This window comes from Sceloporus occidentalis, unplaced genomic scaffold, assembly GCF_023333645.1.
Source record: "Sceloporus occidentalis isolate IW3139 unplaced genomic scaffold, rSceOcc1.0.p SCAF_45, whole genome shotgun sequence".
NCBI classification, from domain to species: Eukaryota; Metazoa; Chordata; class Lepidosauria; order Squamata; family Phrynosomatidae; genus Sceloporus; species Sceloporus occidentalis.
The window spans coordinates 3,146,739-3,435,096 of record NW_028317025.1 but is presented as its reverse complement, the minus strand read 5'-3'; the positions used below and the strand labels follow the sequence as shown (position 1 = coordinate 3,435,096).

General features: G+C 43.7%; 3 protein-coding genes and 1 non-coding gene across 4 annotated transcripts; 2 read left to right on the top strand and 2 right to left on the bottom strand.

Annotated features, from left to right (window-relative positions):
• Positions 1–15,627: 15,627 nt before the first annotated feature.
• LOC149289481 (mediator of RNA polymerase II transcription subunit 16) lies at positions 15,628–22,267 on the bottom strand. Its single transcript, XM_089490634.1, has 14 exons — positions 22,132–22,267; positions 21,022–21,129; positions 20,717–20,886; positions 20,123–20,554; positions 19,783–19,888; positions 19,506–19,661; positions 18,346–18,554; positions 17,806–18,012; positions 17,470–17,680; positions 17,257–17,390; positions 16,775–16,967; positions 16,162–16,375; positions 15,967–16,050; positions 15,628–15,754 (listed from the first exon to the last, which is right to left on the bottom strand). Exons 1-14 carry the CDS (start codon positions 22,265–22,267, stop codon positions 15,628–15,630), a joined length of 2,487 nt encoding a protein of 828 aa, XP_089346760.1.
• Positions 22,268–22,807: 540 nt separating this feature from the next.
• Positions 22,808–22,914, top strand: LOC149289480 (U6 spliceosomal RNA). The gene has a single exon (XR_016277345.1). It is a non-coding gene; the product is annotated as a U6 spliceosomal RNA (small nuclear RNA).
• A 23,137-nt stretch (positions 22,915–46,051) lies between these two features.
• On the bottom strand, positions 46,052–59,203 carry LOC149289479 (R3H domain-containing protein 4-like). Its single transcript, XM_089490536.1, has 8 exons — positions 59,151–59,203; positions 50,867–51,021; positions 50,271–50,389; positions 50,001–50,121; positions 49,412–49,497; positions 47,362–47,447; positions 46,869–46,924; positions 46,052–46,155 (listed from the first exon to the last, which is right to left on the bottom strand). The coding sequence occupies exons 1-8, from the start codon at positions 59,201–59,203 to the stop codon at positions 46,052–46,054; spliced, it is 780 nt and encodes a 259-aa protein (XP_089346662.1).
• Positions 59,204–151,603: 92,400 nt separating this feature from the next.
• Positions 151,604–279,724, top strand: LOC149289478 (G protein-coupled receptor 54-like). The gene is made up of 5 exons (XM_089490640.1): positions 151,604–151,841; positions 198,719–198,843; positions 260,918–261,053; positions 277,601–277,839; positions 279,368–279,724. Exons 1-5 carry the CDS (start codon positions 151,604–151,606, stop codon positions 279,722–279,724), a joined length of 1,095 nt encoding a protein of 364 aa, XP_089346766.1.
• Positions 279,725–288,358: the final 8,634 nt, after the last annotated feature.

Sequence of the window (288,358 nt, the reverse complement as noted above, 5' to 3'; positions counted from 1 at the left end):
ATCTCGATGGTTCAAGTCCTATGTTCGCCCTTCGGGGTTGCTTAATTGTCCCCTTTTATTTTCATAGGGTTCCGCGGGCACCGGGTGTGGCTCATTGGCCACTCATATATATATTGGGCTCGGAAGCGAGCAGATGTTCGCCCCGGAGGAGTTCGTCTTGGTTTTCCCACTGATGTAGCGGACGTGAGATGGTTTGGGACTCGGGGTATGCGTTGGGTCCAGCTGCTTCCTGAACTTGTCCAGCTGTCCTGTCTTCTCGGCAAGCCGGATATATTGGTAATTCATTTAGGTGGCAATGATTTAGGTTCTCTACCTGTTTGGGGTTTGGGGGATCTCATTAAACAGGATTTGGCCCGTTTGATGGTTTTGTTCCCAGGTGTCTGTCTAGTTTGGTCCGAGGTTGTCGCTCGGAATTATTGGAAAGCTGCGCGGGACCAGAAGGCACTGGAGCGCTGCAGGGTAAAATTAAACAAGCGGGTATCAAAGTTTGTCCTAGGGATAGGGGGTTTATCCGTCCGGCATAAAATTTTTGAAAGGAACGCTGCAGTTTATTTCCGGAGTGATGGAGTACACTTGACAGAGGTGGGCCTTGATTTATTTAATTTAGCGCTGCAAGAAGGCATTGAGCAGACCATAGCGTTGTTGGCGGGGCGCTCCCGCTGATTTTAGGTTTAAAACAGCGGGGCTGGTGGCGGGGTGTCCTTGCCAATCCGGGTTGGTTTGAGGAGTTGATGGTTTATGAAAGTGATGATGGGGCTATCCCTCCCCTAACCTTTGGTGTTGGTAATTATTATGGCCGTGCCCACTGAGCTAAAAGCCGGCTAGTGGTTGGCACTAATTGGTGGTAAGGCCTGGATTGGTGGCCGATTATTTGGTGGACGAGGGGGGAGGTAATGCACCCAATAGAGTTTTTTATGTTATTGTTAATGAAAGTTGGCAAGGACGAGTTTTTGAGATTATATATTCTAATAAATGCTGTGGCCTGTTTTTCACCAAACTGTTGTGTGTCTGTTATTTGGGGAAGGTTGGCGTGGGCGTTATTTGGTCGGGTTAGGATACACGTTACCCACTACCTTCACACATGGTTCTATACCTGTTCCTGCACATCACACACATGAGCAGCAAGTGTTTGGGCAGAGATAATGGTTGCTTTATTGGCATTAAGGAAGATTGTCAAATGAATGTTAGCAATGGAGGGAGGGAAAATAAAGCAAATTAGCCAAAGGTTAAAACTAGTTTGCCAAGGGAGGCAGTGTAAATAGAACAGAAGTGGGTCCTAGAACTGACCCCCATGATACACTGAGAAGGGAAGCAGATGAGTTTCTGGAGAAAACAGAAAGGGTGATCACGGCAAAAAATAATGTGAAGGGCTTGAAGGAGAAGGTGGTTAATAGTGCCAAAAAGAGGCACAAAGGTCTAGAAGGTTTGGCAAAAAGTAGTGACTCAGAGTGATGGGCTCAGTAAAGTGTAGACAGCAGAATTCAAATTGAAGAGGATCCAGTAAAATCAAGAAATCAAGAAAGTTAGCCAGTCATGCATATACAAGTCTTCCAAGAAGCTTGGAGGAAGTAGAGAGATGGAGTGCATGCTAGAGAAAAGACTGTATCCGATGTTATCAGTGACTTTAATTGCAATATGCTTATCATCAAATCAGAGTGCCTGTATTTCATGGATGCTCACTTCACTAAAAATACCTGACATTTAGTAACAAATATGGCTCAGTCAAAGTCACTGATCAAGTATCAGTGAGGGTAAACCACGTTATACATTTTTTTTAAGAGAGAAATGAAAGAATCAATGAAGAAGATAAATAGGACAGAGAAAATAGTAAAATAAGTATATTTACTAAGCTGCAACGCCAAGGAGTTGTGTTGTGAATAAATACATTTACTTTAAAAATAATAAATACATAATAAAAAATTTAAACAGAGGTTCCAGGAATGGGGACGGTATGGGAGAGGGTTACAATTTATAAAAATACCCTAAAAGAGGCAAACACCCCAGTTTGGTCAGTCGAGTAAATCCTTAACTTGACTGTTCAAACTTCTTAGTAGATAGGTCCAAAAAAGGAGAGAAATGAGAGGAGAGTGAAAAGAGGTAGAATTTAGAGGAAAGATGAATGAGAGAGAAGAGAAATAAAGAAGAGAATAAATAAGCAAAGGGCAAAGTGATAAGAGATAAGCAAAAGTAGAGCAGACAATGAAGAGGAAAAGACAAAGAAAGATCCTTTGAGAGTAATGGATTTTGAACAACCCAACAGCTGCATCACAAAAATAGAAAATGTACCTGTTAAAATTCTTGAAAAGTTTGGTACCTTACTTTGATTGTCTGGGTATTCATTTTCTAAGCATTTATATTTTTTGTTCATAAACAAAGCATTTTGTTTAACCCCTTCGTGACAAAGGCTGATTTTACTTTTTGTACCCTTCGTGACAATGGCCGTTTTAACATTTCTGCGCTGCTCGTGTTTAGTTGTAATTTTCTTCTTTCCCGTTTATTGAACCCACACACATTATATATAGTTTTTTTCAGGACAAGAAGGGCTTTCTTTAGATGACATTGTTTTGATTCTATCATATTATTTACTATTAAAAAAAGTATAAAATATGGTGAAAAATTTAGAAACTTTTAGTTGAAAAATCTTTTACTCATCTATAAAAGGTAATCTGCTAAATAGATTCTACTATTTGTCCTGAGTTTAGAAATACCCAATGTTTTTATGTTTTTTTGCTTTTTTCTACACATTATGGGGCAAAAAGTACAGGTAGCGTTTTGCTATTTCAAAGCCATTTTTTCCAAATCTGGTAATTCTTCCCCCCATGTGCCATTTCAGGTATCTTTGAAGCCGGCCAATGCAATTTACCCCATCAAGTCATATATTTTTGAAAACTAGACAGCCCAGGGTATTCCAAATGCTAGTATTTTAACCCTTTCCAAGCACTAATTCTACCATCAGCCTTTGTCAAACTTTATGGTAGTCATTTTTTTTGCATTTGTTTTTTCACACACATTTTACTTCAGGTATGAATTAAAAAGTTCTCGTACATGTCACTATCACAAAACACCCCAATATGTGTTCAGCAACATCTCATGAGCGCAGTGATACCCCACATGAATGATTTTGCCTGGCTGTTTGGGGGCAAAAGGGCCACATTTGGGGCATGCACATTTTTCAATGTTGAACTTTGGCATTTGGGGATCCACTGCCCATGCCCTATTTGGTACATCTTTGAGCCGGGCCATTTCAGTGTGCCCAACAAAACCATATATTTTTGAAAACTAGACACCCCAGGGTATTTTAAATGCTGGTATTTTAACTCTTTGCATGCACACATTTTACCACCAGCATTTTTGTGTGTGTATTTTTCCCACACACACCTACTTTATGTATGAATTTACAGCTCCTGGTATATGCCGCTGTCACACGACACCCCAATATGTGTTCAGCAACATCTCCTGAGTACAGTGATACATGCATACACATGCATGGGTTTGTCATTTTTGGGGGGAACTAAAAGGCCACATTTGGTACGTGTGCATTTTACTAATAGGAAATTAGATGTGTGGCCATCCTTCCCCCCCCCCGTGTTAATTGGGACATTGTTGAATCCGGCCAATTCAATTTACCCCATCAAATCATACATTTTTTAAAAGTAGACACCCCATGGGCATTTAATATGCCAGTATTTTAACTCTTTCCATGCGAGAATTGTTTTAAGCTAATGTGCTAATTTTAGGACTTGCTCACAAAAATATATTTTTTATATATATATTTTAATTTTTTTTTGCCTTTTTTAAAACATTTTTAACATTTTTTTTCAACTTGAAGGTTCCCCTGATAGTGACATCAGAGGGAAATAATTTTTACATTTTACTGGTTTTTTACTATTTTTTTTCTAATTATTATTAATTTTATTTTTAATTTATTTTTTCTAATCACACTGTGATTAGAAAGCTGGGCTCCATTGACTTGCATGGTTGAATGCAGTACCTGTAATCAACCTGCAAGTGGAGCCAGAGTTCTCTAGAGGATCAGGAGACCGTCTAGCGAATCTTTTCATCTTTATTATTTTTTTTCCCGGGCCGCCGCCATCTTGCTGATGGCGAAGATCACCGGCAGCTGCGGCTGTGACCGCTCTCCGGAGCGGTCACAGTCCATCAAGAAGTAAGTGTTTGGTGTCGCTGGATGCCTCCTGATCGAGGCATTCCAGCGACACCATTTAAGTTTAGGGGGTGATCGTTGATCGCCTCCTAAACGCTTTTAAAACGGGCGTCCGCCGCAATACATTGTATGGCGGATGTTGACGCCCCGGGGAGGGGCCAGACATGGCCCCTGATTCCGATCATGGCGTTGCTGAATGCCTCGAGGTCGAGGCATTACAGCAACGCCGTTTGGGTAAAAAAATCGATCACGGATCGATTTTTTTTTTTTTTTTTTTTTTACCCGTTTTAACAAATGACGGTCCTGGCACGTCATTTGTCGTTAACGACATGTTTTTCCGTGACGTGCCCGGACCGGCAATTGTCAACAAGGGGTTAAAAAAAACAAAGTCTTTATTCAAAAGATGTCTTACCTTAGGTATTGTTTTATTGTTTATTTCATGTAGATACAAATATGTGACTTACACATCTCTTACATTATCCTAGATAAACCAGGAGGTTACTTTAAGTGATGCCATTCAAGTCATTACTCTTCCAAAGAAGAACAAACGAGTGGCAGTGGGTACAGTGTGTAATGTTGCAGGCTGGGGGCAGACAGGAGAAGATTCAATGTCTCAAGTTCTTATGGAAGTTAATGTGACCGTTGTGGGAAACAAGAAATGTGAAGAACTTCTGTCAGTGCCCATCAGCAGTGCCATGATGTGTGCAGGCCAGCCTGGCACCACAGGGGATGCCGCACAGGTCAGAAAATTCCCATACAGATAATTTCAATTTCCTTTCTTTCCGAATTTCAGCCATTTCGAACACTGAACAAATGATATGAACGGCACAGTGTTTTCATGGTGAAATGATGGGATTTTCTTGAAATGAGTAGGTGTATTTTTTAAATGGTGTGCAGCATGCATGAGAAAAAGAACGCTGCACAAAATGTGTTCCCTGCCTGGTTTCAAATCAGGGACCTTTTGCGTGTAAAGCAAACGGTATAACCACTACACTACAGAAACCTGACGTGACTCATATTTTCACCTCTCTGACAGTACTCTTTATGTGGAAACATAGCTCAAAAATATAATTGCTTTTGAGCCAAGCTGCCACTTTTGGAAAATTAACACTATGCCAATAATATTATATTTTATATAAAAGGTGCCAACCATAGGTTTTCTTACATCCTAGAACTGTCTTGGTCCCTCCCGCCTACAGGCACTTCCGTCTAGGTTGCCTATATGGTAAGGCATGCTCTAAATAATTTAGGATGGGGCTAATCCAGAGGGGATATTTACTAGGCTGATACAGGCTGCACACAAACACACACACACAGTATCGCACCAAGAGTTGTAATAGAGAAGCATAGAGCAAATGTCATTACGATTGTCTAATTTTTTTTTTTTATTTCAGGGTGACTCTGGGTCCCCTCTGGTTTGTGGAGGAGTGCCCATAGGTATTGTGTCCTTTGGGCATGAGAAACCACCTGGGGCATACACCCATATCCCAAGCTTCTTGCCCTGGATCAGAAAGATCATAGTACCGTTCTCCAAACCTGCTCTAACAAGCAAAGCTCATCTCTATTAAAAAGAGGGTTCTCAGCTGCAAGGTACCTGCATTAGCCCAACAGTGGTGATAATCTTATCATACCCTAAACGGAACAAGGCAAGAACACAGTATGCTTAACATATTTGTATCTGAATCATTTATTGCATGCCAGAATAGGCCATGTTCTGCAGAAACAGAAAGCTAACTCCCCTTGCTAAAAATGTGTGTGTGTGTGTGTGTGTGTGTATATATAAATATACCTCCAATGACCTCCCCCGCCTCTACCCTACTCACTCCCAAGAAAAATGCTACCTTATATTGATAGTAAATTTATTGTTGATTCTTTCCTAACGGCTTTACTATTGAAAATCAATAAACATTGATTTACCAATAAAGAAAGCTAAATTTCGGCATATGCTCTTCAACTGTCACCATTGGTCCTTTGGAGTTCAACTGCCAGTCACCAGTTTATGTAGCTTCCTGTATAAATAAAAGTCAATCAATTATTTATTGGCTATTGTTTTATTTAGTAGACTGGTTTGCCGTATGCATTTATTTATTTAAAATTTAAATTTTAACTTAAGTTGTAGGTAAGTGGCCTTTATGTGGACCCTGGACCTCTGTTATAAACTGTACAACAACCGAGGAGCACAGTACTTTTCCATATAGTCATGTATTTTATTAAAAGAGATGTCCCGCATACAATGGCAGCTGTTTATTATTAGTTTCTCTGCTTTAGAAACTTATAGTAAATATCAAATCAGGTTGATACAAAGTGGCATGGAAATGGGTTTCCAATCACTTGCCCAGTGGAAATATGATGATAACTATCCTTGCTGCCCAATGGAACAAAATATTACCAACACCATTCCACTTTTAAAATAACTCTTAGTTTATTGACAGTTCCCATTTCCCAGCACATTTCATTTTGTTTTCTTTAGTGCAGTCTTGTGTGAAAGAATGTTCCGTGACCTTTACAAATTTAACTTATTTCTTGAAACTAGAGGTAAGTAGTGAATTATATATAGACACACTACCATTTCCAAGATGGCTTTTTAGAAACCTCTGGTCAAAGAATGTATACATAATAGACACTCTACACAGGGCCGCCTTAAATAGTGATTGGACCCTGGGCAAGCATTTGTTTGGGCCCCCCCCACTGTGCTGTATATGTGGGTAAGGTCACTGCATATGTGGCAGTATAGTAGAAGGGAAGAGGAACTTCAAAAACACAGAATAAAATAGGAAAAAAAGTCAAAATATATATAGCAAAATAAACTGTACAAGACCCCTACAGAAAAGGGAATTCTTGAAGACCATTTCCCTTTTTTCTGTCTCTTTGATTCCTGCATGAGAACAAGGCAGAAAAACAGGGCCTCAAGAGAGATAAAGGACAGGAAATTGGAGTGGGAATTAAAAAAAAAACCCTAAAAAACCAGAAAAACAAAAATCTTTAGTCCACAAAAATTTCCAGTGGTCCAAGTGGCAGACACCAGAATTCTTTGTGGCAGACACAGGTCCGTGTAAGGACACCTTGCTGACTACTGCTCAAGTACTGTTGCCACCTCTTCCTTAACATATATCAATCTGGAGGAGAAATGTTGAATTCATTTTCTTTGAAGATTATCATGCTATTTTACAAATGAATGTAATAATTATTTAGCAGTTTGATCAGTCATCACCACTAATTAAAATGTATTAGCATACAACACCAGAACAATATACATCATCTGCTTCTCTAAGGTACAAAAATATTATAACCATATTAACAGAACAACATTTGTGATACATAAGAGCAGGCGTTAAGATACATATACATGGTGTAAGAAAAAAAAAGTGATTAAATAACTATAATTTTAAAGCCACTTTCCATAAACAGTACATGTAAAAGGTGTGTTCTTTGCTGTGTTATTCTTGGTGAATGCAAAGCTATGCTGTTTTTTTTACGTCAAACCAAGAAAGATCAATGAAATAAAAATGCAACATCAATGCTAATGGAGTACACCACAGGCAGTGAAATGGTAGTTGGAAACAGCCCGCATACATTTGTTAGCCCCCTCTTTTAACTTCCATGTAACAACTGTACATCTTCTATTATTAATTAAACATGACGGAAATATAGTATTCTATGGAATAGTTATAGTAAAACCATGCAACCAATCTACACATTGACACAGATTAAAGTTATAATTTGATAGGAAGCAGCTAGTGGAGAGGTGAAGAAATTCAACTCATCATAAGAGCTTGGTTGCTCCCATCCTTTAAACCCAAGGTTCTTAACCTGTGGAGTACGCCTTCCCTGGGGAGCTTTGGACTGACTCCAGGGGAGTTGAGTAGCATCTGGCCTATAAATTGTCTTTACGCAAACTCATCCTGCCTAAGCCTAATTTTTGTGCAGTTAAAGCATGGGTCATAAGGGAGGTGTGACACCAAAAATTTTAAGAACCACTGCTTTAAACCGAGGTAAGATGGGTCTCTTGCATCCTCTGATTATTATTTCGGCTCAGTTGGCATAATTCATCATTTGCTCAGCCTGAGAGAAGTTAGCAGCAAGTCTCTTTTTCAAGCTGAGTTGGTGCTTAGTAAATTCAGCCACTTTACAAATTCTGGTTTAAGTATAAAGCAATTTATAAAACTTGCAAGTTGTGTTGCAATATCTTCATGCATCTGTGATGGTATGCAAAAAATAATACCTGGGAAGCAATGTTCCATCTAATTTTTCTTAGGTGGCGTGCGCAGCAAACTTCTCTTGTGCAAAAATTTTCCCAGAGCCAAAATTTTGTGCGCACAATATCCGCGCCACATAAAGTATCAAAAAAAATAATATAGATTTTTTTTTTTATTGGGAAAAACTGTTGTGAGCACAATTTTTGGACATGTGCGCTCTCTAAAAATGCTATGTGTGCGCGCACAAGCACACAGCTTAGAGGGAACACTGCTGAGAAGGCGAAAAAAAGATGAAAGAAAAATAGAAAGCACCTCACCCTTGCATCAATGGCACCAGCTCACGCACAAGATATACTTATGATAAAAGTGCAGAAGTCAGATAAGGTGCATATGCAATAGGACATTCTTCACAATATCAGAGAAGTTAAATCTAACATCTTTGACCTAATTTCTCAGTTCCTTTCAGGTCCAAATCACAAAACTCAATCTGATTCCAGGGAATAAAAGAGGTTATTGGGCAGGTTCCACCATCCCCATAAATATTTTTCCTCTCTCCCCCAGTTAATATTGCATATATGAACAGTGACAAAGAATTTCCAGGCATCATGATCCAATGGGAAAAATAAGGCAAACCTATTTAGTGGGCAACAGTATATTTGATCATTTCTAAAGCAGGGCCAGTTTTAATAAAGCAGTTGGCCAGCTCACTCACCACTAGGGAGATCCTGTAGTATTATGATAAGTGGTAGATTTACTATTCTGCTGAATTTAACATTTGTTGCAACATAATGCAGCAAAGAAACAACATGCTCAAACTCTTACCAGAAATAGTATGTCAATCATATAAAATTTAGCTTCATTAATAAAAGCTCTTGCTCCTTTAGGAAAGTGGCTGTGACAGGAAGCCTTGTACCCCAACTGGGTACTCCAGTCAAGCTGTGCTTCCTTCTGCTGAGACACCAGTGGTTAAGCCCTTAAGGGGGATGCCGCTGCACCGGAGCTGCGTTAGCACTGTGGCTAGTCCTGAAAAGCACAGTGAATTATTACAGCACTCACCCCAAGCATTAGACAGAACCAATGTTGAGGTGAAAACAGGACTAAGTTTTATTGAAAACACACTAGTATTTAAACAGTACAAGTAGTCACAGCAAACCACACATAGTTCTCCATCAGGCACTCCTTTGTAAACGGCTCAGTATTTGCACTCGGCCCACCTCAGCCCAGTTGCTATTGTAGTTTGTGGGGAAGATAGTAAATACGGGCGGTTCCCTGACTTCTGGCTGAAACCTGCTAGATATCAGATCTTGGTGCAAATACTGACCCTGGAGGTCTCTGTCCTGTAAGTCCTCACATGATGGAGAGTAACACACCACAAATAAAACCCCCTCCCAAAATGCAGGTGCCCCAAATCTGTTTCCGAGCTCCACAGTCTTCAGAGTTTCTGGCATTTGGGGATATGTGGCACTTTGGCAAAGGGGAAGAAGTAGTCCCAAGGGATCCCTTGTACCCACATCCCCAAAAACAGAACCGCTTCCAAGGCTAGGGCCCATAGTCTATAGGGAGGAGGCTGGCCCCCTCCAGGAGCCCAGTACATGTAGGCTTCCGTGACAGTGGCTTCACAAGGGCACAGGGCTAGCTAGCTTTCTATGCAAGGATAATCATGTGTGGGGCAGGATTATCAGTGTACAGGGGTGGGGCAGTGCTTCCCCAAGTTATACTTGTTATGTTCCATTTACCCATTGTACAGCACTGCAGAATGAGATGGCACTATATAAGTCAATAAATAATAACATTCACAATACAATCATTTGTACATGGCAGGCCTACATTTACCCTACAGGGGGTTTGTAAACAAAATAAACTTCTATCTTTCATGATCTTGCACACACACGTCTTTGCAGAATTCAATCCCTAACCCTGTTGCTAGGGGAGAATGCACTCATCGCATCTACAAATACTGCTCTCGCCTATCATTAAAACAAAGAAAAAGGTTTAACCGCTTAAGGACCAGAGTTATTTTATGATGTTTGCTCTAGGACCAGAGCAATTTCTTTGTTTTGCTTCTTCAACTGTAATTTCTCTCATTCTCAATTACAGTTTGCACACAAATTATATATTGTTTTTCAGCCCGAATATGGCTTTCTTTTGAAACCAGATGTGTAATAAATTGTTTGGTGCAAATAAAACCTGGGAAAACATTTCACAATTTTATATGTATGAAATTGGTACACAGCTAAAACCAATGGGGAAAAAAATCCTTATTTGGGAACCATCCTACATACCTAGTATTTTCATCTATTTTGACCGTTGTAGGGCAAAATATTACACATTTTGGCATGGTGGGCCTCTAACTGCAAGATCAAAACTACCCCATAAAAGTAGATATTGCTGAACATATAAGCAGCAATACTATCATCAATCTCTGTCAAAGCTTGCGGTATCTTTACTTTTTTTTATTTTTTATGCACACATTGAAATTATGCTTTAGATTATCTGCAACACATCAAAAACCCCTAAGTACAGAGATGAATCACATGCATACGGCTTGTTTTGGGGAACCCCTCAAAAAGTACATGGTTATGAAGAGTAGACAACCCTAGGTATCGAAATAGGGTAATTTTTACACTTTTAAGGCAGCCACTTCAACATCAATCTCCGCCAAGTTTTGTGGAATTGTTTTTTTGTTGCTTTTTATGCATAAAATGCTTTCATATAGTCTACTTACATTGGCCTGAGTTGATTCGGAAAAAGAAGGAACACAAACGAAATGAAATGTTAATTTTTGGTAATCTACAACTGTTTGGTACTCCTTAACCCCTTCAAGTCCCAGGGGTTTTTGGTACCTCAAGGAATTTTGTCATTTTTGCGGTATGTGGGTTCCCCTTTCCACCAATTAGTGTACCCATATATTATATATATATATATATATATATATATATATATATACACACACCCATATATACTGTTTTTTCAAGAAGAGGGCTTTATTTTGATACCATAGTTAGATAATTAGCTGAACTTTTAGGATGAAAACCTTTTTTTATATATATATTTTTTTATATATATGTTCCCCTCTGAATCCTCATAAAATTAGGTAAAGTGACAGAAAATCCCCTCCAAATGTATCAATTCAGGTTTCCTGATTTCAGAAATACCTCCATAGACTTGCATGGGGTTCACAGTGTCCGTGATCAGTGCGTCATCGGAGCGATCGGATATCCCAGCAGGTTCTAGACAGACCCTGCAGGGGATATCCTGTCCACTGATGACCTTCAGGGTGACATCAGCAGTGGCATAAGGCATATATGGGGGGAAGAGTGGCAAGCCGGGCGTCAGATGAGCATAACTGGCGGCAGGTTGTCAAATATAAAGGAAATAAAAAACAAGCAATGCATTTTTCTCAATCATAGTTTTTATTAACCCCTTCAGTCCCCTATGGACGTACCAGTAAGTCCAAAAAATGCATCCCAAGAATCCCCTATGGACATACCGGTACGTCCTGCTCTTCTTGGAACAGCAGGGATACATCCCTGCCGCTACATGGGAGATCAGGCCGTTGTTTGACAACCTGGATTCTCCCCTGTCAGCAGAAGCCAGCAATTGCTGGCTCTCTGCTACATGATGAGCTGTCGAACACCAGAAAGCCGTTACAGTTAGAATGCCCGATCACGCGATCAGGCATTCCCTTCCGGGATATCCAATCACTCCGATGTGCACCTGTAACAGTTTGCAGTGTGAACGCCGGAAAACTGTTAGTTTGAAATGCCCGATTGGGCATTCCCTTCTGTCCACGGAGGACAGGATATCCCCTGCTGGGTCTGTGTAGACCCTTATGGGATATTCGATCACTCCGATCAGGGGTGTGTGTGTTATATACACACCATAACTTATTTTGTGTGCAAGAAATGGTAAAAATGAGATTTTTGCATATAAGCAAGATTTTAGGAAACATTGTATAAAAAATGAAAAAGTCATGTCTCTAAAGTCTGCCTTTATAATATGTACCCTAAAAAAAAAATCCATACTGAACAGGCGAGAAGGAATAAGCATTTAGAAAACTCATGCATTTAAAAAACAATTTTATTCTTTTGTACAGAAATCTCCACAAAATCTATTTACATAATAGCAAACAGTCCAACTACCTTCAGTTTAGACACGTGAATGCAAAAATTGTTTTCTCTGGAACAAAGTCATGTGATACATGACTGCTGCACAATTATCCATGTATTCAATGAAGCGGATTTAAAAGACAGTCAGGATATTACTTCTTTCCTATTTACCTTTAAATAAAGCCTAAAATATTGTAAAATAATCATGAAATTAACAAGGCCTTAGCAAATCTGAAGCAAGTAAACCTAAAATTGGAAAAGGCATGGTAAGCATTACATTATATAAAATTCTACAGACATGTATTTGCTGACATTGACTCACAATTCAGATTCCATCTGAAGAGAAGACCTCTGATGTCTTACACATAACCCCTTAACGACCTTTGCCGGTTCAGGACCGTCATGGAAAAACGGTCGCTTAACGACCTTTGACAGTCCTGAACCGTCAAAAAATTAAATAAGCTTAGAAAGTGATCAACGATCACTTTCTTCGCTTAAACGGCGTTACTGTAATGCCTCGATGTCGAGGCATTCAGCAAGGCCGAGATCGGCATCGGGGGCCATGTCTGGCCCCTCCCCGGGGCGTCAACAGCCGCCATACATTGTATGGCGGCGGACGCCCGTTTTAAAAGCGTTTAGGAGGCGATCAACGATCGCCTCCTAAACTTAAATGGTGTCGCTGGAATGCCTCGATCAGGAGGCATCCAGCGACACCAAACACTTTCCTCTGGATGGGCTGTGACCGCTCCGGAGAGCGGTCACAGCCGCAGCTGCCGGTGATCTTCGCCATCAGCAAGATGGCGGCGGCCCAGGAAAAAAAACAATAAAGATGAAAGAGTTCGCTAGACGGTCTCCAGACCCTCTAGAGAACTCTGGCTCCACTTGCAGGTTGAATACAGGTACTGCACTCAACCATGCAAGTCAATGGAGCCCAGCTTTCTAATCACAATGTGATTAGTAAAATATAAAAAAAAATTAAAAAAAAATGTGCTAACATTTAAAAATAATTATGCAGTGATGTCACTAGATGAACCATCCAGTATCAGCAAAATGTGTAAAAAAATATAAAAAAAAGTATTAAAAAAATAAAATAAAAAAATAAAGTTTATTATTTTGAGCAAGTGCTAAGATTTCTCAAAAATATCAACAAAGAGTTAAAATAAAAGCACTTCAAATACCCAAGGGGTGTCTAATATAAAAAAAAAAATGGCTGATGGGGTAAATTGGAGTGGCCGAGCTCAAAGATATGGCATAGGTACAGACTGACCAAAATGGAGAAAAAAAGCGCACTTCCCAAATGTGGCATTTTAAATCTCAAACAACACGACAAACCCATGCATGTCGGGTATCACTGCACTCAGGAGATGTTCCTGAACACACATTGGGGTGTTGTTTGACAGTGACATATACCAGAACATGTATATCTATAACTAAAGTACAATTTGTGTGAAAAAAATAAATAAAACAAATTACTATTACAAAGTTTGACAAAGTGTAGTTGTATAATTGGTGCATGGAAAGGGTTAAAATAACAGCAATTTGAATACCCTGGGGTGTCTAGTTTTCAAAAATATATGGTTTGACGGGGTTAAATTGAGTTAACCGGCTTCAAAGATATTCCAAAGAGGAGATGGAGGCAGAATGACCAAATGACTACCTGAATTACGCATGCCCCAAAAGTAGCCCTTTACCAGCCAAACAATCTGACAAACCCATGCATGTGGGGTATCGCTGTACTCGGGAGATGTTCCTGAACACACATTGGGGTGTTTGACAGTGGCATATACCAGGACCTGTATATCTATAACTAAAGTACAATTTGTGTGAAGAAAAAAAAAAAAAATTACTATTACAAAGTTTGACAAAGTGTAGTTGTATAATTGGTGCATGGAAAGGGTTAAAATAACAGCATTTGGAATACCCTGGGGTGTCTAGTTTTCAAAAATGTATGGTTTGAATGGGTTAAATTGAGTTAACCGGCTTCAAAGATGTTCCAAAGAGGAGATGGAGGCAGACTGACCAGATTTGTTAAAAAAGATTTGGAAATCATAAAACGCTGCTTGTACTTATTGCCCTATAACTTACAAAAAACAGCAAAAAAACATAAAAACATTGGGTATTTCTAAACTCAGGACAAGTAGTAGAATCTATTTAGCTAGTTTTTTTACTTGCTTTTTTAGGTGAGTAAAAGATTTTTCAAATAAAAGTCATAAAATGTGGGTTTTTTTCAATTTTTCACCATGTTTTTTTTATTTTTTTTATAGTAAATAAGATGATACGATCAAAATAATGGTATCTGAAGAAAGCCCATCTTGTCCTGAAAAAAACAATATATAACTTATGTGGGTACACTAAATGGGTGAGGAGAAAATTACAGCTGAACACAAGCACCACAAAAGTATTAAAACAGCCTCGGTCCCACAGGGTACAAAAAGAAAAAACGAGCCCGGTCCTTAAGGGGTTAAAAATGTTAAACTCAGGGGTGTAGGTACACAGTACACAAGCATCCAACCTTGTAGACACTAAAAGCTGGCAAGTTAAAGTTGCTGTGTGCAAAATATGAGCAGAAGGATCATTTGTACCATACATACATACATACATACATTAAAGTCACATCAGTAGATTCCCGAGAAGATACATTAATGGAATCTTGACAGGAACATCCTATCTGAAAACCAATACAGCGCCCAAACTACATCAGCAACACCTTCAAAATGTATTTGTTTTATTTTTGCAGGTTTTAGGATAATGGACATTTTAAAGAATTTGATACCTATTCAGTATACGATCCTATGTTAGTTTCCTTGGTTAAACTAAATAAATAAAAAAAAATGCAGGGATGCATAATATAACATGAGCAAGATTGTCACTTACTTCGAAGCCACTGGAAATATAATATTAACTTTTCCGTTAACCATTTTTCCAATACAAACCGTATCCGTGTATGTGATCTTGGTGGTCAAAACGTGCCCAATATATGGGGATTATACAATACATTCAAAAGTTTGAGGAAAATCGTTCAAATTGAATTTGCGTAAAGGAAAAGTCTGCATCTTCCTTTTGCCTCCACATGTAGGCGCAGGAGTCACTAGGGACGATTCTCTCTACCCTCCAGACTTTCTTACTCATTAAGTAAATAATGATCTATGGTGTCTGGCAGTCATGAGTAGGTATGGGGCATCTTTCTCCATAATCCACCACAAAGACAAGTCTTAATCCACCGTTGCTCCCACTGTTTCACAGCTGTGGCCTTGTTTGGGGATTTTAGCATAGTAACACACCCACAACTGAAAAGAGATGGAGAGAAACCAGAAGACAGTGTGTCCTTAAAATGAATTATGTTCAACCAATATTTTTTTTGCCATTTAAAATTTCCTCAAACCCCCAGTGATATGATAACCACCCCCTAAAAAAAAAGTAATTCACCTACGCCCTACCCAGTCCCATGTCTCACAAATCCTTAGCTTGTTACCAAAAGCAGTTTGTGATCCATTCTTACCGAGTACAGGACTTGCATGGTTCTGTAGGGAATGTCCCCAAGTGAAGGCGTCTCAGGTGGTCAATTTTTGGCTGAGTAGGTGATCTGTAGGTTGATACAACAGGTTATGCACACCACAACACGAAGTAGTTAGACACATCCAGAACACAAGTGCCTAAAAGAATATTCTGCAATTCAAAGACAGGATGAGCTTACCGTGTGTAGGCATCGTATTGAACCGAGGCATGGCTGGGTGCTCCAGGAGGTTTCCCAAACTGCAGACGCAGTGGAAGCTTGCTTTGTAACCTGCTGATCAGTCCATTCCCAAGAGGAAGCCAGTCCATGGTGGGTATGAGAAGCTGGCTAGGAAGCAGGCAGCACTCATCAATCAATGCCTCATCTGGCTCACATGGGTGCGACTCATCACGGCCTAAAGAAGAGGTGGTACAAATTACATGTAAACTCTAGTGTACGTACTTATCTTAAAACATACAACAGTTTTAGAACCTTACTTTCAACTAGGTTGTAGTTTCAGCATCATACTCTTCAGGTCAACAGCGGCCTAACTGGTAAGGGTAAGTTCCAAACTGTTTTTTTGGGGTCGTGAACTGATGATTTATTTATTCTTTACATGGATTAGCTGTAGGTACAGCCGTGACCACTCTCAATAAACTGCCTAATTATTTTAACTGGTGTGAACCTAGACGCAACATAGAAAATGCTACAGTTGATGCGTGTTTGGTTCCGTTACATGTCTAGACACAATGTGTGACATTTCTACAGTCAATACTTTGTGCCAAGTAGTTTTTCCCTGGCAGATAACACTTACAGCACAACCAAAGACGGGTGAGTAGGCGAAAGAGCAGGGACATGCTGTCCTGTGTATCTGAGGTAGCTGTGTACACAGGGAGACAACTGGGTTTCAGAAGACCCCAAATTCGGATCATCACCATCATTTCCCGTAAAGTACCCAGGGAGCTACCATCACGGAGGAAACTTTGTCCAGGTCGAACTGAGGAGCCCTACAATACAAAAAAGGATTGGTACTAACACTTAAGAAAATGTATCTAGGATACACATATTTGCAAGCAATAGAGTTTAAGCAATTTGGTGGACAAATAGTACTAGTAATCTAGCATTTGCTAAATGAAGTTAGAGAGTAGCAGTAAACAAAAGATTAAGGTAACTCATTGAGAAGTGCTGTGCAGGAGTGTGTGCAGCAGGGTGGGTATTCCTAAACATATTCTGATAACTTCCCCAAGGGGCAATCCAGCAGTGTTTCGGGAATAAATAGGTTACAGATTTTAATACCTGGTTTGGAAGGCTGGCAAGCAGATACAGTACAAAGTCGCCAATCCACTGAATTAACTGCTGCAGGGACTGAAGTGTTGGCATATCCAGCACAAACTCTTCAGTCTTCAAATTAATCATCACTTTGTCAATATCTGAGAAAAGAAAACATTACTTAGACCAACCCTAAAACTAGTTCAACCTAACCATAAAAAATACAGGGCACAAACTCACCAACATCTGTGAATTTGTTGCAGATCTCAGTGAGCCGATCCCCAGGACTTTTGTCAGGTGTGTTGAGAAAGTGGGGACGGAGCAAGGATTTTAAGGTGCAACTGATGGATATGAGGAAGAGCTTGGCATGGTAGTCACACACTCTAGTAACAGTACTTGGGGAAAGCTTGCAGAGGGATGCTTTCATTGCAAGAATTCTAGTGGAGAGGACCTGAAAAACAAAATATGGGGAAATTATTGCTTACATGAAAGCCCTTTTCCACTACATAGAATATTTTCTAACTTTGTGACCCTCAGTGGTCAAAACATTGTAAATAATAGCCACTGACATCTCACCTGTTGAAGGGCTGCATTCTGCCGGGTGTACTCCTCATGCAACTTTTCTACAAGATTGTGCACCATACTTGGCTGAACGTGGAGCAGAATGTCCCACCAGTCATATCCAGTGACCATACAGTATTCCAAGAGGAAAAGCAAGTGACGCAGCGAGGTGGTCATATCCAGAGGGTGTCCCATTGAGGGGGAGACTCGAAGCATGCTTAACTAGGAAGATTAAGGGCCAGAAAATTACCCAAATGTATATAAAGCCAGCAGCATTATAATTTTCTGTGACCTTCTGTGGATTTACAACAAAGCCTACAAATACTTTGTATATACTTGAGTTTTATGACATTAAATGCATGTATCTGTAATGTCTCAAACTGCAACATAACAATACAATACAAATAACAACGGGGCTGCAAGCGTCCCGAGCATCAGGTATGTTTTATACTACCATCAGTATTGTTAATTACATCTACCAATCTGCTGTGTCACAAGTGGCATTTTGAAGTAAAGTAATAACTACTCAATAGGCAGTTGCTTTTCTCCACTTACCTTTCCTTGGGTGTCCAGTCCAACCAAAGCCAATGAAGTCCAAGACATTTGCAAAGCTTTAAAGTGAACACAAGGGGTGGGTGAACGCTGGCGTTTCAGGCTAGGCTCCTCAGATGGCCGCATGGAGGAGCCAAATAAGACTGCCATTGTCTGCAGAGAGAGTCTGTGTACAATATGCACGTTGCCATCATGGAAAGCCAGCGCCAAGCCTAAGGACATGCAGTAATACAATAATTTAAAAGTACCAAAAAAAAATAAAACAAAAAATAAAAAATTATATATATATATATTTATTTATTTAATTCAACACAAACCTTTTCTCTAAGTTTATTTTGAGTAATCTATTTTGGGCTTTATAATACACACAATCATTATATTGATCTGCTAGTTAATCATGCAATATGTGACTGCGTATTCTCTTCCAAAACTACAACTGAGATTTCATTTCATGAACTCTCTAGGGGTGTTTCAGATATAAGTCACTAAAATATATTCTGAATTACTGTTTTTGGATAGTATAATGAAAAGATGTTCTTCAATAATATAAGGCTATGGTTAAACTTAATTAGGACAATATATGTTCTACTATTTTTACAAATAGATACCAGCAAAATAACGCGTCAAGTAATTGTGACAAGTAAAACAAAGTCTTCAGAACTTTTTTCCCTGTGTTTTTTTACATTTCTAGTTATACTGTAGATCCTGCAGAGTACATATGAGAAATATATTTCAATGGACCCGTTATATACCTTAAGACAGAAACCAGAACTATAGGTAAACAATTAAGCGCTAAAACTAGTTAGCTGAACAACATAGTCATTGAAAACAACTATCTGGATTATTCTAAAACACCACAACCATCTTCAAACATCAACATTTTCTAGCAGAGTATATTTGCCAAGACAGTAGGGTAGAAGTACATCAGTAATGTAAGCGTAATTAAACCAAGGATCGAGTTATGCATCCACATGTAATCCTGTTGATGGGGGGGGGAAGGTCTAGTAATTTCTATATGTAAAAATATAATAGAAGATATTTTGTGCCCATGAAATATTAGGTAGTTAACCATTTTAATTTTTGGACATAGTTTTTCTCGAGCACTCAAAGGCGAGTGCTGAAAAGAAGGCAGAGAACATAATATGGCATAATATATAACTCACCTAACCCAGGGTAGAACTTGGTCTCATTAGCCACTTTAATGTCAGTGTTGGTGAGGGAGATAGGTAACTTTGGAAGTGCCACAGCAGACACACGTTCCAGCTCATTGGTAGCTGACAAAATACGCCATTTCAGGATCATTGGCTGCTTATCACTTACTAGAAGAGACAAGGGGTAGACAGGGAGTCACAAAAATAAACTATTGGCACTTCTGTCAACAGAGGAGACACAGAAATAAGACATCGGGCAGTAATATGGCAGGTAGGGCCAATTACTTACCTCCTGGGGACAACTGCTGAAAGATGTTATTAAGGGGCAAACCTTCTTTGCGCAAGGACCAACACTCTGCTACACTGGAACACTGATTAGAGGCACAAAGGAGAACCTGTAAAAAGCAAGGCAATTTGTGGCAATCGGCACCATGGATATTACACACATTATTCTAAAATGACCAATGCTACACTTCTAAATTGAGATTTATTATGTCTTTACCACCCTCTTTCGATGTACACGCATTTCCCTTACAATGACTGCAGTGTTCAAAAAGATATCGAGAAACCAGGCTCATTTCTGGAGCTGGGTAAATCTTTTGAGAATTTTTCCTCGTACCCTTACTGACCTGTTCAGACATATCTCGGGCAAGGAATTTCAGATGAGTCACAGCTGGGAACTTGTCCTTGCGTGCAGGATCTGTAGTACAACGCATAAAGAGCGAAGGCAGGATCTCTGTGTCAATTTTGCACTTTTCACTCACGACAGAAACGCACACTTTATAGAACTGCACTGGGGATGTGCTGCTCCCATCACAAGTGGCCACAACAATGTTTCCACCACCAGTAAAAGCAATATCAGCCAGTGCCACACGACAACGAAGTCGACACAGGCTTTCTGTGGCTGTAAGCACCTGTCCATTGGGCTTTAGCAGAGATACTGTGACAAGGCCACTAACAGTCACTGCAATCCAGCCTTCCATAGGTTTCCCTCCAAATAGTGTAAGTGATGGGGAAAACTTTACACGTGAGAACTTCTCCCCAAAACTGGAGACACCTGACTGCAAAGGAAAGAAAAAATATAAAAAAGGGGAAAATAAGCAGACAATGTGTGAAGATGACACATATAGTAAGTGACAAATAATTGCCATGACATTTGAGGGAAAAAACAAATGGAAATTCACACTGGCTAGTACCGGTACCCATAGAGCCTCCCCACTCACCTTCTCAACATGTAGGGCAAGCTTAACTCCATTATGCAACCATGACAAAGCCACAATGGGGTCCCCATCAACTTCACTACCAACCAGGCTCTGCCAGCTGTTAGCCAAATGATCAGTCATGCCCCAACACTTAATATGTCCATCTGCATCAGCAGAAAGCAAACGGGATCCTAAGGTACCAATGAAAAACAGGGAACAAAAGAAGCGTTAAGGACAACCACACAATGCATTTCTTGTAAACTAAGTCATTTGTTTAAATACACCCCCACACACTACATCCAACTAGGGGTAGCTGAATTTCTTACCAGACTGGTCCCACTCTAAGCTGGTGATCACCTCCTGATGGCCTGAGTTGATAGAGTAAATGTCCCAAGGATGTTCTGTATCCAGGATGTGAATCATGTATGTGAGATCTGAAATAAAATGAGCCAAAACCCACTGGTGTTTGATTTCCAAGTGCAGAATTACTTAAAAGTTATTATGTATATCAGAAAGACTGGAAGACTGCTTCACAAAAGCCACCATGATAATTGCAAAAAAAATCTAATATTTTATAAATGTGAGCAGGCTACAGAAGATGACATTTGTAACCTAAAATATATACAAATCGCAGGGCTCGACAAATTTGGCTTGGATCTAGGATCTTGGATTTTCATATAGTACCCAACCTGACGCCAAGGGTTTGTCGAGCCTTGCCATACACTAGAATTCATTAACACCGTACAGTACGCACGTTTTTGTTTTCTTAAATTATTTCTGGGCTGTGCGCAATAAAGAACATTATCTATTTCACCCACAGGAATAAGTACAAGATATTGAATTATTTTATTTTATAACTTTTATAATTTTTATTATTTTTCTTTCCCCCCCCCCAACTTGTTCACTGCAGCATGGCTAGTTATTCACTTGGGGTATCCCTAAATATGTGATATCACCTGTGTCCTAAAGATAAATATTTTTCATTTTGTGTTTTCTTACAATTTTTAATTATTCAAAAATTATGTTTTTTCCACTTTTTTTTTTTCTTTCTTTAAGACAGACAATATTTGGTTTTATTACCCTCCTTACATATCACAGTAATTAGGAAGCAGAGGTCTGTAAGACTTGCTTTCCTGTCCATAGCATGAGCCAACTGAGACAGTATGCAAAATTCCTAGTAAAAACACACAAAATATTCTAGTTATATATTGTGTATTCTAGTTATATAAAAAGGCACAACACTTTCCTTTCAGAAAAGGGTATTAGACACAATGACACAAAAGAATTTTAGAATTAAATGGCATTACATAAAAAGGTAGTAGTAATTAACAAGGTCACCCCCATCATGGCCATGACTAAGATTTTAGGATACACGTTACTGATTCTGCATATGAATGCACTGGTACGTACTGGTGATGAAATATAAAACGGGTTACCTTTGTCCTCCTCATTGCGCTGATCAGAGGTAAATGCAATTAGGTTTCTGCAAGACCACGCACACACCAGTGGGATGGATGGGCAATGAGTGGCCCGAGGTCTCCGGTCCCATTCACATATATATGCCACATCCATTGTGGCTGAAGTTTAGAAAATACTATGTAATGAAGACTGTTTTCTGAAAGCAAAAAATGAATGAGAACGTAAAGAACTGCAGAAGGAATGTCTTCCTGTGCAATTTAAACATTCGCTATCATCCAATAGAACGATCAATGAATGAGATACAAAAACATACATTCATTTAAAAGAAACAGTGAAGCACGAAGAAAACGAAGCATCAACCAATAAATTAGGAAGAGGTGGGGGGAATACTAACACATACAACCACAACTAGTCTGCGTCTCACCGAACCACCACGGCGCACTCTGATGATCTCATGAATAATTTGCATAGCTGACTTTCCCGACATGCACTGGTACGGTAACTTGTATTGCTCGGATCGAAATTATGATAATCTTGTTAAATACCGAATTTATTTTATTGATGTGAGTGCTAAAGTCGTTATTTTATAAAGTAAAATGTAATTATGCGGGTCAAGATATTACATTGGTCACACAAACTGTAAAAGATTTTATTTAGTGAACTACTTATAGCGAGTGGGCGACTGTTGTAGACGTGCTCGCTTCGGCAGCACATATACTAAAATTGGAACGATACAGAGAAGATTAGCATGGCCCCTGCGCAAGGATGACACGCAAATTCGTGAAGCGTTCCATATTTTTCACAAATCGTTTCCTCAAAAATAAAATTAAGTATGGTCGCAACCTCGCTGACACTATAAAAGCTTTCTGTGACTCATTTCAAAGTGCTAAAATTCTATTTGGTGTATTACAGAGCTCCATAGTAATATTTGTCCCAATAATAAACATGAAAATATAATAGACATTTGCATCAATAACTCACTTGACCTTGTCTTAAATAATTGCTCATATAAAATGAAATTGTATATATATATATATATATATATATACACCTCACATATTTTTATATCTTTTCATGTGACATCACTCAAGAAATGACGCTCTGCTACAATGTAAAGTAGTGAGTGTACAGCCTATATAAGCGTAAATTTGCTGTCCCCTCAAAATAACTCAACACACAGCCATGTCTAAACCTTGGCAACAAAAGTGAGTACACCCCTAAGTGGAAATGTCCAAATTGGGCCCAATTAGCAATTTCCCCTCCCCGGTGTCATGTGACTCGTTAGTGTTACAAGCTCTCAGGTGGGAATGGGGAGCAGGTGTGTTAAATTTGGTGTTATCTCTCTCACAGTCTCTTATACTGGTCACTGGAAGTTCAACATGGCACCTCATGGCAAAGAACTCTCTGAGGATCTGAAAAAGAATTATTGCTCTACAAAAAGTGGGCCAAGACCCTGAAACTGAGCTGCAGCACGGTGGGCAATGGCTGTTATTTTGAGAGGACAGCACATTTACACTGTTATACAGGCTGTACACTCACTACTTTACATTGTGGCAGAGTGTCATTTCTTCAGTGTTGTCACATGAAAAGCTAAAATAAAATATTTACAAAAATGTAAGGGGTGAACTCAGGGCTGGTGCAAGGATTTTTGCCACCCTAGGCAAAACATAATTTTGCTGCCCCCTGGCTCCCCCCTACAAGCCCCTCCCCTTTTGCCACACCCACTTATACACTTTATTACAATAGGGGCGCCGCGCAAGCATGCCGAGGCACTCCCATAAGGTCCTCCTAACTTGGCTGGCTCGCTCCCACTCCTCCCCATAGTGACCGCGAGCCACGGCCGCGCTTCTAATGAATGACCGTGGCCGGTGGTTCGCCGACTTTGCCTATAGGTAGCGCCGGCCCTGGGTGTACTTACTTTTATGAGATACTGTATATATATATTATATGGACAAAAGCATTGGGGCACCTGACCATTACACCAACAGGCAGTGGCGTCGCTACAGGGGGACAAGGGCCCCCCCTAGGTTTTTCCTTGCCCCCCCGCCGAATTTGGAACCACCCAATGGACACTGTATGTCCAGATTGCCCGGGACAGTCCAGCAATAGGACTTTAAATCCCAGGCAGCCTCATTGAAAGCGCTGTTTTTTTTTATATATATATATATATCTTTTTTTTTACATGGAGGAGAGAGGGGGGGCTAGCAACTACTCGGCGCCCCTCGTTCTCCTCCGTGAGGCCTCTACCTCCGTTGCGGTGCCGGCATTCCATGCTGAGCGCCGGAATATGATGTCATATATATATGTTGTTCGATGGGGTTGAGCTCAGGGCTCTGTGCAGACCAGCCATGTTCTTCCACACCAAACGCATCCAACCATGTCTTTACGGACCTTGCTTTGTGCACTGGGGCACAGTCACAGAGCCTTAACTAGCTTCTTTTGCACCCAGAGGCAAGAACGGAAAATTGTGCCCCCACGGCTATTTTTACAGAGGCTATTTTATTTACACTGCCTTTACACACACCTGCCCATAAACACACATATACACATACACTTCCTTTACACACCATTGCCCACACACTGCCTTTACACACACCTGCCTATAAATACACATATAAACATACACTGCCCTTACACACACCTGCCATACCATGTTTCTCACTCTTCTCACAAGCTGAAAAGATAAACAAAAAGAAAAAAAGGAAAGAGGAATAATTCCTGAACCAACATACCGCAGGTGGGAGGTTCTTAATGCAATATGACCCCTTGTCTGCATCATACATGGAATGTTTATACAGCAGACCTATATCATACTTTATTTATTTTTTGTCTTATGGGTTGATATTTTTTGCCGTCATTAGCACCAATAACGACCTACAGGTGGGGCAATTAATTATGCTTTAATATGCAGGTTTATGTAAATTTAGAAGCTTAAGCCATTCTTTAGATCACGCTTGAGAATGGAATTGAAGTCGAAACGTTGGGGGATCGCCAGGGTATACCTCTGCAGTCACTGGATGCTTGCTGTACCTTTCAGAATCAATCTTACACTTTTTTTTTGCATATAATGCTTGCAAAGCTAGCCTTGTCCCCACTTGAAGCCACTCCCCCAAGAGTGGGAGTGATCATACATATTTACATACACTCACACACACATATATGTACAATCGCTACCCACACACCCATACTTACACTAACACACATATACATACATACATACTCCCTCACTCATTCATTTACCTTCCCCATGGTAAGCAGCCTCACTTTCACTGTGACTGTGGTGTCATGTACCATCATTTCCTGAAGAAGAATTTTGGACTAGCCCAGATATCCCCGGTTATGGTATCCCTTTACAGACATGAAAAGGATATGCTTAATAGTAAAGCGACTATGAAAAGGACAATATCTATATCAATAGTGTGAAGAAACTTCCTTGTACCCTGGCTGGGTACCTCAGTCAGTGTGGGGAAGATGGTAAACATGAGCAGTTCCCTGACCGAAAACCTGCTGGATATCAGATCTAGCAAATACTAGCTATGGAGGTTTGTCCTGAAAGTCCTCACCTGATGGAGAGTAACACCACACATAAACCCCCTCCCTAAATGCAGGTGTCTCAAACCTGCGTCCGAGCTCCACAGCCTTTAGAGTCTCTGATACTTGTGGCACTCTGTTCCATGGGCAAGAAGTAGTCCTAATTGACCCCCTGCACCCACCTCCCCAAAAACAGAACCCCTTCCAAGGCCCATGGTCTGTAGGTAGGACGCTGTCTCTCAGGCCCCTCCACAGAAGCTTCCGTGACAAATAGTGGTTGAGTGTTCTTGTAGTTGTAATGGTATTACAGTTTATTAGAGTGTAATTAGTTAAGGGTGGGGTTTATAATCAATTAACTGTGTTGCTCTGTATATAAGGAAGTGGTTAAACTCACAGAGCTTGCTCATTGTAAGGGGCTTGCATTCTCTAAGTGACTTGCTTTCTGTAAGTGACCAGTTTGTGCACCACAGCAGTTTGTGCAACAGAAAGGAGGGTAAGTGACATAAAGCAATTGTTTAAATTCTGTAAGTGCTCACGTCCCTTTATAAAGTATGAGCAAGCTTGGAGATTTCACTCAGTGCACATCATGCCATATGTATGCATGCTTGGAACAACAGTTCTTGGGTCCATATCGTTGTGGTAAGTGTGATCAATTGGAGTCTGTTGCTCACTGAGCAAAGTTTAGATGGGGCCCCTAGCAATGAGGGAGGAGATCAGTCAGAAGGGAGTCAGGCACATAGCTGGGTAACAGTAAGACGTGGTTGCAGTGGGGAAGGGAAGAGGAAGAGGCAAGCCAGCCCAGAGTCTCTCCCTCCCAACAAATTTGCCCTTTTAAGTGAGCACGTTGGGGAGGCAGACTCAGAGGTAGGCTTTCCGGAAAAAGCTGTTCTCTCTAACAGCCGGGAGAGCAGCTCATCCAATGTGCAGGGGATCGAAAGGAAGGAAAGCCCAGGCAGGTTGTGGTGGTAGGGGATTCAATAATCAGGAAAACAGACAGGGTAATCTTTAGCTCTGATCGCAGCAACCGAATGGTTTGCTGTCTCCCGGGTGCCCGGGTTCGGCATGTTGCGGACAGAGTGGACAGATTATTCAATGAATATTTCTGTTCAGTTTTTACAGATGAAAATGATGGAATGGGACCTCAGCTGGGAAAAAAGACTGAATCGTTTGAAATATGTGAGTTTATCGAGGCGGAGGTTCTACTTCAGTTGTCTAAGGTAAAGACAAATAAGTTGATGGGGCCTGATGGGATACACCCCAAGTTATTAAAAGAGCTTGGGGGTGTACTAGCAAAACCGTTAACTTATATATTTAACGAATCATTGGTAACGGGAGTTGTCCCTGGGGATTGGAAAGTAGCGAATGTTGTGCCCATTCACAAAAAAGGCAGTAGGGAGGAGTCGGGCAACTACAGGCCAGTTAGTCTTACATCTGTAGTGGGGAAATTAATGGAAACAATGTTAAAGGAAAGGATTGTTGAACATCTGAAGTCACATGGGTTTCAAGATCAAAAACAACATGGGTTTTCCTCAGGAAGATCTTGCCAAACAAATCTTATTGATTTTTTTGATTGGGTGACTAAAGTAATTGATCAAGGTGGTGCAGTAGACATTGCGGATCTGGATTTCAGTAAGGCCTTTGACACTGTCCCACATAGAAGACTTATAAATAAACTGCAATCTCTGGGTTTAGATCCCAATGTTGTTGAATGGATTAAGGAGTGGCTGAGTGACAGACAACAGAGGGTTGTAGCGAATGGCGTATATTCAGAACACGGTCTTGTTACCAGTGGGATACCTCAGGGATCTGTACTTGGACCCATTCTCTTTAATATTTTTAGTGATATTGCAGATGGACTTGATGGAAAGGTATGTTTATTTGCGGACGACACAAAAATTTGCAACAGGGTTGATGTTCCTGGAGGAAGAAGCAAAATGGCAAACGATCTAGGAAAACTGGAAAAATGGTCAGAGCTGTGGCAATTGGCATTTAATGTAGATAAATGCAAAGTAATGCACCTGGGGCATAAAAACCCAAGGGCAGAGTATAGAATATTTGGTACTGTCCTAACCTCAACGTGCGAGGAAAGGGATTTAGGGGTAATTATTTCTGAGGATTTAAAGGTAGGCAGACAATGCAGTAGAGCAGCAGGTAATGCTAGCAGAATGCTTGGTTGTATAGCGAGAGGTATTAGCAGTAGAAAGAGGGAAGTGCTCATGCCGTTGTACAGATCACTGGTGAGACCTCACTTGGAGTATTGTGTACAGTACTTGAGACCATATCTCCAGAAGGATATAGAAATGTTGGAGAAAGTGCAGAGAAGGGCTACTAAAATGGTTCATGGATTACAGGATAAAACTTACTAGGACAGGTTAAACGATCTTAACCTATATAGCCTGGAAAAAAGACGGGACAGGGGGGATATGATAGAAACATTTAAATACTTAAAGGGAATCAACAAGGTAAAGGAAGAGAGTTTATTTAAAAGGAGAAATACTACCACAACAAGAGGACACAAGCATAAACTAGAGGGGCAAAGGTTTAATGGTAACAAAAGAAAATATTACTTTACGGAAAGGGTAGTGGACGCATGGAATAGCCTCCCAGCAGAAGTGGTAGATGTTAATACAGTAAAGTCATTTAAGCAAGCATGGGATAGGCATAAGGCCAAGCTAGATATAGGATAAGGGCAAGTACTAAAGGAAAGTACTCAGAGGTTGGGCAGACTGGATGGGCCTACTGGTTCTTATCTGCCGTCACTTTCTATGTTTCTATGTTTGACCGACCCCTGACTGAAATAAGTGATTATTGTTATCTAATATTAGCTTATTAAATCACGCATAAAATGCATTTTCTTTGTAGTGGATTCTTTAAAATTACCATCTCCTTTTTGGTATTATTTAATGCTACAGAAGAATCAGGTCAGAATGTTTTATGCTTTCTTTTGCGTGCTTTTCATGGCTATTCGTATTTGCTCCACCACCACCACCAGCAGCATTGAAAAATTGAAAAGGCGAATGAGTGGGCAATTGGCGACCCACTCACCTGTTTCACCCCAGGGCAAAGCATCCAAACAACTGTCAGTCCTAGACGTTTGGCAGCGGACTTCCAGAGCTCAGACACTAGGCCCTAGCGTAAGCTGGCTACTCCGGCGGAGGTAGCAGGCGTTGCCACACCGCAAACAGACTCAGCCAGGGGGGGAGAAACTGCCCTTACCATTAGGGACATTTTGGGCATGACTCTAGCCAGGAAGCGAACTGGCAGAGAAGAGACGCTGGCACCACCACCAGCAGCAACGTTGGGATTTTGCAGTTGCATTTAGCTTGGACACACAAGCGAATCCTGAGCTGGGGCGAATCTCCTAAGTGACATCTCTAAGTGAGGAGTTACAAGCAAAGAAGGAGGGTAAAGTATACATCCTTGTGATTCCATATATTTATATATATATATATTGCACCTTACTGTCTGTTTTTGCCAGTTATTTGAGCTATCCCCATTGCCAAGATGTCCTCCATGTTTGACAATGCGGTCAGGTGTACATCTTGCTCAATGTATGCAATCCTTGATCAGCGCTTCGAGGGTGCATATTGCTGTGCGAGATGTGTGCGGGTTGCTCATTTGGAAGCACAAATCCTGAGTCTAGAGGAGCAACTGGCAACACTGAGATCTATTGACAACTTGGAGAGGAGTCTGCTGCTCACTGAGCAAGCTCTCTCGGGGGTAGAGGTGGGGGAGGATAGCGGGATGGAGGTACAGGACAGTCAGGCAGCTAGCTGGGTTACAGTTAGAAGGCGGGGTAGGGGGAAAAGCGCCAGGGAGGCTAGTCCTGATCTAGCACACCCCAACAAGTTTGCCCGGTTGGCAGATGAGGGGGATGTTAGTTCAGAGTTAGCAGTACTGCAGCAAGTCACTGCCTCTGACCACCAGAGGGGTGTCTGCTCCAGTAAGGAGGGAAGGAGGAGCGCAGGGCAGGCCAGACAGGTGCTGGTAGTGGGGGACTCAATTATTAGGGGGACAGACAGGGCGATCTGTCACAAAGACCGGGATCGCTGAACAGTGTGTTGTCTGCCTGGCGCTCGCGTTCGGCACATCGCGGATCGGGTTGACAGATTACTGGGGGGGGGCTGGAGAAGACCCAGCAGTCATGGTGCACATTGGCACCAATGACAAAGTGAGAGGTAGGCGGAGTGTCCTTAAAAATGATTTCAGGGACTTAGGTAGCAAGCTTAAGGCAAGGACCTCCAAGGTAGTATTTTCTGAAATATTACCTGTACCACGTGCCACACCAGAGAGGCAGCGGGAGATTAGGGAGCTAAACAAGTGGCTCAGAAGCTGGTGTAGGAAGGAGGGGTTTGGGTTCATGGAGAACTGGGCCGACTTCTCTGTTGGATACAGGCTCTACGGTAGGGACGGGCTGCACCTCAATGGGGAGGGTGCAGCTGTGCTCGGGGAGAAGATGGCCAGAAGGGTGGAGGAGTGTTTAAACTAGGTAAAGGGGGGGAGGGAAACTACAATATAGAAGGGGAAGATAGTGTAGATAGAAAGCTGGGGCTTATAAATGTACCTGGGGGTGGAGCGGAGGGAGGGGTTAGAATAGTCAATAGGGATAGGCTTCATAGGGAAAAAAACCATACACCTCTAAATTGTATGCTTACTAATGCCAGAAGTCTGACCAATAAAACTGACGAACTGGAGTTAATAATGTCTGAAGAAAACTATGACATAGTGGGTATAACAGAGACATGGTTGGATGATAGCTATGACTGGGCGGTTAACATACAGGGTTATAGTCTATTCAGGAAGGATCGAAAAAAATGAAAAGGGGGAGGAGTTTGCCTTTATGTAAAGTCCAGCCTAAAGGCCACACTGCGGGAGAATATATGTGAGGGAAATGATAATGTGGAGTCATTATGGGTAGAAATATATGGAAAGAAAAAAAATAAAATACTGATCGGGGTTTGCTATAAGCCACCAAATATAATGGAAGCAGCAGAAGATCAATTATTAAAGCAAATAAACAAGGCAGCAAATCACAATGAGGTGGTTATTATGGGGGACTTTAACTATCCCGACATAAACTGGGAAACAGAGACCTGTGAATCTCATAAAGGAAACCGGTTTCTGACTATAAGTAAGGATAATTATCTGTCCCAAATGGTACAGGACCCGACCAGAGGGGGCGCCCTACTGGACTTAATATTAACCAACAGACCTGTGCAGGTCAGGGGGCATCTAGGAAATAGTGATCACAATATGATACATTATAACTTGTCCTTCAATAAGGGAACTCTTAGAGGAGCCACAAGAACCATGAACTTTAGGAAGGCAAAGTTTGATCAACTAAGAGAAGCCCTTAACACTGTAAATTGGGAAAATGTCCTCAAAAACAAGAGTACAGACACTCAATGGGAGATTTTTAAGGATATCTTAAATTCTCACTGTGAAAGGTACATACCGTATGGGAATAAAAGAGTCAGGAACAAGAGAAAACCAATGTGGATAAATAAAAATGTAAAGGGGGTAATAAATGGCAAAAAAAAGGCATTTAAGCTACTAAAACAGGAAGGCAGTGAGGAAGCACTAAAAAGCTATCGGGAAAAAAATAAAATATGTAAAAATCAGATAAAAGCAGCAAAAGTGGAGACAGAAAGACTCATTGCCAAAGAGAGTAAGACAAACCCCAAAATGTTCTTTAACTATATAAATAGTAAAAAGGTTAAAAATGAAAGCGTTGGCCCCTTAAAAAGTAATGAGGGAGAAGTTATAGACGGGGATCAGGAAAAAGCTAATCTATTAAATATATTCTTCTCTGCTGTATTCACAGAGGAAAATGAAATGCCAGGTAATATACAGCAGGATGAGATAACTGCCACAGTACATGTCGCCTGTCTAACCCAGGAAGAAGTGCAGTGCCGCCTAAAAAAAATCAAAATAGACAAATCACCAGGTCCAGATGGCATTCACCCCCGCGTTCTAAGGGAGTTAAGTAATGTAATAGACAGACCCCTATTTCTAATATTCAAGGACTCTATAGTGACAGGGTCTGTTCCCCAGGACTGGCGCATAGCAAATGTTGTGCCAATATTCAAAAAGGGGACAAAAAGTGACCCGGGGAATTATAGGCCTGTTAGTTTAACTTCTGTTGTGTGTAAACTGTTTGAGGGTTTCCTAAGAGATGCTATTTTGGAGTATCTCAATGAAAATAAGTGTATGACTCCATATCAGCATGGGTTTACAAGGGATCGGTCCTGTCAAACTAACCTGATCAGCTTTTATGAGGAGGTGAGCTCAAGACTGGATCGGGGTGAATCGCTGGATGTCGTATATCTTGATTTTTCCAAAGCATTTGATACGGTGCCACATAAAAGGCTGGTACATAAAATGAGAATGCTTGGGCTGGGGGAGAATGTGTGTATGTGGGTAAGTAACTGGCTCAGTGATAGGAAACAGAGGGTGGTTATTAATGGTACATACTCTGAGTGGGTTACTGTTGCTAGTGGGGTACCACAGGGGTCAGTTTTGGGTCCTATTCTTTTTAATATATTTATTAATGACCTTGTAGAGGGATTGTATAGTAAAGTATCAATCTTTGCAGACGATACTAAGCTCTGTAACGTGGTTAACACAATAGAGGACAGTGCACGATTACAAATGGATCTGCATAGGTTGGAGGCTTGGGCTGGGATGTGGCAGATGAGGTTCAACACAGATAAATGTAAGGTTATGCACATGGGGAAGAAAAATCCAGGCTGGGAATATGTATTAAATGGGAAAACACTGGGGACGACTGACATGGAAAAGGACTTAGGAGTTTTAGTTAACAGTAAATTTACCTGTAGCGACCAGTGTCAGGCAGCTGCTGCTAAGGCAAATAAAATCATGGGGTGCATCAAAAGGGGCATAGATGCCCACGACAAGGAAATAATTCTACCACTGTACAAGTCACTAGTCAGACCACACATGGAATACTGTGTACAGTACTGGGCACCAGTGTACAAGAAAGATATAGTGGAGCTGGAGAGGGTTCAAAGACGGGCAACCAGAGTAATAAGGGGAATGGGAGGACTACAGTACCCAGAAAGATTATCAGAATTAGGGTTATTTAGTTTGGAAAAAAGACGGCTTAGGGGGGATTTAATAACTATGTATAAATATATAAGGGGACAGTACAGAGATCACTCCCAGGACCTATTTATACCCAGGACTGTATCTATAACAAGGGGACATCCTCTACGGTTGGAGGAAAGAAGGTTTCTACACCAGCACAGACGGGGGTTCTTTACAGTAAGAGCGGTGAGATTATGGAACTCTCTGCCAGAGGAAGTGGTTATGGCAAACTCAATAAAAGAGTTCAAAAGGAGCCTGGACGTGTTTCTTGAAAGCAATAATATTACAAGTTATGGATATTAGATTAATAGGGACAGAACGTTGATCCAGGGATTTATTCTGATTGCCATATTTGGAGTCGGGAAGGAATTTTCCCCCTGGTATGGGGCAATTGGCATCTGCTTCATAAGGGTTTTTTTGCCTTCCTCTGGATCAACACAGTAGGGACACAATATGTATATAGGTTGAACTTGATGGACTTTGGTCTTTTTTCAACCTTATGAACTATGTTACTATGTTACTATGTAAATGAGTGGGCAATTGGCAACCCGCTCACCTGTTTCACCCCAGGGCAAAGCATCCAAACGCTGTCAGTCTTAGACGTTTGGCAGCGGACTTCCAGAGCTCAGACACAAGGCCCTAGCGTAAGCTGGCTACACCGGCGGAGATAGCAGGCGTTGCCACACCGCAAACAGACGCAGCCAGGGGGGGAGAAACTGCCCTTACCATTAGGGACATTTTGGGCATGACTCTAGCCAGGAAGCGAACTGGCAGAAAAGAGACGCTGGCACCACCACCAACCGCAGCAGCATTGGGAAAGGCGAATGAGTGGGCAATTGACTACCCGCTCACCTGTTTCACCCCAGGGCAAAGCATGAAAGTCTGTCAGTCCATGGCGTTTGGGAGCGGACTTCCAGAACTCAGACACTAGGCCCTAGCGTAAATTGGCTACACCGGCGGAGGTAGCAGACGTTGCCACACCACAAACACGTGCAACCAGGGGGAGAAACTACCTTAAACATTTTGGACATTTGAGGCATGACACTAGCCAGGAAGCGAACTGGCAGAGAAGAGACGCTGGCACCACCAGCAGCATCAGCAGCAGCATTGGGAAAGGTGAATGAGTGGGCAATTGACGACCCGCTCACCTGTTTCACCCCAGGGCAAAGCATCCAAACAACTGTCAGTCCATGGCGTTTGGGAGCGGACTTCCAGAACTCAGACACTAGGCCCTAGCGTAAATTGGCTACACTGGCGGAGGTAGCAGACGTTGCCACACCGCAAACAGACGCAGCCAGAGGGAGAAACTACCTTAAACATTTTGGACATTTGAGGCATGACACTAGCCAGGAAGCGAACTGGCAGAAAAGAGACGCTGGCACCACCACCACCAGCAGCAGCAGCATTGTGAAAGTTGAATGAGTGGGCAATTGACGACCCGCTCACCTGTTTCACCCCAGGGCAAAGCATGAAAGTCTGTCAGTCCATGGCGTTTGGGAGCGGACTTCCAGAACTCAGACACTAGGCCCTAGCGTAAATTGGCTACACCGGCGGAGGTACCAGACGTTGCCACACCACAAACACGTGCAACCAGGGGGAGAAACTACCTTGAACAAATTAACTTTCCAAGCTAAGAGCTGGGTAACCCAACTTGGGCAGATTGAATTTAAGAAAGGCAATCTGCTCCATCAGATGAGGTGCTATGCGTGAGCGCTGTAGACTCAGTATGTTTCCAGTCATAGAAAACACGCGCTCACTTTGAATAGTGGTTGGCGGACATGATAGAAACTGCTGCGCAACCCATGAGAGTGCAGGCCACACACTCTTCTTTTCATCCCAGTAGCTAAGAGGATCAACATTAGGTGCAGAAGGAATTTCACAGAGGTAAAGTTTGACCATTTCAGCAGCACTACTCTCCTTTCTGCTGCTAGCTCTGTCAGATGGTCCAACTATACTCCCAAGTGCCTCTTCCCAAAACGCAGCTGTTCCTTTCAGCTGTATTGTGACGCTTGTGGCACTGCTAATGATGCTGCTGCTAGGAGTAGCAGACCACATCATCTCTTCCTCCTCCTGCACCTCTCCCTCCTCGGACAGCATTCCCATTTTTCGCTGCCAGTCACGCACCTTGTTGACCAATTGCTCCCGGTAGCTACTGAGAACATTGAATTTCAAAGCTAGCTTTCCCTTAATTCTTGGATCGCAAAGGCACGCTAGCATCATTTCGGGACTCTCTTCCATGCGTTTGCGAAGGTGTACTTTTAGCAGATCCTTCAGCTTCCTGACTATGGCTGCTACGTCAGGATGTAGAGTGCCACCTTGAACAGCCTCACGGTTTTCAAGGAACACATCCATCTTGCTGCCTAGATGGGAGAACACTGGGATTACCTGGGCCAGACTGGCAGTGTTTGAGCTTAAATTTTCAGTGGCATCCCTGAATGGTTTGAGGACTGCCACTAGCTGGGCGATCACTGTCCAATCCTCCCTATTCAATGGAGATGTAATCCCAATATTATGCTCTGAGGTAAGATTATGGATTGCCCTCTGCTGCTCCAAAATCCTCTCCAGCATGTCAAACGTGGAGTTCCACCGTGTACTGACATCCTGACGTAGGCAGTGTACGGGAAGACCTGACCTCTCTTGCTCTTCCCTCAAAAGTTGGCTAGCCTTAACACTATGGTGAAAGTGCCCAGCGATCTTTCTGCAGCAGGACAGAACTACTGCTGCTACATTAGTTACTTCTGACATTGCTGCCTTCACTACAAGATGGATGATGTGGGCTGCACAGCGCACACCAACAATATGACCATCTCGCAGCGCTTTCACCATATTGGCACCTCTGTCGGTTACCACAAAACCAGCTTCAACATTGGTGCCTGCCTCTGCTCCCACCCAAAGGCTAAACATTTTCCTCATCGCATGCAGAATATTTTGGGAAGTGTGCTTTTCATCCATCACTTCTGCATGGAGAAGGAATGATCGGTAGCCTGTTGCAGCAACTTCCTTGGGCACACCGGGCTGCCACCAGTGTGCTGTCAAAGAAAGAAAGGCATGCTGCCCACTAGGTGCGCTCCACAAATCTGTTGTGAAATGAACACACTGACCAGCAGCCTTGGAAAGCTCCTCTTTCACTGCTGAAACACATGTAACAATGTTCCTGCTGAAAGTGGAACGTGATGGAACTGTATATTGTGGAGCCACAGCCGCCATCAATTGTTTGAAAGGCTCCCCTTCAATCATAGAGAAGGATGCCCCTCCAACAGCAATGAACTGACCAATAAGTCACGTTACTTTATTGGCCTGCTGTTTGGACATTGACCTTTTGGATTGGAATGCCACAAATTATTCCAGGGTGGGCTGGACATGCAGTGCTCCAACCTGCCTTGGTCTCTGGCTGCCAGCACTAGCTGCTGCTGCTGCTATTGGCTCAGAAGCAGCTGTTGGGGTTTTTCCACGGCCACCAGCTATGCTGCCTGCACTAAGTTTTACTTCTGCATCTTTCCCCAATAGCACAGCGTTGTGTTGAGTGCTGAGGTGATGCTTCATGCTAGCACTGGTAAAATGGCCAGACACTTTAGAAGAATTACTTATATTATGGATTATAGATAGAAGAATATAGATTATGAATTAGAATTTAGAATTACTTATATTATAGAGTATGAATTAGAATTTATATTATATTATATAATATATTATAGATTAAGATTAAAGATTAGAATTATTTTAGTACTACAGCTAGTAGCTTGAAGCTTTGCTTAGTACAGTTGTTGTCGTCAAACAGTCAATCTTTCTTGAAAAGAAATTAGCAATAAAATAAAATGTCACAGCAAAACAGTTAGCTTCACTGCTTGCTGAAACACACAGCACTTATGCGGCTGCACTCACTAGCCCAACAAGTTCACTTCACTGATGGACTGAGGTGAGCAAAACACTAAGGGTGCTTTTAATAAAATTAAAATAAAATGTAAAATAAATGAGAAAATCTTTGCAAAACAGTTAACGTCACTGCTTCCTGATCAAAAAAGAACACAGCACTTATGCGGCTGCACTCACTAGCCCAACAAGTTCACTTCACTGATGGACTGAGGTGAGCAAAACAAATGAAATAAAATGAAATATTATTAATTAAGAAAAATTTACTTGGTCTCTTGCTGTTGCTAAAACAAAGCACAAACTAAAGAGCTGCAGCACCAGTCCTAATAAGATTAGCTGAACTATAAGCTAGTAGTAATTAATTATTAATTTTATTTATAGCTAATTTAATTAACTATTAAAATAAGAATTATAGAATTATTGTTATTACTGAATGATTTTAGATTAGACACTAGTAGATCTAGTCTTGAATGTCTACAGTACACTCTACACTAGTATACTATTACTAACTATAGTATATATAACTGACAAATATATATATAATTTTATATGTATTCAATTATTAATAATATATTCTATTAAATTATTTATAAATTCTATTATTTAATTTATTTAAGCAGGACAGGCAGTAGGCACTAGTGCCACCCCAGGGAAAGGGCACCCCATTGCCAGTGAGGCACTGGGTGCACTGTCAACTCAACAGCACTACACAGTTGATGACAGACAAATTAAATAAAAAAATGATTAAATTAATAAAATTATTATTAAATATTAATTCAGTAGAACTGAACACAGTACACTTTGAGAAATGGCAGGCTGAGGCTTACCAGTCTCACACAGAACAGAACAATCTCTCTGAAACGCTCGGATGCGGCACAGCAGTGTTGCCAAAGCAGTCACAGAGAAAAATGAATGGATCTCTCAGGCAAGCTCTGGTCTTATAAAGGCGCCTTCAGAATTAAAAAAACAGCAGCACAGTGTCAGATATTTTATGATAGAAAACATGTATTCTGTATATTCTGTATTTTACATGAGCACAAAATGGAGTCAGAGCCATTTTATTTTACTTAATCATATAATGATTATTTCTTTCTATCTTTGTTCCCTCTATAATTGAGAACAAAGAAGTATTCATGTATATGGATGTTTCAGTATATATGATCCAATTAACGTTATCTTCCATGAGAAAGTTAAGGAGTAGACACTACATATCCTTAGGAATGTAAATTGGAATGGGGGATACGTCGTAAAACCACCAAAACCTAATTTACTACCTAGGAGGCAACATCTGGAGATATGGGTGACTACAAAGACCTGATTTACTATCTAGGAGGTAACATCTAAAGATAAGGTGACCAAGGATAAATTCCTAACACATATGTAATGGTCTTAAGTTATTTCTTAGACCAGAGCGTCTCTCGCAGGTAAATTAAGAAATTACAACAATGTAAATACGAGTAAAAGTCCTAATTATAATGGGTAAAACCCACCATTATGATTGGAGAATTCCAATCAAGAGGTGGAGGCTATGATAATAAGCCCTGTCTTTAAAAGCTTAGGTTTTTAATCATTAAGGGTCGGACCTTAAAAAAGAAATGGACCTGAAACAGACAGACCCTGACGGACTCATTTAAATTTACCCCAGAGAATTGGAATCTCAAGATCCTGGCACCATAATCTTACTCTTAGAATTACTTTGAGTCCCAACCTATATAACTTTTAGAAAGTATATTTCTCTCCACTTAATTTCTTGCCACTGAACCTGGATTAACTTCTACAAGGACCAATAGGACAACAGCAACAAGTGGTGGTAAATATAATTGTTTTATTATGCTGAATAGAGATAAATTTTGTCTTCTTCATATAGAATTCCCTGTTTCTGGGAAATAAATAATATATTGCATTATTGTATATGACGGCTTGTGAGACTGCAGTTTATAACCCGTGATAGTGACAATAATGAAAAGGTATTTCACTAAATACTCTTAGACATTATTAAATTATTTTAATCTGTCATATTAGTTGAACTAATATAATAGAGTTAGTGATCTTTTTATTACCGTCCTGATTATCATTTTTGGTTGCTGAGTGGGATGGAAATTAATTGTGTGTTTTAGACTCATAAAGTAGTAATTCATATTGATAATATCGATAATATATTGTAATTGGAACTGATTCAATGTGACATGTTTTAAGAATTTTGTGTTTTATATCATGCACTGTATGACTCATATATATATTTTATAAATTGTGTTTACAATAAATAATATTTTTGAGTGATTATTATTGTGATATATATATCTAATTTGAATTATAATTTTCGGCGATCTGAAAGGATTTAGGATCGGAGATAAAATATAGGGTATCTCCTTAAATTAACATTGTGGATGTGGTTCTACAATCTTTGGTAGCGTCGTTATTTTGCGTGTGTGATAAAATATTGGTTTTACCTATTTTGTCTCATTAATATCCCTAACAACAGGCATTGGACGAGACCCTTAGCGTGACGTCACAAGAGTGAGCTGATTGGAGAGACGAGGATCAGCTCACTCCTGTTTGAAATTTTGGCGGCTGCGCGGCAAAAACGAAGACGGTTGTGAGTCTTCGTCTTCTCCTACATTTTGCCGGCACTGTATTCTCTTCGGCATGTCTTCGGCACGAACAAAAAAACGGCCTCTTCGTGCTCGTTTACATGTTTGCCCGAAGACGAATGCGCAAGTCTAGAAATAACCAGGTATATATGGTGATGGCTGGCCTCCAGGGGCTAAAAAAGTAGCTCTGGCACTTAAGGCCAGTCAGTGCACGATAAAATGATATGTGTTACCATCTGCTGGATGCATGTGGCTACAGCTATAACATGCGGCTATGTGTATCCAACCGTCGGCTGTATACTAAAAGAAGGTATGTGCTGTACAAGTGTCAATAAAGATATATTGGAGGCACCACTGTTCCGAGTAATTCTCCTGGAGGTATTTAGTATAAAGGGACACTCTACCCATTGTGTACTTATTAAGTATATTAATATTTATGTCTATTGATGGCATCTGAGGCAGTAAACTGTCCCTTAATTTCTGCAGCAACCAGCTAAATTAGATAACATACAATGGTGGGAAGTAACTCGGCTCTGGCATGAGTAGATGAGTTTCAATCTGTAATTTTCACAGCAGTTGGCTTAACAATTACTTTTTCAAGATGTGCGAGTTAGAGTCCTCCATCTGTCAGCAGGCATTCATTTTTGTACCCAGACAGTATCACTTAGTGCAAAGCTGTATGCTTGCCAAGTATATATTTGTAAAGGGTCAATGCAAAATTACAACAATTTGTTGAAATTACATTTTCCAAATGCTCCAAAAATGATTTCTTATAAAAATCTAATAACCTCCCTCCAAGGATGATCACTTCAAGTTAGATGGATGTCATAACCACAAAAACATGAAATCAGAAAATTTACTGTGTCTAATACAAATGATTATTTTCATAAAGGTTAAGTTCAAAGGACACAAGCATGTAGCACATCTGAAATTAAGTATCAAAATTTAGATAAAAAAAAACAATTTTCTTTAATCTCCACTATTTCAACTTAAATCTCAAAGGACTACATACTTAATTTGTGGACAGTTTCATTGTGTTATTTTGGTTACACAATATAGGACACAATGCTGATCATGGCTACATCATGGGGCAAAGGGGCAGCTCCAAAACTTTACAACCCTTAGACAAGGTATTGAGGCCATCTCTTATGCAATTGCTTGATTTTATACTTGGGTCTAGGAACAAAATGTGTAATTGTTAAACTAGTCATGTCTCACTTGTAAACGTCTCACCTCTTCGTTCTTTGATGGGGTTTCCATAGGTCACAGCAGTCCCTAAAAAGCTTCTTAATATGGTAGTATCATCTCTGGTGTGAACTGATAGTGTTTTTAGGCCATAATGTTACACCGTGGCAGGAATTAATTCAGAAGTTAATGGCAGAACGAGTGCTCAGCAAATTCAGACACTGTGATTCTTTAAATTTAGACCCAAGAGACTGATTTACCCAGCCCTTCTGAATGCTTTACAGAATACAGTTAGATGGTAATCATTGGAGATGATTCTCAAGATGATGCATTTATCAACATACCTTTTTCCTTGAGAAAAAGTTTCAAATTCATGCAATATTCACATGATGAATAATGCCTCCAGTCTACTATATAACCATTTTCTAAATAATTGAACATTGCCTTTATTCAGTAATATAAGCTTATTTGAGCAGGTCCCTCCTTACCTTTTGTTTATGTAAGTGCAAATTATGTTGTGTACGTTACATTTATTTATATAGCACCAGCAGATTCCGCAGCAACAACTAGGCTTGCCACCCCGCTGGTAATCATTCCCTTGAAGCTGGTGCTGGCATAAGTAAAATACCAGCAATGCAAAGCATTTTTTTGTGTGACAGAGAAGCAGGAAGCAGACTTATGCAAAATGGCGGAGCTTCCTCTTCAGCAGCCAGCACCAATAGAGAGACAGGTGAGGGACTATGAAGCTATCTACCACCTCTCTCTTCCCAGCTACTGCAAGCCATTCCTCTGAGTGTCTTTGTTTTGACACACTGTCCCTGCTTCCTCTGGTCTGGCCCTGCCCACAGTAAGAACTGGATGGGAGTGAGTGGTTGTAATGAGAGTGAGGTGTAATGTGTGAGTGAGCATGAGAGTGATTGAGAGTGTGAGAAATGCAAACAAAAATGTGAAATGGGAGGTATGACGTACCACCGTCCGTGTTTGGCTTACTATATAATGATAGGAATTATAGTGTACCACCCTCAGTGTCTGGATGACTATATAATAATAATAGGAGTCATGCTGTACCACCGCCTGTGTCTAGTTAAAAATGTAATGATAGGAGCTGTGGCGTACCTCTGTCAGGGAGTACCTGTGCCGAGGAACACGAAGCTCCATCTCATAAGGTCATGCAACATTGAATGTCTGTCCCTTTTGTTGCCCCACCCTCGCAGACCCGCAACTATAGCCAGTATCTCCCCTCACAGCCCTCTCTGCAGGGGCGGGCAGGCAGGCAGCCTCTTGTGCTCCTGCATGTATGCGGAAGCATTGGGGGTGACATGACCTCCTGGAGCTCAGACTCCAGAAAGCGTTGTTGAGCAAGAGCCTTACTGAGAGGAGACAAAGTGTTTAATCTTGGAGCTGGGTAAATCCGGTGGATAAAATCTGGGCTAATCCTGTGTCTGTGTGTAATCTGGGTGCTAAAGCAAATCCTGTGGGTGCAAATCCTACGTGTGCAATCTGAGTGCCAGGGTTGGCCCCTTACGTCCCGTAATCTATACCTGTAATCCAGGGTTTCTATGCATTATTTATCTCATCCATACCTTTAATGCTGAATTTGTACGTGATCTTCAGTTGCTCTATACCCACTATGCTTCCATGTGTTTATTTGAGGGAGGAAAAGAGAAATGCGGCAGAGCAAAGGAGGGGAAAAGAAACTTTGGCGATGATGGAGTGCATCACAGAACACCTGAACACCTAAGGTCGGCCCTGATTGCAACTCGCATGTCACTTGCCGGACCCGCACCATTTGTTTTCTATGCTACCAGCATAGTATTGTGCTAATCCTTTGCTCCTCATGTGTGACATGAGGACATCTCATGCTGAGTTATGCTAGGGTCAGGGGGAGGGAAGACTGTGCTGATTGCCACAGTCTCCTCCTAAACCGCTGAGTCAGTGTAGCAAGTACTTTTGTGGCGGGGTTTGTGTGTGTTGGAAGTCCAATCAATATTAATGTTAGCCCTGGTTATAATCAGTGGAATCATTTAAAATCCCACACAATAACAAACTAGCACAAAAAGAGAAGATGGCCCTGCACTTGCACGCTTACAGTCTAGTCAGTGGTTAAGCCACTGGTGATGAGGCCACTGTCGCTCTTTTCCTAGCAAGCTTGTTTCCAAGTGAGGAATTTATTGGGAAAACTCACAAGTGGTCAAATAAGGTGATTGCATTTAGTAGATGTTTTACACTTTGTGTTAACAGCTGCAATTAAGATAGTCAAGAGGGTACCAAATGTAACCCTTTGAACTCAACAGGGCATACAAACAGGCAGGACAGAGACATCCCAGGGGAAATCAATGTGTAACAGCAGGAGATGAGGGGTTCATGTGTGAATCAGACGCAATGAGATAATCATACCTGTAGGAGAGGGAGATGGTTGACCCCATTACAGATTGCCAGGGGAGTAGTTGGACGAAAGCAAGGGAGGGATGTCTGGATAGTCCAGTGTAACTTGGGAGAAGGCCACTGCAGCTATATTTCCAAGCAAGCTTGTATCCATGTACTATTTGCTACCTATTGTACAGCACTGCTGAATAGGATGGTGCTTTATACACAATAAAATAAACTTATATAATATTGATTTCTATACACTGCATACCACTATGTGGTACAAGTAAATCTGGGCTAAGCAGTGTTATTTTTTTTTCCACTGAAAGATGTCAAATTGAAATATTGAAACCAAAGCATTTCAAATGCAAAATTAGTATTTTCTGGCATCCTTTGAGGACAAATTTATTTAGATTCAATTCAAAGTTATTTTCCTCAACAGCAGGGTTCCAATAGCAATACTACTGAGAACTTCCCTTTAAAATGCATTGGTCTAAAGGTGGCATTTTGACACCATTATTTAGTAGAAAACTGAACTTCACTAACATTGGTTAGTTTTTTTTACACTTGGATCAGGCCAAATTTATATGTGTTATATAGAGGGTTAACCAGTGTACAGGAAACAATTTCAACAATTCTACACTCTCCCATCACTACTCGTTGTGACCAACAAAAAGGGCTGAGCCAACCCAGAATTCTGTGAAGAGACTTCACTGGTTTAACTACACATTATACAGGGCCTGCCCAGGTCCTCATGCAGCTGCAGAACACTGGGGTCGGCTCTTTGTAATACATGGTGAAATCAAGGATTTGAAAGCACAGCACCCCCCCCCATTGTGCCTCCTTGGTGTATGTAGATGTCCGGCCTGTGAAAGCTATTAAATGCATCTGGTATTCTAAATCTTTTAAATGAACCGATAAGAACCATTGCCTTATTGTGTGCAGGTAAAGCATTTAGTTGTGTTGCACTAAACTTCCAGGATCTGAATGACAAAATCACCTCTGAATAAATTAACCCCTTGGCAGTCCCTAAACCCATTGAAAACAATGCATTTTGAGCCCATAAATGTATAGGCTGTCATTAAGGGGTTAAAAATGTAATCCATGCATTATGCCAGTGCAATTGGTAGCAAATACGCAATTGTAACATTTTCCTCATCCATTTAAATTGATGCATCAGTTTTGTTTTGACGTATGTTATTATAAATGTTATTTTTTCCCTCTCAATAGCAGTACAGTATCTGTGGCACCCTCAAAAAAAAAAAAAAAAAAAAATTGTAACCCAAAATACTAATAATCCAAATTGAACATTATAACAGCAGACATTCCTTTATGCTTCTCTTCAAAACCAGAACCAATGAGATTGAATTATTGGTGTTGTAAGACAGGTGTGTAAAATACCGTATTTGCTCGATTATAAGACCCCCCCAAAATTTGTTTATATTTCCTTTTGGCCCCCTGCCCCCCAGTTATGCACATCTGCCCCCGAGATATGCCTTATACCCCCCTATTTGCCACTCTGCCTCCCTGATATGCCTTATACCCTCCTATATGCCACTCTGGCATAAAGGGGGTTAAAAGGCACGGGGCACACTGCCTCCAGAAAAGCCTTATGCTACCCATACAACACCCCCCCCCCCCCCAGACTTACCAGTGCTTGTGACTCCCTAGTGTCTGGTGGGGGCAGCGGGTGTTCCGCCACAACTTCTATGAGCACTGGAAGGTCATGCATCATAGAAGCTACAGCAGAGGTACAAGCAGTAGCGGGGGTTACCCGTGTTCATCGAGCAGACGTTCGCCGGCTGGCAGAGAAGAGAATTCCCTGCAGCACTGCAGGGAATTCTCTTCTCTGGCATCTGGGGAAGGTATGTGCGTAGACAACCTCCGGCTGGTGGCGCTCGGTGATAGACACTTGGTGTAAGTGCCGGCAGCAGCTGATGATATTACCAGACAGGAGGATCCAGGTCCTCTGCAGCGCTGCAGGGGATCTGGATCTTAGTCAGAACTCATTTGAGATCTGATTAGAAGACGACCTCGATTATAAGACGAGGGGTATTTTTCAGAGCATTTGCTCTGAAAAAAACCTTGTCTTATAATCGAGCAAATACGTATTTAAATTTGGTTGGTACAATTTATATTGAATGTTCTACTGTTACTTATACGGTAACTTGTGTAGGTACACTTAATACGGTATAACTGACTGACATTTACACTCCTGCCAGTGTCTTAAAGTAAGAGTAGCACAGGGTGTCCTAAGTGTCTAAGAAAAGCAGGATGGAGAGCATAGGGATTCATGTAAACAGCTGGCCTGCTGGTGTTAGATGTACTGCAATAGCAGTCAATATCAGCTTATTGTGAGGCAGTATGATAGGATGATCTGTACCAAGTTCAGAAAACTCTCCATTCTAATCAAACTCCATAGAGAGATTCACTGCATTGTCAATACTCATAACATGAAATAGGCAGCAGTCTTACCCAAAACAAAAACCACAATATATATGATTAAAGTATTTTATTATACAAATATGACAATGGTCTACAACTGCTTGTACTGTCACCAAGTATTGAAATGAATTGGCACCTGCTGACTGTGCATAAGATTCCACTAAAAAACAATATAATAAGATGTGTGCAGTCATGATGCATCCTAAGCACATCTAAAGGCCTAACTATAGACCTTGTGAATAAACAGGATACAATTTTCTTTAAGTACCATAAGAGGTAGCCTGCTCAGAGATACCAACATTTGGTAAAGGGAGGGAACGCGAGCTATACAAATGACACCTACTGACAATATACAGCAGGCTCCCCCCCCCCCCCATCTCAAGTGCAAAGTTCAATAACAGGACAAATGTGATACAGTTTTTTTGCAAAGCTTATAATTCACCAATATCCAATCTATAGTTATGTTGTTTAACCAGGACCCCTTTGTACAAGAGAAGTATAATTTTTGGGTGCCTTAATTTTTTTGTACAGTCAGTATTACATTCACATATGTACAATTTTACATAAAACACACATTTACTTCAGCACACCTGCCATACAACTCTGCACAGCATTCTATTACTGGTTATTGGGTTTAAGCAACAGCAAACAAGATACATTTTCCACAAGGACGTTCTACTGGGCACAGATAGTGTTAACTATAGGTTAATCACGGGGCAATAAAGATACATTGAAGCAGTGCGTGTAATAATGCTGTGCAGAGTAACAAGGACAGGGAGCAACTGCTGACAATGGTTTAAAAAGCCATTGGATAACTCCTTGTGCTGAACACCCAGAAGGGTCAGCACTTCATCTGGAGGTAAGAGGACAGCAGCAGCTCAGGAGGACAGAATACCCTGTGTCTATTCATTACACGTATCTGCCGTTTGCCCTTAAAGTCAGAACCTAAAAAAAAAAAAAAAAGAAAAGAAAAAAGTTATACTTTCAATATACATGCGATAAGAGACTATATTCTTCAAATGTATCACATCCATTTTATTAAATGCCTATTTAAATATAAACTAAGTTTTGCCAAACCTAACGGGAAGGGCAAATTGAATGCACATAGACTCAAAATATGTAATGCATTTATGTGCTAAATTGAGTTTGCATACACGTTGAAAAACATTTAATCGCGCCAACGTGTCTTTGCAAAAGATGAAAACTGATAGAACTACAAAAAAGTGGTGCATAGTGCACACTAAAAATGTAACTCTATAGAAACCTTACTACTGTACTATGTAGTATGTAAGAACCAACCCTGGCTCTTGTTTCAAGACAAACTAAGCAAGGTTCACGCATGCCATAATGCATTTTTCTTTCTCAAAGTTGTTGCAACTCCTCTACAAATTCATCAACTAAAACAGCAGATCATTCAAATAAAATTACAATCATACACACAAGTAAGGCTGAATGAAAAGATGCAATAGGCCATATATAATGCAGTCCCAATACGGGGACGACTCTTCTGGTTTCCATTGTAATTGCCCCACATTTAGAACTTTACCCAGCAATTTCTCGATGTATATTGCCTTGTGTCGCAAATACAAATTTGAAGATTTGTGGCACTGTTTATGGTTTATGAGCCAGCAATATTTTCCCCCAATGTGACGTCTTACTTGCAGAGACCAGATCCATGTATTGACACACAGCGTGCAACAGGAGGCGCTGGTAACTGGGAGAACCAGAAAACAGAATGAGTGTGTAAACTCAACACATGCACTATGATTTAAGGTGTATTAACTATGGTCATTGCAGGGCTCCTTTTCCTCAATTTAAGAACAAATATTTTCATGTTGCTTCCAATTCCAATCTGCTCAAGTATCGAACAAAGTGAAAGTCGCTAGCTGAAGAGATCTTGAGAGCTGTTTTCTATGACTTTTTTGCACTAATATTCATTCATGCTGCATACATAATTTATGGCTAGTGTATTTTTACAGATACAAGATACTTTTCCACATTCACAAGTGGAAAACAGGCTGGACCAAGATTTACATACTTTCTTCTAAACACACGGTGCCAAGCAAAGGAATATATATCTATATATAATTTTTCCCCCCCAGGCTGAATGTGTCCTGGACAGAAATTCTGAAAAGGCACTTAATGATGTACCTGTTTTCCATCAAGGCAATGTAAACCGATTCAGGGGTGATTGAGAAGAAAGAGAGCATCTCTTCTTCCAAACATTCCAGGGTTCCCTGCGAGAAAATGTATCAATCGTAATGATTAAACCAGAAACCTATGAACATTATTTGTATGCATTACATTGTATATGCAAAAGCACTGAACCAGTATGGTATATCTTTTAGCATTATATTGGCCTGCTTGCTAAGTTGCAGTAGGTACATCATTAACAGCTGACTCACAAGCCATGCCTTTATCAGCCTTTAGCAGCAAGAGAACAGGGTGGAGGTAAAACAGTGGACAGTTCCAGGAAGAAGCGTGCCACACAAGGTCAATCTGACCCAGAAAATTAACAAGGAAAAATATATATCCTTGGAGAAACAACATCTGCACTAGCATAGATAATGTGTAATATCCAACAAAACCAACAATATTTAGTGAAAGGAACACGCTTAATTTCTCATTTTAACCCTTCATAACATTTCATGTCAGCATCAAACACTGGGCTTTAAGTGTCTGCTTTGATGGTTCAGAATGCCAGTAGCAGTGAGCATTCCAGTGCTTGCAACTAGCATTATGGCACCAATTAAACACAAAGCACAGGGGGGAGGTGCAGGGACTTGGACCCACCATGAAGAAAAAGGGCCTGACAACATATAGCCATGCGGGTTCTCATGCGAGGTTGGGGCTGAACATATTCCAATCAATCCAAAAAAAAAAAAAGAAAAAACAAAACAGTGCACTATTCATTATAAATTAATTAAATAAAAAAAGTCTTGTTTCTCTTTTTGAATTTTAACTTTAAGAAACAGGAACTGTTCAGGCTTAAGTATCCTAGCATGCAATTAACTGCTCTTCCTGATTGACATACAATATATGATCAAATGTATGTGGACCGCCTCCTAAATATTGAGCTTAGCCGTACCAATTGGTGTATAAAATGAAGCACATTGGTATTCCATAACTATAGACAAACACTAATGGTAGAGTGGCACCGTCATTCGATGCCACAAGTTAGTTCATGACATTTCGGCCCTGTAGTAGACCACACAGTCACAGAAGCAAGTAGTGCTGCCAAATGTCAGCTGGAGTGGTGTAAAGCACATCGCGCCCCTGGACTCTAAATCAGTGGAAATGTGGTCTCTCGAACGATGAATCACATGTCACTATCTGGAAGTCTGATGGACAAATTTGGTGGAGGAGGGATAATTGTTATGGATTCTACGGAATCTGCTGGCGCTGTATGAATGCAATACGTCTGGGGCTCTTTTTCAGTGTTTGAGCTAGGCCCCTTAGTTTCATTGACGGGCGATGTTAATGCTACATTGTTGTGGCACCAGTTCAGGGAAGGTCTTGTCCCATTCCAAAGAGAAGGCCCGTTTAACAAGTCTGGTGTGGAGGAACTTGAGTGGCCTTTACAAAGCCTGGACCTTAACCCCATTAAACACCTTTTGAATGAATTGGAACGCTAATTGCAAGAAAGGGCTTCTCATCCAAGATCAGTGCCTGACCTCACAAGTGCACCTTTGGCTGAATGAGCACATTCACACTGCACAATCTTGTGGAAGCCTTTACAGAAGAGTTGAGGTTGTTATAATTGCATAGAGGCCCAACTCCATACGCCCATGGTTTTGGAAAGGGATGTCCAGCAAGATCATATAGGTGTGATGGTGAGGTGTACACATACATTGCATGACCAAAAGTACTGTAATAGGTTTACTTAAAGCTTTGAACCATTACATAACTGGTACATGGAGAAGATACAATAGATACGTTTTAGATGAAGGTCTTAATTAACAGGAATATTTGATTACAGATTTCTTAACCTGCATATAGTGTCAAAAATGCGCGTCAAAAAATACAAAGACTTTCTACCGAAAGAAATTACTTTCATATCTGCACTATACAGTGGTACTTATTTTTATTTTCTTATTTGCTCAGATTGCTGTTAAACAGCTAATGTTTGTCATGTTTAAGGGATAGCAAACAAACACCTAAAGCCTTTTTGGCTAAAACACAAAAGGAGCCTCCATCTTACCATGGGAATCTGACGTTTTCTCAGGGTGCCACGAAGGCTGCGGTTAATTCGTTGGTAACACTCTTCAGCAGTACGCGCAGGATGGTCTAGAAAAAAGAATGGCAGAATAATCCTTCCATAAGATAAATTAGCGGGATCTTGCAAAACACTTCACAGAAAGAAACAGCACAGTAATGTAGCTTGTAACGACAATCCCCAGCATGAAGAGTTTAGTCGAAGGAAACAAAATATTCTACTGTGACTACAGTAGTTGCTACATCTGATTTACATAACACCTTAGTGACAATGGCCGATTTTATTTCCGTAACCTTCGTGACAATGGCTGTGTTAACATTTCTGCGGTGCTCGTATTTAGCTGCAGTCTACTTCCCCATTTACTGAAGCCACACTTTCAGGGCAACAAGGGCTTTATTTAGATTGTATCCTATCATTTACACACACACTAATAATATAATATAATATAATATATATATATATTATGGTGAAAAATTTAGGAAAAAAGTAGCGTTTCGCTATTTCAAAATCATTTTTCCAAATCTGGTGATTCTGCCCCCATGTGGTAGTAATTTTTTTGTGGAAATCTTTGTACCTGTTCTTATGTCTCTTGTCTTGTTAGCCCTCTCTCTGGGTCTTTGCCGTATTTCATGTTCCAGGTATATCAAGACTTTCTCCTGTTCCTCGCCTGTGCGGTTCATGAAATCATTCCATATCTACCAACATAACAGTAATAAAGACCACATGTGAACTTAACCACTTCAGGACCGGCGTTCGCGTACTGCGTCTTCCCTTGAAGACCGCAGTTAAAAAAAAAAATAAAAAAATTTTAATTCCGTGCTCGTTCTAGATGTCCCCCTCTTACCTCATTATATGTCTCATTGTTACAGGCCTCAGTAAATATGCTAGGTGATGCGGATGTACGGGTATCCATCTCATCCGTAGCACATTCTTCCCTCTCCAGCAGCGTCATCAGGTAGCGTGCTAAGGCAGAGTAACCAGTTTGTGAGGGACATACCATTATAATCTAAAATGTTTGCCTTAAATCCCCAAGGTCTCATAATGGCTGGGATAATGAAATATGAAGCTAGCAGCTTGAAACATAGCTTCCTCACATGTCTACTATATATAAAGCGTTTCATACTATGATCTGTTACCCCATATGCAAAGCTAGAAACGAGTCATGTAAAGGAGTAACAAATGAGCATCCACCACCTTATTTATCCATCTGCTCACATCTTGCAATATTACCCCTATATACCCTACACCACTCAAAACTGCTAATAAATCAGGATTAGGTAAGCAAACAGAAAGTGTCCGTCTTCCCTGCAGACATATACCAGATTTTTCTATAGCGAGACACTGATTTAGAAACCATGTCTGCTTTAGGCAGTCCATGAACCAGGTGATACACTGAACAGGCAGCATTCTGGAAGCAACCCTGCCCTTTTTTTATCTCACTGTTCTCTAGCCGGCGTAGACTCTTGCGTCCCTTGGCTTTCGGTGTCAGTTCAGAGTTGCGGATGGCACGGTTAATGTAGTACTGCTTGCGTTTGGCTGGCGAGGTCTTTTTTCCAGGAGAGCTGGGCAGTGGTGTGAGGCAGTCTTCTATTAATCTATGGGATTAATCCATGACAAAATGTCAGAATGTGTTTCAAAGCATTACAATGCATTTTTTTTTCTCTATAGGAACTTCACTTTAAACTAAAATAAAGATCTTTTCCACATTTTACACGTGTGGCGTGTGCCTTCTATTGGACTGAAGCCAACGTGTTTGCGTTTTTTGGTAGTGGCTGCTTGGTTGATACTTTTGTATCAAATTCCGGACCAAACTCCTTGGACACATTTAGTTCAGTGTGAACAATATGCTTGCCATTATTCACATGTAAGTGGAGCTTCTCATATATATACACACATACATTATATATACACACACACAGATCAGCCATGACATTACGTTCACCTACCTAATATCGTAGGCGCTTTTGGCAGTGGTCAGCCTGGGCACCCTGACTGGTCTGCGGCTACGAGGCCCCATACACAACAAACTGTGATGCCCTGTGTGTTCTGACACTTTTCTATCAGAACCACCATTAACTTTTTAAGCAATGTGAGCTACAGTAGCTCGAGGGATTTGACCACATGACCTAGACCCAGTTGTCTAGCCCTCGTAATTCAGCCCTTGTCAAAGTCGCTCAAATCCTTACCCTTGCCCATTTTTCCTGCTTCTAACACATCAGCTTTCAGAACGAAATGTTCACTTGCTGCCTAATATATCCCTCCTACTCACAGGACGTCATATATGATCGGCATCGTATTTTGACATATTATAGTGGTTATATTTTATAAAACGTCAGACTAACTCACTGTACACAGCGGATATAAAAAGTCTATACACCCCTGTTGAAGTGCCAGGTTCTTGTGATGTTACAGAATGAGAAAAATCATGTCAGAACTTTTTCCACCTTTAATGTGACCCGTAACATGAACAATTAAATGGGAAAACAAACTGAAATCTTTGGGGGGGGGGGGAATAAATAAATAAAATAATAACTTGGTTGCACACCCTTAAACTAATACCATGTTGAAGCACCTTTTGATTTTATTACAGCAGTCAGTCTTATTGGGTAGGAGTCTATCAGCATGGCACGGCAATATTTGCCCACTTTTTGCAAAAGCACTCCAAATCTGTCAGATTGCGAGGATATCTCCTGTGCACAGCCCTCTTCAGATCACCCCACAGATGGTCAATTGGACTCAGGTCTGGGCCATTTTTAACGTGTGCTTTGGGTCATTGTCGTGCTGAATTGTGAACTTCCTCTTCCTAACGGACGCCTGAAGGTTTTATGCCAGAATTTCCTGGTATTTGGAACCGTTTATAATTCCCTTTACCCTGACCCGGTTCCAGCTGAAGAAAAATAGCCCTAAAGCACAATGCTGCCACCACCATGCTTCACTGTGGGTATGGTGTTTTTTGGGTGATGTGCAGTGTTTTTGCGCCAAACATACCTTTTGGAACTATGGCCAAAAAGCCAACCTTGGTTTCATCAGACCACAACACATTTACCCTTCCCCATTAACATGACGAATACGGGAGATTGTTGTCACATGTGGCACACAGCCTGTACTTGCCAGAAATTCCATCAGTTCCTTTAACCCCTTCGTGACAAAGGCTGATTTTACTTTTTGTACCCTTCGTGACAATGGCCGTTTTAACATTTCTGCGCTGCTCGTGTTTAGTTGTAATTTTCTTCTTTCCCGTTTACTGAACCCACACACATTAGATATTGTTTTTTTCAGGACAAGAAGGGCTTTCTTTAGATGACATTGTTTTGATTGTATCATATTATTTACTACTAAAAAAAGTATAAAATATGGTGAAAAATTTAGAAAAAAATGACTGTTTCTAACTTTTAGTTGAAAAATCTTTTACTCATCTATAAAAGGTAATGAAAAAACCTGCTAAATGGATTCTACTATTTGTCCTGAGTTTAGAAATACCCAATGTTTTTATGTTTTTTTGCTTTTTTCTACCCATTATGGGGCAATAAGTACAGGTAGCGTTTTGCTATTTCAAAGCCATTTTTTCCAAATCTGGTAATTCTTCCCCTCATGTGCCATTTCGGGTATCTTTGAACCCGGCCAATGCAATTTACCCCATCAAATCATATATTTTTGAAAACTAGACAGCCCAGGGTATTCCAAATGCTAGTATTTTAACTCTTTCCATGCACCATATCTACCACCAGTCTTTGTCAAACTTTGTGGTAGTCATTTTTTTGCATTTGGTTTTCCACACACATTTTACTTCAGGTATGAATTAAAAAGTTCTCGTATATGTCACTATCACAAAACACCCCAATATGTGTTCAGCAACATCTCCTGAGTACAGCGATACCTCACATGAAGGATTTTGCCTGGCCGTTTGGGGGCAAAAGGGCCACATTTGGGGCATGCGCATTTTTCAATGTTGAACTTTGGCATTTGGGGATCCACTGCCCATGCCCTATTTGGTACATCTTTGAGCCGGGCCATTTCAGTGTGCCCAACAAAACCATATATTTTTCAAAACTAGACACCACAGGGTATTTTAAATGCGGGTATTTTAACTCTTTGCATGCACATTTTACCACCAGCATGTTTTCAAAGTTTGCAGTAGTATTTTTGTGTGTGTATTTTTCCCACACACACCTACTTTATGTATGAATTTACAGCTCCTGGTATATGCCGCTGTCACACGACACCCCATAATGTGTTCAGCAACATCTCCTGAGTGCAGTGATATCCCACATGCATGGGTGTGTCATTTTTGTGGGAACTAAAAGGCCACATTTGGTACGTGTGCATTTTTCTAATTGGAAATTAGGTGTGTGGCCATCCTTCCCCCGGTGTTAATTGGGACGTTGTTGAACCCGGCCAATTCAATTTACCCCATCAAATCATACCTTTTTTAAAAGTAGACACCCCACGGGCATTTAATATGCCAGTATTTTAACTCTTTCCATGCGAGAATTGTTTTAAGCTAATATGCTAATTTTAGGACTTGCTCACAAAAATATATTTTTTATATATATATATATTTTTTTTTCTTTTTTAAAAAAAAATTTTAAAATTTTTTTTCAACTTGGAGGTTCCCCTGATAGTGACATCAGTGGGAAATGATTTTTACATTTTACTAGTTTTTTACTATTTTTTTTCTAATTATTATAAATTTTATTTTATTTTTTAATTTATTTTTACTAATCACACTGTGATTAGAAAGCTGGCTTCCATTGACTTGCATGGTGAATGCAGTACCTGTATTCAACCTGCAAGTGGAGCCAAAGTTCTCTAGATGGTCTGGACTGTCTAGCGAACTTTTAAAATTTGTTTGTTCCTGTTACAGGGCAGCGGCCATCTTGCTTGATGGCGAAGATCATCGGCAGCTGCGGCTGTGACCGCTCTCCGGAGCGGTCACAGCCCATCGAAAGGTAAGTGTTTGGTGTCGCTGGATGCCTCCTGATCGAGGCATTCCAGCGACACCATTTAAGTTTAGGAGGCGATCGTCGATCGCCTCCTAAACGCTTTTAATACGGGCGTCCGCCTCCATACAAAGTATGGCGGATGTTGACGCCCCGTGGAGGGGCCAGAGATGGCCCCTTCGTTCCGATAGCGGCGTTGCTGAATGCCTCGAGGTCGAGGCATTCAGCAACGTTTTTTGGGTGCAGAAAGCGAAAACAGATCGCTTTCTGCACCCGTTTAAAGACGTGCCGGTCCTGGCACGTCAATTGTCGTAAAGCACATGCTTTTCCGTGTCGTGCCAGGACCGGCAATTGTCGTTAAGGGGTTAATGTTGCAGTAGGCCTCCCTGACCAGTTTTCTTCTCGTCTTTTCATCAATTTTGGTAATGTCTCTGTAATGCCATATTGTCTCCACTTGATAACTGTCTACACTGTGTTCCATGGCATATCTAATGCTTTGGAAGTTATTTTGTACCCTTCTCCTGACTATCTTTCAACAATGAGATGCCTCTGATGCTTTGAAAAGCCTCTGCGGACAATGGCTTCTGCTCTGAGATGCAACTAAGCAAGTGTCAGGTAAATCCTACCAGAACAGCTCAACTGTGATTAATCAGTCACTTTAAATGATGGCAGGTGTGTAATGACTTCTATTTAACATGAGTTTGAATGTGATTGGTTAATTCTGAACGCAGCCCCAGTTATAAGAGGGTGTGCACACTTATGCAGATTATTCTGAGACCCCACTCCCCCAAAGATTTCAGTGTGTTTTGCAAATGAATTGTTCACGTTATAGGTCACATTAAAGGTGGAAAAAGCCCGGACATTATTTATCACATAACCCGGCATTTTAACAGGGGTGTGTAGACTTCTTATATCCACTGTATATAGTATTTTCCTTTAAATCATAACCTTTCAAGGGTTATATTTGGACAGGAGATCCCCTGAATGACAAGCAGAAGTGAGCTGTAACACAAAAAGCAACATAAGCTGCATCTCACTACCGAAACATAGCAAGTCAGGGGACCAGACCCCCTAGCCATGCAATCACCCACTTGTAGCAAAACAGCATCGACTAATCCTTTTCAATAACCACTTAAAGTCTGATTACCAGTCTGCATACAAAACAAACCCTGAACATAATGGGCACAACTCACTGGGCAGAATTTTATTTATTGTCCACTTCCAACATATAATTATACCTTTCAATAGCACAACACTGTTTCTAGGGCTGCAACTAACGATTATTTTTATAATCGATTAGTTGGCCGATTAATCTGATAAAAAATGTAAATTTTTCATTTAAAATAATTTAATAAACCAATGATGTTAAATACAAACAGCAGAATAAAAAAAACAAAATAAAAACTGATAAAATGCATTTCTTGTCTTTATTTCCCAACCAGCCCCCCCCCCAATTTATGCACATTTGAGCTTGCCACGCTGCCTCCCAGACACACCACTGTGGCCCGATATGCCGTATACCCCCGATACACCACTCCATCCTCCCCAGACATGCCACACTGCCTCCCAGACATGCCACGCTGCCCTCTCCACATATGCCACTCCATTCTACCCCCAAGATATGCCTTATACACCCTGATACACCACTCCGTCCTCCCCAGACATGCCACAGTGCCCTCCCCACATATGCCTTTTACCCCCAGATATGTCACTCCGTCCTCCCCAGATATCTCATAGTCCCCTCAGAGTCACAGACCCGTTCACAGCACACTGACACCACACTTTTATAAATCAGTACTGGGTTAATCTTCACTGCCCCAGGATTTAATTTCCCCTTAGTTTGCCCCTCTTTACCTCTAACTGCACCTTAAGTTAACTTTATTAAATTAATTAAATTAACCCTAAACATCCCATCAACCACAACTACCCTAAATTAACCCTAAACACCCCATTAACCATAGCTGCCCCTAAATTAACCCCAAACAACCCATTAACCACAGCAGCCCCTAAATTAACCCCCACCTCCCCTAACCTTCAGCAGCCCAAATATTAATTTTATAGTTAGATGAGTGTCTTACCCATGTGGTTCTGGAAGAAGGAAGGGGCGGGGCCAGTTGTCCGTGATTACAGGGAGGGACTGTAAGTAGGAGCTGCTGCGAGTCACTGAAACAGATTGTATAATGAGGGGTATTTTAGGGAGCGTTTGCTCTGAAAAATACCCTCATTTTATAAATCGATAAAAATCGATTCAACTAATCAATTATTAAATTCGTTGGCAACGATTTTCATTAACGATTTTATCTATTAGTTGTTGCAGCCCTACCTGTTTAAGCAGATACTCTGCTGTGCTTTAGCCGTCTACATACTTTTCAAAATAGTTTTTCTTACAAAACAAAAAAGCAACAGGCTTATTCAAAGTCTGTGTTCAGTCTTCAAGCTGGAAATCTCACAAAACATCTCAGGGATTTAGTAAGGTGAACTTCAGTATTTGACAATTGAAGTGATTAGGATAAATCAAGCAAAAATCACCAAGTTCTATATTGGGCGTTCTTATTATTATATTATTTATGCAAACTTTCAGTAATGAGCCAATCACATGTGGGATTTTTCTGGCTAATACATTCACTTTCCACATCTTCCAAGATGTCACTGTTGACACTGGTATTTGCTATCAGTCTAATGGAAGGGTTGGTTCCTAAAATAGTAAGTCTGGATTCTAAATTCAGCAAAAGCTTTTGCTATCAAAGAATGTAGCTGCTGTGGCCTCTTCAAAAGTGGTCTCATCATAAGTGGATAGTTAAGAGTTACACTGGACTATCCAGACACTCATCCCTGGTCTTCATGCGTTCATCCAACGACTCCTCTGGAATTCACTTATGTCTGCTATTTCTCCTTCTCTTACAGGTATGAATATACCATTTCATTTGAACCCCTCATCTCCTGCTGTTACCCGTTTTCCACCCAGTATGTCTGTATCGTGCTGCTCTCAAAGGGTTAAATCTGGTGCCCTCTAGTCTAGCTTAATTGCATTTGTTAGCCAAGGTGTGAAACATCTGATCCTGTATGCAATCACCTTATCTGACCACTTGTGAGGCAGCCCTATAAATTCCGAGGCTTCACTTGGAATTGGCTGCTGTTGCCTCTTCCCAAGTGGATAGTTAAGGTGTTACACTGGAGTTAAAATGGAGGGAAACGACATACCAAGTACCACTGCAGAAAGCAGCTTCAACACATCAACGGAACCAGATCAACTCATCCCCATCCAAGCAGTCCTCTCCTATTGTCTCACTTCCCCTTAAACCACCAGCTAGATTGTAAGCTCACCTTTTTCTTTGCACTAGTTTGTTATTGTATGTGTTTTTGTATGTGAAATTGTTCTACTGACTGTAACAGCACTGCAGAATATGCCGGCACTTTATAGATAAATGTAATGTAATGAGGAGATCTGAAAAATTGAATAAGTAAGGACTGTGTTAATGAATAGGGCCTGCATTCTGTTTGAGGCCGTTTTTGTATATATTATTATTTCTCCACTGAAGTTTTCTGTGTAAAAGCAGGTAATGACAGCTCATTACAAGTCTTAAACATAAAAAACAGCAAACGGCTCTTTTTGGTCCATCGACAAAACAAACTTGACAATAAAATAAGGCCTCACAGCACGTAAAACTGAATAGAAATGACCTTGGTTTACATACAAACAGAATAGAGGGTAAAGAATTAAAAAACAAAAAAATGCCTGGGCCAAGCACAGGAGTGCTTTAAAGCAGTTCTTATGCATATTAATAGGAGTCTTACAGAGAACTGCATACTTGTCAATAAATTTTTATTACTATGAAAATGCTCCAAATCAAATAGTGTTCCAAGTGACAAATGTCTGCATCTCCTGCTGTGTGTTGCTTTCAACTCCTCCTCATTTCTCCTCTATCATCTGCACTTTTCCACCCACTCATGCTTTCCCTCCATCAATAAAGCACATTCTCCTTTAACAACCAATGTATAGAAATGATCTGCTACTTTGTAAGTTTTCATAGTACCAGACATGAAAAAATGGGACCTATTCACTAAAGGCAGACTTGTAGTTTTACCTCCTCCATTGAACTATACATTATGAAGGCTCATTCCCAGTAAGCTTCTGCTGCAGGAAGGCAACTGTGTGATGTATAGTCAAATCAGCAATACTTATTCAAAGTCCCCTCACATATTGAGTTATACATCTAACATGATGCCCACGTTGACCCTTGAATATATTTAATAGTGAGGCAAGGAAGTTGAAGATTACATCCCTGCTGCAAACTTTCCCTTTAGTGACTAGACCCCAATTTATCTGACTGCTAGACACAGGAAGTACCCAACTTCTGCTAAATAGCTTTAGTAGTAAACATAATGGGGAACTAGACGAAGCCCCTTGTAGGTTTCATTAACCTTTTATATGAATAATAAAAATATTAACTCCCTACTTGTTGAAGCATGCGAGCATTCCAATATACATTTATGTACACAAAAGCCTAGCGGCAGTGCCTTATCTTCCAAATATACTGACAGGAAGAGATGACTGGACTGACAATATGAGTTTAAATAAACCCTTATCAAACACATACATAAACGCTAACAATGAACGGAATATACTCGACGATGGAGAGCTAATGGCGTTGCTATACTAAAATCATACATTTGCTTAATTGGAAACAGTGTTTATCTACCACTTCCACCAGCTGTCAAAGACTCTAACTCCGCTCTAACGTCTCCGGTTTTTGACTCTCACACGCCTGTTCTTTTTCCCTCACCGATAAGCCTCAACGTCCCCTTCTTCAGTTTCGGGGCACCGGGTGGTCACCATTTCGGTGTTTGCTCGGTGGATCGAATAACTCGAACCTGACGGAAGTGACGTCACGGAATAATGGCGGATGAGTGATATCACACTTATTAACGTACTTCGGACTGACAGCTGGTCTGTAGGCGTGGCAATTATAGGGCTTTGCTCACCGTAGAGTAGATAATGTCAACGACGGTAGACGTCAAATGTGATATTAATCATCAATCTACAACGATGTAGCGATTAGACCACATTTTAGATATCGCAAAATAATATAATTTGTATGTAAATCTTACGTAGGCTACGTAGAGGCATTGTATGACTCACCAAGCCATTTGTGTGTACTCTAAACATTAAAAAATCTCTATTTAACACGAGTTTAATATTACTGTCTTCCTGCAACTATCATTGTATCTCGGTGACGTGTACTCTTTTGGGTGCATTGGGGGTTCTACAGAGCCTTAATTATGTATGTTGAAAACAGCTATTAAGTGATACAATTTTGAGGCAAAGGTTAGTTGTTTGACAGAATCTGTTTGTAGTGAGTTAGAAACACTGCTGTGCTAGGATTGACCACCAGGCGTGGACTGCTCATCTGACAAAGCAGGGAAATGCCCATGGCCCACGCTGGCCATCTAGCATACCAGACCAGTTGGGTTGCTGCCCGACATTGCTCCATATGCACCAAATCTGCCAGTTACACCCGGTCCAGCTCTGCCAGTACCAGACGGCACAGGGCTCTTATCAGAGCCGGCCTTAGGTGTTCTGGCGCCCTGTGCGGACTACTCCTCTGGCGCCCCCCCATCCCAAAAAAAGAAAGGAATAAAAACTTGTAACAAAACCCCAATCACTATATACTACGCCAAACATTGATGTGGTCTAGGCCTACCACTTAATTGTCTGGCTTAGTAGTAGGGATGCACCGAAACGAATTCTGGACTGAAACCGAAAGTGCAGCATTTACCTGGCCAAAACCGAATATGACCCCCCCACACACCATAAAAAAATCTAACACTTTTATTTAAAGTAAGTAACACACCAAAATAGGAGAAAACAATTAAATAATATTATATATATATATATATATAAGTCCAAAAATAGTTACCGGCACTCCAGGGACTTTCCAAATAACCACACAAACAACTTCGGTTTTCAAGTCTATACATATCATATATATATATGATTAACAGCAATCACATTCCTATCATGCCCAGGCATACCCAGATTCCAGGATTTACTCGCAGACTTGGCATGATAGGAGTATGATTGCCCTATCTACTCCTTCTCACTCTCTTCTGCCGTATCTACTCCTTCTCACTCCCTTCTCCCTATCTACCCCCTTTCCCCTGTCTCACTCCCTTCTCCCTATATACGCCCTCCTAACTATCTACCCTTTCCCTCTTTGAAGTTCACTTACCTTTCAGGAGTCCTGCGGTGGGGGTGCAAGGCCTCTGCCTCCCAGCTCTGCCACTGTATGGAACAGTATAGAGTGATGGGAGTTATGATGTACTTTTAGAGCATAATTAGATCATGAAAAAGACATTGGAAATGGTACAGCATAACACCCATCACTCTCACACGCATACCAATCCACACGCATACCAATCCACACGTATACCAATCCACACATATATACCAATCCACACTTACCAATCCACACACATACCAATCCACACATACTAATCCACACATATATACCAATCCACACGTATACCAATCCAGACGTATACCAATCCACACGTATACCAATCCACACGTATATACCAATCCACACGTATATACCAATCCACACGTATATACCAATCCACACATATATACCAATCCACACATATATACCAATCCACACATATATACACTAATCCACACACATACCAATCCACTCTCACTGAATGCTTTCCTACCTTTCCTCTTTTCTCCTTACAGCTCCTTTTCCTCCTCTTCGTTCTTCTTCAGTTCTTCTGTCTTCTTCCGGGTCAGAGGGCACGGACAGCGGTGAGCGTGGCTTCAGTGCTGTGCGCCGGGATCTGACAACAAACCCCGGCGCACAGCAGCTGTTGCCGCGCGGATCACAAGGGAGCGGTATCGGAGGTCTTTAACAGACCTCCGGCTCCCTTGAGTGATGTTAAGCCGGCTTCAAGGGAGATCCTTGAACCGGCTTAAAATCACTCAAGGGAGCCGGAGGTCTGTTAAAGACCTCCGATACCGCTCCCTTGCGAGCCTGCTCCTCCAGCGGCGGACATTACTGTCCGTCTCTGGAGGGGTGCCGGGTGCCCCCCTGATGAGCGGCACCGGGTGCCGCTCGCCCCCCCCCCCGCCGCTAGGTACGCTGCTGGCGGCAGCGGTACGCTACGGTGGCGGCGGCGCCCCCTGGAGTGTGGCGCCCTGTGCGGTCGCACAGGTCGCACACCCCAAAGGCCGGCCCTGGCTCTTATTATTAGTGCTGCTCACAGAACAGATGTGGTCCCTTAGCGTGCATAGCATGCAGCCACATATATCCAGCAGCCAACCGCACGTATGTCATTTACCATGTGCTGGCCTTGGAATTTTCAATACCCTGATGACGATTGGCATGGACGCCCCAAAACTAACAGAACAGAAGAGGCTCTTATCGTGCCGTTAAGGGGAACATGGAAGAGAAATGGGTTAATGGCAAACACCAGACTGGAGGCTCACTCGCTGCTCTCCCCACATGGCCCAGAGCAACTACACCTTAACCCCAAGTCTGTTCACCCCACACTGCCACCAACAAGTTCTATTCAAGGTTTTAGCAATACTTAAGGAGGCTTCGGTAACCCCTGAACTGCTCACACTATAAATAAAAACAAAAAAAAACAATTTTGTTAAAAGATAGCACTTTCAAATTATAAGAAATAGTAATGTGATAACTCTGTCTATAGAAGCTAGGAGTTCAAATTTAGGGAACAAAGACAGAACTGATTAATTTATATTTAATTTGACAAAAATAGTCACAGTGCTTTACAAAAATAATGGTAAAAGTCATACAAAAATAAATACAAAACAGTATAAAAATAAACAGGGCTAAAACACAGAAAACTTACATTAAACAAAAGTAAAATAATCCATGGGAATTTCTGGATGTTATGGTCCCTTGTCAAAATATAAAGAAATTCTAAATTTTAATCCCAAATTCGTATTCTTATAGAACCCTTGTCACATTTTCTTTGTGAGCCTGCCCATTTGGTGTCACGTGGGAATGGGAGTGTGTAGTAGAGGACTGCATTGGGAGGCGGGTCCCGCCAAATAACTTGCGGGCGGTCTGGCTGGTGCTGCGGGCGGTCAGGCACTGTACCTGCTGGTCCCGGTAATCCTGCGCAGTCCCGCAAGCCTGTCTTCTTGCTGCTCCCTTAGGCTAGGTTTCCACTTGGGTTTTTGTCCTGCATTATTTTCTTGATGAAAAACGCCAAGAAAACTGCCACTGCATTTTCCTGCGTTTTGGCGTTTTTTTCTGGAGTTTCTTCTGGCGTTTTAGCCTTTCTGTGGAAATTGCTTTTTTGACCTTAGGCAGTTTTTCCAGCCTTTACACGTTGGAATTTTCACCCAGTTAAAAGGGATTAGGATAAATGGCAAGTATCTGCCCCCTCCTGATGTAATTTCCTTGGTAGAGTTCTACTTAAACACGTCCCGGCGGACCCTTTTGTCTCTTTTCTGTGGTTTGTAAGGCATGCTTTATTCCGAATGTCTGCTCCTCTAGGAAGATTGGCCCCAAATGATGGTGCAAATTGTTTGCTGTTGCTTTTGGCACGCAGGATCCAGTTGGGTATGTTTGTTTGTAATGGCATGTTTGTTCCAAATGGTGTAAAATTCAATATGAACTTTGTTTTGTGTGAAACTGTTTGTTTCCAGCCTATTTCTCGTAGGACACACAGATACTGGGTCCATCCTCTGCATTATAACTGTGGAAAAAAACGCCAAGGCAAAACCCACATGGCTTTTTCATGGCGTTTTTTCTCTCCCATAGACTTCTATTGGAGAAAAACGCCAAGATTTCCTTGCAAAAAACGCCAGTGTCAACACGCTGCGATTTTGAAAAAATCACACAGAGCCCAAAAAAGGGCCCAAACAAGCAGAAAAACGCCAGAGGACTGAAAAAATGCCAAACAGAAAAACGCCAAGTGGATATGGCATTGTGCGGTTTCCTATTGAAGAACAGCTAACATCTGGCCGCTGTGTGGCTGAATTGGCGTTATTATGAATAGGTAAGTGGAAACCTAGCCTTACAGTGTCTCCGCTCGTGCTCCGCCCAGGAACAAAACGGAGTCACGTGATGTGACTTCTCTTACGGTGACTCCGCCTTGTTCCTGGGCGGAGCAAGAGAAGAGACACTGTGAGGGAGCAGCGAGAAGGCAGCCTTGCGGGACTGCTTGGGAACTCTGCAGTTCAGGTTGGCGTAATTGGCCACAAATGTGGCGGGAGCGGGTGGGATTGGCCACAAATGGCACCCACATTGCGGGAGTGGGAAAAAAATCAGCGGGAGTGGGTGGGAGCGGGATTAAAAAAGCCGTCCCGCTATAAAACCTGGCAGCAAACTCCTGCCTGATATTATAAAATAGTACGTTAAGTCTGGAGTGACCGTGCCCACCATTTTATTACAAGCGTACAGGCACCAAACCCACTCTACCTAACTGATAGCTAGGTGACCTATTCTTATTTCTCAGGCCCTCTCCTCCTGCCAGGACATCTCCTCCTTAGATGCTGTTCCTGCCCCACTGATTTTATGATAGGGTTTGGCCAGGAATTAAGATAAGATTTATGTTAAGATGCCCTGTTAACCCTTTTGCATGACAACAATGTATAAATATTTGCCCCAAACAGAAGCATAATCTCTGAATTTAGATCCTGCTCTGGATGACCCAATTCCGGGACCAACACAATTCCCAAGATAAATTAAGTGTACAAGTTACTGCAGTTGCCCACAACACAGTAACAAGTTTTTACAATTGACATAAGATGGCGTGAGATCTGTAGCCAGGGCAACCAGGATCGCAAGGGCCTTGCTGCTTATCTGTGGGAGGGTCTTTTATACTAAACAGGGTAAGCGGACCCCAGCAGAGTCACGTGAATTTACGTCACATGACTCTGCTCCATTTCGGCTTCCTCTGTGCAGTACAATAGAAGTTGCTCGCACAGAATGTGAACAAGGCAGAACAAGGCAGCGGCCCCTGCGGAAGTCTGCAAGGGTTACCTAGCGTGCTGCAGTGCAGGTAAGGGGGTGGGGGAGGGTGTATGAATGAGTATGCATGATTGAGGGAATGAATCTGTGAATGAATGAGTATATGAATCAGTGTGTGTGTGTGATAGCATGGATGCGTAAGTGGGGGGGCATGGCACAGAGTGGCTGTAAGTGATGTGCCAACCCCATACTGCTGGCAGCATCAATATACAGGGGGGCAGCTAGCCAGGTTTCAGCATATACTGGCTGACTTGGCATGATAGGAGTGTGATTGCTAACAGAAATCACAGTGCTATCATGACCAGGTTCCAGCATTTACTGGTTGACTGGGCAAGTCAGCCAGTACATGCTGGAACCTGGGTATGCCTGATCATGATAAGAGTGTGATTGCTGTTAACAATATATATATATATAATGTTTTGATTGAAATTTTGTCCAATTTCGGTGTGTTAACCACACTTTTATTAAAAGAAACACCAAAATTGGACAAAAAAATACAATAACGATATTAATTTATATATGATTGCAATCACAATCCTATCATTGACAGGCAACCAGTACATGCTGGAATCTGGGTATGCCTGAGACTGCTGTTAATAATATATATATATTGTTACCTCTCTGGTGGCTCTGATGCTTCCACGAGCAGGGGAGCCGAGACGCAGCCCGCGCGTTCAGCCCCCTGCTTCTTCCGTTCGTGGGAGACGTGGTGAGGTCCGTTCTGCCTCTAGATGCGCGCCCCCGCGAGGATCGAGGGATCTAGACGGGGCGCGCGAACGGCTATCTCATGATTATTCATGCCGCGTCTTAAAGCGACATTTATCCTTTTTCCTCCTCCCCCTAATTAGGTGGGTAGGAGGATCTAAGAGTAAGAGGGATATTTAAACCCTCAGTTTGCAGTTCTCCCTTACCTGTGATAGTGCCTAGTTGCCTTCACTAGCGCTTTATGCCTCATTTAATTTATTGGTTATCTGAATTCTGCTTGTTCCTGACTACCCGTTGTTTGCCGCCTGCCCTGACCCTTGCTCGTGACCCCGACTATCCTTTTGCCTGATTCCTGAATTTAACTTCGTGTTCCTGTATTATTTGGGGACCCTGGTTACTGGTTCTGCTGCTTGTCGTCTGAAGTCTCCGCTGCTCTGTCTTGCAGAGCTTCTCACTACCGCTGCAGCGAGGATCCACTTCCTGACCAACTGTTAGTGACATATATTTATATATATATATATGTATATAAACATTGTTGTTCATTTTTTCTGTGCAATTTTGGTGTGTTACTTAGTTTTATTAAAAGTGTGGTTAATTTTAAAGGTGTGTGGGGGGGGTCATTTTCGGTTTCGGCTAAGTGAACCCTGATTTTTCTGTTTTGGGCCAGAATTTTCATTTCGGTGCATCCCGAGAATAAATAAAACTATTTCATTTTTACTTATCCTGAATCTGTAGATAAAACGTTCTAGTCTCAGAAATCAGTGAGAGTAAAAGTAAAGGTTTTGTGTCATTTACTTCATTTCAATCTGCATATCTATAAAAGGCTGGTCTCCCCGCTGCAACAGTTAAATGTCCGTACCAGCGACCAACAAAGTCGCTGGTAAGGACATTTAACTGATAGAGCAGGAACACCACTGGTCTCCCTGACGGACAAGTTGCTGCATTAGGAGTTTAAATGTCCGTATGAGCGACTCTATTGGTCACCAGCAGGGGGCTCGTCTGCCATCAACCATCAACAGATGCAGCGCGATGGACGCAGACAACCCCCGCTACTAGCCACACCTCCTTCCGGCTGCAGCGTAAGTTGTCTACACGCTTCCCCGGCTACACACCGGGGACTCAGAAGCACCGGTAAGTGGGGCGGGGGGCAGGAGGATCCAGGTCCCTTGCAGCTGCGGGGGATCTGGATGTTAGTCGTCTCATAGTCAGACCTATTTGAGGTCTGATTATAAGACGACCCCGATTATAAGACGCGGGGTATTTTTCAGAGCATTTGCTCTAAAAAAACCTCGTCTTATAATCGAGCATATAGGGTATATGTTGGTACATATGGTGGCCAGTACTTGGCCGGGGGAATAATCAGACTAGGAGGGCTCTCCCTTAGCATTTGAGAAATGCATAGACAAGGCATAAGTCTGCACATTTTTGGCCCCTGGCAGGTATGAGACCACATAATTAAAGCGGGATAGAAATATCAGCAGCCTGGGTGACTGACATGGGGCTGCCAGGGTGCCCCAGAGGCCGCACGCCCGCTCTCCCTACCCCGCAGGACTAGAGACAGTAGAGGCCCGGTCATCCCCAAGCCGATCCGCAAATGGTGGACGTTACACAGAGAGAATGTGGATCCAGTGCCAGGTGCTGCGGGGCATGCATTGAGGGCAGGTTTCCCCATTTGTTGTGCTTTTTGTGCATTTGGCCAGGTTTGTTCCTCCACTTTGGTTGATCTAATTCTAGATTTGGATAGCTCATGTGTGGTATGGAGGGATTTACTGAACCCTAGGACACCAGAGAGCTGGCGTAGGAAGATTGGGAGTGTGGCCATCATGCACAAGGAACTGGAGGGAGATAACAATAATGGAATGCAGGAGGATAGTGTTCACCTATCTGCCATCGGGTTAGATATTTTCATCATGGGTTTGCAGGCAGGTATCATGAAGGCGCCAGCCTTGGGGAGGGTGCATCCCGTGACCAGTTGAGCTGGCTGAGGGCTGTGGTGGTGGAAGAGTTCCCCTTTGGCCAGTGTTGAATGATTGATATGTTGGAAGCTGCTCTTAAATGGGCTCGGTCAGACAGGTCCTCCTGGCATTTTATGGCACCGATGGACCATAACTTGGTTTTGCCACATGGAAACCACCTGCTGGGCTCAAAAGGCCAGGTTGTTTAGGTCTGTTATTGTTGTATGCGTTAGTGTGGCATGGAAAGTTGATAAAGCTGTGGCCGAAGCCCTAAACAACAATAATTATTGTCTTCATCTGAGGTGGGTGGTTTAGTGTGTGGCTGAATTGTCTGAATGAGGGAGAGGATAAATTATTATGTGAATGAATTATGTGAATGAAAGTTTGAATCAGTGACTGTAAAAGTTTTTGTGTGTATCATAGATGTATAATTAATTTGTGGAAAGGCAAAGATGGCACAAGCAGGGTGCTTGAGCCTTGGGGACCAAGATGGCACAGGCAGGGTGTTTATGGGACAAAGATGGCATGGGATGGACTGTTTGGGGATAAAGATGGCAAGTCTTATGTGTGTTATCTGGGTGCTGGTCAGGTTCTATGTGGGCAGTGTGAATGGCATGGCTGGCTTTGGGGTGTACAACCTGTGATCTATGCCTGTAATTTAGAGGTTTTTATCTATACCTTTATTGCTGAGTTCTGCTGTTTCCATGTGTTTTTTGATCTATACCATCAGTGCTGAGTTTACATGTGATTTCCAGTTGATCTATACCTGCAATGCTATGTCTCCATACATTATTATTGTATACCTGCAAATACAGGATTTGTTTGTCTGATTATATGCCTTCAGTGCTGAGTTCACATGTGAATTTCAATTGATCTATACATGCAAAGCTGGGTTTGTATGTCAATGTGTTGATCTATCCCTGCTATGCGATTTCCATGCATTATTTATTTATGTAGTTATGTAGGTTTGTATGTCTTATTCAGTTGATCTGTACATGCAAGTGCTGTTTTATGTGTTGTTTATTTGATCTATAGCTATTTTGTGGTGCAGGAGCGGAGGAAGTGATTGCATACTAGGGAGCGTGGAGCTGGGCCCAAGGAAATGCTTGCGTAGGGTCGAATTTTTTTCAATATAAAATGTGTTGGCAGCAGGGTCTAATATTTATATATATTGACAGCATGGGCTAATATTAAAGAAACTGCCACTGTTATTTTGAAGTCATATTTCAATCATAGTCTTTACATAGTCTTTATAAGTACATATTATGTAGTTAAAAATGCATGTCTATATACACATATATACACATCTGTGTGTGTGATCTCATGGGCTTCATAGTGTGTCCCTGTAACAATAAAATTAGGAAAATTAGTTTTGACCACCAATACTTAAAGGGTTGAAAGGATACCTGTTTAATGGAAAAGTGGAGCAAATCTCTATAGAAAGTGTATAAATGAAAACAATGAAGAAAATGAATTCCAGAACAAATCAGAAGACTACTTGAAAACAATTGAAGGCACTAACCACTTTTACTTCCAAAAAGGTATTTATAAAAAATTAATTTGATTGGTAAGTGGTATCACTAATTTGAAGCGTGTCGCACATGGTGCATGCACTGTGTACCTCAGATGCAGCATTATTTTACTCCATTATTCAAAGCTGTGTTTCTCTTACAAACAAGAGGGTTGGCCTTCCTGTTAAAATGCATGCATATGTCAGTCATGCTTAAAATGACTGACTTAAACATGTAACGATAGTGGACCTGCAATGGCGATAACAAAATATTATTTTTTGTTATTAGTCATATTGTGTGCATTGCCATGGAAATGTCATAATGTCAGAGGTCCTCATGCTAATGGATTTTTATTTTTAATGCTTGTGTGACAGCTGCACTGTCATTATATATGAATTTTCTGTTTCAGAGTTTTCACTTATTAACATGAATGTGTCATGGTTATGTTCTAATTTCCACTTCTCTGGTTGCTTTAAATGTATTAAAATTGAACACCAATTAGGTACTCATTTAGCTGCTTTCAGTATAGTCAGTCTGAGTTATTTTCATTAGTGAGGCACAGAGACAAGAGTGCTAGTTTGAATTGGAATAATGACTATAATCTATAGACTAGACATCTTTAGCTAAAGATGTACAGTAAACTGGACTGGGTACTTGTTTTGTAAAGAAAGGTCAGTTGATCATTAAGAATCAGTTTAGAAAACATGCATTAACCCCTTTAAGACCATATACATACAGGGTATAATGTAAAAATGGTTTCTCATATATCATTGTGCAGCTAAACTTGGGGGTTACTGCTGAACGTTAAATATTTTTTTAAGACAAGAAATACAAAGCAAAAAATGGAATCTATGTGTGAAAAATACAAAAGGATTTGTGGTAAAACATGTACAAAAAAGTGAACAGAAGAAAAATCTAAATCAAATCAATATTTGGTGCAATACTGAGCATCATTGGAGAAGAACTAAGACAATTTGTTATGTATCAATTTTTTTTTTTTTTGTATTTAAAATTTATATTAATATAAAAAACAGGTTGATGCCTGTTTTTCACATATTCAATGTTACAGGAATTCGTAAAACCAGAAAGATGACAGTACAACTTCAGAAAGATGACAGTACAACTTCAGTTAACGGAAAGCTCAACAATATAGTAAAAGCAGTGTACGATTACAATTCCAGACTTGGCACAAATGGTTAGCACATTCGTGGAAACAGCCTGGGGAAAAGGGGTAGCAGAGTGGAGGTTGGGTGAGGGGAAGAGTAGAGGGGGTTGAGGGAGATGGGACTAGTCCTCAGGCTCTAGACTGTCCAAAGGGAGAGTAGTCTCTCAGAAGGCTGTGGATAAGCCTGCGGCAGTCACAGACTGAGACCTGCTCCCTCATTAACACCAGTTGGTCCCTGGCAAACCATAGAGTGTCCTTTACACGGCATATGAGGTGCCAAACATCGTCAATGCTGCCCTCTATGTGTGTTCCTGGAAAAAGTCCATGTACAGAGTGGTAGGATAAGTACCTTCTCTCAATACAGTCTTTGAGTTCCAACTCCAGGGTTCCGAACAAAGCCTGTGCAAACCGGCACTGCCAGAACAAGTGAAAGGCATTTTCCTCCTCCACAATGCCCTTCACTTGTTCTGACAGTGGCCTCTGGAATGCATACATATCCTTAGGGGAGGCCTCCTTGAATGGCCATCCATGCAATGTATACAGTATAGTGTGTCCCTGAATGGCAGAAGAATCTTTCTCTTCCACGGTAAGGTCTCTGAGGCTCCATAATCCAAATTTCTGCGTTACTTTAGCAAGTCTCTCCTCCCAGCTCTTCAGGGCCATGCCGTATCTGCCGAACCAGACTCACAGGATCTTTAGAAAGTCGGTCTTGATGGGAAATCGGAGCGGGTCGGAAGTCAGGTCCCACTGGCCGAACAGCATGGTCTCCAACTTCCCGCAGTTGACCTTTACGCCTGAAGTTCTGCTTTAGTCCTCATACATCTGGACTAGCGCTCCCACCGACTGGTGGTCTGCGCAGAAGATGGTCACGCCATCCATGTAGGGACGGCATTCTTGTCTCTGCCCGGTGTGGTGATCCCTCTGATCTCTGGATTCCGTCTGATGCATTCGGCGAAGAGCTCTATACAACAGTTATATTGTTATGTATCAAATCTGGTTAGCGGTGTGTTAAATTAATATATAACCCCTGCTCACCCTATATTGAAGCATTTTCGATTTGATTGCTTTTTACAGTGAAGGGGAAAGTTACTGTTAAGGGTTTGTAGTATGTATATTGCACAGAGCTTATTTTCTTTTTTCTTGTATTTATGTACAGTTTCTTACGATCGACACCAGATCAACTGCAGGAGATCTAGAAATGTACATTGAAAATGTTGTGCTTGGACAAAGCCTAGCTAATAACTACACAACTTATATAGTCCCGTAACACCCCACCTACTACTTAGCGATACAGTAGCCAACACCTCCTGACTCCAAACTTTTCTGACCTAATCAAAAATTCTAATGAAGGCTTTACACTTGTCTTGTAGCAGAATCTCAGAAGTAGACTCTTACCTGTGGTTGAGAAGAGGGTTATATCCGTTGGACAAATGCTGCCCAGATAATAATAAAATATTAGTGTAAGTGTCGGGGTGTGTATGTTATTGTGAGTGTCAGTGTGCATGTTAGTGTGTGATTGCCAGTGTCTGTGACTCTAAGTGTTTGTGTATATGTTAGTGACTGGCTGCATGTGTGAGTGCCTGAGTGTGTGTTATTGACTGGGTATGTATGTGTTATTGTGAGTGTCAACGTCTGGCTGGGTGTGTCTTAGAGTCTGTGTGTGTGTATCTGTGTTTCTCCGTTTCCCCTCACTCTTATTTTTTGATTCTCTCCTATACCCTTGCATTCCTCCTTTCACGTATCTCTCTGTCACAGTCCACACTGCCTGTCAGGAAATGCAACAATTATTTACAGTCATGTATACCTGCAGCCACTAGTGGCCACCCTTGTCTCTGTGGACCACCTATATCCAATTACATGGGACAGCTGAGTCTTGTTACCTGAGTTAAGCCCTGCCTCTATATACCTGCTCTGGCGTTCAGTCTGGGCCTTTGCATTTGTTTGTCTTGGGTGCTTGATAGTCTGCTAGCAGCAACAGATGCCTTGCCTTTGCAATGTAGTGTGGGCACTGATTGTGTTAAAACAGTAATTTAAGGCAGCAGGCTGCCTACCTTAAGCCTGAACAATTTTATTGCTCTTGTTAAAGGATAAATGCCTGCAACCTGTAGCGTACCTAGCGGGGGGCGGGGGGGGGGGAGACCGGTCCGCCCCGAGTGCCGCTCATCAGGGGGGTGCCACGGGATAGGGTGACCCCATCCCCGGTAGCATCATCACTTTATTTTTTTTTACTCCTCCGTGTAAAAAAAAAAAAAAAAAGTGACGATGCTGCTGGGGATCCGGGACATGTGGTCACCCTAGCCCGTGACAACGCCCCCCTCCCGCTAATTCCGTCGCGGTGCCGACATGTCATGCTGAGTGCCGAAATATGACGTCATATTTCGGCGCTCAGCAGTGAAGCAGCGGCAGAGCAGGAAGACGGAGGCATCATGCTCCCACCGCAGGACTTCTGAATAGTAAGTCCAAAACCTTTAACTACAAAGGGGGTGAGGGTAGATGGGGGTAGATCAGGGGTTCTCAAACTGCGGCCCTCCAGCTGCTGCAGGACTACATCTCCCATACTCCTCAGCCAGCCCCTTAGCTGAAGGAGCATTATGGGAGATGTAGTCCTGCAGCAGCTGGAGGGCCGCAGTTTGAGAACCCCTGGGGTAGATAGTGGGGAGGGAGAGGGGGATAGATAGTGAGGAAGGAGGGAGTAGATAGTGAGGAAGGAGGGAGGGGGGGTAGATAGTGAGGAAGGAGGGAGGGGGGTAGATAGTGGGGAGGGAGGGAGGGGGGGTAGATAGTGAGAAGGGGTAGAAAAGGGGGAAAGGTAGATAGTGAGAATGAGTGAGAATGAATGAATGTGTGGATGAATTGTATGAATGAGGGAGATAATTAATGAGTTTGTGAGAATGCATTCATGAATGTGTAAATTTGTGTGAATGAGAGACAGAGTAAATGATTGTGTGAATTAATTATGTGAATGAAAGTGTGAATTAGTGAGTGACTGTTAAAGTGTGTGTATGATAGATGTATAATTGATGTAGAGCAGGATGTTTGAGCCTTGGGGACCAAGATGACACAGGCAGGGTGTTTAAGGGACAAAGATGGCACAGGCCGGGCTGTTTGGGGACAAAGTTGACTCATGCTGGGCTGTTTGGGGACAAAGATGGTAAATCCTGTGTGTGTAATCTGTGTCCTGGTCAGGTTCTATGCAGGCAGTGTGGACGCTAGAGCTGGCTTTGGGTTGTGCAACCTATCATCTATGCCTGTAGTCTTATCTCGTGCTATGTTTCCATACATTATTATTGTATACCTGCAAATACAGGATTTGTATGTCTGATTCTATGCCTCTAGTGCTGAGTGCAATAATAATAACTATAATAGCTATATATATATATATATATATATATATATATATATATATATTGCTAACAGCAATCACACTCCTATCATGCCAAGTCAGCTAGTACATGCTGGAATCTGGGTATGCCTGGGATCTGGGTACGATAGGAGTGTGATTGCTGTTAACAATTATATATATATTAATATTGTTATTGAATTTTTTTGTCCTATTTTGCTGTGTTACTTACGTTAAATAAAAGTGTGAGATTTTTTTTATGGTGGGGGGTCATATTTTTCTGGATTTTCAATTACGGTGCATCCCTAAGCCAGACAATGAAGTGGTAGGCCTACACCACATCAATGTTTGGCTTAGTATATAGTAGTAGTGATAGGAGTTAAGCTGCACTATTATAGTGTATAGTGATAGGGATTACGCTGTACAATGTTTGCCTCAGTATATAGTGTTAGGTGTTATGCTGTACCCCCATCGATGTCTGCCTAGACACCTAGAACGCTCTAATGCAACAGTTCCTTCACCTCGTTATACTCCATCTGTTACCTCCACCAACGCTCCGGTTCCTGATAACACTGTGGAACCCATGCAGATCGGACTTGCTCGTGGTCCCTTAACATCCGCTGAAAAAGAGAGAAGGAGGAGCGCTAACTTATGCCTCTATTGCGGTGGTCCGGGTCATACTGCTTACACCTGTCCAGTGCTAGCCTCCAGAGGTAAGCCGACCCTGCCTCCATCTCTTTGTATATCTTCTGTGTTCCTAGGAAAGCTGACCACTCACCTGTCTCTCCCTGTTTCATTACAGTGGGGAGGAAAAAGGATTCACCATAATGCTTTCATAGACTCCGGAGCAAGTGAAAGCTTCCTGGATATCTCCCTGGCTCAAGCCTTGCACATCCCTACGCAAACCAAGAAGCAACCATTAACCATTCGCCTCGTGGATGGGAATCCCATTCAATCAGGACCGGTCACCAAAGAAACTAAACCCATCTCCATCACGGTCGGGACCGGACATCAAGAACACCTTTGTTTCAATCTGGTACAATCACCCATGTTCCCTATCATATTGGGACTACCCTGGCTTCGCACCCACAACCCCCACATCAATTGGGCCACAGGTGCGGTGTCCTTTTCATCAGACTTTTGTATGAAATATTGCCGTCCTTCTTTACGCTTGGAATCTGTCCACACCATTTTCTCAGCCGTTTCCAACCCACACCCCGATAACCCAGAAATACCCACTCCATATCGGTCCTTCACAAAAGTATTCGATAAAAAAGAAGCTGAACAACTGCCACCCCACAGGTCATATGACTGCCCCATAGACTTGTTACCTGGTGCAGCAATCCCATTCGGCAGGATATTCCCTTTATCCGAACCAGAACTGAAGGTGTTAAAAGACTATGTGGAGGATAACCTACGCAAGGGGTTTATCAGACACTCTACCTCACCTGCCGGGGCTGGTATCTTTTTCGTGGGAAAAAAAGATGGTGGTGTGAGACCCTGTGTGGACTACCGCGAACTGAACAAAATAACCATCAAAAATAAATATCCGCTTCCTCTGATACCCGAATTAATGGACAGACTTTGTGGGGCGAAAATTTATAGTAAAATTGATTTATTAGGAGCTTATAACCTTGTGCGAATGAGAAAAGGTGATGAGTGGAAGACGGCCTTCCGCACACGTTACGGTCACTTCGAGTACAGAGTCATGCCATTTGGACTCTGTAACGCCCCAGCCACGTTCCAACACTTCCTACATGACATATTCAGAGACTTATTGGATACATGTGTTATCATTTACCTTGACGACATACTCGTGTATTCATCATCCCTTCTGGAACACAGGAAACATATGGCTCAGGTTCTCACACGTTTACAAGAGAACCATCTCTACGCAAAACTGGAGAAATGCACGTTCGAGATGACCAAGATCGAATATCTTGGATTCATCATCACCCCGATCAGATTGAGATGGATCCCAAAAAGATCGAAGCCATTCTACAATGGCCAACACCTACCTCTGTTAAAGCTGTCCAAAGGTTTGTGGGGTTTGCCAACTTTTACAGACGATTCATCAACGGTTTTTCACGGATAATTCAACCCATAACTCAACTGACCAAAAAACAAACACCGTTCCACTGGACTCCGCAAGCTCACCATGCTTTCGAACTCTTAAAACAAAGATTCTTGTATTACCTGATCCGGAGAAAGCTTATTATTTGGAGGTAGATGCCTCCGGGACTGCTGTAGGTGCGGTACTATCCCAAAGACACGGGGAAAAGGAAACACTACACCCCGTCTCCTTCTACTCTAAACGTCTCAGTCCTGCAGAGAGCAACTATTCGGTCGGGGATCGAGAATTACTTGCCATTAAAATGGCCCTGGAGGAGTGGCGCCACTTGCTGGAAGGAGCCCAACACCCTATAACAGTGTTTAGAGATCATCGCAACTTGGAGTACCTCCGTACAGCGCGAAGACTGTGTCCCAGACAGGCTCGGTGGGCACTCTTCTTCACCCGATTCCAGTTGCATATAACCTACCGTCCTGGTACTCGCAATGGGAAAGCAGACGCCTTGTCACGCCTATACGAGGATCGCGAAACGACCAAAAGTGAAGGAGACACCATTCTCTCGTCAGGCCATTTTCTTTCCCTACAGACAACTCTCTTCCAAGACCTGCAAACACATAGCAGCTCTCTTCCCCCTGTGATTAATAATATCCCTCTGCATTCCGAAAAGGGATTCCTGTTCAAGGACAACCAGATCTATGTTCCTCCGCCGGTCAGAGCCGACGTTTTACAGGCAGCTCATGATTATCCTTTGGCCGGTCATGGAGGCGTACTAAAGACCTTTTCTTTGCTTAACAGAACCTTCTGGTGGCCTAAGATGAAGCAAGATGTCCTCACTTATGTTCGTTCCTGTGACACCTGTGCCAGGGCAAAAGATCCAACGACAAGACCCGCTGGCTTGCTACAACCTTTAGCAATACCTACTAGGCCATGGGAAGACATTACAGTGGACTTTATAGTTGACCTACCCTCGTCACACCAACACAACACCATCATGGTTGTAGTTGATCGTCTCACGAAGATGGCCCATTTTGTTCCTGTCCGCCACTTACCTACAGCTGCTGAGACAGCTGATCTGTTTATAACTCACATTTTTCGTCTGCATGGAGTTCCTCGTTCCATTTTATCCGATAGAGGGGTCCAGTTTACTTCCAGATTTTGGTCCGCCTTTTGCCACGGTCTCCAACTCCAACGATTGTTGTCCTCAGCCTACCACCCACAAACCAACGGACAGACCGAAAGGGTTAATCGAGTTCTAGAACAATACCTCCGTTGTTACATATCCCATCACCAAGACAATTGGTATCCTATGTTGCCTTTGGCAGAATTCACCTATAACAATCAAATACACAGTTCCATCAGGATGTCACCATTCAAAGCCAACTATGGCTACGATCCGTTGTTTCATGTTAACTTACCTCGTTCCTCTACCGTTCCACCAGTCACGGATCGCCTCCAACTTCTTCAGCAGGGATTTCTTACCTTACAACGGCATCTTCGGAAGGCGCAACAAGACTACAAACGACACGCAGATAAAAGGAGAAAACCAGCACCAACATACCAAGTGGGTGATAAGGTGTGGCTTTCATCCTCACACATTAAACTCCCAGGTCCCGCAAAGAAACTCAACCCTAAATTTTTAGGTCCTTTTGCCATTACGGCGGTGTATGGTTCGACAGCAGTCCGTCTGGAACTCCCCGCTACTTGGCGCATACACCCTACTTTTCATGTGTCGCACCTCAAACGATGGGTTCCTGATCCCTATCATAGAAGACCACAGACTCCTCCACCCCCAATCACAGTGCAGGGGTCTGAGGAATACGAGGTGGACAGCATCCTGGACTCTCGCATAAGGTACGGAAGGCTGGAATACTTAGTGAGCTGGAAAGGATACAATCCCGAAGAACGTACTTGGGAACCTGCTACACATGTGCACGCCCCCTCCAAGGTGCGCACGTTTCATGTGACACACCCTAGCAAACCATCACCGGAACGCCCCCGGAGGTCGCGAATACGGGGGGGTCCTGTCAGGGTCCTACCTCACTCCCCCGTCGGCAGCACAGGTCTCCCCAGGACTTCGTCCGCGCACCACGCGGCCCCGTTGTACGCGACCGCGAGCCACGCGGTCTACGGTAGGCCGCATCCCCGGACTCCAGTGCGGCGAATGCCGCACGGGAGAAACGTCACACATGGAGTGATGGCGGGGAGGCGTGGCTGGCGCCTCCAATAATGAATGCCCCTGCTGCAACCATCAACTTTGCGTCTGTTAAGGACAGAAGACTCAGAAATTTGATTGATGTCCCTGAGAGAGAGAAGGAAGAAAAAGGAATAAAGTATGTTGTAGAGGAGGTGCTAATTAAAACACTTGGACTGGATCTTACACACATCTACTGCCGGGAAGACCAAGTGAAAGGTACATATGTAGTAACACTACTTGAACATCGGTGCATGTCTGTCAGGACACGGACAAACAGGTCGGGTAGGAACCAGGTGCAGGGGATACTAGGGGTTCTATCTGTACCCCTTGATGCATCCTGATAGGTAGGTAAGTACAGACAGGCATATAACAGATGGAATAGCAGGACTGGAATCAGAATATAAGGGAGCTGTAGCGAGGGCAGGAAGCAAGGCAAGGTCAAAAGGTAATCTGGGTCGTATGCAGGCAGTGGTCGTCTAAGCAGAGGCAAAAGGGCAGTCCTGGTCAGTAGCCGAAGATTAGAAACAGGATACCAGGAATAAACCAGCACCAGGTACAAAGATTTTTATTTTATTATAACTATATGCTACAGTACAATAAATAAATACTTTAAAACAGGTTAAAGGAAATAATGGAACACTTAAAATGATAAAATGAATTAAAACATTTTACATAAAATTAGAATAAATACATAAAACCAGTCTTCAGGGATGTTTCCATATGTCCTGTGCATTAAAGCAGTTCCAAAATATATGTAACACTGTCTCATCTTGGGTACACTGATCTCTGGATCTGGATTAGCAGTGGCACCAAGACCTCTCCTGTGCTGAAATTGCCTAGTTGGCAAACTTTCGTGCACTACCTGCCATGCAAGATCTCTTTCAGAGTTGGCTAGAAAGTGGCGACATACATTCTGTCAAACTCTTCTGGACTCTATGAGAGAGTATTGTGCCACTTGTTCAGTTTGTTCCTTTGATAATATAGCAGCAGTCAACCTCTTTGGATTTCCTAAAATATCCGGGCTAAAATCTTGGAGGTGATAACATTGTATTGCTTTCCTTAAAAAGACATACTGCTTTGGTGGATTTAAAAGCACAGGAGAGTTAAGAGACACCGAGTAAAAGTTATATTTCCTAAAAACATGACCAGCCGAATAACGTAAAAAGTAAGCAAAAGTACATCCCCCTTACCACCATTCACGTTTTGTTTACACGCTTTCTCTCTTTTAAGTTTCTCACTTCTGGAGTTCCAGAAAAACATGAAACAAACACGCATAAGTTTATTTGCGTACAAGTCAGAAGAAGGAAATACCACTCTTAAATACTTTATTATTGGTAAGAATATTGCCTTGATGATAGAAATTCTCCCTTCTATTCTCAGCTTTCGGGTTTGCCATAATTCTATTTTACGGCTTAATTTTTCTAAAACAACATCCCATGATCTCTCGAGGTTATTTGCGTAATCAAAAACCACTCCAGAATTTTAATACTGTCACCTTGGGTCTTGCCAGTAGGTGTCTGACTGCCATCCCAATCGTCAATAGTAAAACACATTGTTAAGATTCAGCTTAAAACCAGAGGCACATGGAAGCCCAGGCAGACCAGCAACAGCAAAAACGAGCCCCCAGAAGTCCTTTGATCAGTCCTGTAGGACTGATCAAAGAGACTCCTCCCCTACAATCTCCAGTCTATTGGAGATTGTGTCCCAGCTGCCAGAGGCAGCTTCAGGGACAGGGAGACAGGGTTCCACCCCCACCCTTCCTCAGTTAACCCCTACCCCCCTCTTCCTCAATTAACCCCTTCAATGCTGCGATTGTGTATGACCCCCATCGCAGCATTGCAGGGGTTAATATTAGTCCCCACAAGCTTGTGGGGACTAAATATCAGTCAATGATGTGCTTCAATGGAGCATCAGCATTGAAAGAGTTAAAAAAAAAATTAAAAAATAATAATAATAATAAAAAAAAATAACAGCACTGACCTGAAAGTCCAGGGTGCTTCCAGGTCAAATGCTGGGCTGGGCTGGGCTGGGCTGATCAGATTGCTCCTGGCCAATAGGAGTGATCGGATCATTATGGCAGCCCACGGATGACCCTGCTGTACAAAGAGAGAGGGGTCATCTAGGGTAATTATGAAAAAACACAAATTATTAATAAATGAAAAAATACATAATTATTACCTGATCACTTGTCGGTGACATTTTAAGTCGCTGATTATTGATTGGGCTCCCTGATTGATGTCAGCGGCCTAAACATGTCACAAGTAATCTGATAAAAAAAAATATTTAAAAAAATGTAAATGCACATGTTCCAGTTTTGCCCTCATAGCTTCCTCAAAAAATGCATGAACCATGCATGTGAGGCCTTGTTGGAACCGGGGGATGTTGGTGAACAAAATGTGGTGTTTTCTTCCAGTGTTACACATATGCTGTGCAAGAAATAAATAGCAACATTGAAATTTATGCGTTAAAAACGCAATAAAATAATTTCCCTGTGAAGTTTGGCAGACATCAGTGAAGAAATGGCTGGCTGAAAACTGTCAAAACTACCCTAGTTGAACACCTTGACTCGTCTACTGTTCATAAATATATACTTTTATGGGGTAATTTACAGTGGTGGGCTTCCAGAATGTCCCAAATGGGATATGGGCCCAGGAAACCAATTTCTGAAAATTCCAAATTTGAAAAGTAAAATGCGCATGTTCCAGTTTTGCCCTCATAGCTTCCTCAAAAAATGCATGAACCATGCATGTGAGGCCTTGTTGGAACCGGAGGATGTTGGTGAACACAATTTGGTGTTTTCTTCTGCACATATTCTATACAAAATATAATATAAAATCTAAAGCAACATTGCAACATATGCAAAAAAACCCAAAAAATATAAAAATACCTCAAAATTTGGCAGCAATTGGCGATAAAATCCCTGTTTGAAAAGTGTCAAAATGACCCTAGTTGTACACCTTGACTTATCTACTGTTCATAAACATATAATTTTGGGGGGATAATCAGTATCTGTGACAACTATTGCAGTTATTAGACCATGCCAAATTTGAAAAAAATTACATTTCAAAAACGTGATGCATGCCTTGCAATATTTGCCCTATACTGGTCAAAATAGATAAAAATCCTGGCCATGTTGGGTGGTTTCCAAATCAGGACAACTTAATGAATATATTTGGGATCATTTTTTCCCATTGGTTCAATGTGTATGTATACAAAACCGGAAAAAAAATGCGTTTTTTTCATTTTTTCCCCACTTTTTCCAGTTTATTTCAAACAAAACAATGTACTACCCAGCTTAATATGGTTTCAAATGAAAGCCCTACTTGTGCTGAAAAAAACAATATATGATTTGTGTGGGTGCACCAATTGATGAGAGAAATTACAGTTGAAGAAAGACATGGCAAAAACACAAAAACGGCTCCGGTCCTTTAGCAACACGTTAGTATTAAAATCCCGGTCCTGAAGGGGTTAAAGATCTTAATGTGCGTTTGCAAGCACTTTTTTTAAGTTGAAAGAGGCTGGTGTAAGCAATACTGACAAACTGATTTTTAATTTAACCCCTTAGGGACCAGGCTGTTTTTTACCTTTTGTACCTTTTGGGACCGAGGCCACTCCAATTTACCCCATCAAACCATCCATTCATTCTTTTTTTATTTATTTATTTTTAAATTAGACACCCCTTCGGTATTTGAAATGCTTTAACGCTTTCCATGTCAAGATTTTTGGGAAGATACAGCGCAAATTTTATCACTTGCTCATAATAATAAACTTTATTTATTTTATTTTATTCTTTTTGGACTTTTTTTTACATTTTGCTGGAACTGGATGGTTCCTCTGGTGTTTTAAAAACTTTTACAAAGAATGCACATTTACTTATTTTTTACGCTACGTGGCTGGTCATATTTTTATGAAATATAACTTTTACTCGCTGTCTCTTAACTCTCCTGTGCTTTTAGATCCGCCAAAGCAGTATGTCATTTTAAGGAAAGCAATACAATGTTATCGTCTCCAAGACTTTAGCCCAGATATTTTATCAAATCCAAAGAAGTTGACTGCTGCTATATCATCAAAGGAACAAATGGAAAAAAGTAGCACAATACTCTCTCATAGAAGAGTTTGGCAGAATGCATGTTGCCACTTTCTAGCCAACTCTGAGAGAGATCTTGCATTGCAGGTAGTGCACGAATGTTTGCCAACTAGGCAATTTCAGCACAGGAGAGGTCTTGGTGCCACTGCTAAGTGCCCCAGAGATCAGTGTAGCCAAGATGAGACAGTGTTACATATATTTTGGAACTGCTTTTATGCACAGGACATATGGGAAAAGGCAGGCCCACTTTTAAAATGGATTTGTGGGCTTTGGTTTTTAAACTATACAGTTGTCTTATATGGCCTTTTTACCTGTCTTACAGCTGACCAGTCGAATGTTTTAAGGATTATGATAAATTGTATAAAAGAAGCAATTTGGAAGACCAGAATTATTTTATTGCTTCATAAGGAATATATAGACCCTTCTGTTTGTCTTAAGATAGCTTTAAGTGGTATGTACACACACTTTTTAAAGGATTGTAAAGGCATGGGTTCAATGAACACAAAGAGACTTTGGTGCCTTAATATGTGGAACATTCTACTTGCATGAACGTCCCAAAGACTGGTTTTATGTATTTATTGTAATTTTATGTAAAATGTTTTAATTAATTTATCATTTTAAATGTTCCATTATATCCTTTAACTTGTTTTAAAGTATTTATTTATTGTACTGTAGCATATAGTTAATAAAATTTGTTGCTTAAGATCTGATTTCCCATGTATGACCTTGGCTTTGTTCTCGATCCTGATTCGTGTACCAGACCCCGGCGTGTCCCAAACTTACCTATCTTTCAAACCGCGTGCCCTTACTGAGGGCTTTCAAGCCGCGTGCCCTTACTGAGGGCTTTCAAGCCGCGTGCCCTGCCTTTGCTACAGTTACCCTGGGCTTTCTTCCATCTGCCCTGCCAGTGGGCTTCCTTCCGTCTGCCCTGCCAGTAGGCTTCCAGTTCCAGACCTGTCCAGGAAGACTTTCTACTCCACTGTATATACCAGTTCTGTTCCTGTTCAGCAATACAGATCTATTCTTCTATATCAGCCTGGTGTGAGACTTATCTCATTTGTACTTACCTGTCTGTCGATATGCATCTGAGTACAGGCAGAGGCCGAGATATCCCCTGCAATTAGCCTCTTACCCAACCTGCTGGCCCGGGTCCTGACACTTTCTCTTTTCTTTTGTTCCTTTCCTTTCTCACCTTCATCTGTTCTTTGTATCTCTTTTTTTTCTCTCTTGTCTCCCTCTTTCTTCTCACATGCATTTAATTCTTTTATTTTCTCTGTCCTTTCTGTTGATCAAAATTTTAAAACATTTTTGTTCACTTAAGGATAAAACCACACCCTTGCCCCCCAACACTACCTGGCTGCTTCACATCACACTCTACATGAGCATTAAGCCCTACCACACGCAACACTATTCAGCAGCTCCACCGTCAGTGTACAAATTCTCCGTCACACTGAGTGAGGCATATAACCCGTGGTGAAACAGAGGCTGCTCGCACAGTGTGCGCGACCAGCTGGATTGCAAGCTGCAGGAGCGGTGAGAGGTAAGCCGGGGACAGAAGGAAAGGAGGTGGGATGTATGTATATGTGTTTGTGTGTGATAGATATATGTATATGTGTACGTGTGTGAGCATGGATGTGTGATTGTATGTATGTGTGAGGGTTGGGATTGAGGAACCCGGTATGCAGGATAATCACCGTCAAAAAGTCAGCCGGGGTAGATCCGTACAGCGAGGTCCGGTAAACGAAGCCAAGGGTCAGGGTTAGAGAGATCAGCAAAGTCAATAACCATAGCCAGGGTTCAGCAACAGGAATCAATCAGCAATAAATAATAGCAGGAAAAACACAGTAGGCACAATATCTGAGCTCTGAGTACAACTCAGTGCTGGTTTTTAAATCCACCGCCAGAGGACGCCCCGCCTCTGTGATCAGCGTCATCGGTGCGCGTTCCCTGCCATTCCTGCACAGGAAGATTTAAATGGAGGTGGAGGTGTGCGCGCGCCCGCCCAGAACAGACGGCTGACAGAGTGGGAGCAGAAGCGGCAGCGTCGTACCCGCCACTCGCCGGTGCCAGGTACTCTGGTGTGTAATTGTGTATGTGTGTCAGCATAGATGTGTAATTGTGTATGTATGTGAGCATAGATGTGTAATTGTGTATGTATGTGAGCATGCATGTGAAATTGTGTGTATGAGCATGGGCTTGTGTGTGTGTGTGTGTTTGAGCATGGATGTGTAAGTAGGGTAAGATGGAGTGTGTGTAACTTGTGTGTTTACATATGTTTTATGTTGGAAGGGGGGGCAAGGGATAATGATGGCACAGACTAGCTGTTGAAGTTGGGGGGCCTGGGGGGGATTTTTGCATCAGGGCCTGGTGGTTTATAGTTACGCCCCTGGACTCAACTATCCTGCAGTAAGCGAGGGCACATGTGATTTTGACTTAGTAATCACAAACATGTCTGTTACATACTAAGTCCAGCAATGCATACACTGTCCTTACACCCCTTTCTCCCTATCTCTTACCTTTTCCACCATCCTTCTGCCTGTATCCTGCGGTGGGAGACCTCGCTTTACTACTCCCTCATTGCTACGCACCGACTATTGCGGCCGAGCGCAGGGATGACATCATATCCCTGCACTCTGCATTATTTTCTGGCGCGTAGTGATTAGGGAGCAGTAATATTGAAATGACTAGAGGGAGATTGTGATCTCCTGGCTAGTCTGCAGGCTCCAGCTGCTGATTGGGCGGCTGTGTGCCCCCCCCGCAGCTGCACCTGAGGTGAGTATCGCTCTCGCCTCACCCTTCCTCTGCCCCTGCAAAGCGGGACAGAGACCCGAAATCGGGACTGTCCCACGTAAATCGGGACAGTTGGGGAGCATGGATTACTGCTAATATGAAAAGATCTGTAACACCCATGTTCTACGGACTGAAAAAAAACCTTATCATAAAAATGGGAAAAAGTGAACATACAAAAACAAGCTCATTAGATGAGGGTGATAGGAGTTATATTCTCAAAAAGTCTACAGACCTCTGGTCAGACATACTGGAGACCTCATCTCCAGAAGGATATTGCCAGTTCTGATGAGGGCTACTAAATTGGTAAATTATTTGCAGGATATAAATTATCAGGAAAGACTAAGGTGTGTAATATACATTTATATACATAAAGGGATTTAACAAAATACAGAATCAAAGTTTATTGCAATGGAGGAGTAATGTTAAAACAAGTCATAATCTAAAAGTAGAAGGTCAGAGGATTAAATGTAACGTAAGGAAGTTTTACCTTAATGAGAGGATGGTAGATATGCGGAACAGCCTGCCAGCAGACATGGTAGAGGCTAATACAGTAAGAGAATTAAAATATGCACGGGGTAGTCATAATGATTTCCTGAATTTAAAACCAAGGACTGTTTTTTTATATCAGGAAAAATGGGCAGACCATATTGGCAAGTCCTTTACTGCCATCAAATTCTGTTTCTAAAAGGGGTTGCCGCAGAGGTGAAAAGACATCCATATTAGTGAAAATGTGTTTTTGCTACCTACACGTTTTAGCATCATGTGCCTACTCTGCTATATGTTGTATATCTTTACCCACAGTAGCTTTTTGGGAGGAGGTTTACCATTTTATCATGTGATATGAGGCACAGTTGCCTTCAGCTAGGTATGCATGAATAGCTTAACTTGTCCTGAAAAAAAAAAAATCTATGCATTTCTTAATATTACCAAAGTACACAGAGAAATATGTCCTCAAAGGATTTTTAAAAAAGACAATAGTTGAAAAAGAGATGATTTCCCTAGCTGTTTAATTGACCTTTTATGAAGGTCATCTATGCCCACAGCCTCAGTTTGTCTTTGATGTGAAAAAGCAGAGCAGGAGTTCAAAAGTAAGGGTCTAAATTAGGTCATGTAAAATCAATGGTAAATACACAGGAGGGACTTAGTAAATACCTGGAGACAAATGGGCAGTATTAAGGAGACTGAAAAAAATAATTGTTTGGTTTTCTTTCAGGATGAGAAGAGCTGATCTAAAACATAACTGTGGGCACTAGTACAGTTTCCTTGGAAACAAGATAATTGTGGGAACCAGTCATATGTCTCTAAAGCATTGATGCTCATACGTGAATAATAGGTACAGAGAGGATATCTCTCTGTACCATGTTCTTTTGAAGGTCCCTCATTGTGATCCAAATTCCTCTGCCAATCTTTCCTTTCCTTATTTTCTCTAAGGACTGGAGAGAGGTGGTTGGGACTGTATCACAGTGTCCTATAGCCTTAGAAGTGACAATGTTGTATAAACAGCAGAAAATCTGTTTACAAATTGTTTTGTTTAAATTAAATATATAACTCTACTGTAAATGACCTACTCAGTTAAATAGAGATCATCAATAGGTCACAAGGTCAAATCAAAAGTGTTAGCAAAGTCTTGTAGCCACACATCTAACCACAGCTCTGAAAACAAAAGTTGACTTCCTTGGTCATTTGAGATGTAGTGAAGAACAAAAGAGGTCACCATATACATAGAGGAGCAGACCACTGGGAGCTCTTTCTGCTCCTAAAAGAATTGGCCTCTATCCTTAAATAGATGCGAACGGGTTGGGAGCAGATGTCCCTACGTGGATATGGAATCTAGTAGACATCACGTCATGAAATAGATTGGCAAGTCTCTGGCTTCGGCAACCTGGGCATCATATAGGGCAGTATGGAAAGGTTGGGTGGGGTTTTTGGATGAAGCAGGTAACCCATGCTCTGAGGATGACCAGTTGGTGGTGCTATTGTGTTATCTGGGAAATGAATTTGCCAAGGGGAAGTCTGTTGCTGGTATGGATAAGCGGCTGGCGGCAACAAGGATAAAAAATGTGATATTTTGAGATTGCGGGCAGCTTTTCCGGGTGTTGTTTTCGTTTGGTCCCACATAAATCTGCAGTCATTCTGGCGAGGTGCTTGGTCATTAGCAGGGGTGGATAGGGCCAGGCGTAGGGTCATTTCTAGATTTGTGGTGTATAACGGAGGTATAGTGGTTAAGCACACAGAAATTGAGGAGGACCCTTCTGGGATGCTGGGAATGGATGGTGTGCATTTGAATGTTATTGGTTTGGATTTGTGGTGCTTGGAGGTGGCTAATGGAGTGGCTAGAGCAGTTCAGGTGTGGTGAGGGCAACGTGCTTAAGGGGGTCAAGCACGTTGGCCCGTGGTGGAGTGATCCGGATGTTTTTAAGACCTTGATCTAGTTTGTCGCCAAAAGAGCGTGGTGTGGGCATACATTCCTTTTGTGGATTAGATGTTAGAGTGATGCTCATACGGTTACTACATTCAAGCTGTTTATTGCCCCGACCCATCGTGTCCTGAATTTTATAACGACCGGTGGTATTTGGCGGAGCTGATGGTCGTCAATAGGACGATTAAATTATGATCGGTTCAGTTTTAAATTCGGAATTTAGGATGTGTAAATTTCTATAATGCTGTTAAATTTGGTGTAATAAACAATGTCTAAATCCTTTCAGCTTCAGTGTCTTTTTTTATGCGTTTTTGTAATGTTAAATACACTAAAATATACTGAGTCCACAGCGCTCACGCATGGCACCTCATCTGCTGGAGCAGATTACCTTTCTCAAATTCAATCTGCCCAAGTTGGAGTACCCAGCTCTTAGCTTGGAAAGGCAGTTTCTCCCCCTAGCTGCGTCTGTTTGCAGTGTGGCAACGCCTGCTAACTCCGCCGGTGTAGCCAGCTTACGATTGGGCCAAGTGTTTGAGCTCTGGAAGTCTGCTCCCAAACGTTAAGGATTGATAGTTTTTGGATGCCTTGCCCTGGGGGTGAAACAGGTGAGTGGGTCGTCAATTACCCACTCACTCACCTTTTCCGTTTCCAATGCTGCTTCTGCTGGTGGTGGTGCCAGTGTATTTTGTTTGCTTCCTGTTAGTTTCTCCCCCCGGCTGCGTCTGTGCGGTGTGGACTGACAGTGTTTGCATGCTTTGCCCTGTGGGTGGAACAGGTGAGTGGGTCGCCAATTGCCCACTCATTCACCTTTTCCATTTTTCAAACATCTACTTTTTCTTTGTAAATCTTGCTTTTTCCTTCCTTTCATTTAATTTTTTTCCATCTGATTCACAACCAACCAAACATAACACACAATTCACAAGGATCTTTCCTGTTATTTGCACTGGCCTTTACTTCTACACTCATCAGTCTACAATTAATTGTATAACTTACACTTCACCCTATAACCCTAAGATAATATTTGGACTTTTTTGGCCCTCTTTCTTCTATCAAATACCTTCTAACGGTTCCGTATTTTCCGACAGTACCGCTGTTTGCATCCTGTCAACTTCTACCCCCAGGCTTGTCAGGCTTAAACCCCGTATATGCCACTGTGCCCCATGATATGCCTTTTAACCCTCTAAATGCCACTGTGCCCCATGATATGCCTTTTGACCCTCTATATGCCACTGTGCCCCATGATATGCCTTTTGACCCCCTATGCGCCACTCTGCCTCCAGAAATGCCTCATACCCCTATATGCCATGGCATTTAGGGGGTTAAAAGGCATATTATGGGGTAGAGTGGCATATAGGGAGGTATAAGGCATTTCAGGAGGCAGAGTGCCGTATAGAGGGTTAAAAGGCATTTCTGGAGGCAGAATGGCATTAAAGGTGTTAAAAGACATTTCATACAGCACTCTGCCTACAGAAATGCCTTATGCCCCTCATTAAACACCCCCCCCCGAAAAAAAATTACAGGTGCTTCTGACTCCCGGTGTGTTGTCCGGGCAGCGTGTAGACTTCTACGCGATTCGCGTAGGCAACTTCCTGTGAGAGAGAATTCCCCGGTAAGGGGAACTCTGATCTCTGACAGCCGGGGAAGGTCTGAGCTAACCACACCTCCTTCTGGCTGCAGCGGAAGTTGTCTACGCGAATTGCGTAGTTGTCTACACGCTGCCCCGGCTACACACCAGTAAGTTGGGGGTGGGGGGTTTGGTTGAGGGGAGACAGGAGGATCCAGGCCCCCTGCAGCGTTGTGGGGATCTGGAAAAAAACAAAGAAAAAACGAACACAAAGACCGCACACAAATATTTGCCCGAACAGAAGACAGGAACGGGCGAATATTCGTGGAATACAAAGATTTTTTACCCCACGAAGACGACCACGAAGAGTTGGCCCTTGCCCAAGTCTATTAATTTGTATCTATGAAGATTGTATGCAATCTTTAAATTGTTTTTCATGGTAATTCATCCCTTAGATATGTAACCATGTTTGAATACTTAAGAGAAAAAAATGCAATAATGTTGGGTAAATAAAGATCAATAATATCATAAGTGAGCGACGAGTGTTAACAGAGGGTTATCAATTTTATGAGAAGGTACACTATATGGACACTGGAGTACTGGGGCACCTGGCCATTACACCAACAGGGACTTTGATGACATTGCATTCCAAATACATAGACATTAATATGTAGTTAATCCTCCCATTTGTAGCTACATAGTTCATAACATAGTAACATAGTTCATAAGGTTGAAAAAAGACCAAAGTCCATCAAGTTCAACCTATATACATATTGTGTCCCTACTGTGTTGATCCAGAGGAAGGCAAAAAACCCTTATGAAGCAGATGCCAATTGCCCCATACCAGGGGGGAAATTCCTTCCCGACTCCAAATATGGCAATCAGAATAAATCCCTGGATCAACGTTCTGTCCCTATTAATCTAATATCCATAACGTCTTTTTTCCAAACTAAATAACCCCAATTCTGATAATCTTTCTGGGTACTGTAGTCCTCCCATTCCCCTTATTACTCTGGTTGCCCGTCTTTGAACCCTCTCCAGCTCCACTATATCTTTCTTGTACACTGGTGCCCAGTACTGTACACAGTATTCCATGTGTGGTCTGACTAGTGACTTGTACAGGGGTAGAATTATTTCCTTGTCGTGGGCATCTATGCCCCTTTTGATGCACCCCATGATTTTATTTGCCTTAGCAGCAGCTGCCTGACACTGGTCGCTACAGGTAAATTTACTGTTAACTAAAACTCCTAAGTCCTTTTCCATGTCAGTCGTCCCCAGTGTTTTCCCATTTAATACATATTCCCAGCCTGGATTTTTCTTCCCCATGTGCATAACCTTACATTTATCTGTGTTGAACCTCATCTGCCACATCCCAGCCCAAGCCTCCAACCTATGCAGATCCATTTGTAATCGTGCGCTGTCCTCTATTGTGTTAACCACGTTACAGAGCTTAGTATCGTCTGCAAAGATTGATACTTTACTATGCAATCCCTCTACAAGGTCATTAATAAATATATTAAAAAGAATAGGACCCAAAACTGACCCCTGTGGTACCCCACTAGCAACAGTCACCCACTCAGAGTATGTACCATTAATAACCACCCTCTGTTTCCTATCACTGAGCCAGTTACTTACCCACATACACACATTCTCCCCCAGCCCAAGCATTCTCATTTTATGTACGAGCCTTTTATGTGGCACCGTATCAAATGCTTTGGAAAAATCAAGATATACGACATCCAGCGATTCACCCCGATCCAGTCTTGAGCTCACCTCCTCATAGAAGCTGATCAGGTTAGTTTGACAGGACCGATCCCTTGTAAACCCATGCTGATATGGAGTCATACACTTATTTTCATTGAGATACTCCAAAATAGCATCTCTTAGGAAACCCTCAAACAGTTTACACACAACAGAAGTTAAACTAACAGGCCTATAATTCCCCGGGTCACTTTTTGTCCCCTTTTTGAATATTGGCACAACATTTGCTATGCGCCAGTCCTGGGGAACAGACCCTGTCACTATAGAGTCCTTGAATATTAGAAATAGGGGTCTGTCTATTACATTACTTAACTCCCTTAGAACGCGGGGGTGAATGCCATCTGGACCTGGTGATTTGTCTATTTTGATTTTTTTTAGGCGGCACTGCACTTCTTCCTGGGTTAGACAGGCGACATGTACTGGGGCATTTATCTCATCCTGCTGTATATTACCTGGCATTTCATTTTCCTCTGTGAATACAGCAGAGAAGAATATATTTAATAGATTAGCTTTTTCCTGATCCCCGTCTATAACTTCTCCCTCATTACTTTTTAAGGGGCCAACGCTTTCATTGTTAACCTTTTTACTATTTATATAGTTAAAGAACATTTTGGGGTTTGTTTTACTCTCTTTGGCAATGAGTCTTTCTGTCTCCAATTTTGCTGCTTTTATCTGATTTTTACATATTTTATTTTTTTCCCGATAGCTTTTTAGTGCTTCCTCACTGCCTTCCTGTTTTAGTAGCTTAAATGCCTTTTTTTTGCCATTTATTGCCCCCTTTACATTTTTATTTATCCACATTGGTTTTCTCTTGTTCCTGACTCTTTTATTCCCATACGGTATGTACCTTTCACAGTGAGAATTTAAGATATTCTTAAAAATCTCCCATTGAGCGTCTGTACTCTTGTTTTTGAGGACATTTTCCCAATTTACAGTGTTAAGGGCTTCTCTTAGTTGATCAAACTTTGCCCTCCTAAAGTGCATAGTTCTTGTGGCTCCTCTAAGAGTTCCCTTATTGAAGGACAAGTTATAATGCATCATATTGTGATCACTATTTCCTAGATGTCCCCTGACCTGCACATTAGTTACTCTGTCAGGTCTGTTGGTTAATATTAAGTCCAGTAGGGCGCCCCCTCTGGTCGGGTCCTGTACCATTTGGGACAGATAATTATCCTTACTTATAGTCAGAAACCGGTTTCCTTTATGAGATTCACAGGTCTCGGTTTCCCAGTTTATGTCGGGATAGTTAAAGTCCCCCATAATAACCACCTCATTGTGATTAGCTGCCTTGTTTATTTGCTTTAATAATTGATCTTCTGCTGCTTCCATTATATTTGGTGGCTTATAGCAAACCCCGATCAGTATTTTATTATTTTTCTTTCCATATATTTCTACCCATAATGACTCCACATTATCATTTCCCTCACATATATTCTCCCGCAGTGTGGCCTTTAGGCTGGACTTTACATAAAGGCAAACTCCTCCCCCTTTTCGTTTTTTCCGATCCTTCCTGAATAGACTATACCCCTGTATGTTAACCGCCCAGTCATAGCTATCATCCAACCATGTCTCTGTTATACCCACTATGTCATAATTTTCTTCAGACATTATTAACTCCAGTTCGTCAGTTTTATTGGTCAGACTTCTGGCATTAGTAAGCATACAATTTAGAGGTGTATGGTTTTTTTCCCTATGAAGCCTATCCCTATTAACTATTCTAACCCCTCCCTCTGCTCCACCCCCAGGTACATTTATAAGCCCCAGCTCTCTATCTACACTATCTTCCCCTTCTATATTGTAGTTTCCCTCCCCCCCTTTCCCTAGTTTAAACACTCCTCCACCCTTCTGACCATCTTCTCCCCAAGCACAGCTGCACCCTCCCCATTGAGGTGCAGCCCGTCCCTACCGTAGAGCCTGTATCCGACAGAGAAGTCGGCCCAGTTCTCCATGAACCCAAACCCCTCCTTCCTACACCAGCTTCTGAGCCACTTGTTTAGCTCCCTAATCTCCCGCTGCCTCTCTGGTGTGGCACGTGGTACAGGTAATATTTCAGAAAATACTACCTTGGAGGTCCTTGCCTTAAGCTTGCTACCTAAGTCCCTGAAATCATTTTTAAGGACACTCCGCCTCCCTCTCACTTTGTCATTGGTGCCAATGTGCACCATGACTGCTGGGTCTTCTCCAGCCCCTCCCAGTAATCTGTCAACCCGATCCGCGATGTGCCGAACTCGAGCGCCAGGCAGACAACACACTGTTCGGCGATCCCGGTCTTTGTGACAGATCGCCCTGTCTGTCCCCCTAATAATTGAGTCCCCCACTACCAGCACCTGTCTGGCCTGCCCTGCGCTCCTCCTTCCCTCCTTACTGGAGCAGACACCCCTCTGGTGGTCAGAGGCAGTGACTTGCTGCAGTACTGCTAACTCTGAACTAACATCCCCCTCATCTGCCAACCGGGCAAACTTGTTGGGGTGTGCTAGATCAGGACTAGCCTCCCTGGCGCTTTTCCCCCTACCCCGCCTTCTAACTGTAACCCAGCTAGCTGCCTGACTGTCCTGTACCTCCATCCCACTATCCTCCACCACCTCTACCTGCGAGAGAGCTTGCTCAGTGAGCAGCAGACTCCTCTCCAAGTTGTCAATAGATCTCAGTGTTGCCAGTTGCTCCTCTAGACTCAGGATTTGTGCTTCCAAATGAGCAACCCGCACACATCTCGCACAGCAATATGCACCCTCGAAGCGCTGCTCAAGGATTGCATACATTGACCGCATTGTCAAACATGGAGGACATCTTGGCAATGGGGATAGCTCCAATAACTGGCAAAAACAGACAGTAAGGCGCAAAATATATATAAATATATTATATGCAATCACAAGGATTTATACTTTACCCTCCTTCTTGCTTTTTAACTCCTTTTTGCTTGTAACTCCTCACTTAGAGATGTCACTTAGGAGATTCGCCCCAGCTCAGGATTCGCTTGTGTGTCCAAGCTAAATGCAACTGCAAAAGCCAAGCAGAACTCACAGAGAAGGTTACTTAATTAGCAACACACCTGAAATAGCCCTTACCCTTTTTTTTTGCTTTTTTCAACAAAACTTTACACTGAACACAACACAAACAAACACAGTGCTCCCCCTTGCAATAGTAATGAATATACTCTCCTTCTTTGCTTGTAACTCCTCACTTAGAGATGTCACTTAGGAGATTCGCCCCAGCTCAGGATTCGCTTGTGTGTCCAAGCTAAATGCAACTGCAAAAGCCAAGCAGAACTCACAGAGAACAGCTTCCACTCTTCTGGGGAGGCTTTCCACAAGATTTTGGAGCATTTCTGTGGGGATTTTTGCAACCATGTCTTTGTTTTGTACACTGTATATGCTAGAGTAGAAAAGGGACTTCTACATACTGTTACCACAAAGTTGGAGATTCCCACAGAAACTCACAAAGAAAAAGAAAGCTTACGAACACAGATGTACCCCACTTCACACGGCCACATAGACTACTATGATAAATTGAGGGAACCATCTAAGACTCCTGCCACGTCAAACATATGGTCACACACACCCATGCACACAGGAACATATCCACACACTTGGAACACTTTAATAACATACACACATACACGCAATAATATATGCAGAAATATTCCCACACTAATATACCTAGACATACTGTAAGCCTACAATCACACACCTGGAAACACACTAACATACCCACAAACATACGCTATCATACTTAAACACATTAAAACACACATTATTCACTTGCCCTACCTATCCCTAGATTTAACGCCGGGCCTTGGGCATTTCTAATACCTAGACCAAGTGGCACCCCGGCAATATTCTCTTATGCCAAAATGCCGCATACAGTGACACACACACACTCCCTTTTATCAGGAATATGCCTGTAGATATTTAATGGAGGACATTTTCACAGCTGCTAGATTCGACTAAGGACATTATCATTTTTAAAACCATAATAATACTCCCCCTGGGTTAAATGTGTGCACATGCCTACACAGACATATACAGTATAAGACATAGACACTCCTCATATACACACATATACACTGCCCCTCCACACACATACACATACTCTGCCTTTACACATTGCTTTTATACACACCTGCGCTACACACACATAAACATTGCCTCACCAAATGTATATGCACACACATACTGGCTTACATGTAGGCGTAAAGCACTCCTTTCTTCCCATCAGATATCACCTCCTTTTTCCACATCAGATACCCTCTCCTTTCTCCCAATCAGATACATCTTGCTTCATCCCCATCAGATACACCCTACTTTCTCCCCATCAGATACTTTTTTCCTCATTATCGCCCCATCTTTTTCCTTTCTCTTCTTCCTTTCTGCGCACAGTGACAGGGAGCACTCACCTGTGCTGCCTTAATATTGGGCTGGTTACGGAGATCCGTACAAATACCGGTAGTTGACATGTAACACAGCAAGAATTTCATTTAAAATTATTATTTTTAATTTTTTCCCCTCCGGTATATAAATAAGCTAAAAAAAACACTGTATATGAAGTTGTGTTGTAACACTGCAAAGTAAAAAATAATATGTGAAGACCTGCTGTATGTAGCTAACATAGCAGACGCTATCAAAATATGAGACTTTGTTATTTTTCTGGGTTTTTTTCTGTAAATGAAAAGCACAAAAAAAACATAAACAGTAAATGTTTTAAAATATTGATTTCGATTGAACACTCATTGTCAATATGAGATTTGGGCACATAGCTCAGTAGATTTGATATGTTTACAGTAGCCTTAATGCATCTCTTACGATGTCTTAACCAAAAGGTATTCTACTTATAGTGGGATGTGTAGTGCCTCTGCCTGATCTGTTGCAGTAAATTGCTGTTTTGCCATTCATCCTATATCGGATACCCAAACAAGGAATGCTCAGGCACTCAAATATGTCTAACATATTAATGAATCCATCTCAAACCTTTACACTATGACAGTTAAGTAATCTTAACACTGTTTCCATAGCAGCAAATCCACAGGTTATTGAAACACAGAGGCAACACACTTTTCAACACTGGAAATTGGTTTGAATAACAGATAGAAGTAGTGAAGAGGAAGTGCCATGCAGTGCATTCACATATGGAACACTACAAGGATGCCTCAAGTCTGCCACTGTGGCCTTGCACAGCCCAAAAACAAAGTTGCCCATTAATTTAAGTGGGAGAAAGATATATATATATATATATATACCCAAATATGTACACAGTGCTTTGCATTATTGTATATATATAATTTTTTAACCCCTTCGTGACAAAGGCTGATTTTACTTTTTGTACCCTTCGTGACAATGGCCGTTTTAACATTTCTGCGCTGCTCGTGTTTAGCTGTAATTTTCTTCTTTCCCGTTTACTGAACCCACACACATTTTTCAGGACAAGAAGGGCTTTCTTTAGATGACATTGTTTTGATTGTATCATATTATTTACTATTAAAAAAAGTATAAAATATGGTGAAAAATTTAGAAAAAAATGACTGTTTCTAACTTTTAGTTGAAAAATCTTTTACTCATCTATAAAAGGAAATAAAAAAACCTGCTAAATAGATTCTACTATTTGTCCTGAGTTTAGAAATACCCAATGTTTTTATGTTTTTTTGCTTTTTTCTGCACGTTATGGAGCAATAAGTACAGGTACCGTTTTGCTATTTCAAAGCCATTTTTTCCAAATCTGGTAATTCTTCCCCCCATGTGCCATTTCGGGTATCTTTGAAGCCGGCCAATGCAATTTACCCCATCAAGTCATATATTTTTGAAAACTAGACAGCCCAGGGTATTCCAAATGCTGGTATTTTAACCCTTTCCAAGCACTTATTCTACCATCAGCCTTTGTCAAACTTTATGGTAGTAATTTTTTTGCATTTGTTTTTTCACACACATTTTACTTTAGGTATAAATAAACAGGTTCTGGTATATGTCACTATCAAAAAACACCCCAATATTTGTTTAGCAACATCTCCTGAGTACAGCGATACCTCACATGAATGATTTTGCCTGGCTGTTTGGGGGCAAAAGGGCCACATTTGGGGCATGCACATTTTTCAGTGTTGCACTTTGGCATTTGGGGATCCACTGCCCATGCCCTATTTGGTACATCTTTGAGCCGGGCCATTTCAGTGTGCCCAATAAAGCTATATATTTTTGAAAACTAGACACCCAAGGGTATTTCAAATGCTAGTATTTTAACTCTTTCCATGCACACATTTTACCACCAGCATTTTTTCAAAGTTTGCAGTAGTATTTTTGTGTGTGTATTTTTCCCACACACACCTACTTTATGTATGAATTTACAGCTCCTGGTATATGCCGCTGTCACACGACACCCCAATATGTGTTCAGCAACATCTCCTGAGTACAGTGATACCCCACATTTTTGGGGGGAACTAAAAGGCCACATTTGGTACGTGTGCATTTTTCTAATTGGAAATTAGATGTGTGGCCATCCTTCCCCCCGTGTTAATTGGGATCTTGTTGAACCCGGCCAATTCAATTTACCCCATCAAATCATAAATTTTTTTAAAGTAGACACCCCATGGGCATTTAATATGCCAGTATTTTACCTCTTTCCATGCGAGAATTGTTTTAAGCTAATATGCTAATTTTAGGACTTGCTCACAAAAATATATTTTTTATATATATGTATTTCTTTTTGCCTTTTTTTTATTTTTTTAACATTTTTTTTCAACTTGAAGGTTCCCCTGATAGTGAAATCAGTGGGAAATTATTTTTACATTTTACTGGTGTTTTACTAATTTTTTTCTAATTATTATTAATTTTATTTTATTTTCTAATCACACTGTGATTAGAAAGCTGAGCTCCATTGACTTGCATGGTTGAATGCAGTACCTATATTCAACCTGCAAGTGGAGCCAGAGTTCTCTAGAGGGTCTGGAGACCGTCTAGCGAACTTTTTAGACTTTATTGTTTCTTTATTGAATTTTCCCGGACCGCCGCCATCTTGCAGATGGCGAAGATCACCGGCAGCTGCGGCTGTGACCGCTCTCCGGAGTGGTCACAGTCCATCCCCAGGTAAGTGTTTGGTGTCGCTGGATGCCTCCTGATCGAGGCATTCCAGCGACACCATTTAAGTTTAGGAGGCGATCGTTGATCGCCTCCTAAACGCTTTTAAAATACAAAGTATGGCGGATGTTGACACCCCGGGGAGGGGCCAGAGATGGCCCCTTTGTGCCGATAATGGCGTTGCTGAATGCCTCGAGGTCGAGGCATTACAGCAACGCCGTTTCGGTGCAGAAAGCGAAAATAGATCGCTTTCTGCACCCGTTTAATGACGTGCCGGTCCTGGCACGTCATTTGTCTTTATCGACATGAATTTCCGTGACGTGCCCGGACCGGCAATTGTCATCAAGGGGTTAATCAAAGCTTTTTTTCCCTTTCCAGTCAGTGTTGTTGTTTCATAGATAAAGTGATGGAACTTCATTCCATATCGACTTTGTAGTAGTACCGAAACCAAGTAGGATTTCTATACAATGTATACGTTCAAGGTCACAATTTATTCCTTAAACATGAAGTGTTAAAAAATAGAGTTACGGTTAAAACTTGATAGTCACCAAGTTTTTTCAATTCAGGTTTGAATACACTGGTGGCAGATAACTTGCACAACCTACCACTTTGCCTGATGGCTTCTTCAGAGGTATATGTATAACATATACATTAATGGAAACTTGTTAAAGTTCTCAAAAAATGTGGTTAAAAGATTTGTGTCAGGTCCAATTTCTATTTATCTAGTTTTCGAAAGTATTCTCTGAGCTGTTTATGCTCCTAGGGTCACTGCTGTATATGAAACACAACAGGTAGCTGTTAATCCTGTGAGCTCATGTTAGCTCTGTGTCCTAGCCATTCTCTGATTCAAACCAATTATATGTCTGTCATAATTATATGCCTGCTTCCCCAATTAATGTAATTATTTAGGTCTCATGTTATTCGGTCCTTCCCCGGATATTGTGTTGTAGGATGTGATCTAATTACTTCCTTCCTGACATAGTAATCAGATTCTGTGATATTAGTTGTGCGCCCTTTCTTACTTGTATATATAGTTCTGTATTTGGTTCAAATAAAGCAGTTCCTGTTTTACCTCAATACGAGTTCTGTCTTGTTATTGGGATAAGTCTCGGTGCTGTCCTTGTTCCTGAGAGGCTGTGTTTCCTACTGCCTTCGACACTGTTTCCACCTAATGATCCAAGTCTTGTATTCCTGGTGCCTATGGGCAGAAGGAAGCAACGTCTGGCAGGTGTACCTAGTTGGGGTTGTTTCCGTCACACCCCTTATTTTATGGGTTAGGGGTAATCATGAGCTTGTCATTAAACTCTGTGCATGTCCTTCTTCTAGTGAACAATTAAAAAGTACAGTATTGCCATTAAATATGTATAAACCAATTCATCCTCTTTCATTGACATTCTTTTGTTGTCCTATGACTAATTTTCTGGAATCTATTTTCTTTAATATTTTATTATTTATTCTCATGGAGGCCGTATATTTGTCTAATCTTCTATTCACACCGTGTACCTCTGTAACAGTTCTTAGTGTTTGAACACCTCAATGCAATCCATAGATGTCGTTATGTCTTGGCATTTTAATATTTCTTTTTAGAATTAACAAGCGCAATACACCAGCAGTGGTTAAAACTTTATAAAATGTTATTAGTAAGTAAACAAAATATATCTGTGAAATTCTAATCATAATCTTAAGGGTACATTTTTTATTCCCAATTCTGCTAGAAAATATGATTACAAACATTATTTCACCTTGAATCCAACACATAGTTTTTATATTATATGCTACATAGTTTTCTTATTTAGCAACAATTACTTAATAGGTTCTGCCCACCCAACCTATATCAATGAATAGTATGCTGCCTTCTATGTTAAAAAGTTAGACGACACAGTTACATGTTAAAAACAAAAGAAGGCTTTGTGATTTGAATGTTGACATCATGAGTTTTCATAGGGCTACCCCTGTTTACAAAGGGATCTTTTTGTCATTTAGATCAGGGGCAGGCTGGCCCACAGCGAAAGCGAGGCTGCTCGTCCTTTGTGAAAGAGAAAGCTGCCAATGAGGTTAGAGGGTGTGAGATGGAGTAAGTGAGCAAGAGGGTAAGAGGAGTATGTATATATGTATGTTAGAATGAGAATGAATGTATAAGTGTGTGTTATCATGAATGTAGACACACAGGGGTAATTCCCAAGTAAATACAGACTTGCCTCTTAATTCCTCTAATTTTGAGGAGGGGAATTTGAGTGGGCTCACCTCACATTGCGTGACCTTGCGGCAGTCTCCAGGGCGGTTCTTACTGGGGGCTGCGTTGAGGACAGTCTGAGGCTTCACAATGGTAAGTGAGTTGTGTGTCTGGGTATTTTAGTGTAGTTACTGTGTGAGTCTGTGTGTCACGTTCTGCCCAGACTGCAGAGCTGCATATCTGTCTTGTTTCAGTTTCCCTGTTTTGCTTCGATCCATTCCTGGATTTCTTTTTGCTCTGTTCTGATCTTCCATTCCTTGCTTCTGCTTCAGCTCTTTGCTTCAACTCTGTTTCCTTTATAAGGTGTGCCCCACGCGTGTGTTCTGTTTGTCTCAGTCTAAAGGTATGTCTCAGTGCTATGTGTTTGGTTTACATGTTTGGTTTGTTTCGTACCACTGTCAGCAGGGATTAGCCTTGGGACCCACCGTCATTGGAGTACTTTGGCGTAGTGGTGGGCTAAGCATACTATGGCCATATCATGTGACGGAATCTCCAATTGTTATCAAACAGTCTTAGGCTAGTTTCTGTATTCATGTTTGTGTGTCTCTTATGTACCTTTGCCCTTCATCCCTTGTATCGTGAGGATTCTGGTTCCTCTCTCCTCTCCCTTTGTCCTAGTTCATATGGCCTATCCTTGCTTAAAGGAGAAGCGTCCGAGGATTCCGGCTCCTCACTCCTTCCCCTGTGTTCCTTGCCTTGTTCCCTGTCCTTTGTTGTGCCCTGTATCATGTATATCTTGTCTAGTAATGTTTATTCCTTGTCTGGTTCACTGTCGTGCCCTGTAACATGTATGTCTTGTCTGGTTATGTTTCGTGCCTGGTCTCCCTCTCCCTTGCTTGTTATGTTTCTGCTATACCCTTTGCTTAGCTTCCATTCTCCAGCCTGCAGCATCCTGCACGTGATTCTAGTGATCTGCTTCATGCCTGCTGCAGGATATCACTTCACTTCATTCTGGACTTCATCCGCTGCCATATCAGGGCGCTGGTGTTTGGCTGCACAACCCTAGGTGCACAACACCTGGGTGAGTGTGGTCGCCCTGCAACCAGGCCCTGTCCATCTCCACTACTGCACTGTGACTCCTGCATACAATCTTCGGGCGCGCTGGGTCCTTTCAGTCATCTGTTTGGACCCAGTCCGTGACACTGTGTTTGTTAGTGTCTATGTGTGTCATGTCCTTAGCTGCCTTACCTCTGTCAAAGGCTAGGAGACTTGAGTTCTGATGGGCTCCCAAGACTGAAAAGGCTGAGCTTGCCACCATCCAAGATGGTGGGTGCAACCTCACTCTTACCCGTCTCCTGGGAGTGATGTTCATCATGGGAGCACACCCACTGTCATCCTCACTGGAGAAATTGGAAAAGGCGCCCCCTAGAGGAGAGCTCAGCAACCAGTGCAATGGAGACGTTAGCAGAGAACAGCAGAATTCGCAACATAGAAGGGTTCAGATAGTACAGGAACAAAAATAATAAATTCCAGGGGTCAGGCAAAAGAGTAGTTGGGGTCACAAGCAAAGGTCAGGGCAGGTGACAAACAACGTAGGTCAGGAACAAGCCGAAATCAAAGAACCAATAGATACAACAGGCCAAAACACTAGTGTAGGCAATAAGGCACTATCACGGGCAAAGGTGTAGTGCCAACTGAATGTTTAAATATCCCTCCACACAACTGGATCTTCCTACCCACCTAATAAGGGGGAGGAGGAAAAAAGCTAAATGTCGATTTAAGAAGCGACATGAATATTCATGAGTTAGCCTTTCGCGCATGCTCTCATGACGTTGAGACGCGTGCCCGGTCAAGATCCCTCGATCTCTGCGGGGATGCGCATCTAGCAGCTGAACGGACCTGACGGTGGCTCCCGCAGATGGAACTAGCAGGGGGCTGAATGCACAGGTTTGCGTCTCAGCTCCCCTGCCCGTGGAAGAGACGGAGCTAAGGAGGAGGTAACACCCGCAGAATGCAAGACAGCATTCCCCTATGCTGCCAAACTCAGGTTGCTGCAGGGGGTGTGTGACCTGGCTCCTACCACCATACAGGGCATTAAAGTTGCTATGGAGACACCACAGTAATGCAGTAACAGATAAAGAGATCTTCGCCAAGTGTGAAATACCTATCCTGATGCCTATATAGCCACACCTCCTTGCCTTCCTTGCTTAGTTATTTTATATTAAAACAAATGTCATAAACAATGTTCATTGTGATTTGGTGCCTGTTTTGTGAAGTTTGCTGTGCTTTGATTCTTGGCTTGTTTTTGACCTCCTTTTTTCTGACGATTTGGTATCTTACATCCAGCTCTATGTATGACCTTGGCTTGTCTGCTTACCTGCTCGGTGTATGACCCCAGGTTGACTGCTTACCTGTTCTTTGTATGGCTTATATCTGTTGACCAGTTTTGGAATTCCACCCTTATTTTGGAAATAATTTATTTAGTGCCTTAAACCAAAGTTCTCTACTAACTATTAGATTTGCCTGGTCTGCCAGTCTACTCAAGGACTACTATTTATTTCTATCTTTTATAATCTGTAGCAGTGACCTAATTAAATTTCAATATATGCTTTTCGATACACTTGTATTTGTGTTTTATTGGTTACACATTCTCAAAAAGAATAACCCTGTAAGAGGGTCGTAATTTCTTATACTTTAATTTCTACTTTGTCTTTGATGATTAAAATTGGGACATGAGCAGGCCATGAAATAGTGCCTATAGCACAAGATAACACATCCAGGGTTAAACTATTAACTAAAAACACATCTATAAGTATGTATGAATTCTGAACATTAGTGCTTTGATTGGGAAATCTACCTTGGAAAAAAAACATGAATGTTACATGCACCTCTAACGATCATAGTTTGTATAGCTGGCTATAAAAAGCCCATTATTAGTTTTCTTAGTGAAAAGCAATTTTCAGGAAACAAATGGTTTGATTCAATGACTTGACTAAACTTTAATTGCTTTAACAAAAGCAAAGCAATTCAGTGGCTTGACTAAGCCACATAGAATGATCATACATTCTACAGAATGACTGCATGGACAATTCTACATTAAAACCATAGAAACCCCTTCCCTTAAAGTGATTCAATGAGGTGCACAGTAAGTCCAAGCATTTAAAAGCCGTCAATGGACGTTAAGGGGTTAAGGACCAGGCTGTTTTTTACTTTTTTGTACCCTTTGGGACCAAGTGTTTTTACTTTTGTGTTGCTCGTGTTTAGATGTCATTTTCTCCTCACTCATTTAGTTTTTTTTGTTCAACATCGTTTATTGACAGATCATAGTACAATAAAGCAGCAAACATCATAAGGTAAGTAGTACAGAATAGGTCAGGAACGACCCGTGGGGTACACATATGCAGAGAGAATGATGCGAAGCAAAGTGCCAGGAATGACAAAAACAAGGCGTAGTGTAAGACCAGATAACTCAGCCGAGAGGCCGTACACAACCAAGATGAGCCATAACAAAGTCACAATAAGACGCATAGCATCCATGCAGGTAACGCAGTGGGTAACGAATCCTGACAGTGATTTCGTCAATAAACATTAAAAAGAAATAAGAAACAGAAACATAAACATAAACAAAAACACGCTCCAAGGGAATGACAGTGAGCAACATATGGCAAGGAAGTCGTCAGATACAGATCGGGGCCTGGAATAGGAGTACCCCAACGAAAACGACCCCCTAACAGAAAAGGCACTACGGAAGGTATAAATCGAGCAGCTGGGGAGAAGCGACAAAAGTCACCCATGGCAGCCACTTGAGACCATTGGCGTATTCACGACCATGAGCAGACGCCACCAAATCTTCCATGTGAGAGATATTATTGACTCTGGTCACCCAAGCTGAGAGCGGGGGAGGGCCCGGCACCCTCCAGAAGCGGGGAATGATGGCCTTAGCAGCATGGACCAGGTGAATGGCCAGAGATTTCTTATAGGAGGGCAACGAGGACTGAGTATGATGTAACAGTAAACCTAGTGGCGAGAACTCAATATCTGGGTCCGCAATATCACGGATAACTTTCACCACAGCCCGCCAGAACGGACGAATGTGGGCACAATCCCACCAAATATGTGTGTAAGTGCCATCCTCCTGCCCACACCTCCAACAAAGGGGTGAGACCTGAGGGAGGAAACGGTGCATTTCGGCCGGGACTCTATACCAACGGGACAGCAACTTGTAGTTGCCTTCCTGAACCCAACTGGATATAGCCCCTTTATGGGTGAGTTGAAGCACCTTATCCCAGTCAGCATCAGTCAGAGGTGATTGTAGATCCCGTTCCCATAAACTAAAATAAAAGGGCTTAGCGGTTCCGAACGCCTCCTGAAGCATAGCATAAAGTGTGGATAATAAATGTGCCGGCTCAGAACCAGCCAAGCATAACTGTTCAAACCCCGACAGGGGTCTGGTAAGTTGGGGATTAGGCAGAAATGAGGAGACATAATGCTTGATCCCGTGGTAAACAAAAGCCATATGGAAGGAAGGTGTAACCGGGTGCAGGAGGTCCCCAAGAGACCGGAAAGTACCCGCCTGCAATATGTGACAAAGCCTCAAAGGACCGGAACGCGCCGCGGTAAGTGATCTTGTCATGTCGTCTGTGATGTGAATGGGTAACTCAGGATTGCAAGTCAAAGGAAGAAGCGGACCTGGTGTCGAGGTAAGAATAGCCCCCTTTGTCACCTTACGGAAGGCCTTCAAAGTAGCCGAAATAGTGGGATGAGAGGAATGAGTAAGGCACCCAGAGCCTCCCGGTAACCAAGGGGCAGCCGCGATGTTGCAGGTAAAAAAAGAATTTTCAAGGTGAACCCATAGCTTGGGGGCCTCCAATGACCACTCCACTACCCTCCGCAAATGGGACGCAAGCCAATACCACTCCAAACTGGGGAGGGCCATACCTCCCCTTGATTTAGAGCGAGACAAGTGCGCAAAGGACAGCCTAGGCGTCCCCCCCCCCACACACATACCGCGTAAAGACCCTCTGGCAGGCACGAAAGAAGCTTCTAGGTAAAAATACAGGCAAACACTGAAAGAGATATAGAAATCTCGGGAGAATGTTCATCTTAAGAACAGCTATGCGACCAAACCACGAGATATGGGGTACCGACCATTTACGGAGGTCCTGGATCACCGTAGCCAGAAGGGCCGAAAAGTTAAGTTGGACAATTTGGGAGAGGTCCGCCGGGAGCCAGAGACCTAAATACTTAAAGGCCGAATCCTGCCACTTGAAGGGGAAGGCGCGAGCCATCACCGACCGTAGGGCAGTAGGAATATTTATGCCTAAAATTTCCGATTTTTGCAAATTAATTCGATAATTGGACAGAAGGTTAAACCGAGACAATTCCGAAACAACTTGTTCGAGGGAGGAGAGTGGGTTGGTCAACATGCACAGCATGTCATCCGCGTAAATTGCAATCTTATGAGTGGTATTCGCAATAGTCAAACCCGTAATCAGATCATTGTCGCGTATCGCCTGGGCCAGAGGTTCCATAGCTAGGATAAACAGTAGCGGGGAGAGGGGACACCCCTGTCGCGTGCCGTTCCTAAGGTGCAGGGCATCCGAGAGAATACCATTGACTTTTATGCGTGCAGAGGGATTAGTGTACAAAGCAGTGAGTTGATTGAGAAAAGGGCCGTGAATGCCTAACTTATGCAAAACCCGAAAGAGGAAGGGCCAGGACACCCGATCAAACGCCTTTTCGGCGTCCATAGAAACCAAGGCGTAGGGGATGTTGTGCGCGCGAGCATGAGTGATGAGATTGAGTGCGCGAATAGAATTGTCCCTGGCCTCTCTCCCAGGCACGAATCCGACCTGATCCTTGTGGATGAGGGAGGGTACATAACGTTGTAAGCGCAGCGCCATCACCTTAGCCAACAACTTGATGTCGGCATTTATCAGGGAAATTGGGCGGTAATTAGCACACAGCTCAGGATCCTTGCCCGGCTTGGGTATAACCGAAATGTGAGCTACATTGGACTGGCTGTCAAGTGGCGTCCCCACGGCCAGGGCGTTAAATAAGGTGACTAAGTGAGGACCTAACACAGGAAAAAATTTTCGATAATACCCGGTAGTAAAACCGTCCGGGCCGGGACATTTACCACGGGGGGTAAGTCTCAGGGCAGCCAGAATCTCGTCCCCTGTCACAGGGGAATTTAAAAAGGTGAGCGCATCCCCGTCCAATCTCTGAGGTAAGTATTTTTGTAAATAATCATCAATACTTTGAAGGTGTACAGGGGAGCCAGCAGACAGGGGGCTAATGTCATAAAGCGCCTTATAATAAGAGTGGAAGCATTTAGCGATTCCATGAGATTCATATTGAATAGAGCCGTCAGGGGATCTGATTTTAGGAATATAAGTGGAGGCCCTTCGCACCCGCAGAGCCCTGGCCAATAGTTTACCCGGTTTGTTACCCAGCTCATAAAACAATTTTTTGGTCAGAAGAAAATATCGTTTCGTGGTGTCGTCCAGGAGAGAGGCCAGTTGGTCACGTAACGTGTGCAATTGCGTCAAGACCTCCGGGGCGAGTGTGAGTTTGTGGGATTGTTCGAGGCGGTGGAGTTTACGTGTGAGATCTAAAATAGCGGCCAATTTTAACCTTTTAATCGTGGAGCCCAATTTGATCAAGTGACCACGGATGACTGGTTTATGGGCCTCCCATATCAAGGGGAAGGGCAACTCCGCTGTAGTGTTATCCCGAAAATAATTCTGAAGGTGAGTTGAGAGCTCAGCAACATGGTGAGGGTTGTCAATTAAATTTTCATTGAGCCTCCAGCCCCACTGTTTGGGCGTGGGGTTCGAGAGGCGTAGAGTAAAGTGAGTGGGGGCATGGTCGCTAAGTGTCTGTATGCCGATTTCGGAAGAATGCAGATGCAAAAGATGATGGTGTGAGAGGAACAGACTATCAATCCGTGTGTATCTATTATGCACGTGGGAATAATAAGTGTAATCGTTAGTCATCGGGTGCTGCGATCTCCAGGTATCAATTAGCTGGTGTAAATGTAGTATCCGCTTAACTTTTTTAATGCTAGAGTAGGGGATGGAGGAGGTATGAGTGGTTTAGTCCCTACGCGGGTCCAAAACCATATTAAAGTCGCCCCCAAAAACATTTATGCCTTCCTGGAAAGATTCAAATCTATTCAACATATTGCATAAAAAGGAGGCCTGGTTACGATTAGGAGCATACACATTACCCAATGTGACCTTTTGGGTCCCAAAATAGCATTTCAAGAATATGGCCCTCCCCTCGGAGTCCCTCCAGACATCCAGGAGCTGAAATGGAAGGGATTTGTGAATGAGAATGGCAACCCCTTTCGTCTTTGACTCAGGAGCACTCGCCAGAAAGGCATGTTGGAAGTATTTATTCGTTAGTCGGAACTCGTGAGGAGACCTGAAATGGGTTTCCTGTAGGAAGGCGACATGGGATTTCTGGTGCTGCAAGGTGTAGAGGACCTTCGAACGTTGTTGGGGCTTATTCAAACCTCTAACGTTAAGTGATGTAAATTTAATTAAATCAGGGGCCATGAGAGGGATATCAGGAGGAACCCCACCGAGACAATGCCACCCCTGGAGCAATAAAAGAAACAAAAAGAAATAAAGCAGTAAAAATCAAGAACACAACATAAAATCACAACAAACATAGCATAGAACCACGCTAGATGCCGCAGCATCGAGTATTGAGCCAGATGACCTTAGAGAAGGTCAGAACCCTGTACCTGAACCTGGAGAAAGGGTCAGGTAAGTAGGCTCGGGGGGAAGAAGCGCAAACTTAGCTCGTAAACGTCACTGCCGAAGGCAGAGAGAATGAATACAAAGAGGGCAGGAGACATCGCATCCCGCTCCAACGGGCCTAGAAAAAAAACAAAAAAAAAACGGTTCCCTGCTTCAAGAGAACATAGTCAAAAGCGTCCCATAAGGGGCAACGGAGAAACGCATGCAAACTCATAAAATCTGTAAAAAAAAAAAACCCCCCCCCCAAAAAACGACGATGTCCGGCAATACAGGTAAGAGCTCCGCGTGCAGAGTTAAGAGAGTGTAGTATGGAGCAATAAAAATAAAAATAAAAGAAAATTAAAACCAAAGGAAAAAGTAAGGATACACCCTGAGCAGCGATTGGTGCGGCGCAGCCACATAACGCCGGGAACGTGGAGCTTTCCTAGACCAGCGAACCAGAGCGATGTCCACGGGATAAGGTGGGACGAGCCTACCGTGCGTACGTCCTCACTCATGGGGTGTCCTGGAGCTTGTGCCGCTTCCTCCTTTGTGGTCTAGGTGACCATTCTTGAGATGGATCCATAAGGGGTGCTGGCGCGACGAAGGATGGCTCCCAGTCGGTGACTTCGCAGGTGGGTAAGCCCAAGGCCTCAGTGAACGAAGGGACATCAGATGCATGGCGAACTATATGAGTCGCGTTACCGCGACGCACCAGCAAGGCAAACGGGAAGCCCCATTGATAGGGGATGTTAGCCGCCCGTAAAGCTTGTGTGACCGGTTTGAGCATCCTCCGAGCTTGTAATGTGAACGGAGAAAGATCCTGAAAAAGCGTGATGGGATGAGAGTCCCAGGAGCAGGCCGCATTGCTCCTATAGGCCCGCATAATATCTTCCTTCAGGGGATAACTTTGCAAGCAACAGATAATATCCCGGGGAGGTGCCGCTCCCACGGGCCTCTGCCGGAGGGCTCTGTGAGCTCTGTCAAAGCGGAGGACCGTGTCCTCCGGTCGACGGAGAATCTTATTAAATATAATTTGTAATGTCGGGGCAATATCGTCGTGAACAACGGACTCCGGTAAGCCACGTACCCGTATGTTGTTTCTTCTGCCCCTGTTGTCCAGGTCATCCATCTTCCTTGTCAGCTGCACCATAGCGTCTGCCTGGTCCCGCAGCCGCATGGTAAGGGAGTCCACTGTTGTACAGATCTTCGGTTGGACATCCTCCAAGGATGCCACACGGTCCCCAATATGGCGGATGTCCGCTTGTATAGCAGAGAGACTCGCATGCAGGCCTTGTGTAGCGTGATCCACGATCGCCGAGATGTCATCCTTCGAAGGTAGGGAATCCAGCTTATCGTGCCACAACTGCTCTGCCGAGGGAGCCCGGAGTGATTGCCGGGCACGCTGAACCTCCACATCCGCTTCACTAGCAGGGCTAGGTGGCGAAGATGGCGGCCTGTGAGAGGAGTCGCGGGAATCTTGGTCCGACGATGCTTGAAAGTAGGAGCGCACAGAGGTGAGTGCCGACTTCTCCCTCGATCCCGAAGGCTTAGGGGAGTTAAGTCTGGAATGTTTGCCCATTTTGAGGGACTTTGCAGGAAACTGGAGCGTCTTTTTAGGCACGAGGAGCGGGAGCTACAGACTTAGGCGTCCATCTATGTCGCAGGTCGGCCACGCCCCCTCCTCACTCATTTAGTTGACCCACACAAGTTATATATTGTTTTTTTTAGGACAAGAAGGGCTTTCTTCAGATACCATTGGTCATTTTGATCATATCTAATTTCCTATAAAAAAAATAATAAAATAGGATGAAAAATTGAAAAAAACAAACTTTTTCTTACTTTTATTTGAAAAATCTTTTACTCATCCAAAAAAGCTAATGAAAAAAACTGCTAAATAGATTCTACTATTTGAGTTTAGAAATACCCAATGTTTTTATGTTTTTTTGCTTTTTTCTGCAAGTTATTGGGCAATAAGTAAGAGTAGTGTTTTGCCATTTCAAAACCATTTTTTCCCCAAAGTTGGTCATTCTGCCCCCATGTGCCATTTCGGGCATTAAAAATGCCAATATTTTAACTGTTTCCATGTGGCAATTTCTGTGAAGATAATAAGATAGCGCTAATTGTAGGACTTGCTCTTAAAAAAACGTTTATATATATGTATATATCTATATACAAATAGATATATTTGGACTTTTTTTGATGACAGTGGGGAATTATTTTTACATGTTACCATTTAAAAACATTTTTTTTAAATTATTATTATTATTTTTTTTTAATATTACTAATCACATTGTGATTAGTGAGCTGGGCTCCATTGACCTGCACGGTTAAATGCAGTACCTGCTCGAGAGTTCTCAAGAGGGTCTGGACACCGATTAAGCTTAGGAAGCAATTGCTGATCGCTTTCTAAGCTTTGGTTTAGCCGGCCACCATCTTTAATGATCGATTTGGCGGCGGCCATTTTTTTGGGGGGTGGGGGGCTTTTCTCCCTTGATCCACTATCATTCTGTGGATGCTGCAAATCCGCGGATCGTGGTGATGCAGGTATTTAACCCCTTAACGGCTGATGACGGTTCAGGGCCGTCATGCAAAAACGGTCTGAGAATTACCTTTGATGGTCCTGAACCGCCATTAAATTAAACGATCACTTTCATCACTAAAACGGCATTGCTGTAATGCCTCAATGTCGAGGAATTCAGTAACGCCGAGATCGGCATTAGGGGCCATGTCTGGCCCCTCCCCGGGGGGTCAACGTCCGCCATACACTGTATGGCGACGGACGCCCGTTGTAAAAGAGTTTAGGAGGTGATCAACCTCTAGGGAAAATATGAAACTGATAATATTTTTTATTAATATCACCTTTCCTCTGACATGCATTGAAACTGTAGGCATTGTAGGCATTGTTTCTTTCCACTTGGACAAAGGCACCTATAAGTACCAAAAATAAATGCACTTTTTTTGCATAAGCCTATAGTTGCTTAGCAAGTAGAGTCATATCCAGTTTTTATTTTATTTAGTGGCTGCGTTCCTATTCCCCCCACGGTGAATGAAGATCTTAGAAGTGGAGTGCTAGCATATGGCATCTAAGTGCTTCACACCACTCACCGCTTGAAAGACCATAACGAAGAGGGAGAATAATGAACCATGGCACTGTGTGGCCAGGGTAGGAGTTCCGCTAGCCATTGTCTAAGGACAGGCATATCATACTTACATTTGAGACCAACACAATCCACTTAAACCAGTTTTGGTGCTCTTTCATGAGGTAAACTGGGAAGGGACCGTGTGTAGGAGGGTACACATAATTTATAGGTAGGAGTAGCCAAAAAAATGGAGGATTATGTCATTCATGGTTATGGCCTGTGAGGTTTTCTCCTTACTTTTTTCAGTCTGGCCAATCAGCATTTACAAAGGATAGACAAATAATTGTGCTGACACAATTCAGTAGCAGCCACAAACTGATTCAGAAGTTTGAGACTTTTTATGTAATAATTGATTTATTTTCCAAGAACACAAAAAATAAGTTATTAATATTGGTGACAAATAAGGCAGGACGATGCAATGGCCATGTGTGTGTTGTAGTTTTCATAGCAGGAGATCTATGTTTGAGCCAAAAGAAAGTGAGGAAGAAGAGGGAAAGGTCAACGATTGCAGCAGAAATGGGTCTTCCTCTACCTTGTGCACAAGTGGAAAAGGATATGGTCAGATAATGTCAATGATGACCTGGAGTTAGATTACGGGCCTGAGAAGGAGTAGTCAAGTGACACATTTCTTTGTTAGATGTGTTGCCACTACCAATTTGCAATACCAGCAGCAGCTTAGCTATGCCGCTGGTTCACCAATATGCACCGGCACCACTTACGCCACTACCTTACTCTGAGGTGCAGTGCTGGATCTTGGCCCAGGCCTAGGGAAGCACTTTACAGGGGCAACATAAAAAACTGGCCCCACCCTCCTGCTAAGATGCCCCCACTTGCTCAAAGCAGAATTGAGCCTACTGTCACGACCTCCCTTACCCCTTACAGGGCTCTGTCCCTTTTTGGCTCCACCCCTGTGGACTGATCATAACCCATTACAATGGCAGATATTTTTTAAGAAAAATTGGCAACCCTAATGGCTAACTTTGACACTCCAGCTACTGTGGACTACAGTTCCCATCATGCTGAGCAAGCCACTTAGTATAAAAAGACGATGTATTTATCTGTACACTGGCGCTGGTTTGGCTGTACAGTCATGGCCAAAAGTTTTGAGAATGACCCAAGTATTCACAAAGTTTGCTGCTTCAGTATTCTTAGATATTTTGTCAAATGTTACTATGGTATACTGAAGCATAATGAGAAGCATCTCATAAGCGTCAAAGGCTTTTATTGACAATTACATTAAGTTTAATGTAGGGTCAATATTTGCAGTGTTGACCCCTCTTTTGAAAGACCTCTGCAATCTGCCCTGGCATGCTGTCAATTAACTTCTGGGACACATGCTGACTGATGGCAGCCCATTCTTGCATGATCAATGCTTGGAGTTTGTCAGAATTTGTGAGTTTTTGTTTGTCCACCCGCCTCTTGTGGATTGACCACAAGTTCTCAATATGATTAACCCCTTCAAGATCGGGACATTCCTGGTACTTCCTGGTCATACGTCACCGCCAGACCGGGACGTACCAGGTACGTCATCGATGATGCTCGATCCAGCGTCGCTATGAACGCTGGGATCGCGAGGGGTGGCTGCTACTGACCACTGGGTGTCCCCAGCGATCCGTAGCAGCCACTCCCCCTCAATTCCGTGCACGTGATTGCTTTGAAGCGAATCACGAGCACGGCATTAAAATATTTAAAAAAACTGCAATCTTCAGGGCAAGACGCAGTACACAAACGCTGGTCCTGAAGGGGTTAAGATCTGGGGAGTTTCCTGGCCATGGACCCAAAATTTCAATGTTTTGTTCTCTGAGCCACTTAGTTATCACTTTTGCCTTATGGCAAGGTGCTCCATCATGCTGGAAAAGTTGCTCTTGAAGGATGTGTTGGTAACATTCTTTATTCATAGCTGTGTTCTTAGGCAAAATTGTCAGTGAGCCCACCCCCTTGGCTGAAAAGCAACCCCACACGTTAATGGTCTCAGGATGCTTTACTGTTGGCATGATGACACAGGACTGATGGTAGCGCTCACCTTGTCTTCTAAGCTTTTTTTGGGGGAGGGGGATTAAGTTAATTTTCATGGCAAAGAGGGACTTTGCAATTGATTGCAGTTCATCTGATCACTCTTAATAACATTCTGGAGTATATGCAAATTGCCATCATCTAAACTGAGGCAGCAGTCTTTGTGAAAATTAATATTTGTGTAATTCTAAAACTTTTGGCCACGACTGTACAGCTGTTAAAGCCTTGGTGTGGTGTTACTGCTCCAATTGCCCCCCAGGTCCCCCTGAAATCTAATCTAAACGGCCGCTGGGTGCTGATGCCGGCGGCTGGCGCTACTATAATACTTTCTTTTACTTACTATGGCAAGCCGATCCGGCTTGCCATATTAAATTTATAAAAAGGTATTAAAGCAGCACCGGCCAGCAGCATCAGCACCCAGCGGCCGTGTGCGACGGCCGCCTAGTGATGAGAGCAATGCCAGTGTGAGGGTTGAAAGCTCCGCCCCCTCGCACGGAGCTTTCACCCCTCACGCTGCTCCTGTCACTTTGCGGCCAATCTAATCTAAACGGCCGATTCGTGCTGCTGATGCCGCCGGCTGGCGCTACTTTAATTTTATTTATTTTTTTATTTAATATGGCAAGCCGGATTGGCTTGCCATAATAAATTTAAAGAAAAAAGTATTAAAGAAGCTCCGGCCGGCGGCATCAGCAGCACGCATCGGACGTTTAGATTAGATAGGCCGCATAGTGATGGGAGCAGCGTCCGGGGTGAAAGCTCCGCCCCCTCGCACTCAGACTGCTGGAGCACCGGATGTCAGTGACACGACGTAGAAAACGGCAGTCTGCAGCTACCAGGGAACGGAGGTCTACACGAAGAAGTGGAAGATGTACAAGGTTATTAAACCAATCTATATTTGTACAAATTATATATTATTTTATTGTATTCGTTAAAAAAACCCCAAAAAAACGGTAGTGTCACCTCTGTCCCCTTTCAGCTCCCCATGTCATTGCTGTCCCCATCAGCCCCAACCAGTGTCACCTCTGTCCCCAATCAGCCCCCCATGTCATTACTGTCCCCATTCAGCTCTCCAGTGTCACCTCTGTCCCCAATCAGCCCCTCCCAGTGTCACCTCTGTCCCCTTTCAGCCCCCCCATGTCATTGCTGTCCCTATTCAGCTCTCTAGTATCACCTCTGTCCCCAATCAGCCCCTCCCAGTGTCACCTTTGTCTGCATTCAGCACCCCCATGTTATTGCTGTCCACATTCAGCTCCCCAGTGTTACCTTTGTCCCCAATCATACCCTCCCGGTGTCACCTCTGTCCACAATCAGCCCCTCCCAGTGTCATTACTATCCCCATTCAGCTCCCCACTGTCACCTCTGTCCCCATTCAGCCCCCATGTCATTACTGTCCCCATTCAGCTCTCCAGTGTCACCTCTGTCCCCAATCAGCCCCTCCCAGTGTCACCTCTGTCCCCTTTCAGCCCCCATGTCATTTCTGTCCCCATTCAGCTCTCCAGTGTCACCTCTGTCCCCTTTCAGCCCCCCATGTCATTACTGTCCCCATTCAGCTCCCCAGTGTCACCTCTGTCCCCATTCAGCCTCCCCGTGTCATTACTGTCCCCATTCAGCTCCCCAGTGTCATTACTGTCCGCATTCAGCTCTCCAGTGTCACCTCTGTCCCCATTCAGCCCCCCGTGTCATTACTGTCCGCATTCAGCTCTCCAGTGTCACCTCTGTCCCCATTCAGCCCCCCATGTCATTACTGTCCACATTCAGCTCCCATGTGTCAGCTCTGTCCCCAATCAGCTCTTCCAGGGAATTAATATTTGAGAGTGTATGGGCCCACTTGATCCTGGTAGGGTACTCATATTAGCCTTAAAAACAATTTCCCTGCTGCTGTGTAGTATACGTCCCATAATTCTCAGCCAGTATCATGGGGGACATTTACCTGGCTGAGCATCAGGGGGACATTAGGTTTTACGTTTTTTTTTTTACTATGCTTTGTTGCTATTAAATTTACTTATGTTAAACCACATTTGAATCATATTTGTATTTGTATAATCAATATGCGTTAGAAAATCAGGAAAAGATGGGCTGATTCGGTGGCACAATGGGCCACATGACTTGACTTGCCCCCCAGGCCTTAGGCTGCCAGCCCTCCCCTGGTACTCCCACACTTAATATACAAAGAGGAAGAGGTGGAGCGCAAAGAGTAAGAGGTGGAGCCTCCAAAGGGGTGGAACATAATAAGAAAGGGTTGGAGTTTACAGAGGAAACATAATAGTAAGAAAGAGGGAGAACGGCCTAGACAGGAAGGGGTCAAGATCACAGGGGTGTGTGAGTGTAATCAGGGACCCACAAAATCTAAATACCCCACTGTCGAGGTGATCAATTATTATGTTTTTTTATATTGTCCTGCACCAAGGAGCCACATATGCTCCCCAGGTCAAATGCTTTACTACTGCTGCTGCTCGTTTCTTTCCTTACTCTAGGGTGTTTCTTTTTTTGCTCTGCTCTGTTTCTTCTGTGGCTGAATCTCATTCCTTACTTTGAAGGATCATTTCTTTTTTTTATATTGGGGAAATTAATTCCTGTGCTAAATGGCTGGATGCGTCTGTCTGCCTGTACTTGCAATGCCTATGTTGTTACTGCCAGGGCCGGACTGGGAATGAAAAGCAGCCCTGGAAACATTTGGAGACCAGCCCCATATAGTTTCTCGCGGCTAACCCCTCTACCGACACTCACCCCTTATACATACCTGAGTCACACTATTTGACGTACAAATAACTATAAAACATTCTTTTTATCACATTATTTGTATTAAAATGCCAGAAAGCAAAAGTGTTAAAAGGCCCTAATACATTAAATACATTAGACATAATGGAATCAAAACATTTGCTACTGCAAAAATTTTTAGATGAAAAAGTTCCATTTAATCCAGTGGAACAAAACAGTGATCACATTATTCTTCACGATATTCTTGTAAGAAACTTTTATTTCTTTATTAATTAATGTAAACAATTTTTTCATATTTAATAAAAGCTATGATTGAGAAATTTTTGTTTTTATTTCCTTTTATTTCCCAACCTCCCCCCCCCTAGTTATGCACATCTGCCCCCAGGCTTATACCCCCCTATATGCCACTCTGCCTCCCTGATATGCCTTATACCCTTCTATATGCCACTCTGCCCCATGATATGCTTTTTAACCCCCTATATGCCACTCTGCCTCCAGAAATGCCTTATACCCCTATATGCCACTCTGCCTCAAGAAATGCCTTATATCCCCTATATGCCACTCTGCCTCCAGAAATGCCTTATACCCCTATATGCCAGGGGCATATCATGGGACATAGTGGCATATAGGGGGTTAAAAGGCATATCATGGGACAGAGTGGCATATAGAGGGGTATAAGACATTTCTGGAGCCGGAGTGGCATATAGGGGGTTAAAAGGCATATCATGGGGCACTCTGCCTCCAGAAAAGACTTACGCCCCCCTATATGACACTCTGCCTCCCTGATATGCCTTATACCCCTATATGCCACTCTGGCATAAAGGGGGTTAAAAGGCATATCATGGGACAGAGTGGCATATAGAGGGGTATAAGGCATTACTGAAGGCAGAGTGGCATATAGGGGATTAAAAGGCATATTATGGGGCAGAGTGGCATATAGGAGGCAGGCCTGACTTAGGGGCTGATGGAGCTGCAGCTCCAGGCCCCTACCTTAAAATAGGCCCAGTCAGGACCGAACTGACTGGGCCTATGCGGCCTCTACGGCCGCATTAACGCAAGGCATAAGGGGCACCTGCCCCTTAAGCCCGCCGCAACTGCGACCAGGTCCGCCACTCTAAGAGGTCGGGAAGCCCCCACCAGGGCCGGCCTTACGGGTGTGCGGCCGCACAGGGTTTAAATTAAAACATCAGGGTTTTTGTTTTTTTTACTTTATTTAACATCCTCCATGTTAAATAAAGTTTTTGTTAACTTTATTTAACATGGAGGATGTTAAATAAAGTTAACCCCCCCCCCGATGTTTTAATGTAAGTCCTGTGCGGCCGCAGACCCCTAAGGCCGGCCCTGGTGGGGGCTTCCCGGCCCCTTAGAGTGGCGGACCCGGTCGCAGTTGCGGCGGGCTTAAGGGGCAGGTGCCCCTTATGCCCTGCGTTAATGCGGCCGTAGAGGCTGCATAGGCCCAGTTAGTCCGGTCCTGCCGCGGACCCGGCCGCAGTTGCTGCTTGTTCCGGCAACAAGGTAAGTAGGGTGAGGGAGGGGGGTGTAGTGAGAAGGGGCAGAGGGGGGGTTAGATAGTGAGAAATGGGGAGAGGGGATAGATAGTGAGAGGGGGTACATAGTGAAAAGGGGGAACATAGTGAGAAGGGGCAGATAAGATGGGGAGAGGGGGTAGTGTGAATGCGTATGACAATTAATGAATTCATGTGTGGATGAATTGCTTGAATGATTTTTGAGACTGCATTAATGAATGTGTTAATGATTTGTGTGAATGAGTAAATGCAAAGATGGTACATGAAGGGTGGGCTTTAACAATAAATAAATAAATAAATATGGGTTGCTCGGGCTTAAATGCCCGGGCCTATTTTTTGTCCCAGTCCGGGCCTGATAGGAGGGATATAAGGCATATCTGGGAGGCAGACTTACCACTGCTTCTGACTCCCTGGTGTCCAGTGAGGGCAGCGGGTGGAGGCCGGTATTCATGAAATTAAAGGGGCTGGTGTGCACGCACCGCACTGCCCAATGGCCGTGCCTCAGCTCTTCGTCCCACCCCTTTTAGGCTAGGTTTCCACTTAGGTTTTTTCTGCAAAAAACGCCCATAATAACGCCAATTCAGCCAGATGTTAGCTGTTTTTCAATAGGAAATCGCACAATTCCATATCCACTTGGCGTTTTTCTGTTTGGCGTTTTTTCAGTCCTCTGCTTTTTTGGGCTCTGTGGCAGTTTTTCAAAATCGCAGCATGTTGACACTCTGGCGTTTTTTGCAAGGAAATCTTGGCGTTTTTCTCCAATAGAAGTCTATGGGAGAGAAAAAACGCCATGAAAAACCCATGTGGGTTTTGCCTTGGCGTTTTTTATGGCGTTTTTTCCACAGTTACAATGCAGAGGATGGACCCAGTATCTGTGTGTCGTACAAGAAATAGGCTGGAAACAAACAGTTTCACACAAAACAAAGTTCATATTGAATTTTACACCATTTGGAACAAACATGCCATTACAAACAAACATACCCAACTGGATCCTGCGTGCCAAAAGCAACAGCAAACAATTTGCACCATCATTTGGGGCCAATCTTCCTAGAGGAGCAGACATTCGGAATAAAGCGTGCCTTACAAACCACAGAAAAGAGACAAAAGGGTCAACCGGGGCGTGCTTAAGTAGAACTCTACCAAGGAAATGACATCAGGAGGGGGCAGATACTTGCCATTTATCCTAATCCCTTTTAGCTGGGTGACAATTCTAATGTGTAAAGGCTGGAAAAACTGCCGAAGGTCAAAAAAAGCAATTTCCACAGAAAGGCTAAAACGCCAGAAAAAACTCCAGAAAAAACGCCGGTAAATGCAGTGGCAGTTTTTTTCCTGGCATACAGTGGCAGTACGAGTGGCAGTACGAGTGGGGTAATGTCCTTTCCTTAGGGACAAGCTGAATCTAAAGAAATAAAAACAATTAAATGCCCTGGAGCCCCTCCTCCTTACCCATAAAGCCGGGGCCGACCGGAGGAAGCCAGTTCTTTTCTTGTCCCTTTCAGGGACGGACAGGTTGAATCGTCGGTCCGGACAGGAGTCCGGCATCTTCAGTTGCTGGTGAGGCGCACGGGTTGCTGCCTGGGGGTTTCGTGAGCCTCCGATTGCTCCCCGGGTGGTGAGCAGAGAGAGGTCTTCCCTCCGTAGCGGTTCGCGTTACGGAGGATGTATTTTTGTCTTCCTTTTGTGTACTAGGAAGTGGGAGCATGCGCAGTCTGGTGGAACGCACGCCCGGGTGTCGTTGCGTTCCACTGAAGATCCGATCGCGCTACTGAGCATGCGCGAGTCGGATCTTCCGGAGGGCGGCAATTTTAAAAAAATTGCAGATAAGCGCTTTGCCTGTCTGACTGCTGGAGCTTTCGTCAGTACAGTGCAGCCGTGTCACCAGCCCCCCCACACGGTTCAGAGGTGGTTAAGGTAAGATATTTCTTTATCTTGGCTTTTTCCTATCCTCTTCCCTCCTAAAAAAAATAAAAAAAAAAATGTTTCTTTTAATACGCTTTTTTTCTTTTTATCAGATGTCTAGTCCGGTCCCATCAGAGAATCCGGATAAGGATAAAAGACCTGCTTCCGCTCCCAAAAAAGCCACTTCCAAAGCTAAACATTTAACATGTTCTGAGTGTTCTACTCCACTGCCTGATGGCTGCAGAAAAAAATTGTGCAACGCCTGCTCTGCTGAACAGCTTGCTTCTGAGAAGTGTAAAGACCTGCAATCTTTCCTTGGGTGGTTTCAGGAAAATTTGGCTCAGACATTTGAGGCATTTCAATTCTCGGCAGCTCAAACTCAGGAGAAAGTCAAGATTGGTTCTACACACAATCAGACCTTTCCTCGGGTGAGATTTCCAGGTCCTCTAATTCATCATCAAGTGATAGTTCGGAGGATGAAATGGTTTTTCCCTCCCATGACCTCCGCAAGTTCACCAAAGAGGTGACTCGTATGCTCCTAGAAGATGATGTAGGAAGAGTTAAGGTTTTCCTGTACTTCCTAAGGTGGATGACCTTATTGCCAGGGAATGGAAGCACCCTGGAAAGCGAGCTTTTATTTCAAAGCAATTTAAGCAGCTGTTCAGGCTTCAAGGGGAATATTCCTGGGAGGATCCCCCCAAAGTGGACGTACAAGTGGCACAACTCTCCAAAAAGACTACTCTCCCTATTGGTGAGGTGTCTGGGCTCAAAGATCCTATGGACAGGAGGGCAGAGACTTCATGCAGGCGTATTTTCCAGGCGGCAGGAGCCCAATGTAAGGTGGCGGTGTCCGGTGCAGCAGTGGCTAGGGCCCAGCACATTTGGCTTCAAGTGTTGCAAGATCGTCTTGCGGATGATTCTGATTCTGAGATTAATAGGCTGTTTAAGAACTTAAAGCTTTCTAACAGTTTTTTGTGGATTCGGCTCAGGAATCCCTTAAGCTATCAGCCAAGAACATGGCTTTGTCTTCGGTATCTCGCAGAGCCCTGTGGTTACGGTCCTGGACGGCTGATTCTGCTTCTAAATCTGCGCTCTGTGACTTACCTTTAGAGAGTAAGAAGTTGTTTGGTGCTCCTTTGGAAGATCTTATTAAGCAGATTTCGGATACAAAAAGAGCCTTACCTCAGGATAGAAGACCAAGGTGGAACCGCAGATATCCATATAGGAACCCGAGGCCCTTTTTCCAATCCACTAGATCTCAGAATTTTCGTGGGCCCTTTGGAGATAAGAAATTCCAAGACCGGCCGAAAAGGCAGGACAAAAGAAAATTCTGACAAAGTAGGGGGTCGCCTTCGGCACTTCAGACTCTCCTGGGAACAGACCACCCAAAATCCGTGGATTCGTCGGATTGTTTCGGAGGGTTACAGGATAGAGTTTTTTCATTCCCCGGTCCACCAGTTCCTGATTTCGTCTTACCCCTTGGTAAAAAAGAATTTGACGCTTTTTTCAGAAAGCATGAAGCTTTTGGGAAAGGGAGTTATAGAAAAGGTTCCTGTTCACCAAAAATTCAAAGGAGTCTATTCCCGGTTGTTTCTAGTGCCGAAGCCGGATGGCTCCCTGCGTCCGGTTCTGGACCTAAAGTCTGTAAACCGCTGTATCCTCTACCAGCATTTTCGGATGGAGAGTATCACCTCAGTCACACAGGTGCTAAAGGAGGGAGATTTTATGGTCACCTTAGACCTGAAAGACGCATATCTTCATGTCCCGATAGCCGAGGCGTCCAGGAAGTTTCTGAGGTTTGCCTTGCGGGTCAATCAGAGGGTGCATCATTTTCAATTCAAGGCCCTTCTATTCGGTCTGGCATCAGCCCCAAGGGTTTTCACAAAGATCCTTTGTCTGTGGTGCTCCACCAGGCACCTTACGATTTTTCCTCCGTCCATCAACTCCGTCATTCGTTTTTTACAGGAGGGACTGTCTTTGGGCCTTAGTGTCTCGACCCTTAAAGGGCAAATCTCGGCCCTTAGTCATTTTTTTCTTTCTGATCTGGCCTCTCACATTCTTATTCGGCGCTTCTTTAAGGCCGCCACTATTCGACGTCCTCCTAGGAGGTCTTTGTTTCCATCATGGGATCTTTCCGTTGTGCTTCGGGCTTTATGTTCAGCGCCCTTCGAACCTCTGGAGGAAGTATCCATGAAGCTTCTCTCGCTGAAAACGTTTTTTCTTGTGGCTATTACCTCGGCTAGGAGAGTTGGGGAGATCCAGGCTCTGTCTTCCTCTCCGAAGTTCACAGTTTTTCATGATGATAAAGTTGTTCTACATGTTAAACCTAAGTCATTTCCAGGACCAGTATTAGTCAGCCCTTGGTTCTTCCTACTTTTTTTCCGTGTCCTTCCTCTCCTGAGGAATTGGTTTGGCACACGTTAGACGTCAAAAGGGCTTTGGAGATTTATATTGCTCGGACCTCCTCCATCCGTTCCTCAGACCATCTTTTTGTCAATTTTTTTGGGCGGTCTGCCGGTAGAGCGGCCTCCAAATCTTCTATTTCCATAGTAACTATGTTACTATGTTACTATGTTACTATGTTACTAAGGTAAGATATTTCTTTATCTTGGCTTTTTCCTATCCTCTTCCCTCCTAAAAAAAATAAAAAAAAAAATGTTTCTTTTAATACGCTTTTTTTCTTTTTATCAGATGTCTAGTCCGGTCCCATCAGAGAATCCGGATAAGGATAAAAGACCTGCTTCCGCTCCCAAAAAAGCCACTTCCAAAGCTAAACATTTAACATGTTCTGAGTGTTCTACTCCACTGCCTGATGGCTGCAGAAAAAAATTGTGCAACGCCTGCTCTGCTGAACAGCTTGCTTCTGAGAAGTGTAAAGACCTGCAATCTTTCCTTGGGTGGTTTCAGGAAAATTTGGCTCAGACATTTGAGGCATTTCAATTCTCGGCAGCTCAAACTCAGGAGAAAGTCAAGATTGGTTCTACACACAATCAGACCTTTCCTCGGGTGAGATTTCCAGGTCCTCTAATTCATCATCAAGTGATAGTTCGGAGGATGAAATGGTTTTTCCCTCCCATGACCTCCGCAAGTTCACCAAAGAGGTGACTCGTATGCTCCTAGAAGATGATGTAGGAAGAGTTAAGGTTTTCCTGTACTTCCTAAGGTGGATGACCTTATTGCCAGGGAATGGAAGCACCCTGGAAAGCGAGCTTTTATTTCAAAGCAATTTAAGCAGCTGTTCAGGCTTCAAGGGGAATATTCCTGGGAGGATCCCCCCAAAGTGGACGTACAAGTGGCACAACTCTCCAAAAAGACTACTCTCCCTATTGGTGAGGTGTCTGGGCTCAAAGACCCTATGGACAGGAGGGCAGAGACTTCATGCAGGCGTATTTTCCAGGCGGCAGGAGCCCAATGTAAGGTGGCGGTGTCCGGTGCAGCAGTGGCTAGGGCCCAGCACATTTGGCTTCAAGTGTTGCAAGATCGTCTTGCGGATGATTCTGATTCTGAGATTAATAGGCTGTTTAAGAACTTAAAGCTTTCTAACAGTTTTTTGTGGATTCGGCTCAGGAATCCCTTAAGCTATCAGCCAAGAACATGGCTTTGTCTTCGGTATCTCGCAGAGCCCTGTGGTTACGGTCCTGGACGGCTGATTCTGCTTCTAAATCTGCGCTCTGTGACTTACCTTTAGAGAGTAAGAAGTTGTTTGGTGCTCCTTTGGAAGATCTTATTAAGCAGATTTCGGATACAAAAAGAGCCTTACCTCAGGATAGAAGACCAAGGTGGAACCGCAGATATCCATATAGGAACCCGAGGCCCTTTTTCCAATCCACTAGATCTCAGAATTTTCGTGGGCCCTTTGGAGATAAGAAATTCCAAGACCGGCCGAAAAGGCAGGACAAAAGAAAATTCTGACAAAGTAGGGGGTCGCCTTCGGCACTTCAGACTCTCCTGGGAACAGACCACCCAAAATCCGTGGATTCGTCGGATTGTTTCGGAGGGTTACAGGATAGAGTTTTTTCGTTCCCCGGTCCACCAGTTCCTGATTTCGTCTTACCCCTTGGTAAAAAAGAATTTGACGCTTTTTTCAGAAAGCATGAAGCTTTTGGGAAAGGGAGTTATAGAAAAGGTTCCTGTTCACCAAAAATTCAAAGGAGTCTATTCCCGGTTGTTTCTAGTGCCGAAGCCGGATGGCTCCCTGCGTCCGGTTCTGGACCTAAAGTCTGTAAACCGCTGTATCCTCTACCAGCATTTTCGGATGGAGAGTATCACCTCAGTCACACAGGTGCTAAAGGAGGGAGATTTTATGGTCACCTTAGACCTGAAAGACGCATATCTTCATGTCCCGATAGCCGAGGCGTCCAGGAAGTTTCTGAGGTTTGCCTTGCGGGTCAATCAGAGGGTGCATCATTTTCAATTCAAGGCCCTTCTATTCGGTCTGGCATCAGCCCCAAGGGTTTTCACAAAGATCCTTTGTCCTTTGACAGCTCACCTCAGAGAACAGAATATTTCGATCATTCCTTACCTGGACGATTGGCTGATCATGGCGTCCTCCCTGGAGAAGCTTTTATTAGACCTTTCCACAACTATGAAGTTCCTGGAACAACACGGCTGGTTAATAAACAAGCAAAAATCTTGCCTCATTCCTGCTTCCAGGACTCTTTTCTTAGGGTTTTTGGTGGACTCAATGTCCCTTTGCGTTTATCTCCCGCGTTCCAAGCGGCTCAAGATAAAACAAGAGATCTCAACACTGCAAAGAGGTCCAACTTGCTCTGTCAGGAAGGCTATGAGCGTCCTGGGTCTGCTAACCGCTGCCATCCCGGCGGTACCTTGGGCAAGGTGTCAGCTTCGTCCCTTGCAGTGGCAGATTCTCTCAAACTGGTCCAAGCAAGAAGAAGATCTAGACACTTCCTTCGCAATAAGTGCCCAGGTCCTCTCCCGATTGAATTGGTGGAAACAGTCGTCCCATCTCGGCAGAGGGTTTTCTTTCCGACCCAGAAATTGGATAATTATCACCACAGATGCCTCCGGCCGAGGATGGGGAGCCCATTTGGGTTCCCTTTTTCGAAGGGGAGTTTGGGCTCCAGTAGATGCTGTCCGCTCGTCAAATTTCCAAGAGCTAAAGGCAGTTCTTCAGGCTCTCCTGGCCTTCAGGCCCTTCATAGAGGGTCAGGCGGTAAAAATCCAATCAGACAACGCAACGGCCGTCGCATATCTCAACAAACAAGGTGGAACGCGGACACGGAGTCTTCAGATCCTGTGTGCAGTAATTATGGAGTGGTCCCATCTTCATTTGACGGATATTTCAGCAACCCATATCAGAGGCCGCTACAGTTTAATCGCGGACGATTTAAGCAGGGCAAAATGGTCACAGACAGAATGGTCCTTGACCCCACAAACCTTCTCCACTTTGGTGGCACGCTTCGGTCTCCCGGATGTGGATTTGATGGCGACTCGAAAAAACCACAAGGTCCCGGTGTTCGCGTCCCTCAACAGATGGGATTTGCCTCATTTTCTGGACGGTCTTTCCATGGTTTGGAATTTCCGGTTGGCCTACATCTTCCCACCAGTGGCTTTGATTCCTCGCGTCCTTCTAAAAGTTCGCTACGACAAGGCCAGGGTCTTGGCCATCCTTCCGTACTGGCCCAACAGGAGTTGGTTTGTCCTCCTCAAGCAGTTGACCATCACCTATTGGGAGCTGCCAATTTCCCCACAGCTACTGGAGAACGTCAACCTTCGCCTGGAACTTCTTCAGGTGTTCCGTCTGACAGCCTGGCTGTTGCAAGGCTGATATTGAGTAACCAAGGTTTGGACGACGACATCTCAGACTTTTTGTTGACATCGGTCAGAAGTTCAACATCCAGGATTTATTTTCGGGTGTGGACCAAGTTCCTCCTGTGGTGCTCCACCAGGCACCTTACGATTTTTCCTCCGTCCATCAACTCCGTCATTCGTTTTTTACAGGAGGGTCTGTCTTTGGGCCTTAGTGTCTCGACCCTTAAAGGGCAAATCTCGGCCCTTAGTCATTTTTTTCTTTCTGATCTGGCCTCTCACATTCTTATTCGGCGCTTCTTTAAGGCCGCCACTATTCGACGTCCTCCTAGGAGGTCTTTGTTTCCATCATGGGATCTTTCCGTTGTGCTTCGGGCTTTATGTTCAGCGCCCTTCGAACCTCTGGAGGAAGTATCCATGAAGCTTCTCTCGCTGAAAACGTTTTTTCTTGTGGCTATTACCTCGGCTAGGAGAGTTGGGGAGATCCAGGCTCTGTCTTCCTCTCCGGAGTTCACAGTTTTTCATGATGATAAAGTTGTTCTACATGTTAAACCTAAGTCATTTCCAGGACCAGTATTAGTCAGCCCTTGGTTCTTCCTACTTTTTTTCCGTGTCCTTCCTCTCCTGAGGAATTGGTTTGGCACACGTTAGACGTCAAAAGGGCTTTGGAGATTTATATTGCTCGGACCTCCTCCATCCGTTCCTCAGACCATCTTTTTGTCAATTTTTTTGGGCGGTCTGCCGGTAGAGCGGCCTCCAAATCTTCTATTTCCAGATGGCTGGTGGACGCCATCCGTATGGCCTACCACTCCTCTGGTCTCACTCTACAATGGCCCATTAGGGCCCATTCCACAAGGGCCATGGCGGCCTCCTGGGCAGAAAAGGCTGCAGCTTCGCCTGAGGACATTTGTAAGGCTGCTACCTGGTCCTCATTCTCCACCTTCATTCACCATTATCGGCTAGACATCTTCTCCTCCTCTGCGGCGGATTTTGGGCGTAAGGTGCTCCAGGCGGTGGTCTCTTGATATGTGCCCCCCCAGTTCTGGAATCTTGCTACATCCCACTCGTACTGCCACTGTATGCCAGGAAAAACGGAAATTTTTTACTCACCGTAAATTCCTTTTTCCTTAATACAGTGGCAGTACTGGTTTCCCTCCCTTCTTATGATAGAATAAATTATTTTTTGGCAAGCAATATTGTGTCTGTCTTGTTACTTACTGGCTTCCTCCGGTCGGCCCCGGCTTTATGGGTAAGGAGGAGGGGCTCCAGGGCATTTAATTGTTTTTATTTCTTTAGATTCAGCTTGTCCCTAAGGAAAGGACATTACCCCACTCGTACTGCCACTCGTACTGCCACTGTATTAAGGAAAAAGGAATTTACGGTGAGTAAAAAATTTCAGTTTTTGGCGTTTTTCCTGGCATTTTTCATCAAGAAAATAACACAGGACAAAAACCCAAGTGGAAACCTAGCCATAAGACGTTGGACGAAGTGCGCATTCGTCTTCAGGCGAACATGAAAACGCACACGAAGAGTGCGTTTTCGTGTTCGTTCCGAAGACACGCCGAAGAGAAGACAGCGGTGGTAAAACGTAGGTGAAGACGAAGACACACACCACGAAGATCTTCGTGATCGTCTTCGTCTACCATTCTTCCCCCCCTTCTAACTTACCTTGTCTTCGCGGCAGTTCCCGGAAGTGGAAATCCGCAGGTTCGCCATCACGGGTTACAGGGCAGTGCGAATGAGCCTATTGGTCGCCTACAGGGACCTCCTCTGGCATCAACCAATTGGTTGATGCCAGAGGAAGACCCTGCAAGTGACCAATAGGCTCACTCGCACGGCGTTTGTAAGTTGTAACCCCTGACAGCGAACCTATGGAAATCCGTAGGTTAAAGGGCCGTGCTAGCGACCAATAGGCTCACTCGCACGGCCCCTTAACACTTTTAAAACAAAAGTTAACCCCTAATAAAAGTTAACCCCAATGCTGCAACTTACCCAGCAGATCCCACTGGTCTCCCTGTTCTATCAGTTAAATGTCCGTACAAGCGACTTTATTGGTCGCTCGTACGGACATTTAACTGATAGAACAGGGAGGCCAGTGGGATCTGCAGGGTAAGTTGCAGCATTGGGGTTTTAAAAGTCTGTACGAGCGACCAACAGAGTCGCTCGTACAGACTTTTAAAACCCCAATGCTGCAACTTACCCGGCACATCCCACTGGTCTCCCTCCCTGTTCAATTAGTTAAATGTCCGTACGAGCGACCAATAAAGTCATTTAACTAATTGAACAGGGAGGGAGACCAGTGGGATGTGCCGAGTAAGTTACGGCACCAGGAGTTTAACAGTCTGTACGAGCGACCCTATTGGTCGCCAGCAGGGGGCTCGTCTGCCATCAACCAATGGCAGACGAGCCCCCTGCTGACGACCAATAGAGTTGCTCATACGTACATTTAAACTCCTGGCGCCAGAGCTGCGTTAACCCCGTATTAACCCCTTAACCGGGAAAACGAAGAAAAACCGAACACGAAGAATGTCCACGAATATTCGCCCGAAGAGAAGACAGGAACAGGTGAAGATTCGCGGAATACGAAGATTCCCCCCCCCCCCCGAAGACGAACACGAACACGAATAGCCCCCTGGTGCCCAAGTCTAGTGCTGAGTCACAGCCATTGGGCGGCGTGTGCACGCCAGCCCCTTTAACTTCATTAGGCGTTGGCGGCCGAAGACGGCGGCCCAGCTGCCGCTTTCAATCGCGCATGAGTGTTGGTCTGACGTCTGCCCGCGCCCACGGACCGAACTCCCTACCGGAAAATTTCCCGATATCCTGGTGGGCCAGTCCGGCCCTGGTTACTGCAGCTCAATCTCCTGCCTTACTCTGGGCACTCACTTATTGTTTTTTCTTTCTAATTTTGGAGAAATTCAGTCGTGCACCAAGGGACCTATTGGGAAAAATTCTGTCTTGTGCCATATGGTTGGATGTGTCTGTCTGCCAGTGCCTGCACTGTATCCTGCCCCGCCTCTGCACCTCAATGGCCTTCCTTAACCTCATTTTTTGTAGGGGGAAATTTAGTCTTGTACAACACTGTTCAATCTGGATGTGTCTATCTAGCAGCGGTTGCCTTGTGCCCTGCCTCTGCTGCTGCGGTTCAGTCTCCTTCCATATTGTGGGGAATCTATTTTTCTTTTTTTTCTAGCATTGGAGGAAATTTAGTCCTGTACAACCTGGACATGTGTCTGGCAGTGCCTGTCCTGTGCCCAGCCCTCCCTCTGTGCCTCAATGCCCCTCCTTACGCTCTGGGATCAATTCTTGTTCTTTTTTTCTAATATGACAAAGGGCATTCAGCATGGCAGAGACTAGGGTCACTGATGCCTGGGTGCAAAAAAATGTTTTGGCGCCTACTAACATACATAAGTCTCTACCACATCAATTTTCTATGGTGACCACTTCGCCGCTTTGGGCCCCCACCTTCACCATGTAACATGTCACTCACTTCCCACAGTGCCAACTTTGCCCCCAAACAGTTCATTAGTGCCTTTTTGCCCCAAACCATTTTGGGCCCAAACGTCTGTGACATCTTTTGTGCCCCCAAAAAGCATTACACTAATTGTGTCCGTCACATCTGGTGCTCTGACTTTAAAGAAGCAAGAGGGGGAAAGCGCTCGAGGCAAGAACAGAAGATTGTGCCCCCCAATATATCTTTAGCGAGGCTATTTTGAGTAGATAAATAAATAACAAGGAAATGCATAATATTAGAACTGCAAAGAGTAAAAAATAATAGTAAAGGAAATTTTCCCAAAACCAGTGATTTATTCACAGTTTGCCATTGAGGGTGGTACAACATAACTCCCATTGATATATACTGTGCAAGACACTGATGAAGGTACAGCATAACCCCCAATATCACATTGGAATATTATTATTATCACATTTAATTATATGTGGTGGGCCCTTGGTGCAAGCTTTCCTAGTTTTTACACAAAGTAGTTGTAGGATGTCCAATGCTTATGTATTATGAAGGACCAGTTAAATATATAAAAGGACCAGCTACATCATGTAGAAGAAACTATAAAATGTTGGCCTATCAGAATGCACAATTAGGAATATGTTCCTGTCTCCTCCAGTTCAGAATTGTTTAGAAAGGTCCCTTTTGATCTGGGCCGCATGTATCAACACATAAACTTTTTATGATGTTAACAAAGTTAGATTAACAAAAAATGAAAACTACCAAAGTGTGATCAAGTGAAAAATACACATTAGTATTCATTGACCCAAATAGAAGGCATAGATCACGGGTCATACACCTGAAAGGTGCATCTGCAGGACTTGTTCAGCACCCAAGTTGCATCCACAGGAATTGCTCACCACCCAAGTTGCATACATAGGACTTGCCACAGCACCCAAATTGCACTCATAGGAGTTGCCCAGCGCCAAGGTTGCATACACAGGACATACCGCAGCACCCAGATTGCATACATAGGACTTGCACGGCACTCAGATTGCACACATAGGATTTGCCAAACACCTAGATTGCACACCACAGGACTTGCCGAGCACCCAGATTGCACACGTAGGATTTGCCCCACCACGCAGATTGCGCTCATAAGATTTGCCAAGCACCCAGATTGCACTCCGCAGGACTTGCCAAGCATCCAGATTACACACATGGGACCAGTCACCATTCTTTTTCCCCCTCATTGTCTCTCCCCTATATGTTTCTCTTATTTCTGTATATATGCATGTATTATTTTTTATTTTTTTGTATGCTGTGTGGCCATAATGCCCCCAAGCCAAAATATGCTTCCTAATGAAAATCATCAATGTTACATAGAAACATAAAAAGTGACTGCAGATAAGAACCAGTAGGCCCATCCAGTCTGCCCAACCTCTGAGTACTTTCCTTTAGTACTTGCCCTTATCCTATATCTAGCTTGGCCTTATGCCTATCCCATGCTTGCTTAAATGACTTTACTGTATTAACATCTACCACTTCTGCTGGGAGGCTATTCCATGCGTCCACTACCCTTTCCGTAAAGTAATATTTTCTGATGTTACCAGTAAACCTTTGCCCCTCTAGTTTATGCTTGTGTCCTCTTGTTGTGGTAGTATTTCTCCTTTTAAATAAACTCTCTTCCTTTACCTTGTTGATTCCCTTTAAGTATTTAAATGTTTCTATCATTTCCCCCCTGTCACGTCTTTTTTCCAGGCTATATATGTTAAGATCCTTTAACCTGTCCTGGTAAGGTTTATCTTGTAATCCATAAACCGTTTTAGTAGCCCTTCTCTGCACTTTCTCCAACATTTCTATATCCTTCTGGAGATGTGGTCTCCAGTACTGTACACAATACTCCAAGTGAGGTCTCACCAGTGATCTGTACAACGGCATGAGCACTTCCCTCTTTCTACTGCTAATACCTCTCGCTATACAACCAAGCATTCTGCTAGCATTACCTGCTGCTCTACTGCATTGCCTGCCTACCTTTAAATCCTCAGAAATAATTACCCCTAAATCCCTTTCCTCACACGTTGAGGTTAGGACAGTACCAAATATTCTATACTCTGCCCTTGGGTTTTTATGCTCCAGGTGCATTACTTTGCATTTATCTACATTAAATGCCAATTGCCACAGCTCTGACCATTTTTCCAGTTTTCCTAGATCGTTTGCCATTTTGCTTCTTCCTCCAGGAACATCAACCCTGTTGCAAATTTTTGTGTCGTCAGCAAATAAACATACCTTTCCATCAAGCCCATCTGCAATATCACTAATAAAAATATTAAAGAGAATGGGTCCAAGTACAGATCCCTGAGGTATCCCACTGGTAACAAGACCTTGTTCTGAATATACGCCATTCGCTACAACCCTCTGTTGTCTGTCACTCAGCCACTCCTTAATCCATTCAACAACATTGGGATCTAAACCCAGAGATTGCAGTTTATTTATAAGTCTTCTATGTGGGACAGTGTCAAAGGCCTTACTGAAATCCAGATCCGCAATGTCTACTGCACCACCTTGATCAATTACTTTAGTCACCCAATCAAAAAAATCAATAAGATTTGTTTGGCAAGATCTTCCTGAGGAAAACCCATGTTGTTTTTGATCTTGAAACCCATGTGACTTCAGATGTTCAACAATCCTTTCCTTTAACATAGTTTCCATTAATTTCCCCACTACAGATGTAAGACTAACTGGCCTGTAGTTGCCCGACTCCTCCCTACTGCCTTTTTTTGTGACTGGGCACAACATTCGCTACTTTCCAATCCCCAGGGACAACTCCCGTTACCAATGATTCGTTAAATATATCAGTTAACGGTTTTGCTAGTACACCCCCAAGCTCTTTTAATAACTTGGGGTATATTCCATCAGGCCCCATCGACTTATTTGTCTTTACCTTAGACAACTGAAGTAGATCCTCCGCCTCGATAAACTCACATATTTCAAATGATTCAGTCTTTTTTCCCAGCTGAGGTCCCATTCCATCATTTTCATCTGTAAAAACTGAACAGAAATATTCATTGAGGCAGTCAGCTAAACCTTTATCCTCTTCTACATATATTCCTTTTGTTTTTAGTCTAACTAATCCTTGTTTAACTTTCCTTTTCTCATTTATATATCTAAAAAATGTTTTATCTCCATTTTTTACTGAGAGGGCAATTCGTTCTTCTGCATGTGATTTGGCAGTTCTTATAACTTTCTTTGCCTCTTTCTGCCTAATTTTATAGATCTGTCTATCTTCCTCACTTTGGGTATTTTTGTATCTACTAAAGCTAGATTTTGTGGGAACACACCAGGCCCCTATCCTCCAGGGGCATTCAGATTGGTGCTCTCAGTGGAGCTCAATACTGGGTATATAGGAATACCAACATGTCATTGCATAGGCTGTGCACAGAGGAATCACACTGGTATGCATTTATTTGGTGATGAGAACTGTAAGGTGAAAAACCTACATATCCACATTAAATGTATGTTGTTAGCTGCCCTGGCCTTGCCTGTGATGTTTGTACCCCTGTGAAAAAGAAAATAAAGAGATGTTTTAGATAACTAGACATTCAGTTTTAGTTTAGCCAAAGTGGTTTACCTTTCTTCACAGAAAAAATATATTTTTTTCAAGGGTAGAAATTTTTCAAAGCAAAAATAATGCCTTTTTATAGTTCTATGTACAACCACTTGAATTGTGAGTCATTTTAATTGGACAATGCAGTGCCAGAAAGAACATTTTCTTTGCCTACTGCAGCAAGTTCAACCTTTTAATTGATTCAAATTTGTTCTTGTGCTACATTTTGGATAAATAAGAGCAGAAAAGAGACCCCTGGAGACGTATAGGCAGAAAGGGTTACATCACCCAGCCATGCACTCAGGAAGGAACTGGGGGAGGATTTGGGGTCAAACATTGGTCAGCTGGATGGGATTTATTCTGGCTGGAAAATATACTGTATACATTTATGTGAACATAACCATATTTATTATTTCAACTGATATACAGAGAAGAGAAGATTCCCGGCCTCCCTCCCCGAGTCAGAGTTCAGCGGAGGAATGCTGCATTGGATGTTGGGATCTTGCGGAGTGATCCATAGGTTTTTAGACCTTGATCTAGTTTGTCGCCATTACGGCGTGGTATGAGCATACATTCATGTTGTAGGTTTCATGATAGATGTTAGAGTGATGCCCATACGGGTTTTCTAAATTCAAGGTGTTTATTGCCCCGACCCATTGTGTCCTGAGTATTACAAGGACCGGTGGTATCTGGCGGGGCTGGTGGTCATCAATAGGACGATTAAGTTATGGTCGGTTCAGTTTTAAATTCGGAATTTTAGGATGTGTAAATTTCTTTAACACTGTTAAATTTGGAGTAATAAACAAAGTCGCGGCATTTAGTAAATAAATGTCGTGGCCAATTCTAAATCCAATTTGCCTCTGTGTCATTTTTTCGGTGTTTTGAACGGTTAATACACAGTGCCGTAATGATAATGTGAAGTGCATGGGTCATGTCATGTAGATAACACAACATTTGTCACAACCAAAGAGGGTAGAAAAATTGTATTTGTTAAGGGTTCTTTCTCAATCGAATTGGGGTGCCTTTTAAACATATTGAAACATAGAATATCATGGTAACTAAAAGCCGTGTGGCTTATCTAGTACTTTGGCTGCTGCTTTTGTCTTATGTTCTATATCATACAAAAATTCCCTACCAAGCATTTCTCAGATCCAAAAATCAACTTCCCTTATGTTGTCTAACCTTCTTATACGTAATACGTTATACATAAGTAAAAACCAAAGGGCCCTAGAGCAAAATTTTCCCCGGGGCCCCCAACTTCACCAAGCAAGTGAGCACCACCTTTGCTCCAAACAGCTTGTAAGTGCCTTTTCCCCAAGCACCTTATCCTAACCTCCAAACAGCCTGTTTGCCCAGCTTATCAGTGCCCCCAAACAGCTTATCTGTACTATCTTTGCCCCAAACAACTGGTCTGTGGCATTAACACGTGCGGTCCAGGTCAGAAGGACCCTTTCTAAAAAATTCTGAACTGGCAAGAGGAGACAGGAACACATGGTCATAGAGGTCACCTCGGGCCCGTAGAGGCACGGGCCTAGTCGCACTTGCGACTGCTGCGACACCTGTAGTTTTGCCACTGTCTTTAGAAGTATTTCTATCACATCCACCTCTGTCTTCTTTCCTCTTAGTTATACATGTTTAAATCCATTGGTCTTTCCTGATAATATTTATTTAGTAACATACGATAACGCCTACAAAAACTGATTATGTACAATATACTGTGTGCGCATCATAATGTACATTGTCCCATGTGAATGTAAATCACATGATAAATATTGAGAAATTAGATTCTGATAATATATGTATAATATCTAATTCTATTTTAACCTGTTTCTCTCATCGTTTTCCACCCCCCAAAAGCTCTTCTCTCAAAATGACCCACATTTTTAACCCAGCTAACCTCTAATCCCTCCATTCCTTCGGCGCTCTTACAATTGTTTTTTCTTTCATACTTTTTACTTATTTTCATCATTTTGCTCATCTATTTTATCACCCTCTCTACTTTTTTAACCCATTTAATCTTTCTTATTTTCGGCTATCTTCTCTTTGTCACATTTACATCTCTTTATATTTAATGTCATGCATTTTACTTGCAGGATGGTATATATATATATATATATTAGGTCTGAAACAACGAAATAATAAAAACTCCCTTCCTTCTATAATCCGATCTCAAATAGAGATCAGATTATAACACTAGAATCCAGACCCCCGCAAAGCTGCAGGAGACCTGGATCCTCTCTGCCACCCGGTGAGGGTCTGTGCAAAACGCGCAGACATCCTCCGCTTCTCCCCTCCACTTCCGCTTCTCCCCTCCACTTCCGCTGGGGCTTCTATTACTTTTTGCAGGGGATTTGGGTTTTAGTGCACGATGTGCGCAACCTCCGCTACTTCCCTTCACTTCCACCTGCCCCACCAGGGGTTAATATAGCAACAGAAGAAAAACGGAGCAAGTAAGCACCACTAGGTAAGGTAAGCATGGAGTATTATCTTTATTTTTATGCTTATTTGCCCTGTGTTTCTTTTGTTGATATATTAACCCCTGGTGGGGCAGGTAGAATTTTTTCGTGATGTATTAATTATGTCTGTGCATTCTTTAATTTGTGTTTTTTATTTTTTGATTGCTGTAATATATGATTTGTTGTTTGTATTGTCAATATATTTATATATATATTTATATTGTATTGTGTATTATCTATTCTTTTTGTCTATATTTATTAAAGCATATATTTTATGCCTATTTTAGCGCTGTCAGTTTTTCTTATATCAGGGAGGCACAGTGGCATATAGGGGCTATGAGGCATATCAGGGGGCACAGTGGGATATCGGAGGTGTAAGGCATATCAGGGGGCATGGTGGCATATAGGGGGGTAAAAGGCATATCGGGGCACAGTGTCATATCGGGGCATGGTGGCATATTGGGGGTGTAAGGCATATCAGGGGGCATGGTGGCATATAGGGGGGTATAAGGCATATCGGGGCACAGTGGCATATTGAGGTAAAGGGCATATCAGTGACATATTGGGTATAAGGCATATAGGGGGCTATAAGGCATATGGGGGGACAGTGGTATATTGGGGGTGTAAGGCATATCAGGGGCCATGGTGGCATATAGGGGGGTATAAGGCATATTGGGGCACAGTGGCATATCAGGGGGGCTATAAGGCATATCAGGGGGGCACACTGGCATATAGGGGGCTATAAGGCATATCGGGGCAGAATGGCATGTTAGTGGCATATAGGAGGTATAAGGCATATTGGGGGGCACAGTGGCATCTCTGGTACATAGGAGGTATAAGGCATATATGGGGCAGAGTTGCAAGCTGGGAGTGAGATGTGCATAACTGGGGGGCAGGTTGGCAAATAAAAGAAAATATAAACAAGAGGCATTTTTCTCATAGTTTTTATTAAATATGAAAAAATAGTTTACATGAATTAATATTTACTAGTAAAACTTTTTTGGTATTAAAACTTAGAGAAATAGTGTGTTTGGGTTCCTTTAAAATACAGCTTTATTATTATGTCAGTGTTAATGACACATCTTAATATAAATTATACGGTTTTTTTTTATCCGATTAATCGAAAAAATTATTGGCCAACTAATCGATTATGAAAATAATCGTTAGTTGCAGCCCTAATATATATATATATATATATATATATACACTTTTATATATGTCTTTGCACGCTGCTTGATTATCATAGGTTTCCACATATTTTTATCCTTTTTTTTAGAATCTTGTTTTTACTGTTTTATGTAAGCTGACCTCACAAATGCTCTTTTGGCTGAATGGGCACACATCCCCACAGAGAATATGCATACAATACGGCAGGGGTGTCCAAGTTTTTTCTGCAGTGGGCCACTTCATCAGAATTGTATACGTGCGCGGGCCGCACTAATTTTTCACTGTGTGAAAATATGGCCTTTAATAAAATATGCAGATTAAAATAAAGTAAATGACACAAAACCTTTACTTTTCCTCTCACTGATTTCTGGGCCTAGAAAGTTTTGTGACTACAAATTCAGGATTCTGGATAAGTTAAAATGAAATAGTTCTATTTATTTTAGGGATACACCGAAATGAAAATTCTGGACCAAAACCGAAAATTCAGGGTTCACTTAGCCAAAACTGAAAATGACCCCCCACATACTTTTAATAAAAGTAAGTTGCACACCAAAATTGTACAAAAAAATGATATATTATGATTGTTAACAGCAATCTCAGGCATACCCAGATTCCAGTATGTACTGGTTGGCTGGGCATTGTACCAGTAATTTTTGTCCAATTTTAGTGTGTAACCACACTTTTATTAAAAGTAACACACCACAATTGGACAAAAAAATCAACAATATGACTTGGCATGATAGGAGTCTGATTGCTAACAGCAAACACACTCTTTTCATACCCAGGCAACCAGTAAAGGCTGGAACCTAGGCATGATGGGACTGTGATTGCTGTTAGCAGATTGCTGTTAGCAATCACACTCCTATCATGCCAAGTCAGCCAGTACATGCTGGTACAGGGTGGCTGTAAGTGTAGACCCCATACTGCTGGCAGCATCAATACACAAGGGGGGCAGCTAGCCAGGTTTCAGCATGTACTGGCTGACAGCAATCACAGTCCCATCGTGCCTAGGTTCCAGCACTTACACATCCATGCTATCACACACACATTCATTCATTAATATACTCATTCATTCACACATTCATTCCCTCACAGGCATACTCATTCAAACAACCTCCCCCACCCCCTTACCTACTACAGCTCTCGATGCCGCTCACAGACTTAAGCAGGGGGCGCGGCCTCCCTCGTTCTCCCCACAGAGGAGACAGGACTGGAGCAGAGAATAGACCCTCCCACAAGTAAGCGGCATAGCTTGTGATCCTGGCTGCCGATCTCACGCGGGCCGCACCTCGAGGTCACGTGGGCCGCATTTGGCCCGTGGGCCGCATGTTGGACGCCCCTGCAATACGGCAAGACAGTACAATACAATATGAACTATGAATATACCATATCACAAGACTTGGTTTGTGGTTGGTGTCATGGTTGGTTCCATGAAGCAGGTATCCAAAATGGCTGCTTGCTACCACATTATGTGATACCACCCAGTGCTTAGATATTGTGACATCACAGGTGATGCCACATTTTTTTTAATACTTGTTTTATTTTTTATTATTTTACCAAACAAGACTGATGAAATTGTATAGACTACAACTCCCATCACCTTCAGCCAGGCTGATGACAAAGGTGATAGGAGTTGGGAGTGGTGCAAAAAGGTTGCCGCTCTTGTGACAGTATAAGCCTCAGGGTGATGGTTTTTTTTTGCGTGCAGTGGTGCTGTACAAATTATGTATATGGGTCTGCGGGGCAGACCAATTGTAGAGCAGGGTGGGACATTGCTCCATTCCCCATCACAGTGAAGCATCCATGCCCTATTTTGACTATCCATTCCAGTGTTTTCATGAAGCCTGCAACAGGTACAGGACATGGACATTTAAACCTCATAAAGCCTCACAACCATAAACTATTGAGAGGAGAATGAGTTCTCCTGTGCTCCCAAGGCAGGGAAAGGCCCTTCAAGAATCAGCCATGGTAGCTTTTTTTTTTTATAGAAAAAAACAAACTAGGGTTGTGTGTCATGGTTTCGCCCTGCTTGCCAGGCTCCTGGCAAAAGTATACCCGTTGTTGTGTTCTTTCACTTTGCAGCCTCTAGTGACTACTCTTCTGTGTTTGGGAACTTACATCCTGCTATCTGCAAACTGTGGCTTTCTTATTGTGTGAGTTGCAGCCTTTTGTGGCTCCGTTATTCGAGGGTTACCCTGCCTGTGCCCAGCGCCTTTTTCTGTGGACTTCCAAGCTCCAGCCCTATCTGTAAGGCTTCAGTTTGTTCTACATGCCTGGCCTAGTGCCATCCTGCTGTGGTGCAGCAGTAGCCCATTCTCTTTGTTTGGTCCTGTCTACACTAACCGTCCTCTCGGTATACTCCTATCCAGCCTGTATACCCAGTCCTGCATGTTTCATTTAACATGTCTGTATCTATCGGTTATTTCATGCATCATGGGGTAAATGCAGAGTCCATCATGTCCCCTTCATCTAGGCTCCTCCTTGATATCCTTGCCCAGGTTGTGAATTTTTTTTAGCATTTGCTGACTTAGCAAAAGGGCATTGTTGCTTCTGCCCAAGTAGTGACACGCTAAATTATTTACAGTGCTAAGAAAAAGTATTTGCCCAGTTTCTCTATTTTTGCTTATTTGTCACATTTAAATGTTTTAGATCGTCCGACTAATTTCAATATGACAAGGACAAAGTGAGTAAACACAAAATACACCTTTTAAATTATCATTTTATTTATTGAAGTTAAATAGTTAAAAATGACCTATATGGCCCATGTGAAGACGTAATTGTACCCCTAAACCTAATTACTGGTTATCTGTCTAAATTTTGCAGTCATTTGTCAGAAATCTGTGAACCACTACGACAGCTGACACACAAAGATGCACTATGGGAATGGACGGAGCTACAGCAAACAACATTTGAGTCTATAAAGCAGGCAATTGCAGAAATCACAATTCTGAAGTACTATAACCCAGAACAGGAACTAGTTTTACAATGTGATGCATCCGAGAAAGGCCTGGGGGCAACACTCATGCAGGAGAAGATGCCTGTTGCATTTGCAAGTCGAGCACTGACTATAACAGAATGTGGATATGCACAAATTGAAAAAGAATTGTTAGCTGTGTTGTTCGGGATAGAAAAGTTTCATCAGTATACTTATGGTCGACCTGTAGTAGTGCATTCTGATCACAAGCCGTTAGAAAGTATAACAAAGAAAGCATTACTAAATGCTCCAAAGAGGTTGCAGCGTATGCTGCTCAGACTGCAGAAATATGACTTCACCATCTGCTACTGTCCAGGAAAAGACTTACTTATTGCAGATGCCCTCAGTAGAGCTTATTTACCAATAACAACGGACGAAGGAATAGCTCAAGACATCGAGACTATCAATATGGTCGAATATTTGCCCTTGACACAAGAACGGCTACAATCAATACAAACATACACAGAAAATGACAAGACACTGAAACTTTTGAAAGAAGTAATTCTGGAAGGCTGGCCTAAATGTAAACAATATGTCCCAGTGGATGTTTCTCCTTTTTTCCATATACGAGATGAGTTGTCAGTACAGCATTGAATAATCGTTAAGGGGGAAAGAGCAGTTATACCTGAAGGTCTAAGACAAGACATAATGCACAGAATACATGCCTCACATATTGGCATAGAGGGTTGTTTACGGAGAGCATGAGTGTGTTTATTGGCCTGGTATGAATAAACAGTTAAGAACCTTTATCGAGAAGTGTAGTATATGCCGATGTTGGGAAGACAAACAAAGTAAGGAAACACTGCACTCACATGAAATTCCGAAAAGACCCTGGGAAAAAATCGGTACAGATTTGTTCGCTTGGGATAACAAGGACTTTTTAATAACTGTGGACCATTTAAAGGACACCAGATCTTACACAGTTATTAGAAAATTAAAAGCCCATTTTGCACGATATGGCATTCCAGACATTGTGTTTTCAGACAATGCTGCATAATTTTCATCAGCGGAATTTAAAGATTTCAGTACAAAGTGGGAGTTTGACCATCAGACATGAAGGATACCCGCAAAGTAATGGAAAAGCAGAGTCTGCGGTCAAAACTGTAAAGGGGCTGATGCGGAAGGCAAAGCAAGCAGGGACAGATATATATCTGTCTTTATTGGATCAACGCAATACACCAAGCCAGGGTTTGTCAAGTAGTCCAGTACAAAGGCTTATGAGCACGCGAACGAAGACTCTTCTGCCAATGAGTGAACAGCTACTAAAACCCAAACTTCTGGAGCAGACTCGAGTCAGGTTACACGAAAACCAAAAACGACAGGAACATTATTATAACAAAGGTGCAAGAGATCTGCCAGTGCTCCAAAGAAATGATTCTGTGCGAATACAGCCTTGTGGATAACTACAACAAATATTGGCAAAAGGCAACAGTCTGTCGGCAGGTGGGACCCCGCTCATATGTAGTACAAACAGAAGTCGGTCCATTGTTTAGAAGAAATCGTCGGCACCTAAGGAGAACAAGAGAACTGACCACTAGGGAACGAGGTGGGGATCTTGACGTTACTCTACCAGAAGTGTCACCTATCAACACTCGACCAGGCTAAAGCCCCATGCGAAATGTACAGGAACCAAGAACACCAGAAGCATGGAACACTGGAGTACAAGGGACAGACAATGCAAATATTCCAGGGAGCAATGCAGAAGACCAATATACAACAAGATCTGGCAGAATATGCAAAGAGCCAGTTCATCTGAAAGATTATGTCTGATTTTAGCTAATTTAGGACACCATTTGAAATCATATATCTTTTCTGTATTCTACATGTTTATATTTACTAATGTTGTTTTTGTTTCTTTAACCCCTTGATGACAATTGCCGGTCCGGGCACGTCACGGAAATTCATGTCGATAACGACAAATGACGTGCCAGGACCGGCACGTCATTAAACGGGTGCAGAAAGCGATCTATTTTCGCTTTCTGCACCGAAACGGCGTTGCTGTAATGCCTCGACCTCGAGGCATTCAGCAACGCCATTATCGGCACAAAGGGGCCATCTCTGGCCCCTCCCCGGGGCGTCAACATCCGCCATACTTTGTATGGCGGCGGACGCCCGTTTTAAAAGCATTTAGGAGGCGATCAACGATCGCCTCCTAAACTTAAATGGTGTCGCTGGAATGCCTCGATCAGGAGGCATCCAGCGACACCAAACACTTACCTGGGGATGGACTGTGACCACTCCGGAGAGCGGTCACAGCCGCAGCTGCCGGTGATCTTCGCCATCTGCAAGATGGCGGCGGTCCGGGAAAATTCAATAAAGAAACAATAAAGTCTAAAAAGTTCGCTAGACGGTCTCCAGACCCTCTAGAGAACTCTGGCTCCACTTGCAGGTTGAATATAGGTACTGCATTCAACCATGCAAGTCAATGGAGCTCAGCTTTCTAATCACAGTGTGATTAGAAAAAATAAATTAAAAATAAAATAAAATTAATAATAATTAGAAAAAAAATAGTAAAAAACCAGTAAAATGTAAAAATAATTTCCCACTGATGTCACTATCAGGGGAACCTTCAAGTTGAAAAAAAATGTAAAAAAAATAAAAAAAAAGGCAAAAAAAAAAATATATATATAAAAAATATATTTTTGTGAGCAAGTCCTAAAATTAGCATATTAGCTTAAAACAATTCTCGCATGGAAAGAGTTAAAATACTGGCATATTAAATGCCCATGGGGTGTCTACTTTTAAAAAATGTATGATTTGATGGGGTAAATTGAATTGGCCGGGTTCAACAAGGTCCCAATTAACACGGGGGGAAGGATGGCCACACATCTAATTTCCAATTAGAAAAATGCACACGTACCAAATGTGGCCTTTTAGTTCCCCCCAAAAATGACAAACCCATGCATGTGGGGTATCACTGTACTCAGGAAATGTTGCTGAACACATATTGGGGTGTCGTGTGACAGCGGCATATACCAGGAGCTGTAAATTCATACATAAAGTAGGTGTGTGTGGGAAAAATACACACACAAAAATACTACTGCAAACTTTGAAAAAATGCTGGTGGTAAAATGTGTGCATGCAAAGAGTTAAAATACCAGCATTTAAAATACCCTGGGGTGTCTAGTTTTCAAAAATATATGGTTTTGTTGGGCACACTGAAATGGCCCGGCTCAAAGATGTACCAAATAGGGCATGGGCAGTGGATCCCCAAATGCCAAAGTTCAACATTGAAAAATGTGCATGCCCCAAATGTGGCTCTTTTGCCCCCGAACAGCCAGGCAAAATCATTCATGTGGGGTATCACTGCGCTCAGGAGATGTTGCTGAACACATATTGGGGTGTTTTGTGATAGTGACATATACGAGAACTTTTTAATTCATACCTGAAGTAAAATGTGTGTGACAAAACAAATGGAAAAAAATGACTATCACAAAGTTTGACAAAGACTGGTGGTAGATATGGTGCATGGAAAGAGTTAAAATACTAGCATTTGAAATACCCTGGGGTGTCTAGTTTTCAAAAATATATAGCTTTATTGGGCACACTGAAATGGCCCAGCTCAAAGATGTACCAAATAGGGCATGGGCAGTGGATCCCCAAATGCCAAAGTTCAACATTGAAAAATGTGCATGCCCCAAATGTGGCCCTTTTGCCCCCGAACAGCCAGGCAAAATCATTCATGTGGGGTATCACTGCGCTCAGGAGATGTTGCTGAACACATATTGGGGTGTTTTGTGATAGTGACATATACGAGAACTTTTTAATTCATACCTGAAGTAAAATGTGTGTGAAAAAACAAATGCAAAAAAATGACTACCATAAAGTTTGACAAAGGCTGATGGTAGAATAAGTGCTTGGAAAGGGTTAAAATACCAGCATTTGGAATACCCTGGGCTGTCTAGTTTTCAAAAATATATGATTTGATGGCTTTGAAATAGCAAAACGCTACCTGTACTTATTGCTCCATAACGTGCAGAAAAAAGCAAAAAAACATAAAAACATTGGGTATTTCTAAACTCAGGACAAATAGTAGAATCTATTTAGCAGGTTTTTTTATTACCTTTTATAGATGAGTAAAAGATTTTTCAACTAAAAGTTAGAAACAGTCATTTTTTTCTAAATTTTTCACCATATTTTATACTTTTTTTAATAGTAAATAATATGATACAATCAAAACAATGTCATCTAAAGAAAGCCCTTCTTGTCCTGAAAAAAACAATATCTAATGTGTGTGGGTTCAGTAAACGGGAAAGAAGAAAATTACAGCTAAACACGAGCAGCACAGAAATGTTAAAACGGCCATTGTCACGAAGGGTACAAAGAGTAAAATCAGCCTTTGTCACGAAGGGGTTAAGAGAAAAGATGTAGCAATGTTATACAAGCAACCTGCAGAGGGTGCTAGAGAGTTCAGTGTGAGTTGTAGTAATTGGAGTTTGGAGCTAACCAGCTCAGCATGGCAGTTGTATGTTATGAAGCTATGCATAATAAAGAAGCCTGTTTTACCCTTAACTGAGAGTGCATCAATCTATGCATAGGAGGTATCTAAACACCACCCATGGCAACAATAGCTTCAATTAAATGTCCTACTAGAGAACCCAACTGAGCTTGAGGTTTAGGTCACGAGCTGAAGGCTGGACATTCTCCTTCAGGATTATCTGGTTGAGAGCAGAATTCATGATTCCATAATTTATGGCAGCTCACTCAGGTCCTGATACAGCAATGCAACCCTGGTATGGGGTTCTTATTATGGAATGGTGTGTTAGCTAACATCAGATGTAACAGGACCCATGTTTTCCAAAAAGTTCCACTTTTAACTCAGACCACAGAATATTATCCCAAAATGTTTTTAGGCAAATGTGAGAAACCTTTTTGTGGTTTTTGGTCAGCAGTGGTTTTCGCTTTGCAACTCGCCCACCGATGCCATTTTTGCATGGTTTCTTTCTTATTGTGGAATTACTAATCTTAACCCCTTAAGGACCAGACTGTTTTTTATTGTTGTACCCTCTTTAGTACACCCACACAAGTCATATGATTTTTTTTTCAGAACAAGAACGGGTTTCTTTAGATACCATTTTTGATCAAATCATCTAATTTCCTATAAAAAAAATTATAAAACGTGAATAAAAGGCCACATTTTTTAAAATTTTCACATCTGGTCAGTCTGTGCCCGTGTTCCATTTGGGACATCTTTGACCGTGGCCAATTAAATTTACCCCATCAAACCATTTTTTTAACCATTTTTTTAATTTTACTAATTGCATTATAATTAGAAAGCTGGGTTCCATTGACTTTCATGGTTGAATGCAAACTCTTGGAAACTTGCTTATTTTTTAATGGGCGTCACCATCTTGCAGGGGAGGGCTGGCAGCCTAAGGCCTGGGGGGCAAGTCTAGTCAAGTGGCCCATTGCGCCACCAAAGCGGTTGAGAGCGACATTGATAGCAGTCACTCCACCGGCGGCTAATAAAATTAAAGCGGCCGTGCCTCAGCTCTTTATCCCACCCCTTTTAAGATGTGGGATGAAGAGCTGAGGAATGGCCATTGGGTCTGACTGCTGCATGATGCAGGGGTGTACCTAGAGTATTTGGCACCTGTGGCAGATCCTGTATGTGGCACCCCCCCCCCACACACACACTTTAAAACTGCATAGTTTCTATGGTTAGGCAAACATTGACAGGGGTACAGCATAACTGTTATCATTATATACTTAGGGATTACGCTGTACCACTGTCAATGTGTGCCTATACATTGAGCCAGACACTGACAATACTGCAGTACAACCCCTATCACTATATACTAAGCCAAACATTGATGTGGTGTAGGCCTACCACTTCAGTGACTGGCTTAGTATATAGTAGGGATGCACCGAAATTAAAATTCTGGACCTAAACTGAAAATTCAGCATTCATTTGGCCAAAACCAAAAAAAAAATGTTTAAAATAATTTATTAAAAGTAACACACCAAAATTAGACAAAAAAAAATCAATAACAATATTAATATATATATATATATATATATATATATATATAGATACACATATAATTAACAGCAATCACAATCCTATCATGCCCAGGTTCTAGCATGTACTGGCTGACTTAGCATAAGGATAGGCGTGTGATTGCTGTTTGCAACCATATATATCTATTAATACTGTTATTGAATTATTGGACGAAAAAAAATAAAAAATTGATAACAGCAATCACACTCCTATCATGCCTAGACAGCCTCCCTATGCCATGCTATCCCCCCACACTTCCATGCAATCTGAAACCCTCATTCACAAACATTCATCATAAACTACAGCATAACACTCACACACTTACTAATATTTTCCTACCTTTCCTCTGGCACTGTCACTTTTCCTCCTCCTCTTCATTCTTCCTCTTCTTCTCCCTCTTCTGTGTCCTGTCCTTCCGGTGTGCGGAAGACGGTGGGCGTGGCTTCAGTGTTGTGCGCCGGGATTTGACATCAAGTCCTGACGCACAGCCACAGTTGCCGCGCGCATCGTTTTCGGAGGCGTGCCGGCACCCCTCAGTGAGCGGCACTCCAGGCGGACCGCCCCCCCACCAGGTACGCTACCGGCACGGCGGCCAGTCCCGGTGGCAGCCGCTTAGTTTTTAACTTTGCGGCTGCCATGAATGGTCGTCTGCCGGCCGCCCGGCCAGCCGTCTGGCCCGGATTCAGGGCTGCCTGGGGGGCCCCCCTGCCCCCTGGCCCAGCCCGCCCCTGCCATCTTGCAAAAGGCAAAACTTGGGTGGGGTGGGTTTTATCACTGAATGCATCTATATAATTGATTGCTTCCTAAGCTCTTTAAAATCAAGCATCTGCAGCCATATTACATATGCCCGGGGGGAGGGGCCACACTGGACCCCTGCTGCAGTTTTCGTTGTTGCTAAATGCCTCAACATCGAGGCATTGCAGCAACATTGCTTCAGCAAAGAAATCGATCAAAGATAATTTTCTAAGCTAATTTAGTGCCCAGACTTGCAAGGCACTTCATCGTTTTTTTAACTGACTGTTTTTTGTGTCTGGGGTTGAGCATCTGAGTATGTCCTCCCCTGTGTTGGTGATACCAGGATAGCCTGGTAAGCTTATGGAAGTTTTTATTTTGTTATTTATTTATGTTAATTATTTTTGTTTATTTGTGTTCAGTTTTTTGGTAGTCATTGCCCTGTTAACGTACCTAGTTTTGGTTAAGATTGCTTTGCAATGGCTAGGTTAAATAAATACATTGGCAGTGGCCTTTTTAACCCCACTCTTGGTGCCTTTTCATTATTGGGTAGTTAAATTGGTTGAGACACCTGTTATCAACATGCGATTGGAGACATTTTGGTAGGCAACTCACTCTAGGTCTGTAACAGCCCCGTTAAACATGGCATGTGTGGTACTTGACATTGGGGATACAGCCTAGCACAGAGGAGTGTGGGCCTGAAGGGACCAGCCTGAGGTAGGTGATTGGACCTCGGGGCCTGGCAGTCGGCCTCTCCTAAGAAAGTTCACCACTGTTCCAAGTTTTCTTCATTTGTAGACAATGGCTCTCGCCATTTTTAGCCCTTTTTGAACCTTAGAATTTTTTTTAACCATTTTTATACTTGTAGACGGGGGTGTAACTAGGAGCCTCAGGTGCGAGAATCTGTTAAGGGCCCCCCCAAAAAAACATGATTTTTACACAACAATTTATTTTTTTTAAAGTTCAATTTCTTACTCCATACCCGGGCATCATTGCCTTTGGCAATGCTTGTGGAGGTCAATGTTGGTTATGGAGTATTTAGTCAGATGTTGTTTAGGGGGGGGACTGTGAGCATATATGGTTTCATTGTTTACCCTATAGAGTCTATCCATGGCATTTAGTCCAACATATGTACTTTTATGACAAAAAAATCATACATACTGGGGATTCAGTCACAGTATATGGCCATATATTGCTTAGCTTGCCTCTATATGAAAGTACCACAAGTTTGAAGAATCCCATCTAATTTGTCATGGCTACATTTCTAACCAAGGAAATGAATCATTGGCACTGCTAAGCCCTAAGGTTTGGTCAGAATCTGGAAATATGCCAGCCCCTGAGCTAAATGACAAAAAGATCCCCTTTTTAATTCATCTCAATAAAACTCCATCCAAAGTTTAAACCAAATAAAGGATTTGAAGAATACGTTCTGCCTATTGGTTACTTTGATGTTTTCCTATAGCCTTACTATGTATTTACTGCTTTTGTGAAACAATAGCAATGGTGATATTACCATCTGAAATGCAAGAATAAAAACAGTAACTTTGACACATATAATATTTAGAAAGATTTATATCTAGATCTGTTAAATTGTGTGTAAATTGTTTAATTATTTTCTCTGTGGGTATTCTGCAATCACTAAATTGTAAAACAATGCTTTGTTTAAGAGGATGGTGCTTTTTTAAGAAGCTTCCTGAAGAGCAATGGGGCATTTTGGTTGGACAGGTTTGTAATTACCTATAATGCAAGGTAAGCAATACAAAATATTACAAAATGTGCAATGTATTCTACTTCTACTGTAAACTATTGCTAATTTGGATCATTACATTCAAAAGAGGGTGAACAGGACATTTGCCCCAAGGCTTTGTATGCAGCTTGGGTACGATGTACCTTAACTGAGAATACAGGTGCTCCCATTAAACTGTAAACAGTTGTAGCCCTGTGAAAATTATGCTAAGAGAGCCGTTAATGAAATAATGAGGCATAATGTGATAGATCTATTTTTTCCACTGCTATTGCTTTATTTATGTCAATTTTCAAATATCCCAAAGCCTTTTGTGTTTAACATGGCACTGTGTTGTCCAACTTTGTAGCATGAAAATCATTATACCATTCATAGATATAGGTTGGGTGGGCAAACCATATTAAGTAATTTATGCTAAATAAGAAAACTATGTAACTTTTTTTTTTTTGAAGAATTAACAATAAACATTTGGACTTTACTGTCGTATTATACCTTTAGGCATGAGATTAGAATGACACAGCTATTTTCAAATTGTTTATTTACTCATGACATTTTTTTACAGTTTCAACCACTGCTAGTGTATTGTGCTCATTTTTTTCTAAAATAAATGCAATAAAAATGCAATGACATAACTACAACTATGGATTTCTTTAAGATGTTCAAACACTAAGGACTGTTAAAGAGGCTCACAGCGTTAACAGAAAGTATATGGCCTTGATGAGAATAAATAATAAAATCATAAAGAAAATAGGTTCCAGAAGAGTAGTCATAGAACAACAAAAGAATGTCAATGGAAGAGGATGAATTGGTTTATACATATTTAATGACAATATTGTACTTTTTAATTGTTCACTGGAAGAAGTGTATTGATATGCACAGAGTTTAATGACAAGCCTATGAGGGGCACATATTATATGCATGTTAACCCTAACCACACTGTTCTCAAAATGAGGGGATTAAACATATGCCACATATGCCCCCTATAGGCTTGTGGGTGTTAAAGTGGCATTTACGTTCAGTTTTATATTTTTTTGTTAAATAGTGTGCACACTTTTCCAGCCATGTGCTACATACATGGTTGACATTAAAACAGTAATGTCACATCAGATTCCATAGCACTGTTACATTAGGGGACAGTGAAAATGAACAATAACATGAAAACTGACACTATACAAAATTAACTAATATTAATACACATTAAATCGTTCTGGCACAGAAGACCAAGAAGAGTGTCCTGCTCTCCCCATCTTACATAAAGCAACTTATATACTTTGTTTAATTTTGCTTGCCATTCAACATAATTTTGTTGGCGATATTTAGCTTCATTTCACCAAATTAGTTTCACGGACACTGAGATGGGGAACAAACTGTGGCAGGACCATTACTATCTGTTCAATTTCATGTTGTGAAGTCTTCTCCCTTCTCCTAACTCATCCTTACAAAGGCAATGTCATGAAGATCAGGGATCACTCTGTGATGGTCACTCCTGAGCACATTGGAAACTGTCTTGAATGTTTTCCACTTTTGAATAATCTTTCTCACTGTATAATGATGGACTGTAAATTGTTTGGGAATTGTATTATAACCATTCATAGATTGATAGGCAGCAACAATTGCTTTTTTGTTGATTAAATCATGACACTGTGCAATAGGTCATGTGTTATTGTTCATCTGAGGTTGTATTTACCTAATTTTTAGACCTGCTAGAAACAGATGATTGTTATTATGTCCGTATATGTAAAACCATAGAATTCAGAGAGGGTATACTTTTTCCCACAACTGTATATGCTTGGTTGGATTGAGATCTGGGTAATTTGGAGGCCAAGTCAGAACCTTGAACTCGTTGTGTTCCTCAGACCATTCCTGATCCATCTTTGCTTTTTGGCAAGGTGTATTATCTTGCTGAAAGAGGTCAATTAGAGCTTGTAGTGGACATGGAGTGCATTGTTTATTATTAGTGATTCACGTCACAGACGCAATATCTGTATCTCCCTTTGGATAAACCACTCCCCTAACTTTGGCATATATTACAATACCAATTAGTTCTATTGTTTAAGAAGTGCATTACCTCTACCACCAGGTAGCACTAGAGAGTGAGTGATGTGTACATCTATTGTTTATCTAAGACCATAGATAATGGCTACCTACATGAAAAGCCATGTGGGCTATACCAGGAACAATGGGATATCAGGAACTCCAGGAAGAAGGAGTAGGAGCAGATGAGACTGGAAAGAGAGGAAGGAAGCAGCATGGCAGAAGCTAAGGGAGCTGCGAAAGATTGCCAGAGAAAAAGTATGAAATAGAAAGCTGCTCTTCCATCTTGGGCTAGTTAAGTGCCAAGAAGCTAGCACTAGTTTAGTGCCTAGTATTGTAACTAAAAATTAGAAAACTACTACTGAAAGAATACTTTAAAGTCTTCTATATGATCCTGGTATCTAGAGCCATTTTGGAAACTGAACACCAAAGGAGTCATTTGATATGCTGATACTCTCTGAAGTTAAGTACATATGTTATTACAATGTTATTAGAATATAATTGTTGACTGTCTGTAACTTTGTTATGGTAACCTTTTTCGATATATTGTTTTTACCGCTAGAGGTATTAATAAAGTATATCATAACATCTGTTGGTATTCGTCTTTACATAATTTAACTGTATTCCTGATTTAAATTTATTGTTGTATTGTTAGATGTGTTTTGTCTAAATTGTGTATTTAAATATTAGCATAATTTTGCATAAAACAGGCCACGACCACAACAGAGCTATTGTAAAAGAATGAGTCATTCTCGGCTTGGGCCCTCCCTGTGATGGCAGATTGGGCTGCAGGGTTTAATCCCAGGAAACATGGAAACGTAGAACCTACACCTGCTAGCTACTCCCCCAAAACTAAAGGGCCCTCTTCATTGGAAAGCCCTAGGGGTGCAGTAGCAAGTCCTGCCGGTGCAATGGCAAGTCCTGCCGGTGCAATGGCAAGTCCAGGGAGTGTAATGGCAAGTAAATTTGTGAATTTTGTGATATAATCTGCACCATAATGACTAGGTCCAGCTAAATTATGCTGATTTTGTGGGTTTGGCAGAGTGGGTGGGGCAGTAGGTGTGGTACATTTTCAAGTAATAACTGTATCTGGAACATTTTTTTCCAATGTTGCAAATATTAAGATAAGTAATTTTTTTACATTTTAAGAAAATACATGATCAAGTACTCATAAGATACTTTAATACTATTTCTTCTTTCTGAAGCTGCCTTGTACATTAAACAGCCCTTTTAATCAATTCAGTGGAACCCTCAACTTTAATAAATAATGTATTTCACATTCAGACATGTGTTTAGTTTATTGTGTATCTGTTCAAGTTTATATTGTCAATAAACATTGAAATGTGTCTCCTTTAACGACCAATGACGCAGGTCATTAAATAAGATTAAACGGTTGCTGTAATTCCTTGATGTCAAGGTATTCAGCAATACCGAAAACTGCAGAAGCAGCCCCGCGTGGCCCCTCCCTGGGGCGTCAACATCCACCATTTACAATATGGCATCAGTCCCCCGATTTAAAAGAGCTAAGCAGGCAATCAATGTTCACCTCCTGTGTTGCTGAAATGCCTTCATAAAAAGGCATTCAGCGACATCAAAAACACACCCCAGGGCACAGTGTTACACTCTGGAGGGCGGCCACAAGCGCCACTGCAAGAGATTGGTGGTGTCTATTAAAAATTAAATATGTTTCCTGAGAACTCCATGCAAGTCAATTAAGCCCAGCTTTCTAATCACGATGTGATTAGTAATATATATATATAAAAAAAAATAGTTAAAAAAATAAAAAGTGTATTTGATGAGCAAATAGGACATGAGGGCAGGATTACCAGATTTGAAAAAAATGGTTTGAAATAGCATAACCCTACTTATTGCCTTATTACTTGTAAAAAAAAACATAAAAAGATTGTGTATTTCTAAACTCAGGACAAATAGTACAATCCAGTTAGGTTTTTTCATTAGCCTTTGTAGATAAGTAAAATATATTGTTAAATAAATATTTTATTAGTTTTTATAGGTAATTAGATGACATGATCAAAAAATATATGTGTATATGCTCTATAGAGAATTGCCTTCTGGGAATTCCTATATAGGGCACATACATATACCGGTATGTTTTCTCTACACATGTTTAATTCTTTTTTCCTTATCTCCTTTAGGCATTGTTATAGTCATTGTATCTATATTGTAATTAAAAGTTGTGTTTTAAAGGGAACACATTTCAATGTTTATTTACAATAAAAGTTGGGTTAACCCCTACTGAGCCCCTGACGGGCAATCTCTTCCGTTATCCTTTTAGATTACAATGTATGATGGACTTTCAGTCGTAATTTACATCTCCAGGTCTAAAATGCCCACAGCAGTTGTGACGACAGCGCCACGGTTTATGGAAGCTGGGGTATGATTAGCTCTTGCAAAGGCGAGGGGCTCCTCTCACTCTCTGTCCATAGACTTAGCATGTGGTGCTGAAAGGACAGCTCTCACGTTGCCAGCGTCTCGCTACGGCTGTATAATAGTAAAAAGAAGCACAAATTGCTGGAACCCGAGATGTCTCTTTTTCTGATGGTATTACCTTACACCATGGGCTCCCTCTTCTCCTGGACCATCGGTGCTTTATCCAGAATCTCGATCTCAGTGTTATAATGAACATATCGTGACCATATTACATGATAGGGTTAATGCCTTTAGTACATAGTAACGCCTACAAAGTATGAAAATTACAGCTTTTCCACACTTTTTCATAGCAGTTCCCTGGGGCCCAAGCTCCCGATTTAAGTGCAGAAAAACACCCAACGTCCAATTCTTATTAAGTCCTACCAGCCAGCATCCGTCGCATTACCCAGCAGCTGCAATCGCCCAACATCCATGATAAAATAAGTACCAGCTCACGATCCATAGCACGATTACACAAAATCCATCATCTACACTGATACCCATTCATCTCCCAGTAGAATGGCTTGTAATAATAGGATTCGGTAAACTAAGCAGTAAGCACAACTCCCAATACTCTGAAGAAGGATCACATCATTCCCAGCCTGACATTCCGCTTGTATTCTCAGGCTCATGCACATTTCGGATTCCAATCATAAGAATGCGAAGATTATGATCAGGAGTCGTCTGTGACCAACTCGCTCTTTTTAAAAGCGCTCTAAGAAGCACATGGTTATAGGACAATGACTGGTGATCAACGGGTTATTTTCAAGAGGACTATACGCTCTGAGACTTTTTTCCACCAAAGAGGGGGCGTTTATTAAGCTCTCTTTAGAGCGTTCCCAAGAGAGTTCACATCATTCGTCCTGGTCAGCTTGAAGGACTTTGGGAAAAAGGAAGCCCTGGATCTAATGTTTGAGAAGTCATCGAGTACTACTACCCCGACCTGTCTCTGGACCTGCAGCAAGTAGCAGCCGAACCGTGTTAAGAACCAGTATCCTCTTTGACTCTCAGTGCTAAAGACCATCACAGAAGACACCCCTGACATGGATAATGACTCCATGCTGGTATTTAATGACTCGTGCATTGAGGGGACATCCTACATCTGCAGAAATCACTCAGAGTATTTCAGTGATCCTCCAAGACCTCCTCAACTGGTGGACGCCTGGCTAGTACCCCTGTTCTTTGCTATACTAATGCTGGTGGGGCTGGCTGGAAACTCTTTGGTTATCTACGTGATCTCCAAGCATAAGCAAATGAGAACAGTTACCAACTTCTATATAGGTAAGAGAAAGGATTTTTAGAAGGACACTCTGCTTATCTTTAAGCTAGTTTAATTTCTTTAATTATTCTGCATCACTGCCCTTCTCTATCTGCCCTCCTCTCTTGCCTGACATCACTTTCCTATGCTTTTGAGACATTTCCGCTTGAAGTCCCTTAGTGTGCCTCTTGGTATTTATCCTCAACGAGGCAGGTAAAATCCCTACCCAGCTAAAACACACACACATACACACTAACACGGACTAACTAACATCTTTAGAATTGCTATATCTGCATGACTTCTATATATTTTTCAATATTGCCTTTACCAAGCCAGAGACTATTACTGTATGTATGTGCATCCATGTGATGGTAGTTTCTCACAGAGAAGTCATAGAGCAGGAGAGAAGTGTCTATATAAAAAATATGGCTGGATGAAAAAGGAAGGAATGGTGGTAGTTGGAAAATAATTTGAAAGCAGTTGAGCAAACCTAAAAAAGACGAAATATTCTAACATATACTTCTGCATTGTGCTGTAGGTGATCAGATTGTTAAAGTTTCATCTGTAAAGGTTTTTGTTTTTTTATATTCTTAACTACTGCATTAGTAAAATAATTTCTATTATTGGTGGATGCCCAAACTCATCCTTTTAAAAAATGTTATGTGAAACAAAAGCAGACATTTATAGGCAGTTGTCATGCCAACTTAAGGTTTCAGTATTGTTTTTAAGTAATTAAACCTCTAGGGGAGAGAATAAAATGATGGTGAGCGTGCTGCTGAGTGCAATCGATGTTTTGTGCAAGTGGAACAGCATCTTTAAATTAAACCTTCAATGAATGATTTTATGGCTTTCTGCCAAGAATTCCCAATCATTGGCAAGCTCAAGCCATTATATGCACTTTAATGCATGTGATAGCAATGTCCTTTAACTTACAGTAAATAGTGTAAATAAGCAGAAATCACTTTATGAATCTGTGTGAATGTGCAGGATACTTACCACCAAGCAGCCAAGGTAATGGGAATGCTGGCAGCCAAGGGGGGCATTTAGCTGCAGCCCTGGGAGTTTTTTTAATTGATAAAGAATGCACATTAAAGTACTTCCAAAGTACTTTAATATGCATTTTTCCTTAGTGGGGATGTATGAGGCATTAGTGACTGCATGACTGTGCTGCTTCGCCTGTTACTAAATATATGTCTCATGAAATGTAAATAAAATGTATCACAACTAAAACATATAGAGACATGTCTGACTGATTTACTTAGAGGTGTTATATTTTTCATGTATTATACCTTGTGCTGAATTCCAGTGGTTACTTCTGCATAATAAGCTTGTTATTCACTATGCAGAGTTACTGCTTCAACAAAATGTAACTGTCAATTATGTACATGAAAAGCTGGATTAGTAATAATTAAATATCTATAGCAAAATTAAGAGTGTCTTGTTTAAAGAAGGTGTCTCACCTTCTCAGCTTGTTCTAGTGATCTATAAATATAAACGTTTAGGGGCTCTAAGACACCTGACCATCATACACCAGTGTTGTGAAAAAGTATTTCTTTTATTTTTGCCTTTTTTAAATGTTTCAGATGATGCAACCAATTGTAACATAACGGAAAGGCAATGCCAGTAACCATAAAAGGCAGCTTTTAAATGATCATTTAATTTATTGAAGGTAAAGCGTTAATCAAAACCTATACAGTATCACACAAAAGGGGAGCCAATTCCATATTGATGCCCATGATTTTAGAATAAACATAGATATATTTTCAATGTCAAAACACTTTTGTTAATGCTAAACTTAATACAAAATTAAGTTTGCTTCCCTATGTGCTTTTGACATGACATCACAAATGGCATCATCAATGACATAATGATGACATCATAGTGATTGCATTACATATGATTTACTCAATAGCCCTGAAAATGATGTTGAATGTTAAATAATGTGATTATTTACTTCTAGCATGTCAGTGTGCTGCTGAACTCCCAGGAGAGCATTATTATGACAGAGGGCTATCAGGAGCACTGTTCTGATATTAGATTACAAGGATTATTATGTTAAATTAAACCCATTTTTTTTACCATTGACTGGTTATTGTGCATTATTACAAACATTAGGGTACCTATGTAGGTTGATGCGCTGCCATTCTCTGAGGTGTTGTGAAGTACAATTTTACAAATAAATCTTCAGAATTATGGTTAAAACTGGATGTGCATTTACATCATTGGTACACTATCAGTGCTCTGGATTGAACAGAAGTGCTACAATAGCTTTAAATAAGTGTAAAGGTAGTGTTGCCAGATGATGTGTGTGTCACGTTCTACCCAGGCTGCGGAGCTGCATATCTATCTTGCTTCAGTTTTTCTGTTTTGCTTTAATCCATTCCTGGATTTCCGTATGCTCAGTTCTGATCTTTCATTCCTGGCTTCTAGTTCTGCTCTTTGCTTCAGCTCTGTTTCCTTTATAAAGTGTGTCCCACGCGTTTGTTCTGTTTGTCTCAGTCTTCAGTCTAAAGGTATGTCTCAGTGCTATGTGTTTGGTTTACATGTTTGGTTTGTTTCGTACTACTGTCAGCAGGGATTAGCGTTAGGACCCACCGTCATTGGAGTACTTTGGCGTAGTGGTGGGCTAAGCATACTATGGCCATAAGATGTGACGGAATCTCCAATAGTTATCATACAGTCCTAGGCTAGTTTCTGTATTTATGTGTGTCAGCCTGTCCTGTATCCCCGGCAGCGGGGTGTCCTGTCCTGTATCCCCGGCAGCGGGGTGTCCTGTCTTGTTCCCTGTTGTGCCCTGTGTTATGTATATCTTGTCTAGTTATGTTTATTCCTTGTCTTGTTCACTGTTGTGCTCAGTAATATGTATATCTTGTCTGGTTATGTTTCGTGCTTGGTCTCCCTGTCCCTTGCTTGTTATGTGTCTGCTATTTCTCTGCTTAGCTTCCATACTCCCAGCCTGCAGCATCCTGCACGTGATTCTTGTGTGATGTCTCATGCCTGTTCCAGGGTGCCCTGCAGGATTTCACTTTGTTCTGGACTACATCCGCTGCCATATCAGGGCGCTGGTGTTTGGCTGCACATCCATAGATCAACTCCACTACTGCACCGTAACTCCTGCACACAATCTTTGGGCGCTCTGGGTCTTTTAGTCATATGTTTGGACCCAGTCCGTGACAGTGTGGTACTAGGTGAGAGTACTTGTGCTGGATCTTTGATGTTACTAGTGGTGCCACTGATAAGGTGATTTGTGATAAAATGTATTGTGCTATTTATGCTGTCACCAGTTATGCCATTTGTAAGACAATTGATTATGTTATGTATGGTCTCATCTCTATGCCTATGTGATGCCATGTCTTATATCATTAGCAAGCTTAGTTTTAAAAAACTTTTTGTATTTCCTAGCTTTTTTTCCATGAAAGCGAGAAACTCAGTTTCTTGGGTTTTTTTGCCATTTAATTTTTTGTTTTTTAAGATATACATAGACTCAAGTTATAAATCCAATCTAATTGCATGCAAGAAATGTAGGGAGGTTTCCCATCACTAAGGTGCAAAATAAGTGGGCTGGACACATGACATGACTTTTAAAATATCAATTTTGACAATAAATAAACACTTTATACACTACACATATGCAATGACACACATATCCTGGAACTTGTTAAGCCCTGCCATGTGCTGTGCTCTAACCAAAACTGATCATCACATACATTGTAATAAAGACTGACCATCACATATGCTGTGATATGTACACATATACTTTTACACACATGCATCCATATATACAATTCCATACCATATACATTTATACACTTCTAATAACACATAACTAACCTTTGTTAAATCTTGTCTGGCACTCCTCTTCAACCACCACTGCCCTCATCTTTCGCCTCACCTCCTACTAGCCCCTGTCAGCCACCTCACCCCAAGGTCTGCCCATTTTAGCCACCCCATGTGAACTCCTCAGTCTCCCATCTCCACTCTTTAGCCACCTCAGCCCCCACATCTCCACCCTCACTTGCCATCTTTAGCTCCATTCTGCCTCCTGACCGCCAGTTGCACCTCAGGCTTCAACTGCCCCATTCAACCACCTCAGCCCTCAAATGCCCGCTTAAGCCACCTCAACTCTCCCTCCCCCTCTCATCTGCCATCTGACCCCTCATATGTCCACTCATCGACAACTACCATCTTCAGCCCACCACTTGCACTAGAAACTTCTAGGGATTAAGAGGGTAGGTTATGGGGCTGATGTTGCTGAAGGTTGGTGAGGGAGCAGATAGGGGGGCTGAGGCAACTGAAAGGGCAGTTGAGGAGATGAGAGGCAGGTAGAGGGGATGAGGTAGCTTGTCCTCTCCACAAATTGTAAGTAGGTCAGATTAATAAAAAACAAACCCTGCAGTACCAGAGTAGTAATTTCAGCTCTCTGGTACTGTGCGTGTTAATGGATGGAATTCCGAGCCGATTTTAAGTCTGAGCCAAGTCTGAGCATCCTCTAGGATGCATGCACAGCCAACATGTTACCTGAAGTAAAAACCTTTTTTTTGAGCTTTAAATGCGAATATCTCTTAAACTACAGCTCAGATTCGCTAGCTTAAAAAAGCAATTAGTGCTCAACCTAGTCCTTCTATGTGGTGATTTTGGTGACAGAATGTTAGGGACTGCTTGGGTGAAGATGATTTGATTGTGGTAAAGCATCAATTAAATTGTTAGAGGCGCACACCTGGCAAAAAAAACATATCTGGGTATCCATATTTGTTGTGATTTGTGTCACTTTTTTTTACCTCCTGAGGAAGCCGGTACAGGCAAAGTGCGTTGAGGTTTTGCACATTGAGAAAAGGACTCTTATCTGGACTTTAAATTTTTTATATATATTTATATATTTATATATTTATTTTTTATTGTCCATACCTACATTTATATAACAGTTTTTTTTAACCATTTAAGGGCTAGTCCCTCAATAAATTTACATAATAATTTTCCATCTATGGCATTAGCACTTTATTAAGGGTATATCCCTCATTCCTGTTTTTTTTTGGCAAGCCTATGAGAATTTGTATTTTTGGGACTTAACCCTTTCTGTTCTCTTACTGGACGGGCACTTTTACTCAACCAAGTTTTGTGCTTGGAGACCAAATAGCAACACCAATTAACAACAACTGAGGATTATCCAGATATCCCGGGAGACGCCGGTTTTACATCTTCACTGAAAGCGTGTAAGCACATTGTTCAGTGTGCACAACATCTTGTGAGTGCAGTTTTATCATTTAATTATACATCAGAGAGAAAGTATTGCACAATTTTTTTCTCTTTTCGTTTTGTCATTTTCTACTCAGATTCCAAGTAACTGAGAAGAGCAACAATATCACTCTACTGTGAGTGCTATAATTACCATACTAACAGATTGATCGGTTACTACAGGCTATACTATTGTTGTTTTTTGTTTTTGTTTCCTATATACATACCTCACATAAGCGCCTTAAGTGATTTGTGTGATATAAATAAATAAATATGTGAATTATTATTTTAGAAAGCTTATATGACCTTATGATTTTCTTTCAATGTTGAATAAAAAGTTGAACACAAAGTATCAACTTTGACTCCATTCTCTTTAAAACCGATACAGCTATATTAATGTTCAGGCCATACAATTTTAAGAAAGCCTAATGCATTTTATTCACTCCACTCATTGTGTACGTTATATTAATGCTGTATGGCCTTTATTTGCATGCAATATAAACTGTTTTGAACTGGCACCGGGAGACAGGAAGGTATCCGGGTCACATAACCCTGCGGTGAAACCGAGGCTGCTTGCACACTGTGTGGGAGCACCCAGACAGGAAGCTGCTGGAGAGGGGAGAGGTAAGCGAAGGCGGGTGGGAATTTGTGTATATATGTATGTATGTATGGAAACATTTCATGTGTAATTGGGTGTGTGAGCATGGATGTGTAATTGGGTGTGTGAGCATGATCATGTATGTGTAGATGTGTGTGTGAGCATGTATGTGTAAGTTGGCTGAGATGGAGTGTGCGTTAGAATGAATGTGTATGTGTGTGTTAGTGAGTAAGAGTGTGTGTGCAATATGTGTAAATGTGCTTACATATGTGTGCCAGAGTGTATGTTGAAAGAGGGACTAGGGGCAATGATGGCACAGACCAGCTGTTGAAGTTGGGGGGCCCTGGAGCAATTTTTGCACAAGGGCCCAGTGGTTTCTAGTTACGCCCCTGTTAACTGTATATTATAGAAAATAACATGAGAAAAAATAGATAAATGGAAAGCAAGATATATGTTTCCCCAACTTCCTAAGTATTCACAATAGAAGGCAGTTACATGGATTTTCTAGTAGGAATATGAAAAAACAGACTACTGAAATTATCACTACTATGAAAAATACACATGTGAATATTGTGTTTTAAAATCTACCCTTTTCATGCTTTATTTATATAATGCCTGTTAATGCAAATACAGTTCATGTATTAGTTATCTCTGCTTGCCTACAGCTAAATCTCATTTTATGGCTCCATGTCTTTCTAGAGTCCAATTTCTAGTTTTCTTATTACATCTGAAGAAGAGATCGCTAAGGTCTTGGAAGCTTATGTTACCCTACATTTTGCTCTATATTATGGTTTGTTCACTATCTTCTCTGAGACCAATACTGTAATATCCACTTTCTGTTACAAAGTCCATTGAATTCCCTTTTGATGTCTTTCTACAGAGGTAGTTTTTCATTAGGCCTTATCTATCTGTTTAAAACATAATAGTCACCTACAGTTTGAGTGTTTTTCTTCTTTCTTAGCAAACTAAAGGAGACATGTGAATTTTAAGTTTGTAAAGAAAAAAACTTCAAAATGTTATAGTGAAATCTAGTTTGAGCAGTGTCATTGATCTACAATTTAGCCTGTACTAAACACTTGTGTGCATTGGGTTTGGGTTCTTTGTGGACAAAATTCAATTATATTCACTTCAATCTTAGTACTTCTTAATATGTAGTATGCAGAATCTTTAGTTGTGTATGGCATGTTAAACCACTCCAACTTAATGATTAATATACCCTTAGATATGGAAATGGCAATCTATAGCATTTATCTAACATTAAACATGAATAAACAGGCCAGGAGGTCTGGGGGTCTCTGACTTCTGCCATCCTATTAGCTATTATATTGATGTAAACAAACTTTTTTAAAGTGGGGTCTCTTCCACCTAAGAAGCTTCTGTGCTTGGCAGTGGTTTATTACTGTTGAGAGAACTAGAGACAATATAATATTGTCTGTCACCGCAGCCAAAGTGATTTCATTTGATTTTAGAAAAGGGTTAAGAGAAATAAATTACTTATTAGATTTAGGAAATTTGGTTTAGAAATCAATTGGTACTTTATATTACCTCTAGCACTTATATGTATGGTTAGACAAGCCCTCTATGTTGTTATAATAGGGCATATAGAGCCGTGTATCTGGCATTCTGCACCAGTAAGATTACAGTAAATATTTAGAAACCACTAATAAATTGTATCTTGGCATCTAGCCCAATAGTTTGGCTTTACTGTACTATTTTAATAAAAATATAATAACATTTTAGTTTTTATCAGACATATAAATTTTTTTCACCCCCCTGCTTGCATATTGTATGTAAAAGCACCACCTTGTTTCTTGATTTGCTATGTTGAATAAACATTCACTTTTTATGTTAGTATGTTCATTACACAAGTTCAAAGAACAACAAAGCAGTATTTTTAACTACACACTAAATTGTCTGTTATTACAGTCTTTTCTTCACTTTACAACCAGAAATTAAATACAAATCATGATCTGTAGAACTGAAACATCATCTTTACTATGAACTTTACTATAATCCAGTTAAAAAAAACCAATGTCCTAACACAAAAAGCTGAGCCCTACCCAAACTCTGTCAAGTGCCCCCATTCCCTATTTATATGTCTTGGCGATCTAAACATACTTGTCTTATGTCATTGTAACTAAAAAAATACCAAAAGAAGTGTAGGATGTGTGCACAAATAGATTAATAAAAATACTTGTGCTATGTACATTGCTGCCCCATACAGCACTCTACACTATGCCTCAAATTTCCGAACAAATATACAGAGTGATACACTGATCACTGAAAGATTTAAATAAAACATCATACTAGCATAGTGTAGTATATCATTCAAATAAAAAAAATATGATCTGTAATGCACAAACACACTGTGGTAAGGAAACCTTGCAAACCGCTTCAGGGTCAAATCTTAATTAAAAAAAATCTTTAATAAAATCTAAAAATATATAAAACAAGAAGTACACATGTAGCGAAGGATCAATAATACATAGAAAGTCCTCCTAATATTGGAATCACTCACAAGATGTTTCACACTTAGTTTAATACATTTAAAAAAAAGTGCATCAATCAAAAAGATTTGACCCCATCTGAAATTTTAAAGCCTTCATTATCACATTGTGTTTGTGAGTGCATTACAGATCATTTATATTTATTTTTTATTTCATTAATATACTACACTATGGTGGTTTTATATTTTCAGTGATTCTGTGCCACTCTGGTTCTATATTTGTTTCTCATGTCACTGCTCAGCCAGCAGTGGGCTGCTGGCTGGGGCATTGCCTGGATGGGCAATCTAGATCTTTGAAGGGCTTGTGTGTGCAACCTTGGTGCAAAGTGGTGCTTTGGAAAGTTTTATTGTTGCAATCAGGTAATGTGGGTGTAAGGGATGTGGGGGCAATAATGTAAGGAGGGCAGGAGAATTCAAGTGAAGGACTCTGATATAGAAAATGCATGTTACTGTGTGATATTACCTGGCTGGGGCTCGGATATAGATAATGCATGTTACTGTGCAATATAACCTGGCTAGGGCTCTGATATAGATAATGCATATTACTGTGTGATATTACCTGGCTGGGGCTCTGATACAGATAATGCATGTTACTGTGCAATATAACCTGGCTAGGGCTCTGATATAGATAATGCATGTTACTGTGTGATATTACCTGGCTAGGGCTCTGATATAGACAATCTTTTGGGTAAACAGAAAGCATTTGCCACAAAAACTATTAGTATCAGCTGCACTTATGTACCAAAGAAACCATGGAGCCCCCCTAAGACCCATGCTATACCAAAATTACATCCCTGTCCAAGAAACCGCTCTGTCCCTGTCATCTGCTCTTGAAAACATTGTTTTCCTGCACTCCTGGCAGCTGCTTCCTGACGTCAAATTTCAGCAAACATCATTTCATTAGCCCAAGGCATTACTCCAGTTTGTTGTTTCATCTGACATCTTCTTACTGAAGCATTTCATATGTATCTCGAGTAGATGTGCAGAATGCACAGCTCATTATTTTGATAAAGAGATTTAAGCTCTTAGCGTGAAAGAATAAAGTCTTTTGGGTAATTTGTCTTTTTAGCCCTAGATTAGATAGGTGCAAGTGACAAATATGGTTGTTTTATTAAGTGCATTAAAATCTGAGCAAATCCAAATGCACAAGTCTAGTTTTAATATTGTTATCATAAATTCCCGTGAACGCTTCATAGGTTGAATATATAGTATCTATATATGTCTTGAAAGAAATATTGTACTTGTTTATATTTTCTCAGTATATAAAAAAAAAAAAAAAAAATTAATAAAAAAAAATATATATATATATATATATATATATACGTATTTGCTCGATTATAAGACGACCTCCCAAAATCTGAATATTAATTTAGGAAAAAAAGAAAAAGCCTGAATATAAGACAACCAGTAAATGTTAATTCATGTAAACTATGTAAACTATTTTTTTTTTAATAAAAGCTATGATTAAGAAAAATATTTTGTTTTTATTTCCTTTTATTTTCTAACCTGCCCCCCCCAGTTATGCACATCTGCCCCCAGGCTTACCACTCTGCCCCAGAAATGCCTTATACACCCTATATGCCACTGTGCCCCATGATATGCCTTTTGACCCCCTATGTGCCACTCTGCCTCCAGAAATGCCTTATACCCCTATATGCCACTCTGGAGTGGCATATAGGGAGGTATAAGGCATTTCAGGAGGCAGATGGCATATAGAGGGTTAAAAGGCATTTCTGGAGGCAGAGTGGCATTAAGGGGGTTAAAAGGCATTTCATAGAGCGCTCTGCCTACAGAAATGCCTTATGTCCCCCATTTAACACCCCCCCAAAAAAAACTTACTGGTGCTTCTGACTCCCGGTGTGTTGTCCAGGCAGCAGGTAGACGTCTACGCGATTCGCGTAGGCAACTACCGCTGCAGCCAGAAGGAGGTGCGGTTAGCAGCGGGGGTTTTCTGCGTCCATCGTGCATACACCCCCCGACTGTCAGAGAGAATTCCCCGCACCGGTGCACGGAACTCTGATCTCTGACAGCCGGGGAAGGTTTGCGCGATGGACGCAGACAACCCCCGCTGCTAACCGCACCTCCTTCCGGCTGCAGCGGAAGTTGTCTACGCGATCTTTACGGTTAATTTCAGGGGCAGTTATGGTTGATGGGGTGTTTAGGGTTAATTTAGGGGCAGTTATGGTTGAGGGGGGCTTTAGGGTTAATTTAGGGGCAGTTATGGTTGATGGGGTATAAGGGTTAATTTTATGCTGATGACTGAGGGTTAATTTAATTAATTTAATAAAGTTAACTGAAGGTGCAGTTATAGGTAAAGGGGGGCAAACTCAGGGGAATCTAAATCCTGGGGGCAGTGAACATTATTAATGTATTTATTTATAAAAGTATGGTATCAGTAATATTCTCTGAATGATTCGAATCTCTGTAAGATTCGGATCCCTGTAAGATCCGGATCCCTGTAAGATTCGAATCATTTCAATCATTTGAATCATTGAATCATTCGAATCTTCGGGTCATTCGAATCTTTGAACGACTCTCTGACTCTGAGTCATCGTTCCTCTGTGAATTAATGAGCTGTAACCTGACCCCAGAGTCTGTGTCTGAGTGCTCTGCAGATGACTCACTCTAGGATCAGGTTACAGCTGCATGATTCACAGACTGAACTGGCTCTGCTACAAATGAATCGTTCAGTCTACTGAACTGATTCATCTGGATCACTAAAAAGAATCGGATCAAATGAACGATTCGTTCATGATCCGGACATCACTACCCTTATGCAGAAGTGCAGAAGTAGAATACAGAAGAAGAAGAGCTGTGTGAAATGAGACAGGGACACGGAAGCCAGGAAGCTAGGGAGACTCGTTCCTGAACACTACATTGTTTGGAAATAAAGGTGCCTGGTATAGTGGTCCCGATACCAGGCCCTTAGGTACCTCCCTAGACCTTTCACTGATTATACAGTAGTAATGCAATAAAAAAAAAATCATACATCAAAAATATAAATATATATAAAACTCAAATTGTACTTTTTTTCTACAAAATTTAGGTTTGTGTAATTATTGTTATGGTGTCTGTATTTTGCTCTTTTCGGTTATGGTATCATTCTATTACCTATTTTGTTTATCTAACCCCATCAAGTCTACATTTAGGCCATAAAGGAAAACTGTGACAGAAAAAACATAAAATGACATATCAACTATCTTCAATATCTCTGGCCAGCAGTGTCACAAAACGTGCGTTATATTACACTGTGGTAGTAGGGCAGCAGAAGTGTGACAGCTTGCACAAAGGGTGCGAGCTGCAGTGAAGATGGAACTACCTTTGAGGTAAGAGAGAGGGAGAAATGTGTGAGGTACATTACATTAAGTAACAGTAAAGTGAGAGTGTATGCGTATGTATGTTTAACCCCTTAACATCCAATGACGGGCCGCAAAAGCGGTCGGGTTAAACAAGCTTAGAAAGTGATCTATGCAAAAGAGGGCGCGCGCGCGGGAGATTGATAGGCTTACTGTTCTAATTCAGCAGTTGGAATCCTTGCATAAGGATACGCTGGATGAGGCGACCTACGCAGACCTAACCTCCCTAAGGGGCCAACTGTCTGATATTCTCAACTCTAAGTTTCGCCGGGCTTCCCTGTATAGTCAGAGATTTTTCAGTGAGCACGGTGATAAGTGTGGTAAGCTGTTGGCCAAAATGATAAACCCACTTAAGCGCAATACGCACATTCACCGGGTCCGGGCGCCTGCGGGAGATCTGTCCCATTTCCCCTCTAAGATAGTGGATGCGTTTCACGCATTGTGACAGGGCCAGGCTAGCTGGCTCATGTGTCATATGAAGTTTAGCCGGGTCACGGAGCACTTTTGTGTTCGGTTCTGTATACCGTGACCCGGTAATATATTATATTGTGTTTATTGTGTAACCGGCCCAGAGACTGATGTGGATTCAGCCCCAGCCTTCAAAGAGACGATCCTATAATCTGGCTGGGGCTCTTAATCAGCCAACACAGCCCTGTCTGCCCAGACGGCCCCCGCACTACAGGGGGGATAACACAGGTGGGGAACCCATTGTATTCTGTAATCCCCTCACCTGATACATCCCCTGTATACTGATGGGATTTGTGATGGGATGTGGCTGATGGGATTGGGGGTTGGGTTCGGTACACATTGCATTGAGATTGTATAAAGTTCTGTGTGTTTGTAAATAAAGAGAGTTCTTCTTGGTTTACTACGGATGGTGGTCTGGATGATCCGTGGATAGCTGAGTGCTATCCGTATGAGGGACTGACTGGTGATTCCTCAGCCCTCAAACAGGGGTACCCAGCCTTGGGTACGGTGACCCTGTAACATTGGTTGGCAGCGGTGGGAAGAATCCCACGACTTGGGTGAAATCCAAACCACCAACTGGGATTGCAGACGAGAGACACCAAGAGAGCTCCTGGAGGTTTGTAGCAAAGGAAAGGCTACTCTGATTGCGGACTGCAGAGAGATGGACCGGCACCAGGATGCCCCAGAGGAGAGCCTCGGACTGAGTGCTCTACAAAAGAACATTCTATGGCACCTATCCCTGTACCCAGGAGGGGCTACATCGGAGCAAGTGACGGCGGTGATTAAAATGTGTCACCAGGAACTGAGCCAGAGTGGGTCTGTATCTCCCAGACTAGGGGAACAGACCACCAAAATATTGCACCAGGATATCCAACCCTTCCGAGAACCAGAGGATGAGACAGACCGGTTACAGCCGAGGTGTGTGAGCTGGAACACCAGCAGAGGCAGTTAGAGTCTGCGCCTGCAGACTGGAGGGATGATTTCTCCCATCCCCACTTTGAAACGTACTGGGCACAGTACTGGACAATGTGGGATATACGAGTTCCACTCCTGGGGGAGAACACGTTGCCGGAGTGGGAAGAAGAATTGAGGGGTCTCATATATGCAGAGCTCGACCTCCAGAGCCGCTACCAGGGATTCTCCCAGCAGTTAGCAGGTGAAGACCACAGCGACCCTCTGATGCTGTATAGCCCCGTCGACCCAGGACTGATATATGATGCCTTCCAATTTGACTCGTCCTTCGGAAGCCCCTGCCAGTACCGCAGGGATACAATCTGGGACAACCGTGCAGAAGTCCTGGTTTATGCTATTCCCCCCGAGCTGGAGGCTGTTATGGATTGCCTGGTCCAAGAGGAATGGCAGCTGGAGAGGGACTATAAAGAATTGCTGCGGAGAGTGGAGCTCCAGGAGTTACAAGGAGACTGGGAGCATGGTACTACAACTTGCGGGAGTGGGACCGAGGTCCTCTTCACCTACTCTGCGGCCCCTGCCCTGGCGAGAAGAACCGAGGTCCTCGCCAGCAAGAAGAAGCGGAGGAGGAAGCCAAAAGCTCCGACCCAAGTCCTCACCAACAACCCTGGCTGCTCTACCCCGGCAGAAGAGATGACTGTCCCCACCGCCCGAGTAAGTGGCACAATTCCCCTCACCAAACCCCTAGCTATGCCCGTAGAAGCCAGTGCCCCAGACTGTCCCCCTGATTTCCCGAGTGTCCTGGAAGAAGCCCGGGTCACTGCCCCAGAGGTTCCCTATGAAGTCCCCGGTGACCCGGTAGAGGCACCATTCCCTAACCTAGCGAGGACGCCAGAGGGGCTGCCGAGTTCCCTGGGTCCTCTCAGTAGCCTGGCGCAGGCCCTGGTTCCTATCCCTGTGTTCTCCGAAGTGATCCCTGGTTCCCCAAGTGTCCTGATAGAAGCCCAGGTCACTGTCCCAGAGTGTTCCTCTGACTCTTCCCGTGCCCAGGCAAAGGCACCTGTCCCAGAGAGGAAGATCGAGGGTCTGCTTAACCCTCCCGGTGGTCCAGTATTGGCACCTGTCCCTGCCCCGGAGTATTCCCCTGGGTCCCCTGAGTACCCCGCAGAGCTGCTTAGCTCACCCAATAACCCTGTAAGGGCACCTGTTCCTGTCCCAGAGTGTCCCCTAGGTCACTCCAGTGTCCCGGTAGAGGCCTCGCTTACTACCTCTACGTGTTTCCCTGGTTCCCCGAGTGCCCCCGGTCCGATCAGCAGGGTTTTCCTTCCATGCCAGGCCTGGCAGCTGCCCCAGACTCAGTTCCCAAGACTAGGGAGCAAGAGTCCCCACGTGCCCCTGTTACCCCGGTGAGGGGGATAGCCATGTGCCCCCGGCTGAGCTGGGACCGTCCTCCAATTCACAGAGGACTACTGACTATCCTTTTGGGCAACCAGGGCCCTGGCCCACCTTCAATGGATGATTCTGACAAAGGGGGCCATGAACTAAGGCCTGCACCTTTGAACTTTGTCCACTCGGACAGCCTGCAGCAGACCCGTGTGGATCTGCCTGGTCTGCCGGACCGTTGGTCAAGGGGGAGATCTGTGACAGGGTCACGGAGCACTTTTGTGTTCGGTTCTGTATACCGTGACCCGGTAATATATTATATTGTGTTTATTGTGTAACCGGCCCAGAGACTGATGTGGATTCAGCCCCAGCCTTCAAAGAGACGATCCTATAATCTGGCTGGGGCTCTTAATCAGCCAACACAGCCCTGTCTGCCCAGACGGCCCCCGCACTACAGGGGGGATAACACAGGTGGGGAACCCATTGTATTCTGTAATCCCCTCACCTGATACATCCCCTGTATACTGATGGGATTTGTGATGGGATGTGGCTGATGGGATTGGGGGTTGGGTTCGGTACACATTGCATTGAGATTGTATAAAGTTCTGTGTGTTTGTAAATAAAGAGAGTTCTTCTTGGTTTACTACGGATGGTGGTCTGGATGATAGCTGAGTGCTATCCGTATGAGGGACTGACTGGTGATTCCTCAGCCCTCAAACAGGGGGACCCAGCCTTGGGTACGGTGACCCTGTAACACGCATACTACTCCTCCCTTTATGGTTCGTCCCAGGTTTCAGATGGGGGTGCCAGTCACGATAAGCGGGTCCGCATCAACAGTTATCTTGCGAAACACGGTGTGCGCAAACTCACCCGCGAACAGGCGGAATCCATGGAGGCGCCATTCTCGGCTAAGGAGCTCTCCGCGGCTCTGAAGGCTACCCGGCGGGTCCGGACGGTCTGCCCCTGGGGTACTACCGCACGTTCTCGGCGCCCCTTTTCCCACACCTGCTTGCCGCGCTCAATGCCATCCGGGAGGGACTTCGGTTCCCCTCCCAGTCCTTGGCGGCCACGATCACGGTCATTCCGAAGGAGGGCAAGGACCCTGGTCTGTGTCAGAGCTACCGCCCGATCTCGCTCCTCAATGCCGACTTGAAGCTTTTTGCTAAAATGCTGGCGTTGCGTTTGGGTCAGTTCCTCCCGCTGTTGATCCACCCTGACCAAGCTGGTTTTATCCCTCGGCGTGAGGCGCGTGACAATAGTATTAGGCTTCTCTCTGTCATCCACAAGGCGGGGGTGGAGGTGCGCCAGGTCTTATTGTTATCGACCGACGCGGAGAAGGCCTTTGATAGGGTGGACTGGGTGTTTTTGGAGGCTACCCTGGAACATCTGGGTCCCTCTATGTTGGCCTGGATTGGGGCCCTCTATTCCTCGCCTACTGCTTGCGTGCGGGTTAACGGGGCTCTTTCTCCCCCTATAGCGATAAAGAACGGGACCAGACAGGGGTGTCCCCTGTCCCCGATGCTCTTTGCGCTGTCTCTGGATCCTTTTTTGGAGGCTGTCCGCTCGGACCCGAACATCTTACGGGACGGTGGCCGACATCATAAGGTAGCGGCATACGCTGACGATCTGCTGTTTATTGTTGACCGCCCCGGTATTTCGCTCCCGAATATTATTGAGGCTTTTCATCTCTACGGCGTGCTGTCTAACCTTAAGATAAACTATTCGAAGTCCGAAATTTTAAATGTCTCCCTGCCCCCTCGGATGGTGACCTCGCTTATGCCTTGCTTCCCCTTCCGGTGGTGCCCGGAGAAGCTGAAGTATTTAGGGATCTGGCTGACCGCCGACCCCGCACGGCTTTATCATGTTAATTTTACACCTTTGTTAGCCGTTTTGTCCAAGGACCTGCGGAGGTGGACGCCGCTATATCTCTCCTGGATAGGCCGGGTGAATGTTATCAAGATGAACCTTTTGCCTCGAGTGTTGTACCTGTTCCAGACGCTTCCGATTCGGATACCGCGGGAGTTTTTCCAGGTTCTCCGGTCTCTGGTGTCTAGGTTTGTCTGGGGCAATAAGAGTCCTCGGCAGCGGTTCTCCCAGCTCACGAGGCCCAAGTCTGCGGACGGGCTTGCCTTGCCTGATTTTCATGCGTATTACCGTGCTGCCCACCTACTTCGCATCTTGGAGTGGAATGCCTTGGGTCCCCTCGCTAAGCCATGGGTCGATCTAGAGCTTGGTGGGTTGCGGGGTCGTGTGTACCATGCCCTGTGGGGCCTGGGTGGTGGCCACGATGGCATTTCCCATCCTTTTGTGCTGGCGACACTGGCGGTTTGGCGGGAGGTGGGCCGGCGCGCCCTGTAAGGCACTTACCTGGCAGACGCGGGGAAGTTCCTCTCCGTCCTCCCGGCAGAAACGCCGGCACCGTCCCCTGCTACATGAAGCAGCCGCTCGCACGCGCGGCCACTTCATGAATATTTATGCGGCTGACCGCCGCCTGGATTCCGCTGCGTCGCTATGGCGACGGTGGGCGCGGTTACGTCAGGGACGCCGGGGAACGCCTCCCCGGGCTATTTAAACTTCTCAAACCTATCCACCGGTGCTCAGTTGTACTGGTGCTTCCGTACCTATTGTGCCCCTCGTATTTTTTCCTGTATCTTGTTCTATTGCTGGTATCCTGACCCTGGTCTGCTCAACGGCTATCGTGAACTTCTGGAATCCTGACCCTGGCTATTCTTACGACTTTGGGTATCTCCGGCATCCTGACCCCGGTCCGCTAAACGGTTATTGTGTATCTCTGGCATCCTGACCTCGGCTTTCCATTTCGGCTCCTGTGTATTTCCGGTATCCTGACCCTGGCTTTCCTACGACTCTGAGAACCTCCGGTATCCTGACCCTGGTCTGCTTAACGGAGCTGTCCTGATCACCCGTGCTTACAGTAACACCGCCAAGTGCCCTGTTATTCCACCTCAGGCCCCTTGTGCGTGTCCTGTACTGAGCAAGCGTGTTCCTTTCCTGCATCCCGGATTCCTTCTGGTAAGACGATCCTTACAGAACAACTGAGCCCAAACATGGAATCCGCAGGAATTGCTGACGCCCTCTCCGCTCTCACGGGACAAATTGCCTCCCTTACTCGTTCTCTTCAAGACCTCCAAACTAGCCACGCACACATGCAGCGTCAACTTCATGAACTCCAGACAAATCTACCTGCCTCCGGGGAATCCCCTTCTGGAACAGCTCCGCCCCCGGTGATGGAGGAAATCGGTGCTACTGCTCCTGAACCTAAGGTGCCTTTACCTGAACGTTTCTCTGGGGACAGAACTCGTTATCGCACATTCATGACATCCTGCCAGATCCTGTTCTCACTACAACCTAGAACGTACGCCTCTGACCATGTTAAAGTACGAACTGTGATCTCCTTGCTCTCTGGTGAACCCCAACTGTGGGCCCATCATTTGCTTCACACTAATAACTCCGTCCTGAATTCCTGGGCTGATTTCAGTCATGCTATGGATACCTTGTTTGATGACCCGTTTCGTTCCACCTCTGCACAAGCAGCCATACGTGCGTTACACCAAGGCAAAAGACCTGTGGAGAAATACGTCACAGAATTCCGGAGCCTGGCTTTTGAAAGTACATGGAACGAACCAGCACTTCTGGACCAATTCCGTCTGGGTTTATCCGAGAGCTTAAAGGATGAACTGGCCCGTGTGGGTATCCCCAATTCATTAGAGGATTTAATATATCTGACTATTCAGCTTGACCGCAGATTTCGGGAAAGACGCCTGGAACGCGCAGCTTCAGCCGTTCCTGCCCCGAGACGCCACTTCCCTCCTGTGGCTCATACTGCTCCTACGGCTCCTACCCTTCCTCCTCTCCAGTTACCAGCGATCATGCCCCCTCCGGAGGAACCGATGCAGATCGGATTGGCACGCGGCCCACTATCCGAAGCTGAGAAAACCCGTCGTCGGAGGAACAATCTGTGCCTATACTGTGGTGAACCCGGGCATCTGATCCACTCCTGTCCTCGACGCCCTCCTAAGGGTAAGCCCACACATACTACAGTTTGCTTGAGTTCCTTTCCTAGAGACGGGTCTCCTCACCTATCCATTCCTTTGTTTTTGCAGTGGACCAGTAATTCTACTACAGTGTCTGCCATCATTGACTCCGGTGCCAGTAGCTGCTTTATGGATCAAGACTTTGCCAAGCAATTGCACATACCAAAATTGACCAAAGCAGCTCCAATACATATCCAAGTAGTAGATGGCACTCCGCTATCCTCTGGACCCATCACCCAAGAAACACCACGACTCCAGGTACTACTGGGAAATAATCATATGGAACATCTGAACTTTGACTTGATCCCATCACCTATGTTCCCAATTATTCTCGGACTATCCTGGCTGAGGCTTCATAATCCTACGATAAACTGGGCCACAGGCACCCTCTCCTTCCAATCTTTTTTTTGTCGCACTCGTTGTCTCTCCAATCGCCAATCACTCCTGCTACTCCCTGACGATTCATCCTCTTCTCCGGTCCTACGTCTCCCCAAGCAATATGCAGAATTCAGTGACGTGTTCGATAAGAAGGGAGCCGACTCTCTTCCTCCCCAAAGGACTTATGATTGTCCTATCGATCTTCTCCCAGGAGCTCCCATTCCCTTTGGCAGAATATTTCCGTTGTCGGAACCTGAACTACGTTACCTCAAAGACTATATCCAAGAAAATTTAGCCAAGGGTTTTATTCGTCCGTCTACCTCCCCCGCCGGTGCAGGAATCTTCTTTGTAGAAAAAAAAGATAGCAGTTTACGCCCTTGCATCGACTATCGTGAATTAAACAAAATCACTATAAAGAACAGATATCCGTTGCCACTTATTCCTGAACTTCTGGACCGACTGAAAGATGCACACATTTTCACTAAAATTGATCTCCGGGGGGCTTACAATCTAGTTCGCATACGGGAGGGAGACGAGTGGAAGACCGCCTTTCGAAGTCGCTATGGACACTTTGAGTACCTCGTAATGCCTTTCGGTTTATGTAACGCCCCCGCGACGTTTCAACATTTCCTAAATGACGTGTTCCGGGACTACCTTGACATCTTCCTGGTAGTCTATTTGGATGACATCCTCATTTTCTCATCAACTTTGTCTGAACATCGGGACCAGGTTAAACTGGTCCTCAAACGCCTACGCTCACATCATCTCTATGCTAAACTAGAGAAATGCCAATTCGAATCCTCCCGAGTGGAATTCCTGGGGTTCATTATCACGGCAGGGAGTCTACAAATGGATCCTAAGAAAGTGTCAGCAATACTGGAATGGCCGATACCCTCTGATAAAAAAGCGATCCAACGCTTCATCGGCTTCGCGAATTACTATCGCAAATTCATTCGAAATTTCTCTCATATCATCGCACCCATCACGAGACTTACTCGCCAGTCCTCTCATTTCGCATGGTCACCTGACGCTCAGAAGGCGTTTGACATCTTGAAACGGTATTTTACCACGGCTCCTATTCTCATCCAACCCAACGTTGCTGAACCCTTTTATGTGGAGGTAGACGCTTCGGATGTAGCCGTAGGGGCAATCTTATCTCAGAGACATGGAGAAAAACAGAGTCTACACCCAGTAGCCTATTACTCTCGCAAACTCACCCCTTCAGAAATGAACTACAGTGTGGGGGATAGAGAATTGTTGGCCATCAAGCAGGCACTAGAAGCTTGGCGTCATCTTCTTGAAGGTACCATACACCCCGTGACGGTTTATACCGACCATCGGAACCTCGAGTATCTTCGTTCTGCACGTAGGTTGTGCCCGAGACAGGCAAGGTGGGCTCTCTTCTTTACAAGATTTAATTTACACATCACCTACCGCCCTGGATCCCGAAATATTAAAGCAGATGCCTTGTCCCGAATACCAGTTACTTCACATCACCCTAATAGTCAGTCCGATACCATCCTCCCATCCAATTTGTTTCTCACTCACCAACCACCCCTTATGGACTACATCCGTACTTCATCCCGTGGCGTGCCAATACCAAGAACACATCCTCCTATCCGTCGTACCAGGAACCTTCTCTATTACCGTAACATGATATTTGTACCACGACCGGCCCGTCTAAGGGTATTACAAACCTGTCATGACTCCCTCCTTTCTGGACATGGGGGCATTAAGAAGACCCTAGATCTCGTCCGACGTCATTTTTCGTGGCCTTCACTGGATCGAGACGTTACCTCGTTTGTCCGCTCATGTACCACCTGTGCCCGAACCAAGACCACACGCAAGAAACCGGTAGGCCTCCTCCGCCCATTACCTATCCCATCGGTCCCCTGGTCGAAAATTTCTATGGACTTTATTGTGGATCTACCACCCTCAAAGAAACACGACACAATAATGGTGGTGGTAGACAGATTTACTAAGATGGCACATTTTATTCCCACCATTGGTATTCCCTCAGCAGCGACCACGGCCACCTTGTTCCTGAATACAGTTTTTCGGCTCCATGGACTACCACAGACCATCACTTCTGACCGGGGGGTACAATTCACATCACGCTTCTGGAAGATCTTCTGTCGAAATCTGCACATTCGTCCCATGCTGTCCACGGCCTTTCATCCTCAAACCAACGGTCAAACAGAACGTTTAAACCAAATATTGGAACAATATTTGAGATGTTACACCACTCACCTCCAGAATGATTGGCTCCAGTTCCTCCCCCCGGCGGAATTTACCTACAACAACCAAAAACAACGTTCCATACAAATGTCACCATTTTTTGCAAACTACCGCTACCATCCTACCATGATTCCGGGCCTACCCACCGGACCTACGGTTCCTGGAATTACGGACCGAGTCACCGCTCTCGCCAGACAATTTCAAACCCTGAAAGAGAACCTGATCAAGGCACGTAAAACATACAAATTATATGCAGATCGTCATAGATCCAGCCCACCAACCTACCGTTGCGGTGACAAAGTCTGGTTGTCCACAAGTAACCTGCGCCTGCAGGTGCCATCGAAAAAATTAGGACCCAAGTTTATCGGTCCTTATGTCATCACCAGGATCATCAATCCAGTAACAGTGCAGCTGAAACTGCCCGCTACATGTCGGATCCATCCCGTGTTCCACGTATCTCTAGTCAAGCCTTGGGTAGCTAACCCTTTTTCTGGTCGTGTACCTCCTCCGCCTGCTCCTGTTGTCATCGATGGGGTGGAGGAGTATGTGGTACAAAAAATTGTTGACTCCAGGATCCATCGTGGACACTTGGAATACCTGATACACTGGAAGGGGTATAGCCCAGAAGAAAGAACCTGGGAACCGGCAGATCAGGTGCATGCCCCCGTCTGTGTTCGCAGATTCCACAAGTTGCATCCTCTCAAGCCGGGTTCTCCACGCCCCCAGAGGTCGCGTCTTGCGGGGGGATCCTGTAAGGCACTTACCTGGCAGACGCGGGGAAGTTCCTCTCCGTCCTCCCGGCAGAAACGCCGGCACCGTCCCCTGCTACATGAAGCAGCCGCTCGCACGCGCGGCCACTTCATGAATATTTATGCGGCTGACCGCCGCCTGGATTCCGCTGCGTCGCTATGGCGACGGTGGGCGTGGTTACGTCAGGGACGCCGGGGAACGCCTCCCCGGGCTATTTAAACTTCTCAAACCTATCCACCGGTGCTCAGTTGTACTGGTGCTTCCGTACCTATTGTGCCCCTCGTATTTTTTCCTGTATCTTGTTCTATTGCTGGTATCCTGACCCTGGTCTGCTCAACGGCTATCGTGAACTTCTGGAATCCTGACCCTGGCTATTCTTACGACTTTGGGTATCTCCGGCATCCTGACCCCGGTCCGCTAAACGGTTATTGTGTATCTCTGGCATCCTGACCTCGGCTTTCCATTTCGGCTCCTGTGTATTTCCGGTATCCTGACCCTGGCTTTCCTACGACTCTGAGAACCTCCGGTATCCTGACCCTGGTCTGCTTAACGGCGCTGTCCTGATCACCCGTGCTTACAGTAACACCGCCAAGTGCCCTGTTATTCCACCTCAGGCCCCTTGTGCGTGTCCTGTACTGAGCAAGCGTGTTCCTTTCCTGCATCCCGGATTCCTTCTGGTAAGACGATCCTTACAGAACAACTGAGCCCAAACATGGAATCCGCAGGAATTGCTGACGCCCTCTCCGCTCTCACGGGACAAATTGCCTCCCTTACTCGTTCTCTTCAAGACCTCCAAACTAGCCACGCACACATGCAGCGTCAACTTCATGAACTCCAGACAAATCTACCTGCCTCCGGGGAATCCCCTTCTGGAACAGCTCCGCCCCCGGTGATGGAGGAAATCGGTGCTACTGCTCCTGAACCTAAGGTGCCTTTACCTGAACGTTTCTCTGGTGACAGAACTCGTTATCGCACATTCATGACATCCTGCCAGATCCTGTTCTCACTACAACCTAGAACGTACGCCTCTGACCATGTTAAAGTACGAACTGTGATCTCCTTGCTCTCTGGTGAACCCCAACTGTGGGCCCATCATTTGCTTCACACTAATAACTCCGTCCTGAATTCCTGGGCTGATTTCAGTCATGCTATGGATACCTTGTTTGATGACCCGTTTCGTTCCACCTCTGCACAAGCAGCCATACGTGCGTTACACCAAGGCAAAAGACCTGTGGAGAAATACGTCACAGAATTCCGGAGCCTGGCTTTTGAAAGTACATGGAACGAACCAGCACTTCTGGACCAATTCCGTCTGGGTTTATCCGAGAGCTTAAAGGATGAACTGGCCCGTGTGGGTATCCCCAATTCATTAGAGGATTTAATATATCTGACTATTCAGCTTGACCGCAGATTTCGGGAAAGACGCCTGGAACGCGCAGCTTCAGCCGTTCCTGCCCCGAGACGCCACTTCCCTCCTGTGGCTCATACTGCTCCTACGGCTCCTACCCTTCCTCCTCTCCAGTTACCAGCGATCATGCCCCCTCCGGAGGAACCGATGCAGATCGGATTGGCACGCGGCCCACTATCCGAAGCTGAGAAAACCCGTCGTCGGAGGAACAATCTGTGCCTATACTGTGGTGAACCCGGGCATCTGATCCACTCCTGTCCTCGACGCCCTCCTAAGGGTAAGCCCACACATACTACAGTTTGCTTGAGTTCCTTTCCTAGAGACGGGTCTCCTCACCTATCCATTCCTTTGTTTTTGCAGTGGACCAGTAATTCTACTACAGTGTCTGCCATCATTGACTCCGGTGCCAGTAGCTGCTTTATGGATCAAGACTTTGCCAAGCAATTGCACATACCAACATTGACCAAAGCAGCTCCAATACATATCCAAGTAGTAGATGGCACTCCGCTATCCTCTGGACCCATCACCCAAGAAACACCACGACTCCAGGTACTACTGGGAAATAATCATATGGAACATCTGAACTTTGACTTGATCCCATCACCTATGTTCCCAATTATTCTCGGACTATCCTGGCTGAGGCTTCATAATCCTACGATAAACTGGGCCACAGGCACCCTCTCCTTCCAATCTTTTTTTTGTCGCACTCGTTGTCTCTCCAATCGCCAATCACTCCTGCTACTCCCTGACGATTCATCCTCTTCTCCGGTCCTACGTCTCCCCAAGCAATATGCAGAATTCAGTGACGTGTTCGATAAGAAGGGAGCCGACTCTCTTCCTCCCCAAAGGACTTATGATTGTCCTATCGATCTTCTCCCAGGAGCTCCCATTCCCTTTGGCAGAATATTTCCGTTGTCGGAACCTGAACTACGTTACCTCAAAGACTATATCCAAGAAAATTTAGCCAAGGGTTTTATTCGTCCGTCTACCTCCCCCGCCGGTGCAGGAATCTTCTTTGTAGAAAAAAAAGATGGCAGTTTACGCCCTTGCATCGACTATCGTGAATTAAACAAAATCACTATAAAGAACAGATATCCGTTGCCACTTATTCCTGAACTTCTGGACCGACTGAAAGATGCACACATTTTCACTAAAATTGATCTCCGGGGGGCTTACAATCTAGTTCGCATACGGGAGGGAGACGAGTGGAAGACCGCCTTTCGAAGTCGCTATGGACACTTTGAGTACCTCGTAATGCCTTTCGGTTTATGTAACGCCCCCGCGATGTTTCAACATTTCCTAAATGACGTGTTCCGGGACTACCTTGACATCTTCCTGGTAGTCTATTTGGATGACATCCTCATTTTCTCATCAACTTTGTCTGAACATCGGGACCAGGTTAAACTGGTCCTCAAACGCCTACGCTCACATCATCTCTATGCTAAACTAGAGAAATGCCAATTCGAATCCTCCCGAGTGGAATTCCTGGGGTTCATTATCACGGCAGGGAGTCTACAAATGGATCCTAAGAAAGTGTCAGCAATACTGGAATGGCCGATACCCTCTGATAAAAAAGCGATCCAACGCTTCATCGGCTTCACGAATTACTATCGCAAATCCATTCGAAATTTCTCTCATATCATCGCACCCATCACGAGACTTACTCGCCAGTCCTCTCATTTCGCATGGTCACCTGACGCTCAGAAGGCGTTTGACATCTTGAAACGGTATTTTACCACAGCTCCTATTCTCATCCAACCCAACGTTGCTGAACCCTTTTATGTGGAGGTAGACGCTTCGGATGTAGCCGTAGGGGCAATCTTATCTCAGAGACATGGAGAAAAACAGAGTCTACACCCAGTAGCCTATTACTCTCGCAAACTCACCCCTTCAGAAATGAACTACAGTGTGGGGGATAGAGAATTGTTGGCCATCAAGCAGGCACTAGAAGCTTGGCGTCATCTTCTTGAAGGTACCATACACCCCGTGACGGTTTATACCGACCATCAGAACCTCGAGTATCTTCGTTCTGCACGTAGGTTGTGCCCGAGACAGGCAAGGTGGGCTCTCTTCTTTACAAGATTTAATTTACACATCACCTACCGCCCTGGATCCCGAAATATTAAAGCAGATGCCTTGTCCCGAATACCAGTTACTTCACATCACCCTAATAGTCAGTCCGATACCATCCTCCCATCCAATTTGTTTCTCACTCACCAACCACCCCTTATGGACTACATCCGTACTTCATCCCGTGGCGTGCCAATACCAAGAACACATCCTCCTATCCGTCGTACCAGGAACCTTCTCTATTACCGTAACATGATATTTGTACCACGACCGGCCCGTCTAAGGGTATTACAAACCTGTCATGACTCCCTCCTTTCTGGACATGGGGGCATTAAGAAGACCCTAGATCTCGTCCGACGTCATTTTTGGTGGCCTTCACTGGATCGAGACGTTACCTCGTTTGTCCGCTCATGTACCACCTGTGCCCGAACCAAGACCACACGCAAGAAACCGGTAGGCCTCCTCCGCCCATTACCTATCCCATCGGTCCCCTGGTCGAAAATTTCTATGGACTTTATTGTGGATCTACCACCCTCAAAGAAACACGACACAATAATGGTGGTGGTAGACAGATTTACTAAGATGGCACATTTTATTCCCACCATTGGTATTCCCTCAGCAGCGACCACGGCCACCTTGTTCCTGAATACAGTTTTTCGGCTCCATGGACTACCACAGACCATCACTTCTGACCGGGGGGTACAATTCACATCACGCTTCTGGAAGATCTTCTGTCGAAATCTGCACATTCGTCCCATGCTGTCCACGGCCTTTCATCCTCAAACCAACGGTCAAACAGAACGTTTAAACCAAATATTGGAACAATATTTGAGATGTTACACCACTCACCTCCAGAATGATTGGCTCCAGGTTTTGGCGGAATTTACCTACAACAACCAAAAACAACGTTCCATACAAATGTCACCATTTTTTGCAAACTACCGCTACCATCCTACCATGATTCCGGGCCTACCCACCGGACCTACGGTTCCTGGAATTACGGACGGAGTCACCGCTCTCGCCAGACAATTTCAAACCCTGAAAGAGAACCTGATCAAGGCACGTAAAACATACAAATTATATGCAGATCGTCATAGATCCAGCCCACCAACCTACCGTTGCGGTGACAAAGTCTGGTTGTCCACAAGTAACCTGCGCCTGCAGGTGCCATCGAAAAAATTAGGACCCAAGTTTATCGGTCCTTATGTCATCACCAGGATCATCAATCCAGTAACAGTGCAGCTGAAACTGCCCGCTACATGTCGGATCCATCCCGTGTTCCACGTATCTCTAGTCAAGCCTTGGGTAGCTAACCCTTTTTCTGGTCGTGTACCTCCTCCGCCTGCTCCTGTTGTCATCGATGGGGTGGAGGAGTATGTGGTACAAAAAATTGTTGACTCCAGGATCCATCGTGGACACTTGGAATACCTGATACACTGGAAGGGGTATAGCCCAGAAGAAAGAACCTGGGAACCGGCAGATCAGGTGCATGCCCCCGTCTGTGTTCGCAGATTCCACAAGTTGCATCCTCTCAAGCCGGGTTCTCCACGCCCCCAGAGGTCGCGTCTTGCGGGGGGATCCTGTAAGGCACTTACCTGGCAGACGCGGGGAAGTTCCTCTCCGTCCTCCCGGCAGAAACGCCGGCACCGTCCCCTGCTACATGAAGCAGCCGCTCGCACGCGCGGCCACTTCATGAATATTTATGCGGCTGACCGCCGCCTGGATTCCGCTGCGTCGCTATGGCGACGGTGGGCGCGGTTACGTCAGGGACGCCGGGGAACGCCTCCCCGGGCTATTTAAACTTCTCAAACCTATCCACCGGTGCTCAGTTGTACTGGTGCTTCCGTACCTATTGTGCCCCTCGTATTTTTTCCTGTATCTTGTTCTATTGCTGGTATCCTGACCCTGGTCTGCTCAACGGCTATCGTGAACTTCTGGAATCCTGACCCTGGCTATTCTTACGACTTTGGGTATCTCCGGCATCCTGACCCCGGTCCGCTAAACGGTTATTGTGTATCTCTGGCATCCTGACCTCGGCTTTCCATTTCGGCTCCTGTGTATTTCCGGTATCCTGACCCTGGCTTTCCTACGACTCTGAGAACCTCCGGTATCCTGACCCTGGTCTGCTTAACGGCGCTGTCCTGATCACCCGTGCTTACAGTAACACCGCCAAGTGCCCTGTTATTCCACCTCAGGCCCCTTGTGCGTGTCCTGTACTGAGCAAGCGTGTTCCTTTCCTGCATCCCGGATTCCTTCTGGTAAGACGATCCTTACACGCCCGCTTGTCTACCGCGCCGTCGCCGTTGCTGCCCCTCTGTGAGAACCCGGACTTTGCTCCGGGGCGAGGGGTGGGACGGTTGGACTTCCTCTGGGTTTCTGCCCCTGTCCGGGCCTGGGCGCTAGCTGACCTCTCCCAGATTATTTCACTTAATTTCTCTGCTTTATTAACTACCGTAATCCGAGATTTACGTAGGTGGTCGGTACCTCATATCTCGTGATTTGGCCGCATTGCAGTAATCAAGATGAACATCCTCCCACGATTTTTGTATCTCTTTCAGTGCTTGCCTGTATTTCTGCCTAGGAGTTTTTTCCGAGCCTGCCAGAGGGTCCTTACACGTTACGTTTGGGGAGAGGGGACTCCTAGGTTGTACTATGCTCACCTTTCCAGGCCAAAACTAAAGGGAGGCATGGCCTTCCCCAACCTGGAATGGTATTGCTGGCATCCCATTTACGGAGAGTGGTAGAATGGTCGCTCAAAGCCCCCAAGCTCTGCATTCTCCTTCTTTACCACCAGTATTTCGGGGGCCCCTTGGCTACCAGACGGATCCAGGGGCCTTACACTCTCATCACACCCCACTATCTCGGCTACCCTGAAGGCCCTTAAAAGGGTAATGCGGGGGACTGTCCTCGCCTCCACACCGGGTCCACTTCTCCCCTTAACACATAACCCCTATTTACCTTTACACATCACTGGCGACATGATTAGGTCACTCACATCTACACGCACGAGAACCTTGCACATTCAGGTCTCTTAGGGATATCCTGCACCCGACTGCACCGTCCTTCCAGATGTCTTTCTTATACCATGGGCTCAAGCATTACATCTCCTCTCTGCTGCCGAATGCCCAGCTCACCAGACCTTTGTCGGTGTTCGAGCAGTTATGCCTTTCGGGTTCCGAACCCGCTCATTTATTTTCTAGACTCTATGCCCTGCTACAGGAGGCATACGGGAATACCAAACCCTTTTACTTAAGTCTATGGGAGAGGGACCTATAAACACCCCTGTCCGATGCCGACTGGGACAAAATCCTTCAACTCACCCACAAAAGGGCAATATCGAGTTGGGTTCAGGAGTGCAATTCTAAACTATTGTCCCACTGGTATAAAGTCCCGGCTGACCTACACCGTTTCATTGCTCAAGTCTCCCTCCTTTGTTGGAGGTGTGGGGTAGAGGACGGCACTTAGACACATATGGTGGGACTGTGCCGACATCCGTCCATTCTGGCAAACTGTGGTGAGAGCAATAAGGGACATCATAGACCCAGATTTTGAGGCCTCGCCCCAGAGTTTACTGCTACACCATGATAAAAAATCATTAGCCATACATCTGATTCATGCACCTAAAGCTACCATACCCCGATTCTGGAAGACACCTGCCCCCCCCCCAATCGCTGCCTGGATAGCAAGGGTCAACCTCATTTCACACATGGAAGACCTGGTGGCATCTGCCCACGGCCATGAATATGCCAATGGTCTTAGGTGGCTGCTGTGGACGACTTTTGTCTCCTCCTCTCGGCTGCTTGACTTCTATCTCCCACACTAGATGGCGCCTTTCCAAGATATTGTTGTTATGGGGGGTTTTGCTGACTTTGGTACCTCTCCCATTCTTACGTCTGGCCTTTATACGCGTATCCACTCACCCTTCCGGTACTGAAAAAAAAAATTCTGAGCAAGTGCTAAAATTAGTGCTGTAGCTTCCCAAAAATCTTTATATGGAAAAAGTTAAAATAACTACCCAAGGGGTGTCTAATTTTAAAAAAAAATGAATGGTTTGATAGGGTAAATTGGAGTGGCCAGGTTCAAAGATAGGGCACAGACTGACCAAAATGGAAAAAAGGGCACTGTGACCATTTAGCCCCCAAACACCAGACAAACCCATGCATGAGTGGTATCACTGTAATCAAAAGATTTTGCTGAACACATATTGGGGTGTTGTTTGACAGTCACATGTACCTGGAGCTGTAAATTCACACCTGAAGTACAGTTTTCTTTTTCAATTTTTCATCATATTTTTTTTTTTTTTATAGGAAATTAGATATGGCGTAAAGGTTCAGAATATAGGTAGTAGAGCTAGAGAGAGGAGGATGTTTATATATGAATAAAGTGTATGGTGTTAGAGTGTGTGGGTGAGTTTCCATGTTAGTATGTGCATGTGTTTTAGCTTCTGGAGGGCCGGAGAAATAATGCATCACTTACCTTAGGCTCACCCTTATCAACACGTTTTCTGCTATTTCTATACACATTGTTGTGCCTTTAGGGCTGTAGAAAATTGCAATATACTGATACCCGGCAAACATGCTAAGTCTAAGAAAAGAAGGACATCATTGGAGGAAAAAGAGACTGATGAATTTAGATCACAAAGAGAGTATCCCTTCTGAGCAAATGAAATGCAATTCTAGCCTTAAATACAGCATGAATGCTGGACAGCATACTATAATACTTGTCATCATGTACAGACTAATGAGTCCTTTTTTATTCTTTTGACAAAACACTGCATCTTAAATTATTCTGCACATTATTCAATCCTGGTTTGGAGCTGCATATTATTCAGTTAGCTATTGGTTAACATAATAATAAAATATTATTCTGTCACTCAGCCATGCGTTATTAAACTCAGTTTACATTAATTATTACTTATGAGTCTGTTTACAAAAATGTCTATATGTGAGACTGAAATGCCATTTCTTTACCCCGTTATCGTTTTGTAAATAAAGAAACAGGTGTCCAATAGACTTGGGCACCAGGGGGCTCTTCGTGTTCGTCTTCGTGCTCGTCTTCGGGGAAAAAAAAATCTTCGTATTCCGCGAATATTCGCCCGTTCCTGTCTTCTCTTCGGGCGAATATTCGCGGACATTCTTCGTGCTCGTTTAATCTTCGTTTTCCTCCTGGTTGCCTAGCAGGGGTTAATACGGGGTTAATAACACATCACAGCAGCAGCAGCTGCCGTGAAGGTACGTGTGTGCAGCTCTATTGGTCGTTTCGGCAGGGGGCTGGTCTGGCATCAACGAGTGAATTGCAGAACTGCAGAATGCACTTCATTCGTTGATGGCAGGCGAGCCCCCTGCCGAAACGACCAATAGAGTTGCACACACATACCGAGGTGTACTGTCCATAGATGTTTAATAAAAGAATAGGGAATATTTTACATTTTTAAATTGATTTTGGACCACTTTACATGCCTAACATTTGCTACCTATTTACAATGGCATACTTTGCAACAACCCAACTTACTTATTGGACAGGACTGGAAAATAGCAGGACTGTCCACCAAAATCTTGGGTGTGTTGGCAGGTATGCTGATGGAAAAATGTTGGACAAGAACTAAAAAATAGCTTAGGGTTAATGTACGGTTATGTTTAAGATTAGTAGCAGTGCACTGGTTTGGTTAAAGATGGATTATGTCTAAATAATAATAATTAAATTTTAATGTTTTTTTTTAAAAAAAAATAGGGGTTTATTTAAATGTATTTTAAAGTTAGATTTATTATTTAGTACTTGATTATATTTATTAAATGTTTATAGTAGCGTTACCTACCGAGCTATAACTACCTATGTGTATTTGCATTTTGCATACCTAGTTTAGCTAAATTAGATGGGACAGGACTGGAAAAAAGCAGGACTGTCCCTGAAAAAGTTGGGTCTGTTGGCAGGTATGTGGATGGAAAAATGTTATAGGGTGAAGTGTGAGTTATAGTGTTAATGTAATGCTATTAGTGAGTGAAGGCCAGGGCAAATAACAAGGAAAAGGTCCTTGTGTTTTGTGCATTGTAAGTGTGTGTGTATGTGTGTTATGTGTGATGTCACTGTGTGTTATATGTGTTATATGTGTTATTGTGTGTGTTATGTTTGGTTGGTTGTGTATCAGAAGGAAAATAATGAAATGGAAAAGGAAATGGGAAAGGCAAATGAGTGGGCAATTGGCGACCCGCTCACCTGTTTCACCCCAGGGCAAAGCACCCAAACACTGTCAGTCTTAGACGTTTGGCAGCAGACTTCCAGAGCTCAGACACAAGGCCCTAGCGTAAGCTGGCCACTCCGGCGGAGGTAGCAGGCGTTGCCACACCGCAAACAGAGGCAGCCAGGGGGGAGAAACTGCCCTTACCATTAGGGACATTTTGGGCATGACTCTAGCCAGGAAGCGAACTGGCAGAGAAGAGATGCTGGCACCACCACCAGCAGCAGCATTGAAAAGGCGAATGAGTGGGCAATTGGCGACCCACTCACCTGTTTCACCCCAGGGCAAAGCACCCAAACACTGTCAGTCTTAGACGTTTGGCAGCAGACTTCCAGAGCTCAGACACAAGGCCCTAGCGTAAGCTGGCCACTCCGGCGGAGGTAGCAGGCGTTGCCACACCGCAGACAGAGGCAGCCAGGGGGGAGAAACTGCCCTTACAATTAGGGACATTTTGGGCATGACTCTAGCCAGGAAGCGAACTGGCAGAGAAGAGATGCTGGCACCACCACCACCACCACCACCACCACCAGCAGCATTGAAAAATTGGAAAGGCGAATGAGAGGGCAATTGGCGACCCGCTCACCTGTTTCACCCCAGGGCAAAGCACCCAAACACTGTCAGTCTTAGACGTTTGGCAGCAGACTTCCAGAGCTCAGACACAAGGCCCTAGCGTAAGCTGGCCACTCCGGCGGAGGTAGCAGGCGTTGCCACACCGCAGACAGAGGCAGCCAGGGAGGAGAAACTGCCCTTACAATTAGGGACATTTTGGGCATGACTCTAGCCAGGAAGCGAACTGGCAGAGAAGAGATGCTGGCACCACCACCACCACCACCACCACCACCACCAGCAGCATTGAAAAATTGGAAAGGCGAATGAGAGGGCAATTGGCGACCCGCTCACCTGTTTCACCCCAGGGCAAAGCACCCAAACACTGTCAGTCTTAGACGTTTGGCAGCAGACTTCCAGAGCTCAGACACAAGGCCCTAGCGTAAGCTGGCCACTCCGGCGGAGGTAGCAGGCGTTGCCACACCGCAAACAGACGCAGCCAGAGGGGAGAAACTGCCCTTACCACTAGGGACATTTTGGGCATGACTCTAGCCAGGAAGCGAACTGGCAGAGAAGAGATGCTGGCACCACCACCACCACCAGCAGCAGCATTGAAAAATGGGAAAGGCGAATGAGTGGGCAATTGGCGACCCACTCACCTGTTTCACCCCAGGGCAAAGCACCCAAACACTGTCAGTCTTAAACGTTTGGCAGCAGACTTCCAGAGCTCAGACACAAGGCCCTAGCGTAAGCTGGCCACTCCGGCGGAGGTAGCAGGCGTTGCCACACCGCAGACAGAGGCAGCCAGGGGGGAGAAACTGCCCTTACCATTAGGGACATTTGATTCATGACACTAGCCAGGAAGCGAACTGGCATCGAAGAGACACTGGCACCACCACCAGCAGCAGCAGCAGAATTGGGAAAGGCGAATGAGTGGGCAATTGGCGACCCACTCACCTGTTTCACCCCAGAGCAAAGCATCCAAACACTGTCAGTCCTTGGCGTTTGGGAGCGGACTTCCAGAGCTCAGACACAAGGCCCTAGCGTAAGCTGGCTACATTGGCGGAGGTAGCAGGCGTTGCCACACCGCAGCAAGTGCAACCAGGGGGGAGAAACTGCCCTTACCATAAGGGACATTTGAGGCATGACACTAGCCAGGAAGCGAACTGGCAGAGAAGAGACACTGGCACCACCACCAGCAGCAGCAGCAGCAGCATTGGAAAAGGCGAATGAGTGGGCAATTGACGACCCGCTCACCTGTTTCACCCCAGGGCAAAGCATCCAAAAACTGTCAGTCCTTGGCGTTTGGGAGCGGACTTCCAGAACTCAGACACAAGGCCCTAGCGTAAGCTGGCTACACCGGCGGAGGTAGCAGGCGTTGCCACACCGCAACAAGTGCAACCAGGGGGGAGAAACTACCCTTACCATCAGGGACATTCGAGGCATGACACTAGCCAGGAAGCGAACTGGCATTGAAGAGAGACACTGGCACCACCACCAGCAGCAGCAGAATTGGGAAAGGCGAATGAGTGGGCAATTGACGACCCGCTCACCTGTTTCACCCCAGGGCAAAGCATCCAAGCACTGTCAGTCCTTGGCGTTTGGGAGCAGACCTACAGAACTCAGACACAAGGCCCTAGCATAAGCTAGCTACACCGGCGGAGGTAGCAGGCGTTGCCACACCGCAGCAAGTGCAACCAGGGGGGAGAAACTACCCTTTCCATTAGGGACATCTGAGGCATGATTTCAGCCAGGAAGCGAACTGGCAAAAGATACTGGCACCACCACCAGCAGCAGCGTTGGAAACGGAAAAAGGTGAATGAGTGGGCAATTGACGACCCACTCACCTGTTTCACCCCAGGGCAAAGCATCCAAAGACTGTCAGTCCTAGGCGTTTGGGAGCGGACTTACAGAGCTCAGACACTAGGCCCTAGCGTAAATTGGCTACACCAGCGGAGGTAGCAGGCATTGCCACACCGCAGCAAGTGCAACCAGGGGGAGAAACTACCTTAAACATTAGAGAGAAAAAATTTAACTTTCCAAGCTAAGAGCTGGGTAACCCAATTTGGGCAGATTGAATTTAAGAAAGGCAATCTGCTCCATCAGATGAGGTGCCATGCGTGAGCGCTGTGGACTCAGTATGTTTCCAGTCATAGAAAACACGCGCTCACTTTGAACAGTGGTTGGCGGACATGATAGAAGCTGCTGCGCAACCCATGAGAGTGCAGGCCACACACTCTTCTTTTCATCCCAGTAGCTAAGAGGATCAACATTAGGAGCAGAAGGAACTTCACAGAGGTAAAGTTTGACCATTTCAGCAGCACTACTCTCCTTTCTGCTGCTAGCTCTGTCAGATGGTCCAACTATACTGCCAAGTGCCTCTTCCCAAAACGCAGCTGCTCCACTCAGCTGTGTTGTGCTGCTTGTGGCACTGCTGCTGATGCTGCTGCTAGGGGTAGCAGACCACATCATCTCTTCCTCCTCCTGCACCTCACCCTCCTCGGACAGCATTCCCATTTTACGCTGCCAGTCACGCACCTTGTTGACCAATTGCTCCCGGTAGCTACTGAGAACATTGAATTTCAAAGCTAGCTTTCCCTTAATTCTTGGATCACAAAGGCACGCTAGCATCATTTCGGGACTCTCTTCCATTCGCTTGCGAAGGTGTACTTTTAGCAGATCCTTCAGCTTCCTGACTATGGCTGCTACGTCAGGATGTAGAGTGCCACCTTGAACAGCCTCACGGTTTCCAAGGAACACATCCATCTTGCTGCCTAGATGGGAGAACACTGGGATTACCTGGGCCAGACTGGCAGTGTTTGAGCTTAAATTTTCTGTGGCATCCCTGAATGGTTTAAGGACTGCCACTAGCTGGGCGATCACTGTCCAATCCTCCCTATTCAATGGAGAGGTAATCCCAATATTGTGCTCTGAGGCAAGATTATGGATTGCCCTCTGCTGCTCCAAAATCCTCTCTAGCATGTCTAACGTGGAGTTCCACCGTGTACTGACATCCTGACGTAGGCAGTGTACGGGAAGACCTGACCTCTCTTGCTCTTCCCTCAAAAGTTGGCTAGCCTTAACACTATGGTGAAAGTGCCCAGCGATCTTTCTGCAGCGGGACAGAACTACTGCTGCCACATTAGTTCCTTCTGACATTGCTGCCTTCACTACAAGATGGATGATGTGGGCTGCACAGCGCACACCAACAATATGACCATCTCGCAGCGCTTTCACCATATTGGCACCTCCGTCAGTTACCACAAAACCAACTTCAACATTGGTGCCCGCCTCTGCTCCCACCCAAAGGCTAAACATTTTCCTAATCGCATGCAGAATATTTTGGGAAGTGTGCTTTTCATCCATCACTTCTGCATGGAGAAGGAATGATCGGTAGCCTGCTGCAGCAACTTCCTTAGACACACCGGGCTGCCACCAGTGTGCTGTCAAAGAAAGAAAGGCATGCTGGGCGCTAGGTGCACTCCACAAATCTGTAGTGAAATGAACACACTGACCAGCAGCCTTGGAAAGCTCCTCTTTCACTGCTGCAACACAGGACCGATACAGCGAGGGGACAATGTTCCTGCTGAAAGTGGAACGTGACGGAACTGTGTATTGTGGAGCCACAGCCGCCATCAATTGTTTGAAAGGCTCCCCTTCAATCATGGAGAAGGATGCCCCTCCAACAGCAATGAACTGACCAATAAGTCGCGTTACTTTATTGGCCTGCTGTTTGGGCATCGTTCTCTTGGAGTGGAATGCCCCAAATTCTTCCAGGGTGGGCTGGGCATGCAGTGCTCCAACCTGCCTTGGTCTCTGGCTGCCAGCACTAGTTGCTGCTGCTGCTGCTGCTGCTATTGGCTCAGAAGAAGAAGCTGTTGGGGTTTTTCCACGGCCACCAGCTATGCTGCCTGCACTAAGTTTTACCTCTGCATCTTTCCCCAATAGCACAGCGTTGTGTTGAGTGCTGAGGTGATGCTTCATGCTAGCACTGGTAAAATGGCCAGACACTTTCCCTCTGCTTATTAGCTTCCCACAATGTTTGCACTTTCCATAGCGCCCTTCTTCAACATTTTCAAAGTGCTCCCAAATTGGGGCGCGCATAGCCTTGGAGTGTGCCTTGGGTGCTGCTCTTACTGCTCGGGGTGGATGAACAGAGGCAGAACTAGTGGTGGTGGGACTGGTGGTAACAGTACTGGCCATAGTGGGACTGCTAATTGCTTTAGATTTGCTAGGTTTTGCTGCTGCTGCTGGTGGTGGTGATGGTGATGATCGTAGCGGAGAAGGTGGAGGCTCAGGGGAAAATTGTGCACTAGTCATTTGGACACTGCTCCCTGAGGAATCTGATTCCTGACCACTCATCTCCTCTACTTCCTCTGGCTCATAGTCTAGCTCTTCATTAGCCAGATCGAATGGAATTCCTGCTAGGCTGGAGCTAAGACTGATATCGTCGTGAGACTCGTGACTAGTAGTAGTGCGAGCAGGAAGAATAGACTCTGCACTTGGCCTCTCAGTCTCAGGCTCCTCTGCTACCTCGCTAGGTGGAGTTCCACTATGTGTAGCCCTCTCTCTAACTGTCTTTACAAAAATTTTGTAAGGACTTGGTGGCTTGCTAGAGGTACTAGGAGGACATGGCGTGGCGGTACCAGTGGGAACAGTAGGCGCAGCACTAGTGGTGGTAGAGGCGGGGGTGGTGGTGGTGGTGGTTTTCCCTACAAAGGAATGAGATCGCTTTGGTTTGGGACCCCTCTGAGTCTTGCTGCTAATTTGGCTCTGCTTGGTACCTTGCATGCTGCTGGTGGATGGGGAAGATGCTGCTTGGGGCAAAAGGCACTTCTTTTTAGTCACTGGGCTGGTACTACTTGTGCTACCCTTTAACTTTGAACGTGCTTCTGGTGCTTTAGGCTTTCCGTAAAAAACCATAGAGCTTGTGGGCCTAGCCGCACTACTACTGCCTGCTTTTGGTGCCTTTCCTTTACTTGATGATCCTTCAAGCAATGCTTCCCCAAATGATAAGCGAGAGCTTGGCCTACTTGGCCGACTAGACTGACGCAAAGGCTGCATCTTAGAGCTGGTGGTGGTGCTGGTGGTGGTGCTGGTGGTGGTGGTGGTGGTGGTAGATGGAGCTTGTCCCTCCTTAGTCCCAAAAGGAGGATCCATTTCAAATTTTGTGTTGTGTGTGTAGTGTAGTGTAGTGTAGTGTAGTGTTTAAAAAACTATAAAAAAAAAAATAAAAAAATAAAAATAAAAAAAAGGAAAAACGAATTAAAGACAAAAAAATTAGAGGAAGTTCTCTTCAGTGCTACTGCTTAAAAAGTAAAACTATGCACTACTGCACTGTGCTGTGTGCAATCTGCCAAAATCCTAAAGTTATTGAAATTATTAACTCAAGATTAACTATTTAATAACTAGCAGTATTTTATTTTTAATTTGAATTTACACGGGCCTAAGAGCTTAGCCTACCACTATGCTAGCCTAAAGCTATATTTCCTTACTATAAGTCTACCTCTAGGCAGACGCTCTCAAACCCACTAAGCTAAAGTGAGGTTAAATCAGATTCAGTATATGATTTATTAATTAATATTAAGTTATATAATATTAATAGATTAGAACTAATTTACTTATATATTATGTATTATAGATAGAAGAATATAGATTATGAATTAGAATTTAGAATTAGAATTACTTATATTATAGATTATGAATTAGAATATTATTATTTATAATATATTATAGATTAAGATTAAAGAAGATTAGAATTATTTTAGTACTACAGCTAGTAGCTTGAAGCTTTGCTTAGTACAGCTCGTCACAGTCAATTTTTCTTGAAAAGAATTAGAAATAAAATAAAATGTCACAGCAAAACAGTTATCTTCACTGCTTGCTGCACTCACTAGCCCAACAAGTTCACTTCACTGATGGACTGAGGTGAGCAAAACACTAAGGGTACTTTTAATAAAATTGAAATAAAATGTAAAATAAATGAGAAAATCTTTGCAAAACAGTTAACGTCACTGCTTGCTGATCAAAAAAAAACACAGCACTTATGCGGCTGCACTCACTAGCCCAACAAGTTCACTTCACTGATGGACTGAGGTGAGCAAAACAAATGAAATAAAATGAAAGATTAATTAAGAAAAATTGACTTGGTCTCTTACTGTTGCTAAAACAAAGCACAAACTATAGAGCTGCAGCACCAGTACTAATAAGATTAGCTGAACTATACGCTAGTAGTAATTAATTAATATTATTACTTTTATTTATAGCTAATTTAATTAACTATTAAGATAAGAAAGAATTAGAGAATTATTGATATTACTGATTTTAGATTAGACACTAGTAGATGTTCTGAATGTCTACAGTACACTCTACACTAGTATACTATTACTAACTATAACTGACAAATATATATATAATTTTATAATGAATTCAATTATTAATTATATTAATTAATATTACTGATTTTAAATTAGACACTAGTAGATGAATGTCTACAGTACACTCTACACTAGTATACTATAGTATATATATATATGACTGACAAATATATATATATATATAATATTATAATGAACTATTAAATTATAGATTCTATTAAATTGTAATTTATAAATTCTATTTAATTTATTTAAGCAGGACAGGCAATAGGCACTAGTGCCAGCCCAGGGCAAGGGCACCCCAGTGCCACTGAGGCACTGGGTGCACTGTCAACTCAACAGCACTTACACTAAAGTTGATGACAAATTAATTTTAAAAAAATTAAATTAATCAAATTATTATTATTAAATATATTAATTAAGTAGCACTGAAGTGAGGATGAAGTACACAGTGAGAAATGGCAGGCTAAGGCTTACCAGTCTCACACAGAACAGAACAATCTCTCTCTGTAACGCTCGGATGCAGCACAGCAGTGTTGCCAAAGCAGTCACAGCGAAAAATGAATGGATCTCTCAGGCAAGCTCTGGTCTTATAAAGGCGCCTTCAGAATTCAAAAAACAGCAGCACAGGCATTGGACGAGACCCTTAGCGTTACGTCACAAGAGTGAGCTGATTGGACAGACGAGGATCAGCTCACTCCTGTTTGAAATTTTGGCGGTTGCGCGGCAAAAACGAAGACGATCACGAAGAATCTTCGAATCTTCGTGATTGTGAGTCTTCGTCTTCGCCTACGGTTTGCCGGCACTGTATTCTGTTCTACGTTCCTTCGGAACGAACAAAAAAACGGCCTCTTCGTGCTCGTTTTCATGTTCGCCCGAAGACGAATGCACAAGTCTAGTGTCCAACCAATCCTTAAAACCTTTCCCCACAAAGAATAATGATACAGGGACACATTCATGTAAATACATATTTCTAAACAAATCAATATGTTTTTGAGAACTACAACTCCCCTTTCAACCAGCATGATTATGAGGATAACAGTTGTAGCTCCCTATAGCAGGTCCATTAGATGTGCGGACATCTGTGTATTTTGTTTTTTTCACCTATATTTTGTTTGCTTTGTCGGATTATGAAATTTAACTCCTTGTATATGTGTCTAAGATGCATCATATTGTATACCTAGGCTGTGTGTGCAATCTACATATATAATTGGATACATGGATGGGAGCTTTTAAGCAAATAATTGATCTCCCATCACTTTTTCTACTTGGTTTGTCATTTGGGGGGGTTAATAGGCAAAAAATGTTTTAGGGTTTACCATGATATATTGTTGCGATATTCTTATTATATTTAAAAAAGCTGCAATAATTTATACAGTGTTTCTAATAGTACATACATTCCAAGGTTAAGACAAAGCGATACATTAGGTAATGAGGGCCTTGTTTGAAAGCTAACATGTACAGTTGGCCTCAGAAGTATGTTAGTAGCTTAGTAAATTATTATTATTATTTATTGTTTTATATAGCGCCATTAAATTCCATAGTGCTGTAGGAATTCCAAATTGTTTGCATCAGTAACATTCCTCTTTTTGTCCTTTTATTTGTCTATATTGAATTATTACCTTGTTAGCTATCTTCCCCTCTTCCCATGTGTCTGCCGTTGATGGGCGTTGCTCCTCTACAGTGTGTGCCAGCGTCGTACACCCGCGACGCCACGCGTGTAGCACACACTGACACTGTTTGTTTTAGGTCGCCACGGTGCTATTTGCGTGCGTCAGCCACGATGACGTCATCTCGCTCCCTATTGGCTTATTGCCTGTTTTCCCGGCACTAGTCCTATTTAAACCAGTTGTACTATGCCCGTTCAATGAGTAACTTTGTGGTTTGCTCTGGGTTCATGTTTTTCGCTTTATTCTTGTTAGACTGACTTCTGTGTACCGAAGTGATCGACCTTGAACCTGCACTACCTGCCCCGACCTCGGATTATCCTGACTTTGATTGTCTGCCGCTGACCCTGTACTGCTTTGTTTGCTTAGGAGAGCTCTAACTGCGTCCACTACCTTGTGAGTCCACTACCGCCTCTGCATCGTGGGTTAATCAACCTGTGCTGTCCTAGGCCCTGCATAACAATTGTGGTGTAATTAATCAGTTGATAAATATAAGACATGTGCAAATGGGTCACAAATTTTCCAGTTAGTTTTTGACCCATTCATGTTTGGAAAATAAATTCCATTTCCTCCCTGTTCATTTCGGATGAAAATCGGGGGCCCATTTTAATTTCGGGAACAAAATTGTCCGACTCCTGTTTTTAATGGATGTTTGCACGATTCTTAAAACTCAATCTCTTGAAAACCAGACTTCTTATCTTCCCTCCCTCTGATGCTAACATTCCTTCAACACTTTCCCTCAACGTCAATGGGACAATCATCTCTCTGTCCCCTCACGCTCGCTACCTTAGTGTTACCCTTGACTTTGGCCTTTCAGTTACCCCCCATTTTCAAAAAATGCTCATCACAAAATGCCACTAAGGCTCTTTTTCAGGCCCACATTACTTATTGCCTTGACCATTGTAATTCATTGTAGCTTATAGCGCCTTTACAATCCACCATGAATGCTGCAGACTTGTCTTCCCTACCCATCACTTTACTAGTGCCTCTCACTGTTTCTTCTTCCACGCACCCTTCTTATCCTCTGCCTCCATGGCGACAGAAGGACCCACATTACGTGATGTCACTGCCTGGGGGCAGGGGCAGTTGAGCGTGGCAAGTTTAAAACCGAGCACTGACTTCCATGCAGTGCTCAGTTATCGTGTTTGCTGAGCTCAATGCTGTTAGTAGTCTATTGCTAAAACTTCCATTGTAGTTCTGTTATTGTCTCCAGACTGTTTATTTTGTTACTCTGCATTTCTACCTGGCGTACCTATACTTCTAAAGGCCTGATGTACTACATGGCGCTCATCATTTCTCCAAGGTCTGCTAAAAGCCTTATCGTCTAAGTGGCTCTCTGCATTTCTGTCATAGCTATCCTGTCCTGTTGCATAGCTATCCTGTCCTGTTGAATAAACCTGATATTGAACGCTATTCTGGGTTCCTTCTCTGTTACCAACGTTACACATTGTAGCTTTAAATGAATATATTTTCGATTCTGTACTACTAAAGTCTTCAAGGCTACAAAACTTAAATATTGACTCAAAAACAAAAATATCCCAAATCCTAGAGAGCTATTTTCAAATATCTCATAAACAATGGGGATACAACCTTGGAAACGATGATTGTGTTCAGATTCTTAAATACAATTCATGTTTTATGTTTCTTTTTTAATATTCTTGATGTCTCAGCTCTGCACTACCTAATAGCCTTGAAAAGAAAACTCTTAAATGGGTCGATACCAGAGTACATATATAGGTATATTAAATACTTTGCAAGAGTTGTCCATGGCAACAGACTCTAATTGATGGTATACATTATGTGGTTGTGTCTGTCAAACACCTCCTACTTTTTCTTGTAGTTAATGAACCCTCATGTAATATAGAAATAGTATGCTACACCTGTAGATGCCACTAGCACAGAGACATCATGGAGAGCCCTTGAAGCCATTATAAGGTTATTTAATATAACCAGGACTACGTAGCCTTGATTTGCTCATCAAATTACCATAACTGCTTGATGGTTAATGTAAATCATCAACTGCTTTGTAGCAGAATCCGATTGACTGTATCCCTTGTGGAACAAGAAATAAACGGTAGGCAAGTCTATTACATAATAACATTTACTATCATTAAAAAGACATTTTACTTATGAAATATTTTTGCAAGAGCTAGAATGAGTCATTCCACTATATATAAGGATGCTGAAGGAACAATAATTACTTGGAAAAGGGTTGAGCTTGATGGACGCAAGTCTTTTCTCAACCTAAACTACTATAAACTATACATTTTAATTCTAACCTTTTGACTATGAGTAATATATATAAATATATATATAAATATATATATATATATATACTATATTTGCTCGAATATAAGACCACCCAGATTAGAAGACGACCCCCCCAGAAGTGGATCCTCGCTGCAGAAACTGGAGAAGGCTGCCCCTACTGGAATACTGGTACACCGCGGGTAACAGAATCACTTGGCAGCGGGCAGCAGAACCAGCACCGATAGTGGTCAGGAGCCAAGCCGAAATCAGGAACAAATAGACAATAATCATGGGTCAGATAAAAGAGTAGTCGGGGTCACGTAGCACAGTTCAGGGAAAGCGGCAAACAGTGGTAGTCAGGAACAAGCAGAGTTCAAAGCCAAAAGTTTCATACATAGTCAAAACACTAGTGAAGTATTGAGGCACTATCACAGGCAATGTGGAATACAAACTGAGGGTTTAAATATCCCATCTAATTAGGGGAGCGGGGAAATAGATAAACGTCCCTTTCAGACCAATACATGCGCAGACGGCTGTCATGTCGTCATGATAGACGCCTGCTTTGATTTCTCGATCCACGCGGGGGCGCGCGTCTATGAGCTGGGAGGACCTGCCGGCGGCTCCCGCTATCCAGACAAGAAGGGGATTGAACGCGGGGACTACATTTCAGCTCCCCTGCCTGAGGGAGCACCGAAACGCCGAGGGAGGTAACAATGCCACTGTGCTTCCCTGATATGCCACTCTTCCCAGCAGATATCCCTTATACCCCCTATTAGCCACTCTGCCTCGCTGATATGCCTGATATCCCCTATATGCCACTCTGCCCCCCCCGATATCCCACTCTGCCTCCCTGATATGCCTTATACCCCCCTGTATGCCACTCTGCCTGCCTGATATGCCCTATACCCCTATATGCCACTCTGCCCCCCCAGACTTACCAATACATCCCCACACTTGTCCCCCGTGCTCCAGACTCCCTGGTGTCTAGTGGGGGCAACCGGAGAATGTCTATGCAATGCGCATTGTCATGACCCTGGTAAGCAGGTCAGGTAGGAGCCCAGTCGCAGGGGATACAAGGGGTTCTGTCTCTACCCCACGATGCATGACAGCTAGTGGGATGGTACAGACAGGCGCAAGAAGCCCACTGGCGAGGCAGGAAGCCCACTGACGAGGCAGACGGCAGGAAGCCCACTGGCGAGGCAGACGGCAGGAAGCCCACTGGCAGGGCAGACGGCAGGATGCCCACTGGCAGGGCAGACGGCAGGAAGCCCACTGGCAGGGCAGGCGGCAGGATGCCCAATGGCAGGGCAGATGGCAGGATGCCCACTGGCAATGCAGACGGCAGGATTAACACAGGGTCAGGTACAGGGCCAAAGCACAGCGGTCCAAACACTTTAATGCAAAGGCCCTGCCTGAAGGGTCTGTTGTAGAAGCCCCAGCGGAAGTGCCAGGTAGCAGCGGAGGTTGCCTGGCAGACGTTCACCGGCTGCCAGAGACGAGGATCCAGTGTCACGGACTGGGTCCAAACAGATGACTGAAAGGACCCAGCGCGCCCGAAGATTGTATGCAGGAGTCACAGTGCAGTAGTGGAGCTTGGACAGGGTCTGGTTGCAGGGTAACCACACTCACCCAGGTGTTGAGCACCTAGGGTAGTGCAGCCAAACACCAGTGCCCTGATATGGCAGCGGATGTAGTCCAGAACAAAGTGAAGTGGTATCCTGCAGGCACCCTGGAGCAGGCATGAAGCATATCATTAGAATCACATGCAGGATGCTGCAGGCTGGGAGTATGGAAGCTAAGCAAAGGGTAAGCAGAAACATAACAAGCAAGGGACAGGGAGACCAGGCACGAAACTTAACCAGACAAGACATAATGTTACAGGGCACTACAGTGAACCAGACAAGGAATAAACATTACTAGACAAGATATACATGATATAGGGCACTACAGTGAACCAGACAAGGAATAAACATTACTAGACAAGATATACATGATACAGGGCACAACAAAGGACAGGGAACAAGGCAAGGAACACAGGGGAAGGAGTGAGGAGCCGGAATCCTCGGACGCTTCTCCTTTAAGCAAGGATAGGCCATATGAACTAGGACAAAGGGAGAGGAGAGAGGAGAGAGGAACCGGAATCCTCAGATGAGACAAGGAAGAAGGGAAAGGTACATAAGAGACAAACAAACATGAATACAAGAACTAGCCTAAGACTGTTTGATAACAATTGGAGATTCCGTCACATGATATGGCCATAGTATGCTTAGCCCACCACTACGCCAAAGTACTCCAATGACGGTGGGTCCTAACGCTAATCCTGCGGACAGTGGTACGAAACAAACCAAACATGTAAACCAAACACATAGCACTGAGACATACCTTTAGACTGAAGACTGAGACGAACAGAACACACAGGTGGGGCACACCTTATAAAGGAAACAGAGCTGAAGCAAAGAGCTGAAGCAGAAGCAAGGAATGGAAGATCAGAACAAAGCAAAAGGAAATCCAGGAATGGATCGAAGCAAAACAGGGAAACTGAAACAAGACAGATATGCAGCTCCGCAGCCTGGGCAGAACGTGACATCCAGGTCCCCTGCAGCGCTGCGGGGGATCCTCCTCTCCGGCAGCCAGTGAACATCTGCGTGATGTGTGCAGAAAACCTCTTCTGCTGCCCGGTACTTCTTTGTCTGACTCATCAGAATGTGAGTTTTTTATACATTTTTAAAAAAATGTTTGCTATATTTTATCATACAGAGTGCACTATTATTATTATTATTTTTTTCATGTAATTTATTCTATATAACCCATTGGGGTGAGGGTGAGTTACGTTTATATTTACTTCTGTCGCTCCGCTCACCGTTGGTGGGCTGCTCCACCAATACCTGTCTTTTTCCCGGTACTTCCGCTGGGGCTTCTATGGTGGAGCATGGAAGGTCATGTCACACCAGCGCTTCATCATAGAAGACCCGACAGAAGCAATGGAGGTTGTCTGCGTGCATCGCACAGAGGTCCACCGGCTGTCAGAGTCGATGATCCAGGTCTACTGCAGTCCTGCGGGGGATCTTAGTCTTACAGTCAGACCTCTAGTTGAGATCGGATTATAAAATGACCTTGAATATAAGATCTATATATATATATATATATATATATATTTTATACATTATTTGTTCGATTATAAGAAAAGGTTTTTTTCAGAGCATTATGAATTTATGCATTATGTTGTCCCTGCTATAGATGAGTTATCTTTCCTTCTCAAACATTTTCTGTGTTGTTTCCAGTATAAACAAAATGTTGCTTTATCTGGGATCATACATGCTTAAAAAAGCTATGATTAACATTTTTGGCAAAGTTCCCCAAAAATGTGTTTAAAGTTCAAAGTGGGTACATGTGTTAAGCATTCAGAGCTCAATATATCTAACAGGTGCTGCTTATTAAGTATTAGCAAATGCAAGCTCCACAGGAAACAATTAAGGACATGGTACAAAAGGTTACCTACAACAAAAGGGAAAAAAGGCTATAATTAACCATTGCAATGCCAGAGATCTCTATATTGGGAAAAAAATCAGAGAGAGATTTCTATTTTTTGCACCTGAATTTAGTATTGTGAATTTAAAAAGCCATAGAATTTTGTCTGAAAATAAAGGGCAGAAAACAAAACTTGTCCGAAAATCAATTAGTAAAAAGTGAAAAGGAAAATTTGTCTGAAATGATTTTGGACCTTGTGTACAAGTCTACTAACCTCGGTAATTAACCTTACAACATAACCCTCTAGTTGCCAGGTGAAGTTTCATCAACTTGCACAGTGTAGCTGTTGATGATGGGGAACTTTAATTTCTAAGCCTGTCACTAATTGCTATTTGCTTATCTGTTTTGGGTCAATCGCCGGAGCATTCATTTACTATGGGATTTGCATTGTATTGTGCTCTTGCCCTGCACATGTGGTATAAGGACGTCTGACCCGGAGTCATACCAGAGTCAAAAGGAGGGAAGACCACACTGACTCTGGCAGTCTCCTCCTAATCTGCAGAGTCAGTGCAGCAAGTACTTTTTTCTGATTAAGGACATAATTGCATGCCAGGGAACCTGTTGGGGGAGGGTCAAGCAAATGCTTACTGAGGACCCCCAACAATCTTTAAAAGATGGTTCACATATGTATGTTATAATTGTGCTAAAATGGTATAGATCTTCATTGATCTCTTCGTCATTCCTTAGATTCAGACCCACGACAGAAAGTTAATTAAACTGTTTTTTTTGTGTTTAAACATTCAAAGCTACCTGCATCATCTGTAATATTGTTCACATAATAAACTTTCAGCTTACACCTTTTTAAACACTTACTAATGATCTCTGTTACACCAATTTATTTGTGGTTAACTCTATTTCCTATTTACTATAGAAGTCACATCCAAATCTTTCACAGAAAGGATATACATTCTTTATCAACATTACAGCAAATTTTCTCTTTTACCCACAGCTAATCTGGCCACCACAGATATCATTTTCCTGGTGTCCTGTGTTCCTTTTACAGCCGCCTTGTATCCACTTCCTGGATGGATATTTGGAGAGTTCATGTGCAAGTTTGTCAACTATATCCAACAGGTGGGCATACTATATGTTCTATGCTTATACATGTCAGTATCTTATTGGAAGTCTTTGTTGTCCCCTTATACTACTACATAAGTAGATACCAATAAGTGCTTCTCATTGAAACTTAGATTCTTCTATGTTTAAAATTACCCTTACTTGAAATTGCGACTGTGTTGCCATCATGTTGAGCAACACAGCAAATGCTGAGGCAGCACAAGGATTCTTGCTTTGACAGAAAACCCCTGACATTGTATAATATATCATGTTTAATCTAGATTAACACTAATTAAGACCACACAAAATTACGATTTCTGTGTGACCTCATTTCTCAACATCTGATCTCCACAGCCCCAAATAATACTTTTGTAAACACAGTCTCTTGCAGTTTGATTTACCATTTTGAAAAGTTGTTTTTTCAGTAACCATAGCAAACATTTGTTAAAACCCAATAATTTTTATTCACTGAAAATACCATAGGCCAAATGTAAGAGCTAAACTCATCTGTGTACTTCTACATGATACCTTGCTTCAATTTGTAATGTGTTAAAAACATATTTCTAGTAACTCAGCTCAAGGGAAAGCTAAAAATAACCCATAGGGTTGTCTCCGAAGTTGAGATTCTAAAATGAGTACCCACTGATGTCAATAAACAGCAGCTCAATGAATAGTGAATCCACTAACTGCTTTCCTCCAAGGTAGATTATGTAAATTCAGATGCAGCCTCTCTATTTTAGATACCTACTGTGCATGCTAAAACTTTGTGTGTAATATTTGAAGTCCCTGGTATTTGAAAAAACACCCATAGATTGAATGAGATGTGGTTTCACAAGAAAGAGCAGAGAGTTTGTTGTCATGAAGACCATATTCGCTTTGAGCAAGTAGAAATTCAGTAGATGTTAAACCTGCTTATTTGCTTGGAGGCCATATGGCCACCCATCCAGGAGCTGGTAAAGGCATCTTTACTTAACATTACAAAACTCATAGGATCTGTACTTATGGATGAGCATGACTGCGTGTATGTCTCCAGATACTCTAATCACCAGGGAAAACACAACTAGCTTCAGCCATGCCTTCTCAGTAATCGAGTCATTATAGTGACACCTTCACAGCTACTAAGCTCCTTTTTATGTGCTAACATTCATTTGTTCCCTGGATAACTGACCTTTTGCCTTTGCTACCCACTCTTGGACCTCTGCCACCAGCCCAGATCATTGGAGTGTTGTATTGACCCCTGCTTATCCCTTTGTACTGCAACTTTGGATTCTAATGTTTGGGCCTCTATAATAGTGTACTGTAATCTGCTGCTGTGCAAATTTACAGTAGAATATTATGATCTATCCCATCCATGTAACCCCATTTTTAATCTTTGATCTAGATGTGAGAAACTGCAGTTTGCAATTCTAGAGATGAGTAAACTGGAGCTTTATCTCACCTGGTTTGAGCTCAGGCCAGTTTACCCATCTAAATTGCTATATAGCTATAAATGTGCTGTAACCACTTGGATATTTTAGCTCCTTGCAAGAGATGTGGAGATATTACTACTACAAATGAGGGCAACCAGGCAAAGAGAGAAACAAATATATATGCAGAAAAACACATACAAAACCAAAAAGAGAGTAAAGCACACTCATTTAGACAGAATGTCAGTTTGGCAAGTGTGGTTTAAGACTCAAAAAGAAGAAATACTTGATGGGTGAAGTGTCAGTATGGTCATTAAATTATCTCAAAATAAAGACACAGAGGCATTGAAATAAAAGGCCACATTGTCATTGATAATAACACAATTTATTTGAAGGCAATTGTGACGGAGACCCGTACTCGCACTGAGTAGCTCCGCTGTAGAGATCTTCCTTGCTGCTGAAAGGATTACCCTTTCATATTCCCCCAAGCACTAGCCGAGACTTAGTGTAGGGGTAAAACAGAACTCTCTTTATTGAGTACAGCACAGATATATATACAGCAAACATGATAGGATTAAAGGTATAATCCCATTAACCACCAGCCATACAGTTCTATGGCCAGCAACACTTCCCCGGGAACAGTTTGCGCGGTAGCCGGACCAGAGTTCCATAACTGCAGCTGGGTAATCCCCAGTCCTAAAGATTGGCCATAAAACCAGCGTTCCAGAGCGAGCTCCTACTTTGTAGCCCTCCACAAGCTTAATGTATCCTCAAAAGAGCGACATGGTGGGGCAAAGAGCATCCGTATCGATGTTCCAATTGTTGAAGGACATCGCTGCGGTTCCTAGCCACCGCACAGTTTCATGAATATGCGGCTAGGTCCCGGTCAAGCGTTTCCTGGTTTGTAGATCCCCCATAGCTGACTAGTCCATGGGAGTCTGGTTCCAGCAGACTAGAAGAGGTTTCACGGTCACCCTGTACCCCCAATGAGCACAGGGTTACTTAGACATAAGAAGGGACTGGGCAGGTGGGTAAGGAGTCTCCCCAGAAATCCAACAGTGCCCCCCTCCCCAACTCAAACATGCCCCCATGAGTCATTGTCGTTAAAGGGTTAAGGTGACAATCAAAGGATAATAAAACATATTACAAACTTGTTTGCATAAAATTGCAATCTTGATGACTGGCAGAGGTCCTTAAGAGTACTCAGGTGTAGCACTGGCATAACATCCCCTGGATGCTGGTAAACTGCTTGCCATTCACAAGGGACCCTGCCCACTATGAGTCCTGTACTTAGCTATTTGTGCTAGTGCCACCCAAATTACATGGACCTCAGATAGCTAAATTCAATACTGATGCCAGCCCTTTGGGACCATGCTGCCAGTGCTGCTTTCGACTTGAAACAAAGCAAAAAACAGGAGTTAAGCTCTCCCTTTTCTAAACCTCCCATGACATCGTTGTAACATTTGAAAAAAAAAACAGAGGCATTTTGCAACACAGCTATTAATGACTTGATTGAAAATGTACTACCCCCCAAAGCTCTGCCCAATCTGTCCAGCCAACATAATTAGTATAATTTAGCCATGCCTAGCTACTATGGTGCAGATTATATTACCAAATTCCTACAACACTACCATACATCCTTGGTATACAGTAGACACATTTGCAGCACAACGTCTAAATGAAGCTGGTTAATAACAGGGAAATAAATTATATCAGAATTCCAGAGCATTAAAAAAAATAATAGTAAAACAAAATTCGCATTTTGTGCTGGTCAAGGCCTGAGCAAGTGCTTTGCATGAGCTTAATAGGACCTTAAGGACAATGGGACAGTAAAGAAACACATATGGTACAGTATAAATATCATATTGAGCGAGGCACTGATGGTTGAGCCAGACAATGAGGAGGGTACAGCACAACTCCCATCATTATATAATAAGACAGATACTAAGGGTGGTACAGCATAACTCCCACCAATATATACTGAGCCTGACAGAGGTACACCACAACTCCCATCATTAAATAGATGGCAATTAATGAAGGACCGGATCTTTAGTACTCCATACAGTGGCGTCGGCCATGGGCCCCCCTACATCATGCTGTGCCCCCCCCAATTGAAACCCCGGGTTATTTTTGTTTTTTTCTGTTCAGCCATGATAGACGCGGAGAAGAGGGGCACCAATTGGTCGCTCAGGACGTTTTCAGCAACTGCTCGGCGCCCCTCACTCTTCTCCGCGAGGCCTCTGTCCTGGTTGCGGTGCTGGCATTTTATGCTGAGCACCGGAATATGATGTCCCACCGCGGGACTTCTGCAAGGTAAGTGAACTGCAAAGGGGGGAGAGGTTATATAGTGAGAAGGGGTAGATAGTGAGAAGGGGGAAGAGCGGGTAGATAGTGAGAAGGGGGTAGATAGTGAGAAGGGAGGGAAAGGGGTAGATAGGGAGAAGGGGGTATGGGGGTAGATAGTGAGAAGGGGTAGAGGGGCTAGATAGTGAAAAGGAGGAGAGAGAGGGTAAATATTATTATCTTTTATTTATATAGCACCAACAATTTACGCAGCGCTTAATACAAAACATATATTCAAGGGGTATGACAGGACGAGAATTGACAGACTAAGACAAACCGATACATTAGATGGAGAGGGCTCTGCTCGCAAGCTTACAATCTTGAGGGAATGGGGTGAAAAACCTAAGGCACAGAGAAAACGTGAGAGGTAGTGTGGTGGTTGTATCAATGACAAGGGGGTTCTAGCAGCTAAGATGGTATGCTTCTCTGAAGAAGTGAGGAATAGTGAGAAGGGGGAGAGAGGGGGTAGATACTGAGAAGGAGAAGAGGGGGTAAATAGTGAGAAGGGGGTAGATAGTGAGAAAAGGTGGGACAGGGTAGATAGTGAGTGTGACTGGAGGTCCTGTACTCCGACTGGGTACTCCAGCCAAACGTTGCTTCCTCCTGCTGGGACACCACCAATTAACCCCTTCAGAAAAATAAAGGATCATAGCAGCCCATCCCAAGCATCAGACCTCATGTTGAGGTGAAAACAGGATTCCGTTTATTTGGAAACACAAGGGTACTTGACATACAATAGACACAACAAGCCACACAAAGTTATCCATCAGGTCCTCCTTTGCACACAGCTGAGTATTTGCACTGAGCCCACCTCAGCCCAGTAGTCTGCGGGGAGGATGGTAAACACGGGCGTTTCCCTGACTTCTGGTTGAAACCTGCTGGATATCAGATCCAGGTGCAAATACTGGCCATAGAGGTCTCTGTCCTGTAAGTGGTTGGACAAGAGGAAAGAAGAAGAGAATGTACCTCCTCTTCAGCGACAGTAATGTAGTGAAAATAGAAGAGGTCAGTGGGTAGGAGGGCGCATAGTCAGAGGATGGGAGAGGGCAGGGTGGTGACTGTACAGATATGTAATTTCTCATAGTATCGATTTTAGTACTGAAGTATGTGGCAAAGTCAGAGGGATTAAGGTTAGTGGAAGGGGTAGTATGGATAGGTCGAAGAAGGGTTATGAGATAGGGAGGAGATGAGGGAGGTGAAGTAGGTTTCTTCATCAAGGTTGAGAGCGGAGTAGTAGGAACTTAGCATAAATTTGTAGTGCAGAAAGTCAGCCATGGAATGAGACGTTCGCCAACTACTCTCAGCTGTGCGGGAACAACATCGTAGGTGTTGGGCTACAGTCGTGTGCCAGGGTTGGAAATGTGAGCGTCGTGAAGAGCGAGTAGTAACTGGGGCTACATCCTCAAGAGCAGATGTGAGAGTGGAGTTATAGAGAGAGAGGTAGCGTTGTTAGGGCATGACATGTGACAGATAGGAGAGGGAGTAAATTGGTTGCGAACTTCTGAAGGTTAATAGACCTGAGGTCTCAGGTCATTGGTCGTTCGTACAGACTTTTAACTCTTGGAGCCAAGTTGTGGAACCAGGATTTTAAAAGTCTGTACGAGCCACGCTATTGGTGGCCAGCAGGGGGCTCTTCTGCCATAAACCAATGAAGTACAGGTGCACTTCATTGGTTGATGGCAGACGAGGCCCCTGCCTGCGACCAATAGAGTTGCTTGTACGGACATTTAAAATCCTGGCGCCAAAGCTGCTGCGTAGTGCATACCACGTTAACTCCGTATTAACCCCTTCTACAAAAAACAGCAAATAGGCGATGAAAAAAACACACAAAGAATGTACACGAATATTCGCGCGAACTGAACACAGGAATGGGCGAATATTCGTGGCATACAAAGATTTTTTCCCCCACAAAGCCGAACACGAAGGACAACATGAAGAGTTGGCCGGCGCCCAAGTCTAATAATTACCCCTAAATCCCTTCTCTCAGATGTTGAGGTTAGGACAGTCTCAAGTATTCTATACTCTGCTCCAGAGAAATAGCTAGCTCCTTTTGTGCCTGAGGCAAAAATGGAAAATTGTGCCCCCCCAGCTATTTTTTTTTACCGAGTCTTTTTTATTTACACTGCCGTTACACACTCCCTTTACGCACACTTGCCCATAAGCACACATATACAAATACACTGCCCTTACACATGACTGCCCACACAAACTGCCTTTACACACACCTGCCCATAAACACATATAGACATACACGTCCCTTACACACGACTGCTCATAAACACAGGTATACACATACACTGCCCTTTTACACAACTGCCCACACACACTGCCTTTACTAACACCTGCCCATTAACACACATATACACTGCCCTTACACGCACCTGCCCATAAACACACATACAGTCACAAACACTACTTTACCCATGCAGCAGGTAGCTGTGCACCCAATGCTCGACGCATCCTCTAGCAACGCGGTCTGCAGCCGTCCCGACGAGTGCTTCGCACATGCACGGAAAGCCAGCACTCTTTAAGGGACTGCGTCACGGATATTGGACAGGTAATTAGGAGGCTTCCTGAGACTACTTAAATGACTGACAGCTTTTCCATGGTGCTTAGTTGCTGTTTGGAGTCTCTAAAAGCAACTTGGCGGTTTGTTTCCCTGCTTTTCCCTGAATTTACCTGTTAACCCTTTCCTGCCTGTTGCTGATCCTTCCTGACCCTGGACCCTTTGCTGCCCATCCTCATACCCTCCGGATTGCCTTTACAGCTTTTGACTCGGATTTTGATCTCGACTTCCTTTTGCCTCTTAACCTCTGGTCTGGCGCTTTGGTTTACCTGTGAACTTCCCAACACCTGTAAACCCTTGGTCTGCTGCTACGGTGTGCCTGTCTGACATCCTGCCCAGTGCATCTGTTAACCCTTGGCTTGCTGCTATGGTGCGTCTGTCATCTGACATCCTGCTCAGTGCCTCTGTTAACACTTAGCCTGCTGCTACAGTGTTCCTGTTGTTTACCATCCAGTCCGGTGACTACTGCTCACGTCTCTGGGAACCGTACCTCCTGCACCAGAGTTCTGGTGGTCTGCTCATCGCCTGCTACACTCCAACACCCGCTCCCCGCTCAGCTCACTACTAGCAGTCCGCCGTCCTGCCTTCTTGTTAGTGGGTAGTGCATAGTTCGGCCTTCCTGCACAAGATTCCTTCTCTCCTGGACCAGGTAGACCTAACTCATATACTTCCCTTACAAACCTCTGCCTTTACACACATCTGCCCATAAACACGCATATACACATACACTGCCCTTACGCACCTGGAGGTGCCTCTCTCACCCTTCCTACGGCCCTGCTCTGTTTATGGGTTTTTATGCCATAGGTGCATTATCTTGCACTTATTCGCATTAACTGTCAGCTGCCACAGCTCTGACCCTTTTTCAAGTTTACCTAAATTATTTGCTGGGGGAGCACAAACATGTTTCACGGTGGACATTTTTAAAACCAAGTATTAAAAAGAATGGATCAGTGAAGGACACCATCATTTTTTCATTAAAAACAATGCTTCGAAGATTCCCTAGGTTAAAATTCTATTAATTAGCCATTACCCTATTATCCTAAGCTATTAAATGGTTGACTTACCATAAAAAAGGCAAGCAGTATATCCAACCCTTCAGAGCCTTTGTCTAAATACAAAAATGTATACATCATGGGCAAACAAAGACAAAGTACCTGTGACTCCTAAAACACAGGTGACAAAAGAAAAGTTGTCTATAACCTCGGATCACTCGTATTTTAAAGGACCAGGGACTCTCTTTCTAAGATGGCCTAACCTCCCACTAGCCCGAACAGCGTGCTCTTTGAGGACACAAGTACAGGTTTGCATTCGGACCCTTCTTGTCACAGGCGCACCAAATGACCCAGGGGATCAGAAATCAAAGCAGATATACACCAAATTAGAGACCGCATGACTACCTTGGAAGATTAAAACTCTAAAATCTGCAGTACAGTGGATACGCTCACTGGCCAGCTCATTGGGCAGGCAAGTATGTTGATACATCTAACTAGACATTTGAAAGATCTAGACAACCAAGGTCGAAAGAATAACCTGAGGGTACCTTGTCTCGGATCAGTGGTCTTAACTCAAGACCACCTACATGTTTTTACAGTTTGTTACTTTAACATTTGCAATATCTGTATTTTTATTTGGATATTTGTCCTCTATTTCCTTTAGTTGGCCCTCCATTCCTCATGTCCTTAAATCTCACTAAGTTTACGTCTCTGAATGACCTTCACAAGCCTTAGCAGAGGTCTAAATTATTATACATGCTGCAGTCCCTGAAAACATGTTGCTTTTATTCAGGAAACTCATTACTCAGTTATTAAAGAGTTTAGGTTAATAAATATTTCCATACAGTAATCGAGTTCCCCAATTCTAAAACTGAATGCGTTGCAATTATGATTCACAAACCTATTCCCTTTCAACTACTGGGTGTCTGGAGGGATTCTGAGGACAGGAGCATTTTTCTTAAAGGTTTCATGGATCAACAAAAGGTTATGTTAGCCAATGTCTATGCCCCTAAAAAAACAAGTCCCTTTTTGGTCCATCTCCTATAAAAATTGGCTGATTATTGACCATTTTTGGAGGAGATTAAGACATGACATTAGATCCTAGTCTTGATTGCTCTACTGGAAGGTCCTGCATCCCTTTTGTTAAAATAAAAAAAGTTAAATGTCTACTCCAATTAATAGACACATGGAGAGCCCAACACCGTTCTGTTTTAGACTACACATTTTATTCCCTCACATACAACTGTTATACAATAATTGATGCTCTTTTCTTATCTCGTCATTTACACTCCTGGGACAGTACAAAAAAAAAAACTGGAGCTAGCGAAACAAATTAGCAAACCCTACCCATGTTGCAGACTGTACTACTCATCTACACATTTGCTTTAGTGAAAACTACACTCCAGATGTCCCTATCCCTACAGTCTGGGAGGATCATAAGGCTGTGATGAGAGGGCATCTTATTCAGTTAAAAAAAATGGAATTTGCCAACATTCTATCCACATCCCAGCAAATTTCCACACAAGAAAATCAACATAAATTGACCCCTTCACAAACAACACTGTCTCAGTTGCAAACTTTAAGATCCCACCTAGCTACCCTCCTGCGCTCTAGGATCAAAATGAATTTTCTCAGGAAACACTTTTACGAGCTAGGAGACAAACCTGGGAAATTATTGGCCAGAGCTTTACGAGCTACAAGATCATCTAATTATATTCCTTAAATTTGTGACCCCAGGCAAATATACATTTTACCGCAGATAAGATAGCTGAATGCTTCCAAAATTCTTATCAAGAACTTACCTTCCCCAACACACCAACCATCTCTATCAAACTTGTCAAAAGACAAGGTTATCAGAACTCAGACTCTTGAGTCAACAGAGGATTAAAAGAAATTGAGACAGCAGCAAAGTCCACCCCGCAGGGTAAGTGTCCAGGACCAGATGGGTTCCCCTCAGTACAGAGTCGTAACTAGAAACCCCAAGGCCCTGGTGCAAAAATTGCCCCAAGGCCCCCCCACTTCAACAGCTGGTTTGTGCCATCATTGCCCCCAAACAACTTGTTTGTGCATACGCTGGCACACATATGTAAACAAACTGACGAACACACACATGTACACACACACTCTTCTCACCCCTTCTCACCCCACTTACACATCTGTGCTCACATGCACACAATTACACATCTGTCGAACAGTGAAGAGAGAAGACTGTCTTTAAAGAGAACATGTCACAGGCCTAGGTAAGGCACGCTTTAATTTTCCCATGGTCCCAGTTGTGGACACCGGAGCTCTTTGTGACGGACACAGGTGTCCATTTACAGGCACCTTGCTGACCACTGATTATTTGCCATTCGTCTTATCCCTCCAGAAACATCAACCCCGTTACCAATATTTGTGTGAACAGTAAAAAGACATACCTTACTATCAAGACCCTGCAATATCACTAATAAAAGTATTAAAAAGAATGGTTCCAAGTGCAGATCCCTAGGGTACACTAGGGTACAAAAGACTTTGCTTTGAATATACTCCCTTGACTACAACCCTATGTTGTTTTTCACTGCCTAATCCATTCAACAATATTTGGATCTAAACTCGGTTTATTAATACGTCATTTATGTGGGGTAGTTTCAAACGCCTTACTGAAATCTATTTGTCTTTAACTTAGACAGCTGAACTACCTTATTAGTCTATTTTTGTAACTGAGGTCCCTTTCCTTCATTTTCAGTAAAAACTGAGTGTGGTTATGTTAGAAAATGTCTGGCTTTGCTGTGTAGCATTCAGCATTTCCACCACAGTTAAGTTAAAATAGGTTGTGTATGCTGTGCTGATTTACAGAATGCTGGCAGCCCCCTGGATGTAAATTTGTACTTTTTTAAGCAGGCAGATGTAGTATATACTGATGCAACATAAATACAATAGCCAGTTGTGTATGTAGCTACCCCTGGGCCACTGGGGTGGACCACTTAGAGAGCAGGGTGGGCCAATGCTCTAACTCCAGGATTTTTGCAGACTAGATGCCCAAGCTGGGTTTACAGGATCTAGGTCCAGGACTTTGATTAAGCCTACATTACAGGTGGGCATTAAACCCCCCTGGAAATTGACAATCAAAGAGACTGTTTTGAGGAGAGGAAGTTCTCCTGTGCTCACAGGGAGAGCCCTTGAAGAAGATCCCAGAGCCAAGTGTGCCTGCCTGAACCCATGTGTTCTGTCCTGGGGAGGTTTCCATAGCCTGGCTTAGCTGGGTCTGGCCAGTCAGGGAAGTGAGTATTTAGGGTGGTCAGTCTGGACAAGCAAAGTATAGACAGCAATGGCTCCAATGGAAGCTTGTCTTTATGTTCTGATTTTGTGCTGAACGCACCAGCAAATAAATCACAGTTTGCTGCAAATCAGTATTACTGAGCCTTATTGCCATAGAGCCTTAAGATCCCTTAAAATGAAATGTATGGCCCTCTGGGCAAAATTCCTCCACAGCAACATAAAAGACTCATTGCTAGTTATTGTTTAAGCGTTTGATTGCAAGGGTGATACAACCAGTTATTAGTTTTAGGGTTTTTTTTAAATGACAATTTTTGTGTTTAATAATGTTGTCTTTGTCTTCTATTAACATTTTGGAAGATCTGAAACATTACAATGGGACAAATAAGCAAAAATAGAAGAAACTGCGAAGGAGGCATATACTTTTTCAAAGCATTGTGTATTCTCACATGCTAACACAATGCATCAACACACACTCACTCTAATACCACACACCAGGGGAGGGCTGGTATCTTTGGTATGGGGGGCAGGCAAAGTCAAGTGTCCCCATAAGCCCCTTGTCGTCACCCCCTCCAATAACATACACACTGATACACATTTGACACACTCATGTTTACAAATACACACACATGCTAACACACACACTTACACACTCATATAAACTTATGCTAATACACGTACACACTTATGCTAACAAACACACTTACATATTACAAAAAGAACATGTGTGTCAGGAACAAGGATGACAGCGGACATGGGCAGACAGTAATCAGACAAGATAATTACTTCCCATGCTCGGGTTCACTGGTTATAATCCTGAGGTTCCTGACAGCTTGCTTCTTTACTTGGGCTAAAAATGAGTGCCAATGAAGTGTTATATTTCCACCAAAAATGCTGGATAGACCTAATCTCGATTTATCTGGGGGACCTAGAGAGAGAGGAGAGGGCTTTATTATTTATTAACAGTACCTACACCCTGCAGGTCAGTGATGGGCAGAGGTCAAGAGACATGTGTGTCACTCCAAAGGATTTTTAAGACATTTAGCCCTTGATTGCAGTGGGCAAGGATGCCACCAAAAGGCATTCTGTACATCTTGTTTATCCTACTCTGTTTGTCCTCCTCACCACACATCTTCTTTTTTGCTGTAAAATTAATGAGATTAACCACAGCCAAGCTGCTATATTTTGGTAAATTTCTAAATACATTTTCATATCCACAAATTGCTGTTTCATCGTACATTTCAACACTTATCACCATAATTTGATGTGAAACGCCAATCAAAAATTAATCTATCCACTATTTTAGTCTTCATTTTGAAGATATATTAAACTTCATTTTTGAGGATCATTTGCATAAATTGTATATTTTATTGATGTCATCAAACTTTCAGTACTTTATTATATTACCATGGCTAGTAGTGATATTGTGTGCATCAACTGAGAGTCTATCAAGATTTCAGATATGGTTAGGTAATATAATATTATTGGATTTGCTTTCACTCTTCTAGATTAAAAAAATAGGTTTCATGGCACTACGTTTATTGGATCAATCAATGTTACATGGTTTCTGTGTATATTATATAGTGGGTTCTATAGTGTATTTTTATTTTTAATATCTAGAGTATGTTTTAATTATAGTTTAATTGTTTTATTTCCAAAGTGGCTATTGTTTTGTTTGTTTGTTTTTTTTACATTTGTTGTACTGATTTGTGTTTAGCGTGGTAATAGTTCATGCAAAACAAGCCCTGTTTCCCTGCAAAAAAAGAAAGCATATTTATATACATATCTGCATTACACTAATAATTTCTCTTACAATTTTTGCAATCTAATAGTAGTGTTCTTCCAGCTAGCATTTTGTAACAAACATAGGGATGAAATGCTTCAATATTGACACACTGTGGACCTACATTCTCTGATCCAGCACTTAGATTGTTAAAAAATGTTTATAACAAACAAGATAAAGTCACATGCATCAACAGACTTCCAGGTTTTCAGCTAGTAAATGCCTGTTAAGTATACATGTCTGCTTATAGTACCAATTTTGCAAGGGAAACCAGACTTGGTTGTTGTCCTGATTACTGGGAATGCTGTTTATATACATGACAGCACTAGCCTCGACTCACGAGCTATGTCATACCCAATTAACCCCCCAAATAAAACACAGACACCAATGTGGGATGAAAAGGCCACAGCCGATTTATTAACATCATTGCCACGCAACCTGTGAACATAAAAGAGGTGTGTTAACACGGCAATGACCGAAAACCAAATACAACTGAACACCCCTAAGCTTGCCAGGACCAACCGGGGGCCGAACTGTAAGCATCACTTTATGGGAGGGCATCCCGTGACGCCCAGCCCCCACCCGAGGTCCCAGCCAACATGCCCAGCCAGGAACTTCCCACCGACACTTTAACACCAGTGGCAATAACCACATAACACCCCCCAGCTACCTGGCAAGCTACCTCCCCGGCTGTGACAAAATGCCTAGAACAGAAACAGAGAAAATTACACCAATCAGGAACATAATAACAGGAAACATCTCAAAATAAAGGGAGGAGGGACAAAAACACAGGGTAAGCTGGCACATCAAACAGCCCAGAACCGCCCTTTCCCCTAACCTTATATACCCCCTCACTTTCTCCCCACTGAACTTTACTTGACCCCCTGACCTAGCCCTGCTGCATCAGTACACAATACACACATATTTCATACATAATAGTGGTATTCCATGGGCAGACATGCAAGAGAAACATTCTTCAGTCTTCTGGCATTAGGTTACCTGTACGTAAGATGATGCTGCGGTAGGCAAAAGGTGAGTCCAGAAGGTGTTAGGGACCTTCCAATTTGGAAATGCTCCTTGAATGTTGTTTCTGAATAATAAGGCTCCCAGTTTCGTCCTAACAGAGCTGCTGGAGACCTGGATCCTCCTCTCTGGCAGCTGGTGAACGTCTGCGTGATGTGCACAGACAACCTCCGCTGATACCCGACACTGCTGCCGGAGGTTGTCTGCGCACATTGTGCAGATGTCCACCGGCTGCCCCTACTTGACACCAGGGAGTCTGGAGAAGTCTTGGGATGCATCGGTAAGTTGGGGGGGGGGCATATAGGAAGGTATAAAGCATATCAGGGGGCAGATTGGCAAATAGGGGGGAATAAGGCATATCTGGGGGACAGAGTGGTAATTATGGAGTATAAGGCATATCAAGGAGGCAGAGTGGCATATAGGGGGTATAAGGCATATAAGGCATATCAGAGTAGCAAGCCATGGGGCAGATGTGCATAACTGAAGGGGGCAGATGTGCATAACTGAAGGGGGCAGGTTGGCAAATAAAAGGGAATAAAAACAAGAAATGCATTTTCTCATAGTTTTTATTAAATATGAAAAAATAGTACTAATAAAATGTTTTTATAAGGGTCGTCTTGTATTCAGGCTTTTTCTAAATATTCAAATTTTGGGGGGTCATCTTATAATCAGGGACTTATAATCAAGCAAATACAGTATATTCATTGCCTGAAAATGAACACGAAAAAAAAAAAGAAAATATTGTCTGAATCCATTGTGCTTGTTTACATATTGTCATACCGACAGCAAGACACCTCTACAGCCTCCACATGTACAGGCCCGTCTGAAGTTTGCCAATGAACATCTAAATGATTCAGAGGAGAACTGGGTGAAAGTGATGCAGTCAGATGAGACCAAAATCAAGCTATTTGGCATCAACTCAACTCGCCGTGTTTGGAGGAGGAGGAATGCTGCCTATGACCCCAAGAACACCATCCCCACCCTCAAACATGGAGGTGGACACATTATGCTTTGGGGTGTTTTTCTGCTAAGGGTACAGTACAACTTCACAGCATCAAAGGGAAGATGGGAAGGGGTCATGTACCGTCAAATCTTGGGTAAGAACCTCCTTCCCTCAGCCGGGGCATTGAAAATGGATTGTGGATGGGTATTCCAGCATGACAATGACCCAAAACACACGGCCAAGTCAACAAATGAGTGGCTCGAGGAGAAGCACATTAAGGTCTTGGAGTGGCCTAGCCAGTCTCCAGACCTTAATCCCATAGAAAATCTATGGAGGTTTGGCTACTCGAAACCTTAATGACTTGGAGAGGATCTGCAGAGAGGAGTGGGACAAAATCCCTCCTGAGATGTGTGCAAACCTGGCGGCCAACTACAAGAAACGTCTGACCTCTATGATTGCCAACAAGGGTTTTGCCACCAAGTCATGAGTAAAATGCATGGCCTTGTTTAGATTTTCTTTTATTTACCAAACTGCCCCCAGTTATGCACATCTGGCCCCAGCTTGCCACTCTGTCCCTATATATGCCTTATACCTCCTATATGCCAGAGATTCCACTGTGCCCCCGATATGCCTTATACCTCCTATATGCCAGAGATTCCACTGTGCCCCCGATATGCCTTACACTCCTTATATGCCAGTGAAATGCAACTGAGCCCCCTGCTATACCTTTTACCCCCAGATATGTCTTATGCCCCCGTGATATGCCTAATATCGATATGCCTTATACCCCCTATATGCCACTGTGCCCCCTGATATGCCTTATAACTTCCAATATGCCACTTGCCCCCATTTATGCCTTATACCTCCCTATATGCCACTGTGCACCCTGATATGCCACTCCTCCCCCTCCCATACACCACTCTGCCTCCTCCCCCCTCCCATACACCACTCTGCCTCCTCCCCCTCCCATACACCACTCTGCCTCATTTTCAACGATTTTCATTATCGATTATTATCAATTTTATCGATTAGTTGTTTCAGCCCTAGTATTATAGATATGTTAGCATGTGTGAGCGTATGGTTTTTATGTATGAGTATATGCTTATAGTGTATGAATACTTGTTACTGTATCTTGTTAGGGTGTATTGTTAGCACATTAATGTTAACATATATTATTAGTAGACTTGGGCACCAGGGGGCTCTTCGTGTTCGTCTTCAGAGAAAAAAAAATCTTCGTATTCCGCGAATATTCGCCCGTTCCTGTCTTCTTTTCGGGCGAATATTCGTGGACATTCTTCGTGCTCGTTTCATCTTCGTTTTCGCCCGGCTGCGTAGCAGGGGTTAATACGGGGTTAAGAACACATTGGAGCTGCAGCAGCAGATGTGTTCGCGCCGTGAAGGTATGTGTGTGCGACTCTATTGGTCGCCGGAAGGGGGCTGGTCTGGCATCAACAAATGAATTGCAGAACTGCAGAATGCACTTCATTCGTTGATGGCAGGCGAGCCCCCTGCCGAAACAACCAATAGAGTTGCACACACGTACCGAGGTGTACTGTACACAATACACATTGCCCGAAACTGAGGGCCAAGTTCCTCCGAGCAGTTGTCTTGTCTGAGACCTAGACAAATGCTCCAAGGAACTTGGCCTCCTTTTTATCATACACAGTCACACATCCATAGATGTTTAATAAAAGAATATGGATTATTTTACATTTTTAAATCGATTTTTAATACATGCCTAACATTTGCTACCTATTTATAATGGCATACTTTACAACAACCCAACTTTTACTAGACAGGACTGGAAAAAAGCAGGACTGTCCACGAAAATGTTGGTTGTGTTGGCAGGTATGCGAATGGGAAAATGTTGGACAAGAACTAAAAAATAGCTTAGGGTTAATGTACGGTTATGTTTAAGATTATTAGTAGTGCACTGTTTTGGTTAAAGATGTATTATGTCTAAATAATAATTTAATTTTAATTTTAATGGGTTTATTTAATTTTATTTTAAAGTTATATTTATTATTTACTTTATTATATTTATTTAATGTTGTAGTGCTACCCTACCCAGCTATACCTATGTGCACTAGCATACCTAGTTTAGCTAAATTTGATGGGACAGGAAAAAAGCAGGACTGTCCCTGAAAAAGTTGGGTCTGTTGGCAGGTATGTGGATGGAAAAATGTTATAGGGTGAAGTGTGAGTTATAGCATTAATGCTAGTGAGTGTAGAAGTGAAGGCCAGGGCAAATAACAGGAGGAAAGCTCCTTGTGATTTGTGAATTGTACGTGTGTGTGTTATGTGTGTTATGTGTTATGTCACTGTGTTATGTGTTATGTTTGGTAGGTTGTGTATCAGACGGAAAAAAATGAAATGGAAATGGAAAAGGAAATGGAAAAGGCGAATGAGTGGGCAATTGGCGACCCACTCACCTGTTTCACCCCAGGGCAAAGCATTCAAACAACTGTCAGTCCTAGACGTTTGGCAGCGGACTTCCAGAGCTCAGACACTAGGCCCTAGTGTAAGCTGACTACTCCGGCCGAGGTAGCAGGCGTTGCCACACCGCAAACAGACGCAGCCAGGGGGGAGAAACTACCCTTACCATTAGGGACATTTGAGGCATGACACTAGCCAGGAAGCGAACTGGCAGAGAAGAGACGCTGGCACCACCACCAGCAGCAGCAGCAGCATTGGGAAAGGCGAATGAGTGGGCAATTGCCGACCCGCTCACCTGTTTCTCCCCAGAGCAAAGCATCCAAACACTGTCAGTCCTAGACGTTTGGCAGCGGACTTCCAGAGCTCAGACACAAGGCCCTAGCGTAAGCTGGCTATACCGGCGGAGGTAGCAGGCGTTGCCACACCGCAAACAGACGCAGCCAGGGGGGAGAAACTACCCTTACCATTAGGGACATTTGAGGCATGACACTAGCCAGGAAGCGAACTGGCATAGACGATACGCTGGCACCACCCTCAGCAGCATTGGGAAAGGCGAATGAGTGGGCAATTGGCGACCCGCTCACCTGTTTCACCCCAGAGCAAAGCATCCAAAAACTGTCAGTCCTAGACCTTTGGCAGCGGACTTCCAGAGCTCAGACACAAGGCCCTAGCGTAAGCTGGCTACACCGGCGGAGGTAGCAGGCGTTGCCACGCCGCAAACAGACGCAGCCAGGGGGGAGAAACTGCCCTTACCAGTAGGGACATTTGAGGCATGACACTAGCCAGGAAGCGAACTGGCAGAGAAGAGACACTGGCACCACCACCAGCAGCATTGGGAAAGGCGAATGAGTGGGCAATTGGCGACCCGCTCACCTGTTTCACCCCAGGGCAAAGCATCCAAAGACTGTCAGTCCTAGGCGTTTGGGAGCGGACTTACAGAACTCAGACACAAGGCCCTACTGTAAATTAGCTACACCGGCGGAGGTAGCAGACATTGCCACACCGCAAACAAGTGCAACCAGGGGGAGAAACTACCTTGAACATTTTGGACATTTGAGGCATGACTTTAGCCAGGAAGCGAACTGGCAAAAGATTCTGGCACCACCACCAGCAGCAGCGTTGGAAACGGAAAAAGGTGAATGAGTGGGCAATTGGCGACCCGCTCACCTGTTTCACCCCAGGGTAAAGCATCCAAAGACTGTCAGTCCTAGGCGTTTGGCAGCGGACTTACAGAACTCAGACACAAGGCCCTAGCGTAAATTAGCAACACCGGTGGAGGTAGCAGACGTTGCCACACCGCAAACACGTGCAACCAGGGGGAGAAACTACCTTGAACATTTTGGACATTTGAGGCATGATTTCAGCCAGGAAGCAAACTGGCAAAAGATGCTGGCACCACCACCACCAGCAGCAGCAGCAGCATTGGGAAAGGCGAATGAGTGGGCAATTGACGACCCGCTCACCTATTTCACCCCAGGGCAAAGCATCCAAAGACTGTCAGTCCTAGGCGTTTGGGAGTGGACTTACAGAACTCAGACACAAGGCCCTAGCGTAAATTAGCTACACCGGCGGAGGTAGCAGACGTTGCCACAGCGCAAACACGTGCAACCAGGGGGAGAAACTACCTTGAACATTAGAGAAAGAAAATTAACTTTCCAAGCTAAGAGCTGGGTAACCCAACTTGGGCAGATTGAATTTAAGAAAGGCAATCTGCTCCATCAGATGAGGTGCCATGCGTGAGCGCTGTGGACTCAGTATGTTTCCAGTCATAGAAAACACGCGCTCACTTTGAACAGTGGTTGGCGGACATGAAAGAAGCTGCTGCGCAACCCATGAGAGTGCAGGCCACACACTCTTCTTTTCATCCCAGTAGCTAAGAGGATCAACATTAGGTGCAGAAGGAACTTCACAGAGGTAAAGTTTGACAATTTCAGCAGCACTACTCTCCTTTCTGCTGCTAGCTCTGTCAGATGGTCCAACTATACTCCCAAGTGCCTCTTCCCAAAACGCAGCTGCTCCACTCAGCTGTGTTGTGATGCTTGTGGCACTGCTGCTGATGCTGCTGCTAGGAGTAGCAGACCACATCATCTCTTCCTCCTCCTGCACCTCTCCCTCCTCGGACAGCATTCCCATTTTACGCTGCCAGTCACGCACCTTGTTAACCAATTGCTCCCGGTAGCTACTGAGAACATTGAATTTCATTGCTAGCTTTCCCTTCATTTTTGGATCGCAAAGGCACGCTAGCATCATTTTGGGACTCTCTTCCATGCGTTTGCGAAGGTGTACTTTTAGCAGATCCTTCAGCTTCCTGACTATGGCTGCTACGTCAGGATGTAAAGTGCCACCTTGAACAGCCTCACGGTTTTCAAGGAACACATCCATCTTGCTGCCTAGATGGGAGAACACTGGGATTACCTGGGCCAGACTGGCAGTGTTTGATTTTAAATTTTCAGTGGCATCCCTGAATGGTTTAAGGACTGCCACTGTCCAATCCTCCCTATTCAATGGAGATGTAATCCCAATATTAGGCTCTGAGGCAAGATTATGGATTGCCCTCTGCTGCTCCAAAATCCTCTCCAGCATGTCTAATGTGGAGTTCCACCGCGTACTGACATCCTGTCGTAGGCAGTGTACGGGAAGACCTGACCTCTCTTGCTCTTCTCTTAAAAGTTGGCTAGCCTTAACACTATGGTGAAAGTGCCCAGGGATCTTTCTGCAGCGGGACAGAACTACTGCTGCTACATTAGTTCCTTCTGACATTGCTGCCTTCACTACAAGATGGATGATGTGGGCTGCACAGCGCACACCAACAATATGACCATCTCGCAGCGCTTTCACCATATTGGCACCTCCGTCATTTACCACAAAACCAACTTCAACATTGGTGCCCACCTCTGCTCCCACCCAAAGGCTAAACATTTTCCTCATTGCATGCAGAATATTTTGGGAAGTGTGCTTTTCATCCATCACTTCTGCATGGAGAAGGAATGATCGGTAGCCTGCTGCAGCACACCGGGCTGCCACCAGTGTGCTGTCAAAGAAAGAAAGGCATGCTGCCCACTAGGTGCACTCCACAAATCTGTTGTGAAATGAACAGACTGACCAGCAGCCTTGGAAAGCTCCTCTTTCACTGCTGAAACACAGGACCGATACAATGAGGGGACAATGTTCCTACTGAAAGTGGAACGTGACGGAACTGTATATTGTGGAGCCACAGCTGCCATCAATTGTTTGAAAGGCTCCCCTTCAATCATGGACAAGGATGCCCCTCCAACAGCAATGAACTGACCAATAAGTCGCGTTACTTTATTGGCCTGCTGTTTGGACATTGACCTCTTGGAGTGGAATGCCACAAATTGTTCCAGGGTGGGCTGGACATGCAGTGCTCCAACCTGCCTTGGTCTCTGGCTGCCAGCACCAGCTGCTGCTGCTATTGGCTCAGAAGCAGCTGTTGGGGTTTTTCCACTCTCTCTGTTGTAGTACCATGGCCACCAGCTATGCTGCCTGCACTACGTTTTACTTCTGCATCTTTCCCCAATAGCACAGCGTTGTGTTGAGTGCTGAGGTGATGCTTCATGCTAGCACTGGTAAAATGGCCAGACACTTTCCCTCTGCTTATTAGCTTCCCACAATGTTTGCACTTTCCATAGCGCCCTTCTTCAACATTTTCAAAGTGCTCCCAAATTGGGCCGCACATAGCCTTGGAGTGTGCCTTGGGTGCTGCTTCTACTGCTCGGGGTGGATGAACAGCGGAAGAACTAGTGGTGGTGGCACTGGTGGTACTACCAGTACTGGCCATAGTGGGACTGCTAATTGTTTTAACTCTACCAGATTTGGTAGGTTTTGCTGCTGGTGGTGGTGATGATCGTAGTGGAGAAGGTGGAGGCTCAGGGGAAAATTGTGCACTAGTCATTTGTACACTGCTCCCTGAGGAATCTGATTCCTGACCACTCATCTCCTCTACTTCCTCTGGCTCATAGTCTTGTTCTTCATTAGCCAGATCAAATGGAATTCCTGCTAGGCTGGAGCTAAGACTGATATCGTGACTAGTAGTAGTGCGAGCAGGAAGAACAGACTCTGCACTTGGCCTCTCAGTCTCAGGCTCCTCTGCTACCTCGCTAGGTGGAGTTCCACTATGTGTAGCCCTCTCTCTAACTGTCTTTACAAAAATATTGTAAGGACTTGGTGGCTTGCTAGAGGTACTAGGAGGACATGGCATGGCGGTACCGGTGGGAACAGTAGGCGCAGCACTAGTGGTGGTAGAGGCGGTAGAGGTGGTGGTGGTGGTTTTCCCTATGAAAGAATGAGATCGCTTTGGTTTGGGAAAACCCCTCTGAGTCTTGCTGCTAATTTGGCTCTGCTTGGTACCTTGCATGCTGCTTGTGGATGGGGAAGATGCTGCTTGGGGCAAAAGGCACTTCTTTTTACTCACTGGGCTAGTAGAAGTACTAGTTGTGCTACCCTTTAACTTTGAACGTGCTTCTGGTGCTTTAGGCTTTCCGTAAAAAACCATAGAGCTTGTGGGCCTAGCAGCACTACTACTGCCTGCTTTTGGTGCCTTTCCTTTACTTGATGATCCTTCAAGCAATGCTTCCCCAAATGATAAGCGAGAGCTTGGCCTACTTGGCCGGCTAGACTTACGCAAAGGCTGCATCTTAGAACTGGTGGTGGTGCTGGTGGTGGTGGTGGTAGATGGAGCTTGTCCCTCCTTAGTCCCAAAAGGAGGATCCATTTCAAAGTAGTGTAGTGTTTAAAAAAACGATAAAAAAAAATTAAAGACAAAAAAATTAGAGGAAGTTCTCTTCAGTGCTACTGCTGAAAAAGTAAAACTATGCACAACTGCACTGTGCTGTTGTGTGCAATCTGCCAAAGTGCTCACGTTATTTAAATTATTAACTCAAGATTAACTATATTAACTAGTAGTATTTTATTTTTAATTTGAATTTACATGGGCCTAAGAGCCTAGCCTACTACTATACTAAGCCTAAAGCTATATTCCTTAGTATTCTAGTCTAACTCTAGGCAGATGCTCTCAAGCCCACTAAGCTAAAGTGAGGTTAAACTTAATATTAAGTTATATAATATTATTTTTTTCTCAATTCTCAGTTTGTTTCACGTGTGTTAACATAGACATGGCACAAAGTATCGAATACAGAGTCACATCATCTGATCAGTTTACAAATACAGCATAGGAGGATACTGCACACGAAAAAAATAAAATACAGATCGAAATAGCAGAGACAGCATAAGACATTGAGAACATTAGCGAAACAAATCAGGTACATCTATGGAATAAAGCCACCCCCTAGAGGGGAGGACGGAATGAGGCAGGTAAGCAGAAAGGTACCCAATATTACAGTGCCATAAAACAATGTGTAAAACAAAAGGAAACAAAAACAGAATAAAACATGTCTGTCCCAGGGTCCAGCAGGTAGCTCAACTACATAGTCATACCAACCAAAGGTACTAACATAAAAGTAAACAGAAAGAGACGTGGGAAAGAACCATCTCGAGGACTATACACCCAGTAGGAGAGTAGCAGCCTACACCTAGAAGGAAACAGGTAAAGGACGATGTTCCAGGGACGTGACAAACGACCTCCAGTGAAACCACTTAAGTTCAACTTTATGACCCGCACCCCTAGCTGACCACACTAGAACTTCCATCTGGTAAATGAATTTGACCTGATTAACCCAGGCCCTAAAAGAGGGAGGGGTGGCTGATTTCCAGTGGCGGGGGAGGACCGTGTTGGCCGCATTAATCAGATGAAACGTCAAGGACCGCTTGTAGCTAGAAAAAGAAGTCTGTGTGTGATGGAGCAGAATGGCCTCAGGAGAAGCCAGGAAATCGGGATTGGCTACATCACAGATCACCGTCGTAACGGAATCCCAAAAGGATCTAATATCTGGACAGGACCACCAAATATGCAACAGGGAGCCGGGATGGGCACCGCACCTCCAGCAGGTTGGGGGTACCTGGGGGGCGAATCTGTGAATGTCTAGGGGAACTCTGTACCATCTCGTAAGTATCTTGAAAGATGTCTCCTGCATTCGACTAGACACCGATCCCTTGTGGACGATAGAGAGGATCTTGGACCAGTCCTCCGGTTCGAATGAGCAGGCCAGGTCCCTTTCCCATAGGCTAAAATAATATGGCTTGGCAACCGGCTCAGGGGAAAGCAATAGCGCATACAATTTAGATAAGAGATGGGGCGGCTCCTTCAGTTCAAGGCAAAACCTCTCCAATTGTGAAAGCGGTCGTTCCATATGCGACAGGACCGCCAAGGAAGACACAAAATGCCTAAGTTGATGGTAGAGGAACTGGAGGGAAAAGGGGCAGGGTCCCGGACCCGACAGGGCCTCTAAAGGCTTCAGAGCTGCCCCAGTAACCACATGGCACAGGCGCAAGGTGCGCATCCCCGGTGGGAGAAAAGCCTGCAAGCCACCACCCGAGCGGCCCGGGGAAAGTCCGGGTTCCCCACCAAGGGAGTCAGTGGGCCGGGAACCCTAGCAACCGTACCATCCTGCAGCAGTCTACGAAAGACCCGCAGGGTAGGGAGAAGGAAAGGGTGTGACGCAACCTGCAGGATCGCAAATCCACGGTAGCGCAGACACCGGGCAAGGCAGGAAGGACCCCTCCACAGATATCCATTGCTTAGCCGAGTCGACAGACCATTCGATAACGCGGCGCAAGTGAGACGCCTGCCAATAAAGCTCCAAACTCGGGAGACCTACCCCCCCCTGTAAACGCTGCCTAATCAGGTAGGAGAACACCAAGCGGGACGGCCTACCCCTCCAGACATAGCGCAAGAAGGTCCTCCGGCATCTCTGGGGAAAAAAGACCTCGGGAGAGCTATGGGCAGCGTCTGAAAAAGATAAAGGAATCTGGGGAGAAGATTCATCTTTATGACCCCCACCCTCCCAAATCAGGATATATGAAGATATGCCCATTTACGTAATTCCGATTCTAGAGTAGACAACAAGGGCTCAAAATTAAGAGTACGCAACTTCGAGAGATCCGCGGGAATAAGCAGACCCAGATATTTAATAGAGTCATCCCTCCATTTAAAGGGGAACCCAGTCCGAATGTGGTTACAAATTTGCGCCGGAATGTGAAACCCCAGGATCTCCGATTTGGATAAATTAATTTTATAATTGGGCAATTCCTGGAACCTGGCAAGCTCCGACAGGACAGCCGAGAGAGACCGAACCGGGCTAGTGAGAGTCAAGAGGATGTCATCCGCAAATAAAGATAAAGCATAAGAACGGGATCCAATCTGGACTCCTGCAATATCCGGGTGGGCCCGGATGGCATTCGCAAAGGGTTTGAGTACTAAAAGAAACAAAAGGGGGGACCCTGCCGCGTACCGTTCGCCAACGTGAACAGATCCGACAACAAACCATTAACGGCCACCCGTGCGGTCGGAGAGTGATATAAAGCCTTAACACAGGTCAAGAAGCGAAGACCGACACCAATTCTCGAGAGCACACCAAAAAGAAAGGACCAGGACACCCGGTCGAACGCCTTCTCGGCATCCATCGAGGCCATGATCAACGGAAGGCCACGAGACTGGGCATGGGCTATTATGTTGACTACCTTGATAGTGTTGTCTCTGGCCTCGCGCCCGGGGACGAACCCCACCTGATCGGTCTCTTGCTGTTGCTAAAACAAAGCGTAACCCTTTATACGCCACTCCCTCCCTATATGCCACTCTGCCCCATAATATGCCTTTTAACCCCCTAAATGCCAGAGTGGCATATAGGGGTATAAGGCATTTCTGGAGGCAGAGTGGCAAATAGGGGGTCAAAAGCCATATAATGGGGCACAGTGGCATATAGAGGGTTAAAAGGCATATCATGGGGCACAGTGGCATTTAGAGGGTTAAAAGGCATATCATGGCCACAGTGCCATATAGGAGTGGGGGCAGATGTGCATAACTGGGGGGCAGGTTGGAAAATAAAAGGAAATAAAAACCAAAAAAATATTTTTTTCAATCATAGCTTTTATTAAGAAAAATAGTTTACATAGTTTACATGAATTAACATTTACTAGTAAAACTTTTTTCCTATAGGGTCATCTTATATTCAGGCATTTTCTTTTTTTCCTAAATTAATATTCAGATTTTGGGGGGTCGTCTTATAATCGAGCAGATACGGTATAACAAAATGTAACAACTTTGTGCTACCTCCCTTTGCCAAGATAACAGCTTTGAGTCTTCTCCTATAATCAGTGGCGTCGCTACAGGGGGGCAAGGGGGGGCAATTGCCCCCCCTAGGATATTCCTTGCCCCCCCTGTTGCCCCCCAACCGAATTTGGAGCCATCCAGGACAGTCCCGCAATGGGACTTTAAACCCTTGACTGCTAACGACGGCATGGTGCTGTTGCTAGCAGTCCCAGTCAGGTGCACCATGCCGTCACTAGCACTACCCTACCTTGATGGAGGTCTGTGGACCTCCATCACCACCTACCCCGGCGAGCTGCCCCTCAAACTGAAGGGCATCACCGGGGCCACCCGATCCGGCCGGTGACGTCTCGCGCAATGACGCGATGACGTCTCCGCGCAACTTTATTAACAACTGACAATTGTCAGTTAAAGAGGTATGGGGGCATGCTGCTTAGATGCCTGTTTCTCAGGCATCTAAGCAGCTACAGACCCCCAACATATACCGTTGGAAAGGTAATTAGCTCACCTTTCCAATGGTGTATAGCTTGTAAAAAATGTAAAAAAAAAAGTAAAAAAAAATGATTTGGGGGTCTCTAAAGGCAGATAAAAAAAGATCAAAATTGCCTAGAGACCCCCAAATTAAATTATTTAAACATAAAGTAGTTTAACTTTAAAAAAAAAAAAGTTTAAGTATTCTAGCTAAATGATCACTGTGGTAGCCAATGTTACCACAGCGATCATATAGCTATAAAAAGTCACATTCCCTTTTTAAAAATGGCCGATACTAATTTTTAATCCCACGATCCCTTTGATCATGGGGTTAAATTTAGCCAACGGTTGAGGGAAGCAAATTTTTGAAATCCTGATGAACTGCAAATATTATTAAAATCAGCCATTTAGCCTGTGTGGTACGTGAGTAACCATCTCATCCCTGCAGCGCCTTGCATTTTTACTGCAAGACTTATTTTTGCTGTAAAAGTGATTTTACCATCATTTACCATCATTTCTTTGGGATTGTAAGGGGAAAGAATGGTGTGTGCTTCTGTGAGTGAATGTATGGAAAGTATGGTGTGTGCTTCTGCAAGTGAATGGAGATATGAAAGGCGTGTGAATGATCAGTAATTAGGGTTGAAGCCTTGACGTGGCATTACTGCTCACGTAGGAAGTTAAATTATGGCACAAAAAGTACACGTTTGCAAGAACTACACCCCTTGGCGCATCAAATGAGGGGCTGTATGTGTTTCTAGTACAAACCTGGAGTGCGCGAGACACAAATGAACATGTCGCTATGGTTAGAAAAAACATTTTCTAGCCAAAGCGACATATTCCATCGTTATTTGTGCACTCAACTTTTGTCCTAGAAATACATGTAGCCCCTCATTTGAAGCTCCAAGGGGCGTAGTTTCTTAAAATGGATGAATTGTCTGAATGAGGGAGAGCATGAGTTAATATGTGGATGAATTGTCTGAATGAGGGAGAGCATGCGTTAATATGTGGATGAACTGTCTGAATGAGGGAGAGCATGAGTTAATATGTGGATGAATTGTCTGAATGAGGGAGAGCATGAGTTAATGTGTTTGTGTGTATCATAGATGTATAATTGTGGAAGGGCAAAGATGGCACTAGCAGGATGTTTGAGCCTTGGGGACCAAGATGGCACAGGCAGGGTGTATATGGGACAAAGATGGCAAATCTTATGTGTGCTATCTGGGTGCTGGCCAGGTTCTATGTGGGCAGTGTGGACGCCAGGGCTTGCTTTGGGGTGTGCAACCTGTGATCTATGCCTGTAATTTAGGGGGTTTTAAATATACTTTTAATGCTGTGTTTTTATGTGAATTCCAAAGCTGGGTTTGTGTGTTATTCTGTAGATCCATATCTGGTATGCTATGTTTCCATACATTATTTATGTATACCTGCAAATACAGGGTTTGTATGTCTTGTTCGGTTGATTAATACCTGCAATGCTGCTTCCATGTATTTATTTGATCTATACCTGCGATGCTACGTTTCATATATTATTATTGTATACCTGCAAATACAGGATATGTATGTCTTGTTCAGTTGATTAATACCTGCAATGCTGCTTCCATGTATTTATTTGATCTATACCTGCGATGCTACGTTTCATATATTATTATTGTATACCTGCAAATACAGGATTTGTATGTCTGTATTTGCAGGTATACAAATCCTGTATTTGCAGGTATACAATAATAATATATGAAAAATACAGGATTTGTATGTCTGATTCTGTTGATTTGATATATACCTTCAGTGCTGAGATCACAAGTGAATTTCAATTGATCTATACATGCAAAGCTGGGTTTGTGTGTTAATGTGTTGATCTATACCTGCTATCGGCAGCAGGGTCTAATATTTATGTATATATTTATATATATAGTCAGCAGGGACTAATATTAATATATATATCGGCAACTGGGGCTAATAATATATATGGGCAGCAGGGGCTAATATATATATATATATATATATGTTTTTTCTGTAGTATGATTAAATGGTGATAATTATTAATGCCCCCCCAGTTTGACTGTGGTATCTTGTGTGCCCCCCCTATATATTGTTTCTAGAGTCGCCACTGCCTATAATGTCTGATGAGGTCTAAGAATAAATGACAAGGGATCTGAGACTATTTCTCTATACAGAATCTCTCCAGATCCTTCAAACTTTGAGGTTAACGCTAGTGGACTCTTCTCTTCAGTAACCCCACTATTGAGTTCATTTCAGTGCATTTACCATGGTGGGACATTGATTTTATGGTCAGTAAACCATTTTTGTGTTGATTCAGATATATGTTTTGAAACATTGTCCTGCTGAAAGATACAACCATGGCCCATTTTTAAACTTTCTAACAGAGATAGTCAGGTGTTTGCATGATATCTGTTGATATTTGATAGAGTCCATGATGCCATGTATCCTAACAAAATACCCAGGTCCAGAAATGACCCACTCAAATCACCCTCTTCACAGTGAGACAATATAGGCACATGTCTTCTTCCAGGCTGATTAATTTCTAGTTGACTGGAACTTCTTAATTATTGCCCTGATGATGGAAATGGACATTTTCAATGGTTTTGCTATTTTTGCTATGAGCCACTTCCCATTTTGTGAAGCTCAACAACCTTTTGCCGCACATCATAGCTGTATTTCTTGGTCTTACCCATTGTGATGAATGGCTAAGGGAATTGGGCCTATGTGCTACCTAATATTTATACCATTGTGAAACAGGAAGTCAGGGTACAACTATTAGTGGAGGGCACAGAATTTCCAGCTGCTCAGGAAATTGCAACTGCGTTCTTGCCCCCCCATCCTTTACCCCTGCAGGCTGCCTATGATACAATCACTCTGATATAAGAAAGTGAGTTAGGTGGACATAGCCTACATATTTAAAGTAGACCTACTCTACTAATCTACTCTATGTTATATTTATACCTTCCAATTCTGAAGCATAATTACAACTGGATGTCCTAATTAGTGCTCCCATTGAATAATATGGTTTATTATGCATTAAGAATATGAAATACATGTAGGTATTGCAAATACCTTGCAGTATACATAGAATAAAATTACTTTGATTTCTGGTGTGATATTTAAAGAAAGCAGTCTTACAGAGGTAAAGGTGTCTATAACGAGGGTTCTTTTATACGTACAGCTTGAGAAAGTGTTTACATGGAGGTTTGTAATTAATAGTTAATGTTGCAAACAAACATTTGTAGAATTTGTGACAATACTATCTGCACCCCATCCTCCCTGCCTTCACTACAGCAGCTGAGAGGACTCCAGGGAGACAGGGCTGTTGCTGCTTCTCCCCAGTGGCGGGTATGCTCTGCAGAAGAGGCAGAGGTTCACCGGGTGACTGCGGCTCTTGCATGAGCAATTTGTTCATGGTATTGATTTGGGACTGGCATAGGTGAACTGCATGTACTGACTAACTTCAAAGTCAACCCATCTGGGGTCTCCTGCTGTGTTAGGCTCCCTCTGAAATGGGAGAAATGTCATGGTAACTCCTGAAGACATGTGGGTGTAGGTTTGAGTTTGGGAGGGGGCCATGGCAGATTCACAGTGAAGTGCCTTTCTCAGCTTCCCAGTCCCCTCTTATGTTTAAGCCACCTTGTGCATATTAGGGGCACGGGATTACTGGGAAACCGAGTTTGGCCCTGCAATCATTTAACATTACAGTCCAATACTGACGCAGATGGATAATCCAAAGAAACCAAGTTGGAGGGGTAAATGGAGGCTACCTGGACAGCCCCAAGGTCTCACGGGTCTGCTGAACTATGGCACAAGGAGGGGATCACTTTGACTATACCATCTGCACCCCACTGAAACATCTTGTTCTTCCCCTGCCTGATAAACTGTCAGCCAGACTGAGCTCCCTATTTTCCTGAAAAATGTGCGTCGACGTTTTATACGTTTGCCCCTTTATGTTCTTATAGCCCACAGTTTTTCAACTCATACTCCTAATGCTGGCCGTGTCAGGAATTGTGGGATACCGCAACTTACAACTGACCGGAGGACAGCAACATTCCCCTGGAACTCTGGCAGACCGCAAATCTTCTGCTGTCTGCTAAAACTTCAAGCAGGTGTCGCTCCCCTGTAAGGCTTCAGATCGATATATTGTTTCAGGACGAGGGAGGCTTCTCGCGTTGCGGCGGTCAGACGCTGTACCTGTGGGTCCTGGTAATCCTGCGCAGTCCCGCAAGGCTGCCATTCATGTTGCTCCCTCACAGCGTCTCTTCTCTTGTTCCGCCCAGGAACCCAGCGAAGTCACATGATTTTACGTCACTTCCTGGGCAGAACAAGAGAAGAGACGCTGTGAGGGAGCAACGTGAATGGCAGCCTTGCGGGACTGCGCAGGAAATCTGCAGTTCAGGTAAGAGGGTGGGTGTGATTGACCACATATGTGGCGGGAACGGGCAGGATTGACCACATATGTGGCGGGAGCTGGTGGGATTGACCACATATGTGGCGGGACCTGAACACACCCATTGCGGGAGCGGGCGGGAGTGGTCACAAAATCAGCGGGAGCAGGATTAAAAAAACAGTCCCGCGCAGGGCTCTAGTGCCTAGTGAATTCACAGCTAGGAAGACCTACACAGGGGATCTACTCATCCTGAGTACGGGTCTCCATCACAGAATTATTTTGGTTAGATTTCAGAAATGTATGGGTTCTGACAAGCAGATGAAACCGCTATGTATACTTTAACTACCGATATACACCTAAACTTGTTATGTTCCTTAGTAATATTTTTAATAAAAATAATTAGAGCCCACCTTGTATACGTATACAGTGTGAAGAAATACTATTATGTGTATACATATATATGTATATAGAGAAATAAATATTTATTTAAACACAGAACTTTTTGAACATGATTAATTATAATTTCCCTAACTATAGTTATTCTTAAACATTTCTCCAGCTAAACATGCCAACAGCCTTACTGCAATACCAAGGGCCATTTTGATATTAATCAGAAAGAAGCCCGAAGCCTTGGCTTTGCCAGCACGGATTTCTGTTACTTCTGCTAAGCACTGAACACCAGATAATTATCGGATTTTACTAAAACATGACGTAAAGTCATGATTTTATGAAAGACACGGAGGCTCATATTGTGCTTAAACCTTTCTTTACTCCCAAACAGCAGCAAAGAAGAAATACAACAGTATATAAGAAAAAATCAAGTAGGAGTGTACATAACATAACCCCTCCCACATAACATGCATCCCATAAAAGGAGACACACATCCCAAAATCCTCCTCTTTCTAGGCTGCGACGAACACTGGACTCTCCAATCCAAAACAAAGAACGACCAACGGAAACACCGAAGGGAAGGAGATGACCTCACCAAACATCAGCCACCACAATGCAGCCAAGGATTAGAAGGAGGAACCTGGAAAACAGAAGGTGAGAAGAAAAACATGTGCATGAGTTAGTCGGCCAGCCTCCAAAACAACAGCAGTGGCAAAGCGAAGAAACACAGAACACGCACGAAAATACACAGCACAGGGAAAAAACACCCAAATACAAACCTGAGGGGGAATGAACCCACCAGACGACAGGCACCACAAACTTACAATAAGCCATGAATAAGGGAGGGGAGAAAAAATGGGGTGGGGGACAATATTCGCCTCCGTGTCTTTCATAAAATCATGACTTTACATCATGTTTTAGTAAAATCCAGTAAATTTAAGTCAAGACACGGAGGCTCATATTGTGCAAGTTCAAAGCTAGGACACCACCGAAGAAAAAACATGATCAATAGGCTTGAAATAGAATTCTTGAAAGGTGGATTCTCTGGACCAATCCGCCGCACGCAGAATATTCTCCAGACGACAACCCAGCGCCAGAGTTTTGGACGCCGCAGCACTCCTGGTAGAGTGAGCCCCAAACCTGGAGACATTAATACCCGCAAGGGCCATAACACATTTGATCCGGCGGGATAGGGTTGCCAACGATATAGGAGAATGAGGAAAGCGAAAGGATAGGAACAATTGAGGCGAATGATCCGAGCGGAACCTCAAAGTGCGGGCCTCATACTCCTGGAGACAAGCCACTGGACACAGTGCAACATTAGCCGGGAAAGCCGGGTAAGTGACGACGGATCTGCAGGGGCGTCCTGGGAATCATAGCGAAAGGAGGAAAAGCATAGTGACGTCCTCCGGACCAGTCCTGGAGAAAGGCGTCTACCGCTAGAGCGTCTGGATCCGGTCGCCAGCTGTAAAAGAGAGGGAGACGTGAATTCAACCGGGATGCAAACAGATCTATGCGGAGCGGGCCCCACAGCTCAATAATAGATGAGAACACACTCTCCAGGGTCCAGTCGCTGGCGTCCGATAGGTAGCGTGAATTCCAGTCCGCCACCACATTGGAAAGACCAGGAATATATTCCGTGTGCACCATGATGTTGCGTTCCAAACAGAAAGACCAGAGATCTTTGGCCAAATCCGCTAGAACTGCCAACTGGGTGCCCCCCAGGCAGTTGATATAACGCACTGCAGAGACATTGTCCATGCGCAGACGGATGCAAGAGTTGATGTGATCCTTGGAAAAACTCTGAATGGCAAACAAGCCTGCCAGGAGCTCCAGGCAATTGATGTGTAGACCTGTCTCCTTCCGGGACCAAGGGCCACCCGTGGAAACCTCACCACATCTCGCACCCCATCCCTGGAGGCTGGCGTCGGAATCTATGGACAGGTCCGGGGAGGTGCCAAAAATTGCCTTGCCGTTCCTTAAGCATCCTTGAGATCTATCTTGACCATCCAATCGTGGGACAATAGGAGATCTCGTAGAAGATGGATGCCCTCCATCTTGAAGTGGCGGTAGCGTTCATAACCGTTGAGGTGCCGGAGGTTGATAACCAGACGGAGGCCGCCTCCCTTTTTGTGTACCAGGAAGATATTGCTGAGGAAGCCCGGGTGTCTGGGGGAACCCGTTCTATTGCGTTCTTCCGTGCTAAGGAGGAAACCTCGGCATCCACCATATCTGCGTTGTGTCGTGAGAAGTGGAACGGTCTCGGAAGGGAAGACGTCTGAGGATAACCAACCAGTTCGATGACATAACCCCTCACCGTCTGCAGTACCCAAGCGTCGGAAGTTATGGACTGCCAGACCTGTAAAAAATGGGTGAGTCTGCCCCCGACAGGATAGTGGGGAAAAAGGGTGAGACAGAAAAAGACTTACCGGAGGGATGGCGTGTGAACTGGGATCCGCAATGACCTCTTAATCGCCACGGGCGTCCGCGTTGGGGAAAAAACGGCTGTCTGCTGGAAGCTTCCTGGAATTGAGGTCGCTGAGAATGGAATGACGAATAGCCTCGGCTCGATCGAACTGAGCCTGGAAAGGTACGGCCGGACAGACGGCTCCTGCCTCTGCCAGCCCTGGGGGAAACCCGAGGGTTAAAGACTTTTCTCATGGAGGATTGTGCCTTATCCAGAGCTGTGAAGGCTCCCACATAGCGTCCGAGATCCTTAATGAAGGAATCTCCAAACAATAGGCCCTGGGCGTCGCTACCCATCTCCATGAGAGCTAGGTTGGATAATTTTGGTTCGAGCTTAAACAAAATGTCCTCACGCCGTTCAATAGAGAGGGAGGTGTTCGTGTTGCCGGCAATGCATATAGCCCATTGCATCCAGCCCCGGAGAACCATAGGGTCCGGAGGGGAACCTGAAGCCACCCATTCCTCAATTATTTGAAACATTTTGGTCAAGGGACCAAAAATATCCAGGAGCTTGTCCTGCGTGGCTTTAAGGGCTGATTCCAGACCCTTGCGGGGATTCCAGCCAGATTTTGCCAGAAATTGGACCAACTAGAGGATAGTGTCCTGGCACTCCTCCATTTCCTCGCCTGTTCTGCCCGGCGGGTGAGGGCTCTTTTGCGTTTAGATGGATCGCTATCTAGGATGGAATTATCCTCATCATTCACAGAGGTTCTGGAGGCAGATACACCAGTATGGTGAGTTTTAAAGGCAACCTTCTTTCCCCCAGATGTCTTATGGGAAGAGTCAGAGGGGGGATCAGGGTTTCGTATAGGCACAGGCAGAGACTTTTTAACCCCTTAAGGACCGGGCTCATTTTTTCTTTTTGTACCTTGTGGGACCGAGGCTGTTTTAACACTTTTGTGGTGCTTGTGTTCAGCTGTAATTTTCTCCTCACCCATTTAGTGTACCCACACAAGTTATATATTGTTTTTTTCAGGACAAGATGGGCTTTCTTCAGATACCATTATTTTGATCATATCATCTTATTTACTATAAAAAAAAACAAAAAAAAAAAACGGTGAAAAATTGAAAAAAAACACATTTTATGACTTTTATTTGAAAAATCTTTTACTCACCTAAAAAAGCAAGTAAAAAAACTAGCTAAATAGATTCTACTACTTGTCCTGAGTTTAAAAAATACCCAATGTTTTTATGTTTTTTTGCTGATTTTTGTAAGTTATAGGGCAATAAGTACAAGCAGCGTTTTATGATGAAACCTTTTTTAACAAATCTGGTCAGTCTGCCTCCATCTCCTCTTTGGAACATCTTTGAAGCCGGTTAACTCAATTTAACCCCGTCAAACCATATATTTCTGAAAACTAGACACCCCTTTCCATGCAACAATTATACAACCACACTTTGTCAAACTTTGTAATAGTATTTTTTTTTCACACAAATTGTACTTTAGTTATAGATATACAGGTTCTGGTATATGTCACTGTCAAACAACACCCCAATGTGTGTTCAGGAACATCTCCTGAGTGCAGTGATACCCCACATGCATGGGTTTGTCGTGTTGTTTGAGATTTGGGAAGTGCGCTTTTTTTCTCCATTTTGGTCAGTCTGTACCTATGCCCTATCTTTGAGCTCGGCCACTCCAATTTACCCCTTCAAGCCATTTTTTTTATATTAGACACCCCTTGGGTATTTGAAGTGCTTTTATTTTAACTCTTTCTATGTTGAGATTTTTTAGAAATTTTAGCACTTGCTCAAAATAATAAACTTTATCTTTTTATTTTTTTATATATATTTTTTATATTTTTTTACACAGTTTGCTGGTACTGGATGGTTCCTCTGGTGATATCACTGCATAATAATTTTTTAATGTTAGCACATTTTTTTTTTCCCATTTTTTTTTTTATTATTTTTTGAATATTTTACTAATCACATTGTAATTAGAAAGCTGGGCTTCATTGACTTGCATGGTTGAATGCACTACCTGTATTCAACCTGCAAGTGGAGCCAGAGTTCTCTTGAGGGTCTGGAGACCATCTAGCGCTCTTTTTCAACTTAATTGTTTTTTTTACAGGGCGGCCGCCATTTTGCTGATGGTGAAGATCACCGGCAGTGGCGGCTGTGACCGCTCTCCGGAGCGGTCACAGCCCGTATTGAGGTAAGTGTTTGGTGTCCCTGAATGCCTCCTGATCGAGGCATTCCAGCGACACCATTTAAGTTTAGGAGGTGATCGTTGATCGACTCCTAAACACTTTTAAAACGGGTGTCCGCAGCCATACAATGTATGGCGGATGCTGACGCCCCGGGGAGGGGCCAGACATGGCCCCCGATGCCGATCTCGGCGTTACTGAATGCCTCGACATCGAGGCATTATAGCAACGCCGTTTAAGCGCAGAAAGTGATCGTTGATCACTTTCTAAGATTGTTTAATTTAGTGACGGTTCAGGACCGTCAAAGGTCGTTAAGTGACCGTTTTTGCGTGACGGTCCTGAACTGGCAAAGGTCGCGAAGGAGTTAATGGCTTGGGTCAATGAAGCTGACAAAGCTGTAGTCATAGAAGACTTTGCAGAGGCAATAGCCATAGAGACAGAGTTATTCAACTCCTTTAAAGGATCAATAGTTGGTAAATCAGCAATGTGATCCTCTCTGGGGGAGGAATCAATGTCAGACAATTCCCTAGATGGGGATTGGTGCCCAGCCATAATACTGTATATATATATATGTGCAATACAGAATATATATGAAAACAATTGGTTAATAGGGATATGCCCCTTTAAGAAAAAACGGCAAAGGAAAAATACAACTGAAAAGGAAATGATCCTAGAAAAGAAAAACTTGACTAAGGGGCAAGAAAAAGATGAAATTGAATACCAGGCACTCGACCTGAGGCTCCTACCCACACTCCGTCCGAGGACTTGAGAAAAAAGCCCGCGAACAAGCGTGGGAGGAGCCAGGGGCAGGAGCGGACGGACGTGAAAATGAAGGGGAATACCTCCTTCTTACGTACGGCGGTAAGAAGGAGACGCGACCGCCGGAAGAGAAAAACAAATGCGGACCGAGCCGCCGACCACCGCAAGTGGAAACCAACGGTGATCCGACACGCAGGCACTCGCCTGAAAGCAGTTACCAAGGGGGGGGGGGGCAACCCTGGATTTCTCTAGGATTGAGCAGCCCGTCAGGGAACACGGGGGGCCAAAACTCAGGTAAGGTAAAACGAAGACACGGGAGCAGATATAAAAGATAAAATAAAATCAATATTAGAAAACTATACACATAAAATCGCTCAGACCGCGGGAAGCCCCAACCAGGAAGGAACCCTCGGTCAGAACACACAAAACAAGGCAAGTAAGACATATGAATGACAAGAAATACTTATCTGCTGTCTGGGAGCAGCAAAGAAAGAGGAGGATTTTGGGATGTGTGTCTCCTTTAATGGGATGCATGTTATGTGGGAGGGGTTGTGTTATGTACACTCCTACTTGATTTTTTCTTATATACTGTTGTACTTCTTTGCTGCTGTTTGGGAGTAAAGAAAGGGTTAAGCACAATATGCAAACAAAATTCTACGCAAACAATGCCATTCACCAGACTAATCGTGCTCTGTCCAGAAAAGCATCAGTAAGGACAGTCTGTCATTATGTACCCACATCATAGAATGGAAGTAACATTTGCATAAGGGAAAATAAAGAAAGATGTGGATAGATGTATGAATATATAGATTGATAGAAATATAGAGAGAGGAAGATTACAAGATCTCTTTTATTATGCAAGACAATTGAATACACAATTATTTGTATTATTATTATACTGTTTATAGGTTTTTAAAGCTTTTTCCTTCTGTTATAAATCATCATTCTAATTTTTTTTTTTTTAAAGTGAAATCTGGAGGAAAAGAAATAAAAAACAGTATCATTTTAGCAGGTCTAGGATATAGATGACACTAATGAGAAAATGTGACATTCAGGTGCCAGAGGCTGAGTGGGTTATAGCACCAATATTAATAATACATCACTGTCTACTAAAGTACGGTATGGAGTGATTTTAGTGTGCAACCTGGTCCCTGAATACCATGAAAATATGAAAACCACTAGCAAGAACCTTTGATGGATTACGGACACTAAGAAGTATGTCCAGTAATCAAAACTTCCAGGATTGTCTCGTTAACTGGGATGGGTGGCAAGCCAGCCCCCACTGCACTTCCACCTCAGTTTGATGGATATTGGACCAGTTAAAAACTGCTGCAGAACCAATCAAAAGTGGGCTGATGATGATCAGATCACTCCTGGCCAATAGGAGTGATCTGATCATTATAGCAGACCCTGCATGACCCTGCCCTAGAAAGAGAGAAGGGTAATCTAAGGTAATAATGAAAAAAGACACAAATGATTAATAAAAAGACATATTTATTACCTGATTACTTGTCTGTGACATTTTAAGTCACTGATTATTGATTAGTCTCCCTGATCAATGTCAGTGGCCTAAACTTGTCACTTACAAGTGACCTGATATACATATAAAAAAATATTTAAAAAGTTTAAAAATTTAAATGTGCATGTTTCAGTTTTGACTGAGAAACATGTGCATGTGGGATATTGTTGTACTCAGGGGTGTTACTGAAGACAAATCAAGACCTATTTTGTTTCTTCACATATCCACATATCCACATGTATGTAGGTAGTGTGTATCGTGCATTGTAAACCCAAAACCAGTTTAACCCACCAAATAACGACACGGAGACCGAAATTGGATAAAGCAGGCCACAGCACAATTTTATTATAAAACCATAAAACACTGTGTTGGCCCAAAACACCATAAACCAATAAGAATAATATACAATAACCGATAAATAATAAATACAAATATACAAATATACATAACACATTACCGTAACATATTCAAAACATAACCAACACAGGAACCGAATTAACCCCGTCCTTGCCGGCCTCTCACACTGCACAATCCAGACCACAGGTACTCACCTCCCCCCTCGTCCAAACAAAATTGACAGCTACCTTTCGCTGCCCCACCACCAATGCTAACCACCAGCCGTCCAACAAGCTCGGTGGGCACGTCCAATAAAACACCAGAGGTTAGGGGAGGATTGAGCCTTCCATTACACCAGCATCCAAACTCCATCACTTACCAAAACCAGACCGGCAAGGACACACAAACCGCCAGCTGTGACAAAAAAAAGAAAGGTAGTACACAAGAAATAGGGAGGGAGGGTGGGAAGCAGGTAAGACTGTTGGCCGTGCCTGTAAAAAAGGACAGTGACCGGGGTCACCCAGAGGGCACCTTATATCACCTAGGGTCTCCCACCCCTCAATTAACATACCCCAATCAAAACACGGACATGCCCTGAGCATGCACTAACCCACACACATACATGCTCCCTGTCCATTTAGCTACGCTGATTCCCAGGGGCCTTGTATGTAGGTAGTGTGTATCGTGCATTGTAAACCCAAAACCAGTTTAACCCACCAAATAACGACACGGAGACCGAAATTGGATAAAGCAGGCCACAGCACAATTTTATTATAAAACCATAAAACACTGTGTTGGCCCAAAACACCATAAACCAATAAGAATAATATACAATAACCGATAAATAATAAATACAAATATACAAATATACATAACACATTACCGTAACATATTCAAAACATAACCAACACAGGAACCGAATTAACCCCGTCCTTGCCGGCCTCTCACACTGCACAATCCAGACCACAGGTACTCACCTCCCCCCTCGTCCAAACAAAATTGACAGCTACCTTTCGCTGCCCCACCACCAATGCTAACCACCAGCCGTCCAACAAGCTCGGTGGGCACGTCCAATAAAACACCAGAGGTTAGGGGAGGATTGAGCCTTCCATTACACCAGCATCCAAACTCCATCACTTACCAAAACCAGACCGGCAAGGACACACAAACCGCCACTAACCCCGCTGTTTAACCCCTTAAATCAGCGGGGGCCCCCACCAACACACGCCATGGCCTGACTGATAGCCTCCTGCAGAGCCAAATTGAAAAGATCCAAACCGATGTCATTCAAATGAACGCCATCACTCCGAAACAAATTAGCCGCGTCCCTCTCAAACACCCTATGCCGAACCGTCACGCCATTAACGCTAGCCACAAACTTGGAAATCCAACGATTAAACTTAACCCGCGACCGCTCCAGGGCCCGCTGGTTAGTCGCCACCCGCCAAAAATTCCGAGACACCACCTCGGACCATACCAAGCGGACATCAGGAAACAAAACAAGAACCCTAGCAAGGTCCCGAAGAACCGTGTCACCCAGAGACCTGACCGGGACTACCCCAAGATCATTCCCCCCGAGGTGAATCACCAGGACAGAGGGAGGACCCAATAACCGAGACAACCGGACCAGCTCAGGGAGGAGATGAACCCACCGCATCCCCCGCTTCCCGAACCACCGCACCTCAACCGCAAGAGGAGAGAACCCCAACTGCTCCCCGTTCGGGCGGACTGCCGCCCGCCTCCTGGCCCAGAAGATGAAGGAATGTCCAACGAGCCAGACTTGAGGGAGAACCACACCTACAAAAAACAGAGAACATTAAACAGGCATATCCAAACGAACATACGACCTAAAACGACCCGATCGCCAGCGCCCAATACGTTGCACAGAGGAATCAGGCAAACCAACCCGGGTAGCCTCCGTGGCTGCACCAATCCGAAAGGAATGACCCCCAAAAGACCCGGCAGGAACACCCAAGACCGACAGCGACTTCCGAAAAACGCTGACAAACTGGAAATGGGATAAAAACGACCCGTCCTGATGCACCAACAGCGGACCCCCCACCGCCGGGCGAACCAAGAGAAACTCGTGAACTGACGACACCGGGCAAATAGGTGAGCCCGCAATGGCACCCAAACGAACACAAGACCCCCGACCCAGGACATCCGTCTTGGAGCGCCGAATGCGAAAGCACAGACCACCATCCCCCAAATCCACATCCTCCGCCAAAACACCGCCAGGCACACGCTTACTAGGGCTAACCAACTCCCCTATCCGCATAGCCCCGAAAAAGGCTAAGCTAAAAGCCGCCCTAAACAACCGAACCTCGAAGTCTGAAACACAAACAGAACCCAACACCCCACACAACCGAACCAGCAACGCAGCCGAAACCGGCCGCCGAGTATCCCTCGCAACAACCCCCTTGCGCCATCCCCTCAAGGCCTGGCGAACAAGGAAATCCTTGGTAAAATCGACGATGCCCATCAACTTACACAAAAAACTAAGACCCGACAGGCGAGCAGAAGCCGCGGACGGGGACACCCCGGTCGAGTCCCACTGACACAGGAGGGAAAGCAAGCCACGAACCCGAGCAGCGTGAGTCGGGAAACCCCCACAGCCATCCTCAAAGGCCGCCCACTCGTCCCACACTTTACCATACCTCCCCCAGGTGGACCTGGAAACCGAATTGCGAATCCACTCCGTCACTCGTCCAACCCAAGGGACCACAGGTCCACTGGACACGGGACCCCGTCTTCGTCCGCGAACGGTGCCGTAGCTCGAAACTCCGCCCACTGAAAGCGAGAAAGAGCATCAGCCGTCACGTTGTTGACACCGGGTATATGCACTGCCCTACAGGTCACATTCAGACCCAAACACCGCAACACCAGCCGACGCAAAAGGCGAACCACCGGAGGAGAGGAAGCCGTCAAAGTATTGATAGCCTGAACAACCCCCAAGTTGTCGCAATGAAACAGAACCCGCCGATCACGGAGAACATCACCCCATACCTCTACCGCCACCAAAATGGGAAAAAGCTCCAGGAACGCCAAGTTCCGGGTGAGCCCCGACTCCCTCCAGGAGACCGGCCATCTCTCAGCACACCAGTGCCCCCCCAGGATAGCCCCGAAACCCACCGACCCAGCCGCATCCGTGTAAAGATGCAACTGGGAATTAGAAACCTGGGGTGTCTGCCAATACGACCGACCATTGTAGGTATCCAAAAAGGAACCCCAGACAGCCAAGTCGTCCCGCAGCGGACGAGTGAGCCGAATAAAATGGCGGGGCCGGACAACACCCGCCGTCGCCGCAGCCAGCCGCCGGCTAAAAACCCGACCCATCGGCAAAATGCGACAAGCGAAGTTCAACTTCCCCAACAGCGATTGCAACTGACAAAGCTGAATTTTCCTCATCCCCCGCACCCTGGCAACAAACCCCTTCAGGTCAACCAGCTTATCAACAGGCAAGCGGCACTCCATCGCCACAGAATCGATCTCGATTCCAAGGAAACTCAGACAGGTCGAGGGACCCTCCGTCTTGTCGGCCGCAAGAGGAACTCCAAAACGACACATCACGGCCTGCACGGTGTGAAGGAGACGAAGACAATCCCCCGAATCCCCCGCCCCGATACACAAAAAATCGTCCAGATAATGCAGGATAGAAGCCAAACCCGCCTCCTCCCGAACAACCCACTCCAAAAACGTGCTAAAACATTCAAAATAGGAGCAAGATATAGAACAACCCATCGGGAGGCACATATCAACGTAAAAACAACCCTCAAACTGACAACCCAACAAATGATGGCAGGCCGGGTGAACCGGGAGAAGGCGAAACGCCGCCTCAATATCTGTCTTTGCCAACAGGGCCCCACGACCCGCCGACCGCACCATGTCAACCGCCTTATCAAATGACGCGTAAACAACCCGAACCATGTCAGCCGAAATGCCGTCATTAACCGAACTACCACGGGGGTACGATAAGTGATGAATCAAACGAAACTTACCAGGATCCTTCTTAGGAACCACCCCGAGCGGGGACACCCGCAAATTTGCCAAAGGCTGCACGGCGAAAGGGCCCGCCATGCGCCCTAACTCAACCTCCTTACGCAACTTGTCCCTAACAACATCAGGAAATTCCGCAACAGAGCGCAAATTCCGAAAATTAACCGAACCAGGGGCATCCACAAAGGGAATCCAAAACCCCTCCGAAAACCCCCGCAACAAAATGTCAGCAGCCCGCCGGTCCCTATATTGGCTTAGCCACGGGCGCATCGCGGCGACGTCCACTGGTGTCGACGCCCTTCGATCCCACATCTGTGCGCTCACCCCCCTTTGCCCGCTTGAAGCAGCGGGAATGGGGATGGGCTCCGCCACAGCCGGAGCACTCATGCTTGAACCGACAGGACGCACCAAACTTGCACTGCCCGTCGTTGAACTGGTAACAGCACCCCGGCCGCCGCTGACCGGCCGGAGAGGGCGTGGCACCAGATACCCCCCCGGCCCCCCCAAGAAACGACGAGAAACCACCCTGGTGCGTGGCCGGCCGAGTCATAATGGCCAGCCACAGACCAATGTCCATCTGATCCCAACCGATAGACGGCCGGACCGCCAAGCGTTGGCGGAACTGCTCATCGTACCGCCACCAGCCCAGACCCCCATAAGTCCGACACGCACTCCAGATGAGATCTTGATACGCAAAAAGTGCCGAACATTTCTCAGGGCACTTTTCGCCTATCACACTAGCCAAAATAGAAAAGGCGCGAATCCAATTCCCAAAGGTCTTTGGAATCCGCCGATACCGATACTTCTCTTTTTCCTTCTCCTTTTCCTTATCCTTCTCCTCCGCCGCAGGGGGAGGTGCCTCCTCCAGCGGCAGAAGGGAGAAAATCTCCAAAAACTCCCCTTTCCAGATCTTGTCTTTAACCTCCTGTTTCAAATGCAGGCCAAGCGGGCCAGACCAACACATGTAGGCCGCCCCGCGAGCCACGTCCGCCACCCCTAAAGCGGCATCCACAACTGGCACCGAGCCAATCACCGCAGCAGCCCCGCCAGCCGGCGGGGCCACCGCCACCGGAACCCCGGGTGCCACCGGGCCAGACGTCCCGGCATCAGCAGACCCCGCCACAGCAGGCACAGAAAAGGAAACCGAACCTAAAGACCCCGCGCCACCACCAGGTTGCTCCCACACGGACCTAACCTGACTATCCAGCCCCGACCCCGATGTACCAGCACCCCTGTCGCGCTCCCACGCATCCAAAAAACCCCGCAGACCTGACAGAAAAGCACCCATAGAAGAGCCCGAGCGACCCTCCACCCCGGCTCCCAAGAGGCCCACAGAATGAGAAGGCAACTCACCACCAAGCGACCGGCAGACCTCCTGCGGCGCCGTAGCCGAAGCCGTATTGCTAGAAGGTCCCTGAAGTCCCGGTCCCAGCAGCGGCGAAGCATCCTGCAGCAGCCCACCAGACACAGCCTGTGAAGAGGAAGGGGGTGAGAGCATAGGTCCTGGAACAGTACCTGCAGTACCAGAAACCGCCACCAGGGGGCCGAAACTTGGCAAGCCACCAGCAGGCGCCGTAATGAAAGGGGGGGAGGGGGGTAGCGAAAGCCTCCTCATCAGAGGAGCCGTACTGCAGCCTGGAAGACCCCACCATCCCCCCACCCTGAGGAGGTAAGCGGGCCGAGGGCCCTGGAGAGAGGGCCGGGTCGTCCCCGGAGGACCCCCCTGCCTCCTCCGAGACATCCCCCCCAGCAGGTCCCCCAGCCGCCCCCCGTGCAGCCCCGCTGGGCCTACTCACCCCCCCCGCGGCTTGCCTGACCCCTGATGGGGCTGCCGCAACCGCCCGCGACGTCCTCTTCGGGCGGGCAGCGGAAACGCCGCCCGCCGCTTCCCGCGCTCCCGCGCGGCCTCCAGCCGGCTCCACCGATCGGCCGCGGCCACCGGAGCGGCCGCGGCGAAGTGCCGCATCCCGCGGCACCTGTGCAGGCGCCGGGGCCTCCGTCGCCGGCCCCGGCAAGGGAGCAGCAGGCCTCGCGAGCCGTGAGGCAGCCTCGCGAGACCGCCGCGAGGACGCACGCCGCCGCCATCGCGGGGACGACGGCGGCGAAGACGGCCGCCCGCCCCGAGGAGACGCCTCCCGGGGCGCGCGCGGCCCGGGATCCGGACTCCTGCTCCGGTACCGAGCCCCCCCACCCGACACGGGGCTCAGCCGAGCAGGAGGGCGGGCGCGCCGGCGACCCGAAACGCGCCCGCGAGACGGTGCCTCCGCGGCCCCACCAGACCCGGCAGGCACCACAGGCACCGCAGCCTGGGGAAGCAGGTGAGCAAACTGCTCACGCAGCGCCCTACCACCGTCCTGGTCCGCACCAGCCCTGAGAGCAGCGAGGATCGCCTCCACGTCCATACTCCAGGCCGTCACACCGAAGCTCAAGCAGGTAAGACTGTTGGCCGTGCCTGTAAAAAAGGACAGTGACCGGGGTCACCCAGAGGGCACCTTATATCACCTAGGGTCTCCCACCCCTCAATTAACATACCCCAATCAAAACACGGACATGCCCTGAGCATGCACTAACCCACACACATACATGCTCCCTGTCCATTTAGCTACGCTGATTCCCAGGGGCCTTATCCATATGTTTGAAAACTGTAATGCGCATGTTCCAATTGTGAACCCACAGTGCCAAAGAGACATACCCTACCAATGCATATTGAGTATTTCTGAATACAAATCACACGTTGTTTTAGTAATTTCACGTACCTAGGGGAAAAAAAACTACTGAAATACTGTGTTTTGGTACAATGGGTTTGTTAAAATGAAAAAATGAAATTTTACTGCAATTTTAGGACCGACTGGCACTAAAATGGTTAAAACAAAAGTGTTAAAATGCCCCTAGTAAAATGCTTTAAGATGTCAGCTTTCAAAAAAATATACTTTGGTTTACCAGTTTTTCTTTTTCTGGCCGCTATTGGGGCACCAGTCCCAGCATACTACATTTAAAAAAAAATCTTGTTTAGAAACAGCGATGCGCGTCATTCATATTTAACCCTGTAAGTGTCAGAATAAATGAAAATACCAGGCACAGTGGCGTCGGCAGGGGGGGGCAGAGGGGGCTATGGTCCCTCCTACATCATGCTGTGCCTCCCAGTTGAAACGCCGTTTTTTGTTTTTTTTTATAGACGCGGACAGGAGCGGGGGGGTTTTGGTCTGCCCCGGCTGCCGCTCACCTGAGGGTTGCCACCACGCCGGCACGCCTCCAGAAACGATGCGCGCGGCAACAGTGGCTGTGCGTCGGGACTTGGTGTCAAATCCCGGCGCACAACACTGAAGCCACGTCCACCGTCTTCCGTGCTCAGTGCATCGGAAGGACAGGACCCAGAAGAGGAAGAACGAGGAGGAGGAGGAAAAGTAACAGAGGAAAGGTAGGACAAGATTGAGGGAGAGTGGATTAGTGAGTGTGTGAGAGTGATGGGTGTTATGCTGAATGTTTGTGAATGAGGGTTTCAGATAGCATGGATGTGTAAGTGTGGGGGGATAGCATGGCATAGGGAGGCTATAATCACATTCCTTTCATGCCCAGATTCCAGCATGTAGGCTGCCTAGGCATGATAGGAGTGTGATTCCTGTCATCAATTATTTTTTTGGTCCAACTTTGGTGTGTTAACACTTTTATTGGACGGAATAATTCAATAACAGTATTAATATATATATATATATATATATATATATATATATATATAGATAGATAGATAGATAGATAGATAGATAGATATAATTGCAAACAGCAATCACACTCCTATCATGCTAAGTCAGCCAGCACATGCTATAACCTGAGCATGATAGGATTGTGATTGTTGTTATATATATGTATATATATACATATATATATACATATATATGTGTATATATATATATATATATATATATATACCGTATTGGCTCGGATATAGGCCGCCCCCGTATATAGGCCGCACCCTAAAAGTTTGGTGCTTTTTTAAAGAAAAAGTTTTTTTTAGGGCTGAAACAACGAATCGATAAAATCGATAATAATCGATAACGGAAATCGTTGTCGACGATTTCCGTTATCGATTAATCGAGTGATCGATTCGTTGTTGGAGCACTCGGCTCCTTTTACTTACCTCCGCGAGCGTTCCCCGCTTCCGCTACACGCGCTGCACTCTCCGCCTTCTTCTAGTTGCGAGTGGCTCCGTTCGCACAGAGCGGTTCGCTCTGTGCGAGTGGCTCCGTTCGCACAGAGCGGTTCGCTCTGTGCGAGTGGCTCCGTTCGCACAGAGCGGTTCGCTCTGTGCGAGTGGCTCCGTTCGCACAGAGCGGTTCGCTCTGTGCGAGTGGCTCCGTTCGCACAGAGCGGTTCGCTCTGTGCGAGTGGCTCCTTTCGCCAGAGCGGTTCGCTCTGTGCGAGTGGCTCCGTTCGCACAGAGCGGTTCGCTCTGTGCGAGTGGCTCCTTTCGCCAGAGCGGTTCGCTCTGTGCGAGTGGCTCCTTTCGCACAGAGCGGTTCGCTCTGTGCGAGTGGCTCCATTCGCACAGAGCGAACCGCTCTGTGCGAACGGAGCCACTCGCACAGAGCGAACCGCTCTGTGCGAACGGAGCCACTGGCACAGAGCGATTCGCGGGGGTGGGGGTGGGGTTTCAGGGGATGCAGGGCAGAGTGGGGGTGGGGGGGCAGGCCAGGGTAGGAGACTGAGTGCAGGGCAGAGTGGGGGTGGGGATGCAGGGCAGGGGGTGGGGATGCAGGGCAGGAGACTGGGTGCAGGGCAGAGTGGGGGTGGGGGTGCAGGGCAGAGTTGGAGACTGGGTGCAGGGGCACAGTGCCAGGGCTGGGTGCAAAGTGCCAGGGCTGGGTGCAAAGTGCTGGGTGCAAAGTGCCAGGGCTGGGGCAAAGTGCTGAGTGCTGGGTGCAAAGTGCCAGGGCTGGGTGCAAAGTGCCGGGTGCAAAGTGCCGGGTGCAAAGTGCCAGGGCTGGGTGCAAAGTGCCAGGGCTGGGTGCAAAGTGCTGGGTGCAAAGTGCCAGGGCTGGGGCAAAGTGCTGGGTGCAAAGTGCCAGGGCTGGGTGCAAAGTGCCGGGTGCAAAGTGCCGGGTGCAAAGTGCCAGGGGTGGGGCAAAGTGCTGGGTGCAAAGTGCCAGGGCTGGGTGCAAAGTGCCGGGTGCAAAGTTTCTTGAACAGTAATAGTCCACCTCTTTTCAGAATGTTTGGGGTTATTTTGTTTCATAAATATTGTGTTTGGGTTTTTGTACTTTGAAAATATTGTTTTTTTATTACATCATAACAAAATAAGAATGTTAATGTAAATTTTAAGTTGTTTTTTAACATCCAGTTCATTAAATTATTTTAAATAAACAAAAAATTTGCATATTGTTTTTTTTTATCCGATTAATCGATTAATCGAAAAAATAATCGGCCAACTAATCGATTATTAAAATAATCGTTAGTTGCAGCCCTAGTTTTTTTCTTTAAAAAAGCACCAAAAAAACATGCTGCCACTCTGCCCCCCCCGAGATATGCTGTCACTGTCCTCCCTCCCCGAGATATGCTACCACTGTCCGTCCCCCCCCCGAGATATGCTGCCACTGTCCCCCCCCCCGAGATATATTGCCACTGTCCTCCTCCCTCCCCGAGATATGCTGTCACTGTCCTCCTCCCTTCCCGAGATATGCTGCCACTGTCCTCCTCTGCCCCCCGACTTACCGGAGCTGACTCCCGGGTGTCTTGCGAGGCCGGCGGGGGACATCTACGCAATACGCGTATACAACTTCCGTGCTGGCACCCCCCCCGTGGGAAGTGCTGGCAGGGGAGGCTGTCTGAGCGTATCGGGGAGTAGGATGCAGGTCCCCTGCACCGCTGCGGGGGATCTGTATCCTAACCCCGCTGCCTGCCCGGCGCCCGGGACTGCATGTCCCGGGCGTCGGGCGCTAGACCCCGAATATAGGCCGCACCCCCACTTTAAAGACTTAAAGTGGGGGAAAAAAGTGCGGCCTATATCCGAGCCAATACGGTATATATTAATATTGTTATAGATTTTTTTGTCTAATTTTGGTGTTACTTTTAATAAAGTATTTTAAAAGTTTTTTTTTCTTTTCGGTTTTGGCCAAGTGAATGTTGAATTTTCAGTTTCAGTCCAGAATTTTCATTTCGGTGCATCCCTACTATATACTATGCCAGTCACTAAAGTGGTAAGCCTACACCACATCAATGTTTGGCTTAGTATATAGTGATAGGGGTTGTACTGCAGTATTGTCAGTGTCTGGCACAATGTATAGGCACACATTGACGGTGGTACAGCGTAATCCCTAAGTATATAATGATAACAATTATGCTGTACCCCTGTCAATGTTTGCCTAACCATAGAAACTATGCAGTTTTAAAGTGTGTGTGTGTTGGGGTGCCACATACAGGATCTGCCACAGGTGCCAAATACTCTAGGTACGCCCCTGCATCGTGCGGCAGTCAGACCCAATGGCTGTGCTCTTCGTCCCACGTCTTAAAAGGGGTGGGATGAAGAGCTGAGGCACGGCCATTGGCCGTACGGTGGCCGCTTTCAATGTCGCTCGCAGCCGCTTTGATGGCGCAATGGGCAGTTGACTAGACTTGCCCCCCAGGCCTTAGGCTGCCGGCCCTCCCCTGGACGCGGAAGAGAGAGAGAGGCGCCGAGCGGTCGCTGGTGAATAAGTTTTCAGCAACCGTTCGGCGCCTCTCACTGTTCCCCGCGAGGCCTCTGCCTTGGTCGCGGTGCCGGCATTTCAAGCTGAGCGCCAGAATATGATGCCATATCCGGCGCTCAGCAGTGAAGCCGCGCACACTGCGGCAGAACAGGGAGACGGAGGCCTTGCGATCCCACCGCTGGACTTCTACAAGGTAAGTGAACTTCAAAGGGGGGAGAGGGTAGAAAGTTAGGAGGGGTAGATGGGGAGTGAGAAGAGGTAGATAGGTTTTTTCTAACCCATTTTCCATTTGCGACGCTTCCAGACAGGCATGCACGACTGTATCCTTTCTGTGCCCCATTGTGGGGGACTTTCTATGTACCGGTATTCTGGACAGGGTTGGATGGTGCACATTGAACATGTCGGTCATACTTGTCCTCTGTGCTGTAATGACCCTCCAGTGCTAGTTATTGACCTTCTTTATCTAGTGTTTGTGTAGTTGCTTTCTTGGATTACAACAACTGCATTTAAAAATTGGTTTACTCCACTCCATTTTTGCTGAAGCAAGTACAATATATGTATCACTAGAGCAGAAGCTGATATTAGTGCCCCTTAGTGCAGGTCATACAAACTCTAAATTCTAAGAAGTAAACTCTAAATTCCCTAGATAGGGAGGGAGAGGGGGTAGATAGGGAGGGAGAGGGGGTAGATAGGGAGGGAGGGAGAGGGGTAGATAGGGAGGGAGAGGGGTAGATAGGGAGAGGGGATAGATAGGGAGAAGGGAGGGTGGCAAGAATATTGAAATAGTCAGAATGAGAGAGAGAATGACTGGATTAATATGTGGATGCATTAATGATCATGTGTAAATAATTTGTGTGAAAGAATAAATGATTGAATGAAAGTGAATTAGTGAGTGACTGTAAAAGTGTTTGTGTGAATCATAGGTGTATTATTGATTTGTCAAAAAAGCAAAGATGGTATAAGCAGGCTGTTTAAGCACTGGGGACAAAGATGGCACAGGTAGTGTGTTTATGGGACAAACATGGCGTACGTTCAGCTGTTTGGGGACAATGTTGACTCATGCTGGGCTGTTTGGCGACAAAGATGGCACATCCTATGTATGTGTAATTTAGGTGCTGGTCAGGTTCTATGTGGGCAATGTGGACACCAGGGTTGGCTTTGGGGTGTGCGACCAGTGATCTATGCCTGTAATTTAGGGGGATTTATACCTTTTAATGCAGAGTATAATAGTTTGTAATTTCCAATTGATATATATATACCTGCAAAGCTGGGTTTTGTGTTATTCTGTTGATCTGTATCGGCTATGTTTCCATACATTATTTATGTTTGCCTGCAAATATAGGATTTGTATGTCTTATTCAGTTGATGAATTTCTGGAGTGCTGTTTCCATGTGTTGCTTATTTGATCTATACCTTCAGTACTGAGTGTACATGTGATTTCCAGTTGATCCATACCTGCAATGCTGGGTTTGTGTGTTCTGTTGGTTTATACCTGCTATGTTTCCATACATTATTTATGTATACCTGCAAATACAAGGTTTTTTTCTTATTCAGTTGCATGTGCTGTTTCCATGTGTTGTTTATTTGATCTATACCTGAACTACAGGGTGTAAGTAAAAGAGCGGTATGGTTTAGTGAATGAGGAGACAAAGGGACTCAAAGGGAATCAAGGGGATGATTACAGGGGAGAGGACCTCTCGGTGCAGGACTGACTCTCACAGTCTTCCCCCGATCTGCAGTCAGTGTGGCAAATATATTTTTTGGGTGTGGTAGCGGAGGGAGTGATTGCATGCAAGGGAGCATTGAGCGGGGCCCAAGGAAATGCTTGGGTAGGGTCCAATTTTTTCACTATAAAATATATTGGCAACAGGGTCTAATATTTATATATATTGGCAGCAGGGGCAAATATTTGTATATATGTTTTGGCATCAGGGGCTAATATTTGTATATTGGCAGCAGGGTCTAATATTAATATATATCAGCAGCAGGTGATAATATTAATATATATCGGCAGCAGGGGCTAATATATACCGTATTGGCTCGAATATAGGCCGCACTTTTTTCCCCCACTTTAAGTCTTTAAAGTGGGGGTGCGGCCTATATTCGGGGTCTAGCGCCCGACGCCCGGGACATGCAGTCCCGGGCGCTGGGCAGGCAGCGGGGTTAGGATACAGATCCCCCGCAGCGGTGCAGGGGACCTGCATCCTACTCCCCGATACGCTCAGACAGCCTCCCCTGCCAGCACTTCCCACGGGAGTCTGCTCCGGTAAGTCGGGGGCAGAGGAGGACAGTGGCAGCATATTCCGGGGGGGGGGGGGAGGACAGTGGCAGCATATCTCGGGGAGGGAGGAAAGTGGCATCATATCTCGGGGGGAGGACAGTGGTAGCATATCTCGGGGGGGGGAGGACAGTGGCAGCATATCTCGGGGGGGAGACAGTGGTAGCATATCTCGGGGAGGGAGGACAGTGGCAGCATATCTCTGGGGGGGGGAGACAGAGTGGCAGCATGTTTTTTTGGTGCTTTTTTAAAGAAAAAAACTTTTTCTTTAAAAAAGCACCAAACTTTTAAGGTGCGGCCTATATACGGGGGCGGCCTATATCCGAGCCAATACGGTATATATATATATATATATATATATATTGTCAGCAGGAGCTAATATTAACATATATTGTCAGCAGGGGCTAATAATATTTATTGGCAGCAGGGTCTAGTATTTATATTCATATTGGCAGCAAGGGCTTATATTTATATATATTGGCTGCAGGGGCTAATATTAATATATATTGGCTGCAGGGGCTAATATTTGAATATATTGGCTGCAGGGACTAATAATATATATCGGCAGTAGGGGCTAATATTAATATATATTGGCAGCAGGGTCAAATATTAATATATATCGCCAGCAGGATATCATTTTTATGTCAGCACGGGCTAATATTAAAGAATGAAAAATAACTAAGTACATATTATGTAGTTAAAAATGCACGTCTAACGTGTGTGTGTATATATATATATATATATATATATATATATATGTACCGTTTTATAATCGGCCCCCCCTACTTTGGTCCCTGGTCCCCCATGTGCGCCCCCTAAATATGAAAGCTGGAGACGCCACTGACCAGGCATATCTGGTGTTTCCAAAAACAGGACAAATACCTAAATACACTTTTGGAGGTTTTTTTTCCATTTACAGTTTTTTATAGGTGAAAATAGTTCCTTTTTTCCTAATTTTCCCCACATTTTTAGAAATTTTTCATACTAAATGATGGTTTATATATACCGTATTTCCTCATGTATAAGACGCACCTTTTTCAAAAAATGTGGGGTCTAAAAACTAGGTGCGTCTTATACAGTGGTTGTAGATTGCAGTTACTACTTCCCAGTCCCTCCCTGCAGTCACACTGATAATTGGCCCCGCCCCTTTCGGATTAACAGTCCCTCCCTGCACACTGATTATTGGCCCCGCCCCTTTCCTTATAGCGGCCACATGGCTAATAAACTCATCTGACAGTAAGTAAAAAAAATAATATTTGGGCTGCTGAAAGTTAGGGGAGGTGGGGGTTAATTGAGGGGCAGTTATTGTTAATGGGGTCTTCAGGGTTAATTTAGGGGCAGTTATGGTTAATGGGGTCTTCAGGGTTAATTTAGGGGCAGTTATGGTTAATGGGGTCTTTAGGGTTAATTTAGGGGCATTTAATGGATGGGAGTGATGAGGATGAGTATACATTTTATGATAAATACAACTTGAGTACAATAACTATGTAATACTTTTTTTCAAATTTTGGGCCCCAAAATTAAGGTGCGTCTTATACATGGGAGCGTCTTATTCATTGGGAAATACGGTAATTATTATTTCAAATGAAGGCCCTACTGGTGCTGAAAAAAACTATATATAATGTGTGGGGTGCACTAAATGAGTTAGTGGGCAATCAAAGTTGAATAAAGTCATAGCACAAGCACAAAAACTGCTCTGGTCATTTAGTGCAAACATACAATACAGTGGCAAGAAAAAAAAAAAACCCCTTTAGAATTAGCTGTTTTTCTCCATTAATTGATCATAAAATGTGATCTGATCTACATCTAGGTCACACGTATAGACAAACACAATGTGCTTAAGCTACCGTATTTCCCCATGTATAAGAATTTTGGGGCTCAAAAATTACACTTCTATCATGCCCAGGTTCCAGGATGAGTGTGATGTTAGCTGTGCTGGAATCTGGGTATGCCTGGGCATGATAGGAGTATTATTGCTGTTAGTAATCATGTATATTTAATATAACAATCACACTCCTATCATGCACAAGCAGCCAACACATGCACATCACTTTCAGCCTCCCTGTGCCCTGCCCCCCCTACTTACACATCCATGCTATCGCACACACATATTCATTAATTCCCTTATTGACGCAGACTCATACACCCCACCCTTACCTGAACTGCAGATCTTCCCGTGCCTCACAGACTTTGTTTCCCTCTGCGTTGCTCGAACTCTGGGTGAACTTCTCTTGTCCTGCCCAGGGGAGCAGGAAAAGAGCAGAGTCATGTGATTTGATGTACATTCACGTGACTCCACGGGATTCCTGTGTCTCCACGGGATTCCTGTGTCTCCACGGGATTCCTGTGTCTCCACTGGATTCCTGTGTCTCCTTGACGGAACAAGAGACGCTGCTGAGCAACACAGAGGTAAGCAAAAAAATGTCTTATACATGGGGAAATACGGTAATTGCACACAATGATAATCGTTCATGTCTTTATTGAACACACCCATTAAACATTCAAGTGAACCCTTGTATTTAATAACTGCTTGAACCTCCCTTGGCAGCAATAACCTCAAACAAGTGCTTAGAATTTAGCATTTAACTGTTGCTCTATGGTTCTTTTTTACCCCATTGAGTATTCTGTGTTGTGCCCCTAGAGCTATCTGGGCTGGATGAAAGAAGAGCACACCAACATTTTTTTTCCCCGAATAATTACTAGACTTGGGCGCCGGCCAACTCTTCTTGTTTGTCTTCATGGGGAAAAATATCTTCGTATTCCACAAATATTTGCCCGTTCCTGTGTTCGGTTCGGGCAAATATTCGTCTACATTCTTCATGTTTGTTTTTTTCTTCTTCTTTTTTTTTGAAGGGGTTAATACGGGGTTAACACGGTATGCAGCAGCTTTGGCGCCAGTCCTTTAAAGGTCTGTACAAACAACTATTGGTCGTAGCTGCTCTTCATTGGTTGATGTCAGACGAGCCTCCTGTCGCCGACCTTTAAAGTACTCCTGGTGCCGAAACTCGGCCTGGGGAGACCATTTTTCTCCCTGCTCCAGCAGTTAACGGTCCGTACAAGCGACCAATAGAGTCACTCGTACGGACCTTTAACTCCTGATGGTGAAGGAATCCGGGGGTAAAGGTCCATGCAAGCGACTCCTGGCAGAGGAGCTCCCTGCTGGCGACCAATAGAGTAGCTCGTACAGACCTTTAACTCCTGATGGCGAAACTCCGCTTGGGGAGACCATTGGGATACTTTCCAACAACCCAAATTTGACAGGACAGGACTGGGGGGGGAAACGGGACTGTCACGAGAAATTAGGGACTGTTGGCAGGTATGTGTATGGAAGAATGTGGGACAAAAACTCAAAATAAGCTTAGACTTATTGGGTTAATGTAAAGTTAAGGATAGTAGTAGTGCACTAGTTTGGTTAAATATCTATATTATTATCTAATTTTAAATTTAGTGGGTGTTATTAAAAATAAGGGGTTTAATTTCTTATATTTATTTTTATTATATTATTAAAGTTATTTTATTACATTTATTTTTTTACCAACATTTGCATACTTACTGAGGTTGACGGGACAGAATCCAAATAATGGGACATTCGGAAAAAATTCCCCAAAAATTCGGGAAATTCGAGACTGTTGAAAGGTAGAAGGCAGGGGTGGGCTGGGCCGAGGGGCAGTTGCCCCCCAGGCTGCCCGAAATCTAATCTAAACGGCCGCTGGGTGCTGATGCCGCCGACCGGCGCTACTTTAATACTTTGTTTTAAAATTTAATATGGCAAGCCGGATCGGCTATTAAATTTAAAAAAAAAAGTATTAAAGTAGCGCCGGCAGGCGGCATCGGCACCCAGCTGCCGTATGCGATGGCCGCCAAGTGATGGGAGCAGCGTGAGGGGTGAAAGGTGAGTGCGAGGGGGTGGAGCTTTCACCCCTCACGCTGCTCCCATCACTATGCGGCCATCAGATTGCTGGAAAACTAATCCAAACGGCCGCTGCGTGCTGATGCCGCCGGCCAGAGCTACTTTAATACTTTTTTTTTTCATTTAATAGCCGGTCCGGCTTGCCATATGAAATGTTTTTTTTTAAAGTATTAAAGTAGCTCCGGCCGGTGGCATCAGCACGCAGTGGCCGCTTAGACTAGTTTTCCAGCAATCTGATGGCCGCAGCGTGAGGGGTGGAAGCTCCGCCCCCTCGCACTCAGACTGCTGGAGCACCGGATGTCGTTGCTACCATGTCTGTATGTGTTCACGAGTTCAGCTCCCCAGTGTCACTTCTGTCCCCAATCAGCTCCTCCCAGTGTCACCTCTGACCCAATCAGCCCCCCATGTCATTGCTGTCCCCATTCAGCTCCCCAGTGTCGCCTCTGTCCCCAATCAGCCCCTCCCAGTGTCACCTCTGTCCCCTTTCAACCCCCCATGTCATTGCTGTCCCATTCAGCTCCTCAGTGTCGCCTCTGTCCCCAATCAGCCCCTCCCAGTGTCACCTCTGTCCCCTTTCAACCCCCCATGTCATTGCTGTCCCATTCAGCTCCCCAGTGTCACCTGTCCCCAACCAGCCCCTCCCAGTGTCACCTCTGTCCCCAATCAGTCCCTCCCAGTGTCACCTCTGTCCCCAATCAGCCCCTCCCAGTGTCATCTCTGTCCCCAATCAGACCCTCCCAGTGTCACCTCTGTCCCCATTTCAGCTCCCGTGTCATTGCTGTCCCCATTCAGCTCTACAGTGCCACCTCTGTCCCCAATCAGCTCCTCCCAGTGTCACCTCTGTCCACAATCAGCCCCCCCATGTCATTGCTGTCCCCATTCAGCTCTTCAGTGTCAGCTCTGTCCCCAATCAGCCGACTTTAAGGTATGATCCTGGTAGGATACTCATATTAGCCTTTACAATTTCCTTGCTGCTGTGTACTATACTTCCCATAACCCTTAGCCAGTATCATGGGGGCATTTAACTGGCTGAGCATCAGGGGGACATTAGGGTTTTTTTTACCATCCTTTGTTGCTATTAAATTTACTTATGTTGAACCACATTTGAATCATATTTGTATTTTTATAATGAATATGCGTTCAGGAAAAGATGGGCATGTATGGTGGGCTGATTCATGGCACAATGGGCCACTTCACTTGACTTGCCCCCCAGGCCTTAGGCTGCCAGCCCTCCCCTGGTAGAAGTCCAGGCCAAATAACAGGAAAGATCCTTGTGAATTGTGTATATGTATGTGTTATGTTTGGTTGGTTGTGAATCAGAAGGAAAAAAAGGAAATGAGAGAAAGGAAAAAGCAAGATTTGCAAAGAAAAAGTAGATGATTGGCTAGCTTTAACTTCCTTCTGCCATTGCTGCCTTGACTATAAGATGGATGATGTGTTCTGCACACCAACAATATGACCATCTCCCAGTGCTTTCACCATGTTAGCACCTCCGTCAGTTACATTAATACCACCTCTGCTCCAACCTAAAGGGAAAACATTTTCCTTATTGCATGCAGAATATTTTCGGAAGTATGCTTTTCATCCATCACTTGTGCATGGAGAAGGAATGATCGGTAGCCTGCTGCAGCAGCTTCCTTAGACTCACCGGGCTGCCACCAGTGTCAAGGAAAGAAAGGCATGCTGCCCGCTAGGTGCACTCCACAAATCTATTGTGAAATGTACACACTGACCATCAGCCTTGGAAAGCTCCTCTTTCACTGTTGAAACACAGGACCGATACAGTGAGGGGACAATATTCCTACTGAGGGAACTGTGTATTGTGGAGCCACTGCCATCAATCATTGAGAAGGATGCACCTCCAACAGCAATGAATTGCCCAATAAGTTGGGTTACTTTATTGGCCTGCTGTTTGGACATTGACCTCCTGGAGTGGAATGCCCCAAATTCTTTCAGGGTGGGCTGGACATGTTGCAGTGCTCCAACCTGCCTTGGTGTTTGGCTGCCAACACTAGCTGTAGATGCTATTGGCTCTGAAGCAGGTCTTGGGGTTTTTCCACTCTCTCTGGAGATGGTACTAGTTGTTGTAGTAGTACCACGGCCACCAGCTATGCTGCCTGCCTTACGTTTTCTGCCTCTTCCCTAATAACACAGCATTATGCTTCATCACAGCACTGATGAAATGTCCAGACACTTTCACTCTGCTAATTAGCACCATGTTTTCACTTTCCATAGCGCCCTTCTTCTACACTTTCATAGTGCTCCCAAATTGGGGCGCGGAGAGCCCTTTTAGGTGCTGCTTCTACTGCTCTGGGTGGATGAGCAGCAGCAAGACTAGTGCTGTGAACACTGGCAGATGACACATTAATCGTCTCTAGGCTTTTTACACTAACAGTGGTCGTTCTTCTTATTGGCACAGTTACAGTACTGGTGGTGGCACTGGTAACTGTGCCAATGCAAACAGGAGTACTGGCCATAGAAATGGTAGCAGCACTGATATTTTTTTTAAATTCTACTAGATTTGGTAGGTTTTGCTGTTGGTGGTGGTGATGATGATAATGATAGGAGTAGCAGAGAAGGTGAAGGCTCAGGGGAAAATTTTGCACTAGTCATTCATAGACTGCTCCTTGAGGAATCTGATTCCTGACCACTCATCTCCTCTATTCTCTCCTCCACTTACTAGCCAGATCAAATGAAATTCCTGCTAGGCTGGAGCTAAGACTGATATCATGACTACTAATGTAATAGAACTAGCAGGAAGAACAGAGCCTAACTCTGCACTTGGCCTCTCAGTCTCATGCTCCTCTGGTACCTCGCCAGATGGAGTTCCACTACGTGTAGCTCTTTCTCTAACTGTCTTTACAAAAGTATGCCTTTTTAGAGGTGGTGCTAGGATTGAATAATTTGGTGGTACTGATGGGAACAGCAGGCGCAGCACTAGTGGTGGTGGCCAACTTTCGGCCAAACGTGCTCTGCTTGGCACCTTGCATGCTGCTCGTGGAAGAGGAAGATGCTGCTGGGGGCAAAAGGCACTTTTTACTCACTGGGCTAGTAGTAGTACTAGTTGTGCTACCCTTTAACTTCAGTGGTGGTTCTTTTGCTTTCGGCTTTCCGTAAAAGCACTATGCTAATGTAATACAGCTAATTTAGCTAGCTAAAATGAATTATAATATTATTCATTATAATTTTTAACACACTAGTAGTTGTCTACACTAGTATACTATGATTGATATTTAATATTATATATTATATGACTATTAAATTATATTTTTTATTAGTAATAACAACAGTTCATCTTAACTTATTGAGTGACTGTCCTGATTTTAAAATACTAAGGGAAGATAGTAGGCAAGCAGTATGCACTGTCCCTTTAAATACGTAAAGGGAAAAAAACAAAGTACAGGAGGGAAGTTTATTTCAAAGCAGGAGAAATGTTTTAACAGAGATGTCTAAAACCCCATCTTAAATCAGAACCTTCGGTGTGTCACTCCTCAATGGGTCAGCTACAAGACAGTTTCTGATCTCCCCAACTGACCAATTTACACTCTGGACAGGGTCAAGTCAATGCCTCAATGGTAAGGCGACCAAACGTCCCAGGTTTCCAGATTGAGGACACTGTCCCCGGAGAAATTATGTCCCAGGATGCAGGGCCAGATTAACTTCCACTAGAGCCCTGCTGCTTACCTGTGCATTGCTATGCAGTGTGTGCGAGCAATGTCTCTTAAATCCACCCAAGGGAAGCTGGAATCCAGAGGAGTCACGTGAATTTACAGTATCTCACAAAAGTGAGTACACCCCTCACATTTTTGTAAATATTTTATTATATCTTTTCGTGTGACAACATTGAAGAAATGACACTCTGCTACAATGTACAGTCTGTATAACAGTATAAATTTGGTTTTCCCGTCAAAATAACTCAACACAGCCATTAATGTCTAAACTTTGGCAACAAAATTGAGTACACTCTTAAGTGAAAATGTCCAGATATAATTCAGACACGGTCAAGATCCGTTCTGCGTGTTCAGCCATTAGTGCCTAAACCCAAGGCCGTCGCTCTGTAGAGGAGTATATTACGGAGTTCAGGTGTCTCGCTAAAGATACCAAGTAGAATAACTACACTCTCACTGATCAATTTTGTCTCGGCCTCTCAGATGCCATTGGAGGTGAGTTGGCACGCTCTCAAATCCCCGAAACATTGGAGTCTCTCATGTCCCTGGCATTATCTATTGATAGGAGATTGAGAGAGCGCAAGGCGGAGATACAACGTCCGTGGGTTCCCAGTTGGAGAACGTCTACAGCTCGTCTTTATGAACATTCTCCCACACAGGCACCCACGCCAGAGGCCGAACCAATGCAAATTGATTAGTAAGATCTTCCTTGTCCATTCAAGAGAAGAACAGACATAGAAACAATAACCTCTGTCTATACTGTGGAAGAGACTCCCACCTCCTGGACTCCTGTCCCATCCGCCCTAAACAACCAAGGGGTGAGTTCAGAAGGAAATGATATTATATTTCTTCCATAAAAATGAAGACATCTACTCACCTACCTATACCTCTGTGTCTACAGTGGGGAACCCATCAGCTTCATCTTCAGGCCATCATTGACTCTGGAGCTAGCAGCAACATCATCGACAAGGAATATCTCTGCATGCAAAAGATACCAACTTCTCCCAAGCAGTATGAGGTATTCATTCAAACCATCGATGGCTCGCCTGTGTCCTCTGGACCCGTGGAGTTAGAGACTATCCCTCTTTTTTGTTCCATAGGAAATAAACATTTTGAAAAAATATCTTTTGATTTGTTTCAGTTAATTCTGGGATTATCATGCCTCAAGCGTCACGATCCAGTTATCCAATGGGCTACAGGGCGGGTCACATTTTCATCACCATTTTGTACCCAACACTGCTTGGGCACTGCACATATGACCCTCCAAACCTTTCCTGAACCTAAACCTTCTATCCTTTATTACCGTCATATTATAGGGAATTTCTGAAAGAAACTATGGAGCAGGAGATCACGAGTTGTTGGCAATAAAGTGCGCATTAGAAGAATGGAGACATCATCTTGAGGGAGCACGACACCCGTTTGTCATCTTCACTGATCATCGTAACCTCAAGTATCTTCAACGAACCAAAAGGTTACATCCTCCTCAAGCTCGATGGTCTCTCTTTTTTACCCGATTTAACGTTCATATTACTTACAGACCGGGAAGCAAAAATGGCAAGGCCGATGCCTTATCAGGTCAATATTCAAATGAACTCGATGATCCCAACTCAGCACAACCAATAATTCTTCCGAAACATTTTCTGATTGCCAAAAAAGATTTTATTAGTTGCCTTTGGGAACACTTTCAATTCAGAACCCATTGACCTACAATATAACCATTGGTGAAGAAAAGAGGACTTTTTTACCATCAAAATAGACTATTTATACCTCCACCTTTTATAAAAGAAGCTCTTCATATCTGCCACGACGCTCCATTAGCAGGTCATCCTGGGATATCAGGAACACTCAGCTTACTTCTGGTGGCCTAAAATGGTATCTGATGTAAAAGGGTATGTAAATTCATGTCAAGTTTGTGCCAGGAACAAAACATCACACCAACGTCCTCCAGGGTTTCTACAACTAATCCCTATTCCTCGGTCTCCATAGTCATGTTCCAATGGATTTTATAGTAGAACTACCCTTGTCTGATGGATATAACACCATAATGGTGGTTGTAGACAGATTGACCAAAATGGCACATTTTATACCACTCAAACAACTCCCGTCAGCAACCGAAACAGCTGAGACATTCATAAAGGAGATTGTTCGGTTACATGGAGTCCCTCTTCAAGTGTTTCAATTCACCTCAAAATGTTGGCGATCCTTTTCTAAAGGATTAAAAATGGAACCGGATCTATCCTCTGGCTACCATCCTCAAACTAACTGACAAACCGAACAAGTGAATCAAAGTCTAGAGCAATACTTATGCTGTTTTACTTCTTGCCTCCAATCAGACTGGTCCTCTCTGCTACCTATGGCTGAATTCGCACATAATAATGTTAAAAATGCATCCACACAAGAGACTCCATTCTTTTTCTTACATGGCCACCCACCTGATTTACCCGTACCCAAAGCAAAGAAAAGATTAAGAATAATACAGAGAGCCCTACGAACGGCAAAACATAACCACTTGCCCAACAACGGTACAAGAACCAGGCAGATACACGAAGATGTAAAAGCCCTGAATACCAACCAGGTGACAAGGTATGGCTATCTACGCAACATATGAGATTAGCCATTCCCTTTCTAAAGTTGGGACCCCGATTTATAGGTCCATATGCGATTACTCACTGTATCAATCCTGTTACGTACCGGCTTGCTTTACCCCCGTCTGTCAAGGTCCATCTGGTATTTCATACCTCAATACTCAAACCAGTGATAACTAATCAATTAGTTATCACTGATACCTCCGAGGGACATCCAGAGTATGTTGTTCAGGACATCTTGGATTCATGCTTCAGGGGAGGCCATCTGTACTATTTAATTGATTGGAAAGGTTATGAGCCCACAGATCGTTCCTGGGAACCAGCATCTTCAGTGCACGCACCTACTCTGGTCCGACGGTTTCACAGGAATCACCCACGTAAACCTGGTCCTATCGGTTCTCGGAGGGTACCGTTCGGGAGGGGGTACTGTCATGAACCTAGTACTCACCTTACTCCATGCTCCCATGCTTAAACGCGGCTTCGTACGGTACGGCATCCTCCCATCCCCTGCTCGCTGATGCAGAAACGAGCAGTGTTTCTCCAGCAGCACGCCCCCGCAGCTGCCGTCTGAGGTCAGCAGGAAGGAGAGGGTGCTAACTGACTCGTTGTCATGGAGACGCGTCCCTCTCTCACTGCAGTCAGAGACCAGCTGAAGGAAGGACGTGTTCTAGCGTTCCACTTGATTACGTCATTTTGGTGCCAAATTTAAACACATTTAAGCGTACAACTCCCAACAACCCTTGCTGAAGTATCAGTTGAAGTTGTCTCCTGTACCCAAGCATTGTCTATTGTTTAACCCTTCATTTACCAGACCCTGCTCCGTGACTTTGTCTACTGATACTCGCAGCCTGCCTTGACCCTTTGCTTCGTGACTATTATACCTCGTCTGGATTTTTGGTGTGATTTGATTCCTGCTATTAGGAGCCTACTCGCTTACCAGCTCACGCTCTGACATTATAGACAGAGGCATTAAGGCCAGACTGGAGGGGGGATAGTCGGGAGAGAGGGAGGCCGGTAAATAGGTTGTTGCAATAGTCTAGAGGGTAAATAACGAGGGAGTGGATTAGTAGTTTTGCAGTCAGGAATGGACGAATTTTGGAAATGTTGCGTAGTTGGTTATGACAGGATTTAGAGAGTGATTACTACAACAAAGTTTGACAAAGACTGGTAGTAGAATTAGTGTTCTGAAAAAACACAATATATAACTTGTGTCGGTACACTACATGGGAGAGCAGAAAATTACAGCTAAACATGACCACACAAAACTGTTAAAACGGACTTGGTCACGTAGGATACAAACAATAACAAACAGTCTGGTTCTTAAGGGGTTAATAGGATCACATCTTTTACAATCTGAATTGCCTCTTGTTCGTTTTTTTGGAGTCTGTAGAGGTGCATCTATTTTCCACTGCCATTTTTTTTTTTTTTTACATTTTTGTCAAACAGTGGTGTCAGTTGAATAGCTGTTTTGTGACATTATACTGTTTCCATCACAATGTGCCATATGAGTGTGGACTTACACTTGACAGTTATGTACTATCACTTACATTTATTCTTGATCCTCTAAGGTATCTGTACAAGCCACCTGTGTGACCCTTACTGCTATGAGCGTGGATCGCTGGTATGTGACTGTGTTCCCACTGCGGTCATTACGCCAGAGAACACCCCGTGTTGCAGCAGCTGTCAGTATTGGAATCTGGATTGGTAAATGAACCTGCATTCTAATTATATATATTGTTTTATTATTATTTTGATGTTGCAATGCAAAAGAGGATCCTTCAGCTATTCATCACATCTCCCTACCCTTACAAAGACATCCATGTGGATGCTGCGCAATAAAGCACAACATATGCACTCCATCCCACCAACATCTAGTTTTCCTTATCTGCTGCTGGTGCCTGAATCCTGTAACTTGATGTAAATGTGCAAAGCCACCTATTTTTTAGGTATTTTAGTGTTTCAGAGCCTTACATGCTCTCTCATGTCCCATGGGTTCTTATTTCAGATATATATGCTGCAGAGCACCGATTAATAATTTCAAGTTGTTATGCAGGGACTCTGATGTACTTTTACTGCAATCAGGGACGGATGAATGGCGGAGCACATACCTCTCACCTGTCACACACACTAGGTCCTGCATCATGGGGCAATCATCCTCTCTTACTGACATGCCTTCTCGGCGTGCAGTGGCAGTGAGTGAGGATGATTGCTGCATACTGCGACCCGAGTGAGTGAACTACAGGCCACAAGGAACGTACAGGAGGGAAGTATACACAGATCAACCATAACATGAATACCAACTGCCTAATATTGTGTAGGTCCCACTTTTTCTGCCAAAACAGCCCTGAACCATGCAGGCATAAACCTCGCTAGACTTCTGAATGGTTTGCTGTGGTATCCGGTACCAAGACATTAGCAGCAGGTCCTTTAAGTTCCGAGTTGGGTCCTGGTGCCATGTGTTCTCCTGGTAAGCGACACATACGCACCTGGCCATCCACATGATATAAAAGAAAACGTGATTCATCAGACCAGGCCACCTTCTTCCATAGCACAGTGGTCCAGTTTTTATGCTCGCATGCCCATGGTAGGCGCTTTCGGCAGTGGACAGCATACCAACATTTCCAAATGTGAAAGAGGGACACTTTTTTTTTTTAATCGCTCTCGCATAACTCACCGATACAAGCAATTGCACTTTACAATATCGCGCTTGTGTCGCCACTTAAAACACGCTTCGTTTTTGTCAGCACAGTCGTGCATATTAAAAAAAACAACACATTGAATTAAATTCCCATGAGGCTCAGCCAGACATACTACTTCCATGATGCTGGCTGAGCGTCATGGGAAGTGCAGCAACAGTAAAGCTGTGGACTCTAGCTATGAAGTAAAATTCCCATGATTCCCAGCCACCCAGGTGTCCACCATAATGCTGGCTGAGCATCATTGGAAGAGTAGTCCACAGCAGCAGAGTTTTTTTTTATTAAAAGAGGCTATGTTAGCCTCCCTCCCAGGACCCTTACACACTGCCTTTACACACACCTGCCCATAAACACACATACACTGCCCTTACACACATATACACGTACACTGCCCTTATAAGCTGGAACAGGTAGTCAGACAAGCCAGGATTAGGATACCAGATCTCAACGTAGTTAGGAACGTAATCAGGATGATACACATACACTAATGGAGAAGGCACAAAGCAGTCAGAGACCACGCAAGGGCAGAGAGATACCAAGCCTTAACAGCTAAATAGCCAGAGCACAGCAAGGAAGGGGCTGGCTGATTAACAAGTAACCGTGGAGACAGCTCATTAGTCATCAGCTGAGGTGTACTGGTAAAAAACAGTAGTGGAGCAGGTGAAGGGTGAGAACCCTGACATACCCCCACTGGTCTGCAGTTACAGTAGCTTGTCTGTTGGACCCATTCGTCCATCAATGACCCTTGGCCGCCCATTACCCTGTTGCCGGCTCACCTGTTTTCCTTCCTTGGACCATTTTTGATAGGTACTGAGCACTGCACTGAGCTGCAGTTTTGGAGATGCTCTGACCCAGTCGTCTAGCCATCACAATTTAGCCCTTGTAAAAGTCGCTCAGATCCTTTTGCTTGGCATTTTTTCCTGCTTCTAGCACATCAACTTTGAGGATGAAATGTTCACTTGCTGCCCAAAATATCCCACCCAATGATAGGTTATAAGTGTTATTCACTTTACTTGTCAGTGGTCATAATGTTATGGCTGATCGGTGTATATGTGTATTTATCTGTGTATATACATACATGTATATGTGTGTGTATGTGTATATATGTGTATATACACTCACTGGCCACTTTATTAGGTACACATTTCTAGTATCGGGTTGGACCCCCTTTTGCCTTCATTCTTCGTGGTATACTTTCTACAAGGTGCTGGAAATTTTGGTCCATATGGACATGATGGCACCCCATTCCACCACATCCCAAAGGTGCTCTATTGGATTGAAATCTGGTGACTGTGGAGGACATTGAAGTACAGTGAACTCATTGTCATGTTCAAGAAACCAGTTTGAGAGGATGTAAGCTTTGTGACATGGTGCATTATCCTGCTGGAAGTAGTCATCAAAAGATGGGTACACAGCGATCATAAAGGGATAAAATTGGATAATGGAAGACTGGAAGAACGTTGCTTTGTCTGATGAGTCTTTATTCCAGCTGAATATTCTCTCTTTTTCAGACCATTCTCAAAGATGTACGGGAAAATCCCAGTAGATCACCAGTTTCTGAAATACTTAGACCACGTTCAAAGTCGCTTAACCCCTTCAATCCCAGGGGTTTTTGGTACCTCAAAGCCCGGAGCAATTTTGCCATTTTTGCGCTAGGTCGGTTCAGAGATTATTCTCTTTTCCTGTGAATAGTGTACCCATGTAAACTATATATTGTTTTTTCAAGGAGAGATAGAGCTTTGTTTTGATACCATAGTTGGATGATTAGCTGAAAATTTAGAATGAGAAATTTAGTAAAAACTAGACTTGCGCATTCGTCTTCGGGCGAACATGAAAACGAGCACGAAGAGGCCGTTTTTTTGTTCGTTCCGAAGACACGCCGAAGAGAATACAGTGCCGGCAAAACGTAGGAGAAGACGAAGACTCACAACCACGAAGAATCGAAGATTCTTCGTGATCGTCTTCGTTTTTGCCGCGCAGCCGCCAAAATTTCAAACAGGAGTGAGCTGATCTCGTCTGTCCAATCAGCTCACTCTTGTGACGTCACGCTAAGGGTCTCGTCCAATGCCTGTGCTGCTGTTTTTTGAATTCTGAAGGCGCCTTTATAAGACCAGAGCTTGCCTGAGAGATCCATTCATTTTTCGCTGTGACTGCTTTGGCAACACTGCTGTGCTGCATCCGAGCGTTACAGAGAGAGATTGTTCTGTTCTGTGTGAGACTGGTAAGCCTTAGCCTGCCATTTCTCACAGTGTACTTCATCCTCACTTCAGTGCTACTTAATATAATTAATAATAATAATTTGATTAATTTAATTTTTTTATTTAATTTGTCATCAACTGTAGTGTAAGTGCTGTTGAGTTGACAGTGCACCCAGTGCCTCAGTGGCACTGGGGTGCCCTTGCCCTGGGCTGGCACTAGTGCCTATTGCCTGTCCTGCTTAAATAAATTAAATAGAATTTATAAATAATAATTTAATAGAATCTATAATTTAATAGTTCATTATTATATATATATATTTGTCAGTCATATATATATATATATTCTATAGTATACTAGTGTAGAGTGTACTGTAGACATTCATCTACTAGTGTCTAATTTAAAATCAGTAATATTAATTAATATAATTAATAATTGAATTCATTATAAAATTATATATATATTTGTCAGTTATAGTTAGTAATAGTATACTAGTGTAGAGTGTACTGTAGACATTCAAGACATCTACTAGTGTCTAATCTAAAATCAGTAATATCAATAATTCTATAATTCTTTCTTGTCTTAATAGTTAATTAAATTAGCTATAAATAAAAGTAATAATATTAAATAATTACTACTAGCGTATAGTTCAGCTAATCTTATTAGTACTGGTGCTGCAGCTCTATAGTTTGTGCTTTGTTTTAGCAACAGCAAGAGACCAAGTCAATTTTTCTTAATTAATCTTTCATTTTATTTCATTTGTTTTGCTCACCTCAGTCCATCAGTGAAGTGAACTTGTTGGGCTAGTGAGTGCAGCCGCATAAGTGCTGTGTTTTTTTTTGATCAGCAAGCAGTGACGTTAACTGTTTTGCAAAGATTTTCTCATTTATTTTACATTTTATTTCAATTTTATTAAAAGTACCCTTAGTGTTTTGCTCACCTCAGTCCATCAGTGAAGTGAACTTGTTGGGCTAGTGAGTGCAGCCAGCAGTGAAGCTAACTGTTTTGCTGTGACATTTTATTTTATTTCTAATTCTTTTCAAGAAAAATTGACTGTGACGAGCTGTACTAAGCAAAGCTTCAAGCTACTAGCTGTAGTACTAAAATAATTCTAATCTTCTTTAATCTTAATCTATAATATATTATAAATAATATATAACAATATAAATTCTAATTCATAATCTATAATATAAGTAATTCTAATTCTAAATTCTAATTCATAATCTATATTCTTCTATCTATAATACATAATATATAAGTAAATTATTTCTAATCTATTAATATTATATAACTTAATATTAATTAATAAATCATATACTGAATCTGATTTAACCTCACTTTAGCTTAGTGGGTTTGAGAGCGTCTGCCTAGAGGTAGACTTATAGTAAGGAAATATAGCTTTAGGCTAGCATAGTAGTAGGCTAAACTCTTAGGCCCGTGTAAATTCAAATTAAAAATAAAATACTGCTAGTTATTAAATAGTTAATCTTGAGTTAATAATTTAAATAACTTTAGCACTTTGGCAGATTGCACACAGCACAGTGCAGTAGTGCATAGTTTTACTTTTTAAGCAGTAGCACTGAAGAGAACTTCCTCTAATTTTTTGTCTTTAATTCGTTTTTCCTTTTTTTTTATTTTTATTTTTTTTAATTTTTTTTATAGTTTTTTAAACACTACACTACACTACACACACAACACAAAATTTGAAATGGATCCTCCTTTTGGGACTAAGGAGGGACAAGCTCCATCTACCACCGCCACCACCAGCACCACCACCAGCACCACCACCAGTTCTAAGATGCAGCCTTTGCGTCAGTCTAGTCGGCCAAGTAGGCCAAGCTCTCGCTTATCATTTGGGGAAGCATTGCTTGAAGGATCATCAAGTAAAGGAAAGGCACCAAAAGCAGGCAGTAGTAGTGCGGCTAGGCCCACAAGCTCTATGGTTTTTTACGGAAAGCCTAAAGCACCAGAAGCACGTTCAAAGTTAAAGGGTAGCACAAGTAGTACCAGCCCAGTGACTAAAAAGAAGTGCCTTTTGCCCCAAGCAGCATCTTCCCCATCCACCAGCAGCATGCAAGGTACCAAGCAGAGCCAAATTAGCAGCAAGACTCAGAGGGGTCCCAAACCAAAGCGATCTCATTCCTTTGTAGGGAAAACCACCACCACCACCACCCCCACCTCTACCACCACTAGTGCTGCGCCTACTGTTCCCACTGGTACCGCCAGTACCTCCTAGTACCTCTAGCAAGCCACCAAGTCCTTACAAAATTTTTGTAAAGACAGTTAGAGAGAGGGCTACACATAGTGGAACTCCACCTAGCGAGGTAGCAGATGAGCCTGAGACTGAGAGGCCAAGTGCAGAGTCTATTCTTCCTGCTCGCACTACTACTAGTCACGAGTCTCACGACGATATCAGTCTTAGCTCCAGCCTAGCAGGAATTCCATTCGATCTGGCTAATGAAGAGCTAGACTATGAGCCAGAGGAAGTAGAGGAGATGAGTGGTCAGGAATCAGATTCCTCAGGGAGCAGTGTCCAAATGACTAGTGCACAATTTTCCCCTGAGCCTCCACCTTCTCCGCTACGATCATCACCACCACCACCACCACCAGCAGCAGCAGCAAAACCTAGCAAATCTAAAGCAATTAGCAGTCCCACTATGGCCAGTACTGTTACCACCAGTCCCACCACCACTAGTTCTGCCTCTGTTCATCCACCCCGAGCAGTAGGAGCAGCACCCAAGGCACACTCCAAGGCTATGCGCGCCCCAATTTGGGAGCACTTTGAAAATGTTGAAGAAGGGCGCTATGGAAAGTGCAAACATTGTGGGAAGCTAATAAGCAGAGGGAAAGTGTCTGGCCATTTTACCAGTGCTAGCATGAAGCATCACCTCAGCACTCAACACAACGCTGTGCTATTGGGGAAAGATGCAGAGGGAAAACTTAGTGCAGGCAGCATAGCTGGTGGCCGTGGAAAAACCCCAACAGCTTCTTCTTCTGAGCCAATAGCAGCAGCAGCAGCAGCAGCAGCAGCAGCAACTAGTGCTGGCAGCCAGAGACCAAGGCAGGTTGGAGCACTGCATGTCCAGCCCACCCTGGAACAATTTGTGGCATTCCAATCCAAAAGGTCAATGCCAAACAGCAGGCCAATAAAGTAACGCGACTGATTGGTCAGTTCATTGCTGTTGGAGGGGCATCCTTCTCTATGATCGAAGGGGAGCCTTTCAAACAATTGATGGCGGCTGTGGCTCCACAATATACAGTTCCGTCACGTTCCACTTTCAGCAGGAACATTGTCCCCTCATTGTATCGGTCCTGTGTTGCAGCAGTGAAAGAGGAGCTTTCCAAGGCTGCTGGTCAGTCTGTTCATTTCACTACAGATTTGTGGAGTGCACCTAGCGGCCAGCATGCCTTTCTTTCTTTGACAGCACACTGGTGGCAGCCCGGTGTGTCTAAGGAAGCTGCTGCAGCAGGCTACCGATCTTTCCTTCTCCATGCAGAAGTGATGGATGAAAAGCACACTTCCCAAAACATTCTGCATGCGATGAGGAAAATGTTTAGCCTTTGGGTGGGAGCAGAGGCGGGCACCAATGTTGAAGTTGGTTTTGTGGTAACTGACGGAGGTGCCAATATGGTGAAAGCGCTGCGAGATGGTCATATTGTTGGTGTGCGCTGTGCAGCCCACATCATCCATCTTGTAGTGAAGGCAGCAATGTCAGAAGGAACTAATGTGGCAGCAGTAGTTCTGTCCCGCTGCAGAAAGATCGCTGGGCACTTTCACCATAGTGTTAAGGCTAGCCAACTTTTGAGGGAAGAGCAAGAGAGGTCAGGTCTTCCCGTACACTGCCTACGTCAGGATGTCAGTACACGGTGGAACTCCACGTTAGACATGCTCGAGAGGATTTTGGAGCAGCAGAGGGCAATCCATAATCTTGCCTCAGAGCACAATATTGGGATTACCTCTCCATTGAATAGGGAGGATTGGACAGTGATCGCCCAGCTAGTGGCAGTCCTTAAACCATTCAGGGATGCCACAGAAAATTTAAGCTCAAACACTGCCAGTCTGGCCCAGGTAATCCCAGTGTTCTCCCATCTAGGCAGCAAGATGGATGTGTTCCTTGGAAACCGTGAGGCTGTTCAAGGTGGCACTCTACATCCTGACATAGCAGCCATAGTCAGGAAGCTGAAGGATCTGCTAAAAGTACACCTTCGCAAACGAATGGAAGAGAGTCCCGAAATGATGCTAGCGTGCCTTTGCGATCCAAGAATTAAGGGAAAGCTAGCTTTGAAATTTAATGTTCTCAGTAGCTACCGGGAGCAATTGGTCAACAAGGTGCGTGACTGGCAGCGTAAAATGGGAATGCTGTCCGAGGAGGGAGAGGTGCAGGAGGAGGAAGAGATGATGTGGTCTGCTACTCCTAGCAGCAGCATCAGCAGCAGTGCCACAAGCAGCACAACAGAGCTGAGTGGAGCAGCTGCGTTTTGGGAAGAGGCACTTGGGAGTATAGTTGGACCATCTGACAGAGCTAGCAGCAGAAAGGAGAGTAGTGCTGCTGAAATGGTCAAACTTTACCTCTGTGAAGTTCCTTCTGCGCCTAATGTTGATCCTCTTAGCTACTGGGATGAAAAGAAGAGTGTGTGGCCTGCACTCTCATGGGTTGCGCAGCAGCTACTATCATGTCCGCCAACCACTGTTCAAAGTGAGCGCGTGTTTTCTATGACTGGAAACATACTGAGTCCACAGCGCTCACGCATGGCACCTCATCTGATGGAGCAGATTGCCTTCCTTAAATTCAATCTGCCCAAGTTGGGTTACCCAGCTCTTAGCTTGGAAAGTTAATTTTTTTTATCTGTAATGTTTAAGGTAGTTTCTCCCCCTGGTTGCACGTGTTTGCGGTGTGGCAACGTCTGCTACCTCCGCCGGTGTAGCCAATTTACGCTAGGGCCTAGTGTCTGAGTTCTGGAAGTCCGCTCCCAAACGCCATGGACTGACAGACTTTCATGCTTTGCCCTGGGGTGAAACAGGTGAGCGGGTCGTCAATTGCCCACTCATTCACCTTTTTCCTTTTCCAACGGTGCTGCTGGTGGTGGTGCCAGCATCTTTTGCCAGTTCGCTTCCTGGCTGAAATCATGCCTCAAATGTCCCTAATGGAGAGGGTAGTTTCTCCCCCTGGTTGCACTTGCTGCGGTGTGGCAATGCCTGCTACCTCCGCCGGTGTAGCCAATTTACGCTAGGGCCTAGTGTCTGAGTTCTGGAAGTCTGCTCCCAAACGCCAAGGACTGACAGTCTTTGGATGCTTTGCCCTGGGGTGAAACAGGTGAGCGGGTCGTCAATTGCCCACTCATTTGCCTTTTCCAATGCTGCTGCTGCTGCTGCTGGTGGTGCCAGCGTCTCTTCTCTGCCAGTTCGCTTCCTGGCTAGTGTCATGCCTTAAATGTCCCTAATGGAGAGGGTAGTTTCTCCCCCCCTGGTTGCACTTGCTGCGGTGTGGCAACGCCTGCTACCTCCGCCAATGTAGCCAGCTTACGCTAGGGCCTAGTGTCTGAGCTCTGGAAGTCTGCTGCCAAACGTCTAGGACTGACAGTGTTTGGATGCTTTGCTCTGGGGTGGAACAGGTGAGCGGGTCGCCAATTGCCCACTCATTCGCCTTACCCAATTCTGCTGCTGCTGCTGGTGGTGGTGCCAGCGTCTCTTCTCTGCCAGTTCGCTTCCTGGCTAGTGTCATGCCTTAAATGTCCCTAATGGTAAGGGCAGTTTCTCCCCCCTGGCTGCGTCTGTTTGCGGTGTGGCAACGCCTGCTACCTCCGCCGGAGTGGCCAGCTTACGCTAGGGCCTAGTGTCTGAGCTCTGGAAGTCTGCTGCCAAACGTCTAGGACTGACAGTGTTTGGGTGCTTTGCCCTGGGGTGAAACAGGTGAGTGGGTCGCCAATTGCCCACTCATTCGCCTTTCCCAATTCTGCTGCTGCTGCTGCTGCTGGTGGTGGTGCCAGCGTCTCTTCGATGCCAGTTCGCTTCCTGGCTAGTGTCATGCCTCAAATGTCCCTAATGGTAAGGGCAGTTTCTCCCCCCTGGCTGCCTCTGTCTGCGGTGTGGCAACGCCTGCTACCTCCGCCGGAGTGGCCAGCTTACGCTAGGGCCTTGTGTCTGAGCTCTGGAAGTCCGCTGCCAAACGTCTAGGACTGACAGTGTTTGGGTGCTTTGCCCTGGGGTGAAACAGGTGAGTGGGTCGCCAATTGCCCACTCATTCGCCTTTCCCAATTCTGCTGCTGCTGCTGGTGCCAGCGTCTCTTCGATGCCAGTTCGCTTCCTGGCTAGTGTCATGCCTCAAATGTCCCTAATGGTAAGGGCAGTTTCTCCCCCCTGGCTGCGTCTGTTTGCGGTGTGGCAACGCCTGCTACCTCCGCCGGAGTGGCCAGCTTACGCTAGGGCCTTGTGTCTGAGCTCTGGAAGTCCGCTGCCAAACGTCTAGGACTGACAGTGTTTGGATGCTTTGCTCTGGGGTGAAACAGGTGAGTGGGTCGCCAATTGCCCACTCATTCGCCTTTCCCATTTCCTTTTCCATTTCCATTTCATTATTTTCCTTCTGATACACAACCAACCAAACATAACACACACAATAACACAAATAACACAGTGACATAACACATAACACACATAACACATATAACACAATGACAAGTGACAACACACATAACACACATAACACATACACGTACAATGCAAAAATCACAAGGACCTTTCCTCTTGTTATTTGTCCTGGCCTTCATTTCTACACTCACTAGCATTAACGCTATAACTCACACTTCATACTATAACATTTTTCCATCCACATACCTGCCAACAGACCCAACTTTTTCAGGGACAGTCCTGCTTTTTTCCAGTCCTGTCCCATCTAATTTAGCTAAACTAGGTATGCAAATACACGTTGGTAGTTATAGCTCGGTAGGTAGCACTAGTATAAACATTAAATAAATATAATAAAGTACTAAATAATAAATCTAACTTTAAAATACATTTAAATAAACCCCTAATTTTTTTTTAAAACCCATTAAAATTAAATTATTATTTAGACATAATACATCTTTAACCAAAGCAGTGCACTGCTACTAATCTTAAACATAACCGTACATTAACCCTAAGCTATTTTTTAGTTCTTGTCCAACATTTTTCCATCCGCATACCTGCCAACACACCCAAGATTTTGGTGGACAGTCCTGCTTTTTTCCAGTCCTGTCCAGTAAAAGTTGGGTTGTTGCAAAGTATGCCATTGTAAATAGGTAGCAAATGTTAGGCATGTATTACAAGTGGTCCAAAATCAATTTAAAAATGTAAAATAATCCCTATTCTTTTATTAAACATCTATGGATGTGTGATTGTGTATGATAAACGGAGGCCAAGTTCCTTGGAGCATTTGTCTCTAGGTCATTTTGTGTACAGTACACCTCAGTACGTGTGTGCAACTCTATTGGTCGTTTCGGCAGGGGGCTGGCCTGCCATCAACGAATGAAGTGCGTTCTGCAATTCACTAGTTGATGCCAGACCAGCCCCCTGCCGAAACGACCAATAGAGTTGCACACACGTTCCTTCACGGCAGCTGCTGCTGCTCCGATGTGTTGTTAACCCCGTATTAACCCCTGCAAGGCAACCGGGAAGGAAACGAAGATTAAACGAGCACGAAGAATGTCCGCGAATATTCGCCCGAAGAGAAGACAGGAACGGGCGAATATTCGCGGAATACGAAGGTTTTTTCCCCCCCGAAGACGAGCACGAAGACGAGCACGAAGAGCCCCCTGGTGCCCAAGTCTAGTAAAAACTAGAGAAAATTAGAAAAAAAACCCTGATTTTTTTTACATTTTCCCTCTGAATCCTCATAAAATTAGGTAAAGTGATGGAAAATCCCCTCCAAATTTATCAATTCATATAGATTTTCCATACTTTCCCAGCACCAGGGACCATACTGTAAGGTGTAAATTTTTTGTATAATTTTTATGCCTATGGCTTAACGGGTTTGGGGGTTGTGAACGAGGGCAGGAGGGTTATACTGGCTAGATGTTATGCTAGGGCAATGGGATGTAAGGTTTTTAATTATTTTTTTTTATTATCATTTTTTTTATATTTTTATATTATTATTTTTTTTATTTTTTTTTTTTATATATTTTTTTTTACACAAAAATGGTTAGAGGTCCTCTTAGGGACCTCCTGAACATGCCAGTGATGTCACAATGACATCACAGCTCACATTAGTATTTTTTTATTCTTATTTTAATGATTTTTTTACTATAATTTTTTACATTAATAATTTTTTTTTCTGCTTTTCTGTTTCAGGACGGGAGGGGAAGTGAGAGACATGGTTTCTCACTCCCTTCCCCGCGATCCCCCTGCACTGATCACACTGTGATCTCTATGCAGGCTCTCACAGATGTGCATAGAGATCGCAGCGTCTGTGCCTCATTGGAGGACAAGATATCCCCTGCAGGGCATATCCTGTCCTCCGATGACCTACCGGGTTATGTCAGCGCGATCGGGCAGTTTGAAATGTAACAGCTTTCCGGCTTTCATGCCGGAAGCTGTTACAGCAGATCGGACAGCAGAAAGCCAGCGATGTATTTTTCCTGCGTTATTTTCTTGATGAAAAACGTTTTTTCTGGCGTTTTAGCCTTTCTCTGGAAATTGCTTTTTTGACCTAAGCAGTTTTTCCAGCCTTTACAAGTTAGAATTTTCACCCAGCTAAAAGGGATTAGGATAAATGGCAAGTATCTGCCCCCTCCTGATGTCATTTCCTTGGTAGAGTTCTACTTAAACACGCCCCAGCGGACCCTTTTTTCTCTTTTCTGTGGTTTGTAAGGCATGCTTTATTCCGAATGTCTGCTCCTCTAGGACGATTGGCCCCAAATGATGGTGCAAATTGCAAGGGATACTCACTAGTTGAATAAGCTTGGACACATCAAAGACAATTCTGGGTGCCATGCTGCTAATAAATTACACAGTGTACAAGCAGATAAAAGTTTTACCACAGTACTGGGAAAATGGCAGCTCTTCCTGGGTCCTGCCCCTATTTTTGTAACTGTGGAAAAAAAGCCATAAAAAACGCCAAGGCAAAACCCACACGGCGTTTTCATGGCGTTTTTCTCTCCCATAGACTTCTATTGGAGAAAAACGCAAAGATTTCCTTGCAAAAAACGCGTGTCAACATGCTGCGATTTTGAAAAACTGCCAGAGCCCAAAAAAGCAGTAAAACGCCAAAGAGGACTGAAAAAACGCCAAACAGAAAAACGCCAAGTGGATATGGCATTGTGCGATTTCCTATTGAAGAACAGCTAACATCTGGCCGCAGCGTTTTTTCACTAATGTCAAAAATGAATTGGCGTTATTATGGGCGTTTTTGCAAAAAAAAAAAAAAAAGTGGAAACCTAGCCTTACAGGCGTTTTTTGGATGTCCCGGTACGTCTATAGGGGATTGAAGGGGTTAAATCCCCTTTCTACATGCCTAAATGAATCGAGTTGCTGCCATGTGATTGGCTAGATTAGTTATTTGTGTTAACAAGCAATTGAACGGGTGTATCTAATAAAGTGGCCAGTGAGTGTTTATGTGTGTATGTGTATTTGTATTTTCTTTTTTAAAACAGTTCTACATTTTGCATAATGTGATATTTTCAGACAGCTGCATATTAGCCATTTGTATGTGTTCTGAGCTCAGGACACATACCCTGACTCCTTATTGTACTTCTTGTGGTGAGCAATAGACTGGTTCAAGTCTTCATCACCCACCTAGACACTTTGACTAATAAAAGTAAGTAGAGGAATTGACCTTGTTAGCAATGCCATAAATTCACTCTGTGTAGTGTTTGAACTAGGGAAGTCCCCCAAAATGTTATGACAACAGTGGTAGCCTTCAGGTCTGCGGATAAAGATGAATTGGAACAAAATGTAATAAAATTAAGTTTTCTTCAACGATCATCTACATCAGCTTTTACAGTACTGCAATTAATGTTTGAATTATTTTTCTCCAAGGGACTTCCCATTTATATAGGAGGAGCATCTTGCCTGTGTGACTAAACATGAGCTACCTAAATTTGTGTGAACATTGGTGGAAAAATTTTCTGTTTATGGGTAAATAGATAAGCTTAGTATATCCTTCCAGTGAAATATATATATATAAATCCACAGTAGAATCTACACAGTGGCACAGAGATCCAAAACGTGTGGCTATCCGAAGGGCCTTAGTGGCTCAGCTGCCAAGGTATCAATTATATTTGTGGGTATTGTCCAGCCACCTAGAAGTATTAAAAAAGAAAATTAAATGAAGCACCTCGAACCACCATTTGCCATCTAAACATTTAACATCTCTAAACACTACCTCTAAAAAGCATTACCCACAGTTACTTCTAATGCAAAATTACTTCTTTACTGATCAGAAAAGAATCACATAATACTTAAAAACTGTGTTTTATGGCAAAATAAGGAAAATATTATTACAGTATCTTCTCTGCCCACTTAATCTCCAGATTTTCTTTCCCCTGTTTATCTTCCTCCACAGCCTGCACAAAAACAACTATATTTCTGTTGTGCACTTCATGGCAAATTACTAATGCTTCACACACCCCAAATTCAATTCTTTACTGCTGCTGAATGATGCCTCTCAGTACAATTCAAATGATTTTAAGGGCTCTTCAAGTCAAATAACAGGGAAGGATGGGGAGAGTTGAAGTGGAGCATGGGTATGACAGAATAACTGATGAGCATTAGCAATCCTTAATTAGGAGCACAGAGCTACAATTGTCCACTTCAGGATTTTAATTAGTTATCTGCTTATTGGTTTTTAGGCTCCTAAAAATACTGCAAAGAATGCATTACAACTTATGTAAGTTAATTGGAAGATGATTACCCCCATCAACCAGAAAAATGTCACTAATTATGAATGTGTGCCTCATAACCAGTTAATAACCATATTTACCATAACCCCCTTAAACAGATGTTCTGTAGTATTCCATATATAGCAAAAGTCATTCTTACTTACCATAATTTTCATTTCCTGGCTATTTCCCATGGCAGCACCACTCATGGGTAGCTTCTACCTTCAGCCAATAGACCATATCTAACTGGATCAATAACCTATAAGATTCCTTGGTGATCTGAATTTCTGCAGTCATAGTACCTAGCTTTAGAAGACAAATATGGGAGGGAAGGAAAGTATGGTGAGTAAGAATCAATTTTGCTATTTCCTTGCTAACCATAGCAGTATTACATTGGTACAGGAGTGACTTCTAGTGACTTCTTCCTGAGGAGGGGAAACCATGGTCTCGTGGGTCAAAAGGGTAAGATCGTTATAACACTTGCACCTTCTGTCCGAATTTTCCTTAACATCCTGGGAACCAGGGGTATGGGTGGGAAGACTTAAGCCAGCTCAATGTTCAATGGGCATGTTAGCGCCTACATGGCTCAATGGTCAAAGTGTCTTAAGAAAAAGACTCTAATTCTTTGCTCTGGCAATAAGATCCACTTATGGCCACCCCCACAAGCATGTCAGATGATGAATTCTGGAGAGTGTCTACTCACCCTTTTCTACTCTGGATCAGCTCAGGAGGTCCGCCACAATGTTCTCCTTCTCTGCAAAGGACATGTATCCCGTCTGCAGTGCTTCCTCTGACACTCTCCTTACCACCCCATTCTGCCTTCTGCCATCACATCCCCCCAAATCCCTCTATCGCGGCTTCAACTTCCGCCTCTTCCTCTGACGGCGGGACCAACACTCGGGCCCCAGCACCCACTTCCTTGTCCCTCAGCCTACTCCTGCGGCACCCATGCATGCTGCACCCCCGAAAGGCAAACCAACCCCACCTTCCACGAGTCCACTAAGGCCCGCAACCCATCTAGAATCCCTGCAACAGAACTACTCCACTCCTGCACCACAGCAATCGCATCCCACTCCCCACCTTAATGGAGAAAGGGACCCAGTCTCAGTCTAAGACCCTGACCCCTTCTCTGCATGCCCCCTTTTCCCAGAACCCCCCATTGTGCCCTTTCATCTCACCCTGACCCCCACCCCAAGCAGCACAAAAGGCAGTGCCCAGACCAGCACCCCCTTGCTGCCCCGCGCACTCGCCTGGACCTTCCAGCACTGTTCCGTCCTGACTGGGCCCGGCTGTTCTGTCGGCCACGCTTCCTCCTTGTGCCGGCTCCAGACGACTCATCGCTTGGGGAACGCTTCGAATCACCACCCAAGCCTCAACTTGGCCCTCTATCTTTGGGAACCCGCTTGTTCCAGACCGCAATGCTGCTTCCCGGTGTGCTGCCGGCCTTGGAGCGGCCTGCCGCGTCACAGCCTACAACCAGCTGCTCCACCCCACCTCTGCGTGGAGAGGAAGAAGGAAAAAAAGGGAAGAAAAAACAAACAAACAAAAGCAGGAGAGAAAAGGCCCACGGACAACGGGTGACAGGGATAGACACAAACAACAAAATGGCACCTAACCTACTGCCACCCACCCCTTAAATACCCTCCATTAACCCCTCCCCTAATTTGCCGCCAGGCCTACTCAGCACCCAGTCAAGGGTCCACTTTGTATATAGTAAAGAAATGTACCAATTTCCCAATCCATTCATATACAGTTAGGAATATAGTCTTCTTCTTCCAGTAAAATCATTGTAGAACATTTAGCTCTGCCCCACATCTAGAGTCAGTGAGGAAAAAAACATAGGCTTCTTATACTTAAATATTTTCTTTACCCTCTAGACTTTTTCTCTGTTTGCAACCTGCTTTTCCCATTAGCCTTCTTCCATTTTACTGTTTGTATTTCCTGATTCTTACCACCTTTTTTTCCACCTACCAGCTAAACAAAGGAGAAAAACATCATGAGACACTTTGCTTCACCACCTTTCCTGATGGGTGCTAATATTCCATTGGTTGTCCTGGGCTCCTCTAGCCTAAATGTGACATTTGTAATGAACTGGCCTGATTTTGCAGTGGGGGAATGCTGCCACCCTGGGCCTCATGCCACTAGCCAACCTAGGCCAGAATACCTCACAGATTTAGCATGCGCCTTCTAGTGACTTAGGCACAATGGTATCTCAACCTGATACCTTGAGCAGAGCTCAGCTAAAATACATTGCCTAAAGTTACATTGTCAATGTCGAGGGTGCCAAGAGTCCTGCAAAGTGCAGGGAGGTGGCAAGTAGAACAAGAGACCTCTGTGCCAATAGAAGCACATATCTTGGCCACCAGATATAGTTGTAGCAAATTTAATACCTTAATGTAAACACTGGGTGAATGGGGGGACCAGATAATACAGATATATACATTAAGTTCATGTTCCTTTGGGTTTGTTTGTTTGGGTCATACCTTGTTATTTTCTCCTTTCCCACAGGTTCCTTCATTGTTTCTATTCCAGTTCCTATTTACAACAAGCTAACAGAGGGTTACTGGTTCGGACCTCAGATGTATTGCATTGAATCTTTCCCAACAATATCTCATGAGAAGGCTTTCATTCTCTACAACTTTCTGGTAGTGTACTTGCTCCCCCTGCTCACCATTTGCATCTGCTATTCTGCCATGGTCTATCACATGGGGCGACCTTCTGTGGAGCCAGTTGACAACAGTTACCAGGTAATTAGATCATATTCCATTTTAATACCCCACTGCAGAATACACAGTTAATGGGTGCAGCCAAGTGAAGTGTAAATTATAATACCCCCTAACATTTCAGGGGTTCAAAGCAGGACACTTGTGGTGGGGGATATGGCAAGGGGAAGATCTAGTCCCAGAAATAGGGCGAGGTGGTAGGTGAGACCATCCTACTGCCTTACCTTGCCACATTGTGTTCGTAGCGTTCCGAGGAGGCCACGTGTAGTCGGTGGGACAGCTACCCGGGACAGTGCCTGAAAATTTAGACCATTGGGTGATATGCATCATAATAGGAAGGGAAGCTGGGGGTTACTGCTGGAGGAATGCAGGGTACAGCTGATTCTTAAAAAAACAGCATGCATGAGCTGTGTAATTGCAAGAATCATGTTTGTACTAGAAGTACAGTTCTTTGAGATGTTACATGATATACCCCCATCCCTAAATGACTACCTCACCAATTAATCGTTTTGAACATATGTGTGGGGGCAACATCGTAATCTTTTACATAACATACCGGTAATTATTGTATAGAATCATTTTTGAGAATAAAAGAAATATACAGTCATTCTGTGACTAATAAATAAATTAAATAAATAAAAAAATAAATAAATGAAAGTATCAAAGAGAAAGGGAGTCTTCCTTCACTGTGCACAGTTTAAAATTAAACATAAGATTTTCTGCAGAATCCCCCATATGCATTTGCCCCTTTCTCCACTACCATGCTAATTGATGTATTGGCCATATATATCTCCTGAGATGTGATAGATTAATGACAAGCCAGCTCCTGCGCTGGCTTGAGTAACATTGCATGAGTGTGGCAGGCACACCCATGGCAGCTGATCAGTGGTGAGAATCATTGAATCACGGAGCAGAAGCTCTCTAGGGTAAGTATTTTATTTCTCCCTAAGGTGTTTTATTTTTTCATATTTTAAAGATTGCATAGTAAAGTGCTTATAAAGTAATTGAATATGCTTTTTGGCTTAGGCTGTCTAGAGCATTAAACTGTCCTGTTAACATTAAGCAAACTAGGAAACATCACAGGAGAAAACAAATTCCATTTAATTAAGCATGCAATCTTGCCAGAAGATATGTAGTCTATTATGTGTTGTCAAAAACTGAACTTTTTCACGAACAAAAAAAAATCAGGTAGACTAAGTAAAGCAGTATTTGACAGAGGAATTTGGATACATTTTGCTGTAAATTGCCAACGCTTTGAGTTGCTTCTCTGCCTTCCTCTGTCTGCCATGAGCATTCTAGTCAGTATGTATATTTGCATCTGTGTAACATGATTTGTGTTTGTTATATCAGCCTATATGTCATGTGGCTCTCTGTGTTACAGATTTAACAACATTGAAACAAAGTGCACCAATCTGAATTTACTTTCCTTATGGTGTTTTTCTCCCCAAATAATTGTTTTATACAATAGAGAACCTGTAGAATATTTATGTGATAGAAATAAAAACGCAAATAGCATCCTATTTTCTGTCAGTAATGGTCTCATGTATTGTAGGTACAACTCTTGGCTGAACGCTCGGAGGTAATGCGCACCAAGATTTCCCGTATGGTAGCTGTCATTGTCCTACTCTTTACTTTCTGCTGGGGCCCAATCCAGCTCTACATCCTTCTACAAGCCTTCAGTCCCACCTTCAAACGTGACTACTACACTTACAAAGTGAAGATTTGGGCCCACTGCATGTCCTATACCAATTCTTCTGTCAACCCTATCGTCTATGCCTTCATGGGTGCTAACTTTCGTAAGGCCTTTAACAAGGTCTTCCCATTTCTTTTTAAACAGAGGGTAGCCACCACTGGGGCAGCCAATGCTAATGTCAACACTGAGATGCATTTTGTATCCTCAGGCACTTAAAAAGCAAATATGTTTTTAGGCTTGTTTTTTGTTTGTTTTTGGGTTTTTTTTACTGGGGACAATTCTGTAATCTGCTACACAGAAACACAGGTTCACAAAACAATTGTGTTCAAATTCTTGTTGTGCAGAGACAGAAATCAACAGATTTTGTCGCAGGTGAAAGTATAGTATACAAAAAATGGGTGAGGACGTCAAAAAGGTATTGAATTTGGGAATGTTTGATCCATATTAGCCAATATATAAATTTCCCACACCCACATCCAAGCCAGTAAGTTGAATGCCTAAAGTACGTTTTTATAGAAATAAATATGGGTGATACCAAATGGTATATAGGCATTATGTAATATAAACAAACAACTGCAATATTTATAGAAAACAAGATTGCAAAAAGTAGCAAATATAATCAGCAACATAATGTTGAGCTCCTGAAAGCTTTATAAATATGAAGTCTAAAAAGAAAAAAGGGCTCTTCCCACAGGTCTTTCTAATTACAGTATAATTTAATAGAATCACTTGTGTTCCACATCTACTATCGACAGGATATCTTTATAGATGTTATAAGATTACCTTTTAAAAGGAGTCAGGAAACTATCTCATGAATTCTTAGTCTACAACCCCTCAAAATAGTGGATAGTGACAGGTGGGCAATATGGTCCTTGCCTCAATTGAAGGAAGATATTCTAAAAACCACCTGAAACTGCACACTGGATCACCATTCTCAAATGGGGGAAACCATGGAGGACATACATTGTGTAGATGTAGATGCATCTGTATAAAGATATTGGTATTGTATCAGTTAGGTATCACTTAGGAGATATTTCAGAGAACCTTTCATTCTCTACAAAATCGGTTAAAAGGACAGTATGCTGTCTCATGCAGCCCTGCCAACAAAGAATATGTGTTAAAGTATTATTATCCTGGGAAAAAAATACATCTTATGTTGCCCAATACTGCTGACTCTCTCCATGCATTTCCAGGGGGATAAAAATTGTATCATAGCTATCATATGCATTAAACTGTATGTAATGACTTGAGTGTCCTTTTATGCATAGGAAAAAACCTTTAACAAGTATAAGGACAACAGATTATGGCCAGAACAAAATTTAGAGGCAGGGTGTCAAGTACACATAAAGCATTGAAATTGTCTATTATGTTCATATATGGTTTGTGTATCATAATAAAAAGTGATTTTATAGGTTTAAGTGATTTTAAGCAATAGTTTTAAGCAAATATATCTGAAATGTTATAGTGAGTAAACCATATATTTAGGATTTGTTTTACATAACTAATCCAAATAAAAAAAGAATATCTAGCATTTCGTGCCCTGGCAGGTTACCCCTTTCATTACAGCAGTATTAACTCGTAGCTTCTGAACGCATACTCCCAATGCCTGTTCATGTGCATATGGTGACATTCACATCTACATATGCCCACCCGTCATGTTGGATAAGCAACTGCAGGGAAAGAAAATAAAACACTGATTTATTTGCAAAAAGTACAGGCACCATGAATCAAAACAGCGTGAATCAGTGATCCGTTAAAAAATAAGGAACACCAATTGTAGGATTTTAATCGCATTTTAATCACCTTAGCTTTAGTGGCGTGCAGTTGTTAAATAAATGGGGGCTTTGCAAACACAGGTAGGTCTATTCGCTAAACAGTAAGATTCAAGTAGAAAAATAAAAAATTCACCCAGCAACATGCAAATTCATTAACTCATGAGTTGCAAATATGAGTTAGAGTTATCCTCACTAAAACCACTCACCTTAACAAAATCATAAGTAATTAATTTTTTTAAGTAAAGAAACGTGGATACAGAATGGAGGTTAATGTGATGGGTCAGTGCCTCCCTTAGGGTATTTTATAATAAGTCAACCATGAAAAAGGATAGATGGAGCCTGTACTCTAGACTGTAAGCTCGTTTGAGCAGGGCCCTCCTCACCTGTTAGTCTCTGTTATTCAATTTGTTATGTTACGTACTACTTATGTCCTGTCTACCCATTGTACAGCTCTACGGAATTTGATGGCGCTATATAAAACAATAAATAATAATAATAATACCTCACAGGAGCAATCCCCTTTGCTTGATGTGGTACCCAAATTTATTTTTTAATTATTTCAATAATTTTTTTAAATATGTATATACTTATGGGTGTATTTTATTAATATCGCAAATTTCATGCAAGTCCATATATGTTTTCATACAACTAAAGAAGTTGTGAGCAATTAGCATGCAAGAGCATTCAAACTCAGTCCAATCTAATCATTCAACTCTTAAATGGAATTAATACTCTACTTCCTAGTAAAAAAAAAAAAAGACTAGTTAGAGATGCTAATATGCAAATAAGATATTTATCATATGATCTGAGTTATTCATCTGCCTGTCAGTTTGTGTTGTTATTGAAGCAATGTACAGTATATAGAAAGCATAAAGAAACTGCTTAGAAACAAATAAGATATTAGAAATAATAAGATATTGTACGTGGTTTTTAATCACACAATGACTAATCTATTACATTATTTAGTACAAACCTGTAAGATTTCATGATACTTTTTAATGTACCAGCAAATTCCTTAACACCAGTACAAGGAACAAAAATACAAAAGTTACATTAATGTAAGTAAGCATAAAATGTACTGGTGCAGAAAATGTACAGGGTTTGTATATTTAAAAATATTTTCTGCAAAAACACATGATTTAGTCTGGGGATTTCAGTATCTAGAAATTATTAAACTCACCAAGATTCCTTGATGTGCCCCTCCAAACCACTGTGTCTCTAAAATGTTTACAATGACTATACTCTGACTTTGACTCCCACATCGCTACATTTTTTATATAAATCAGAAGCACATGTAAGGGCTGGCCCCAACAGTGCATGTGCTACAATAAACAACTGTAAAAGTCTGATATATGTTCATGGGGAGCCTTGAATTCATTTTCTGAGTTTTATCTGTCATTATGAATGATATGTAATACCTATTTAATAAAGCTGGTATCATATACTTTCAGACATGTTTTGGAAATATATTTTTAATTAGGGTTTTGAAAGGGATAAATGTCTGGCTTTTCAATTGCATATATTTTATATTTTTATCTACACTTTTAATAGTAACCCAGGTTACTGTCACAAGCAACATGGCATAGAATTATGGAGGGCTACAGCAAAATTGACACATATGATAGATGCAAACTCAACATAGCATTGCACTGAGGCAGCAAAGGAAGCTTTTATTTTCCATTCAGCCTACATGTTTGCAATAAATGGACTGCATAGCAAGCAGTGGAGGGCTGGCAGCCTACGGCCATACCTGGGAACGCCTTAGCGCTGGCTACCTAGAGCCTTCCCTTGCAGGACGCGGCCAGGACTGCCCGCTGGCATCAGTGGCCGGTCCCTTTGACATTGGTGGGGGGTCCTGTTGACACTGATGAAAACACCCCCATTTAAAGAGGAAATGGGCAGGGAGCGAGGTGTGTCAAGACCCTGCTCCCGCAACCCGGAGGACTCAGGTGTCACCCGGAGATCTTCGGGTTTGACCAGGAATCCAGGTATGCCTACGACCTGGGGGGCAAGTCTAGTAGTGGCCCATTGCGCCACTGAATCAGCCCACCACCCATGCCCATCTTTTGCTGATTTTCTAACACATATTGATGTAATGTGATGGGATCGGAAATACATCAGTACACTAAAAAAAGTAATCCTACACAGGATGCCTGAAGCCACAATTTAGTGCCACTAATCCTTTTTAATAAAATATGCAGATTGAAATAGAGTAAATAACACAAAACCTTTACTTTTCCTGAATTCTGGGCCTAGAAAGTTTTGTCCTCAAAGTGATTACAAATTCAGGAGTGTGTTTTATCTCTGGATAAAATAGTTCAGTTTATTCCTACAGAAAGTAAAGTGACAGGAAACACATGACCAAAAACACACACCAGGACAGGCTCTGCCACACCGATACCCACATCCGGATGGGCTAAGCTACAACAGTTTTTTTTTTTAAAAAGTATTTTCCACACTGCTTTGTCGTTGACCCCCCCTTTTGTGTTTTTGCCCATTGTGTATCGCCCCAGCCAGGACTATGTGTATTTATGCCCCCAGCCTGCCCCTCCCTTTAGTATTGATTTATGTAATGGCCCCAGATGCCCCCTTGTGTATTGATACCACCAGCACAGATAAAATGCTGCCCTGCAGTATGGGGGATGTATATCTGACTAATTGGTTCCCTTTCATGAGTCTATACATCCCCCATACTGCAGGGCAGCCTTTTATCTGGGTTAGTCAGCAATATGTAAAAGTTATACGTGTCCTGGAAAACATGGCCAATGTTTCATGGTCACCCTAATGCCTCCACACCCTTGTGTATTGTTCCCAGCTAGCCCCACATTGTCTATTTATCCAACCACCTAGCTCTCCCTTTAGTATTGATTTATGTGATGCCACCAGCCAGCACCCTCTTGTGATTTAATGCCCCCACACCCTTGCATATTGCCCCCCCCTTTAGTATCATGTCAGCCCTGGCACACAGATTTCATCCACAAAGGGGGAGGTAGATAGTGAGAAGGGAATATTGAAATGATGGATGATTTGTGTGAATGAATGAGATAATTAATTGTGTGGATGGACTGTGTGAATGAGTGAGAGTGTGAATAAATGTGTGGCTAAATTGTGTGAATGACAGAATTAATGAATGAATGTGTATGAATGAGAGAATGAATGAAGTAATGTGTGGATGAATTGCTTGAATGGTTTTTTAAATGCATTAATGTGATATGTGTAAATTATTTGTGTGAATGAGTGAGAGAATTAATGATTGTGTGAATAAAAGAGTGAATGAGTGAGTGACTGTATACGTGTTTGTGCGTATAATATGCTGGTCTGTTTGGGGACAAATATTGCTCACGCTGGCCTGTTTGGGGACAAATATGGGTCATGGTGGTCTGTTTGGGCACAAATATGGCTCATGCTGGGGTGTTTGGGGACAAAGATGCCAAGTTCTATGTGTGTAATCTGGGTGCTGATCAAGTTCTATGTGGGCAATGTGGACGCCAGGGCTAGCCTTTGGGGTGTGCAAATTGTGATCTATGCCTGTAATTTAGGGGGTTTTATCTATACCGTTAATGCTGAGTTTACATGTGCTTTCCAATTGGTCTATACCCGCAAAGCTGGGTTTGTTTGTTATTCTGTTGATCTATATCCGCTATGCTATGTTTCCATACATTATTTATGTATACTTGCAAATACAGGGTTTTTTATGTCTAATTAAATTGACCCAGGCCTGCAGTGCTGTTTCTAGGTATTTGCATATACAAGTATTTAAGAACTGAGAGTTACGGTATTTAAAATGCCTTTTAACTTGTATTATCCCATGAAATCATTTTATAGTGAACAAGGGGATCATCATCTATGGTTCTGATCACTGACTGTGACTTCAATCATCGCTGCTTTCTGTTGAAAACTTATTGAAGCCAGTAAGAGGAAAGTTTAGATTTCAGATAAGTCAGTTAGTTATTTTCTACTTTGTTCATATGTCTCTTTTTATTTTAAGTATTGTTGCTAAAACCTTTGGTAATCTAAAGTTCTGGATCCTCATGTAGAAGAGTTGGCAGACTATGCAGGACACGTACTGTGAATTGTTAGGCTCCATTTATTTTTGTTTTACATTGATATCATTTCAGTGCAAACGCCAATGTTATTTAATAAAATCCTTTTCACGAATACATCCTCTGTTCATGTGTTTTTATCTTCTTGGGCCAAATAGTTATTACCTGCGGACACATTCTATGTTTCTATGCTTAAAAAACAAACATAATATATAAGGGCAAATTGATGCATGCTGTTGCATAGTTATTCTGCTTATTTTGTAAATGTATACCATCCTTTAACTACTAATTAACTAGTAATTAAATATGCATTTTCATCAGCGGGTGTGTTGCCACTTGAATTATTAGGATAGGACAGTGGCGTCTCCAGCTTTCATATTTAGGGGGGGCACATGGGGGGCCAGGGACCAAAGTAGGGGGGGCAAATAAAAAAACGGTACATATACACTATGTATATATATATATATATATATATATATATATATACACACACACACGTTAGACGTGCATTTTTAACTACATAATATGCACTTATCTCTTTGAAGTAAAGACCGTGATTGAAAAATGATTTCAAAATAACAGCTAAACTGGCAGTTATTTCTCATTCTTTAATATTAGCCCCTGCTGACAATATATATAAATATTACACCCTGCTGCCGATATATAGAAATATTACACCCTGCTTCCGATATATATTAATATTAACCCCTGCTGCGGATATATATTGATATTAGCCCCTGCTGCGGATATATACTTATATTATACCCTGCTGCCGATATACATAAAAATTATACCCTGCTGCCGATATATATTAATATTTGACCCTGCTACCAGTATATATTAATATTAGCCCCTACTGACAATATATATTATTAGTCCCTGCAGCCAATATATATAAAATTAGCCCCTGCAGCCAATATATATTAATATTAGCCCCTGCTGCCGATATATATATATAAATACTAGACCCTGCTGCCAATATGAATATAAATACTAGACCCTGCTGCCAATAAATATTAATATTAGCCCCTGCTGCCAATATATGTTAATATTAGCTCCTGCTGCCAATATATATTAGCCCCTGCTGTCGATATATATTAATATTAGCCCCTGCTGCTGATATATATTAATATTGAACCCTGCTGCCGATATATATAGTATTAGTCCCTGCTTCCTATATATATTAATATTATCCCCTGCAGCCAATATATATTAATATTAGACCCTGTTGCCAGTATATAAATAAATATTAGCCCCTGCTGCCAAAACATATATAAATATTTGCCCCTGCTGCAAATATATATATAAATATTAGACCCTGCTGCCAATATATTTTATAGTGAAAAAATTGGACCCTACCCAAGCATTTCCTTGGGCCCCGCTCAACTCTTCCTTGCATGCAATAACTCATTATATTTCCCACACTGACTGCAGATCAGGGGAAGACCGCAAGAGTCAGTCCTGCACCGTTACATTGAGAGGTCCTCTCCCTTGTAATCATCCCCAGAGTCCCTTTGTCCCCTCATTCACTAAACCATAGCGCTTTTTTACATACACCCTGTAGTTCAGGTATAGATCAAATAAACAACACATGGAAACAGCACATGCAACTGAATGAGATTAAAAAAAAACTTGTATTTGCAGGTATACATAAATAATGTATGGAAACATAGCATTGCAGGTATAAACCAACAGAACACACAAACCCAGCATTGCAGGTATATATCAACTGGAAATCACATGTACACTCAGCACTGAAGGTTTAGATCAAATAATCAACACATGGAAACAGCACTCCAGGTATTGATCAACTGAATAAGACATGCAAATCCTATATTTGCAGGTAAACATTAATAATGTATGGAAATATAGCCGATACAGATGAACAGAATGACACAAAACCCAGCTTTGCAGATATAAATCAATTGGAAATTACATATAAACTCTGCATTAAAGGTATAGATAAAACCCCCTAAATTACAGGCATAGATCACTGGTCACACACCCCAAAGCCAACCCTGGCGTCCATATTGCCCACATAGAACCTGACCAGCACCCAAATTACACATTGTGTCAACTTTGTCCCCAAACAGCTGAACGTACGCCATTTTTGTCCCATAAAAACCTCTCCCTCTGAATCTATCCTATCTACCCCCTCTCCCTCCGAATCTATCCTATCTACCCCCTCTCCCTCCCTATCTACCACATCTGCCTCCCTATCTACCACATCTGCCTCCCAATCTATCCTATGTACTCCCTCTCCCTCCCAATCTATCCTATGTACCCCCCTCTCCCTCCCAATGTATCCCATCTACCCCTCTCCCTCCCAATCTACCCCCTCTCCCTCCCTATCTACCCCCTCTCCCTTCCTATCTAACCCATCTACTCCCTCTCCCTCCCAATATATCCCATCTACTCCCTCTCCCTCCCAATCTATCCCATCTACCCCCATCTCCCTCCCCATCTATCCCATCTACCCCCATCTCCCTCCCTATCTATCCCATCTACCCCCTCTCCCTCCCAATCTATCCCATCTACCCCCCTCTACCTGCCAATCTATCCCATCTACCCCCATCTCCCTCACAATCTATCCTATCTACCCCCTCTCCCTCCCAATCTATCCCTATCTACCCCTTCTCACTTCCTATCTACCTCTTCTGACTCTCTAATCCCCTCCTAACTTTCTAACCCCCCGCTTTGAAGTTCACTTACCTTGGGCTTGTCCAGCGGTGAGATCGCGAGGTCTCTGTATCCCTGGTTCTGCCGGCTTCACTGCTGGGCGCCGGATATGACGACATATACCGGCGCTCGGCTTGAAATGCCGGCACTGCGAACAAGGCAGAGGCCTCGCGGTCGCGGAGAAGAGTGAGAGGCGCCGAACGGTTGCTGAGAACTTATTCCTCAGCAACCGCTCGGCGCCTCTCACTCTCTCCTCCGGGTCTATTAAAAAAAAAAAAAAAAGACGGCGTTTCGATTGGGGGGGCACACCGGGGGGCACAGCATGATGTAGGGGGGGCCATGGCCCCCTCTGG

Coding starts and splice junctions, on each gene's coding strand:
- LOC149289481 (XM_089490634.1), bottom strand. CDS start 22,267: ATGGATGTGGCATATATATGTGAATGGGACCGGAGACCTCGGGCCACT. Junction 20,887..21,021: donor CTTAGAGTGGGACCAGTCTG/GTAAGAAATTCA, acceptor TTGGTACCTTAG/GATCCCGTTTGCTTTCTGCT. Junction 15,755..15,966: donor CCATGCAAGTCCTGTACTCG/GTAAGAATGGAT, acceptor ATCTCTTTTCAG/TTGTGGGTGTGTTACTATGC.
- LOC149289479 (XM_089490536.1), bottom strand. CDS start 59,203: ATGGTGACCACCCGGTGCCCCGAAACTGAAGAAGGGGACGTTGAGGCT. Junction 50,390..50,866: donor TCTACGCCGGCTAGAGAACA/GTGAGATAAAAA, acceptor ACTCTGCCTTAG/CACGCTACCTGATGACGCTG. Junction 46,156..46,868: donor CATGGATCTGGTCTCTGCAA/GTAAGACGTCAC, acceptor TTTTTTTTTTAG/GTTCTGACTTTAAGGGCAAA.
- LOC149289478 (XM_089490640.1), top strand. CDS start 151,604: ATGGATAATGACTCCATGCTGGTATTTAATGACTCGTGCATTGAGGGG. Junction 151,842..198,718: donor AGTTACCAACTTCTATATAG/GTAAGAGAAAGG, acceptor TTTTACCCACAG/CTAATCTGGCCACCACAGAT. Junction 198,844..260,917: donor TTGTCAACTATATCCAACAG/GTGGGCATACTA, acceptor TGATCCTCTAAG/GTATCTGTACAAGCCACCTG.